General features: G+C 40.1%; 5 protein-coding genes across 16 annotated transcripts; 2 read left to right on the top strand and 3 right to left on the bottom strand.

The window, feature by feature from the left end:
- Window positions 1-19585: 19585 nt before the first annotated feature.
- LOC109985844 (dipeptidyl aminopeptidase-like protein 6) lies at window positions 19586-89876 on the top strand. 6 transcript variants are annotated; one of them, XM_065954078.1, is made up of 27 exons: window positions 19586-19735; window positions 19840-19915; window positions 68364-68478; window positions 70884-70982; window positions 74217-74311; window positions 74438-74512; window positions 74593-74645; window positions 75042-75123; window positions 78936-79056; window positions 82413-82567; window positions 83387-83484; window positions 83622-83748; window positions 84578-84616; window positions 84790-84897; window positions 84979-85070; window positions 85159-85206; window positions 85293-85405; window positions 86071-86118; window positions 86214-86312; window positions 86409-86478; window positions 87250-87444; window positions 87529-87583; window positions 87722-87824; window positions 87928-87983; window positions 88085-88157; window positions 88251-88324; window positions 88703-89876. In XM_065954078.1, exons 2-27 carry the CDS (start codon window positions 19859-19861, stop codon window positions 88841-88843), a joined length of 2391 nt encoding a protein of 796 aa, XP_065810150.1. In that variant the 5' UTR covers window positions 19586-19735; window positions 19840-19858; the 3' UTR covers window positions 88844-89876. The 6 variants fall into 6 exon arrangements, with proteins under 6 accessions (XP_065810150.1, XP_065810151.1, XP_065810149.1 ...); XM_065954079.1 differs by lacking the exon at window positions 19586-19735 and having other exon boundaries at window positions 19834-19915; XM_065954077.1 differs by lacking the exons at window positions 19586-19735; window positions 19840-19915 and adding an exon at window positions 27270-27344.
- Window positions 89877-91729: 1853 nt separating this feature from the next.
- arhgap21b (Rho GTPase activating protein 21b) lies at window positions 91730-121961 on the bottom strand. 3 transcript variants are annotated; one of them, XM_065954074.1, is made up of 24 exons: window positions 121771-121961; window positions 120536-120739; window positions 113627-113806; window positions 113438-113459; window positions 109278-109370; window positions 108797-108875; window positions 108662-108716; window positions 103239-104808; window positions 100260-100406; window positions 99766-99868; window positions 99607-99652; window positions 99014-99139; window positions 98617-98916; window positions 98065-98126; window positions 97771-97916; window positions 97537-97679; window positions 97063-97221; window positions 96857-96935; window positions 96698-96771; window positions 96531-96620; window positions 96230-96397; window positions 95799-95904; window positions 93608-93639; window positions 91730-93524 (listed from the first exon to the last, which is right to left on the bottom strand). In XM_065954074.1, exons 2-24 carry the CDS (start codon window positions 120605-120607, stop codon window positions 91938-91940), a joined length of 5439 nt encoding a protein of 1812 aa, XP_065810146.1. In that variant the 5' UTR covers window positions 120608-120739; window positions 121771-121961; the 3' UTR covers window positions 91730-91937. The 3 variants fall into 3 exon arrangements, with proteins under 3 accessions (XP_065810146.1, XP_029133890.2, XP_065810147.1); XM_029278057.2 differs by having other exon boundaries at window positions 91730-93521; XM_065954075.1 differs by lacking the exons at window positions 108662-108716; window positions 108797-108875; window positions 109278-109370; ... (2 more) ...; window positions 120536-120739; window positions 121771-121961 and adding an exon at window positions 106191-106724.
- Window positions 121962-123525: 1564 nt separating this feature from the next.
- prtfdc1b (phosphoribosyl transferase domain containing 1b) lies at window positions 123526-133122 on the bottom strand. 2 transcript variants are annotated; one of them, XR_010666343.1, is made up of 9 exons: window positions 132955-133122; window positions 132561-132667; window positions 130613-130796; window positions 129740-129805; window positions 126848-126865; window positions 124809-124891; window positions 124514-124597; window positions 124335-124411; window positions 123526-124185 (listed from the first exon to the last, which is right to left on the bottom strand). XR_010666343.1 is itself a non-coding variant. In XM_020635868.3 (9 exons), exons 1-9 carry the CDS (start codon window positions 133000-133002, stop codon window positions 124138-124140), a joined length of 678 nt encoding a protein of 225 aa, XP_020491524.2. In that variant the 5' UTR covers window positions 133003-133119; the 3' UTR covers window positions 123526-124137. The 2 variants fall into 2 exon arrangements, 1 of the variants encoding a protein (XP_020491524.2); XM_020635868.3 differs by having other exon boundaries at window positions 124551-124597; window positions 132955-133119.
- A 3784-nt stretch (window positions 133123-136906) lies between these two features.
- Window positions 136907-182612, bottom strand: pbx1a (pre-B-cell leukemia homeobox 1a). 4 transcript variants are annotated; one of them, XM_065954070.1, is made up of 9 exons: window positions 181903-182612; window positions 181010-181083; window positions 146954-147198; window positions 145168-145358; window positions 144757-144892; window positions 144188-144347; window positions 143121-143233; window positions 141785-141883; window positions 136907-137667 (listed from the first exon to the last, which is right to left on the bottom strand). In XM_065954070.1, exons 1-9 carry the CDS (start codon window positions 182085-182087, stop codon window positions 137575-137577), a joined length of 1296 nt encoding a protein of 431 aa, XP_065810142.1. In that variant the 5' UTR covers window positions 182088-182612; the 3' UTR covers window positions 136907-137574. The 4 variants fall into 4 exon arrangements, 3 of the variants coding, with proteins under 3 accessions (XP_065810142.1, XP_065810143.1, XP_065810145.1); XM_065954071.1 differs by having other exon boundaries at window positions 141794-141883; window positions 181903-182609; XR_010666342.1 differs by lacking the exon at window positions 143121-143233 and having other exon boundaries at window positions 181903-182610.
- A 31940-nt stretch (window positions 182613-214552) lies between these two features.
- Window positions 214553-218274, top strand: LOC109991436 (glutamine synthetase). The gene is made up of 7 exons (XM_020643713.2): window positions 214553-214705; window positions 215398-215585; window positions 215673-215834; window positions 216501-216647; window positions 216733-216860; window positions 216969-217168; window positions 217257-218274. Exons 2-7 carry the CDS (start codon window positions 215420-215422, stop codon window positions 217567-217569), a joined length of 1116 nt encoding a protein of 371 aa, XP_020499369.1. The 5' UTR covers window positions 214553-214705; window positions 215398-215419; the 3' UTR covers window positions 217570-218274.
- The last annotated feature ends 28536 nt before the right edge of the window (window positions 218275-246810 follow it).

Raw genomic sequence — 246810 nt, 5'->3', positions numbered from 1 at the left:
CCATCTCTAGAGAGGGGAGGGGGGCAAAGATGGATTAAGTTTAATACGCGAGTGTGGTGGTGGTGGTGGTTCAGCGCTAGTCCAAATAGCATTCGTTCTGAGTTATAGCAATCCCCACAGCCTCAGGACACCTCCCCACATTACTGCTCTGTTTTTCAGCTGTAAACACATACCACGCAGCTTGAAGGAGGCATTTCTCTGGCTGTTTAGTAGAAGGTAGCCTTGCACATTGGCAGACATACTGTACATGCAAGGGTTAAATTTCGGAAAAGCCCACAGGGGTCGGCTTCCAGCAGCTACACATAACATGTAACAGAGCGCATGATAACTAAGGACGTATTGACGTACATTTCTCGTTTAAGGGCTCTTTTTAGCTCAGATTTTTTTCTGAGTTTTATCGACTATATATCCCCCCCCCCCCCCAAAAAAAAATGAGAGGAAATAAACAGCTCTTCCTACAATGGTATACCTTGGCACCTCTTTCCAAAACTCCGAGCGCCCTCTGCTGGTTAATACAATACAAGACAAACGAAGTGTTTGTTTACAGTTTATTATAAGGTAGTATTTAGCTGGTTGGAGATAAGGAAACCCGGAGAAGCTCATTATATTGCTAAAACGATATGAATGTAATGCTTGGCCTTCACAGTCATCAGATTTCCTTTACCCAATGGGCTGTGGGGTTTCATCTGCAGTGTTTAATTGGGTTTAGGTCTATAAATCGACAGTTCAATTTGTGGAATGAAATGGTCTGAAATCTATCAGAAATAGTTTAAACTTTACAGACGGTGTATATATGACAACACCTTACAAAGGCACTTCCTATTGGTCTTTACTTTACCCATCTGTCACCTTTGTGTCCCACACACAGCATGAATTACACATGTTACGACACATGAGACAGCGACACAATGGAACCTGCAAACCTAAAATGTCACAGTTACAACAAAACAATGGCTAAACCCATACTGAAATCACTTTAATGTAGGAAAGGGAAAAGTAAGAATAGATAAGATGTATCACAAAAAGTCTCCACGAGTTGATTGCTTAAAGCACACATTGGGTTCAGTTATTAGTCACCATATATTTCCTCAGCATTATTGTTCGTTATGATTTGGAAAGAAGGTTTACAGTTACTGTTGTAAATGTATAGATGCATCTCATTCATTCATGCTGTCAAACTAATGAATTCGACTAGTGCATGTCTGGTGGTTTCAAAAGTATAAATTAGAGTCAGCTCTGTAGCCTGAGGTCAGAAGGAGACATCACTTATGCAGGTGTCAGTCTAAATTATGACCATCGAGCTGGTAGGGCCTATATGTTTACACCACTAACCACCATTGGCCTAATTACCTTGAAACCATTGACCTAATTACCTTTGAATCAAGCTTCTATTTACCTTGAAACACATAAGCTCATGTCTGTGTTACTCTTATGGGCCTCATTCCTACATGTGCAAAGCTGATGCCGACCTTTTGACCTAGTCTTAAGACTGAAATAATATGCAACAGTGACTCTATACCCTATTTTTTAGTTGAAGGATGAATATTCCTGGAACATCCCTCTTCAATTAAGTATTAGTTCAATTTAACATGCTGTTATAAAAACATTTTTTAAAGTCAACAGCCATTTTAAACTTTGTAAATACACTACTATGATCAATACTGACACTGACATTTAGCAAATTAAAGTTTTAAAGGGCTCAGAAAAGTGGCCGGAAGCACAATTTTTCGCATTGGGAAAGTCTGAACCAAACTTTGGCCTCACCCCCCGCCGCCCGTGCGCTTGTGTTACCTGAAGAGCAGTGCAACAAGCACTCATGGCTAGCTAGAGGAAACATGGAAAGCCTCAGTCAGGCCTAGAGACAAGCGAGGGATCTGTTCTATACTTCAGTCGATGACCTGCATATATATAAGAATGGTGAGTGCAGTAAGCCTATCTTTATTCACATTTTGTTTGTTTGCTAGTTTGCTTCTTACTGCTGCAAGCAAACTCAGCATTAGTGGATGTGAAACACCAGAAACGTCCTCATATTTGCTGTAAGAACTTTGACTTTGTGCAGATGTAAACTCACTCTCTTTAATTACAACTCTACTCTAGGATGCACTGGAGGTTTTGGGTGCCTTCAAAAGTTTTAGGTTGCAAATTCTAGCTTGCCTTCATCTAGATTTCAGATGGTAAAAAGTGCATAGGCTCTGTGGAAACACCCGACTAGTGACAAAGTTTGCATGCATACAAGTCAATATGGTACAGTTCAGTCGTGTTCCCAAGACAGAGCACATAAACGTAGTTAACAATAACATTTTTGAGTGGAGTTGCTTCAATAATGGCTCAGTGAAATACTTGGCAAGCAAGTACAACACCAGTACCCTGAACTGTCCATTAAGTTTTTAGTTAATTACACTTGTGCTTTACATCTTGTGCCAGATGTAACCCATCCAACTATTTTAATTAAAAACCAATCAGTTTAAAATGTCACATTTGGCAACAATAATGGTGTATGTATTGTTGTTGATGTATTACTGTTGTACGCTAAAAACTATTATCGATCTATTAAGGGATTCCTTTTCCACCAGCGTTATGTGAAACCGCTCTGTTGATTTAAGTCATTAAATGATCACAAATAGAAGAATAAACATGAAGGTTAAACAGTTTATTAAACAAATGGCATTAGTTTGTGGTAAAGAAGAACCATGTTATAAAATTACAGACAGAGGGCAGTATGCCTCTACTCTATACAAAACTGAATATCATATCAAATTGCCCTCATTACTATTCAATATGAGAAATTAAGTCTGACTAATTCACTGCATGTCTGACATCCCTTGTTCCTGACCCCCCCCCCCCCCCTCTACTTGTAATGATAAACAGGAACGTGGTATTATTTTCACACTTGAGAATCATCCCATACACAAGTATATTCTCTAATGTTGGAGATTTCACTATTACTGATGAGATGAGATGTCCTATTAAGAATTTAGTATGTAGTTATGTAGCCAATGCTGCAGTTATGATGAACCCTATGAAAGGTTAACTAGTTGATTGATATGCAGGCGTCTAGTGGAAAGCTACGTGCATACACTTCCGTGACGTACATAATGTGTGTTTGTGTGAGGCTATGTCCACTTTTAAAAGCTAACATAAATCTCTACGATACATTTATAGTGTAGGTTTTTGTGATTATGAGCAGAGAAGCGTGTTTTAGGACAATAAGTGATTTCAGCAAAATAAAAACATAATTACATGCTGAGTGGATAAATGCTCAAGGAGCTCTTTTCTGGTTGTTGAACTTAATTGATGCCCTCCAGCTATCAGCATTGAGGACACGTTTTCAAGAGAATACAGAGGCACTGTGATTGGGATGAAGAATAAGCTTTTTTTTTAGGGCTAATGACCTGCACTTTGCTAGCCATGGGAGCCAAGTCTTGAAATATGTGTGATCTGCTCTGTTGTTCCTACAAAATAATTGCATTCTGTTTATGTAGGTGTTTTTTTTTCCTCTTATCCTTTTTTGTATTCGAGACATACACGCAAATTACTGTTCATTGTAGGCAATCTCTGACATTGTTATGTGGTGCAATGCAATCTTAAAGCGATGAAAGGTGGTTTAAACCAAACATTCAGGATTCAGTTGACTTAATGAACATACCATCATTATTTTGCTCCAGGAACACAAATGACAACGTGAATAACATCAGAGTTTGAAGTTGACAAGCATCTCACTCTAAAGTTTCTCTGTATGTTTTCTTTTTCTGGGAGGCCTTTTGCATTGATGATGCTAAGGGCACGGCAAGGCAGCTGCCATAGACAGTTGGAGAAAAACAGGACAGACAGCTGCCAGGTGAGCTTATGGATCATATAAATACAACAGAGAGGACCAGAAACATGAAACCAAATGCTGAATGGGTTCTTTGTCTGCAGAAGAATAGGTATTGTTGAATTCAGCTCATATTAATTCACTGCACAGCCAGATCATTATTTGTCATAGTTACACGCAGAACATCATTTATACTTTAGCATGTTGTGAGAAATTAGGCTTAGTGTGAGTTCTGAAAACCCCAGAGACTATACCAACTTCAAAAGGATAGAGAATCTGTTTTAATCTTTATGTTCAAAGAGATAAAATGTTTAAATATTTCAGGGACAAAATTTGCATCATAATTTCTTCTGACAAGTGGGAGTTAAAACTTAGTGTGCTACAATTGTACTTGCCTTTAAATAGAGTTTAAAAAAATGATTACAGTCTAATTTAAGAATAGAAAGAAAAAAAACTTTGTTTGGTTTGGATACATTAATCAGGCCAAAATGGAAAAGGAGATATGAGAGGGCGAAAAAATGAAATAAGTCTGTTTCTTCTTTTAACCATATCTTGTAGTCAAGCCTTTGGTCTTGACGAGCTTTGAATTAAGAGGATGGAAGTGGGAATTGAAAGTTTTAGGTGTAAGTATGATCAGAAAGTTTATCAGATACGTTTAGATGTTAAAAGAGATATCAAAGAAGTCTAAATATGTCTCAACCAGCAGACTGATGACAAAATTACGCTCTTTTCATTGGCAAAAGGCAGCCACAAAATCCTATGATAATTGTAAGTTAATTAATTCTTTCTAAATTAGAATGTCGTAAATCTCCTGAATACAGCAATTTCAGTAAAAACCAACCAGTTACTGTTTGCGACTCATTGCAACTTTCTGCATACTTTATGGATCTTTATTGTTATCAAATAACCCCCGTAGGTTATCATTGCTGTTAACATTATCTTTGGATTGCTGCACATTGGAAACTTATTTCTGATTTTGCTGTGTATTGAGAGATCGTCTTTCACAAGATGATCTAATCCAGTAATGTACTTCACTGTTTTTTGAAGGCGCTGTACAGAGGAGCCATAGTAAATGAAATAGATGGAAATTAAACACTGAATAAACATGTTTCTGTAAACTAGTAACATACAAAAAATAAATATAGAAAAAAAACCCTAATAATACAAGAAGTTAGATACCTTAACCCCCTTTTTCCTTTCAATTTAGAAAGTGCTTTTAAAAATCTTAGAACAACTGTAATGTAGAAATCAGTCTTTGTATTCTCCATTTGGGACTTTAACTTTTTAACAAAAGAAGTTCGCAGTGATTTACGGAAACACGTTCTTTGTCTCATTTAAGCTTTGACAATTTTGAACCCACCGAACAAATCGCTCTGTCAAGAAAGTTTGTTTGTCTTAAGTTGCTAAGGAAACACATTGAAACTATTTGTGTGATATTTAGTTCCTCCAGCAAATTCTTTGCCTAAAAAGACTCAAAATACAGTACACACACTATGCATTGACCTTTCTTAGAAAAACCAACAACCTGATACTTAATCAGGCTTTGAAGGTCCAAACAATCCAGCAAGCAAATCCTGTGAAAACCTGAACAGACACACATCTTAAAATGAAATGACCTTTTTTGGCCCAATAAAAGTTGCATGGCCATTAAGATATGTATATTAAAAAAACATTAAATAAGAACACCATTCACTTCATTTTGTATTGTTATGAGAATTGTATTTCATGACTTTATAACCCATTTTGATTCTGTGTGACTTTCAGTCATGAGGCTGGGTTAACCTTTCAAAGTCCGCTTGACCTAAGAAGGAAATTGACTGCACTACGGAATCATTTTTGAACTGTTAAAATATAGGAAGATTAATCCGTTTCCAGAAAAAAAGATTAAAGATTAAACTGAAGCAGAGGGGATTTGCTATTCTTCTGACTTTTGCACAAGCTATAATGTATAAAGGACTCTGAGTGCAGTCCCTATTTGATGAACAATTCAATTGCCCATGGCTGAAGGAGCTAATTAGAATCTATTTATAATCATAGGGGAATATATCCAAAGAGCAACTCTTGTGTGGAGGATAGGAAACAAGGGAGAGGGGGCTAAAGAGGTGGAGGGGGTGAGGGGTGTGATATCTGAAACCAAGGCGTTCACATCCAGGGAGCCAGACGAAACCAAATTAACAGGTTTGCAGAGACAAGCAGACAAGACATGGTTTCCTCTTTTCTTCAGTGTACAAAGAAAAAACATTGGAGCAGCACTCAATGGCACATTCTTCAGTAACACAAGGATGTTAGCTGAATAAGAAAGAGCAATCACTTGATCTTTAAGTTAACGTTAAGTTTGAGAAACTTCTCACAACGTTCAGTTATCACATCTTATATAAATCTCTCAAGGACCATTACAGAGAGCTCCCTCTCATGAGGATATGAAGAGAAATCAAGAAGCAAAATGTGTTAGCAACATGATCAAACCGTCACAACTCGTTTGTCACAAACACTATTAAGACACTTTTGCACATTAAGCAGGAGATATTGTAATTCTATTCTGTGCATGATCTGGCTAACCTTCATTTGCACTCAGCGGTTGCATCATCAAAGATTCCAACCAGGAGCAGACTCTTCTTCACCACTTTGTACAAAAAACATGACCATGCTGTCAGCTCTCCACAGCCAGCCACTAATGTGAATGCAATAATAAGACCCAGAGCACATGCAAAGCAGCGAGTTCAACGTGGACCACCCATCACGCACTCAGATGGAGGATTTAAAAGGGTGTCTGAGTGGACTTCTGCATCAACAAAACTCCACATCACCAGCACATGTGTAGCTGTAGGACACAAGCAGGAGCAGACAGGTCAATACACTATTGCTTTAGTTGCAACCAAATGGGTTTTTGATGCCATATCAGCTGAGATGAAAAACAGATTTGTCCTTTTTCTCAGCCAGTGTTTATTTAAAGGCGCGGATACAGAAATAGTACGAGCTGAAATAGCCTCAGATCCACTTATAACAACCTGATTTGCTCCACATTGGGCAAATCATTGATTGAAAACATCTGGGTAGTTTATGAAAATTGATTCTTGATGTCTATTAAACAAGGATCCTTCACTGTCCCTCTCTGTCATATCACCTCTATGTTGTCACATTTCTCCTCGCCTAATTTAAAATGCCCCTTTGTGCCCGTGTTATGTTCCACTGAGGACGGACTCAACCCCTCTGCAGTTTCTGTTTGGAAAAAGCAAAGCGCTGCCAGGCAGTGGGCTTCTCTAAAGGCACACCCAAGAGGCCTTATTAAAGCCAAGGTTAAATCCCACTCTGCTCTAACACCTCACACTAGTATCCACTCCAAGAGTTCTCTAATATCCTGGATTTCCTGCTGCGCCCGAACTCCTCAGAGACACCCAGAGCATTGTACAGGATGGTACAGAACCCTGGTGGTGGAACAACAATCTAAGGGACATGCTTCTCTGTTTTATGCTACAAACTCCCTAAGGAAAAAGGAACAAAAGCCATCTAGCTATGGTCAGGGATATTTCACCTCATTAAAGGCTATCAGAACGGTTTTTATTTTGTTTTTCATTTTAAATTACAGTTTGTTATAGGGGAAAACATTGTTGTACCCCCATGTTAAGCTTCATCATCATTATCCTTCTTGCAGTGACTTGCTCACTCAGGGAAGACTGCAACGAAAAACTCCCATGTGAAATGCTTTTGTTGAAGGGTGATCTCTTGTATAGCAGAACATTTCATTTGGTTGTACAGCACCATAAAGCAGACTCTTTGCTGCTAGATCAGACGCCTGTCTCCGATAATGCCTTATGGAATTTTTCAAGCCTGCTGCAGCAATGGAGGAGATTAATTCAGTGGGCTAAAGTTCCCATATAAACCCAGGAAAAGGGGTAGTGGGCCGTGAGACACCAGAACTGATGTTTTGTCCTGAAGCCACATCGAGGAGTGAAGTGAATGTGACGGGGAAGCTTGAAGTTGGCTTTGTGGTGAGATATCAGTTCCTGCTGACATACAGACCTCTCAGTCACTCATTGCAGAGGAGAGAAAATGATGGGTGAGTGTGCAGGTTGTTTGGGGACATCCTGTTATTCACTAATGATTTTTTTGAAGTCAACTATCTGCTGAAGATTTTCTTATGCTTTTGGATATAATGCAATAGATATTATTTAATATGCCCACACTCAAAAGAACAGTTTTTGACATTTGACTAATTAAAACAGGAGGCAGTTAGCCTAGTATAGCATAAAGACTTTAAGCAGGGAGAAACAGCTTGCCTGTGTCAAGTCTTTATGGCATCATGAGGCAGAATGTTAAATGGTGCTATGTTGTGAAGCTTTAGACACCAAAACATTTTAATAACATACACTGGGAAATGGATTTTAGACCCCTTGCCCAGAGGAGAGCAAGAGCCACAGAGAATGCTTATTCATTGGTGTTTTAAGGATTTGGGCTGATTATTAACAATTGTAATGACTCATTTATTCAAAGACATAAATTAAAGGTAAACGCTTAAGAGACGCAAATAAATTGTTGAGAAAGTTTAGTGTCTTTTTCCACATCACATTGTGAATCCAGTTTCTTGTTATATATCCTATCATGTGCTGAGTCTCGTTACATCTCTCCTCTTGGATAGATTGTGAATTTGCCAAATTTTGAAAATGTCGGCATTTTCTCTTATTAATGGAAAGAGATGCAATGGACTCTACAGGGAGTGGTGTACAGATTGATACGAATATATTTGTTCCTTACAATAAAAAACATAGCCTGAACTAGCCTGAACATTACAATGCGCTTGTCCAATTGTTTTTCTCCTGTGATGCTTAAATGCGCTTTAGTGATTTTTGCTGCAAGTGGTCTGTGAGGTGAACATTAAATAAGAAAAGGTTTGTCGTCTTCTAATATCCTGCACAGTGTTTCCCCTAGGTTTACAGCGTTGGGGGGTGGGGACAAGAAGACACACCGACACGGCGACATAAACAGGAATCTTGGTGTTCATGTGTTACTTTTAATGACAGCTGTCCTTTTCTATCAGAAAGGTATCCTTAAATGACTTCTTTCCCTTATTTCCGATTCTATCCACTATCCCATCCCTACAATAAAGGCCCAAAAAGCCCAAAAATAAATCTTCAAAAAAATTACTCAACCTGCAGTATCCTTTGGTTTTTCAATATTAATATTTTACAATGAACCAAACTGATCAAAACATATAACTAAGCTTTAGTAGACTTGAGACATTTTTTTATTAAAATATAATTTATTAGAAGTCATTCTTATTCTGAAATCCACTGATTTATTTTATGATGGTAATTAAAGCTCCTGTGGGGAGTTTTAAGCTGTTTGTGAATTTGACCAACAAAAGCTGTGGTGATTAACAGCCCTCAAAACAGACTTTTCTTTTATGATTTTCCGTGGCAAAGCTGTACTGTTAGTGATATCTTAGACTGTTAAAGACAGCAGGATGACAAACATCATATGTGTGTACAGAACAAGATGATGAATAAGATAAGAGGTACAGCACAGGGGGCACCAAGATGGACACTATACAAATTTAAATAAATGAAAAGTATCCCTGCCCATTGGATTTTTAAATAATTTTACTTAATTTAGCATATTATGACAGCAATCTGAGAAATGTAATGAACTGTATAGACAAGCTGTCAAAGCAAAACGGGACAGATATGTGTTTACAGTGTCCATTTTCCATGCCAATGAGAGTCCAAATGTTTTATGTATTCACTGCATGGATTCTTGTCAAAGCTGTCGGAGAAAGGCTATAACATTACAGCATAAATCACATTTACTACAATATCAGTGTGCCAAAAATGTCACATCTTTTTCAGTTAACAGTCAATATATTTATTTAACTTTCTCTCTGCAGCAATATGAATCCTGATAATAAGCTTGAGCTGAAGGGAGAAATCTTTGACAGCTTGTTGCAAGAGTGATACTGATACTAGACGAGAAATACAGCTACTCATGCTTTGTGACATCAAGCTATCATGTTGTTTGTTTACATAGCGTTGATTAAAAGTAGGTAGTGTTTTCCATCATAATTCTCCTCAGATTTTCTTTTCTAGACACACTCACAGAAATCAAATAAATGTATTAATAACTGGTCTAGGTGAAGAGAGAGAAAAATGGTTCTTTAAATGATAAGAAATGTGTGTCTTTATCTTACTCCACAACCAGTGTGCTTTTAAGTAACTGACAGGTTTACATGGCTTTTGTATGATACATTTCCCTGAAGTGCAGATGAAAAATTGAAGCAAGGCAGCCCTTCCTGTGTCTGATTCAGGTTATGTGTCGGAGAATATGAAAATGTTTAGAATTATGTGGAAAGGAAAAACAGTAAAAAAGGAAGATCTCAGTATCCATCCATCCATCTGCTTATGGAACCTTTCCCAGCACACTTTGGGCAGGAGATGGGGTATATCATGGGCAGGTTGCCAGTATACCACAGGGCTACCACAGACCTTGGTAGAGCCAATTAGATTCTGTGTTTCAGCGGTTCTCCAAGCCTCTGCTGAGAGCCTCTTACATTTAAATAATCTGCAATAGTCCACACAACTTTCTTTGCTATTTGTTTCCATAAAGGTTTTTTAGTCCTGTTTTGTGACTGTTAAATGTTCAGATTTATGTCAGTAATAGAAAATTGTTAATATTGTTATCCAAGATAATTATCTCATTAGTTCAGAATCACAGAGCAGATTTCATATTCTCAAGTGAATGGTCTGTGCTTCCGTACATAAATAGCGTCCAATGGCTCCAAGATAATTGCAGTTGCATGTGCATACAGAGTGCCTCCATAGTCCAAAACTGGCACCACTTTTTGTAGTTCTTGTTGTCAAGCAAAACTAGCAGGATATCCAAAAACTTAAAATGTTGAACATGTTCAGTGATTTCACTCTTCAAAGTGGACAAGGTAACATCAATGTGCTCAATGTTCTGCCTTGAAAATGTATGTATGTATTTGGTTTGTGTGGGGTTCAGCATTAGCTTGAGACTAAACAGAGATTGTTGGAATGAGTCTGTAAGTGACTATACACATGACAATATGAAGGAACAGAAGTGTTTAAAACTGTATCATCAGGATACAGATGAATTTTACAATTTTTTATTTTATCTGTAATTTCATTTATACACAGTGAGAATAAAAGTGGCCCCAGTATGGATCCCTGGGTTACTCCTGTGTTGACCACCAAAAAGGGTGACTGACTGAGTCCTGTAAGTCAAAATAGTTGTGAAAACAATTACAAGCCATCTCATCAAGACCAACTGAAGACAACTTACTCAATAAAATGGAGTGATCAACTATATCAAAAGCTTTTGATATGTCGATGAAGAGGGCTGCACATTTTCACCTTATTAGATTGAATAAAAAATGTAATTTATGACAAGGGTTGATGCAGAAATTGTTCTGCGGCCGACCCAGAATTTAGTTTTAGTTTATTTGTTGAAAGACAAGTCAGACAGAAAAAAATGAAATAAGATAAAACACATGCAGGGGAGGTAGAAACCCCCTGAGGGCTTATCTCAAAACCTCACCTACAGAGACAAAACTAAATAAAATAGCAATAACAATAATAAAACATTTCATCATGTGTTGGATATTTTTATCTTGCTTTGACCGCCTGCTGTCATAGATGTGCCTTCAATAGAAGTCATGAGCATATTCATATGCTGTCATAAGCATTTAGCTTAAAACATCACTGTATCTATAACTATAGCCTTTAGATTTAATTAGTCAAGATGTTATTAATTTAACTTCTCAGTCTGATACACTGATACACAAGAATTATACCCACCATGCCACCTTTCAATGTAGGCCTGTTTCTTAAACCATTAGATACATCTGTCCTAAATCTTCCAGTTGGACAAGAGAGTAAGGAGTCCATCTGTGGAATAACCAAGTATGTACCTATTGGAAATGAAGTTTACAGGTAATATGTAGATCACTAATAAATCCATTCATGTTTTTGTTAATCTAGCTGTGAAAAATCCCATGCCATTCCTATTATGAATTATCAGCAATAATGAAGCAGATTCATTGATATCCTCTGCAACATCCCTATATGTCACTGTTGTACTGTTTGTTCTTTGTGTCACCTGAAGCTACTTTCAATGTTTGGTCGGACGCTTAAGTCTGCAGAACTCAGGAATCCCAATGAAAAATTAATAGATGCTGCTTGACTTTGTGCTGACAATACCAGACATAAATCATAAATCAGTCTTTGAAACCTTGTTTTAAGTGTATCCTTTAAGAGTGACTAATTAAGATAAATATAAGCTGTCTAAATTTGCTAACTTTTTTACACGCAACCTTTATAAAAAAAAATAATTAAATAAATAATAAAAAAAACAGCCAGAGGAGTACAGCGCAGACCTTCATGTCGTCATGTATTTTAGAACAGGGTCTTTGGCAGTCTGGGGAAAGATGCAGTGAACCGACATGAAATGAATGAAAACTATCCCAAATTCAGGTGCTAGGCTAAAGGTGAGACTGCTGAATAAGAAATGGCGTCCAAATCCATTAGGGAATTGCCAGAATTCTCTTTGCTGGCTGAAGGATCACTTCAAAGTTTTATGAGGGAGGTGATGAGACGTCACAAAGTCCACAAAGGCTTTTCTTGGAGTTGAGAACTAGGTCAAAGTAGTAAGAAGTTGTCTAGCCATTGTTTTCACTTCTACTTTATCAACTTCCTCATGTGTTGATGCCATAGGAGTTACAACTAGGATACTGGCACCTATGTGGGCAGTGGTAACACACTGACAGGAGGAGATAAAGAGGAGACAGGGTTTCTCAGATTCTTCAGGTGAGGCTCTGTTTGTTGTCTAAAAGCAGCCAGAACAAGGAGTCCTGCAGTTTGGTAGATCACAGGCTCTTTGAAATGTTAAATATAATCTCAGATCCTAATCCTTAGCCAAACAGAGTGCTTATTCAGACAAAAATAGTGCAGGTAAAGGGAAGGGAGGAAACAGTCTGCTGCTTAGGCATATACAGAACCTCCTGACAACTGATTCAGGTGATAATGATTTATTTAGAAACAACCTTTTATTACATGAGTCGTCCATTTGTGACTTCTTCAAGGAGTGATTATTTCAACGTTTTATTCAAATGATTCAACAGTCCCATAAGGCGTTTGTTTGACACCAATGAAGGAAAGCTTTCTGGATAACTTAAACATTGAAGCTAGAGAGAGTAAAATGAGAAGTTAGACTTTTGTAGAGTCTACACATTTATGTTAGCGTTCAAAGAGCATACTTTTATTTTTTTTGAAGAACTAGAAATAGAAGTTAGGGTTTGATTTTTTAAGGTTAACAGCAGATTGAATTTGATATTAGTTATCAAGTATTAATCCAAAATTGAAGATTTTAATATTTTGTCTTTCAATAAATAAGATAAACAATAAAATATTTACAATATTTGAAGCCTTTGCTGGTAAAAAGCTTATGATTGTGTTTTGTACATTTCTTACCTCTTTCTTAGAAACCAGAAACTTGTTGAGGCCCCTCTGATGAAGACAAGATGCATGAAAAAGGAATGGAGTTAAGTTTTTCTTACATTTTTTGGGACTTTTCTCATCATCGCTCAACCGTGTCACATTTTCTGTCTTCTCAAATTGAACCAGAAATCAGAGATTGGAGGAACAGGATATAGGCATCACTTTTGTATAAAAGTAATACATGTTCTCTACTTTTCTCTCCCAGTCTACTTTTCTCTCCAACTCCTCAGATTTATCCTGCAACCTCTTGTTTGGGGTCCAGACCATCAAGTTGAGAACTACAGTATTAGAACTCCCTTTAAACTTTGATTCTGTGTGTGTCTGATGTATTATAGCAGCAGTACAATACGAGTGGTTGCTGACCTGTAAAAAGTCAGTGAACAGAGTCATAGAACAACAACTTTTTTTTTACCCTGCAGTGAAATATTTTCACATGCAGGACAGGTGTGTTTTTTTCCCATCCCAGAGAATCGTAAATCATAAACCACAGATCACCTCTATCTCAAAGCCAGAAATACAGCCATGCATGACATGTGGCTGAAGTACAGTGCAAATTCACAGCGTCTCCCTCCGTTCATAATGATAAATGGTCACCCCCACTCTTTGTCATCATAACAAAGCATGCAGAGACAAAAGGCTTTGATGATGAGTAATTGTTTTTGATCTGGAATATGTAGAGCTTTGTGTGTGCAGAGAGTTTCTGCCAACGTGAGATATTTGGCTCACTTTTGCCTTTATAATCCCTCCTCATAAAGCATGGAAGGCTTAATGTGCTGCCAGGCTGATGCATGAAGGTGGCTGCAGAATAATGTGATGGCAGCGGTATCAAAGGGGTTGTTTCGTTTCCGCTTCGATCCAATTGGAGCGCAGATATGCAACATCTTGACCTCTCGACACCTATAAATAAGATCATTTTTGAGGCTTTATTATTGTAGTAAATAAGCACTTCTGATCAAACATTTTAGATATTTATCCATGCACTTCCTCTGAGTGCATGCACACAATGTTGTTTGCCTCTTCACTACAAAACACAAAGTCCAAATTGAATCTCACAGCTTATTTTGTGTACAATATGTCTCCTCCTCATCCTCCTGTTGACAAATTCTCTAATAAAACCTGACACTTTTTCACACACCCCGTGGAGGTTATTAAATTGTTGCCTCATTTTGAAGATTAATCCGGGTCACTATATTCCTTGTGGCATTGTGAAAGAGCATATCGCCACTAATGGCGTGATTTATCCCTCTAACACAGCCACAACACTGGCGCTGGGATGGGAATTCCTCTCTTGGACTTAGGATTGTCATATTACGTAGCATGTTATGAATGTTTTCCATACAGGGCACCCACAAAAACTCTTAAGAAATCACAAACAAGTTTGACCGTGCTTCTCAAGAAATAAAAAAAACTTTTCATTGCGCAACACTTTTTTTGTGTGAGGTGTTTGAACTTTTCTTCTTTGAGACTGTTAAAAATACCGACAAGGTGCTCCTTTTAGAACAGTCGCACACTGTCTCCAAAAGGCCTATCTTACTTTCTACTCTGATAAAAATAGTGAAGGGAAGAGAAGAGGTTTCACTCTGAGCTACGTACTAGACTAAGATTAAGGCACACAATTGAATTTTACAGAGATGATGTATAGATTACCTCCTGCACGACACTATTTCTATGTAAATTCTTAGGATGCTGGGGTCAGGTGTAATTAATGTATGGATGTCAGCCGAGTGGTAAACAGGAGCTGGGTGGAGCGGCATGGTTGAAAGGCAATCCCTCAGGACTTGACTCTTCACCACAACCTGAGATAAAAAGGCTGGAAGTCAGAGACCTGCCCCTGAAAGCTGATTCAGTGCTGTGGGTCTTTGTGAGTCTGTGTGTAAGTGTGTGTGTGTTCTTTGCATGCTTATTAGTAACAAGCAATTTCAGTGTTGGACCTTGGGATTGAGGACAGTTTTTGCACATTGGGAAGTTTTGGCTTCTTCAATGGACTATTTGAAGGTTTAGACTTGGTATCACAGGCAATGTTGGAATTAGATCATGTTTAAAAGTAGGGGTTATGTTACTATGGTCAAAGGACAATCCATTGTGACGTCTCATTGATTAAAGGAGTAGTTTGGAAACAATGTGTATTTGCATAGTTTTGGTGGGAGTAGTGACTTCCTTGTGTCCTCAGGCTTGCCCAGCATCCTCCAGTTAGTCACTGCTTCCACAAAAGAAAAAAGTCCTTCAAATAAAGCACTTTAAATTTGCAACAATCACAAACAAGTTAGATCTATTGTGTTGATTAATGGGCTTTAGAGGCAGATCTGTCAATACTTTGCAAGCCAAGCAAGCTGTACTCCTTTTTATCCAGTCATTAGGCTAACTATGACTGTAACGTCATACTGAGCAGACATGATATCAATCTCCTCATCTTACTATTGGCAGGACAGTCAATAATATTTCAGATTTAGGCCTTTATTATTAAACACTTTTTAAAGCAGGCTATATTGATATGTGATATTCAGTGTTTTTGCTTCTTGTTGCTAAATATAAGGGAAAAGTGTCCAAATCTAACAAGGAATTGATCCAACTAATCAGAGCTGTCCTTGTCACCCGTTCTCTCAACCATTGCAATACTTGAGTAAATCTCACCATTCTGCAGTTTCAATAGTCCCAAACTAATTCACAATGAGACTATAGATGTGTGTCATCAGTACTAAAGAAAAGGTTTCTGGCTCAGAGACCTCAGACAGGTTTTGGTATTCTTTGCTGACAACATAAAACATAGAATATTGTCAACATGTCAATGGTTTTTGGTTCTCATTTCTAACTAATGTGTTCTTGTGCATGTAGCAAAAATAATATTCATATCAACTTTTATATCAATTTTTTATTGCCTTGCAGTTGTTCCTCGTCTCTGTTACTAATAGGTTTTTGTAAAGTGGCTCATCCTCCGGAGTGCCCCCCTTCAAGTCAGGCAATACAAATGTATTTTAGAGGTGTCACATGGCCGCTGTTCCTGCAGGCTGATGTTTTGAGTAATTTAAGCATAGTTGAGGAGTGGAAATAAATGTGGAGTGCTGGGGTTATACCACTGCTGTCTGTATTCAGTCTCATGTCACTCCAGCCTCCTGTCCGCCCTCCAGCAGCCCACACATGATGAAGAGGAGGATGTTCTTCTGCTGATGGTGCTGCTTCCTCTGGTCATTCAGGTCATTATCACTACAGCAGTCCCTAATATGTTCACTTCCAAACCCTGAGATCCTGAGAGATCATTAAATCAGAGGTGTTCAGAGCAGAGATTTATTTATCACCCCAGAGCCCATGTGGTCAATCTCTGTTGATATTCGAATGCAGAAAGAGGAAGGCCAACTGGGAGAAAAATTAGATTTCCAGCAAGGAGTCTATGATTTATTCTGTGTCTAAATTGCTGTTTTCAGAGATGCTGATGGAATAAATAAGTTATATGCAAATCTGTGAAGCCCATTTTTGAAATAAACTCGCTTTAGCAGACATTTTGGGTTCTTGCCTTGTCAGTTTTTAAAACGCCCGATGCTTCCTCTTAAGGATGGAGTTCCAACATCTTGTTAAAATAAATCTAATTTTTTGAATTTTATTTTTTTCAGGGTAGCTATAAAGGCAAACTCTGCAGCAGATATTTATCAAAAAGGAATCTTAAGACTATCATGGACATGCTGTCTTTTCTATCAATTAATGAATCTTTAGATGTATAGCTCCAATTCTAGTGTCCGAAGAGCTTATAGACCACAGGGACTGAAACTAGATCTGCAAATGCAGCACAAGATAGAGCTTCTACATACCATCTTACAGGAAACACAATTTATAACAGGATTTTGTGACCACTGATACCATGTAATGGTCAGCTGATATCATGCGTAAAGATTCAGTACAGACATTCAGCACAGAAAACCCTTCAGATGATGTGACGGTAAACGCAGCAAAATGTCCTGTTTATAAATGAAACCTTAAAGGTTTTAATATTGTGAATAAACCAAAAACAACAAACAAATGCAGGAACGGGTTAAATTTAAGGATTATAGTCATGCAGTTTGCTTTATTGTATAGCAGGGAGAGAATCACTCATTTGATAACCCTGGAATCATTTGTGCTCCTGTCTTTGATAATAAGAGTTGTCTATTCCTCATGTTTAACCACAGTTTAGGACCAAATGGAAAAGAGTCTTTGAAAAGTTACCCTGAAAGCTGCACTTTGTTCATATTGTAAGTCGTCTTTCTGTTGTAATCAACGCACAAAGCCTGGTCGTAAACACAAACTTAGACAAAAACACTGGAGCATCATAAAGCATGATTGTCATGCAGATTTCCAACCATTCATCCTCCCCCTCTTCATTTCACATGGCTGATTTTTAATTTTCTTGTGTTCACTGTGGCTCACTTCCTTAGTGGAAAAACCCCTCCCTGACTCGTGCATTCCCACAACAGTAGGTATAACAACTGTGATTGGTCTCCTGTGGCTTTACAGCCCCTTTGCCTGTTCTTCCATTAAGAGCACCACAGAGCAGGCTGGCAGCTGTCCATGGTGCTGATCTGTAAATGATGGCTTTGTGATGGAGGATGCCTGCATGCTGCTCATTCCTCTTCTCACACACACACACACACACACACACACACACATCAAATACTCTCTCTCGCATGTAAGGAAAACAAGAGGAAAACTAATTTTTGAAGTTTTACAATTGGAAAAAGAGAGCTTCCCCTAAAGGTAAAACGCCAAGGAAAGATTGGCAATGGCTTTTGATATGCCAGCAGGAAAACAAACATTGATTTAAAATGTGAATTATTAGCACCTAAAATTTGAAATCCAATCAGTTGGTATTTCACACTTAATGTAATGTCAAACAAAGAGATGAAACTGTACCTGTAGCTTTGTTATCTGATTATCTACATTAAAGGGAGAGCATATGAGTTGGTTTTGTGTTTCCTTCTTTCTATTTTGCCAACGCAACCCCAGTGGGGAATGCAATACCTAAACTGCATGTATTTGGATGTATAGAACATACTTTGTTTCCACTGTTCAATTATTTATGTTCCAGCACACCAGTGCAATGCGGCAAAAAAACAAAAAAAACAACAACCACAGAGTAAGAAAAAAGTTAGGGGTGCTTTGTTTTTCTCCAAACACATCCTCAGCCTGACACAGAGAGCACTTTCACGGTTGTCTCTGCTGGCCACACACTACAATCAGTCATGGAGTGAGAGTGAGATTTTTTGATTTGTGATGGCAACAAGTCTGCAGACAAAAAAAAAAAGGGAAGACAAGGGAAAAAGTAGTCCTCCCCCTCCAAGGATTTACACAGATATCCTTCATTAAATATCAATCATATTTCTCTTGTTAACAAGAGAAAAGTATTGCTTTTGTTCTCTCTAATTAGCCGCAGCAGAAGTTGTAGAAAAATCCCCGGCCCCGGATCATTAGTATTTGCAGAGTGCGTCGCTACTTTGCTCCCTGTGGTTTCACTAAATTCACACTTTACTCTCTGCGATGAACTCTTTTGCATCCCAGCCTCATTAGAGCCTGTACGAGAAACTTAACCGCTGTGTGGCCAGGGAGCTTCCCCTTGGTTTCCCCTTTGATCACCACCCACCTCTAAAAGCTTTTAACTGCAGGTGTTGTGCACAGGTCTCTCTCCCCACCCCCGATTCGCCAGGGTAAAACTCGCAGGGTTATGTTCATGTCAACTTCAGACACAAAACAAACAATTTAATATCAAGTGAAGAGCCACAGTACGGATCAAAATACATTTTTGATGCTTTTTTTGAGCTCATTCTACCCAACAAAGGCGTCTTTAAAGTGTCAACAACCCATGCCAAATATGTCCCGACACCCTAAACAGGGCGTGAACGTTTCAAGCTGCGGATGAGGCGTATTGCAGGCTCATTTTTGACGAAGTGGATTCAAAGTGCACAGTTTTAAACTCGGACACTTTGAGGATTGCAGCGGCTCCGCACTCCTGGGAACAGAGACGCATGTGCAGTTTGCTGATAAAGCGCCAGCTGCGCTTCTCTCTTTCTTCTTTAAAGTCTCGCCGTGGATGAGCTCATTTTGAAGCAACACAGGCACAGAACTACAGAGAGAGACTTACCCGGATGATTGGAAAATCTCAGTGACTTGTCATTGTGGAGAAACTTTCTGCGGATCATTTGTCTTACTGGCAGAAAGCGCACACTGCAGCCAGGTTACACAGGAGCTGAATGTTAATAGGCGTTGATTTAGTATTGGACACTTTGACAAAGCATTACTACAGGTGGGTGGCGTCTAATCTCGCTCATTGCTGGGAGAGCTGGAGCTCACGTCGCATGTAATCACCATTACGCGAATGGTGCCATATGAGACTTTGAACTTGAAGGGCTAATAAGGAAAAAACAAGGCAGATATTCTCGTTTTAATTGGACAGGTGAGTGCGCGCGTATTCACGTGTACGAGTGGGAGACAGAGAGAAGGGGGTGAGAGAGCTCCAAGTTGTTCACTCGGCTTCAGGTCCATATTTTTGTTTTGCAGACGGTTGCTCCACGGGACAATGAACGCATCAGCAGGTGTAGGACACTATCGCAAGACCTCCACCAAGGCGGATAAGGTAAATTAAATTACAGCTCTTTCCACGTCCTGCTCAAATCCAGCCGGCACTGCTTTTTTTTTTTAACCATATGGCTGAAAATCCATCGTTTCCAACTGGCAATGTGTTCTCGGAGTACTTTTGAAGGCGCACTGATGGGCGATGAGACTGTTCTGTTGCATTTGCTGGGGACTCAGATTGTAGACATTTTGTATGGAGATGTTAATAGTTGCTGACCTCTGGGTGGCTTGTCTGGATTTTTTTTCAATTTTGGATTTTTTTAAAATCTGATAATACTTTGGGCGTCCTGTCTTTGGATGGCTGCAAAATTGTTAGGTTTGAATGTCACTTCAGTATAGTATTCTCTAATGCAGAATAATCATTTGGGGTATTAAGTGTCACCGTTACGCAACAAACTCGGCTGCATATCACTCTTCATAAAATGTCTCTTCGCTCCTTGTCTCTAGAGTTTATGACTCAACAAACCAAATCATTTGATAAGCTGCTTGTTTGCGATGTTCCTTTCTTACAAGATGTCTTTGTTTCTTATTCCCTCAAAGCTGACCAACTTTTACTCTGTACATCTGCCAGATTGTGAACAACCTGAGGATAGCTGCTTTTTTTTTTTTTTTTTTATCACACAAAACATTTTCCATTTGGGGGAAAAATCACATCTCTTTTTAAAACCTTGCCTTGCAAAGTAATGCCCCAATAATAGCACTCCCACTCTGCCGTTTCCGAGCATCGCTCACACATCAGATCCAAAGTTAACTTGAATCTCACAGGGAAATGCATCGATTGTGGTTTTTCAATAAGGGACACAACTATATTGACACATGAATCTGATTCCCTGTATGTGGGACTCTGAGGAGGAGCTTTGAAATATTGTAATTGTGGCAGATAAGTGTGCCTCTAGAGGGCACAAGCTGCATGTAGAAAGCTATTTTTAGGTGTTTCTGTGATCTGATTGAGTCCTTAGTAACACAGACACAGACTCAGTTTTTAGATATAATATTTTTTTAGTTTAAGATACAAGATGTCTTGAACATAATATTCAAAAAACCCTGAGAACAAGTAAACAGGCTGTGGAAAGTTAAATGTTTTCACTGCTTAATTACTTAATTCCTTTTATTAATTTCAATCAATTTAACCGTCAGAAATCGGCCTGCTTTGTTTTTGTTGTTTTAAAAACTGTGTTATCAAGCATAGATGTGTGGCTGCTTTCTATGGGGATCAACTTATCTACCATATGTTCATAGACCCACTCTCCTAATCGCAGTCTGGAGCTTGTTTGCCCTCTGCTGGAGGCACAAAGTCACACACACTGACTCACCATCAAATCTCCTCGCCCAGCTTTTCCAGTTACATCTCGACAGTTTTATCTGTCATGACTTCAGCTCTACAAGCCTCCGGTGTGTCCCTTTCACAGTTACAATCAGAAGTGATACTTCCATACATTCCACATTTCTGCTGACACTTACTGCTCGATGCCATGCAAGCCCATAAAGCCGCGAGGACGGAAGTTTTTGTGACCAAAGTTTGACTCTTGAAAGACTCCCAGGCACAGCCTATTAAATTCCAACATAATCCGTGGTCAATTTGCATAGAAAAGAAATCATTATGTCCAGCGGTGGATATCTGAGCTAACCCACCCCTCTCTCAGAGGATAGAGGAAATTGGGAGAAAATACCGATATGTCTTCTCTTAAACTCGTTACGCCTGTATTGAATGTAATGATCCTTTTTTTTATGTGAGAGCTTTTACCCACTGAAAATTAATGCACGGAGAGTCATGTTTTTTGTTTTCTTGTCTTCCCAATTTTGTCTTTTTGTCTTTAATCTGATAAATATATTAAGTTTGTTTTTTAAAGAAATCACAGACATTACAACTTGTTAGGATATTAAAATTGAATGTCACTACTGAAAAAAAAACTAGGGATACACTGATGCATCGGTTCAACATCAGTATGGGCCAATCTCTGCAGTTATTTTGTTTCAGACTTTTAACCCCATTTAATCTATTGTCCCATGTTATCTGCAATAACACTATTCAGTAAAGCACATGTTTGTAGATGCACTCTGTCAGTCTTACCAGAAATTAACATGTAATATTCCTGTACTAAATTGCCTATGATTTCCATGCAAAACATTCCAACTATGTCATTTAGTGGCCTTTGAAAGCATCATCACATTATGCAGCTGATTAAGGCATTAAGCTTTTTTGCCATGTTTGTTGTCAGTTTGTAAGCTGCTGCTGCTGCTGCTGCTGCTGGTGAAGTGTTTTTGATGTTTTCAGTGGTGATTATGCTCGTAATGAAATGCTTCCCAGGAGGAAACACAAATCCCAAACATCCAGAAATGCTGCATGTAAACTAGGCTGCTGTATGGAGCGGTTTCTTGTGTGTTTCAGGGCACTGAACGCATTGTTCGAATAAATCCTTCAACAACTTTTTATTCAATGTTTATATTCAGTGCTCAAGTAGATCCCTCATTTTACATTGTCAGATGGGTCTGCATCATTCTAGGATATTAAGATTGGATCACGATTGTACCCACTTAACCAGAAAATCAACTTCTATATCCTCCACAGTTAGTGCTTCAATTTCTGAAGAGAAGAAAATCGAGTTAAATTTCTCAAGTGTTGGGACACACACACACACACAAGGATGTTAAAATGTTCTATATAAATGTGTCTGTGGGGCCTACGTTTGTGTTGTTATTCCAGTACATTTAATAGGTTGTCAGGGAACACGATCATAACTTTAATCTGTTTGATCAGGTGAGTTTGGAGCGAAACCTGCATCAGAGCTATTTGAAAGTCTGTGTCAAGGATTTATTGGCATCCTGAGCTGAATGTTAAGGTTCCCTGGGGGTGGAATTGTACAGACAAACTTCCACAGACACAATTTGTATGCAGCAGGAATATATACGGATGAGATGCCTTTCAGAAGGAGTCTGTATTCATCTAGTGTGTGAGCCTTCTGTGTTTCTGCATTGAACCATTGCACTTTGAATTGCCTCCTTAAAATGTTTGTATTGCTGCCCACAGCCACTATGAGCCATTACCAAAACACATTTCATTTTCCTGATACACGCTCGTCCTATGCACTGATTTTGATAGCATCTGTTTATTTTATCCAATGGCTGTATTGAGGGTGATAATGCAGTGGCGAACAATAGCACTTTGTTCAATGAAATGAAATCTGGAGACGTAGAAACGACTAGGGACAGGGACAACACCACTCAGCAGCAGTCTTTTCTCCACACTTAGTGCTGTTGTGAGGGTTTGGCTCTCCAGGGAAAGGTGGGCTGTAGATGAGAACCATGTTTCCCTCGGCTGTCCAGATTTTTGCTGCTCATGGCCACTGTGAAGTCTCTTTCTCTGGACACAATCGTGGTCCTGCATGGCTCCCTGGGGCGCTGGGTTCATCTGTCGCTGTCACCTATGACAGATGACCTGATAATGCTCTGTCCGGTGGTGAAGCTGCTGGTTCCATGCTGATAAAAACACATCACAGTTTGATATGCCCGTTTTTCTGTTTCTCTTTTCGATTCTGACAAACATTTGTTGTGTTTTTTATTTTTTATTCATACCTTTGCACCGCTGCCCTTCCTCGAGCTCCAAGAGGAGCTGCAATGAGGAGCATACCAAGTATAGAAGTATGAATCTGTTGGATCCACAGGGAGGAGCACAGGTGGACCATGCTCTGGGCCTTTGAGTCGACTAGCCAGGTGCTTTGGTGTGCTGAAGGTGACGATGAGGTCATACACATTAGAATGCATCATTTGGACATCAAGTTGTCTAGCAAATATAGAAAACTTATTTGCAATAACGCACATGGAGGAAAAACACTTGTGCCCATACATACTTTGTATGTTTAAGTTGAGACCATAGACTGTTAATAAGAATATGATGTAGCCTCTTGGTTTCCAGAAGTGCTGTAGAGCTGCATTCCTTTTCTTAGGTTATTGTACTGTTAGCAAGGCGAAGATATATTTTACAGAAGCCCTTGACAGAAAATAATGCCACTTTATACTTTATATATTACCTCACTATACCGCTTCCTAATTAGGTCATTGCTTAATCACGACACCTTTTCAATCCAGCACTTGTTCTTTCATAAATTCATGTTCCATTTACAGTTAAATTGAGAAGCGGGCAGGTGATGTCAGGGGGCGTGGCTATACTATGAGAGACAAGTCTCGGGCTCTTCTTCACTTAAGTTCCCAATAAACCCAAGATGGTAAAAGCTTGGGCTGCTCGATTTTGTCCAAATTGTGATTATTTTGATTGATATCGAGATCACGATTATTAAACATTATTAAACATCAATTCTACATCACACTGATTTATCGAACTAAAACACTCTTAACACTTTAACATTCTGAACACTAAAAACAAGCATTACACAAAAATAAAAATATTTGAAAAATAATATATGATAAATTAAAAAAACAACAATTATGCATTGTGGTAGTGGTGATGAACTCTTGAGGCCAAAATATAACAACAAACACTTTGAAATATTTAACACACATGTCAAAACCTGTGGACAAAACAAACGCTACAGCACTATAATTGTTTAATCTCAATTATCTTGTTTTCATTATTGTGGGAAGCGACAAGTGTAATTGAAATTTAGCCCAAATATCTAATTTCAGTTGACTAGTTTCAAAATGGTAGTTCTTAACATTGACATTATGGTGGCTACGTCTTCTTAGAAAAAGACAATTGGTTCAGACCTTAGTTCTAGAAATGAGAAAAGCCTTATCTTTGTAGCAGCGTTAAAAAATTGCTGTTACCAAGAACAAGTTCCTCGATGTGATTTGCATCTTGCATTGCTAGTCGAGCTGTTTCTTATTTACCAGCCTTATTTATTGATCAGTTTATGATTTATCAATTCAATTCAGTGAGTGTGGACACCAGTAAGGTAGAGATGCCAAGACCTTAAGTGATGATTTCATTATCCCTCCAGGATCTGACAATAAATCCAGCCTTCTCTCTGGATCCGCAGAGCCATATGTGCTAAGGCATTTGCCCTGAACAAGTTGATATGTGTGATTTAAAAGGAGCAAAATGAACACTGTCATTGCAACAGATTCATTTGAGAGACTATATATAAGGTTTTTGTTCTTGACAGTAGCTTTGAAAATGTTTTAATTGGGGCTCAAATTTTGTAAAATCAGCAGAAAGACAGATAGAAGAAATTAGTAATTGAATGTAAGCGGTGCTGTGTTGTCAAAGTATACATCTAAAGAAGATCAAGCTGCACATTGTTAATCTTCTGTCAGTATGATAAAAAAAAAACTCCCATCACCTCTGTGCTTTACAGCGATAACAGCCCGACCTTTCCCTCTAATTGCAATCAAAGTGACTTACTGTGTGCCAGCCATGTTCACAATCACACGAGTGTATGTCATGGCTGTAATTGTGCCAAAAAATTTTACCGTGGAGAAAGACCAATCAGGGGCCCGTTTAAAGGACGCTGGGGAAATGTCACGGCACGGAATCAGCTTGTTAACAACTACAGCTATAGCTACAACCACCATGTCGTGTGTTAACTGAAAGGATATTATTATTCAGTGGTACAGTCACCAGAGCAATTATTTTCTCAGATGAAACGCTATCTCCCACGGTGTGCATGCAAATATGAACTTTAGCTTGTTTCCCTCCGCGATGTCGAGTCTTCTTAACATGAAAAAACCTCTGGCTTTTCTCTTTTGTTCCTGTGCTTTTCATTTAAAATGATACAGTCTTATTCTCCATGCTTAAGATCTCCACCTATAACAAATTGCAGCTCTTTATCTTCTACTACTGCCATAGTAGGTTTGTCCTCCCTGCACAAATCACACATGTTAAATATGAGCCAGAGCCTGGCAGTCATTGGAGATAAACTGCAGGGGGAAGACTCCGGCTCTAAACGGGTCCATGAGTCACGGTCAAAGAGAGACTCTGCTGACTTTAAATCTGAGTATTTATGAAGCGCCGTGAAACTTCAAACTAGTTCCTGCCACAGGGTATAAAACACACCGCTGTCCGTGAAATAAGAACATAGGCTTCCTAACTTTTATTCTCTTTACTGATGAATAATTGGCAAGGTCATATTAAAATAGTGCACATTTCTCTCATGAATGTTAAATTACATTGCTGTGAAGTGTAAAACTTGAGGCTTCAGCAACCTGATTTTCTCTTTAATGACCTTGCACCGCGTACGTCTTCGATGTTCACTGTGCCTCGGGATTCTGGTCTCACAAACAGGAAAAAACACTAGAAGACAGCATCAATACGAGTCATGATTCAACCCCTGAGTCCATATCTGACCAGGGATTGACTGTGTGTGGTGTTGTGTCTCTGAGCTCTCACTATTTTATTTAAGGGTGTGTGTGTGTGTGAGTGTGTGTGAGTGTGTGTGTGTGTGTGGGGGGGGGGTTATGCTTTTTCAAGGATTTCTGGCCTCCAGCTTTTGTCAAATCTACTTGAGCAGATTCGATTAAGAAAAGGAGATGACAGTTTGGGTTTTCATTGAGAAATATGACTTCTTCTTCTTCTTCTTCTCTTTTGAAATCAGTTTCATTCCTTCTCCTCCCATGAGTCTTTGCTTCTCTGTGCTTTTGATTGAATAAGCGGACTACTCTGTCTCAGCCCTGGGTTTCAATGCACGAGGTACAAACACTACATAAATAAAGCAGCGTGGCTTGTGCCAGGCTTCTGTCCTGTTAGTGTGTGTGTGTGTATGTGCATGTGTGTGTGTGACGGTGGTGGGGTTGCGTTTTATGAGGTGGAGGACAGGCAGCATAAATATCACTCGCGCTTCATCACAACCCTGCTGCAAAGACGACTGAATTGATCCATTTCTTGGTAATATGTGCACACACTCAGATTGGAAAAACACACAGACACACACACACACACACACACACACACACACACACACACACACGGAGGGAAAATGCCTAGCAGGCAGTATAAGCACTGATGTGTTGAGAAACAATTTGTGTTTATTGTCTCTCCATACTAGTGTTAGTGTGGCTAATTTACATACCACCTTTCAACTCTCCACCTTTGCAGAGAAGTCTTTAGAGAGTTTTTGGGTGAGTGTGACGGAGTCTGGGAAGGAGAATAAGGAGACGTACCTTCCTCTCCTCCTCCTATCCCACCTCCTTGACCCCCCCCCGCCAGTGTCCGTGTGATTGATTCACCTGCGAGAAAAGAGGGAGGAGATCTGGTTGGGGATCCTGGACCCCTGGGTCATCCTCTCCCTTAGCTTTAGGGGAGGGAGGGGGGAAGGAGGAGAAGAGGGTGGGTATAGGGGGGGACTTCTCAGATACCTCCAGCAGCCCCAACTTCACAGCGCATAGGTGTGAGAACAAGGCGAGTGGCACTTTTCAGCATGTCTGTCCTGATAGCCACCCAGCTGAAGATAGACACCAGCAGCACTCCTTTCAGAAGGGTAAGTGTGTGTGTGTGTGTGTGTTAGCATGCACGGCAGGCTTTGGGAGAATGTGTGTGTTTATGGGTAATTCGTTTGCTCCTGGCAGAAGAGGCTGCTGGCTGCTTTTGATAGAAAGTGCACAGGCAGGCAGGCAGGAAAGGAAGGGAGCGGCGGGTCCCGACGACCCCTCTGAGGATCCTGATGGACATTCCTGCTTTAATTTCAAGAGCTGAGAGCTGACTCCTGGAGAACGGCTGACTTTTCTACACATGCTGTGGAGAATTTTGAGTGCCTCATTGTTATTCTTCGTTGCCTCCTATTGACTTCTGTGGGAGCCAGCCATCGTAGGGGAAAGTTGGATACAAGTATGTTTGTATTGATGTGTGGGAGATTTGGATTTTTTCAATGATTTGCTTACATTTCTTGTTCTGAATTTGAACGCTGTTTTTTCACTGTTCATAAAATGACTCCAATGGCTTTGAGGTCAGCGGTTTTCTCTGCATTCCTCTAAACACTGACTTAATGCTGCTCTCATGCTGGCATGCAAATGGACTTCAGGAAGGATTAATTAGGAGCAGAAGTTTGGGAGAACTTTTGTTGTTCTCGGGCAGTTAGAGGATTAGATGTCTGTCTTGTTTTCAGACATCGTTGTTATCAGTGCTTCTTGTTTTATAGTGTGTTGGTCTTTGTTGTTTCAAGCAACATACCTACATATAAACACATAGATAAATAAATAGCTCTGCTGAGGCTCTAGCTTTAGATCAGCAAACACAGATAATTTGACAATTTCTCACTGGTTGATATGGTCGTAGAAATGCTGATTTATATTGAGGGGTATAAAAAAATAAAGATCCTTAGAGGTGTTTTGGCACATTTTGTAACACTAAAAAAATCATGCACCCATGAGCAAGATAAGGTGATTTCGGTAAATTCTCCTTCCTAACATTATTGCAGCCCTTTTTCAACCCTTACCCTGCTGCACACACTTTCCACACACACACACACACACACACACAAACACACATGTGACAATAAATTCTTAGTGACACACTCTGTTGTCTTGTTTCTTTACCCCTATCTCTCTCCCCCTTCCTCTTACTCCTCCTCCTCCTCCTCCTCCTCATCCTCTTGAACTGTTGCCTGCAGCTCCCCTCCTCAGACGTGGCCACAGTCTCTTCCACCACATCAGCCAGCATTAAACTCCATTTCCTTCCCAACTTATCTGCTACCATTTCAATTTGTGCTCGCTACACAGCTTTTTCCCTTCATCCGTAATGTAGTGGAAGACTCAGCACTTATTCTCTGAGGAGGATAATGATATGCCAGCTCCGACAGAGCAACATGCTCTCAGTTAACAAAGTTGAATTTTACACACGGCTCAGTGAGAAATGCGCTTAGGAGAAGTCAGAAATGAGCACTTACTAGAATATTTACCATAATTTAAATATGTTTGGGATTTTCTTAAATTTATGCATGGATTTTGTAATCTACACCAGACTCAGACTATATTTGTACTGCTTATGTAACCAGGTGAATATGAAGTGTACATAATTCAGAGACCACTTCAGTGTTTTGTGAAGGATTCCCTTTTTGGAGCAAGGGGCCACATTTGTAATTTAGTTTTTATAATGGAATTTAAAGTTTTGACATGGCCTAAAATGAGCAAAGTGTTGAAATGTATAGTGAAAGAGTATGATTCAGGGATAAGGAATCTATCCCTCTGTTCAGTCTTGTAGACGTTGGCCTTCAGTGCAGCATAATAACATTTTCATTAACACTGAAGGCCAATATGTTTCTGCTAGGGTTAGACAGATATTGGTTTTTCAGGGCCAATACCAATTCATGAGACTGATGACCGATATTTGGAGCCAATATTCATTAACAGTATAAATGTAAATCTTCTGCAACACAAGACTTTGTTTAAAGTAGCACACTTTTTATTTAATTCATTTTTTCAGCGATCTGTAAAATAAAATAGGGATACACATAATCGGCAAAATGCTGAATATCGTTCCCAAATAATCAGTTCACTCCTAGTTTCTGCCATGGTAATGTTCAATGTCAATATCCAGACATGTTCAATATAATACTGGGATCCTGATGAGAAGAGTCAAATGACACACACACACACAAACATGCGTAACTTTCTTCACCCTGACTTCTGTTCTATTGAGATTACATTCATTCTGGTTAATTAAATAAGTAAGCCAAAGTGAGTGCATTCAAACTAAAAATGTTAGACCTTTATTAAAATAGACATTTGTAGTGCGATAAACAAGTTCTTTTTACTGTTTATTCAGAATCAGAATCAGCTTTATTGGCACAGGTATGCTTGCACATACAAAGAATTTAACTTTGGAGAACTGTGCTCTCTTTGTACAAAGGTATACGATTTCATCAATAAACACAAAAATAAACACAAAATAAGCAAAGACTAATATGTACAAGACTAAAGTAGTGCAAAAGATGCTGAAGTAACATGGTAATAAAAACAAATGTAATTGTGTTACAGGTGGGTTAATTTACATGAGGTTCCAGGGTTATTCCACAAGTCAGACAGGTCTGACACTGAGTGACAGCCCGGGGGAAGACACTGTTCTTTTACTGTTTCTTCTTTTACTTCTGTTATTACTGCAAGTCTCGTTACCAGAGTTCCCATAATTTTAGGGTCCAAAAGGGGAGTATAGGGTAGCCATGAGTCATATAGTAAGCTGTGGGCTACGGTTGTACGACATGTTTATTAGCCTAGAATTGTTTACACTTTCAAATTACCAACACTCAAAAGGTCTCGAATAAGTATTATCAGTCCTTGTTTGCGATGTGTCTTTGTACTTACAGACCGCTTTCACTGGATTTCTGTGAAACTACAGAAAATGAAAAATGTTCTGGAGGGCCAAGTAACATCTTTTTATCTGTGATTTCTAAATATCATTATAGAAATATTTCTACAACATTAGAGATCATAACCTTGTAAATAGTATGTCACACAAAATATACTGTCTGTGAGTTCAGATGTGTCTCAGTTAGAACTCAGAGAGATGTGGAAATGTGTGCGCTGCAAAGTGTTTTAAAATGTTGCCCTGCCACCTTGAGATGTTTATAAGAGCCTTTCTTTTTCTTCTTCTTTTTCAAATAACAGCTGGATAGCTGTTATTTGAAAATGCACCTGTTCCTTTTACTGTGTACAGTATCTTTGTCTAACATCTTTTCCCTTTCGCTATATAGTTTGAAATCAAATGGACAGATTTGATGTTGTGATACAAATTTGTTCGTATAAGGAGATTTCAGCTGGTTGATGAAAAGATTGAAGATGACTCTTTGTGACCTACAATAGCAAACAAGATCATAAGCAACAAGACTGATTATTTCTTTTTGATAATTTGTATTCTTTGTAACCACTGCAGCTGGGTAGGTGTCAGACCAAGTGATTTATACTATGCTGCAGAAACAGCCTTTGTTTACATTTTGCACAGCAGAGATTCACAGTCAGAGATATGACTGATAAAAAATGCAGGAGACGATTTGGTGGCCAGAAAACACAACTTACACAATGTACAGGACTATATCACCGAAGAGATAAGAGAAGCAGCTTTGTCCACAGGGGTCACCAGAATCAAAGCAAACGATTCATTTAAATCATTGTGAATGAAGAAAAAATTCCCTGTAATGTGTCCAGTCCAGATCAGAACAGGCATGTAATCCAGTACAGGCAGAGGGATGTTAAAATAACTTAATGCTGCAGTCGGCTCAGCTCAGCATCGAGGGAAATCATTAGAGTTCTGCTAATGCTAAATGGAAAATGGTGCAAAATGATGTGATTATAGTGAGGTTTAAGTAAATCCATTCTATTACATGCATGTAGAGAGGCTCAGTAATTTTCTTATTCAGCTGAGCGATGTTCAGGGGAAATGAGATATTACTGCGCTCCCACCACTCATTGACTGATTGATCTGCCTGCTCTTCCACCCAATTAATTTGTGTCTTTCAGTTTAGTTGCACAGGATGCTTGACAAAACAAGTCAGCCTGTGGTGGTGCTACAGTTATTGCAAACGCATTAACATGTGCATACAGCGAGTCCATAACATAATATGACAGTTAAGTTTGCTTCTTCTCACAAACCTCAAACACTATACGTTAAACAGGTTTCATGAAGCTAAAATAGAAAAAGACGCAACAGAGAGTCTAATTCATTGTTTATATACCACTTTACAATATTTATTTGCCATGCTGGACTACAGTTTGTTGAACGCTTACTGTGTGTGTTTAAAAGGTTTCAAGGTTCCAGTTCAGTCTGGAATTTAACAGTTTTTATTTTATTTTACCTGCAACATTCCTGCAGTGTTCCAGCTTTAAGTGGAGCATCCAAGCACTAGTATTTAGGAAGATGGACTTAAAAAGTTAAATGAGTTTTCGTTACACACAATTACTCATCATTTGCTGGTAAATTCTGTGGTTACTTTTGTGTATTCACTGGATCCAAAAGTAATGTCAGGAAGCCATTCAGTCATTCAGATGAGAATACATCTGTTACAAACTTGACATTGTCACACATCACACCTGAAGTATCTCAAAACCGCCTCCAACAGCCACATTAGCTATCCGCAGAAATATTAGGTATGCTGCAGCTATCAGCATCATTATAGCCTTTATTACAAGCCTCTCCAAATGCTTCCCTCCCAAAACGCAGAGCTCGACTGCAGTGATGTGTGAGAGAGGAGTCGCCTCCAGTCAGCGGCTGTATCTGCGAGGAGGCGATAGGGAGGCTCAAGCTGAGCCCAGGCTCCCCCTCTGCACAGTCCTGAGGGGAGTGTTAGAGCAGCCAGCCGCTTCACAATAGCTCCCCAACAAGGTGAGGGAGATTGGAAGACATCTATCAGAGAAGGCCGGGACAAATGTCAAATGGCTCGGACCTATTTCCCCTGTGTGCAAACCCTGGAAAGGCATTTATGAACTGCAGAAACAAATGATGACAGGGACCTAGGCGAGCCAGTGTGTAAGAGGAAGCCCAACACATAAATCTCTGTACAGCAATTAAAATGCATCTAAGAGCACCAAAAACAAGCTGTTGATTTATGAATCATGATTCAAGTCAAAGGAAAATTGATTCAGAAGAGAAGAGAAAAGGGAAGGAAAGTTTAATTAGGCACAGGCAGTAATGTCCTATGTCATTGTTGTTTTTTGAATGGATGTCCAATCCTTTTTCAAATCAATATTCTGTACTCCTGATACAGCTCCTATTAAAGAGGTTACATTCATAATTCAAGCCATGAATCAACCAGCCTGCAGCACTTTTATCAGAGCTGGAGATGAGTCACCATAAAAAGAAATTAATTGAAAGTTGCTCTTTGTTCAAAGGCGAATGTAGAATATATTCATTTGGAGTCAGTCAGCCTTGAGTACTCCTTGCAAACGATAACAAAATGTGCTTGATTTGACTCAATGGAAGATGCAAAACATTCAGCACTGTTGTGAGCCTGGCTTTAGTGCTGCTTTGAAGATGACCTATTTCCAAGCCATGCAGCTCGGCCCGGGTGGAGCTGTAGTTTGAGCTGTCACAGAGAGAGTCAGAGGGGTGGTCGGCCGGGGCATTCATGACGGGAAGGGAAGAAGATTTGAACACTTTGACTCAAGAGCTCTTCCCCATCACCTCCACCGTATATAAGCCAATATTCTGCATTTCCCAAAAGCCATGTGTTGCTTTGGCCTCTGTGAGCATTTCAAGCATGAAATTGTTCTCAATGTAGTGCAGATGAGCTAAATAACACTTGTCGATGTGGACTGAGTGCAAATGTTTGATGGGGTGGGATTGAATAAATTAAAGAGAGGGAGAGACACTTTCAGGGTGTGAATTATTACTGTCAGATGGGATATTAAGAGAAATATTAAAAAAGAGTTTAAGATGATGATGGGGGGGTCCTTGTTCATTTTTAAGACTTCTCGACATGTGGCCATATATATATTTCTTCTTTTAGGAAAAAATAAAGAATGTGAATTTGTTTTTGCAATATTTAATTTATTTGTTCAAGCTGAATTTTCTACCAAATCCAGAATATTTGTCAACACCTGACATAGATCTCCTTAGAGGTGTTTGTTCAGCCTGCCCTTATCCAATGCGCCACAGAGAGGCACCCGAGCTCCGTCCTGGGACCACATCCAATCATTTTGGAGGTAAATTTAGTGACCCCGTTCATGAAATCATCAATGAATATGACTCTTTAATAATAGATCTTAAATGGATATTATTTCAGTGTGTGTATGTGCAGTGCTTGTGCGTAAAACAGCTTCCAGTCAGACTATCAGCTACAGTAAAGCTGCTCTCAGTGCTGGTCACTTCTCATGCAGAGCGCGTCTGGTGAGAGAACCGCCGAGCTGCCTGCGTCCTTCATACTCTCCATGCGCGAGGACAGTCATCCAATAAAAAGCCCTAAGTGTCGGAACACTGTCGCCTGCTCTTTTATTTTGTGGACGATCGGTCGGAGTCCGGTGGGGACGGGATATCTGATCGGAGAGTCAGAGCGTCCTCGTGCCATCTCGCCGTAAGGAGGCAACAGAAGAGAGGGGAGACAGCGTGGTTTGAATACAGATGAGAGCAACTATTGACACCTTCAGCCCACCAGTCTGCTGTGAGCGCGGACAAAGCTGAAAGAACGTGGCTGCCAAATACCCAGCTTTACATCTACTATCCATAGACGCCTGTTAAACAGCTGATTCTTTTCTTATCCTTTTTTTTTTTTTTTTACTCCATCCCGGAGGTGGCTGCCAGCTATCGGTTCGTCTGAAAGCGCACAGAAAACCAATACATCTGCCCCCCCCCCCGGAAGAGAAAAAAAACACGGAATCAGGCGAGACCCGTGAGCGTCTCTGACATGCTGTAAGTTCTTGTTATTTGGACTGGACCTGTATTATGGCTTCGCTGTATCAGAGATTCACCGGGAAGATCAATACCACCAATTCGTTCCCACACCCACCTGAGGCCAGCCACCTTCTCGGCGGACAGGTTGCAGACGAGGAAAACGCAGCGAAGAGTCCTCAGCAGGTCGGGGATGGAAGACCTCACGTGCAGTACCGCAAAAAATGCGCGAAGGAGGACGAAGATGTAAGATTAATACTTTATTTGCCCTTAACGTAATCCCCTTAAGGAGAAACCTCCACATGTGTAGTTTAACTTGTTCCCATTCATCAAGACAAACATGAATACATATTCTGTACATACAAAGACATAGGCCTGAAGATGATGGTGCTTTTTTTTTTTTTTTTTGGTTTCACATCTAGAGGGTGATATAGAAAAGTTAAACAAATCTTTCGTTTCATACAGCAGCTGCACTTTTGCTTGATTTAAAAAAAAAATGTGTTTGCTCGGACTGAAATGTTTTTCTTGACTCACCCAAGACACAGCCGGTCCCTTTTGTCAAATATAAAATCCAACGTGGTGAATTTGATGGATAAAGGTTTTCCACATCATTGACAGGTGTCTAAAAGGTGAAGATGGCGTGAAAATCATTACTGTCTGATGTGACTCTCTAGTTCTCTGTCTGTGAGCTCCTCTGGTTCTGTCCATGGTGCTGAAATGGCAAAAAGCAGAACAAGGTTTGGTTAACCGATTGTTACCAACCACAGATAAAGTTTGAGATGGAGAAGCTTTGATTTGCTCACGCTGCTCTATTCTCCAAACCTTTTCAATCTTCTTACTTTGTAAAGGTGGATTTTTTTTTTTCTTATTTTCATTTCATTCTCCAAGGACTTTACAAACAGATAACATTGAATATCCAACCTAAAAACCACAGAAAATAGCAAACTCTATTGCATGAGTCTGTTGTTTGTAGCCTGTATACTTGTAGACTTCCTGCTTCCCTGAAGCCTGTGTTGCTTGTTTGCAGATAACTCTGTGATAAACCTACAGCAAACCAAACTATACTTGACTGGCCTCTTTATCTTTAAATAGCTGCCATGTTCCTCTGAATTATTGATGTCTGTCACATCAGGAATCGAGTGATAAGGTTGGCAACAGGCTGACGCTGCTCAGCATGTCAACAATGACACTGTGTCTTGACACAGAAACAGGACAGTTCTTAGATCTGACCACATTTCCCCCTCTTTGATTTTATTTTCTCAGACGCTTGGATGCTGTAATTTCATGTTTTCTTTTAGCTATTAAACCTTGGGATTGCATTTAAGAGTGCGACCAGGGGCCTTTATTGTGCTTCTGGATTTCCAACATATTTATTAGCTGTGCTCTGTTAACCTTGAGCTCACCTTTAGTCCCAATGCCCACCTGATCCGTGCTAGAGCATGAAATTGCCTTTATCCCCAGGAGATGGGGAGACCAAATCAAGAAGTGCTATTTCGAGCCCCTACCTCATTCTGCAGTAAAACTCTGAACGCCTCATTGTTGTTTCCATTACTTTGCAGAGAGAAAGAGCGAAAATTGATTTGAAAACGTCAAAAGATTTATTAGGATATCTAGTTTTTTACCTGCTCTGTTATCACCTTGCTTCAAAAACTATTTTGTTCCAGAGGCTGCTGTTTTGTTTTTTTTCTTTCACAGAGCTGGTTTAAAATATCACAATAATTAGATTTTTTCTAAACAACAATTTAATGTGTTTACTGCAGCATTCTTCTAAGCTCCTGAGCTCCAGAAAATGCACGCATTGCATCTTTGTTTGCAGAATGTGCCTGTGTGTGTTTCTAATAATGTGTTTGCGTGTGTGTGTGTGCGGGCGCCATGGGATTGATTAATAGCTACTTTGTGGGTTGTGTGTAAGCATCAGTATTTTGTGGTGGATTTGGAGTCATCTAGGGAGATGCCAGCCATGGTTCTCTCCCTCCTTACTTGACTTTTCTGCAAAAAGAAACCCACAAGATCTTAATTAATAGTTGTTTTGTTTAAAGGTGAAGTTTGTGATATTCCACTGCAGAATGAAGCCAGAGACACAACTTTTGACATTTCCTTCATGTAAAGAGACCAGCAAAGGAATTGCAAACATTCCTCTCTGTAGTGTAGCCTCTCGTGGTGATAATGAAAGCTTACACGTGAATGTACAGGGGTCACAGAGGACAGATTCATAACCAGAAATGATTCATGCAGGTTTTCTTAGAACTGTACACCCGAGGGCTCACATCTTCTTTTGGAAGTTCTCCCTGAGATGGTTTGACTTCATTTTGTGATTAAGGTTTAATTTTGCTCGATTATTCAACACACAAAGACCATTATGCAACACGAGGAAACGGGTTGCAGGAAATCGATGAAAACAGATGAAAGAAGAAATCTGTGCACATTGATTGCAATACAATTAGTGAAACGGATAACTGCAAAAATACAACTTAAGAGAATGGCACGTTTTAACAGCAAATAAGTGGAAAGGTTTTCTTTGAAGCTCCTTTTTCAATCATTTTAAATAAGTCTCAGAGCTCCCCAAAAAACATCTCTGAAGTTTCTTGTTATATATCCATTCTGATCCTGTATTTTATCATGCCTTTAAACCCCATAATATCAGCTTTTCTCAAAACAGGCTGTTTCTGTAGCTTTAAATGCAAATTAGCTATGTCTGGCCACGCCCTTTTAGAAGAGGATGTGGTTCAGGCTTTCACGTACCATGCCCTATTGTTTACAGTGGGAAGGCGGACTCAGAAGGCAAAACAAACATCTAGTGTCACTCATCTGGGGGAGGGGTTACTGCTCTTTGTGATGTCACAATGGGAAAAGATGGAGAGGATGGACTTATCAGTTTTGGGTTTGTAGACAGGGAAAGGACACAGATTAGTGTTAGAACATAGCAAAGTGTATTTTACATAATATGGGACCTTTAAATTGCATTCCCTTTTTTTTAAAATCGCTAAAGCTGCCAAAGACAGTATCTGTCTGACTCTTCTATTTATGGACAACAATCCTTAAAGAGGCTGCTAAAAATAGTTTGACGTCTTCATCTCAAAGTGAAGTCCTATTTTTGGACTCCTCTCTTTTGGATCTGTTGATCAGAACAGGCTCTGCTAAAGGATATTGTTCTTAGAGTTTTAGAAGTTATTACCCGTCCCTGTCCTTATTGGTCGAAATATTTTGTTAATTATAATTGTGTCATATAACATTTTCCTGCCTCAAGCTAGATCTCTAAACACCTGTGCACTCCTTTCATCTACTGGCTGGTATCAGGCGTACATTGATATGTTTAAACTTTGAAATAATATCTGATCTTTAGACCGTAGAAATGTATAATATATGATCAAATGTAAATTTTTATAGTGATTCTGTAATTGAAAGTATGAATTAATGTTACAATATGATTATTATAGTCATGAGTCAAAGCTCTTCTCCCACACGCTGGGTTACAACAACGCGTGGGTTGTTGTTACCCAGCTTTTTGATGACTTACCTTGTTTCTTACATATATATGATGAAATAGCCTATTTAATAATGGCTTTGTACTTTTTCAGAAGAATGCCTTGGGTTTTTCTGTCTTTTTGAATGTTTGTGTTGCCCACCAAAGAGCGCCTTCACCATACTTTGTTTGAACTTATTAGCACTCCAGACTTCCTTTTTCTTCTTTTTTGCTTCAACATAGAAGTTTGTTCTCCTCCCATGCAGCATTTGTGATCAAAAAATGTGATCAAATGTTTTATTTTAATAAATGGACGTATAAATAAATATGACAGCCAATAATAAGCCAGCACATTTATAGGCTTTATCTTTTTACTCACACTCGAGTCCTCCTCCCTCCCTGTATGAATCACGGGCACTTCATTATGATTTCAATAACTTCAATTGTGTACATAGGAATATCAACAATATGACATTTTATTAACAAAGGGGTTAATAAAACTCAAAAGGAATCAAACAAACATATCTAGACTGAGTTCTATAACTTAATCAAAAGGTCTATATTGAGAGATCTCTTGCTCATTTGGTTTGAGAGTTCTAAGGCGATAATGTCTAATAATAAGAAAACAAAACTATTGATAAATCTCAGGCTTTCAGATTTGAGATTTAAAGAACAGTATATAAACCTTTTGCAAGTAATATAACTTTGAGTAGTTTTTTTCTGCTTAGAATTGACTCAGGCTGGTTGCAGAGATGAAGTTTTAGAACATCAAGGTCACTCAGAGAGGAGGATCACTAAGAGCAATAAGCCCTCTGATTTCGCTTTGGAGATTTCTGGGATGTTTTTATCACACAACCGTTGTGTCTCAGGGTATATTCTTATCTAGTTAAATGCAGTCATAAATCCTTAAAAGCTTCATTACACCTGCATGCTGTCACCTTTAAATTCATTTGCTTTAGCTGAGGTAAATTCCCCCTTCCACATTATTTTATTATCTTGTTTTGGATGCTATGAAATCGTAGCTGAAAGGGAATGAATCATACATCAGCACACACACTCTGCCTGTCCTCATTTGCTCTTAGCTCTGCCTTCTTCTTAGAGATACTCCACATCTGAGTAAGACAGTTTGGCCCCCTTCCCAAGTCTTAGTTTAGCTCTGTGCTTCCTTTGAGGTCCGGAGCTCAGATAAATCAGCCAGACGGAGCTCAACGAGAGCAGCCAGATAAAGGAGAGAGAGTGGAGAGAGATGTGATAAGCTCTCCTCGTTATCTCTGCGACGGGCTCGCTGTGAGCTTCAGCTGACGACTGCTAACTGAAGGCTGCCACTGACTTGTTACCTGCTGCTCTCATTGAGAACGCTGACATGATCCCCCTAGCATACACAGAAAGTTATGTTCCGGGACAATTTCATACTTTAATCAGAGGAAATTGTAAGACGATGATGGGAAATGAGGGGAAATAAAACATGGATGTAGTCTCAGTGGCGTCACCTATTGGATTCAGAAGAGGCGTTGAGAAGCTTCTCAATGGTAGTTGCCATATTGGACTTGCTGACTCCAACCAACTTCTAGCTTATCAAGAAGCGGGCAAAGTGTTGGAGCTGAGGCGGGCTGAATGTCTATCTTGGTTGCTGAAACCGGCCCATAGGTCATCTACTGTAGCTCATCATCTTGTTAGTAATGGTGATTAACATGAACAAAGCTGACAATTAAAAGTGAAGCCTCAACTTATGACAAACAGCTAAATCACACCCCCTGTCAGTTAAATCAGCCGCTTATTATGCCTAATTATGAAAAGTCTTGACCTTATTATTATTAAAACAGATGAGCTATAAAAACGTTGTCCCCTTATATTTATAAAAATAAAGAAATGAACAACAGAGACCAAAAACGTTGTTGTCAAGTGGTTTCTGCATTCCCACATTGGCTTCATTTTTCAACACTGAAGGTTATTGCTTGGGAATGAAATGCTACAAAAGCCAAATACCAACGTTTTGGAGTAAATAGTTGAATTTTAAACCCTGCAATTAAAAAAAAAAAAAAATTGAACTCTCAGCTATCGGTTATTGCTTCAGGCGTGTTTGTAATTGAGATGTTGTGGTCATACTTTATCTGACAAATGTATTGGTGGAAATATACTGTGACACAAAGACGGTTGTTTTTTTAGTCAGAAATATTGATTCTAGCAGCTTTAAGGTCTAGTACCATGAATCTCAAAAACTAAATAATTAAGATTTAGATTGAAAACGCAATGATGTTTATTGTAAGAGAGAAGTTACAAAGTGCTACACACAATGTAAATCAAGCCACAGATAACAAGCTTAAGAGAAGGGTAAAAAAAAAGGTAAACCATGAACACCAGATAAAATTCTGTCAAAGCAGCATGTAGGAAAGGCCACACGAGGCAACCACGTTATTGCTCCTCCCCTCAGCAGGAGCTCTCAACTGTGTTGCCATGGCTGCAAAGGTGGAGGGTGAGGCTGTGTGCCCGCTGGTGGCTCTGACTCCCGTTATGACGCAGCTCTCCAATTGCACATCGAGCGTCCACTTCTTGTGCCATGCAACAAGCCCATCATTACAGGCATGGTAGCTTTTTCACCCCTTTCTTTCTAAAACTCCCCACCCTGCTTCAGTGCTGACAGACTTTTCCATATTGACCCGTGTTTTTTTTTATGCTCCTCTGTTCCCAAAGGGCATCTCAGCAGGTCAATCTATCCCTGTTGAGCACCTCAACACTCTGCAGACACGCGATCGATCATCTCTCGCCACACTGCCCCTCCCCCGTCCTCCTCCCCTGCAGACCTGTCAACATCATGTCAGCAGGCTTGCTCTCCCTCCTCCTCCTCTCCATGATTTACTGTATTATTACACAAGCTGACAGTGAGTATTAGTCAGTGTTTGAATAAAGGAATCATTATTACTCCCTGATGAGACGAGGATCCTGCAGATTGCTTGATGCTGAGCTTCAGTCTTTAGTGGCAGATGTGACAAACACGTCATCTTCTCTCATTTAGCCTCCAGGCACACACTTTGATTAAAGTTTAATTCATATGCTGCTAACATTTCACAGATATTTTCATTTTAACTGTAGCTCTAATCTGAGCAGGCAAAATTTAGCTGATTAAATATTCATGCCGTAAAAAAATGACACCCCTTTTGTTCGATTTCAATTATTTTTCTATTCTTCTTGATGTAAGTCACACTATATCCCCACCCTGCTTTCCAAATTAGATTATCAGTTCACTCCACGGATGAAACTCCACTTTATAGATTTCCTTTTCTTAAATTCATGTGCCTGAGTGCTAAATATATCTGTCTTTCAACCTAGATTGTTCCACTTTCTGCCTCTCCCTGTGTTCATGTATGTGTTTTTTTATTTATAACTTCTGGCTTTCTTTCCAGAGTTTCTCTTTGAGGATTAGCTTTATTAAATGCATGCTTGATAATCAGTAGATGTACTTTTTGTAGGGGGTGGGGGGGGGAGTATTGCAGATAAAGCGCTACTTTAAGTTTACTGTAAGTGGAAATTTCAGCGTTTTATTCAGCAGTCTCATGGCCTATACATAAGTCAATGATTTTTGTTAAGGCCTGGCAGAGGCCTGCAGCTTTTCCCTGCAATAGTCTATTCAAACTGTATACAGTACAAACCAACATGCTGTACAGCAGGTGAGCTCAGGCTTTTGCTCTGATGAAAACAGACTTAGGATTTTCCACCATGCACCATCAGTGCCAATAAAGGCATAAATCCTCCTTGTGCCCCAAAACAAACAAACAAAACCTCATGTTACCATGGTTTCTTCACAGCCTCTGTCACTATAACCAACCAGCTGCCACCGCTAAGAGAGCCTCATCAACATCCAAGAAGAGAAACATAATGTCAGCCCTCATTAGGACTGGAAAGGTTATAAAGTCACCTCGCATAGATGCAACAGAGGCCTTTCCCTGGAAGAGAAAGTCAAAGAATCATTGCTGGCAATGCGTAATTGCAAAATTTGAATCGAAAGGAGGAAAATGTCAAATGTATGTCAAGAAGTGTGTAGTCAAAACAGAGGATGGATTTCAGTCCTTCCCTTGTCAGCAAAAGTGAGACTTCCATCTTGGTTACCATGCAGTAACGCTTTTTGTTTTCCTCAACATGAGTAAAAGAATCCAAACTAGGTTATTAAAAATGAAGACGACATTTTCAGCAAGTGAAGGATGTTTCTCCAATATCGTTTCTGTCAGAAAGGATTAGAGCAGCAGAGCGGAGCTGCTGTTTCTCCCGGGCCCTCCACACCAACTCTGTTTCAGTCCTGAGTCCAGGCGGCAGTAATCTGTAGTGTCACACAGGCAGTCCCTCTTATCGACCACGTCATGATACAGCAACACACCTGGGAGAACCCACATGGATATCCTTTATCTGGTAGGAACACACATGCAAACATACAGTTTTAAAAGAAAGGCAGCGCTGCAAAGTCATCTGGGTCAGATGACAGTGCAGTAAGTCCTCAAGGATAAAAAAAGAAGCTACAAGAGACTCTAGCTTTCATACATTTGTCGCAGCAGTGTCACTGCACTGAAGAACATTCTCACTCATCTTTAACAAGTGTTAAAATTCCTGTCCTGATATAATGCCTGTACATAAATATCAAATCATCCTTGAGACTGAGAATGAGCTGGTTTGCTCATCATTTTTTGTCTTTACAGCAACACCATCAACCTCACTGGTTCCGACAGATAGTGGTGCTTAAAAAATATCACATTACATCATAATACACAAATATTTAAAATGAATTATTTCACATTATGAGCTCCTAAGCTTGTAGAGTTTGATGATAATATTTGGTAGCACTCTCTTGACTTTCAATTAAAGATGAAGCCACAGCCTGCAGTAGGTTAGCTGAGTGAACACACGGCCTTGAAGCATTTAAAAACAGTCTGCCTGCTTCCATCCACAGAAAACACAATCCACCAATGGCAAAATCTCTCAAATTTTCCGATTTTATTCGTAAACTGAACCCCAATTTTTCTGCCTTTTGCTAGACTTATTACCAAACTGCTCTTTTTAAGGCTGATTTTTATGACTCTAGAGAGAGATTGTTAATATTGTGTATGTCATTTATAAGATCCTGTCTATGAAGTCTTTTTCAAAAGATTAGTTAAGAATGGTTAGAATGCTGTTGCTACGGTTGTTGCTGTGAAGTTCAAGTTTAATGTAACTTATGTTAGCTAGGTTTAAGGTTAGCATAGGTGCAGTTGTACTAAAGTTGAAGTTTTATGTCTTTAGTTAGGGTAATGCCACTGTTGTAAAGTTAAAGTTTTTTTGAACTTATGATAGCTAGATTGAGGGTTACGGAATTGCAGTAAAGATAAAGTTTTGTGTCTCTATCCAGGTTAATTTTGTGTTCTAAAGTTAAAGTTTAATTTAACTTCTGATAGCTAGGTTAGGGGTTAGCATAGGTTGCTTCAGTAAAGTTGTTTTGTGTCTTTAGCCAGGTTATTGTTGCTGTTGTGAAGTTAAAGTTTTCTATAATGAACATTCGCTAGGTTGAGAGTTAGCATGCTGTTGCTGCAGTTGTTGTTTTAGAGAAGAGAGTACGTTTTCTAGAACCCGTACCCCAGCTCCAAACTTGAAACTCTCCTGGTATTATGGCTTGCATAGAAATTTACAAAGTTTGGCTAAATTGAGGGAGAGCTTCAAGTCCTAGTACAACTGTCACTATCCTAAATCCAACCCACTTTGTATACAGAGCAGAGCAGTTTGACAGACAACAGTTCCTTTTCAACTCGTACAGATTTGACTCTTCGTGGATGAAGAGGAGAAATCGTAATGTTAAAAAAAAAAACAGCCATTTTGAATGTAGTTTGTGTGATTCTTTAAAATGTCTGTATGGCAGAAGTTCTTTAGGGTAGCTTTACTCTCGGGATGATGCCTGGACATAGCGGGCGTTCCTCCTCTCTGGTTTAGTCTTCTGATGAATAACGCATGAGAGAGGTTTTCATGTTGCATCCTCCCCACATCTTTTGGTTTATTTTAGCCTTGCAAGGAGCAACAGGAGGAAAAAAAGTTTTGTCCCTCCAGCAATGAAGGTGAGTTTGTAGCTTGTTACTCGTCTTGAGAAACCTCAGCATGAAGGCTGGAGTCGGACCCAGCATGGAGAATCATCTGAAATGTGTTGTGTGAGTGTGCATATCTGTAAACTTCTTGTGTACGGGAACATGTCATTATCCCTGTGGCGAGTTTTTCCCCTGCAAGGCACTTTCTCTATTGTAAAGTTTTTCCTACATCTTCATCTCCAGTCAATATTTATTCCTCTAAGCCAGGAGTCAGGAGTCCCAGAGCTCAGGGGATGGGGAGAGAAGATTGCTTTTCCCTGAGCTGAGAGCAGAGCGTTGACTTCTGAGATGATGTTCGGTGTGGTGGAGCTCACATGGAGCAGAACAGAGATGGGGCTGATAATGATTGTTTGGTGTAGTGGAGGGGGAGAGCGCTATTGAGTGAGTTGCTCTCCTAGAGCTGGCAGCCTGTCACATCGTACCCCACCAAAGACAGGGAAGCCGAGATGCAGTGATTGATGTTCCTCCGCTCACCAGATAGGCTGTGGCTTCATGGGAATAAGGAGACTTTTATTGCTGAATGTGTTTAGAAAGACATCTCGCTGCTCTGACATTATGTGTTGAGACAAACGCACCTTATCAGTTTCCCAGAGAAAGCTGTGACTGTCTTTCTGTCAGCCTGTCTGACTGTCTGTTAGCTGGATATTTTACCTTTACTTCAGTGATGTTATTTGTTGAATAGAGCTGATTCTGAATAACGTTTTATATGATTTTAGCCTCCAGAAATCCCATATGTTTCCCTTGTTATATGTGAACAATTATCAGATACATGGTTTTCCTTTTACAATGGGTTTTTTGAGGACGGAGATAGCTTTGATCAATTATTTTACACATTTTCATATCATTGTCACCTCATTAAATGTATATGGGTAGTAACTGTTGGAAGGAAGACGCCTTACCCCAAATGAAAAGGATTTTGAAGCAAACAGTGTTTTGTCTAGCAGGCGAATCCTAGACCTAAATTGTTTCTTTGCTCTATTTTTGGTCTCCACCATCTCTTTGAGAAAATTCTTATTTTATTAGCTAAACTAAAAGTTGTATTCACCAGCTGTCAGTTAACTTTGTTTGTCTGAACCTTGGTGCTGTACAGGATGAGTTAAATGTTTTTTTTTTAGAGCTTTGTGCTGTGACAAGAAACCATTTTGATGGAAATTGAATGGAATGGAAGAGACTGAATGGAAGTGCAGTCGGGGGCTTTAGAACTGAAACAATGCGCTGAAAGATGCTAAAACGCTCTTTCAATCCAATAGGAACTGCAGAGTCGTTCAACAATTATCAGTTGGTTTCATAATAGAAATACTTTAATCCACATTACATGAAGTGAAAAATAATGTGTGTATACTGTATATCAATGTCTGTAATGCCAGTGTGTGCCAAGAAGTGTGTGACTTTTTTTTAGTTAACAGAAAGCTTTTTTTTTTTTTTTTTTTTGCCTTTATTACTTTTTAATCATTTATGGGAGAATAATCTAGCAGCTGCCTTCCAGGCACAGGTAGGATATGTGCTGTGACACGTCACAGGTATGAGCTGTACTGGGTCACACTCTTTTGTCCCTCTGACCTCGAGACTGCGTCAGCCTGTAGCTGTAAGAGCAGCAGCTCTCGTCGTTCCAGAGAGGTTGAATTGTAAATCAAATTGCTCCACGGAGTAAAGTAGAGGGGAGACAGGATAAAAAAACCCTGGGTAAAAAGCACCATAAAGAAGCCCTGCACTGTGTGTGGTGTGTAATGCTGATCTCTGCTGAATGGCAAGATCCAGCTAATGGCCCAGGTAAGTGGTTCAGTGCTGATTGTTGTGAAGGGCACGAGGGCTTCAGCTTTATCCCTCCTCCTTGCTTTCTTCTACGGGTCGTATTTCAGAGATTAGCGTCGGCGATCAGCGACTGTAGGACTCACTGTTCTTTTCTGATTCTCCCTCGGGGACCTGATGTGACCTCCTCTTGAGAGACAGCTGAAGTACCTGGTTCCTGTTGGCATCTGTGGGTCTCCTAATCATCGTGGTCTTCTCTTAAGGAAGCAGGACAGTGTTTCAGTTTGACACACACACCCACGTGGGCATCCACTTTAACTTAATGTGTTGAATTTAGTGATGAGATGCTGACTGTGGGATTATTCCCACTGAGAGCTGCTGTGTCTTCCTTATGACTATAGGTCATTATTCAAGCATCTCTCTCCACGTTCACATCACTCTTCTCTCACAGTTTCCAAGGCTGACACTCTGTATGTACGATGAAAACACGCAAGTTGTCCCGGGTGGAGCGACTATGGAGGGTGAGTGCTGAAAATGACACATGTATCTTGTCTTCTACCATCTTTCTACTCTGTAATTATGCTTTTCATCATTCTGTTACTGAGAACTTGAAGGACACTTTCAATAGCTATTACAAGCTGTTTCCATACTCGAGTGTCAGAGCCGTTTATATATTTATTTTAATTTCAGACTGTCAGATGATATCATGAGCACTTAAGATGAGGACCAATGTTGTGAAAAGCTGTCAGAGATTGCGGAAAAATCATTGTCATTATGTCTAAAAACTTGTCAGTTTTTCAATGAAACTAACAGGCTGTCTTCGGGAACATGCTGAAAGGCAATTTTGTATTATAAGCATAATTAAGACACTACTAAGAAGCCCTTTATATAAAGCCTTTTAGAGTGTTACAGATCTGTAGTTATTTCAGATTTTTTTCTTGCTTCTTTGTCCTGCATCTGCCCCCTTAACCGTGTCTTTTAAAGAAAACATAAAATGTTATTTTCCTGAATATTTGACTTGTCTGCTGCAGTGAGATGTAAAATCCAAAACCAGACACACGGGATCCAGTATGGAAACACCTTAATGCACTTTCCTTGCAGGCTTTTATTGTGGTTAAGCAAAGACTGCTGTATAATGCACAAAGTGCTTCCCTAGTCCCATCTTGCATTATCAGCTTTTTTTCCCCTTTTTTTACAACAATACATATTTAATACGAACCCCTTAGACAAAGTTGGATCTCAACAGTATATTGATTAGTTTGGAACAAATTGCAGTGATATGAGGAACTTCGACGTTAATGAGAAAACTTTATCGCATTTAAGTAATAAAGTTCAAGTGTTTAAGTTCAAGACACTCTGATTTTTGTCTCCAAATACACTTTCATAATTCAATTAAGAAACACTCATAGAAACAGCATAATGCTTTATTTGTGCATTAAATTTGGTGCTTCTGATTGAACATTTGTCTAAGAAAGTGATCATCAGTGTTCATTATTTTTCGCATTTAAGTCCTTCCTCTCCCCTTTGTAGCAACCATAGACTGTAAATCACAGTGGACACAGCCTGAGTGATGTCACTCATTGGTTACTGAAAGGGGCTTTGGAAGCCTGTCGATGGTGTTTGCCATGCCGGAAATGCTGTCTCAACCCAACTTTCATTCAACCTAACGACGATTCTTAAGCCTCATTACAACCGCTACATCGCACCCGTCCATCAATCAGGGCAGCCATGCTCCAGTCCTTATTGTGAATAAAGCTTATTTTCATGAAATCATAACGGATGAGTTATCAAAAAATGGATCCCCTGTACATTGTAAGCCGATAGGGAATGAGCCAATCAGAAACAGCAAAAAAGGAGCACACTCGACAATAAATGAAGTTTCAGGTGCACGACCGCAACAAGACTGAAAAAGAGACAGAAAATTCAGCACACTAAATGTCCTTTTCTATCTCTTAATGAGCTAATCAGACCAATATGGGTTTTTTTTTTTAACCAGACTGTTAACACATTCATTTCTGGTATAAGAAATTGCTTTTTTGAATGGGTGTGAATGTGATTTCCAGGGCCTCTGCCGCTAGCCTCAAGTGAGCACTCCATGAAATTCAGCATTTTGCTCTTCTGCATTGGCTTCATTTTTTTACACCCAAGGTTGCTTCTTGGTAGCAACATACGTCTCACCTACTCATTGTCTATAGTCAAATTTTGGCTTTCTTTACTCTAAAAAATATCAAAAGTGTCCCACAAGAAAGACACAAAGACACAGTGACATGAAAAACTAATATACCAATCCCTGATTATATTTCATTATACGAAATGAGTTTGGTTAAATTTGATGACCAGTCTTGCACTGTTGGGGCAGTTATAAAAATGTGTCCCATCATATGTGTTTTGGGGCATCAAATTAATTTCCCCTGTCCTTAGCACCTGTCCTAAGATCTTTTCTATTTGCTAGTGTGAGTATAGTTGTATCAAAGTAAGAGGGGTAAATAAAAGTCTCTGCAGTGCATTTGTGCTTTTAGGATCATTAAGTAATATCTGATAATGCAGGTAGTAATACTTATATACTCTGCTGTTGTAGACACTTAAGAGAGGGCAGGGCAGAGTGAGATGTTTCACTCCATGCTGTCAGCATCACACAGGCAACGATGAGGCACTGTAAGGCTTTGATAGACTCAGGCGCTGTAGCTTAGCAGCTGGTGCTGATCTAGCTGTGTATCCTCAGGTTTTGTCCTTTTGTGTGCACCGATGCCTAAAATGTTAATTCATTTTGACGTGATATGAGTTTGACACAAGTGTTTTCAAACTGCATCCAAATCCCCTGAGAGGCTGGATTCTGGTAGAGAGCTGGCAGACAGGTTGTCATAATATTTTAGTGTTTTCTCTGATGAAGGTATAATACTGCTACTACCACGGCTAATAAAAACAATAGGCAATATGTATGTAGTTTCAGTTGTAAGCTCTGTTTGCGGTGTTGCTTTAGGGATGACACTCTCTGCCAGTCAGTGGATTGTCCTCTTTGTCTCTGGCAGAAATATCTAAAACTTATAGACAGATGGTAATGAAATCCGGTATATGGATATATACAAATCTTGATGGTACCCAGATGATGTGTCTGAAATCTCCCTGCTTTTTCTACAGTGCTACCTGGCCTTGCTGATATTTTTAGTGAAATATTTCAATCAAAATTAAAAGGAAAAGCGACACATTAGAAATAATTGTAATAACTTATGTCAAGCGCCCTCATCATGTCAAAATGATCTGTCTTGTACTTTGGTTCACAAGGAATGATAAAACTGCAGTACTGAAATTCATCATTTTGAGTAAAAAAAAAATTCTGAGGAACTAAACGTATTTCTGTCATCATTTCTCCTGTCTTGCAGAAAGCTGTGTGTGTGCGTGCGTGTGTGAGTGTGTGAGTGTGTGCCCTCTATTTCCATTTAAAAGAAATAGAGAGAATAATTGGACATTTACTAGATTGAATATTTTCTGTTAGCTAGCAGGGTCCTTGGAGATAAATAGTAGAGCAATGATGGAAATATATTCAAACCCGTGGTGAATATGTAACAATAAAGCACTTTTCATTCAGAAGCTTCTAATTCTCTCTTAATCACTCCCCTCTGCACCTCTCCATTCTCAAGCAGAACAACGCTGATATATTAATTATCCTGTCCTTGAACGTAATTCATTATCATTTCTTTTCGGCCCCCTGAATCAAATCTTTACACCTGTGTCTTTGGTGTATTGGATGATTTGTTTCTCCCCGATCTGAATAAACAACACACTTTACTGCTGAGTCTTTGTTTATCGCCCTTGTGGCTATGCTTTATCAAACACAAATTTCAATAACAACTTGACAAAATGCAGTGTTAACTCTAAACTTTGTTGTTCTTTCTCTTTATGGGCCTCTGGTAAGTCATTGATGAGCACACATAAAGTTCACAAGGCTCATAAGTCTTTTTTATGAGATTTGGATCAGCAGATGGGTAAATGCTCTGTTAATGCAGGCTGACTCACCCTGTTTTGTCTCTGTAGAAATGCCAGATGCACATGTGTTACATTTAATGAGCAACTTTACTGTTTGCTTGTTGACATCATTTCCTTACTGTCGTTGTTTTATTAGTTATATTCATTCAGCATAGCGGCACTTCTGTATGCTACGTTTTTTTTGTGCCCCAGTTGCAGAACAGGTGCCTTTGTTTTTTTGTTTTTTTGGAAATCTTCAGAAGACAGTCTGATGGAAATCATTTTGTTGGATGATCTTAGGAGTAGATTCAAATGTCCACACATTAAGTCAGGATGACTTATCCATTAGCATCAATCACATCTGTCCCAGATACTGAACTATCAATAGACCATGAATAACAGCATGTCAACTATGTAGCAACTTTTTATATATACTTCAATGACTGACTTTCAAAATGATGAATATGCAGAGTTTGAGGAAGGAGATTTTCAAATCCATCTGCTGATGAGACACATTTTTTTTCAAGGCTTTAATCTCACGTCAACACATGCATATGAGTATTATTTTGTGGTTTTATGCTAATAGTGGTTTGGAATAGGATTTACACTTGTGCAGAGTGGAATCATACAGCCTCCAAAACACAAAGTAACATTTTCAGTGAGTATGAGACGTCTTGTTTCAAGCAGGTAGAATATACATTTGTATTGTCATTGTGCAGGTATATACACCGATAATATGCTGTACTGCCTGAGCCGGTCTCAAATAGAAGAAGTTGAAATAACACACGCACGTGCACACGAAAGGCACAATACAAATGTATAGACAGTTGCACAGTCAGATTATATACTGTATAATGTAGGAGACATATACTGAATTCTATACAAAATAAGAATATTGCACATTATTGTACAGTTCACAGTAAACATATTTGCATATAAAGGAGAGGATAAAAAAATGTTATTTCACAAAGGAAAGATAAACAGAGTCTTATGTTAAAAAATCTACAGAGGTTTTTTTGTCTAATAACTGTCAGTTCTAACCCTTATTTTCTTTATAATTTTCTAAAACATGTCTTCAAGGGATCTTTAGGAATATTTTTAGAGACCAAAGGAAGGGTTTGTGTCTTTAAGAAAAACAAGGCACAGAAAATAATTTCAGTATTTGAAGTATTAATGTTGGTAAGAAACTGGTCAGTCAGTCAAAACAAAGTTTGCTGATCTTTGATGATTAAAAAGCACCCAATATCTGTGGCTCTTGTTCTGTTTTAACACTCATTAGATCTTGTCTGTTTACTTTGTTTTATCGCTCTCAGGACAGTCCCACCCCAGTGACCACTAATGTGTTTGAATTCCATTTTCTTCCATTTTCTCATTTTCTTTGAACTGTTTGCACTGTGGGTCTTTTGCCTCTCTGGTACTCTCTCACACTCTCTCTCTCTCTCTCATTCTCTCGTGGCTGCTTCCCATGGGAGGAGTAGCCCACCTGGTAATGTATGTCATCAGTGGCCTCCTGCTGAGAGCACACCTGTGGAGGATCCTCCCCCAAGGATTATATAAATGGAGCGTTAGCAGCAGCATCATAGCTGTTTACTGTATGTAGTTAACTTTCTGTTGACCTACATTTGCTAATTGAGTTACTTTTTATACTGCCAGTTTTGGACAACTTGTCAATTCTGGAAATCATTTTCAGTTTCCTTCCCCAAAGACACTGAGTCAACATTTGGGTCGTTTATTTGCCTCGTGTCAACCCTATCCTTAAAAACATCTGAACTACAAAGTGGCCGTCTGGTTTCATGTCTTGTTTGCGGGCTAACGAGTTTTTGAAGAGTCAATTTGAGATGTTTTGCTTCCAGCAGTAAAAGCATGGGAAGGGCTGAGAGTTTAGATGTCCTATAAACCTGACTGCTGAGATTTACTGTATAGAACAAACTGTGACCACAGTAAGAGCTTCCCCTGTTGACTGCCTCAGTGCTGCTTCAATGTTCCCCCTCACAATTATTCCAGTGGTGCAGTTTCCCCATGGTAGAGTTATATTTTGGACCCTCAGGCTGCCACTTTTGTCATGAATAATCTGTATGGATCTTTTTTTTATATTGTTTGGGCTGAAAATCATTCAGCGCAGCCTGTTGGGTGCTGTTCTGTTGCCCATTGTGCAGTCGAGATACGTTTCAGACGCTCTCTGTGTGAAAAGCTATGCAGTGGAGAGCTGCTGTGGTTTTGATGTTTTGGGGCCACAAAAGGAAATATTTTGGCTACCACATAATAAATAGTTCACTATAGTTCACTTTTCTTAAGAGCATAAAGACTACAATTAAAGAGCCTAAATACAAGCTTAAAAATTAGACTGAAAAAAGCCACACATAAACTAAACAGGTCTCGTCCTCTGTGAGGGTATTGTGCACGGACATTATGAAAACTGATTTAAGCTATAAAGAATAATCTGTGCAAGAGTCTCTTAAAAATGCAAAGCAAATTAAAACAGTGTATTTAATTTATCAACCATGATAGCAAATAAGTGTCAGCTAGCAGAAAAAAATCTAATTTAAACAGGACAATAACATCTTTAAAATCCTCCCTCTTCTACCTTTGTATTAAAGCTCCATTCTAACACAGAATGCTACACTCGATTTCTTTTCATCATTAGGATCCGGTTAATAATCTAAAGATGAACTCGTCTCATTTACGTCGTGTCAGGTGTAAATGTCAAAATACTATAAAATAGTTAAAGAAAAATCACCGCACTTTATGATAAGGAATAAAACGTGTTCATTTAAACATAGGCTACAGTGCAACAGCAGACCATAGTGTAAAAATTAGGTATACAAAAGTATTGATTCCATTTTTACGAACTTTAACTTTGAAAGCAAAAGTTATAATAAAGAAAAACATCCTGCAGTCTTGGAGTCAGTGAGTTGAGTGACCCAGTTCCTCCCCTTGTTAAAACCAGAAAGTTTTACAGCAGGGCAGCTCTCCCAGAGAAACAGTTGAGTATTGATGGGGGTCAAGAAGAGAGGTTTTGGAGGTGAGGGAGTGTTACAAAGCGAATGTAATTTTTATATAGTGTGTGTTTGAGTGTGTATGTGTGCATGTGTCCAAACAACTCCAGACTAAACAATGCTAGATTAATTGTGTCCCTTTAAAGTCCTCTCTTGGTAGCAGACCAATAAAGAGTTTGATTAAAGACTTGCAGACCTTTTAATTACCCCTCCGTAAAGTCCAGAGTCCAGACAGAGGAAAAACTGCCTCCAGTCTGAAAACTTCTCTGCCTTTCATCACTTAGCGACACGTGTAGGCGTGTTTTCTCAGGGCCTAATTTCTGACCATTATGTACAGTAATGATCTCTGATGAACCGTACAGCGTGGCCCACTTGCCAGCACTATATATCCTTCAACCTGTGATTTACAGCTGCAGCCGAGCAGACTAGAGTGGAGATGCAAACAGCAGTGTTTACTCTGACAGAGGCAGGTGTGCTGCCAGTTGACGAGCTGAAGGAGTCACGGCAGGCTGGAGGGTAAGGGGGGACATGACTGATGATTGAGCTGGCCGGGATGACAGCTGGCAGCTTGGCCCAATGGAAACAGCTTGTTTTTAAATCAGCAGGCTTTATGGATTGATACGGTTTTATTTAGAAAAAGCCTAAGAACAATGTCAAGTCCAGCCATGCTTCTAAATCATAATACAATTTCTTTGCTGTCTTAAAAAAAAAAAAAAAAACAGGTAAAATTTTAAATTTTCATTAGGCTCATTCTAGTGTTAATTTAATGCTATCCGTCTGAAAGCAGGGCTGTAGCTAAGATATTCAAGGACTGAGGCCTAAGCCCCCCTTACACGAAAAAAGGCGATGATGATAACTTCTTTGTATTTTGTTTCTTTATGTTGGCGACAATAAGAGTATCTCTGTTAGAAATGCAACAAAATAAAAACTATTAACCCCCTTATCACAAAAACATACCCTCTTAATGGCTGCTTCACCATTAAAGGCTCCTCAGTGTTAAGCTTTAAAGCAGCTGTAAGATTTTATTTTGCATCAACAACAATTCAGTAATGTAAATAGGTGTAAAAAAACATTACATTCTTGACATGAAAAGGTCAAACCTTTTTCTTGCACAGGATGTTGACCTCTAGAAAAAAATCAAGAATTTTTGGTCGTAATGTACAACATTGAAAACAGAGCTTGAAATACATGTGCAAGTAAATGTGAAAATTGTAAGCTTTGCACACTTAAAACTGTTAAATGACATTGCCTTTGTACTGCAGAAGTGTGAATGATATTGTGTGTATCCCTTGTTCATCACTGTAGTGATGCTGTCAATGTCCAAACCTCTCAGGGATGCATTTGTATAAAAACATGGTGGATAATAATAAGGTTGTAAGTGTATAGGTGAGTGTTCATGGCTGTGTGAGGCTTCCTTCTCTGCTGTTTTGTCTGTGGAAAGAGAGTGCTGATAATGATCGGTTTTCAAACAAAACTGTCCTGCCTTTTGATAGCTGTCTTCATCTCACGCTTCTCTCTTTGCCCAGAGTGTTGACGGACAGGCTGAGCGCCAAAGTTGTGGACGCACATGTCAAAGGGATTTAGTCTTTATAAAAATCTGACATCACAATTTCCTTCATAATAAACAGTTTCTGCTGTTACTCGAATTAAATGGAATGCACTTCATCACAGCATGCCTCTGATTTTTCAAATTAAAAGAACCCTAATTTGTGTTTGTGATGAGTAAAAAAACCAAAGACAAACCCCGGCGTAAAAACAATTAGAAGAGGGATTGGGATTTGCATATTTATTTATGTTGGACAGACAAAAGGCTGTCAGGCAAGAAGTGATCACTTGGGGGAGCTAGCATGCAGTCGAAGACCAACTTACTGTTCAATGACTGTTAAATAAACAACTGTTTGTTGTTGTTTGTCCCCTTGAAGGAAAGAAAAACACACTTCACGTGTGCACACTCATTACTCATGTGTGTGCAATGTGCTGCTTACAGGACGTTAGCCGGAAGGGTTTTATTTGACAGATGCTGCTTTGAGATGCTATCTTAGGCAGCACGTATAAATCTAAATGATGAAAAAGAAACTGTAAATTAAAATTTGTCAAACCGATGATAAGAACATGCCGTGAAGGAGAGCATGTTCTGTTCAAACAAAGCCTCTGCTAGCACATTCAGACCCCACGTGGCTGCATTATCTTATTCTTCTCCAATTACTCCTGATTGCTTGTAGTTTGTTATTACAGCCAGGAACCTACATGCTTCATGTTGTGATGATCAATCTTTGTGCCCCTCGCTGCGTTCAGACGGACTCTCTTTATCAAAGCTTGGCTGGTCTCTTAAGCACCCCACTGTGTTTGCTTTTTGTTAAATGCAGCGCTCATGGCCCTTCACCTCCAGTAGGCCTTTGAATATATTTTTGTACGGCTAATTGTCAGGAAGTTGCATCCTCTGACAGCTAGGTTTTACTGTAACAGAAAGATGGTGGATAGAAATCTGTGTGAATCAAAACAATATGTGAAGAGGAGAGACACTTTGAAAGGATAAAACTGAACTATTAAATTATGTAACTAATTAAATTCAATGTTTGTTTCCCCCATTCATTTTGTTATCTGCGCAAAACAGACCCATTAACCTGACTACCAGATGCTTTTGTTTTCCGAACTCGATTATTTGAATGCGTTTTGGTGAGAGGTAAACGGTCTCTGTGCTCATGTGTCAGAGGAGCTGTCCACAGTGGAGGTGCTGAAATCAGTCTTGGCAGTGAGCTGGCCATGCAGCTCCCTTAGGCTTGGGTAGAGCTGTGCAGAGACACTGTGCCAAATACCGTGTTTCACTTTAAAGTCCGCTCATTATCTCAGCTAAATTTGTGTTTTATCCTCAGTGTAGAAACTCTATCTCTTCATCCAAATAACTCTGTCTTGAAACTTTTATTTCCTTTGTTTTTTTATCTTTATTTTCTTCAATTCGTATCTTGAATTCCTTTATTCTTCTTCTGATGTTGATGCAATATGCTCCTTTTTATCTTACATTTAACCCTCTTTGTATTCTCATTCATTTTCCATAGTTGTGATGATGCTTGCTGGCTAGGGTTTGTACTCTTGTATGTCTTGTTGTTGTACATGTATTGACACGTACTTTTGACACACACACACACACACACACACACACACACACACACACACACACACACACACACACACACACACACACACACACACACACACACACACACACAACCCCCAAGAGATGAGACTTAAGTCTTTTGTCCAAGTCTAACATAATCTTATAATAATTCTGTACTTTTGTGTTATCAGATTACAGGTGAAACATCATGTCTTCATGTATATAATTACAGAGTGAATAATCACCATGAGACCAGTTACATTTCCCAGAGAAAGACCTTGTGATTAACATTTATTCACATATCGTGCACTCTTTGATGATCAAGTATAGCTGGGATTTCACACTGGGGTTTGATGTCTTCTCTGTTTATTCCTTCTTAATTTATAGATCCACAAATTCCTGAGAGGGAAGACTCATCCTGACAATAATTACTCCTTAAGATGATAATAAATGTACTGCTCGTAATTACACTGAAGATATAATTGCAACAAGGGACTCTTTCCCTCATGGCGATGCAAAAAGTATCTTCCTATCTGCTGGTGACTCACATCACAGACTTTCTTCGTTGCCTTTCTTTCTTTCGCTTTCTTATCGGGGCTTGTTCAGTTCCTTTTCCCTCTGACAGATGACTGGTTCAAAAGGCCAGAAGCTCTGCAGAGATTGTGCACGAAATCTGAAGAAACCTGCTCTGTGTGTGTGTTTGTGTCAGTGCGTGTTGTGTGTGTGTGTGTGTGTGTGTGTGTGTGTGTGTGCAACACCAATAAGCATACGATCTGTGCTAACAAGAGTGTGGATGTTGTGTGTGCACAGAGATGTGACACACGGTGAGAGAGTTACAGCACAAACAGTGTTTTGTTAGGAACTATTTCTGCTCTGTGTGGGAGGACGGCAGATCTGCTTCTCAAGAGCCAGGCCAGCAGCAACCCCGCTTTGTTTTAATGGCAGACAATACAGCAGCATTGGCATCAACACACTGGAGTGAATATGATTTTTATGGCCATAGTCACAATATGCAAATCTTCTCTCTTCAGCTCCCTAAACTGCAATGCACAAAACTCTGTCAGTCATGAATACATCTTTAACATAAGAATTTAGATAAGACTTAAAAATCTCCCCTGTGCTGATATCTTAAAGTATTTCGTTCTTCTTGCATTGATTCCGGTTTCCATTTCCTGTGTAATGGACTTGCCAGTAATAAGTGCCGACAATGATCTGATCCAAACTGACAGGCCTCCACATTATCAGCTGCTGTGAGTTCAGAGCCGAGCACTGGAACAACTGCAGGTCAAGGTGGAAGGACAAAAACCTTGATATCTTTGTTATTTCTTAGCGGAGCAGGAAAAAGAAACGGCAATAGAAAATGTTAAGATCTGTTATGCCAGAGGAGACTTTTGCACTTCCTGCTGCTATTTTTTTTTACTTGTTGTTATTTTCGTTTTTTCTATTTAGGTCTGATTTTTGAAGTGTCAAAACTTGAAAGCAGTCTGCTTTGTTTTGACTTGGATGTCAACTATTTCATAGAGGTTTCATGTAAATTTCCCTTTTGTATCCCTTTACTTTTTGTCCTAATATTTTTGAAAACAAATCTTAAAGTTTCTGACTGTTTAAATAGAAGGCTACTTGCCATTTCTTCTTGCCGTTTCTATTATTATTATCAAGCTATTATTATCATTATGTCTAATCGTTCAGTTGTCTGATCCATGATTCTCAAAATTTCCAAATTAGTGCACATTAGTCAATCTTTAGTTTGTATCAAGTCAATTCACAACAAATGTAAACTGAAGACACTTTAAGAGCAGGTCTAGACCTTACTTCTGATTCATGAAATAACGCAAATTACAAAAAGAAATGTAAAAAAGAATAAAGCAGGAGATGCCAGTCTGAGCCTCCCACATCGCTGCGGTCCACAGTTCCCTGCACATCAGATGAACTCAGCGCTGTCTGCACCCACGGTCTTATTGTTTCAGCGAGTGTACACCTCTCTCTCTCTCTCTCTCTCTCTCTCTCTCTCTCCCCCTCTCGGTCTCTCGTATTTCTCCCGCCTCATTATTCTGCACCTGTCGGCAGCGGACGCCGGCGCGCGCTCCTCTCCTCCGTGTGTTTACGGTCATGACTTCTTCCAAAGACGCCAACGGGCCGGCGAAAGCGGCTCCGCAGCCGGATGAGGTAGGATTTGGGACTAGCTTTGCTCTTTATAGTCTGGTCTTTGCTTTTTGACGTTATCTCTCATAGACATGTGTTTGTACCGAGAGCGACTAAAACGAACTTGTGCCAACATTGTTAATGCACTGGTGTTGTGACCTCAGTCTGCAGGTGTAGCATCTTTATCATTCAGCCTGGGTGGTGTCATGTGTGCACGTGCAGTTTGACTTGGAGAAAACACCTGCTGGTCCTCATGACACACAGTTTGCTCTCACACAATCTCTTATTCTGCTCTGAATCATGGATAAAAGTTTTCACAGAAGAGAAAAAGAAGACACAGAGAGAGAATACTGAGTGGGTGTTAATTGCTCTGCATTGTTCAGTCATCTCATTGAGTTTAAATAGAGCTCTGTGTGAGGCCATAGGGAACACAGTGAAGTGATGTAATGGCTTTGTAGACACATAATCCACTTTAGGTTTTTACATAACTCCGCTCCTGGCAGTGATATCACAATTTGGGTTGAAAGGTGCTTCACAGAAATAAACTCCTGTTTGCATGTATGCAGAGGGAGCATCTTGACAATCAATGTGGTTGTGTAACAGTTGATTTGTTGAGTATTTGGCTCACACTGTGCATTTTCAAAGGCAGCACTCAGGATATGAAATGAAAAACAAAGACAGGTCTGTTTCATTAGTTGGGGTGACGGCTCTCAACTTTGCATAACTGTTTCATTGGCAGGATGTAATTACATTTGGTATTTGTCAAAGTGGAAAATGTTTTCCTGCAAAATTTCAAGTCACCCCACCGGCATCTTCTTTCTTGTGCACTTTTCCCATTGCATTAATGCCCTTCTCGTGTGTCTTGAATGCAGCCAGCACTTTTGAATATTTTAAGTTTAAAGTGTTGATCTTTTTCTTGTGTCCTATTCATTCATTTATGAAAGTGTGAGTGTGGAGTGGACACCACTGCTGCAGATTTTTAACCCTGTTCAGATAGGGGGGGGTGGGGGGTGCATTCACTCTTCTGATGGCTGGGAGAAAATAGGATGTCAGACTAAAGAAAGAAGCTCACAGAGAGTGAAAAGCACTATGCTCATCTGGAAATATTGCTATGCATGAACAGGAAGAATACATCGTTATTCTCTCTAAGTGACTTGGCCTTGACTTTTTTTGTCAGTCTGCACAGTTAGCTAAAACGAAAATGTGAGGAGATGGAAAAATCATTCTCCCCCATCACCAACAACACAGCTCTCACAGTGACCTTGCTTGTTGGTAATATCAGTTTCATATGCGATTTCCAGCCTGTGTGTCTACTCTTTAATGATGAGGCAGACAGATGAAGATAGCGTTACACAGGAAGCAGCTAAGACGTTCATCGGAGATGTGAACTGTAGCACTCTGAGCAGCAACATCTCTGCTGCTGCTGATGGAGGAGGTTTGCACTTCACTTTGTCTGCAACTTTGAACTGAAAAAATTACAAGTGAATAAAGTTAATCTATCTTCTCTTCTTCTTCATTTAAAAATGCTGCGGTTTTCATCAGTGCACTCTCTAAATACTCAGGAAATGCATCTGCATCTTCTTTATCTGATCTTCTGCCCATCGTTACGTGTGTTGTTGAGCACTACACAGCCTGATAGCGGATACATACTGATCAATACAATACTTACCAACTATAATTTTTCTGCTTGAGGAGTATCCTGTTCAGATGAAGTAAATAAATAACCCGTGTTGTGGTGTTGTAGCTAATGGACTTGAACATTTTAGCTCTGCTGAAATCTCGTCGTCAATGGCTGTGCTGTTTCACTGTCTTATCTTGCTGTCGATCATCCTCGTTGGTCATTTAATTTAAAAATTGTGTACATAAATTCCCTTGCACCTCTCTTTTCATTCTCTCCATTTCTTTTTTCCTGTCTTTTTTGTGCACCTGGTTTTTCGGCCATTTGGACAGTTTAGGTAACAGGTGAAGTGCGAGGGCCAGTTACTCTGGGTAACAGGCCAAACCATTTCTGCATGGGGGGGGGGGGGGTTCAAATGTTTTTGACCATTATGTCAAGTGAAATAAAGAACATGCAAAAGGACAAGATTTATATGTGTTTAGATGTCACTCAAACAATATTATACAAAGAAATGGTGGTGGCACAAAGTCAGTCCTGTAGATTAAAAGGTCCTTCATCTTTACTCTTAACTCAAGGAATAGATTTAATTTTCAGGGAGATCTTGAGGGAAACTTTCAATTAAATAAGTAAAGACCGGCTATAAAAAAACATCGAGGGATTCTTCCGACTCCTTCATTCTTGACTCTTTTCAGCTTTAGTCATGTTGCTGAGCACTACACTTCTTCTGATGATTAAAATATACTGTACTGTATCAGTGGTGTCCAGAGGCAGGCACTAATTCATATCCTCTGAGTAAAACCACCTCCCTTTTCCTCATTCTTTTTTTTTTTTCCTGTTAATAGAGTTGGCAGAATTTAACATTGCCCCACTTTTAATCTACTGCAGTTCAACACGCTCAGTTCCATCTTATTGATGCTTACAAAGACCGATAAGAGGCCGATAAAAGCTGAGAAAATATCCACCGATCACTCCACGTTTTTCTTATTTGTCACAATGACTCCCGTGGCTCTTTCAGTTTCTTACCTCTAATCTCTGAAGCATATGCTCAAATATTTGTTTATTCTACATGGAGTGGCATGGATTTTCTTCCCATCTGTTTAAATCATTTCACCCTTTAACTAAACTAATACATTTTCATTGGTGGTGGTGGGCAATAATAAACAATACAATAAGCTAATTTGCTGTAGGAAGGAAGGAAGGAAGGAAAGGAAAATCTGGAATCCCCAAAATCACCAGCTCATTAATGGTTGGTGTGTGTGTGTGTGTGTGTGTGTGTGTGTGTGTGTGTGTGTGTGTGTGTGTGTGTGTGTGTGTGTGTGTGTGTGTGTGTCTCTCTCTCTCTCAGACTTTAAATCTTAAACAAAGCTCATTTCAAGGATTCAGTTATCACTGTGCCAGACAGATTTCAAGCTCTTTCAAACTTATTTCTTTTTAGAAGATAAACTCATGCACCTGCTGCTAAATGTTGGAGGACAGTGCTGGAGCATGAATAAGACCCAGGCAAGTTGTCATGCCAACAAGTTAAAAATAACAGAAATGTCTAAAGTGTTTATAACACTATATAAATGTTTTTGAATAAGGTGTTGCTTTATTCAAAAAATTAGAATCAAGCAAAAGATATGTTTGGCAGCATTTGGCATAGCATTACCCTGATCCCTCATCTATTAAGGAATAGTCATCGCGGTTATTATCCTCATCCTAAAATCTATTTTATTTCAGTCCCAAAGCCTACACTGTTTTCTGTCCACGTACCAGTGCGTTTTAAGCTAACTTGATATAACACATTTTAAAAAAGGTTAACCTTGTGAACAGATCTGCTCAAGTCCTGATTATAGATGTGGCCCCACATTGGGTACTAAGTTTTGGGCGGCAGTCTGTAGGGACTTGGGTTGGGAACCGGAGGGTCGCTGGTTCAAGTCCCGGTGCCAGGTCACTTCCTGAGTGCTGCTGAGATGCCATTGAGCAAGGCTCTGGACCCACAACTGCTCAGGCACTCTTTCATGTGCAGCCCCTCACTCTGACACCTATCCATGAATGCATGTCCATACCAGGTCATACACCGTGTGTATTTCGAGCCTGTGTGTGTGAGAAGCATGTATCTTTACAGAGTGTAAACCAGAGTTTTCCCTCGGGCATTAATAAAGTATGTATAAAATGAAAAAAAAATATACAAAATTAGCACTAGCATGGAGCCCTTTCAGTCAGAAAGCTTTTCTCTTGTACTAGAAGTCATTGCTGTGTACCTGATGTGAAACATTTGAATTTAAGACTAAACTGTGATCTTTTACAAGCAGTTTGATTGGCTGGTTATTTAGAAAGGCAAGTGTTTCTGACCGTAGGTCCAAAGGCAAACTTATCTTATGAGTGGATGAAAGTGTATGGACACTGTATGTTTGAGATTTCTTTTTTCGGTACTAATATGCGTATGCTAGCATGTTGTGCATCTGTAAAGAACAGCTTTACGTCCTCAGTGAACTGCTACCATTACTGTACATTTAAGTATATTACTATTGAGCTTCTTCGCATTGCGACTGCTATGTTTTCTTTTGTATATATGTTTTTTGTATGTGAAATTTAACTTAAATTGTCAACAAACCAAACAGTTGAGCTGACTGGAAGAGTTTAAAAGTCTGATTCGTGGCAGAGAAAAAGCTTCTCTTCAGGTGTTGAATAATTGATTCACAGGTGAAATCAGATAATGGTATAAAAGGCAGCAGCTTAAATCATTTAATATTATTTTGACTTGTTGTGAAAGAACAACACAATGCACTCGTCTACTTTTCACTTACCCTCATCCATAAAGCAATGGTGCCTTTAGTAATGCTAGTGCAATGACCATCACTACTGCTATACTACTACTACAACTACTGCTATAGACCATTCATTCATTCATTAAAAAAAAAGACAGAGTAGCAATATGTTCAAACCTCATGGTCTTATATCAAAGCTGTGACAGGCAATTTTGTGGAAATCAGAAATGATCAGCTTTTGAGCTTAATGGAGAGTTTTAGCATCTTTCAGCTCTTTGTTTTGGTCTTAGATCCTGTAAGACTCACTGCTCTCATAAATTATTTTCTAGCAGCAGCAAGCAGCAGTACTGAACATGTGTTGAAGATAAAGTTAAACTTTATGTAACATCGTTCTCAACTTACACATTACCTGATCAACAGGGAGCAAACTCCATATGTCCTTTTTTCTTTAAAACTTTTTCTCTTTTTTTGAGAGAGAACGCATGCAGCAGTATTATTTATACGTTTCTAATTTACTGTGCTGTTTTGGATTTGGTTTACATGACTGTTCACAGAGTATTTTTCTACTTATCACTGTGCAAAATATCCAGAGTTTCTTTAATGCTTTCAGAATATATCTTTGCAAATGTAGATTTGCATCTGTTCTGAAGAGATGATTTATACATTTGTGTTTTTATTGATCTTATTGAATGAGACTTCTATCTCCTATATGCCCTGATTGGAGCACTGTTATCATTATTATTTCCTTTTTTTTAATCATGTTTTAGTAGGTTTTAAATAGTTGTCCTTCTCTCTAATGTGTTGTTCCTTGTCACATCTGTTTTGTAATCTGTGTGTCATGATGGACGTTAATCTTGCTGGCTGCAAACAAATCAGCCTAGGGGTAAAAAAAAAAAAAAAGAAGCAACCTGAACCATACCAGAGGTTATTTTTTACACAATAGCATGTAGGCTACATTTCTACAGGTTGCATTATCTCAACTGAACAACATTTAGCTTCTTTGTCTCAGCTCAGTTGGGTCTGATCCTCACTCTCCATGTTTTCAGAAGTGGACAAAGACAGGCTGTGCATACAGAGGCATGGCTGATATCCTACTATCTATCCATGAAGCAAAAGCCAGCTGGCATGAATTCTTAATCTCACTCATGAATGCTCATGATTTATTGATGCTGTTCCAGAGGAAAAGTTTACCCCCACGTCCACAGGCTACAGCTCCACTCTGAAATTTGAATGTTCTTCTCAGACAGCGACTACGTTACGGTGGAGACGTATATCGCGTGTCCAGTGTCGGATGTCTTTAGATGGCTGAAGTTTGTTTTCGTTTCACATGTCTATGTTTCGTCGGAAACCAGATGAAGCCATCTTGTGTCCTGAGTTAATTTTGTGAGCGGGGCTGTAACATTAGTCCCCACTGTGCTGTACTGCTGGCAGCCTCCTCACTGCAAATCTGACTCTTTTGGTTCCCTTGGAAACCAGGTGCTCAGAGATCAGAAAAGATCTATTTCACACTTCAGCAGCGAGTGGAGACAAAGCTGGTTAGACAAAGGGAAAGTGGGAGGGAGGATTAAAAGAAGAGACAGGAGGGAAAGAAAGCTTGACCTTAAAAAATGCTCTTATATCCTCTTTGTCTCAAAATAGAATGAAAATGGCAACAAATGGGTTGAAAAAGCTGCTTCCTCTCATGGGATTTTCTTCCCCTCAGTGTCATTGGTTTCTAAATGCACAGTTTGTTTGGATGTTGTGTCTGTTGGTGAAAATGGCTCCAGTTCTCATTTATTGATGATGCTTTTATTGTTATCATCTGTGAGGCATGCATGCCTACTCTTCTCACACACTCACAGGAGGAGAAGGCTTAATGCAGACATCGCTCCATAATGCAAGGACGAAAGGTCAAGTTTTGCTTTCAGACGCACTTCTGCCTCATTAAGAGCTCTTCAGAAAAGTCAGCAACCAGGGAACACTCGCTCAACGTCAGGGAAACCAAATGATGCGTCTAAAGTCAGATTTTGTATGTCTTTTTAATGGCTTTAATTTGAAGGTAACAATGCAGTTAGATCTAGATGATTTTTTTTTTTTATGTGAGAAAAAAATCCGCCTGGCTGTGTTTGAAGCTCTGTGTTGTTTTGTGTTTGAGTAGGTGGGAGAAATGCTCCACTTTTCAAACAAGGATGATGCAGCCTGCAGGAATAAAGCTATCAAAGCATAAACACGCTATTAACAGCGGATTGTGAGAGACAACAATTCTGTTCAGAAAGTAAATGGAGCTACTTTTGAATCAGAGATTTAAATCCTTAAATTCAGAATGGAGGCAGCCTGTTGTGTTTCTAACAAGAAATACAAGAAATGAATTAGTTGATAAATGGTGCAAGCCTTTTGATCATATCAGTCTTTTTCACAATCCAACTAGATTGAATTTCCAATCAAAAAGTACAACATATGATTGGATTTGATTTGTTATTCATTTTCTACAACAGTAAATGTCTTTACGTTACCTGGAATGCTTTTTAAGATTGATTTAACAGCTTTGGTCCTAACCATATTCAGATTACTGATATTTAAATAACCCACATATAAATGTTGATAAAACTCATGCCTTCACTTCAATGCATCAATAACTATACATTATAAATATATAGTACTTTAGAATGATATGTATTGTGTATATTATTCTGAAATTAATAATGCTGAAGGAGGAATACATTTGCAGGTTTAGATGCAATTTACTTCTTAAACTTTTGTGCTTAGACTCTTGTAAAAGTTTAACAGGTGTTATGAGCTAGCACCGGCTACACATGTGAAAAAAAAAGCAAAAAGCTATCCCTAACCTGAAGTGTGACAGACAGATAAAACCCAGCTTTGACCCATTCTATATACCCCTTCTATATTCTACATTTACAAAACAAAAAGATAAGGATAAAGAAGAAGTTCCCTATCATGCCTATAAGTCAGACTTTTACAGAGTAATTCCACACAGTTGTACTAGTACACTGCACATACCAATGCATACACACAGAAAACTGTTGGTTAATGAATTTGAATATTATTCTGTATTCAGCTTGTTTTAGCATCAGGGTTGAAGTTGTTCTGCTTTGAAGTGGAAATGATATTCACAAACATTTGTTCACATAAAACAGTTTCAGCGCAGCTTGCTTAATACTGTGATATTTCTTCTTTGGAGGTTTTCCAAAAATCAATTGCTCCTTTTCTCTAATCGGATTTTCACCCTCCATACAGAGTCGTCAGTAAATAGAATCTCACACAACCATCTCTCTTATCTTCCTCTAACTTCAAACAGACTGACTCAGCGGTGGAAGAGATGAGTAATGTAATCTGCAGACTTTTAGTCCGTACAGAGGCTTTTCTCCAAACTCTCTCAGAGATTATACAGTGATACCTCCAAAGCGGTTTTGTTTCCACATTTGACATGTGACTTCTGTTGGATGTAAACGTGTCCGTGTAACAGCATAAAGAAGTTTAGGCAAATCAACTCAATCTTTGCAATTTAATTCACTGCATTAGTTTTTAATTGTGTGCCTTAAGGTCCTAAACTGCTTGTTTCTAAGTGTGTTCTCTGCATTAGTTTTTGCAAAATGAGTGGGTTTTTAAAAATAAAAAGCAGTTTTCCTGATGGCTCTGTTGACCACAGCCTAACTTGTCACATGAAGTATCATAAGCATTGATCCCATCATCCTTAAATCAATGTTATGTATACAGACATATTGACAGTAAAGGTTAAGGGGTTGTATCTGTGTCAGCTGGATGCTGTTTAATTTAGGATTTCACAGTGCAAAAAGCAAATGTCCAACAGCATTTGATTGTTTTATTGATCTGAATCTTGGAACAGCTCCCTGACCTCTGAATGAATAAGCGGGTGTCTATTTACAGAAATGCCAAGCACTGAAGGGAAGCTACTCCTGCTCATCAGGTCGTCTCCATCCTACATTTCCACTGTCTGAATGAGTCCACAGGGCATGGGGGAGATGTATTTAAGATTGGAATAGCAGGCTGTCTTAAATAATCTTACCTTGTGCCTCTTGTTCTCTAGCACACTGAGTATAAACGGTGGAGGGAAAGAAACTAAACATTTAGTTACATGCCTCCTGGGCTGCCATCAAAGTGTCTGAACAGAATCAGCTGAGAGACACTGTCCTGTGTTTGTTGGTGTGGATCCAGCTGTCCCATTTATAGATCTGAACCTGTCTGTCAAGTAGAGGCTTCACCGAACTTGATACAGGACCAGGTTGCATTTAAAACGCCTACTTGCACTTATGTGCAGCCCTTTTCAGTGCAGATATACGAGGAAACAAGTGAGCAGATGCAGAAACAAGACGGTTATCGGCGTGCCTGTCAAAGCATCTCCTTTCTTCCTGTTTTATTGGCTTATAAGAAGGTCTGCGGTGATGGTTGATATCACAGACCTCTGCTGCACCAAGTCTTTTTCTATTCGAGTGTGATAACATAGGGACATTAATATCTTATGAATCCAGCATACACATCCATGCACCTTATCACGCAACTTCTAACCTCTGCACCATAAATCAGCTTATTGATGTGCCTGCTGTTTTTCTATGTGTACTCATTGCCTTCACTATTGATTTGCAACGCTTCGAGACAAACTGTGCAGAGACAAGCTGATGCACCGGCAGCGAGAACACACTCACATACACATACTTTAAATTGGTACATTGCATTGAGTTAATTTTCATTTGAATTGAAGTCTTAAAAACATAAAATAAGATATTCTCTGTGTAAGAGTTGAGTCATCCATTTCCCTCCCACATGCACACACATACACCTCATTGCCTGGTGGATGGTTCACTGAGCCACACTGCACACTGCACAACCTCTCAATGTAGGCAGACAGACACCAGGTCTAATTGGTAACAAGGATATCAGCAGCTGGACTGATACGGGTGGCTGGAGCTGCTCACTCTCCTCTCCAACTGTGGCCAGAGAAATGAATGTTCATGTGCCTCTGTGTGTCTGTGTGAGTCTGTCCATCTGTTTGACTTTCTGTCTGTGCACTCAGTGTTAAAGAAACCCCGGTTTTCTGACATTTACTCGTCTTCAACCCTCTGGATGTAGATTTAATGAATTCATGAAACTGATATAGTTCATTAAATAAATAGTAATTCATATGAAGGGATATTTACATGCAAATTGATGGCATTTCAGAGTAGCCTCAAGTGTTCCAAAATTATTATTAGTCCCTTTGATTGCATTAAAAAGTCCCAAAAAGTCACCAACATACCAACCTCGGTGCTGGCGGCGGATATGTCAGAAAAACACATTTGTCATTTTAAGTAAACTGGATAAACCGAGGTGACAACTAGCCAAAAGCTGGCTGCAACTACCTGTTTCTCAGAGTTACCACACCCTAAAGGATGCATTACTTTAAGCCTTAATACAATTTAAACAGGTTAGGTTAACGTTTTATTCTGCTGAGAAGTGAGAAATATTTATTTAGGCCTAATGCGTATGGACTATCTTTTTAAGCCAGCCTTATACGGCGTCTCGAGGAATCGTTTTTTTCAGTCCCTTTTTGGCTTTATTTCCTTAACTCTGAAAATTGCCACTTGGTTTAACCTGAATCTGCAGTTCTTCCAGTTAAATGTCCTGTTGCTTTGATATTGACACACTGTATTAAAGGAATGGATGACTGTGTTTGTGAAGAGCCCATCAGTTAAATCTCCCATTAAACTCCTAAAAACGAGCCTCTGGATTCTGTGTGTGAGACATCCTGCAGTCTTTAGAGGCCACCTGATTGCTTCCTCCTGCACTTCTACTGTTACAATGTTTTGTGTGCATTTTTGCAGTATGTGTTTCCAATAGCACTGATTAGCCATCCACCATCTGCTGTGCTGTGTGAGGAGAGTGGCTCGTTATTGTACCCGTGGTGTCTGTTTGGAAGGCGTAGCAACTCTCTGGCTATCAGGCAGAACTGCGGGGACTCTTCGCGTGGGAGCCGCGGGGAGCAGCTGGATGATGTGGGGTTACTGCACACAAGTGGCTGAGTTTTTGCCATCTGTATGACGAGGAATGAGCTGTCCCACGGCCAATCTCTGGCTCCGACTGTGACAGTACAACATGCATCTGTTCAATGCATGATGAGATCATCTCTAAAATGCTGTGCATCCATTTAGAAACAAAATTCATCACTTTTAGGTCATCTTTCTTCGTTAAAACAGTGGATATTGAGCCTGGTGAAAGACACTTTTCTAGCTAAATGTATGTAATATTTGTTTGCCTGTTTCAGTGTCCATGCACTAATGTGATGTGTCATGTTGTTTTTCAGGACCTGGTGGGCAGTGCTCCGCCCCAGAGGAACTGGAAAGGAATATCCATTGCCCTGCTGGTCATCGTCATAATCTGCTCCCTAATTGTCACCTCTGTCATCCTGCTGACCCCTCGTATGTACACACACACACACACACACACACACACACACACACACACACACACACACACACACACACACACACACACACACACACACACACACATACACACACACACACACACACACACACACACACACACTCATGTGGGCTTTGTGGAAAGGGAGAAGTAAACTGAGATAAGTTTTTTTAAACAACAAAAAATTATTCTCAATCACAGGATGCAGTGAGACAAAAATGTATTTTAGACTGAGAAAAAACTTTGCAGGCGCAGGCACAAGTTTTTTGGTGACATGTCCTAATATTCATACCAATTTCACTAAATTTTGTGTGAAAAAACAAATGAGAAATAAATTACTCTCTAGGCCAAAGTAACAACACATTCACACTTAGAGACTTGTTTACGTTTTTTCTGCCTTCATACGTCTTTATTTGGCAGCTTTGACTTCGAGCCAGCGAGAGCAAAACATTTTACACCTCAGATAAGAGGTAGAGCGAGACAACATTATTCTGCCAAGGCTGCTCTACCATCTCACCCTGACTCTGTTAGTAGTTGATTATAGTTAGAAGTGCTAATGACTCAGAGTGCTAGACAAGCATTAGATGCAACGAGCCAGATGTTTAACTGACTCTGATCATGATTTCCTTAATGGAGGTAACAACACCCACACATAGTTTTCACAAATCTATGTAGCTGCTTAAACATTTATTCTACACATTGCACCGACTTTAAGTTAGAAACAGCAAAACATTTTACACAATGAAGACTAAACCTAAGAGGCGGCCTTCCTCTTTGACGACATCAGGATCTGCCTCAAAATACATGCAGTGCTAGACAGTAACAGACGGAATATGAACCACAATGTTGAAACACACATAAAAGTTTGAAAAATGGCAATGTCAAGAACTAGAATAACTCAAAGATCTTAAATCGTCTGTATCCCTTGGATAATGGCCTTCCAGCAAAGTGCATTACAATATTTCAAATTTTATGCAAAAGGACAAAACGGAAAAACAATTTGACAAGAGTATGATTTTTTACTGTTGAGTTTTTCTCTCCTTTAATTCATACTGGATCTGGATGTTGCATCAAAACTCAAACAGTGCTTGAAAATAACTGGAAACATGGGCCAGATGTGGCTATTTTATAATCCTAAAAAGAAAAATGGGTTGAGAAAAAAGCTTGTTTGTTTTTGTTGTGGCTTTATTTTATAACAAATTCACTGAAATGACTGAATAGTGTTAGCTGTCCTGCTTAGTAAGGATTACTGAAAATCTTGATACTCAGTGAAATTCACAGACACACACAGCTGCCTCAGTACACACATATTCTGCATACAGGTGGGCTTTAAATGTAGTATTTCAAACACATCTAAAGTGAATCCTCTTTCTCTTTCTTCCTCTGCATTTCTGCACATCACAGACTGTTATTTTAATTGAATAACCTTTATTCAAGGGGGCAATGTTTTAAAGCTGACAGTGTTTCTCCTGTTGGTGATTGTGTACCTGTTTTACACCGAGTGGAGGTCAACATCTCACTAGGTAATGGGCCTTTTAATGAGTAATGCCATTCAGAGCTGTTTAATGGGGATGATTATGGCGTAAAAGCTGCAGCCATTTGTCAGATTGGCATCGCATCAGAGATACCATTTGCCTCATTTTGGAAATTAGCTTCCCCCACTCACTCTGCCAGACAAGAGAAATTCTCTGATTTTTTTTTTTTCAGTTGACAAACACTTAACAATGTCTGATGGGGGTACTTCAAGACTCAGATCTTGTCACTCAGTCACAATGCGAAGCCTGTTGAAGAATCTGCCGGAGTGCTGTTTTGTGCTGTAACACTGTTCTGTCAGCCATCTTGACATTTCCTGTCTGACAGTTTTGTTCTTGACTAAAAGTGAAGACAGTTGTGAACACACTCCTCTTTCACTTTTACCACATCCACCACAGTCATTCCCAGGTTGGGGTTCAGCTGTCAGATCAAGATTTCATTTTGAGTTTTGAGGATGGAAGAAGTTATCCCCCCCCTCCCCCCCTCACTGCTGAAAAAATGAAGCCAGCTGATGTGAACTGAAGCTCACAGATCAATAGTGCAATATAAGGGGCCTCTTTCTTGTTTGTACTTTCTTCTAAATTGCTCTAACTACAGTGAGTAGTAGTTGTTAGAGGTTCTAGCTCCAGAAAGAAAATAAAAAAAATGACGAGGGGCTTTTGTGCATGGTTACGGCCCCCTAGACAAAGACGCCTGAAAATATATATTTTTTCCTCAGTTAAGCTCTGAAAGTAAAACCACAGGCTTGAATCTTTTAAAAACAATTCTTAAAGTGTTCTCAGAAAATCCCTTGTAAGTAGACATGTGAGCTGCTTTATGTCTTTTATAATCTATGGATATTTCTTTCTTTGTTTGCACTGCACAGGTGAAGATGACAGCCTTGCCCTTAAGAAGAAAGTAACCATCGAGGATGTTTTTGGTCCTGACCTTCGCATCCACGACCCAGAAGCCAAATGGCTCAGCGGTGAGTGAGTGGTTTGGCATTTTGCATCTGCCTCTCATGTCAAAATGCCCAACATATCCAGAGACATAATGTCAGTCTTTGCTATTGTTCATGCTTCAGAATACACCATCAGTGTTCAAATCCGACACACTGTCTTGAATGTTTCATATAGTTAGAGAAGTTGTTGCTTCATGTGTCAGGGACAAACAAGTTCCTACATAAGGTAAAAATCGACATTGCAATATCATGAAATAGAGCTTGAAACAGTAAAAAAAAATAACAGCACATAGCGAGCTCTTCCTAGAACACGTCTAGTTTAACAACACATATTTTCAACCAAAAACAAACAAAATAAAATTCTAAGAAATTCATGCTCTCACAAAGAAGGGAAGCCCCTGAATAGTAATATAACAAGAGATATTTGCTGCCAGAGAAAGACACAACCAGCATACATAAACAGCCAAGTCAAAACCCTATCAACTCCGCCTGAAGTACTCCTTATAACATCAAATACTAAAACTTAAAAGTCTCTGAGGGGAATTAATGGATCTAGCTGGAGGGCAGTTTGCAGTTCCTACAATGTTAAAAGTGAATAACACCTGAAGCTATATTCTGCTAAGGTTCATATGTGCATATGAGATATGGAGGCATAAGCAGTTTGTGGATTGTGTAATGTACTTTAAAATGTGACTTTTAAGAAAGACTTTTGAGTTTGCTTGAGAGCTTCACCTTTGGAGCCTAATAGATGAAAATGAGCAATCAAATGTAAAACCTTACCTTCAGTGTCTCGTAAAAAAATGGAATTGAAATCTTCTTCACATGAGTCTGCCTGGTAAAGAAGGTATTTGTTAAAAATGAAGCTCAGTGGGGATTATTTTGCCAAATAACATTGAATATCTAAAAGACACAGATGTTATGCTATGTTATGTTTCATAAACCAATCATGTTGTTCACTAAGCGTACAATCACAAGCTCCGAAATGAACAGATGTACTAAAGCAGAAGTTTGCTGTGGCCTCTGCAACCTTTACAAATAAGTAAGTAGGAAGCACCCACCTGAGCTCGTAAATGTTGGATCAGTGGAATCGCTGCCCTCTGGTGTTGGACAGGAAAAGTGTATGAAACATTTTCAGGTTCTGTGTGATGAACTGAATAAATGATAGTCGATTTGAGATGTATACCTGGATTTTGTTGTGACCTCTAGTCAGCAGTCTGACCAGTGTGAAGAACATTAACTTCTAATACTTGAAATTACTCCTTTTGTCCTTAAGGATTTGAATAGAATTCATAGAACAAATGATGGTAAGGTTCTAGGAATATTTTAATCAAAGTGTTTAAAAGTTTAAGAAACTATTACATGGCTTCATTTTTTATCATGTGGGACAAACAGTTGTAAAGTTACTCCAGTAAACAACAACAAAATCTCCAAATATACCCCTGAAAGGAACTTTTGAGGTGTATTTTTACCATACAAAAAAAAATATGATGGCATGTTTGGAAGCCTTTGACTGCACCACACTCTTCCTCTGTTAATGGAGTTTTTAAAAGAGAAAAGTGAGCTACTTAAAGCTTCAGGTAAAAAAAACAAAAGTGCAATTTGAGTGAAGAATGTGTAGTCAACCAGCTATAAAGAGAGATATTACAAATGTGTGTTTTAAATCATACAAAGTAAACCTATATGTAGCTTTAAGAGAAGACCTGGAGACTGTTTACCTCATGATCTTTGGTGTTGGATAACATTTTAACAAGTTTGTTTTTGTCTATTTGCACACATAACAGTTTAAAGAGTACAAACTGGTTGAACTTCACTCATTAGAACCATTAATTAGACGGACTACGCTTGAACACACTTGCTGACTTGCATACTTTTGAATGCAGCTGTGTCTTACATAACTTGACATCCTCACCTGTACACGTGTGACAGAAACATTACAACCTTCTATGTGTCCTTTTGTCCTACCGAGCAAACTGCTCTTTCTTACATTACCGACTTATTAATATGTAATTACTTAAGTTCCTGTTTTTTTCTGTGCCCTTCATTTACACCCGAAACGTCCTCAGCACCTGACGAAAGCCTGGCACTTAATTGTGCGACATTGCATCCTGTCAGTTAAGTTAATGCAATCAACTCCCATTTGGCGCTAATGACCTTCTGATAAGAATCCCGATGGGACAAGCTCACACTCTCGTAGTCCTCTCATCAATATTTTGTGGGCTTCATTCACAGCGATGCGTAATTGATCCCCGCTGCTCTTTGATCACCGCCTGCCTCAGTAGTCTTTGGACTCACCTCTGAGTTTCTCACACAGACTCACATCCAAAGACAAAGGATTCAACCTTCAGACAGGGCTCTAATACAAAGAGCTGCTGCTGTCTGTCTGAAACATTCATATTCTTCAGATAAAACAGAATATAACATACTCCAACACTTGAAACAAGGACGCAAAAGGGAACATCTGTGGCTGAATCCACTCGGGAATATCTACTTTTAATATAGGAGAAAGAAAAGCAGCTCAAATCTTTTCATAGAAATGTTTTTTTTTTCTTCGTTATAACAGTTCTCATCCGACACTCACTTGCTTTTTCAGAAAGCAAGAAAAGTACAACAGCATTATAACAGTAAGCAGGGCAGACATGCTGTGCTAGCCGGGATCTATGACAGAGCCCTTTTAATGAATGTTGTCCATTAGAAGACAACATTTTTGAAATTCAAGTCAGCCTTCAAGGAAGAAGGTAACAAAATAGCCGTAATGAAACAGAAAAGCAAGAAAAAAAAACTCTATGAATTTTGAACCAATGTTGCTTGGTCACTGGCGATTTTGAATAAAACAATCCCCCCCCCCCAAAAAAAAAAAAACAACATACAAATATGTTTGCTACCATACTAAGCAGGTAGTGACCATACATTAGCAGGTTAAAAGCAACATAAGTTCTCAAGAAGATGAACAAGTACAACTAAAAAAGAGAGTGAATGTTGAACCATTATTTAACTCAAAAGGAATGGCTATGGTGTGTAACTAAGCTACTGAGCTACTGCAAGCTAACAAATGACATACTGTATAACAACTTCAAGGTTGATTATACTGTGTGTCAGTGTAGTTTGTACAAAGCTCTAAGTGGCTCAACATGTTTACCTGTAATAAGACTAAAGCTTACTAATGTTAATTGATAGAGGTGAAGATGAAGAGTTAATTCTTATGGTAGTTTCTTCATTTCCTTCTTTCTCATGGTGCCTTTTTTTATTTGTCATTTACAGACAATGAGCTTCTGTATCGTACCAGGGATGGGGATGTTGTCAAGCTTAATGCTGACACAAAGGCGGGAACTGTTATCGTGCCGCACCAGTTGTTTGTGAGTATCATCTTACTCCAGCATTGTTTCCTTTTTGAATTTCCTCCCAAGAGCGGTATGTAAACCCTCTCCTGCTGCTGTCCTGGGTGTGTAACAAACCACAAGTTTGTTTTTGATCCCATCCAGGACAGATCCAGAGCCGCCAAGTACCAAGTGTCTCCAGACATGCAGCATGTTCTGTTTGCCTTTGAAGTGAAACCGGTGAGAAACACTCGCACAGAACTACGTAACGCCATAATTCTTCTCATAGGCTTTAACTGCAATGTTGTTTGTTTCTGCAGATCTACCAACACTCCTATGTGGCCAAGTATATTATTTACAGCCTTGTGACACAGTAAGAACCACATCTGTTGTGTTTTCTTTTCATTGTCTCTCGTCTTCTGGTCCCGTTTTTACTGCCTTGGATCTTTGAGTGGACTAAAATAAACCCTCAGCCTGACCTCATATGGTCCATTGACTTTTGCTGACCCCTTTTGGGAATATATTTAAGTTGTTCTATGTATTGCATTCAGCCTGCCCTGTTTTTAGACTTTCATCCATCTCTGTCTGTTTATTCCCCTACTGTCCTGTATATGTAGGGAGCCTCACAAAGTCAGTCAGTGCTAAAAAAAAAAAAAAAAGGATGATTGATGAACCCTTCAGTGAGGGAACAAGCAAAAAAAAACACAGGACTTCTTGCTCTGAAATCAGACAAATATTTTGCTGAATCTTTTACTCGTTTTCTCCACAGGGAAACTTGGCCTCTAAATCCTCCGGAGGTGCATGAAGCTGCCCTGCAGTTTGCTGGATGGGGACCCCGGGGCCAGCAGCTGGTAAGGAGGCTGCACACTCGAGATTACACTCAGTGAATGCTGGCACACAGGTGGAGATCTGTCAGAGTCAGCATGGCATTGCAGAGGAGGCACTGCAGTGATTTATGGTTTTGTCACAGTAGAGCAGACAAACTATGTGCCAGTAAGAGGTTTTGGTATGCTGAAGTGATAGCTAAAAGGGTTCAAGTCTGAAATCTCCTTGATTTGACCGATCTACTTTCTGCACACATGAAGTCAGATCATCTTCACTTTCACCACTTTGTTACAACACATGGGCTGATGAGAGCCACAGTGGCAGATGGCATCTCCATGGCATGACCCATGGCTTGGACAGGCTGAGGTTGTTGAGGGTGTAAAAACACACAGCACTGCGTGTGTGTGTGTGTGTGTGTGTGTGTGTGTGTGTGTGTGTGTGTGTGTGTGTGTGTGTGTGTGTGTGTGTGTGTGTGTGGTGTGTGTGTGTGTGTGTGTGTGTGTGTGTGTGTGTGTGTGTGTGTGTGTGTGCGCGCGTGCGTGTGTGTGTGTCAAGTTGGGGAGTATAAAACACAACAGTAGTTTTGTCTGATTGGGCAAGCATTCATTGCAGTTTCATTTGGCACTTTAATTCATTAATTTTATATGAAACATTCAAAAATGTTGTTATTGTTTCTAACTCAAGGATTTTTTTATTTTTTTTTACCTTTTCCGAGCTATTTGTTTGTCTCTTTGTCAGCATGATTTCAAGAAATGAATTACGCATTTTTTTTAAATGTGAAACTTGGTAGATGGGTGAAGCATGTGCCAAGGAAGAAGCCATTTAGTTTTGGAACAGATCAGAGACACACACAAGCAATAATAGGAGATTGTTGGCCTTGAAGGTGGTATGCATTTTAAAGAGTGAGGGAACAAGCAAAAAAAAAGAAACTTGTTCCAAATTGAAATACTTTCTGAACTCTGAATAGCTGCAGGAATACTTGTAGCATAAAGCCTGCTTAATGGTTTACCCAAATTAATTTAATTAATTCAATCAAAATTGGCTTCTCACTGTAAAAAAGGACTGTCTGGGTTTTCTTTTGAAACTATTTTCTAAGATTCTGAGTTAATTGTGTTTGTATACTTATTACCTGTTATAAATCATTACAAGTAGAGCTTATTATTGTTTATAAATGCGATCACTATTCTTTTAAATTTTGAAATCCACACGCACAACAAATAACTTTATGTTCAAATGAGCTCTAAGCCAGAGAACTCTGAAATACAGTTGAATGCTTATGTGGCTCGCAAAAAAAAAAAAATGGAACTAACCAAACAAATAAACATCAGATTCCTTAGAGTGATTCTTAGTGGAAAAAAACAAAACAATGAAGGAAACTGTTCAACATCGTAAGGGAGGCAGTTGTAGCAACTTGTCAGACACAAGGTAGCATTGCCCTCAAGCATACCCTGCTTTATGTTTCCTTTCTCTCCTCATAGGATTATAGTTAAATACATTCACACCTTGCTGTATTGAATATATATATTAATGTTTAATAAAGTAACCAATCAAGTGAGAGGGTTGGACATGTTCTCATAGACTTCATTAGACTTCCTTTTGCAACTGGTGGAGCCGCCCCCTTCTGGCCAGTAAATAAAGTTTTGAGCTAATTAAAGCATGGCATCTTTATTTTTTAATGAGCTTAACTGTGCAATTGACCCTGTCACCTGTTTTGTTCTATTCTTTCATTTAATACTTCTCTTTCAGAATTATTTTCTGCATGGATTGTGGTTCCCTGACAACTGACAGTTGTGTGTTTCACAGCGTTACTCACACTTGAAAGCTTCATTGTCGCCCATAATTGCTTTTCAAACCATTAGCTTAAATCACAGATACACTACTGTTAGGAAATAATAACATTTCAAGTGTGCTGCGAGACTTTGCCTTTCCCTTGTCAAATGAAGACATTTGCATATGGTAATAGTGTTCCTCATTGTTTCTTGTGCGACTTTGTAACTCAGTGTTTCATTTAATGAACAGCCGAGGTCATGTGAGACAAATGAGATGGACTCTCATGTCTTGTTTATGTCGGACCAAGCAAACATCAGACATGTTGACTTTTTCTTCTGCATCGTGTTTGAATAGAACGATTTCCGAGTTTCCTAAAACTGAAGCAATTTATCTCTTCATTCATCAGAACCGACTACACGTGTGTGTGTGTGTGTGTGAGCGTCTGTGGGGGAATGACCGTGTGCAGTGAGGCAACCGATGTACAGTGAGAAGAGAAGGGAGATGAATCCTCCCCTCATTAAACCACAAGCAATTACTCTAGCGTGACAGAGCACTCAGTGAGACTGGGGCAACACACACACACACACACACACACACACACACACACACACACACACAGCAAAGAGATTATGATGACAAAAAGAGGAGGAAGGGAAAAAACAGCAGCATGAAATGAAAAAATAAAACCAGGAAAAGTATCCTGTGATGTAATTGGACAATATTTCACTAACTAGAAACACACTCGGACACGTACACAGTCTCGCACAAAAAAAAAGAAATCCTTCTATTTGAGCTTCACAGGTATCTTTGATGTTGCCTCTTTCATCCCTCCACCCTTTGGAATGTCTTTTTCTCACCTTTTACTTACTTTATTTTTCCTCTCATCTAAATCCTTTGAAAAGTCATCCGATGAACGAGCATAAATCAAAAGTACGCCACCTGCTCTTTACAAATCATCCCAGGTTTCAGAGGCTCATGACGGCTAAATGCAATAACGACGTTCTGTGCAGATAATGAGGGCCTCTAACCAAAAGGCTTTGATTTGATAGTTTGAAAGATTTGACCGTGCATTGTGGCTTGAATCCATTTTTGCAGTTGAGTTTTGAGGGGAACGTGACCTTTCTGTAAAAAAATCTGAATTTTAGGGTTTCAATTTTTATGCAGTGCTTTGAAACCTGCCTGTGCTTTTCTTTTCGTCCATGGCAGTTTTATAACATCCCCCAACCACCAGCTTCCCTTTGCGTTTACAGAGCCTGGCGTTGATCTGTTTTCCTCAGATGTTGATCCCATGATATAAAACTTTGATTTTCTCAACAGCAGCCATAGATCAGAGTGTAAGGAGCTCTCTCTCTCTCTCTCTCTCCTTTCTTGAGTTGTGTACTGGAGATTTTCAGGCTTAGATTTAACTAAAGGGGTTTGATTTGACAGCATGGCTACAGAAATACAGCTTCAACCTCAGATACCAATCAATTCAGCATTGATTTCCTCATACTGACACCAGGCTTAGTGAAGAAAAGAGTGTAGTGGAATGACAGAGGGGCTTTGTCTTAATTGCTTTAGATGATGTGTCATGTCATTAAGAATCAGCGGTCCGACCTGCTTGCCAGCCATTGTCTGATCCTGGCAGACAATTACATAAAAAAAAACAAGAGTTGATTAGGTGCATGTGCATGACTTCTGGCATGCATGTGTGTGTTTTTTTGTGTGTGTGTGTGTGTGTGTGTGTGTGTGTGTGTGCCTGCAGCGCCTCTTCCAGCTCCAGTTAATCAGAAACAGAAAGAGTTTCACACTGCTTTGTAGAGGAATCCAGCTCAAACTAAAATTTGGCAGATTCAGTAAATACTGTGCTTATTGCAGGTGTTGACTGAGACTGTGTCAGCTTTCAAGTGTGATTGAGTATGAACCTATGTCAATCTGGATCATGATGAAGTCATGTTGTGATAAAAATGTTGGTGAAAACTAAAGGCTTGTACTGCGCATAAAATATATGAGAAAGAGTTATTACGCTCTGTATTACTGTAAGCTTCAACATCACCTCCACCTCTGTCTTCTTCATTTCTCTGTATAGATCTTCATTTTTGAAAACAACATCTACTACAGAGCGACAGTAGTGAGCCCAGCGATCCGCCTGGTGGCCACCGGTAAAGAAGGAGTCGTCTTCAATGGCCTCGCTGACTGGCTCTATGAGGGTAAGAAAATGACAAACACGCTTATTCCAACACACAACCAGGCCGAGGATAAAATCATGTCCATCATTTCTGTGTTGCGCATATACAACTCTCTACAGTGTTGCTAAACAGAGTGGGAATATCTTTGACTTTTAAAAGTGAAACAAATGGTATAGGCTGAATCAAACTGGCTGACATTCATCACCACACCTGAATAACCGCTATGTGATATTTAAGCATCTCTTTTCAAGATCATTTTTGGGGCCTAATGGGAGATTTGCAACCATTCAGTCCCTAAAGCATCGGTGAAGAGGACTGATGTCAGGCTACATGGCTCCATGTTGATGTTCAAGTTGATCCCCAAATTGTTGGATTATCATAAAAACCTTCGCTTGCCTGACCAGCATTCATTGGGACTCTGTCTTTTCTGTCATGACATGATATTCTGTTGAGTTTTTTTGTTAGAAGGGCGTGTCTTTCAGATTGGACCCTGCTCTTTGATAGGTTGTCTCTAGACACTCATTTGGACAGCTTCTGGCTTAGAGACATTCTTTCATAAAAATAGCTTTTGCATTAACATATTTAATAAGCTGATTAGGGTGGTTACTGTCTGCTCTTGAGAGTGTGTTTCTGTTTAGGGTGAGATGGTGAGATCTACTGTAAAAGATTTATCTCCTTGGGACGATGCTCTTTTGTGAATGCCGAATAGTCAGCAGTAGAGTTCAAATATTGAACGAACTTGTAAGTGGTCCCATTCCAGATGACACAAATGTTGTCTATGTACCTTTTAAAGGGAACAAGGACAAGGACAATAAAACACTTTATACACCTGACTTAAGTGCATATTAGGCTGATGATTCCATTGTTGAAATTAACATATTAATCACAGCCAAGTCAAGAAATGTATGTGGGAACTCATAGTCAGGGGTGTCAACAAACATAAAAGTATATATTGTATTAGACCAACTTATTATGAAGACCATTTGCTCGTATCATGTGACACTTGCAACCTCTCCACCACCTCGAGGTGGGCAGATGTTTGTGCGCATGGTTCCGTTTGAGAAGGCCCAGCTGGATGTGTTTCAGTGCTCCTCCTACTCAAGGCTTCCCATAGCTCGACTTTGTGTTCAGGAAATGTAATTAATTCATGTCTTCTGTGCTGCAATCTCTCTCCGCAGATGTTCAAATGGAAGCACACTTGTAATTTATTATAAGACATTTTCTGATTAATGCATATGTGTGACAGACACTCCAATTATATTCATCTTGGATATTGTTTTGTTTACTGATTCGCTGCCATGATTGAGACTGGTTTCTCCACTCTGCATTCATTTATTCTAAAGTTTATATGTTTCTTTTTTAGAAAGGGAAGACTTCTGTAACAGGTATTGGTGATTATACATTTTGGATTGGTTATTAAGAGGGGTTGCTTTGGGTGATAATTGCAGTATAATTGGATAATGTAATTACAAAATGCCAGTTCTGAAGAGAGAAATTCAGCATCAGTTCATGGACTGCGTCAGGCTAATCGGTTTTTCATTAATGGGATTACTTCTTTGTTGGAGACACAGAACATGACATGAGAGAAATAATCAATTTTCAATGCTCAAGAAAGATTTGTTGTGCTGTGTGTTCCCTCTATGTTTTATACATTTATCAGTGGATAATAGACTGTTTCACAAACACAGATACCGTGTAGCTACGCTGCTTACACTGTGCTCTGTATTGTTCAGGTGAGGTTGAGTTGGCTACACATGTTTACACGTTATCGAAGCTGAAGCTGCGTTATCTCTCTCGTATCTCTCTAGTATTTACTCCATTTCACATACGCTCAAACTTGAGTGGATGAGTTTCATATGAGCAGCTAACGTAAACACTTCGGAATTGTGTTTAAAGCGTGAAAGCCAGGACATTCAGACTTAGCTCGTATTGTCTCGAGCTACACATTCACCTTTCTGATACATGTTGTGTTTCTCTCTGCTGAATCAATGAATTCAGGTCTAGTTAAACACTTTCATAGCCTCTAAATCTCTAACATTTCTTATAATGATCTCTTGCATAACTTCAAATTTTGTGACAGTTCTTTTTCAAATGAAACACCTGCATGTTGTTTGGTTCTTTGCAGTAAACGTGAAGATCTTCATACAAATAAACAAACGCCTGTCATGTCTACGGCTACATCATTATTTCAAAAAGGAATACTTTTGATGATGTGTTTTTAGAGTGACCCAGTTTTGAGATCTGAATAAAGGAAACAAAGTCATGGGATTTTAAAGTTGAGATGAGTGAATGTTTCCTGTAGAGAAGTAGGTGTGTGAGAAACATATGAGATCTCATGTTTGCATGTATGATAACCTGCACATGCGGGGTGTCTGTGGTTGGTAATGGGAACATCTGTCCTTTCCCTGCTACTGGAGGTTAAGATATATGTTTGCCACTCGAAACAGTGATTGTTGTGGACAAATGTTGCTGTTACTGTTGGAGGTCAAATATAAATGCCATCATGTGCAAAGTTGTATGCCAAGCGACTTCTTAAATGTCCCAACCTTCAAAAAATATTGTAAACCACAAATGTGATGTAGTTCTCTAAATGGTTTTGTTTGTTATTCAAACAGGCCTTGAAACCCCTGCTGTGTTCCGACAAAGAAAGTTGGCCTTCGAGAGCGAAAGTGGTTACATTGTGATCCTTACAAACGCTGACCCTCTAACAACACAGCTTCACCCTTTGCATTCCCAGTATTTTCATTTTGAATAACAAGATCACAAAGTCCTCATCAAGGTTAAGATGATCATTTTTCTTGTCAGTGAAAGGTTGTTGTTGATCATGAATGTGTGTTCAGAGTGCTTTCATGGAGCACTTCTGCCCCCTGTTGGAGGAAAATCAGCCATCAGGAAACTGTAGGAAAAGGAAAATGAAGAAAGGGAGGGGGAGTAGAGGCTTTCAAAAGTAAGCACATCTTTCTTTTAAAGGTGAAATGTTTAGGACTGTTTGTCCTACTTTTTTTCCAAAATGTCAGCTCCATCACTTACACACTACATCTGTGGCTCAATAAATACATTGTTGCAGCACACACGGAATATATTGTTTAAAAATAAATGTTTTTAAATGATAAATCCAAGACATATCCCCACATTAGTCCACTGGTTTCTTTAAAACATCACAGTCAAGGTCGGTTATGTTGTAGCAGTGGTCAAAAAAAAAAAAAAACAGTCATGAAAAAAAAGAATATAAGAAAGAAAAATAATCAAGAAAGATATACAAGTGGAAAGTAAAAAAAAATGACACAGAATTATTCTAAATCTTGAAACTTGTATCAGTTGTTCTCTGTCATGAATCCCTCAAAGTGTGTAATATATGTTCTTCTTTCTTTTAACAGAGGAGATCCTGCAGACCCACATAGCCCACTGGTGGTCTCCAGACGGGCTGCGTCTGGCCTACATGACCATCAACGACACGCTGGTGCCTAAGATGGAAGTTCCCTTCTTCACAGGAATGCCCTACCCTGCCAGTCTGGAGTACCACTACCCAAAGGCATGTCTAAAAAAACAATAGGCTGTAAAGTTTGCAATGTTAAAACAATTATAAAGCTCATAGTCAGGGCCCCTGTTACTACTTTCTTATGTCATTTTAGGCTAAATAAGGCAGTCTGCTAACATCAGACTGAAACAGTTATCAATAGCTGATAAAAACAAAGCCAGGTGGAGGGTGAATATTAAACTTTCATTCATCAGGTGGACGGAAACAAAATCAGTTACCAGTGACAATTAAGTCTGTTTCTGGATATTTGGAGACTTTCATAACCTTCTAAATGACTTTCTTTTAACTGCAGGATAATTTTGTGAACTACACTACCAGTCTTCTACCTAAGAAAAGGAATATCTCTCATTGTTGTTTTGATTCAGAGAGAGAATCGCAATATTTGAAAGGGGTTAAAGATGTTTTTGTCATTCAGCTCTTGACAAACATTTTTCATCCAGATTTCTTAGAAAGACTTTGGTGGTTCATGAAATGCGTTTTGTATCTTGACAAGTATTTTAAAATGGCTTTAAGCTTTTCTTTTCTTTTGAATGGCAATGAGTAATTATCTTTCAGGGATAATGAAGTTGGATTGTAAATGTTACTATACAATATGCCAAACATGTGCTCCTTGATGTATAAATAATCTTCCTTTTGCCACATCAACTTAAAAGGTGTTGTTGTGAATGTTGTGAACACAAGTGGTCACTGCTGCCCCCTGATGTTGTTGTTGTTCACTGAGGTGTTTGATTGATTGACAACGGAAAGACGGCTCATCACTGTCTGACACTGAAATCCAGTCTGACCTATCGTATTTCCTGTTGGCCCTGACAGGCCGGGGAGGAAAACCCTGTAGTGCACCTGTCAGTGGTGAGCCTCAACGGTCCCCTGCATACTGTGGTGATGAAGAAACCTGATGACCCCAGGATAGGGTGAGTGACAGTCCAACAGTAACTTATAATTTATGAAGTTACAAGTCCCCAAAAGTAGCCCTGGAGCATTTTGTTGAGGTGTGGGAGAGAGACTGCTGTCAGTGGTGAAGATGTTTTCTCACCTTCTGGTTTTCCAGGAGGGAATATTATATCACCATGGTGAAATGGGCCACCAGCACCAAACTGGCTGTCAACTGGCTGAACAGAGCGCAGAACAACTCCATCCTGACTCTGTGTGAGGCGACAACCGGAGTCTGTGTTAAGGTAAAACAACCAGAAACTAGAAGTCAGCTGTCATCATTGAGTTAGACATAAATCTGGTGATATTCTGATCATTTTGTTATGGTCAACAAATCTCATATAAAGACAAAAAAACAATCATAGATTTCAACATATTAACAAGTGTTTCCTGTGAGAATTATTCCTGTCACTGTGAATCTCAGACTCTACTGTAGCCAAACTTTAAAACACACATCAGTGAGAAGCAGCGTAATAGTGAGTGACACATTCCTTCAATATCATGAACATTGGCACATGGGCACTCTAGTTTTTTCTATTAAAGCCAAATTCAAAGTTCTGCTTCTGCATAAAGTCATGTTTGGTGAATGGTTGTTAAAAGCCACAGAGCCAATCTGATTTAGTAAATGTCTGATTTTGTTTCTGACCTTGTTTTTGTAAAGATCGTTCCACATTTGAGTAACTACTCTTAGTTTCTTTCATCCACAGAGCTAAAGAGAGATCAATACCACCCTCACGTCTGTTAGTTAAAAAGTCTGCCACACAGACTCCAGTAAAATTAAGAGAAACCTTGTTTAAACTCTTTTTTTTCCCATTGCCTTGGATTGAACAGACAAGATATAATGCATATGACATAAAAACAAGGTGCTAGCTGGTTCCCTCTGTTTCAGGTCATTCTGCTAAGCTAAGCTATCCTACTTCACTTAGAAGCTGCATCTCACTTTTCTCAGAATGCACAGTAAACACACTATTGAGTATTTTCATATGAATAGTTGACTCTAAGATATAGATTATTGTCAGACATAAGTTCTTAGAACCAGTAAACGATTAACTATTTCTCTTCTGTTGATTTCAGAAACACGAGGATGAGAGTGAGAGCTGGCTGCACAGACAGGTACATGATACTGCTTCCTTTATTGTGTAGAAATGAAACACACCTTCTTTGCGGCTTGTGTCTGCTCTTGAACAAGTACGACAGGAGGTACATGAGCCTCCTGCAGGCACTTTTTGTGACACAAACTTCCGACTCATCAGCAGATGTTTGTCTCTTTCTTTCCTTCCTTTCAGAATGAAGCGCCGCTCTTCTCCCAGGATGGTCACAAGTTTTTCTTTACGAGAGCCATCCCTCAGGGCGGGAGAGGAAAGTTCTTCCACATCTCCATGTCGACCTCTATGGTAAATCATTACAGAACGATCCTTATGATAGGCATTGTTGACGTTTTTGTCACACTCGTTTAATGTTTCATTTTCTCCTAGCCTAACAGTAGCACAGACATCCTTCAGTCCCTGACCTCTGGAGACTGGGACGTCACAAGAATCTTGGCCTACAATCATGACAGGAACCTGATGTGAGACATTTATATGCATTAGTATGTACATTTCAGCCCAAATTGTGTTTGTTGTTTTTTTTAAGTGGAATTTTTATTGTTTTTCCAGATACTTTCTAAGCACAGAGGACGACCCCAAACGGCGGCACTTGTACAGGTAGGATGTCCACTAGACTTACAGAGTTCTTTGTGCTTTGACTTTCTCTGCTTCTACAATGACACTGACTGTGCGCCATCCCACAGTGCTGACACAATCCCTCCATTCAACCGCTGCTGCCTATCTTGCGAGTTTGTCTGTGGCTATGTGGACGTCTCATTCAGCAACAACATGCACTACTTCATACTCAACTGCAAAGGTGAGCATCCTTGACCTGGAACCTCTTGAGAAGATGCTCTTTTTAAAGCGGCGGACTGAGAGTGTTTACATCCCTGTGAAAGAGAGTGTTGTAGGGAGGTAGAAGGCCGTGCTCAGTAGAGAAGGTAACTGGATTCATGCTCTGTGTTGAGGGCTTGTATCGAACCAGACATTAGCAGGTCACCTCGAACTACAGCTGAATCCCTCGGATCAGAAATAAAAGCAAAAATGAGCTCACTGCTTAGGATTGTGTTTTTTTGTGTTTGTTACTCTGAGACAACCTAGCGTGGTTTTTGTGGCTAAAACTCTGTGGTTTCTATGGAAGCTGATTTGTATAGGGGCCCATCTCCAGAGAGAGAAAAGTGCCAGTGGCTTTCTTCATTAATTGGATCTTTGGAGAGTAGCTCCATTGTGAAATAATAAGCTCCTTCCTTGCGGGATAGAAGTAGATTATTAACCGCAGAGCGTGCTGAGAGGACTGCTCCTTAAGGCTGTTTAAGATGAGGAAGCACAATGTGGATTGAGTTTCAGAGGCTTGATTACAGTATGGTGGAGGCATCTGAGCCTTCTGTCAGTGCCTTGTTGCTGGAAATCATGTAACCAAATCAGGCTTATACAATTCACTTCTATTGTTGTGTTCCTGTTAACTGATTTTGTTCTTTGTAGGTCCAAGTGTGCCGAGTGTGGCTGTCTATAGGACCAAGGACAAACAGAGTGAGTGCTGTCTGCATTCTCTCTAGTTTTCATAGATAATCAATTTAACATAAATAAATGTTAACAACGGAGCTCTTTTACGCTTTTATTTGCAGAGCTGTTTGACGTCGAGAAGAATGAACTAGTGAACATCACCTTCAACAACATGCAGATGCCCAAAGTGGAAAACAAGACCATCATCATAGACGACTACAGTATGTGTCCATAAGCAGATCCAATCAAATCTGTGTTACAGTCAGCCCACTGATATCATAAGAGGCACATGTACGTAAGAGTTTTTTCTGTTGCAGCTCTGACCATGGAGATTCTGAAGCCAGCTGGGTTCATAGATACAGCCCATTACCCCTTACTGCTGCTGGTGTGAGTATCAATACATCTGTTTTTATTCCAATAAAAAGCTATCAGGTCATTTCTCTTCCCTAAATTTGGAAAAGTCAGAACATGTTTGGAAGATCTTGACGTGAGATACACTCCTCGCAGCTGTCCGGGGTTTGAGTCCGTCCTCTGCATTTGCCACATGTCACCCCCCCCCCCCCCCCGACTCTCTTTAAATCAATTAAACAATAGCTTCATGAATGGTGTCTGAAATGTAAAGCTAGAGTATGATGTTTTTTAACGAGAATATGTTGCAGTAGATAGCATATTAGTAAAAAAAAAAAAATTGCTTTTGATTATTGATAATTCAAAGTTCAGCCCTGTGGAGGTTTGAAAGAGTTTGTGGTGTTGGGCTTTATTACACATTGAGCTGTTCTTTTATTTTTTTTAGATTTATTTTTTGGCTTTTTGTGCCTTTATTTGAGAGATAGGACAGTGGATAGAGTCTGAAATCAGGGAGAGAGAGAGAGAGTGGGGAATGACATGCGGGAAAGGAGCCCCAGGTTGGATTTGAACCTGGGCTGCCCGCATAGAGGACTACAGCCTCCATACATGGGGAGCACGCCCTAACCACTGCGCTACCAGCACCCACATTGAGCTGTTCTTGGTGTTTTGTCCACTCTTTGAAGTTAAGATTTCAATGAGAGAAAAAGAGTCCAATCATTCTTCGTGGATACATTTTCTTAATTGTAAGGTTATGATACTGAGAATAAAATGTGTCCATCTAATGTAATGATGCGTCTGTGTTTCTCACAGGGACGGCACGCCCGGGGGACAGATGGTGTCGGAGCAGTTCCAGGTGGACTGGGCCACGGTTCTGGTCAGCAGCTTCAGCACCATCGTCATCCGCTTTGACGGACACGGCAGCGGCTTCCAGGGCACCAACTTCCTCCACAAAGTCAGGAGGAAACTAGGAAAACTGGAGGAGAGGGACCAGCTGGAGGCTCTCAGGTGACACCTCTGCTTTAACTGAAAAAAACACAACAGAGGCTGAGACCAAAACATATGTTGTAACAACCTTCTTCCTTTTCTAAGGTTGATTTCCAAAGAGACATACATCGATAAAACTCGAATGGGAGTTTATGGAAAAGTAAGGATTTAAGATTCACTGTCATTAGGATTTCAATAAACTTTTCCGGACGTACAGCAAATGTTTGACATGAAATTCACATTATTCTTCAAGTAGAATTAATCAAACTTCTTGATATGTTTTTCTACCTTCTGTTAGGCCTATGGAGGATATTTAGCCACAATGCTTCTGAGCTCTGAGGAGTTCACTGAACTTAAATGTGGCACGGCAGTCTCCCCCATCACAGATTTTGAAATATATGGTATAAATTTACAGATATATTTTTCCATAGATATTTAAAAAGCTTTAGGGTCCATTGTCTGACAGCGAAACTGCCTTCTAATTCTACTATTTTTTAATCACAGCGTCAGCATTTTCAGAACGATACCTCGGCTCACGGACAGATTCCAGAGTATATACGGTAAGGTCCAGCTCGTCATTTCAATCTTTCACCAAGTTTTGTAGCTCAAGTGGACCAGGACAGTCATTACTTAAGGATGTGGATGTTTCTCTTTCCTTTAGATGGCAAATTTAGAACACAGAGCGGGCCAGCTCCTGCAGAAGCAATACTTAATAATTCATCCAACAGCTGACGGTAACGGATACATTATTATGTTATTATAAGACACACCCCATGCTGAAACAGAGATTATTAAACAGTCTTATCTTCTCTTCTTCATTACCACAGAAAAGGTTCACTTCCAGCACTCAGCCAAGTTTATCAATCATTTAATCAGCGAGAAGGCCAATTACACTCTACAGGTGAGTCTAAGTTTCTAAGTGTAATCTGTGTTAGGAACGTGATCTTCATATGTTGATGGAGATTTATATACCAGTTATCTATGTCACTAACTTTAAAGAGAATTTTTGGGGTTAATTTTTTGCTTCAAACTGTTTAATTAATTTCCTGAACTATCCTTGAAGTTTCTGTTTATAACACTAATGTGAGGAGATGCTGCATTTTCAGTTTTATACTGTGAATTTCATACTTTAGGGTTTTCTATTGTTGCTCCTAAATATAAGACTTAGGAAATTCTTAGTTTTCAAAACGTAATGTTAAATATACTAACAAGAAAAGCTTTATCAACTAAATATGGTTGTGGTGCAGCTCTTTATTAAAAGTTGTGTTTTTATCTTCAGATCTACCCTGATGAGGGACATTTCCTACACAGTGAAGACACACAGCAGCACCTCAGCCAGTCCCTGGTCAACTTCTTTGAGGAGTGTTTCCGAGTGCCGGAGAAGCGGTCAAAGAATGAGGAGGACGAGAATGACAGTTAAAACCTTCTCCTCTGACCAGCCAGATACTACAGCACAATATGCAACAAGACCTCACATACCCAATCAAATGACAACACCTGCTGCCTCACTCTGTGGGGCAGCACCTGCATGTGCAAAGAGGCTTCAGAGGCCTCCATCCCCTCTCCTCTCCTCTCCTCGTCCTGCTGGCTGCTGGTCAGGAGGACAAATACACCACCGATGTGAACGGTCATATCGCTCTCTGCTATTGGAACATGTGGACTAGTGCTCCCTCTAGTGGACAAAAAGAGGATCAACATGACATACATCGGATCGGATCATAATGTTGAGAATTCACTTTCTGATTAAGCTGCCGGCCAATTTAAAGATTATTGTATTCATGAGTATGATAACTGCTACTTGTTTCTCATGGTTTCTCTGTTCTCTGTGGTGTCTATGGATGGATGATGTCTGGCTACTTTGCTTTACAAAACATGGGCACAATGTTTAACTTGTTTTATGATACAAAAAAAAAGTGACCAAACAAAGCTGGTAAGAAATCACATTTCCCTCCATGTCTCTGAATCAAACTTGTTCAGTTAGTCACTGTGCCTTACTGCAGATGAAATGTTCATGTAGGAGCCCACACTGCACTGAAAGTGAATACTTACATATGGATAGGCCTTGATATCTCAAATCCAGATCCCAGATTAGGATTGATTTTCCTTAAATGACAGCCAGATTTATGTGAGGGATGTTTAAATCTCAAAGTATGGCACATTTAACCTGAAAACATGGAAAGAACTGATTAGAACATCATTGTATATTTCTTTGAAAGATGGTATAATATTGATAAAAATGTTAAGGATTTAGTTTGCAGTTCTTCCAAGCTGACATGCTGGTGAGTCTTTTTCTTTTAAACGACTTGTGTGTTAAATGGCTCAACTCTCTTCCCATGACTCTGTTAGTTTTATCAGTGGTTTCTAGTCAGCGGATGTAAAAAGTGTATAAATCTTATATTGTTTAAGTCTTTATGTTGTACCTGTAACTTGTACATAAAGCATTTTGAAATGTATTGTCAGCTGTCATTCTTTGTGGTTTAGTGTTTAAACAAAATGTGTGACTGCTGAGTGACATGTGCTGCAACTATAGACTGTATAAGGCTGCATTGTTGATATTTTTCTCAATTCAGTGCGCCCTCTGCTGGGCAATGAAGGTATTGTAGTAAAATTGATAATTCAGAAAAAGAGAAGGGCAATGCAAACAATCCTTAAGGGTGTTTTTTTTTTTATTTAGTCACACCTGTTTTTCATACTGTTACAAGTCTAAATAGATTCTGCAAAAAAGGCTCATGTTAAATGTCATAACTAAATGGTAAAGAATATCTACATACCACTAAAAGTCATTGGAAAATCATTCTTCTGAATTCAGGTTCTTTGAATACCCACTCAGACATTTCAAAGTAGTTTATAAGTAATGTAAATGCCAATTATTTTGAGGTTGGACAAAATCGGTAAGGAAATGTAAATGACCAATGTTCTGGTGCCCCTTGATGGTCAAAAAAAAAGTCTTTAGAGAATACAGTAGTATTGGATTGGTGAACACTCATCTGAAAATGAAAAACCAATCATGAGCATGTGCCATTGACAAAATTTATTTCCAGTGTTTCAGGAGTCCGTTCACACCCCTCTAACAATCAGAGGAACACAGCATTGGTACAAATGCCCCCCCTCCCCCCCAACTGACAAGTACCAAACTGCCCACAACACCCACACAGGCCTCATGAGCATCATCATTACCATCATCACAATACTGTAAGCAATCCTGCAATTTGATGTAAATGAAAAGTAAAGCAGCTAACACATGGCAATTATATGTACATTTAAGTTACTTATTTTACAAGGAATATTTAAAATTCAAGTTCTGTTAAAATCAAAAAATGAGAGAGAAAAAAAAAAAAAGTTAAAAAAACATGTTAAGACCAGAGTGGAATGCCTAAGGAATGGAAGCTCGGCATTTTGTAACAACCTGTAGAGTGACAGAGTCAACAATAAAAATGTCATTCACAGTAACATCTTCATGTGTCTCAACAAAGACAATATGGCACCCTTTACATTTCATTGTGAGGCACTTCCTATTGTGAAGAAACATGATTTTCTGATTGGATACCCATTTTTTTTTTTTCTTCCTCTGATGTTTGCGAACCAGGAACATTAACACAGCATAACGTTTGCATCAGAGGGATGTTGTTCACTGCTCTTGAAACCACATTACAGGGATGAAAAAGAACTCTTTCCATTTTGCATAAGTCCAGTGTTTCCTCTTCACGTTTGTACCTTTGGAAAGGCCCCTATGACAGCAAAGAGCTCGAAGGCAGTCCACACACAGGCTTGTACCAAAAACACTTTTCAAGTAGTACACAGAAAAATAGGGGTATATACACTTTAGAATGAAACACAAGCATCTAAAGCTTTAAATCAGTTTTACAGCAAGCATGTCTGCACATTCTTCATTTGGTTACTGAGAGACTCACCGATTCTGAACATCATAACTTTCTTTACACAAAAATAGCTCCTCTGCAATACTAAAAATCTCAAGTTTTTTTTTCACTACTTCCTATTCATTCTAAAAGTCAGTTCATCCTTAAAGCCACTTTGCTAAAACCTGAAACAATCTTAACTCGAGTGTCCCAGTACGCACTTCCTGTCACAAACTTCATAAGCTCGTTGTTTCATGAGCATCAGGCCTTCTCAGTCTTCAGCATAATGGGGATTAAAATGAGGAGGGAAGAAATCCTCCTGCTGAACCATCCCAAAGTAATTTGTCAATTAAAACAAACAAAAAAAAATGTATGAACAACATTTTGTTTCATGCTTCTACATGAGCAAGATCACCAATCCCTGTGTGCAGTAATTCTCTTTTCACAAGCACACACACACACTCACACACACACACACACACACACACATACACACACACACACACAAACACACAGGTTACAGACACTCCAGACAATATTTGTACAACATGCTCATTCACTTATATTGGTCACACAACAGACGTATAATGACGGACCCCCAAGTAAGTACACATCTCATAACAGAGAACACACAAAGTCACACACGCTTCCAACCCCTCACAGATACTGATAGAAGCGCGAATGGACCACCTGCGAACTGGAGAGTTTATGAGGGTGTGCGGTGGCAGAGAGGCTCAGATTTTTACTCTGTGGAATATCCCCGTTCAGCACGTCAGCCGGTCGATGTGGGAGTTCAGAGGAGGACGAGGCTCCCAGGCTCTGGGAGATTCCTCTGCACAGTGCCCCCTGTTGCTCAGAAAGGTCCAGGCTGACCTCAGGGTTGCTGGTGCGATGGCGCTCGCGGGCAATCCAGTCCCGGATGGAGAAGTCTTGAGAGCTGCACTTTGGCTTTAGCTGGTCCACAGCCGACAGCTCCGACCGAGAGCCCGATCCGATGCCGACGTGCTGCCAGTCACCCAGAACAGACAGCTCAGCAAAGTCCCTCTGACCGCCCATGGTGTGTCTGCGTCTGATGTTCTTCTTCTTGCTACGGCCTTCCGGGGATCGACTCCTCTGGCTGCCCACGCCGAACATGTCGTCAACGGACATCCGTAGACGCACCTTAAGTCGGTCGGTGATCTTCAGCTTCCATGCAGGCTCTGCTTTGTCTAATTCACCCCGAGAGGAGGAGCTGAGGCTGCCGGTGGAGCGACCTTTGACTGAGTCTAACACACACGACAGTCTGTTTGAATCTTTATCACTCCAAGCTCCCTCCAGAGAAGACTCGCTGTTTGTTTTCTGCTGAGCCGCTTTCTTTCTAGAGAGCGTGTCAAACTCAATGAGCCTGTGGGAGGAGAGGGGTCGAGGGGCTTCCTGCAGTTCACGTTGATCATTTTTCCCAACTGTAAACACAGAGAGGTCGCTCTCGCTGTCTGTCTCCATTGGCCGCCCCTCACTGATGAGCTCACTCCTCTCATCGTCGGCATCATCTCCGCCCCTGCTCTCTGCCACGGACTGCACTTCGGGACTGATGGTGCTGAGCTCAGCTCCAGTCAGGAATGTCATGGAGGAGGTGGTGGAGTAGTCGGAGGTGATTGAGCAAACCTCGGCTCCCAGTCCACTGGGGCCTGCTTCTGGACCAACAGCTGCCGCCCTGCCTCGCCTCATTCTGGGTACCGACGCCTGAGAGCTGGTGCTATTCATCGTACCGAGGTCGGACACTGTGTCGTCGTAGTTTGAAGGCGGGTCGGACAGGGAGGACTGATGAGCCATGGGCATGCGGTAGCTGAGACTCGGGGAGTGGGGGGGTGAGGCGTAAGGGGAGCTAGATTGGAGGGTGGAGGACATGTGCTCTGGAGGCAGGGAGGGGGAGGGCTGTGATAGCAGGCTGCTGAAGAGAGATTCCTTCCTGTTGGGTGTGTCGAGCTGTTCCTCTGAGCTGTTCCGGTGCTTTTCTTTCTCACTGGCTTCGTCAGTCTCCCCCTCCTCCTCCTCCTCCTCCTCGTTCCGGCTATCTGAGGACCAAAGAGGCTGCGGCTGGCTCTCCTCTGGCTGCTCCTTCTTGGAGAACACAGAGTCCAGATCGTCGTCTGAACTGCTGAGCTGAGCTTTGTCCTTCGGCTTCTTGCGCTTGCGACTGGCGAAGAAGGAGGAGCGCAGCATCTCTTTGCTACACTGATCCTTCCCTGACCCCCACAAGCCCTGCTGATACAGAAACGAAACAAAGCTTAAGAATACAAATTCAGCAAAGACAGATGAATGAAATAGTGAGGAGAGGGGGACATTACCTTTGATTTGGAAGAGTCACTACATGCTGAATCTGTATTGAAGAGAAGAGAGTCATTAGAATGTCGGTCAACTCTGACTTGTGAAAAACAGTTATGAGAAAAAGAAAGAAAAAGGCAGATTTGAAGGTAAGGAGTGAGACTGATGGATATAATGAGTGTAATGAGAGCAGCTGAATTAAAGCAGATGACACATTTTCAGCTCAGAGAGACAGCAGGACGAGTAACCACACTAAGCAATATATGAACAAAGTGGAGAAAGCTCTAGAAGAGGCCTGAGATGATTGATGGGAGAAAAGGAGGTGAAACCCGGCAGTAACCAAGAGACAGAGAAGCAGCTCATGCTCGATGTAATCGATGGAACGACGGCACATCACGGACAAACATGTCAGTCACAGAGCATCACATATAGCCACCAACCAGCTGAAGGCATTCTTTCCCAACTCAAAGACATCACAGAGGAGAAGGAGTGATCATTTGGCTCTGAGTAAGTGACTAAAGGGGCCTGAGCTGAACAGATCAGTGAGTGTTTGTGGTGGTCGATACAGCTGGCGCAGGCAAGCCTTTGCATAAGGAGAAACTGTTCTTACTCAATGCTAGATTAACTCTTGAGCACCCTTTAACTTCCTGTCATTCTCAACAACAAAAAAGCAAAACAAAGAGTTCACAAAAACTTTCTGGTCACACTTTACAAAAGGCAGAAAACAAGCAAACGGCAGCTGACAAAGATAAGCAGTGTAATAGCCTTTTATGACCAGACACCAGGAGAATTTGTTGTTGAGAATTAGATGTTTCTAATGTTAAACATTGACAGAGATTTTTCAAATAAAGACATCAAAGTAAACAAATCAAACAGAAAAAAACACAAGAGGAAGCACCTGAACCAAAAGAAACCTGTCTCTGCAAATACCACTACATCTCCATGCGTCAACTGCTATTTGTGTGCCTCTGCATCCACAACTCATTGGCTACTTATCGGTCTGAACATGGTTGTATGTGTTGGTTTGTTTGAGTGTGTGCTGGGGAACATCCAGCTCAGTCCCACCACTACGACCCCAACCTAAGACATCATGACAGATTATGCCACATGACCGGGAGAGAACCTGAGGTTGACCGTACCATGCTACTTGTCCTTGCGATCAGCTTTAGAGACAACAGGAGACAGCAGAAGGGCTTTCAGACAAAGTACAGCAGCATCGCTCTGTATCCTCTCAATTTTAGGGTATTAGTTTAAATATGAGACGTGCACACCACAGGAAAAATGACAAACATCGACTTCTCTTTCTTTCTTTTTTATCTTTTTTCCTCCTTTCGCCCAAATTTAATAGAGCTGCGGGTTTCTGCAGACTAGGCAGCTACACTGGGCACAACACTCGTCCTTCTTCCTACAGTCCCAGCTGTCCATCACTGACAAAACAGAGTCCATCAGTGACATCATCGAGTGATAGACGCCGCCCACTTGGCCTGTGTCAAGATTGGGTAATGTGTGAGTGCTGGACAGGGATAAGGGAGAAAAACAACACACTACACACAGAAGGGCAGAGGTCAGAGGGGTTAACACTTCCATCGTTTGTTTTTGTTTGTTAGATATTTTTTGGGAAAGAACATGCCGGGATTATGTGAGAGACGAGGAGGAGGGGAAGAAAAGAACTGAAAGAAAAGGAGTCGTCGTCTCAACACAGGTAAAGCACAGGGAGAAAAAATGACTTAAGCAAGAGGAAAAGAGGAAAGCAAACAAATAAATGAAAATAAAACTTGAGGACAATTTGATTTCTTTGGGCAAAAAAACAAACAACAAAACAACAACTTCAACATAACATAACAAAACAAACCTTATCCAAAAATAATTAATAAAAAGTAGACTTATTGCAAGGTGTTGTTCAACAGTTTTCCAATGTTTAAATTGAAAGCAAATTCATTGAAAAAAAACTACTGAAGAAGGCTTGCTTCAACGGAAACAAATACAATTTGGTAGACTTGTTTTTGCTCAAAGAATTGAAAATGATGGGATTAGGCATTCATTGTCTTTGCATTAATAAATGACACAGTGCTTATAATTAGTCTTAAAAAATCTATGGCAAATATCTAAAACTTTAATATACTTAAAATGAAATATATCATTGCTGGCATGACAAATTATTTGATGTGGTGAGGCATGGGTGCTGCTCCTAAGAGAAAATGCTCTGAAATGTACCTGAGACTTCGCCCGGTGAAGCTGCAGTGCGCCCAATGTTACAGAGCAGGTGGTCGATATTGGGCACAGGCTGAGACTGCACTGTGCTCTCCTGCTCAGCTGTGGTCTGAGGGGAATAACAGTTTGGACAAGAATAGAACACGAGAGAGAGGATAAATAACTCAACACAAGGACAAAAGATTACAAGCACAAAATATGAAGGTAGAAACCAAAATAACAACTGAAACTGAAAAAGCTGAGTAAATTGAAAGGTTTCACTACCTCAGCAGGATTCACTAATTTCAACCATAGATCATATTAAAAACAATGTTAGTGCAGCTTTAGAAACACAAGGTCCTAACTAAATAGCTTAACGTTAGGGTGATCTATTGTAGCAGTTGTTTATCTCTTAGAAATAAAACAGGGAAAAGAAAAAAAGAGTTGCCACATACAACAGGGTCCTCATCACATTCATCAGTGAAGAACCAGTCAAATTGCTGGATGAGGTTCTCCACTATTTTGCACTGGTCTGGCATGTGATTGACCATGTTGGCCATATTGTCCTCAGAGGTTCTGACCAGTGTCGGACCAAACACTATCGCCAGATTACGAGGCTCCATCTAAAAAAGATGAGGTAAGGATAAGTCCAGTTAAATGAAATATTCTTCAAAGACACATGATTTCAGAAGGATCGAAGAAGGCTGACATTTAAATTAAAAAATTAGCAGTAACAGATGCTGTCAACGGTCATACCTTATTCTTTTCACAGTTCTCAGACACCTTCTTGAGGTGAGCGCAAAGGAATTTCAGAGTTTCAAAGTGATGATCAGGTAATTCCTGGATCTGCAAAGAAAAACATTTCAGGATTCATAGTTTAAAGTAGAAGACTTATGTGCTGCTCATGTTATTTTTTCACTCACCAGCCTCTTGAGCTCCTTTAATCGCTCCACTGAGTCTTCTGTTCTGTTGGCTTTAATAAATTCAGCATACTTTTCTGTGAATAGAGCAGGAGGGGTTAGGGTGAAGAGAATCCACTTTTTTCTTTATCATGACTGTCTTTTGTATCTTATAGAGCTCACCGTTTGTAAACAGAGGATCTGGAAGTTTTCGGAAGAAGGACTTAAGTAAACTACTGATGACATTGAGATCTCGCCATTTCTGTAGAGAGTGAAGGTATAGAGAGGATTATTGTGAAGCAGTGCTTTCAGTACAACTCTGTCACTGCTAAACGATGATGACAGAAAGCGGCACACTGTGCTGAGCAACCCAGCTGTCAGTCACTCACGTCTTCCTGGACGTCGATGTCAGTCATGCCTTTGCTGTTGAGCTCCTCCTGCATGCTGGAGATGGCAGCGTTATTTCCTGGAACCCTGTAGATGCCTGTGTACTCCAGACCTCTCTCCTCCACCACATTACAGCACACCTCCACAATCAGAGGAACAAACTGCACCACACACAACAGGAGGAGATTTGACACAACAATTATGTTACTGTGTTATTATTGTATATCTCTATCTCTAAATATTTGACAAAAAACATTGACTCTTTAAAGGGCCAGTGACTCTATGTGCATGCAGTAATGGGTTGTATAAGTCACAGCCAGCCAAATCATGCTAAATGTAGAGACTGCTTTGACTGATGGGGTGATAAAAAAAAAGTATCATTTTGAGTCTTTTTAAATTAAATGCTATGCTCCTTTTCTGGATACTAAAGAACGCAGCATTTTCTCACACGTACATGAAGATATATCTAAACTCACCCTGTTAGTTTGTGCAGCTGGACAGTCATCAAGCCGCACCCCAAATGTAACCCCTGCTGGAGTCTTTTTCTCAAAGGGCTTCCTCATGATGCCTGCAATACCAATTTTCCAAGCAGCTCTGTCCCGTGGTGGACTGGAGTCATCTAACGGAAAAAACACAAACATATAACATTATTGAGCTATCAGGGAGTAAGAATGGCCTCTGACTTAAGTTCATGGAGCTGCTGTCTCTACCTCTCAGAGCCCGTCGATCTTCTCCTGTTTTGGGCGAATGAGGGCTGTGGCTCTTGCTGTCTGTTTTACCTCCCAAGAAGGCTTGCTTGATGCTGAGGGACTGGCGGGAGGATTTGGGGGAGGGTTCAGATCTGCTGCTGGGCGCACTGAATCGGATGTAAGGGCACACACACATAATTTTGTTTTTAAAAATCACATTTTAACAAACATTAGGATGGCATAAAGTCCAAATGGGTAGGTACAAGGATGAGGGTTGTGATTGAACTCTAGGGGGCAATGTGGAGTCCTGCATACCTCATCATGTTGTATTCTTTGATCTTTCGACTGATCAGGTCCTGACTTAACACAGCAGCATCCTGTAATGAAAGAAAATTTTGATCAAGAACAGCAATTTGATAAAAAAAATATACAACTTATACTGAATTCATGCAGATTTTTATGTGATTTTTTGATCAGTTCTAAAAAGTTGTAAAATATTAGCATTTGTTTCCAAACACTCGGTTTTTTTGGTTTGTTTGTTTTTTAATGCCTGGGTTGAATTATAATGCCTGTGACATCATATATTATTTCTTATTTTATGAACTAAGGCTGTAATCCTCTCTATTAGTCAATGAGAGAGCTTAGTTCACTTTGTTTTTTAACATTCTGAGTTAGTTATTTTTAATGAACTACTGTATAGTAAAGTCTGTTGTGGACTTGTCTGTTTGTGATGTGACTGCAGAACTGCCCACCACTGCTACACTACGCTCTGTCCTGATGTCATGTTACTGGTTGAAATGATGATGCCCTTGCCCTTGGTTTATAGCCCTGACTAGTCTGAACATACCGAGCCCGACTAGAACATACCTCTTCATCAGGGTTACTGTTATCCTGAATGACTCGTATCCAATGCAGCATGTCGTCCCTTCCTTCTGCCTGGAACAAGTACTCGCAGTCTGATGTGGTAAGTCGCAGCACATTCTTGCGTCTTGTGTCGCTATAGGATATGTCAATAAGACAGGCCTTGATGCTGATTCGCAGTGGGTCTTCATCAGATGGCGTGGAAGCGTGAGACACTGCATCCTTCCTGTCTCTGTAGAGGGTGAGGGCTTGACCTTGTAACACAGCGTACATCTGCTTCCATGATCTCATTCCTCCACCAACACGCTACAGAGACCAAAAGAAAAGAGACATATTACACATCAATGCATTAGAGAAATATAGTTTATAGAGGTTAAGTGAAGGCATGATTATACAGGCATACCTTGTTTTTATCTGTACTGAGTTGCCTAAAATTCAGCAACCCTTCTTTGGAAGAATTAGCAAAAACATCAGAAGATGAATCCCTTCGAGATCCAGAGTCTGCAGAAGGTTTATGCCCGTCCAGAGCCTGCAACCATGAACACATGAGATTTTATTTTTAGAAAACAAGTTGACATTATTGTGACATTAAATAACTGGAGTGTGGGAGATAAAGAGGCTAAAGTATGCAACAAACATCCCTAAGCAGAATCAAACTGGAAATCCAAATGACAAGGTCCCTGGGACATCCAATTATTTTTAAACATTTCGATTAAAATTTCATTTTACAATATTCCCTCTTTTATTGACCACCTTGCTTTGCTTGTTGCTCAATGGTACTCCAATCCAATAAGTGTTTGATGTAGTAACACACTGCTCTTCAACTTCTGTTTATAGATTCTATCTTGTCTTGATTTAAATACCAGGTAAGAGTTGGAGCACTGTCAGAAAATCAAGTCTTATATCAAAGGGTACAAGCAAAAAAAATACAACTCCGAATCTGTATCATGACATTGGAAAGCTTTGCATGTTGATAGTAAATGTATATATCATCACCTTTCTCAGGCCCCTGAGACTGGGCATATGCCTACTGGAAGATCTCCTGAAGAAGGGAAAGAAAAACAGTGGAAAGATCAGAAAGATCCATAACCTTATAACCTCTACATTAATAAAAAAAAGATATAGAGCAATAATCTGATCCTAGTATGTACTCACCCTCTGCCCTCCTCCTGGTAGTTATCCAGACCTTCATCGTAGGATTTGGAGCGCTCTGTTTTGCTGGCTGTTTCAGACTCCAGCAAAGCACTTCTAAGGGACTCTATTCAGGGATAAATAATATGAGATAATGTTATTAAAACCCAGGTAAAGCGTGTTAATCACATCAATTACTCTGAAGTGACTTTGGTCTAGACAAATATTAAACAAGCAGTAATAGCAATTCCAATAATAGCAGCTGCATGTGCTAGGTTACATTTATTGACATGCTTATTAAACAGTACACCCCAAATGTAAAAAGTTCAAAGAAAAAAGGATTAGCTGGTTGAAAGAAAATAAATTGATCAAATGTTTGATCTTTTCCATGAAATGACCTCGATGATTACATAAACTTATATTAAAGTTATTTTTACTTTATTCTTTACAAACAAATTATGTGGACCCAAAGCTTTGGCTGATAAATCCATCACCTAACTCAGTCCTACCCGGTTTACCTTGGTCATGTGACAACTGACGACGAATAGGAGGGCAGGGTGAGTCTGGGCTGGAGGGACCTGTAGTTATTGATGGTGCAACCGATATGACAGCCGAGGGTGGAATAGGAGCGGCGTCCCGGTCGACACTGGGGCTGGTTGGCTCATCTATGACAACAATTAAACATTAATTGTACACACAGGGAGGAAATATGCTTTTTGTTTTATAATTCTAAATTATGTCTCTATAGACAAAATCCAGGCCTGCTGAATTTTTAATCCCCATCTCATCTATGGGATTTCAATAAAAACAAAAACAAAAATTTAAAACAGTCCCTTTGTGACACCCCTGGTAAAAGAAAAAATGCAGAAAATACATTTTTAAGCATGTTTTTTTTAAGCGAGAAGGAAGTTCTTAACTCTGGTGTACCGCCCACTCCTGGCACTTGAAGCCTGAAACTGCTCAGAGTACAAAGCTGTTCTCTGCAGCTGAGGGGCTATTGGAGCTAAATTTAAAAGAAACTGTCCTAGTTCCAGCCTGTACCCAACAGGGCAATGGAAAAGGATATCAACCCCTATAAAACACGATCTATTGGGCTACCTTCGTAAGGTTTCTGCCCATCATTGATAAATAATAATACAACACAACTTTCAAGACTTAAACCATTAGCCTCTCTTCAAAACATACAACGACCAACTTTTTCTACTATACTCTGTCAGAATACAATCTCCTTAACAAACAAAAAAGATCTGGACTCAAATCATTTTGCACAACTAGGCCCAATTATTGATGTAAAAAAGAACGAACCACTCTAGTGTCTTCAGCTGCTGACAGTTTGTGCACCAGACAGATTGTGTTAGAAACACCCGAGGGTTTCTGCCCCGGGTCCAAACTGTATTATTAAGAGGTAGTGGTCAAGACATGCTCCCTTTTTGGTCCTATTTAAAATCATCCAACACAATAATCCTCACTGTAAGGTTATAGCACAAAAGTCCTGCCTGTATGTTGGCTACATGAAACGATGGACAGGGTAACAGGAGCATATTAGGCCTGGACCATTGGGCTTTGAAACAGGCCATTGATGGAGGTCCAACAGCCAACACAATCAGAGCACTGTTCTGCTGGGTCAGGGCACCAGTCCCAGAATGGTGGTGTTGCAGCATCATCTCTGTCACTGCCTGCTTTGTCTGCACCTGGGCTGCCAGGCCGCTTTAACCATCGCGGACTACCAAAGGAGTGGCCAAAACACTGGAAAGACACAAGAGGCTGGACTCCATCGAAACCATATACATCCAACTAATATACTTTATGTTTTATTCAAAAGAGTCAACAACATTGACTTTAAAAGTGCCATAAACACAACATTACCATGTTTAACAAAGCAACTCTAAATACAATGCAGTAGACAGTTCAACAGCACACAAACCTATGCCTTCAGTTACCAACGTATTCCCATAAGGTTATCGATTTAATCAATAAAAGGTAAATACATGTCTGTTGAATGCATTACATTAAGCTTGTATATGTCACAAACTAACAACAGATTGAACTGACTGATATTAAGCGGAGCCAACAAAACTGGGTGTTCACATTTTGAGATTTGTAAACTGGTAAGTTACCCTTATTTGCCACATATGTGTAATTTATCTAACAGTCCTCAATCGACACAAATTTAACTCAGAAACTAACTTTCTCCCATGGGTCAAACTTAAACTTCCTGTACTGTTGCTGCCGGTGACCTAGTTCTACCTTCAAAGAACATAATGTTTCCTTTAAGTCCTCAAAAGCATAAGAAGGTAGGCCTTGAGAGACTTAATTTAAGTAAAACCATCAAAGTGTGTCTTTCATTTAAAAGCAACTTAGGCCAAATTCATTTCTGTATTTAGGGATGGACCATTTTTCATAAGAAGCAGCCTCGCCATACAGAAGTTATGCAAATACAACAGATAAATACATCAAAATTAACTGTTTATAACAAAATTTCCATTCTAACAGGGCTCTCTCACTTTCCCAATAACTACATTATCTTGTGTCACAAACAGCCTGGTACACAAACGAATGGAACTCACACACAAACATACAAAATACATATATGTAGAGACAGATGGAGAGAGAGGAAAAAGCACAGAAAAAGACAATAGTGAGATATCTGAACATAAAATATTCAATACATTTAAAATTCTAGCAGCTTTCCAAAAATATTTAAGAAACCCAAAAGATCCTCCGTCTGCATAATCCATTTAGCCTACAGCAATGTAACTGTAGGCACGATCTCATCAGGCAACACGAAAAACATGCGAGAGTTTCCATGAATAATGAATATTTTTAAGCTGCTGAACTTCCTATAATACATTTTCTAAAACAAGACTTTATATAGAGAAATCTTTTAAAATTTCAGACTTGTTTTAGTATGGCCATTCTCCAAACACAAAACAGAGGACTAAAAAACATGACATTTGTGATAACTGCTTTTGGAAACTGCTTTTTGAAGCCCCAAAACACCTTTTATGTGCAAAGTTACACTTGTTTTTGAGATGAAAGATATTCAATCACCAGAAAATGCACTACAGGGCCACTGAACCATAATAAAATCCATCCTGCAGAGAGACCATTCAAGAAAACAATGTATTAAAAGGAGAAAATCAATATATTCCAAAAGGCTTAAACCATCCCTCGCTCTGCCCCAGTTAAGCTGAATATTCCACAATACCTCTCTGAATGCCACAAAACCTGATTAATAACATCTTCCAAAGGAGATTAATTTATTTTTGCCCTGTATACACAAACACACACACACACACACACACACACACACACAGATATAAAATGCTGAATCAGATTAACAATGAGACTAGAGGTCAACAGGCTCTACAGCCAGATTTCCTATATCAAATCCTACACCTGTTTCTATCAGCAGCTATAAGATAGCTTCAGTTACAGCACTGCCTCATTTTACAACCAACGAGGGCAGCAAGAGTTACAACTGATTATTCTCTTACCTATGAATGGAATTAAGTCCAGAGACTCATCCAGGTTGCTGGAGCAGGAGGTGTGACGTTTTTCACCAAGGCGGCGTATGTGAATCTCTCGACGTGCATCATTGGGAAGCCAACATGCCACCACATCTGTTGTGGAATCTGCTCCGTCATCATTTACAGCCAGGATGTAGGAAGGGTGACGAAGAGGGCTGGGGTTCTTTCCAGGTGGGGGCTTCTCCCTAAGAACAACCCCTGTCACTGACGGACTTCGCCCATTGACCTGACTCTGGGAGTCTGGGTGAGGTGGTTTGAGGATGCTAGGCCTCTGAGGAATCTGTTTCGGGGTTGAGCATGAAGAAGACCTAAGTCCTACTAATGCTGGGTCTCTGCTTGCTTCAACAGGCTGCATGGATTCAGCCCGTATCCTGTTCTGGCCTGGTTGGGTAGCCCGGGCTAAATGGTTTCCTTTTACTGCAACTCTTTGGTCAACAAGAGAATGTTCAGCACTCGTGCTTTTTCCGAAATGTGACAGTCTGTCCGAAAGCATGGGTGAGGAGCGAGTCTGAAGAGAATCTTGTCCTTTAGAGTAGAGAGAGGGGTTGGGTGGCCCCCTCATGCCACCACTATATCCAACAGAAGGCCTGTAGAGCATGGCCTGTCTGGGAATAGACTGTCTGCTGGGTCTAGTACCTTGATCTGCCCTTCCACACCCTGCTCTCCTTTCAATGGGCCGAGCCAACTCTGCAGGATCAACATAGTCTGTGGAGTGAGCCCGTGCTTTGTGCATTAGGCCGTCTTGGGACACACTTCGAGGAGGCCAATTCCGGGCTTGGCTGAGTCTATCTGCACTGCTCATGCGGTCCTGTGAAGCACTGCGTGGGGCAACCTGAAAGTGGGGTGGAGGTCCATGGTATGAGCGTTCATGCGAGGTACTCCTGCGTCGTATCCCCTTGGGGACCCAGTCTCCCTGGGGAATGTGATGAGTAGGGCCAAAGGGGGTCTGACTAGCTCTCAAATTGTCCAGCCTCTCCTGGATAGTCCGACTACCATGGGAATGAATTCCTTTGTTGTCAATGTACTCCCTGTATGTTTGATAAGTGCGCCAATCAATGTTTTGATGGTTGGCAGGGTAATGAGGTGCCTGACCACTGTATGGCAGCATTCCAGGACCACTGGGGTAGCCATCAGCCTTTCGAGAGTGAGGATACTGAGCCAGTGACCCTGGCCTCCCCCTGAGAAAGACAGGATCCATAAAGTCCATCCTGTGTGCTGGACCCATGCGCCCCATATGGACTGCGTCGGGAGGAACCACCACAGTCCTAACGCTGTCGTTTCGCATGCACACTGCCATCTGGCTTTTTGGATATGGTTGAGGAGGGGGAGACGGAGGCACAGTGATCTCCTTGCGGTACCCATGGTCAGGAGGTGCTGTTGGCCCTCGGCAGACCTGCTCTGCTGAGTCTGTCGCCTGGGCCATGCCCGGAGGCTTACAGTCTATTCTGGGGTAGCATACTGGCGGAGGCTCAGGAATGTGACGTGCATTTCCACTGTAGCTGCTTTGGCCCCGGAGGTAGGCATCCTGCGAGTAGGCCTAGAAAAAGAGCAACAAAGCAGTGTTACAAAAGATATTGTACAAGCACCATTTTCAAGGGTGTGTTATATTCAACAGTGTGATACTAAATGCTTCCAGAGAAGTCAAGCGTGGTATTACAAATACTGCTGGATGCATGTGTGTGGGCAGTGCATGTTGCAGTTCGAGTGAGTGGAGGCGTTAACAGTTCAGAGGTTTCAATGGTCTTCATCTGCTTCTTATTTAGAGTTCCCATGGTAATGTTCACTGTTCCATGACAGATGATACTATTACACTATATAAGTCGAAGTTGAACATATTTTACCCTGACAGAGAGTTGATGCTTCCAACAAGAATCTTATGTTGCATCAGTTTTTCATCATTATTCACGACTCTGTTGTCCAGACAACAATGGTTGTAGCTATCCAACAAAAGTGATTTTCAATTTAAAAAGAGACATAAGATGTATGTCTTTGGAAGGAATTACCATCTTTATTACTGAAAACACTATAAGATTAATGTGGAATGGTATTCACTCAACATTTAGCCTCCCACTTTGCATTTGCAGCACAGATTGAAGCACAACCAATACACATTTGATGAATCAATCAAGAAGCCGACTCTAGACAGTACAAAATGTCTAAAAATGTCTAGAAATTACACAAAAAAAGTAGAGTAGATTTACAACATGGTAAGAGGAAGCCTGTTTCTTAATGTTCCCACCTCAGACTGATAGACTATAACCTCGGACAGACAGCAGGTCGCCCATCCCTGACAGAAAAGCGCTATATTTAGCTTTCCTGATTACCATCCAAGGTTTTGAAGACTTTAATCATTCACTGCATATATTTGTAAAATAATTTTAAAACAAAAATATCAAAGCTACAGCTTGATATGGGCGTGTAAGCCTCACTGCATTTATCTTTATCATCGAATACTGCACATACTGTACATGTGATAAAAAGACGTGTGAAGGTATGAGGACTTTGATCCTGCTGCCTAGTGTCAAACTGCAATCTTACATAAATCAGTGCTAGACTCAGATCCTCCCTTTATGAACATGAATGTGCAGGAGAGTTCAGAGGTCACTGGCCTTTATCAAGATAATGACATCTGGCACTGAGGATGAAGAAGGGGCGAGGCTTCACTAAATGCCAGCTGGAATCCAGATCCGAGCGCTCAATCTAACAGGTACTGCAGGCACAGTCCATCGGCCATTTCTAGTCTACACACTTGAATCACTAACACAGAGCTTATCATTAGACAGACAACCATGGCAACTGGATAGCAATTATGTTAAATCTGAAGACAACATCCTGTTGTGAGGATGCTGACACACATGACATATGCAAAATCAGACGACAAGCACAACATGTCAAGTACACAGCCAGCTGTTTGCTTACCAGATTAGTAGTTCCCAGAGAAAAAGGCTAGCGTTACAGCATGTGAAAACGAAAGTGTTAAGAAATCAAGAGAGAGAGGGTGGGAGAGAAAAAGATGCCAGCAAAGAAAAATGAAAACATTGTCAAAAACAGCCACGGTAATGCCTGGGCTTGACATGCTAACAGTATACTAATATGGTCCAGCAGCAGAACCTGCCATTGCCAGTCTGTCCTGGTGAGGTAGCAGGAGCAGAAGCCTGCCTCTTTTGCTGCTGTTAAGTCTCCATGGTTGTATCCATCTTCAGCCAGAATATTACGCTAACTGAGCAAGGTGCCTCCAGTCTGTGTCTCTCTCTCCCCCTCCCTCTGCTATTGCTCACATGACAGAAGCAGCAGCTGCTGATTATACATTCAGCTGTGATGGTACAGCTCACCCCTCCCTCTGCTTTCTCCTCTCTCCTTTTTCTCTTAACATCAACCTGTTCATAACACAGAGCAGTCAGCTGATTTTATCTACCGGTTTAAGCTCATCATTCAACCTTTTTTTCCCCCTGCTCTCCGTTTCCTCTTTTTTTCCTGGTGTACAGTTCCCTCCCTTTTTCTGCTCACTGGCTGTACACTCTCTCATTCTCTTTGCTAAGCAACTGCTGCCTGTCTCCGAGCACTGTGTGTGCTGCCTCCTACAGTGTAAAGTCATCTTGCTAGCATCTCTAATAATCCTCTTGTTTTATGGACATGTACATACATGGCCTCTAATGTAAAAAAGAAAAGAGAGGGAGGACTTTACACGGAAGAGGGGTGTAATAGTCAGTTGTTAATAAGAGAGGGGAAATGAACTTCTTGCATCTGTTTAAGAGTATGTGGTACTTAAATCAAATTGAATGGCTGTGTCAACAATACATATTAATTTCTAATTCTGAATACTAAGTGATTAATTGATTTACCCATCATGTTAATGAGGACTCAATCTAGACATTCAAGTTCCACAGGGGAAAATATTCAGGAAAGCAAACAGCCAAGCTCTTTCATTATATAATTTATAAACTACTGCCAGATAACAATAGGCCCTTGGGAAAAGATTCCTAAACATCCTTTCTAACCACTTAAAGTGGTTGCTATAGATATGGGACAGATGAGTGCACCTTAGCTTTGCACTGAATGTGCAGAATGCCCAGCAGCTGCCAGCAGCTGTCTGCAGCACGCATAAAAGGTTCATGAGGACATCTACAGAGCTCACAGGTATGAGGTCTTAATGCTGCTGAAGAAATGGTATTTGAAGAGATTCAAACTGCAATCAGGATCAAAATTTCGATACATTTTGTGAAAGAGTAAGGTGAAAATGAAGACAGACAAAGATTGGACTATTGATGGAAGAAAGCTACGAAAGTTACTTTTCAGGGATGAAAATTGCAGACCATTCACTTAAGGTCACATTTATGCCCAACTATATTTTTATATTGTCACAAAATGACTGCTGAAAATATGCAACATATAGGTGGGATGTTCCCACCAGATTATATTATGTAGCCATTAATAAAAATCTTTCTTTCAAAACAGAAATTGTCTGCAATTAAGAGTCAACTGAGGTTTCATTTTTGATATTCCAAAGGGTCTGATTCCACGGTATTTACACTCACACTTGACAATGATTTCTTTTTCATGAAAATGACTTTTTCCTGATGAATAATCCATTGCCTTTAGTTTAATAATTTAACATTCTGTATTTTAAGTGCATATACTGAGCTATTTTTAAACTGCTGTGGAAGTTGAGTGTCATTTCCACTTCTCTTAAATCATGGACTCTGACATCTCATGGAAAGAGCATGTCACAACAGTCATCTGATTTTGTCACACACAAAAATCTGTGCTCAAGGAGGTCCAGTCATGATAGATGATGATATACATCAGCCAAACTTTCTAAAGGGCTCCTCCAGATACATACAAATACATTTTAAAATGACTTAAGAAATTGAATTGAACATTGCGGTCAGAGTAATGACAGCAACAAAGTGTTACTCATCCGTCTAAAGTGAGAATTGTTATACAGCTTTTTAACATGTTACTGGCCTACATATGTGACCGTCTCAAGTAAAACATAACAATGGAGTAGCGTTAATCAATCCAGGATTTATGTTTATGTATATTAATATGAGAACATGTTACCAATTCAATGATGCTTTTTTGGAAATAGTATCAGCAGTGGTTTGAGGACTGAACGGCTGCTCTGGCCTGATTAAAAGGCCTAGATAGAGAGCCCAGCTGGGACAGCCATGCTCCCTGCATCTCATGACTGCTGTCCCAACGTGAACACATTAAACTGGAGCAGTCCAGTGAGATCACATATTATATAAATACTGTGGGACTGAAAAAATAGGAAAAATAGGGGAACATTGTGTGTTTAAAACTCAGCTAAAACACACATCTAAAAACATTTACAGGTGATTAACATTTAAATTCAACCAAATTTAAAAACGCTGTATGGAGGAACCTACCAGTTGGAGTATATCCTCATCTTTTGGCATCACACAAAGTTCAAGAAAGTCACCACTGTTGGGAAACAAGAGAGATTTGAATACGAGAAAATACACCAAATAACCAAAACCATCTTAAATTGTTTTAGATCTCACCTGTCCTGGATCAAGCATATAACCTCACAGTAGGCTTTCCCGATGATGCTTGCTCCATTTACCTTCACTAATCGATCACCTAAGTAATGTAAAAGAGATAGGAGTGATGGCATCAGAAATAGGGAGGGTCAATAAAACACTGTGCTTTAATTTCCCCACATCCTCCAAGACATAAAATCACTGGATTATCTATAAAACTAACAGGCACAAATAAGAACATTGTACTGGAACAACAAAGCCTGGCTAAAGCTGTGCTTCACTGCAGGGAAACTGTAATGCCACTTCCGAAAAAGGCACTACTTGCATTCTTTTTTTAGCTTCTTACACTCTAAAAAAAAGCTAAGCCAAACTAAGAGAAAGTTTCTAAATCTGTGTGACATAATTTACAGGACTGGGCCTTGGTTGCTGTAATATGGTGAGTGTACTTTTAATCCCAGTCTGTTCAAGGTTTTAGTCAGTAAACAAGGCTAATGATGATTACCTGTGCAAAGACCAGCTCCATGAGCAGGGCCTCCTTCTTTGACTTGCTTCACAAAAATAGTGTCCATTGGTTCTAGTCTATTCCGTGGTCTCCCTGATAAAGGAAAAGGGTCACTGATGTTAAAACACTTTAACGAAGCAAAACAAATTAAGCGTATAAAATACTAACGACATCCATTTGTATTCAATGTTTTTTGAAGAGAAGAGATTAAATAGTAAAGAGAATAAAACCTTAAATGTACTTCATATACTGACTAAAGAACCTCTTGCTGGTACCAAAACTGAACCTGAAATGTGAAACAACAACTACAAAACCTGTCAAGGTAATAGACTGAGACATTAAGGTGATAAATGAGAATGACTATGAAAATGAAAGAAGAACTGGCAGGTTTGTCACTAGATTTGGAGACTGTGACACAACATTCTGACAGGCCAACGCTTACCCATATTGCCACATTTTGGAAAGTCGTGGCTAATGGCTATTAATTGGTTTAGAAGTAAACTAAACTAAATAGTTGGAAATGTCCCCGCACTTCTCTTCCAAGAGAAGTGCGGGGAGAAAACCTGTTTGCTCATGCTGTTCCTGTCTCCTAGCAGCTGTATGGCTGCTAAAAAAGAAGGAAAGAGGGGGTGAGAGAGAGACTGGGAGAAGGTAGAGTGACAGTGTGTTCAGCTGCTCAACTCCCACTCTTTCCTTATAAACTGAGAAATAGCTCTGTGCACAGCCAAAGAGTTGCTCAAACCCTTCCCTCGTAGTTAACATTCTGTTAGTGAGTCAGTGCTTGAAGGCCCACAAACTGCAGTGGAAATAAAGACCAGCATCAAAACAGGTGTGATATATTTTTAAGTCCTCTAAGTTCTGTGCAACAGGTTTACCAGTTTTTAAATGCTTGTCAAGCAAGAAATACATTCCACAAAAACAATATTTTTTCACATTTTCACCTGTCATTTTTGACTGTTTTATGTTTGGAAAAAAGAGACACAGGTAAATGGGGAGCTTAATTTTGTCTGTGGTTGATCATTCAGTATTAGCAGCATTCAATAAACTTAAAAAAACATAGACACACATGTGCCTCCATTGTTCTCTCTTTCACACACGAGATTACTCGTGCAGTCTTACATCCTAAGGACTCTTATTATGTAACATTGCAAAAGGAGTAAAAAAAATAACTGCAAGACATGCTCCCTCTGGTGGTACATCAGATAGTTGCAATACTTTATCCTAAACGAAACCAGTCATAGATTCATACATGAGCCAACTTAAATACTTAAATGTACATTGGACGCAGTTTATGCCTTCCACTTGCAAGAACCGGAGGTAGTGTTTGGATCCCAAACATTTATGCATTTATAATTTGTGTTGTGCTGTTTGTCTAATTTATGAGCTATGAGTAAACGTACAAAGTGTACAATTGTGTCTTCTTTTACAGTACTCTTTATCAGTATGACTAAATGTTACTTTGCTTGAGACGGCTCTGAGTTATAAAACTGACTTCTTTTCTTTACACATAAAGCCCTGGCGCCCTAGCTGATATCTTCTTTGCTTCCTCTATAAAGCGTACATACAAATATCACCTTACTAGTATTAAATCCTTAGCATTTTTAAACAAGCACTCAGAACATTTGTAATTTGTTTATTTGTTATTTATAGGATAGAAGGGATTAATGTAAATTCCATCTACATGAGTGAAGTTCTGGGAAACAACCCTTTTTCTCCGTAAGTTTAGAATTCTCGAACCAAGAAAATGAAATCATTGCCAGATTTCCAATGCTCTGTTCCGTTTTAATAACTCGGCAAAGCTATGGGGAGTGGTTTGTTAAACTGATTGCCTCTCGTGCCAACAGCTGACTGCTTTTTATACTCATTCAATAAAAGCTTATGAAGACTTTTTTTGAAAAAGAATACAACATGCTTTTAAGTTAAAAAAAAGTATATATATATATATATATATATATATATATATATATATATATATATAAAAAAACATCAGGCCTGTATTAGCTTGTCGTTTTGGAATGATCACTAACAATAATGCCCAACAAAATGAAATATTGCAGCAATAGATAGTCAAAATGTGAAATGAGCCTGAGGTAAAGACGGCCTGTGTTTGTGTGACAGTTTGGAGAAACAACAAGGAAACACATCACAAATGTGCCCAAACTTGACCCCACAGTTGTGACATAAGAGCCATGTGTTAGGAAGAAGCAGACAAAAAGGGAATTGATGGTTGAGCAGCTCTTTGGGGGGACAAAAGCAACGGGCTCTAGATTTTGTGCCAAAAGTGACTTGAATCTGCAACTGTTTATAATTCCCTCCACCTAAACTAAAGCCCCAGTTCCAGCCGAAAATAAACAGCACCAAAGAACTTAGGCCGGATTCTGCCACCATTATGCTTCACCGTGGGTGTGCCATTCTTTTGGTGACGTGCTGTGTTGTTTTTGTGCCACACATACCTTTTGGAATGATGGCCAAAAAGTTTAACTTTGATCTCATCTGACCAGAACACATTTTCCCACACGATTTAGGGAGACCTGTACTTTGTTTTTGCATCAATTTTGGAGGGACGTTGGTTGTGCTATTTTTGAACCATATTTTCTCCACTTGTTGATGACCGTCCTACTGTATTCCACGGTAAAGCGTATGTCTTGGCAATTCTTATGTACCCTTGTCCTGACTAATAACTTTAAACAATGAGAACCCATGGATGCTTAGTAAGCTATTTTGCTCTTTGGCATTGCTTTTGCTGTAAGATGCATTTAATTGACTTAATAAGATATAATGTTCCGTTTAATCCAATCACAGATTTAAGTCATGGGTTTGATCTTTTTAAGCGATCAGGAAATTGAAAAATGGAAGACGAAAAAATGTGTTCGCCTTTAAATTTTACCAGGCCACCCCTGCTACCCTCTGGAACCACCCATGTAGTACAATATTACAAACTAAAAACAAAGGTCCATCTGTGAATAATACATTTTCTTTAATCTGAAAAAAAAAAAGGCATTCCTCTCACTTAAGCTTCGACAAGGTTGAACACATAACATAAGCAGACCGATCATTATTGGAGATGTGGTCATCTTTGACTGCTCCTGCTGCGCGTGTTGGAAGTGAAAAGGGGAGTGTCCATTAAGCATGCACTAAATCATCAGTGTTTGGATATAGCACAGCACTGCGTGGAGAAGTTCACAGACTATGCGATAACATTATGATCATTAACTTACTGATTGCTGATAGATGCAGAAACAGTGAGAGTAGATGGAAAAGGTCTAAATGAATTTTTGACCAGAACATGTGCATTCCCTGACTTGGTCCGTGGAGATCACGGATCAACTGTGTTACGTTGCACTCAAAATGGGTGCATGTTGTGGCTGGTGTCCTGGTGTGTGTGTGTATGATTGTGCAGCAATGTATGTTGGTGAGTCTAAACGTGCCCCCGCTGTGATCTGTCTGCAGATAGCAGAGGAGCAGCGTAAGGTAGCTCCCGCAACACCAAACGTGCTTACTGGTAATACATAGTTTTTAACTATTAAAAAAAAAAATCTAACTTGAATATTATTTATAGAACTTTAAAACTTCTTTATTTACCTAATCAAATTGGCAAACCCAAATAATATTTTTAGGGGCATTTGGATCTCTCTACAAAAGTTGTGGAACAAGACTGCTGATAAGTAGTTTTGCTCTAGTATTGAATTGTTAGTGATGTATTTTAAAAAGTCACAACCAAAATATCTGTTTGGCACTGCATTTAAGTTATTGAATTTAAAAACAAATGAACTTGTCTTAGGGATTTGATATATAAAAAGAGAAAATCAACTGGTTTGACGTTAAAAAGGGAAAAATGGGGCAAACACACACAATCCAGTAAACTGAGGCCATCTCTTTCTGACAGCCTTTTCATAGTGAGGGAGAAAAGCAGCAAGAACAACAAAGTGAAACAATATGAAGAGTGGGGTTATTACAGGACAGAAACAGGTGGTGCTGACCAAACCTTTCATGCCTCCACAAAGGTCAGTGACACACAGGAGCTACATTGTTCTCATCGCATAAGGAAGCAAAAAGAGGTAAAGGATGGATTAAGAGTCATTAGAAGTCAGAGGCACTGCACTAATTCAGCCTTGATGGAGAGAAGGGATGAAGAGAAATAGTCAAGTTTTTCTGCTTACCTCTATGGCCATGATCTTCCTCCTTAAAAAACAAAAACAAACAAATACTCCAGTAAATTTGCTGCCCATGGACACATAATTTATGTATCAGGCTTTCTGTTGACTCACTAGTGAAAATTATATTTAGATATATGAACAAATTAACTTTTCTGGTGAGTGTAATACTAAAATACAAACTAGAAAATTTACCGGGAAGTAGTGCATGGATGACTCTGGTGGGTACACGATGAAGTGACGCAGGGTGAAGCCGAACCCTTGGGAAGTTCGACGCAATCGCACTGTTTTAGGTCTTGGCCATGAGAACTCCTCTTCTGTTGGAAATTGCCCTGGAGAAGAATCAGCCATGTTGCTCCACTCTGGAGATTCATTCTGAAAAAAGAGGAAGGAGTTGAAATTTAAGTTGTCTTAAGTTAATTTCAAAACCGAAAGCAGTCTAATTGTAACCTGCTGAAAACTGCAGCCAAGAAATCTTGAAATTGAAAGTGTAAACGACTGTAAATGCTGGAAAACCCCAGTGTTGAAATATAATCTTTTCCCAAAACCAAACCACAAATACGAACAAATTACCTCTAAGTAGAGATTTATAAATGAGTAGTGTGAGTCATTTAACAATGTTATACATGGATTAAGGATAACTGAATGTACAGTGTTTACAGTCTAGTCATGATATCACATTTTCACAGCTGGGGAGCAGAGCATGGCAGGCTTCAGGGCTTTTGACACCTACCCCTGTGTTAAGTAACTATTTATAGCTTCACACCTTTGTGGTATCGTGTGTGCAGCAACAACCCCTTTACTCAGGTCTCCCTATATCATATTCCGTGTTCCAGTAAAACTTTCAGGAACACCTCTGTTCAAACAGTCTTGTATTTCCACACTGATATGGTATTTTTCCTCACCCTGTCTCAAACAAACCCTCCCCCTCCACTGTGAAGCGTAGACCCACAGTGTGAGGAATTTGATGAGCTTGCATTCACGTCATCTCTGCCTGAGCAGATAAATTGAGTAAAAAAACAAAACAACAGAAGACCAGAGTAAATTACCTGCATATTTGAATACCCGGAAATAAAGTTTATAACAAGAAAAACAGTTAATTAAGTTAAAATATTGTACAAAATATTAACATTTGACCTGCGTGTTTCATGGCAAAAGAAACAAATAAATCTGCACAGCTTTCCCATTTCCTTTATCCCCTTTGATCCAGCTGTTGCAGGGAGTGTGACGAGTCAAACCACATTTAAAGAAAAACAAACATGAGCAGCAGTTTGATCACAGTGCAACTTTAAACCACCATCATCACCAATAATACATCAACAGTATGTCACACAATGAACATTGAGCCTAACACTGTGTTGTTTCTAAGAAGTACGCTGTGTGCCTGAAGGTTTGTACCAAGTTAAAGCATGTTTCACACTGCAGAATTTTTCATCAGCCACCAGATTTCTTCTGCTTTTCTTTCTTTTTTAATCTCCAAAACAAATATAAAACTGTTTCAAGTACTGTTACATCTATAAAAGTAATTCACAAGTGCAAAGTAGGAAAAACAAGGATCCAGTGTACTACTGTTTGTGACCGAGGAACAGAGCTGCAGGTGCATCTGACACCTGTGTATTTTGACGAAACTAGCAAAACTGGTTTTGCTTAAAGCCAAGCTTTGGCTGTTCTGTGACACCAGCACTTCTATGTTGTACTCTCTGTCTGTAGGAGCTCTGGGGAAAAACATTTTAATCCTTTCCCGAAGAAACGCTTCTAGTGAAATGACAATAGATCAACTGGATGTTTGAAATGCTTGCATTGCTCCCCGTATGTCTCTGAATAGAGCCAATCCCTGTCTGCTGGAACTGATTTAGCAGCCAGTGCAAAGGGGCAATTTCCAACCCTCTGATCTTAAGATGTGGACAACAGACGGGCCTCCTGACAGACGCATGCCGAGCAGTGTTATCATTGCTACTCTCATAGTTAATACTGCTGTGACATTCCAGGTCAATAAATTCCAGACACACATTTCCCTCTTGGTTTCCCTTCCCTCTTATTCTATGAAAAAAAAATCTAGAAGGCTATAATAAAGCATGAAGAACAAAGCAAGGCTCCAGGAGCAACGTGATAAACCAGACAAATAATGCTTTCAAATATTTGTGACAAAAGGCCAAAAGGCAGCATATAGGAGGGAATTAGGGGATTACTTTTCATAATACAGGGCTTCAAAGACTAGCAAATGAAGGAAACACCCACATCAAAAATAAAACATCTACCCTCTCCTACTCCCAAATGAATGCCTCTCGCCCATTTATGAATCACCAAAATAGACTGATATTTGCGCTGGGTGAGACAGCTGGGTCAGTTTTCGTTAAGCATTTATTTTTCATCCCTTTGACTCAAACCGTAACCAGGCCTGTGTCTTGGATTGCAAACAGTAATTCTACAAATTCAGAACCAATTTACTCTGTGGATATTCTATATTTTTTTCTTTGTGTCAACCACAAAATAAATGTGATCATTTACTATTAAACACATTCCTTGGTGTCATAAATCTGTAAACACATTTATAAGCCACATCATTGCAGTGCTTGTCAAGTTCCTTCATTATGATGTACAAAGGCATTGTTTGTTTATCGGGTCAATCTATTCAAGCTTACTGCTTCCATAAATTTTCACCATGATTCTGAATTTTATAAATGTGCAGCAGATAAATGGTTGCCAACAAAAGAACAATTCACTTCTATTGGAGTAATATTGATGAAATACTATGGTGCTCAGGTGATTTAGGACCCAAGAGAGCTTTTTTTAATTAAAGATTTTAGGGTTTCCGTCCTTAGAAAGCCTGAACAGACTTGAGGCTTAGAGTTGCAGACATGCAGGGAAGTTTGAAAGACTAACAGCCTGCTGGTCTTTTCCTGGGATCTGTTGGGCCTGTGTGTGTGCGCGCATCAGTGTATGCTGGTGTGTGACAGCGCCCCAGCAACGCTCGAACATGCAGACAGCAGAGGAGCAGGTCAGAGAAGCAGCTTCTACATGTATGGTCACCTCTAGGACTGAACTGAGAGTAACGATGGAGGGACAGACAAGTTTTCTGAAATGTTTTCGTACATATGCTTTGCTTTCCAGCCATGCTTAATGAGTTGTGGCAATAAACCACCAATAATCCTTACAGCTCCCCTTTAAACCCCTCTTTATATCAATTTCTGTCTTACACAAGAATTGTTTATGGACGTAACTGTGTAAAGCCATTGAAAACACATTTCTTGTTGGACAAAGGGTACAGTATTTGTACCAGTAAATTAAAGACATGTGGTCTCTAAGAGGCTAAAAGGTGACTACATCAGCGGTTCCCCTATCACAGCGATTGAAGGGCAGACAAACCAATACTTTTCAGGGGAAAATCATCACATGCACAGCTCTTCACATACCACAAATGTTGATATTTATAAAAAAGAAACAGGAATTTCCACTTATTTCCATCATATATTTTGAAACCTCACGTCATGACCTGTGTGTTTAAAAAACCCACTGTTGACGTCACCAAAAGGTCACATTACAAGCATCATATGACATCAGCTTTAAAAACATCACACAAGGACAAAGCCTAAAAATGTCAAGAAACCTACTTCTCTGTTGGCTGCTACATTCAACACCACATCCAGTTTAAACCAAGCACTTAACTGTGAAAAGCCTGAGATAATGATACAGGGGCCACTGGTGAAGCCTGGGCGTTTCAGCCTTGTAGTGTGTGACAAGGTTAGAGGCATCATTAGTCAGACTTGCAAACACGTGGTGAGTTTTATAAACTCCTCAAAAAAAAGTCTGGAAACCCCTTTAATAATACTAATTGGTGTTGTATTATATAGCGTTGGTAAGCCTGATTAGTCACCTTTATAACGAGGTATAACTAAAAGAATTGTCCATTCATGAAATTAATAAATTCATGTTGTGTTTCATGCATGTTGTACAACACAACAGAATTGTACGGACACCTGCCCAATATTGTGTATTTCCTTGGTGACATATTATGTGTCACCGAATATTGATTAAGTTCTATGATCAGTTCTGAGTGCAGTTTATAAATAAATAAACTAGTGTTTCCAACATAGACTTTACTTGGAAAGCTCCCAAAGAAATCAATACCATCCAACTGTTTGATAAACTGTTCAGGCTTTTTCCCCTACCATTCAGGAGTATGATGCCACCTATACTTAATAAACTAGTGGTCAATGTCCCCTCACTGTACTTATCAATTCTGCTGTCACAAAAAGAGTATATTGAAAATACTACATAGTTTGCAGAGAAACACAGAGAGACTGAGATGCCCCTGCACGGTTGTGATGCTAGCTCTCCTGTCTAATATGGGCTAACTGTTCATGCTGCATGAACATGTGCTGATTTGGTGCTAAATACAGAATACAACAATATATAAATTTATAATATGAACAGGCCAGAAGAGATGATGTTAACTGTAAACAACAGCGTGTAGGAATGAGACTGAACTGCTTGAATATCATCTTATCTACAAAATAAAATTACTGACGCCCCTCGATTTTTTTTTTTTTTAAACCCAGCTGATTATATTTTACTCATATATAACATTTACATTGTCTTTAAAAAAAAATACATTCTTTAATTTGTTTTGGTTGTATTTAAAGTTGCTTTACCATACAGAATAACATGTTACATTTCTAAAAATAAAGTTATCTAGCTCTTTCACTCTAAAGAAGGGTAATGACTAAAAACTGAATCATACAAACCGTCCCTCATGATTTCCCATGAGACAATGCAGACACAACCATAAGGAAACAGGAATTAACAGACATCTTCTATCCAATTGAAGCACAATCTCTCCTTCCGATTGCCATCAGTTAGCCATACAATGTCTGTGTGGGGGTTCTGTAAAAGGCAGCAGGCCTAAATTTGATAAAGATTGAGCTTTAATGAGGACTACATAATGGGGACAGGGGGTCTGTTTGTCAACAGCCCACTACAGTTCTAAAAATGGATCATGTTAATCATCCAAATTAGTAATTCATTTCAGTACTTTATTCAGCATAACGAGCTGCAAAGTCGGTATGGGGGGGGGGGGGGGGCAAGTTTGTTTATTAAGACATAAGTTTATCACATGATATAGTTCAATGAAATACTTACCTCAAGGCAAACTAATGTGAAAATTATCACAAACATATCTCAAACCAGACTGATCATCTTCTAAGGTCTCATAGATTTGACAAGAGGAATCAAGTAAAGGAAGACACTGTGCCAACTCAGTCCGCTGTTTGGACTCAGTTGAAATACCATGCACTTTCCAGCTGATAAAGTGGACAAATAATCCAGTGGTGATGAAAAATAACACTCACAAACAACCAGAAAAACCCAAGTCAGCAAAACATACACAAGCACTATCTACCACGCCAATGGCTGTAATGGTGGCATAACGGTCAGGAGAAAAGGTTGTTAGTACAGAGTTAGAGGAACAGGAGAGCTAAGTTTTGTCTCAAATGAAAGTAGTGAACAAAGAACAGAAAAGGGAAAATGAACAGAGAGCTCTGTGAGTCAGACATCTTCATCAGAAAATAACATTTGATCTTTTCTATAGGTTTTAAAGGCACAATCTTAGATAAGAGCTCCAATTATTTCAAAGATTTATCTTCAGTACATTTGAGAAAATACAGCTTCCCCTTGTTGCTGCTATTTTCCATCAACATCTAGGCCATGCTCTCTCTCACTAAAACCTAAGCACACCCAGTATAATCCATATTTTTTCACCTCCTTCAGTCATCTCAGACCAGTACAAGTTCTTATATGCAAAAAACACTCAATAAACACACGTAAAATGTTATTAAATGCAACCATTTTATCAAATTTTGACAAATCAACAGTGTCATCATTTCCAGAAAATCTCAGGTCCAGAGACAACAAGAGGTGGTCACATCAGGAGGACTGCTAAGGAGTTCACTGGCTGCAGTGGACAAATGAAAAAAACTGATTCATGTTCATTGAAATTATTAGAAAAAATATCTATAAAGATTTTAAAAAATAGATGTTTGCGTACTGTCACTTCATAATTTTATAGGGGAAACAAACACCTTTATATTGTTGGGAATTATTTTCTGGGACTAGACGTATCTGAAACATTAGGTGTCATCCCAGATTCATCAAAATCTTATAAAAGTTATCAAGATGGTTTTAATAACAAAGGAAATCACATCATTTTAATCGTGTTAGCTGTGACTGTGAAAAGACACAAGTGCATAACAGCAGTCTCAGCAGTATGACTTCTAAAGGAGCTCAAATTGTTATATCATCAAGAATTGTTTTCCTAAAACATATTTCTTAAGACTTGCTCTTTGACCATAACTTGATGTTCTGGGGTCTTCTCTGCTACCATGAAGGACACTATCCAATGATCTCAAATAAGTCAGTGAGAAGTAACAACATAAGGGGCTTTACATCTCTTATTCAACAGACGTTTTACATAGAAGCATGGACGCTCAAGTGAAGGGCTCATTATTAGATCACAGGCAATGGACAAAATTAAGGAAAACTATGGATCTATAAATAGACGCCCTTACATTTCAAAGGGGACTGGGATGTTACCTAGTCCACCAAAAAGGTCTTAATGGAGACAACAAGCTTCAGATGAGCAGATGGTGTCCTGTCTGGTATTACATGGGTCACAGCTTAAAAATCTGAAAGACGGGTCTTAAACCACTCCAACGCCATTGTCTCCTCCTACATCCGCTAGCAATAAGTTTGATTAAAATTTCAAATCCAATTAGATGCTGCTCTGCAACTGTAACATGTCATTGTATCTCTTAGTCTACAGTGATCAACCAAAGCAGGTAATGAGAAAAAAGTGCAGTCACATTTTTGACATAAATCTTCCCATACAAGTTTTCAAAAAAAGATAAGTAATGAAGCAGAGATGAAGGGCAAAACAACAACATGAGTCTTTATAAGCACAAACAGCTGGGCATGTTTGTCAAACACATTAGTCCCCCAGCAACACTCAAAGGGAAAGGGGAAGGCTGGAAAGAACTGAGTGCACATTTTTAAGTTTACGTTCATCTTTTTAAACAATCGAGTAACTAGTCAGACTTGTGTTTCATTTACCTCACAGAAAGAAGATCTTGCTTGTTGTCTCTCATCATCTTCACAAGAATGAACCCAACGTGATGCCATCATTCGATTTGACTTAAAATCCTGTTATCCGTGAACGCCCACATCGAAAAGGTATCTCCAGCAGGATGCAAGAAAATATGCTCCACGTTGTTAAATTTCACACCTCCATCCTTGCTTGATATCTTGGTCCATTTGCTAAAACAAGAAGGAAAAGATGAGTGTATTATAAATACCGTACTTTTTGCTCTGATCAATTACAGGCCGATTTTTAAATTGACTGCTGAGAGTGTCTCACGCTGTTCAAGGATGTGTAAAACAAGACGAATCAATACCTCAGTTGTTTAACACACATAATTGTAGACCGTGTGTGCTTTATTTTGTCCTATTAACATTATGCAACAGGTCCTAAGATAATGCTGGTTTCTACCTGATGTTTGTGTCGACTGTTCAAGGCTTTAAGCTGAGAGGTCGGGGAAGCGGCTGAATACAAATAAGCAAAATTGTATATGAAATGTGAAAAAAAAAAAAAAAAGCCAAAGCTGCTAATCGTAACTAGTTCTCTATGTAAAATTGTAGCCTCACTTAAGTTGTACCTCATTTTTTTGTGGACATTTATAAAATAGTGATGTGACAAACCATATGATCAACGTGTTATTCATGCAACAACTATTTAGGCTTGTTGTCATCAGCTTGAAACACACCAGCGTGGATAGGCAACACTGCATAATGAATGGCCAGCAACAAGTGGACTATAGACAGAGGCAAGGCGAAATAAAGGTCCGTCGCACTCCAAATTAAGTTAAAACAAACACAAACAAACCGAGTTTCAGATCTCAAGTAACTCCAACTTATACATATATTAAGATCGTGTCAACATTTAATGGAAACATTACGTGATTTAGAGGTGGTGAATTTGAATTTCCCTTGTTTGAGCTCGATGGTCAACTCCAGCACGAACAGAGCGTGTCGAGCTGTTGTTCTCGAGCGACTAACAAAAAGTAGCTTTTCCTTTGTTACTTATTAGAAAGAAAAAAAAAACATCACGAAAAAGGTTAAAATGGCGATATGGCATACGGTACCAACTTTTCACATCGCATACTCTCTTGAATTCTACTTCTCAAACGTGTTAAGTCGGCAAAAAAGCAACAACTATGCCAACTTGAGGCGACATACTGATAGCGCTGCGGCTAGCTCCCATGCTAACGACTGGAGTTAAACAAAGTTACCTGTGTAGTTCCGAAAAGCGTCATTACAGTCGGGCAGCGGCGGAGGCGGTTGTCCGTAATAGTGATAAAACAAAGTAAAACCATAGCGTGGGAGTTCCTCTTTTGTCAGGCGTTGTCATTTATAACATGTTTTAGACTAAAAACGGATTCCCGGTGATTATTCCAAACTCACTCAGGGGAGGCGCATGGTGCAGTTTCGGAGCTGGAATTTTTTTTTTTGCTTCCAGCGTTCCCGACTCTCTGGGAGTCCACCTTCGGTCAACAGGACACTCTCAGCCAATCACAAGCGGCGTTCTATTCCATGGGACCAATTAGGTTTGAGTTTACAAAAAGTCCTCGCTGTGCTCTTAAATGTGGTGTTTTTTTTTGTTTTTTTTTAACCGTTACCTCTTGGATGTGTACAACCTGTCGACGGCCACGCCGCCACTCCTCTCATGTGGAAAACAAGATAAGGAACACGTACACATTGACACAGAAAGTCAACTCTTTTTTTAAGCGCTTCACACGCTTTCGTTTGATACAAACAAGACTGAACGGGGAGTCACATGGTCCTGGTTCAAAGGGAGGTCGAGCAGGGCTGGCATGTGGATAGCAGCGCCGAGATATGTGCATTTAAACATACCAAATGGCATATAAACTTGGCTTTTATCACTCCATACAGTACAAAATCGAAATGGATAGGACAGGCGGCCCTTTACTGTATTACTTGTTCCCAGATTTTGACTGTGGACTTAAATAAATGCTTAGATTCCCAAGACCTCGTGAATTGTCCCCTTTATTCCTCCCCAACATAAGGGACCACCTGTTCTTGGGGTTTGTCAGCTTTAATTGCAGAGGTCAGTTAAGCGAGGAGACTTTCACAAAGCTGTCCTGTCCAGCCAGCTCTACTTCCACTAGTTCTACTGAGAATAAAGCCACTGAAAAGAATACATTTATTTGCATCTCTGCAAACTACTCCAGAAGAAAAGTATGCAGTCTGTTGTAGCCTACTACAGTAAATTAAAAGGCTAGCAAGGACATTTTTATTGGCTCCATCTACCCACAATTGTAGTATTCACACCTTATGGCATCAACAATAATAATTTAACGATCAAATATTAAAGTGTAGTAATAATATTATTCTATTAGAGTATGTAGTCAAGTAATTTCTTACAGCCAAATCCTGTGAAATGGGTCAGTCAATTCCCTGTAATCCCCACTAGATCTCAGTACATAAAAAACAAAAAACGGTTCTGTCTTTATGACACTTTGTGTTCCCTGCTTTAAGACGGAGTCATATGTCAGGTGTATATACTAAGAGCACAGCAGCTATAAATAACACACACTCTTTTGTTTCTTTTACAGGTCAATTATCTCTTCCTACATAATTTTTCAGGATAGTTGTGCCAGGCAACATACAATCATTTGATTACCAAAATGTATTGAGTTTTGAAAATTGAGGGCTCTTTGAAAAAGCTAGCTTTCTGTAACATCAACTTCACTAGAAGGTGCAATATTCTAGTGCCTAAGTGGCATCAACCAATCAAGGATTGCAAGAAAAGAAATGATTAAAACAGGCCCGAAGAATGACATTTTGACGATTGAGAGCACGGCTTTGTACTATACATCACCACGCTAAGAAAATAAGAGCATCACAAGATTTTTCTGTCTAGTGAGCTCACAAATAAACTACTTTAAAGTATCTTGATGAACATCTGAAAGTACATCGCTTGCTCAGGACGGTATGTGTGAATAATTCATAATAACAGACCACAGAAGTGTTAAAATACTTTACTAATATGTTAAATTATAAAAGTAGAATGCAGAAACAAAAAAGGTATCTCACTTAACCTAAAATCTGTACGCAAAAAGAGGTAGGTGAGTTAGTGCACTTAGTGTTTACAAAACTACTTTGCCCCTGAGCATCAAAGATGGCGGCAGGAGGGCTACATGATGAGCACTGAAAAGCTGTAGAAACATTTGAAATTCAATCACTAATTTCCTCATGAAAAAATACATTTTGTAAGTGATCTCATCACACACAAAGTTAAAATGTTACACTCATACAGTTCATGATTATCAAATTCTTCGTAAGGCATACATTTGGTTGGAACTAAAAAAGAAGGCAAACAGTAGCAGTAGTCTACAATGTAACATCTTAATGTGAATCAGTACACATCATTACTGAAAACAACATATTTACTAGCTTAAATGTCCTATTGATAAACATCTCATAGAAGGAATGTATAATAAAACACGGATGCTTGAGATCCAATGTCATGAAAGCCGTTGTAGCAGTGATCGGTATCTCCGGAAAAATGTTCAGCTGACATCTGTGTCACAGTTGTCTCTTTAAAATCCCTTTTCTGTTTTTTTTTCTTCCCCTTTTTAAATCTTGTATTTCATCTTTCCACTTTCACTGATCACACAGATATGCTGAAGAAGAAGGAGCAGAAAAACAACAATCAGAAGACCAAACATGACAGACAATACAAAATGTCCCTATTTAAAGCATGTTTAATGGTCAGGAATACTAGAAACTCATTAAAATGTCTTCCTCTGAATAATAGGTCTCTACGACTTACATTTAGGTCTCTAAAGTACTCATTGTAGTCCAGGGCATACCCAACCACAAAGCGATCAGGTATCTCAAAACCGACATCTGAAACAAAGACAAAGTGGAAAATTAATTGTATTTCCCCGGTGCACTGACTCAGTCACTAACAAGCTGCAACAGTTGTTTAATTATGAATAAACCACTGACTCATGAACACATCAAAAAGGGTTGGTCGGGTACGTACAGTCAGGGAGGCATGTTGAGTTATACGGAACTCGCTTCACCAACAATCTGATGAAAACAAAAAAACAAACAGAGCATTATACATCTCTTCCTACCTGTTGTAAGCACTTCAAGAGGCAGTAGTAATTTGAACACTATAGGAGCTGAAACCTATGCGCTGTTTTCTCCCCTGTCTAGACTGGAAAGCGGAAATTGACTGATTCACAAAGCAGCAAAAGTGGGCTGGTTTGGTTTTGATGTCTGTACAGCCACAACTTACCCTGCCACTTTGATCATTTTGGGCCTGAAGGCTTCAACATGCTTCAGGAGAGCCTTCATTGTCTTTCCGGTGCCTACAATGGCCTGCGAAGGGAGGAGGAAAGATAGACAAACTGGATTAAGAAAGTAGAAGAATGTCAAAACGGAAATGCAGAAAAAATCTGATGCATGAGTAGAAGTGAAAAGGAAGAAGCTGGTCACACTGGATTTGTGTTTCATAACTATTTATTTAAAAAAAGTGACAAAAAAAGGGAAGTTTAAACCATCCAGTGATATTTTACTCTAAAATCTCTGACCTCTTGGAAGAGGTACGTGTGGTGGTTGAACAAAGCCACAAGAGTCTGTTTTGTCATCCTTGTCAAGTAAATGTAGGTCAGCAAGACCGTCATATTGTAATTACATACTTGTGCTATAATTTTTGACCTGCTACAGGGTATGAGCAGAGGGAAAAACATGAGGAGAGACTGCTGGAATGTCCTGTTTTTCATTTACAAAGTGTTTGTGCTTAAATGTGAATCAATTAGAAGTATTAAAAAGCTCTTAATTGTTTTTGTGCTATTTTAGAACACAAAAAGGGAAAAAAAGTGTTGCCTATGTAGGACCTAGCTTTAGTTTTCCATGTTAATGTTCTAATGTATTTAAAGGCTTTTACACAATTATACTTTCCTGACTCACATATGGTCACCAGTCAAGAGAGAGTTAGTCATCCTGATTGAAACCATTCAGTATTCATACAGTCTTCTTCTCTTCCTTTTAAAATACAGGATGGACTTTTATAGGTCACATACTATCCTCCTTTTAAACCAGTTTAAACAAGTCTCAGAGCTCCCAAAAACATGTCTGTGAAATTTTTATCTAAAAATCCACTCTGATCCGTCCCTATAAACCCCTCTTTTTCAGTTTCTGTGTCTGTAGCTTTAAATGTAAATGAGCTGTGTCTGACCACGCCCCTCTGGAAGGGCTTGGGGTGGTTTGGACTTTCTGGCGGCCTGTTTGAGCACACATTTTCTGAAGAGTGGAGCAGGTAAAAGACGAAGAGGATGGACTTTTCTCATAACTGGGTGGTTGGTAGAAAGGCTTTAGGGACACATATTAGTGTTAGAAAACCATGGTAAAGTGTATTTGCATCAAACGTAGCCTTTAATCATTACTTTTTTATTTCCTTTGCAAAACACAACAGACACATATAAATGTAAAATGTTTTATGTTCGTAAACAGTTCAGCAACTTTAGCATTAATTTGCCATCATCTCTTATTCGCCTGATAAATATCATTAACGTTTCTTTAGTTGTACTGAAGTTTTTTTTTGGGGGGGGGGGGGGGGGGGGGGAATATCCAGCTCTTTAGCTACTTACTTTTCTAACTAGCTAGTTGCTAACTTGGTTGCTCATTTTGCTAAAAACCTCGCGGATGAAAGGCACTGTAAAATCAAAACCAAGAGCTGTAAAATGTAACAAATGCTCCTTTGAGTTGACTCTGCAGTTGACTTATTATTGTGACAGCTACATTCACATTCACATTATACATGACGATGCCATAAGCTAGATTTTGGAAAATGTATTTGCAAGCAGCTTTTAATTGGTTATTTTCCAATCATTGGTAAAATAAAAGCTTGTTAAAAAGACTAATTTAAAAGTCTACAATAGAAAACTTACCGTTACCTATTGCAATAGAAGTCAATAAATGGCTCAGGGGCAGAGTCACAGATGTTTGGGAACTGACCAGTGACTTCTGTTATAATTGTGGATTTTGTTTCTGAAAATGTCATTTTCTTCCATTCTTGTCTCCTCAGACAAGAATCAATGATTTCTCTGACAAGAGAAAGTTCATTCTCATTTGGAGAAAAAAAAGCAGCTCTCTTATTTCCCCCAAATAGGTCAGCCAACCAAGAGGTTTCCTCATATTAAACTCAGGTTCAGTTGTAAGGAAAGAACTTTAAATGGCTCCCCATGACCTGGATAGCCATTGAAGATAAACAAAAATACAATCGGCCAGTGGAGAGGAAAAAAGGCAGAGCGTAAAATAAAACGGTCGACTCACCTCCACAATCAGTACGTTCTTAGGAGAGCATGTTGGGAGAGAAGAGAGGGAGGGAAGCAAACAATTATTCCTGTTCATGAGCAGATAACAAACCGACTGTATCTTTTCATCGATGACACACGCATTCCAAGATAAGACACGCAGATGAACTCAGATAAAAAAGCCTAAATTACATTTGTTTATATGTTTAACAATAAAAAGGGTTAGCACATACTGAAAGTTTTGTTGTTGTTGCGGAGTAAGAGAAAACTGAAGGAAAAGTTGAACTGAAAAGACATCATCGATTCACTTCTGATAAGAAGCAGACCAAAGCCTCGTCCAGATTGGAAACCTTGGCTCTTACAGTCCGTCTTTAAATGTCAATGAAATAGCTGACATGCTTGTCTAATCAAACTGAGTTAACCGGGCACTATTTATTGTGAGTGATCCTCAGGTCAACTTAAAGATAAAAATCCTTTAGCTGCCATGGAACTCTATGCACTGTACTCTACTTTTCAAACAAAGGATTTAGCCGAGCATGTGCTTATGCTTTTGTTTAAGCCTCATTGTTCACACAGATTTATTTAGAGTGCAGTAAACCCTGGAGAAATACAAAAGGAATAAGCTATATAGCAAAGAAAACAGAGAGGGAAAGCTAGTGTGTAGAACACAGTCCTTGTCATTCAATTAGTTCACTTCTTCCACCAACAGTGCAGCATTGTGGTACAAAAAGGCGGCTAAATTTAGTTGTACATCACAGGGAGCTCTGGGATTTCACACTCACAATTTAAATACTGAGCAAAGCAGCTGGCAGTGACTCAAGCTTACTACCTCATATCCTATTCATGTTTCAGGCATTTCTGCCACGCCTCGCTACAGGGAACATTACTGCGTGCATGTGTGAGTGTGTGATCAGCTTAAGGGTGTGTGTGTGTGTGCGTAAGTGTTCACATCAGCTGATTTATATCACTTAAGACATACTCTCACTGACTCCTTTAGTAGTAGTCTGTGCACACAGACACACAGACGCAGACACAGACGCAGACACACACACAGACACAGACACACAGACGCAGACACAGACGCAGACACACACACAGACACAGACACACAGACACAGACACAGACACAGACACAGACACAGACACACACACAGACACACAGACACACAGACACACAGACACACAGACACAGACACACAGACGCAGACACAGACGCAGACACACACACAGACACAGACACACAGACACACAGACACACAGACACACAGACACAGACACACAGACGCAGACACAGACGCAGACACACACACAGACACAGACACACAGACACAGACACAGACACAGACACACACACAGACACACAGACACAATCAAGTGCTGTTTCTGTTGTTGTTGTTTTTTTACATCTGCTGTACAAACAAAATAAACCAAATGCAATTTGTATAAAATGTTTTATTATCAAAAGATATAGTATAAGTGAATAAGCTATTTGCTTGCAGCTCCTTCACACAGAGCAAGGTCTCCTTGTCATTAAGTTTGAAGAACATTAACTAAGGCTGTGTGTGTCCGTAAGTGTTCACATCAGCTGATTTATATTACTTAAAACATACTCTCACTGACTCCTTTAGTAGTGGAGTCACACACACACACACACACACACGCACACAGTTTCTGTTGTTGTTGTTTTTTTACATCTTGCTGTACAAACAACATAAAGAAATGCAAGTTTGAAGAACATTAACTAAAGGGTCATATTTAATCTGTTGATTTATTTGACTAACTTTTAAAGTAAAAGTAAAACATATTTCATCAGAACCCCCCCCCCCCCCCCCCCCCAAATAAAAGTAGAGATTAAGAAATCTATTATTATTGTAATCCAAATATATATTCCTTATTTTAAAACGATCTTATTTTATCAGTCTAATTCATAGTGTGGCCAACCATTTATTGGGAATCTGGTTGGAAATTTGACCCGATGGTTAACTGTAGGAACAGCAACAAAAAAAACAACAACACAGAAAGAAAAAGCCTCCACAAAGATTGTGCTCTGATGTTGTTGACACGATATCAATAGAAGCAGATGAAGAGTCAGTCTGTCACAAATAGACTGTCATCCACCAAGAAAGCAGATAAATCCTCTCACTCACACAAACTGTCTCCTCTGAGGTAAAGTGAAGAGGCCTATGACAATCGATTTACTACAATTTGCATCTGATCACCGTTGGGTTGGTCAGAAACTGCCATCTTTGATCTCCTTCCATTTCTTAAAGATGGAGAAGGAGAAGCAATGCTGCCCTCTGGAGGCTAACATCTATCAACACCCACCAGGTCACTTGGCAGTCTCTGTTTTTTCCAGTAAAATATAGTAATACAATAATTAAGCTTAAAGTAATGCTTCACTGGACTCCAGGGCTGTTATCTATTAAAAGTCAGGCAGTGAATAATGGTGTGATATAATAAGTATGTGCCACAGAAGAACCAGCAGAACCCTCTGTGTTTATGTCCTAACTGTTCAAATGACTGTCTCTGGATATAAAAAGGCTAAGTTCTCTTTGCATGTTTAAAAGGAAATTTAAGACCTTTCTTATTGATCCAACTTTAATTTGAAGTTATGTTTTAACCTGCGTCCTTGTTGTCATTATTGCATTTATTTACATGTTGTATCCCCTGTTTTGGTTTAGTGTTACTTACACTTACACACTGATTTTTATTCATTTATTGTATAAAAAAGTATTTATCTGATTTGTGTGCATGTTGAGCCCTGCAAAGTTTAACGGATTGTTGTCTTTTATTCTCTTATATTTTACGTGTTTGTTTTGTATTTCAAGCACTCAGAGCTGCTTGTTTGAAGAAAAGTTGCTCTAGAAACAAGGTTGTGCTCAGTTGAGGGTTGGTGAGAAGAGTAATTTACCTTTCCAGCTAAAAAAGACAAATCCTCTGCTCCGAGTATGTGAAGATCCTCTGTTGACTGGTCGTTCTGAGGAGGTAAGAGAGCAGGATAAAGAAAAGATACAAGTTTTATTTGTTGCATGGTTTGATAGGTTACACGAGTTTATAATTATGCTTTTAGAAATATACAGTATATGTCATAAATTATAATACAATATCTCAGATAATGTGGCTATACATTTTTTTTTATTTGATGCAAAGTGAGTTCGAAAAGTAAAGGACATTATTTTAGAGGACTACATTACTTTGGTACTTCTCATAATGGTTATCTCATTTATGGTCAGGATCGTCTCTGGGTTTTTTAATTATTTTATGCCTTTATGTGACGAGACAATAGATAGAGTAGGAAGTCAGGGAGTGAGAGAGAGAGAGAGAGAGAGAGAGAGAGAGAGAGAGAGCGGGGAATGACATGCAACATGCGAGGACAGTAACCTCTGTTCATGGGGTGGGACATAACCGCTAGCCAAACTGGCGCCCAGGAGTCATCTCTTTAATTTGAAACAAATTATGAATTTAAGTTTAAAGTTCAGCTTAATCATATAATATCATGTCCCTATTCTTATTTCAGTGGTATTTTTCTCCTCTTCCCGATCTTCATGGTGGCCACATGAAAGAGCACATTCAAAGAAAAGTAACACAAAGATAGCACTGTCGTAACGCTGTATGAAACATAGCTCAACACATCTTCTGACTGAGTCATGGGACTCAGGGAAACATCATGGCTGATAAAGTAAAGCATGAAGGCTGCATCTCAATTCTCACATACGTCACTCAGGTCAAACAGTGAACGAATGTCTGATAGCTGTCTGTGTATCAGCGGTGTGCAGAGGCTCACCAGGTAGCTCTTCAGGCGGATGAAGTGAACCCTCATGGGGATGGTGCGGTCGGAGTTTCGGCTGAGGGCCTTGATCCTGTCCACCAGGTCTGCGCAGAACTGGTATCCTCCTTTCAGCACACACAGCACCACAATGTCATGGTCCCCGAGGTCATCCATGATGTTTCGAGCCAGACGTTCTGTCCTGGAAATGATTTTGAAAAAAAAAAAAGAGCTTTCTTTTAAACACTCAAGAGTTGTGGTCTTGTATTTCAGGTCAAACGTTTACAGCTGCAGGGGTTTGCAGGTAAATGTACCCTGTACGGAAAATCTGTCCTAATGTTAGCATTGCATGTTACAAATAAAACAAAACTGACTGTTTTGTCTGTTGTCATGGATGGCTTTTGTGCACAGAATTTTAGATTGTAAATGCTGACGTGCAATTGTAATACCTTCTTGAACCATTAATGCCCTTGAAGGAAGTGTTGTTGGAAAAAGGCTTTGGTTATACTAACATGCACAGCACATCACACACTGCTTCTCCAACAGTTGACCACTCATTCACTTTATGTATCACTTATGAATACACAAAGTAAAGTACTGTGTTGAAGATTTACAATATTAAATTAGATTATACGGTAATATAGTTTATTATAGTATATTGGGTCTGTCTGCTTAATTTGTGGGCTTCTTTCAAAACTTCACAGTAATAATTTAATTGAAGATAATATGTCTCGTCGTACCAGTCACAATGTACAATGATATGATATTTGTCCGTGTAGGTTCTCATTCGGGTCATGGTAAATCAAAGCTTGATCCAAAGTAACTGAAGATCTTAAAGGCGTGTTACCTCTCCTTTAGTTCTTCTTCAGTTCTAAACTAGCAGCTGGATTGAGCTAGAAATGTCTCATCAGCATGCTATTGATCGAGCCTTTCGTAGGAGAGGTTAAAGGTTTTCAAGATCATCAATTAAGTCCAGTTGTCTTTGGATCAAGCTTTGATGGACGCACAATATTCCCTTAAACTTCACAAAGTCCTGGAGAACTGTCAAGTCCACAGTGCTCCCCCCCCCCCCCGCCACATCCGTAACCTTGGTGTCATCTTCGACCAAACCCTCTCCTACGACAAACGCATCAAACAAATCACCAAAACAGCCTTTTTCCACCTCAGAAACACTGCCCGCCTCCGCCCATCACTCTCATTCTCAGCTGCCCGAGACCCTCACCCACGCGTTCATCACCTCCAGATTAGACTCCTGCAACAGTCTCCTCTACGGTTCACCATCCAAATCACTCAAGAAACTTCAATACATTCAGAACTCCGCTGCTCGTCTCCTCACACACTCCCGCACCCGAGATCACATCACCCCCGTCCTCCATGACCTCCACTGGCTCCCCATCCCCCCAGCGTATACACTTCAAACTCCTCATCGTCACCTACAAAGCCCTCCACAACCTGGCTCCCTCCCTACCTGTCTGAGCTCCTCCACCGACAGACACACTCCCACCCGCACTTTCAGGTCTGCGGATGCAAACCTCCTGTCCCCCCCCCCCCCCCCCCCCCCCCAACCTTCGGTCCTGGGGGGACAGGGCCTTCTCCATTGCAGCTCCCACCCTCTTGAACTCTCTCCCTAAAAACATCAAAGACTCCCCCACACTCACTTCCTCCAAGAAATCCCTAAAAACTCATCTTTTCATCACCGCCTACAACCACTGACTCTCATCCTCTTCCCTTGACACTACTTCTATGTTGTATTGTTCTCTTAGTTTTTGCTTTGTTTTTTTTTTTGTTGTTTCCTGTCAAAGCGTCTTTGAGAATTTAGAAAAGCAATATATAAATCTAATTTATTATTATTATTATTATTATTATTATTATCAAGAGGCACGTTTTACGCAACCCCAGAGAAGCAGGAGCAGAAACGTCTGGGAAGCTCAACAAGGTAATCAGACTTGTTGGTTTAGTGTTGTACCTGTCCATGATGACGCCATGCGGAATGACGACACAATCCAGGTCTCCGGAGTAGTGAGCAGGGTAGCTGAACAGGTCTAAACTGTAGCCCGGCCAATCATCGTCGATCTGAGAGAGGGGAAACAAACTGTAACATTATGTTGCAGTTAACACATCACTATTTTTTTTTTTTTTTGATCGCCTCGACATTTGATTAGACGGCTCAACATGAGCCTAAGACACATTTGTGGCTCTAAATATGCAGATTAATGTGAATGCGAAGCAGCAGAAGCCTGTGTGTGTGTGTGTGTGTGCATCCATGAATGAGTAAACTTTTTTTTTTTTCCCCCTGCACTGCTAGCACCACCAGGCAGCACTTGCTCTGCATTCCCTGTCGTGTTTTCTTATTAAATTACCACAATCCCGCCGCTTCCTCCCTTGGGCTGGGCTGCAAGATCTGCCATGTTGTTTTTTCCCGCCGCCACAAAAAAAAAAGAGGTTCTTGTTTGTTAGCAAAATTGTGGAACGAGTTGTGAGGAGGATTGGGTACAGCGCGGAGAGAGGAGGAGCATCGGGGTTGAAAAAATGTGAACTGTGTGCGCACCTCTCTTTGTCCTGTAATACAACTCTGAGACCACTAGAGGCAACATAACCGTGACATGTTACCATCCACAGACAGACTCTAACACGTTTCCAGCTATCTAATAATGTGTCATTACATGGAATAGTCCTGAAGTTAGATTCGAAAGGACAGTCAAAGTTAAACAGTTTTCTGTGTGCATAAAGGACAGAAGTATTCAACGTTACGGTAGTTATTCTATGGCAGTGTAGTTATAAGACTTTATAGTAGCATTTATAGGGACATAAATATATGAACAGCAAACTGTAAATAAAGGGTCAAGGGTCAAATGTTACAGTATATCCATGACAATACATTGTGTTTTAGAAGCAGCTGTGTTGAAGAAGTAAAACTGATATCCATTGCTACCGAGGAACAATTGTAGTAGGCCTACTTGTTTACATGGGTGCACCTATCTCAAATGAAGACTCACCACATACCAAAGTCATTTCTCAAAAATCACTGCATTCTGCAAATGAAAATGTCACAACAGGAACATTTGAAATGACCCAGACAGGATTTCATAATAATGCATAAGATAAGACAAATGTTTGTATTTGGTTAAAAAAAAACGAATAAGTGAGAATTTCTAATAGTGTCAGTTCAGAGCAAAGAAAGTAATTCACTAAAATTATTAAATACAACTCAACTACCACACAACCTAAACATTTTTGATTTTTTTTTTGTGTGCAAAAGTGACTATATCCCCATCTTGTGGAGATATTCTGTCACTTCCAGCTCTTCTGCTTTTGTTCTAATCTAATCATTTTGTCATCTGATTTCCCACATTTCTGATTTCCATACCCTGTTGTCTCATCTTGTTAGCCAAAACAGCAAAGAAGAAAGACCTGATGGTCTCTAATGTAGGAGAATCTCATGATACACAGTCTCATATGTTCTTAATAATCTGTGTGTGACAGTGTGTAAATAAGTGGATTTTTTTGAAGGGGCTCATGTGGTCAGATAGTCCAGCAGCAGCAGCGGGGTCTGGGCTGTTCTGTCGCTGCACATTAGAGCCTTGTGCCGGGCTCGGCTGAGAGGGGGAGACAAGGTGTCCGGGCTCCCCACCCGTTCTTTTTCTGCTGAAGCTGTAATTATAAACATTGGTGTAATGACAGCTGGGGCGGCAGATGTCAACAGAAACACATTTCAATCACTCTGCACAGTGTCAACATTCCTAATGTGTAAAAGCGACACTCATGTAAAAAGGAACCTTAAAAAAAGTCAGTAAACACCCATCATTCCCAACACAGCTGTTTCCACAATTTGTTATTATTTCAGATGTTTTGAGAATTATAAGCACAGGAGCCAGGAGACGTTTCTTTCTTCTTCTTCTTTTTTCCAAATGAAGTCTTGTCAGATTGTTTTTGATGGTGAGAGCAGGCCCCGGCTTCTTCGCTGCCCTGCAGGCACAGAGGAGCAGTCTGGCTTTGGCATTTCACACTCGCTCAGCAGTCAAGGCCTGTGACCGTTGTCATCCGCACACTCCGCAGCCAACTGCTCCCTCATCCCCTCGCCCCTGTTGTTTGGACGATTATGAATATTCAGCTGCTGTGAAAGTAATTCTGTTGGACATGTAACTGTCTCGCCAGGCAGTGTCAGCTTTGCTGTTTGTTGTAACTCACAAGGACGTGAACCTAGTTATACTTTATCATCACATTTTGATATGTTGAAAGACATAAAATATTTGGTGTATTTTTGTCTTTATTAAAGCACAATTGTATTTATTTCCTGTCATGGACTTTGTTCAAAAAATGTTTTGCACTAAGCAATATGTCCCTTCACTAGTAAAAAAAGAAACATTGTGTAGGTTTATATAAAATCAATCACAGAAAACCTTCCTGATGCAAGAGGAGCACCTGATATGAACCTGCAGCTGAAAATAGAGCCTTAAAAATACAATAATTAGGTTTAGGTATTTAGCTGTTTGCTAAAAATGACAATGAACATGGTTGTGAGTTGTTTTCTTCATTTCTTTCATCTGAGATTATTTTTTTAAATTCACATCATATCTAATTGTTGTCTAGTTGAGTGCTATTGTAAGCATGTCTGAAATTGTTGAGGAACAAACAAATGCATTTTTGGGGGATTAGTGGATCATACCACAAAAACAAAAAAAATCTCAAGCCCTTAAAGAGTTAATAAATATATTGAGAATGAAAAAAAACTTTGATTTTGAGATTATTACTATAAAAATATTTATTTGCTGAAACATAAGTCAAAAATATAAAAGTATCTCAGAAGCAGTTTTAGTTTCCCAAATACTTCTCTAACAGTCAAAACACATTGAAAAGTTTCCAAAATGACTTTGAACGGCCTTTTTTTTCTTTCTAGTGTCAGCCGCTGATGTCTCTCCTGTTACAAAAACACAGTGTGGTGCAGTGTTCAAGTGTTTCATTTTTTTTTTTTGAGTGCTCGTCTGAGTGCATGTACACTAATATGTTGGACAGGAGCCATAATGGAAGGCAGAGACACGCATGCAGAGCCATAAAAGGGTTGATGTCTACTGGCAGTCACTAACCTTGGTTGACTTTCAGCGACCGCGATCACCGTCGAGCCAGTGATGCCTTCATGGGACATAGAACAACCTGTAAAAAGTCTTTGCTCTCTTGTAAAACTACACATTAAAGAACGCTGGTGTATCATCTGGCTGTATTACATATCATTTTTAATGAGTCCAAACCCTTCAACAAAGCAATTCAAGCACCATGGTGCACATTAACAAATGTTAGAAGATTGTGAGATAAGTCACAAGAGGAGGAAAACAAAAAGCAACAGCCTACATTTAACATGTCTTAAAAAATAATAAACTACAAAAATGGCCACACAACATAAAAGTGTATATTAACAACGCTAGGCTGCATAAAAAAACACATTCTTTGACATTATGACTTTCCTCATTTTTAGTGCTTAATAGCTAACATTTATAATCATAAATGTTTAATGCTGAGAAAAATCTGTTTAATAGTCAGAGACGAGCATGATTCCAAACGTCTATGTGTGTTTGTATGTCAAATCTAGAGTGATAAAAAGGTGAGGAACATTTGAAATGACCCAGATGAAGGCCACAAGCCGTTATGTTGGTCTAATAAAGTTAATAAAGTTGATCTTAGTACTACAAGTGTTTCTGGAGCTTTTTCACCTTATTTATTTTTCCAGCAGCAGCTCAGGTACATCCAGATGCTTCTGTCATGAGGATGATCAGTGCCTCAATGCTGAAGAATTTCTGGACCTGTGCTGTAGGATCCACTGTGTAAGCCTAGAAAACTCTATTAGCATAATGACTTCCATGTTTAAGTGGATTGTGGTTCATATATTGAAAGACAAACTCGGTTACGGACGTTCTTGACAAAGTTTCTTTTCTGTAAAAAGGGATCTTTTCTCTATCAGCAGAGCTAAATGGCAGCGCGTGACAGTTTAAATGAGTAGTAAATGACATTGTTCTTATATACATCGGTTAAAAGAATACATTATAACTGACTTCATGTTGAAATATTTTTCTGACAGGTTGTTTTGGTTACATCAGCGTTTTGGCATCTTATTTTTTTTTCTTTCTGTTGCAGCGTTGGTGGAAAATGTAAGTATCACACACCGGTATAAAAGTCAGTTAAAAAAACAAAGAGAGAGAGAGAGAGAAAAAAGGACAAAGCTCCTCCCATCATGCTGCAGAACAAAAAACCAACAATGGAAAATGAATTAGTATTTTAGATAATTCAACCTTCATCAATGAATAATGTGAAGCTTGTGGATCTGATGACAAGTATTTCTTTATTGTTTTTACAGATAACATACTTCACAGGGTTACCTTGGAGGTCAAATCTCTTCTGTTTTGACTTGTCGGAGACAGCGGGGAAGATGAACATACTTTTATCAAGCACACATTTGTAAACAACTGAGCAATATTTAAGTCTAAATGGCGTACCATAGAATAGGTGAGAGACAACAAAATGTAAGTAAGAAGATGTGCCTCCTGCTTGCAAAGACAAAAGTTTCATTTTTACAAAAGAAATAATGGTCACTGACATTTTTTCTACTTTTTTTAGTGGCTGAGAGGTAGAATGAAGTATTTTCAGTTAAAACCAATGACTGGATCTATTTACTTTATCATAACATTTCAACATTATGAGTGAAAACATTATGAGCGAAGAAGTAACCCCAGCCCTCTGAATATAATGTGAAATCTGTACAAACGTCTTCATTGATTGCGGTATTTTTCTGGAGTTTTATTGTGAAACTTTGTGTTTGTATCCCAAATGTCCAATGTGATTCTCAGAGGAAAATGTTGTTGTTTTTTTCTAGTTAGGATTTCACAGTACCTTTCCAAACTGTGGGTCAGTAAACTCCTTTGTTTAATACTGTGAATAGGAAGGTCAGTCCATGTTTTCATGTGTCGATGAGGTTGTGGAGATGGATGTATTCAGTTGGAAGTATCCGAATGAACACTCCCGGGTCCTTCTGTGGGCGATGTCACTGACGAAGGAGTCGGAGCATCTTGCCAGCCACCGTTTGTCTGTGAAGAAGCGACACAGAGAAGTATTAGCTTCATGCTAACATCTTTAACATTAAGATACAACGTGGTTAAAGATTTGTCTTTGAGGACAATGTTATTTTTATTTCACTTTTCTATTTGTAAAGGGACCATGTACTCATAAATGTTGCCATTTAATGCATTGTACCAGAGTTAGCTTAGAGCTAGTTTACATCTGCAGTCCCCCGGCAGGTCACAATTTAGGAAAATTATAGTTTTCTTTACAACATTAAATCCCATACAAAGGCTATACAGCCATATAAAGACAGTACAGACATATAAAGACAGTACAGATATATAAAGACAGTAGAGACATATAAAGACAGTACAGACATATAAAGACAGTAGAGACATATAAAGACAGTACAGACATATAAAGACAGTAGAGACATATAAAGACAGTAGAGACATATAAAGACAGTATAGATATATAAAGACAGTACAGACATATAAAGACAGTACAGACATATAAAGACAGTACAGACATATAAAGACAGTATAGACAAATGAAGACAGTACAGACACTGAATTGATCCCATGAAAAAGAACTGCTGGTGGACACAAGTTGCTTCTTGTTGCACAACATAATTAATTGAATTTCATTTCTAAGATCACTCAAAATGATTATGAATATATCCAGCATACTGTGCAAAAAAAACCTCCTGCACGGTATGAGAAACCTATTCATTGTGCAATTAGTTGAATATTGTGATTACGATATGATGTGCAATAAATAATATAACAAATATTAAAGGGGTACTATAGGCCATCATTTCCAGTATATATGTCTGTCTGCTGTTCTTCATTTTTCACACATGTTGCAACACGTCTCCCCTGAATCTGAAATCAATCAAAAAGCATTTTTTCACCAATGAATTGGCACCAATTCATCTGATATTTTCTGAAAGATAGATTGAAATTCTTCCGGTGTGAAAGCATGACCTTTAAACTTGGTGCATCATCCAATGGGTAAAATCTATACACGCATAACTTGTTTACCTAATACTACATTTTGTTAAATATTTTGTTGTGATGATAATATAGACTTTTGCAGATTGTTTATTGCGTAATGCTTAAATCCGGATAAAGATGAAATTGATATTAATTGTGCAGCCCTAGTTGTAAACGTTCTCAAGAACACTAAATGTGTGCAGGTGAAAATAGTCTCCAGTTAATGCACTTCTTATTCACGCTTGAGGACATTTTGCTATTTGCTAAACTGAGCTGAACTTCAAAACTGATTTTTTACCTCTTGGGTTAAAACTGCTGTGTTTGGGGTGGGAAAGTGACACAGAGGCTAACACAGGTGGTTGAGTAGTTTTTACTTCTGTATCTCTCTAAACACTTTGTCTTGGTCTCAACAGCAAACATCACGACATCAAGGAAAGAAAGGAAGAAGTATGCAGCTGGATTTAAGAGACAACTTAAGAGCTAGCAGAATCTGACTGAACTCAAAGAAGGAAGATGTTGTTATAGTGTATATCCAGCAGACCAGATAACTGCGGTTCAAACAAGGACATAAAAAGTAACCATATATATTTTGCACCATGCACAAACTTGTTCCAAGCATGATATAAAAGCTAAGAGATAGAAATCACTTAATCACTGCAATTAAAACAGAAAGAAGTAAATGTTGGTCACAGAACAAAATGAGATGGAAATGTTTTTTATCCTCTTCTTACTCTTTATTATAAATATTTACCCTTAGTCGATTAATTTAGTCCTTAAATAGAAAACAAAACACAATTCAAATGCTTAAATGAAATATAGTGAGATCTTCAACAGAAGTGATGTTTATCCAACGGCTACTTCAAAGTTATAAACTGAACTCATCTCTTCCCCTGTACAGCTCACTAGATGTGATACAAACAGGAGATGAAATAGAATATGCCTTTCATATATCTCAAAATGTTTGATAAAAGAATAAATTATCACAATAATAAAAAAAAAATGTTCCTTCAAGTAGAGGCCTCCCTAAAATCCTGATAAAAGGTTGACTAAAGACCATTAAAGACATTAATTGCCATTTGCACGCTGTTAGTGAGAGCTGGGAGCGTGCTTTGGCAGCCTCTTATTTTCAAACCCTGTTATTTAGTGCAAAGACTGTCTGTCATCTTATTCAGAGGAGAGTTGGAGAGGGAGAGAAAAAAAATCAGTCTTTGAGGGAGGCAACACCCACCAGCAATTTGAGGATGGTAATTGCTGTTCAAGGATAAAGAGGTGAACCACGAGAGTTCACTCAGTAGATCTTAGAGAGAGAAAAATAGTATATGGGCTAAATAATAATAACAACAACTACAGGCATCAACACTTAATTTACGAGTCCTAAATGTGCTTATCTGTCACCATGTGAATGTTTATTAATATGTCTTCCTAAGGCAATGAGATGCTGCTAAAACACATTTGATATAAACAGTCACAATATGTCTGATAAGTATCTTTTTAAAGTCATTGCTGCACAAGATTTTATTTCTTGTGTTGGCTCATTTCTAAGTGAGGAAAGATGACTGCAGAGACTCAGACTGGACCAGGAGTCATTTGATTGGTTAAACTATTGGTTGATCTCTCTAGTTTGAATGTTTCAATTAAGACAATGTATCATAAGATATGTGGATAAACTGTATCGGATTGTACGGTAATTCAGTGTAAGGTAATTAATTACTCCCGCTTTTACCACTCTCTCTTTAGTAACAGCTATAAACACTTGTTTAGGATCAGGTCATTAATACATCATATTCATCTTGTCTTAAGATGTTTCCAGAGTTATTAGAGTCCAAATAACCATCCAGATGGGAATTACTTCTTTTTTTTGTTGTTATATCAAGTCCTTCATGAAAAAAAAAAAAAAGACAGGCCAAAAACATTTAGAATAAAACGTTACAATTATTAACAATTTATACCGATAAAATAATTCTTCAGACTTTTTTTGTTGTAATATTTGAACAAAGTTTTTACCTTCTGGCTGCTATCTTCGTATGGATTTGGGAAAATTGTCAAATTGAAACTTTTTTTTGTATTGAGGAATAAACAGAACCTTTTCAACCCCTGAGTTTATAGAGTCTTAAAGAATTCCAGGAATACTTTCAGAAAAGTGTGAAGTTATATGAAACAACCTCCTGGTTTTATTAAAGATGACTAAGTTTTGTCTTAAAGAGTATTCAATGCTTTGCTCTGTGACTCAAACCTTTTTGTAATACATGAGAGGCATATACATACTTTGTGTCTATAATTTAATTACAATATATATATTTTTTTTTCAAGCCAATACTCCTAACAACATTTGTCTGGAAGATTAGTTTAAGTTTTGATCTCTTGTTAAAGTGTTTTTTGAAATATTAAAACACACTGAGAGATGAGCCTGTTGTGTGTTGTATCTAATTTGATGACTCTGTATTTTTAGCACGATGGGTGTTGCAGGCTGGGCTGTCAGTGCTGCTGTTCCTGTAGATGAATGATCTGACCAATGTGCTTGGACTGTTAGCCCAGAGCCCCGCTCTCTCTGTCCCTGTGACTGTCGTATTGATTCTGTTCAGCCCCGCGCAGCCTGTCGCTATAGATCTACATGCTAACGCACTGCCTCCAGTGTTTGCCTGTCCCGCCCTGCCAGCCCAGCCCAGCCCAGCAAGGAGACCTAGAAATCTGGCCCCGCCTTTGACAAGCTAGTTAACGAGTTATTGCAAGAATTAGCAACTGGGGAACTTTTTCTCTTGAAGGAGGAAGCTGGTAGGATTTGTCCTATGGTGCCAAAGTGAGGACAGTGTAGGGAGGAATGATGACACCTGTGCCCTTGTTGCTGTCGACTGCAGGTGTCTCGCTAACACTAATATCCTCCGACAGACTAGGAGTGTGTCCAGCTACTCAGCCTGGTAGCTGCCTCATTGCCTGCCACCTAGGGCACGACTGGCGACTGGAGCAAGGGGAGGGGAGGGGTGTGGGGGGCAACTGGCTGGACAACAGCCCAAACCCGGGAAACTCTGCTAAGTGGCATCCCAGTGTGTGCACAGAACCACACAACATTACACACATCCTGCAACTGGGGAATCATTTTAAAATAAGACAACACAGACAACGTTAAAAAGGACAGAAAAGGATTGTTTACAGGTCTTACGTTGATGCCCTGTGGACTGTACATCTGGCTGGCTGCGAGGCTGTCACTATATCCTCCGGTCTGGCTGATAACATGGCGAAGGGTATCCACCTGGAACAGCAGGGACACACAGACAAAGGAGGCCTGGTCAGACAAAAGCTCGGTATAACAAAGACAGCCAGGCACAAGGAAAGGTCAGTCTGATAGTGAAAGGGTAGCACAAACAGGAAAAGGTTACAAACAGCGAACTAGGATGATTTGGATGCTATTAGGGGCTCGATAACAGAGGTTACAAAAGGACAAAATATAAAAAAAGAAAGCTAAGTATCTAATTATGAATGCATTTGTACCTGTGGTTAAATAATAATGCAGAGTCAGGCATTAAAACATTACAACAGCCCTTTTTGAATGTTTACGCAACAACATAGAGACCTGTTTTTTTTTTTACCCACACATGACAAGAGGAACCTCTCTTTTTAAGCAACCAAATTGCTGCCAACTAAAATATGTAGTCACTGAGATCAGATCTTACATTATTTTTGTTTCAAGAGTTTCTGCCTGTTCAATGTTCTTCACAGATTCACTAGAAAGCTGCTTTGGAGCTTCTGGCAGAGCAGATCGCCTGGATATGCATGAAAACACACCTGCCATATGGATTTCACAACAAATAAGACCCCTCTACTCAGGAGGCCAATTTAGTCCAAGCTTTCTCTTTCGCTTTCGTTTAATTGTGCAGCCCTGAGAGCGAGGACGTCTCTGACATGTTCAGAAAAAGCATTCCTTTCAAAGGAACACGAGTTTCACTAATTAATGGCCGACCTTGTAAACCTCTTTCCCTCCTATAAGGGCTTTCCCCCACCACCCCCCCCACCCTTTGCATATTCATGAACGACCTAAAGCATTTGGAGACCTGATCTGAACAGAAAAGGGGGTTTGTGATGGGAGGAGGGCGGATAAAAAGAGAGACGTTGCCAGAGTGAGGAGAATATCACCGCGGGTGTTGATTCCTTAATCTATGGTGAGAGTTGTAACACTCAGAAACACTGTGCTGGTCATCACTGTCCACCAGGGCAAGGTCAGGGAGCCACAGTGCACCGTTGGCTATGTGAACTCTTGTCAGGAGCGCTGATGAGCGTTGCACCGTTTCCAAAACTGTCTGCAGTCGTCTATTCAACTGTGGCTTGACAATAGCTTCCACATTAAAGAATAGCCCCAGGCTAAAAGTAACCTCTGCTGCACTGTGTAGGTCAAGTTATCCTGGCATACCCAGATTGGACAGTGGTTGAACAATTACTGTATATATGCAATCTTGAGATTATTCAACCTTTGGCTCTTGCAGGACACGCACCTGGGATTGTATGTTGGCCCCAACCTGCCCCCCTTGGTACGAGTCCCCATTGAGGGACTGCACACTCATGAACAAGTCTCCGGAGTTTGACATGTTAAAAGAGCCAGCAGAACCTGAGAAAACACAGAGGCAGACAGGAGGAAAGAGAGCGAGAGAGCAAGACAAAGAGAAGACAAGAGGAGAGAGAGAGAGAGAGAGAGAGAGAGAGAGAGAGAGCACAGTAAGGGAGGAAGAGAGAGAAAAAGGAGTTAAAATGATCATGCGTAAGCAAAAGCGCATTATAAGGGTTAGTTTGGGAGAGCAAAAGAAGGTTTTTATGGTCAAAACCTGCAATCTAAAGATGCACTACGTGCACATTAAAATGTCACTGAAGCATAATTTGAAAGGAAAAATCCTCCACCGAGAACCATGAGACAGATAATCATCATAAAACTGTTTAAGTCCAGTTTAAACAAGCTTTATGGATTGTGTTGCTGTTAAATGTCCGTGCTGCTAGTGTTTCATTAAGGAAGTAATAATTGATCTACAGGAAGACTCAAAGAATTGTCTTCGGCCTTTAATGGACCCCAGCTCCCCAGATGTAAAGAGAACCATGGCGTAACTTGATTTCAACACCCGGTCCTAATCCAATACAGTGGCGACGTCTCTATATGACAGAAGACTCGGCGTGCCCTCTGAGCAGCTTAATGGCAGGCACAAGGTCAACCGGACAAGAGGCAGGAAAAAATTAACTTCCACGAGACCAAGAGGTCAATAACAGAGGCAGAGAGAGAGAGAGAGAGAGAGAAAATGAGTGAGAGAGTCAGAGGGAAAAGGAGGAGAAGAAAGGGAATAAAAAGTGCAAGAAGCCACATCATATCCCCAGGTTAGTTAAGGAGAAGACGGCTTCTTGTGAGTCTGAATGAAATGGCAGCAGAGACTGAATATTTGTGTTTGGAACCAGGTATCAGGATGTTACTGGGCCTCTTTCTGTTTATGCTTAGTTGAAAAAAGGATATTTTCTAATATGGATTTCTACAGAGCCTTTTTTTAAAATACATAACCCAGAATTTTGTGGCTCTGCTCACCTGCTGAATTGGGTGTTGACGGCGAGTTCGCCTGGCTTCCGTGAGCAGACACACTGGTGGCGCTGACCGCGGTCCTCGCTGCGTACATGTTTGCCTCTTCTTGGAACTTGCCGATGTTTTTCTTATATCGGATTCTCTTGTTCCCAAACCAGTTTGATACCTGTTAAAAATAGAGATACGGTTAACAGAAACATAACATATCTAAAGCTTTTCTCTGCAAACACACCTAATACAGGTTTAAAAGGAGTCATCACAAGGATCTATGCATCTCTAAATTGAAAGCAGAAATTTATTTTGAAAAATAATACACACAGATTTATACAAGTTGGTGTTGATATTAAGTAATAACCCGTCCATTGTTAGGCTTACTTTCTTATCCTATTAACAACAACAGCATATTACTAACCCTAAATGTTGATAAGAGCACGACTATTTGAAAATCCAAGCAGAGTAACATCTCAAACCCTGCCTCGGGTGAGAACTCAGAGTGCCACTGAATGTGATTATTTTTAAAGGAAGGGCTAAGAAAACAATATCTTGGTACACAGAATTGTATATATCGTAGGTACCTGTGACACTGTGATGCTGCACTTCTTGGCCAGCTCTTCTTTGGCCTCCTCGCTGGGATAAGGGTTACTGAGGTGGGAGTAAAAGTACTCGTTGAGGATCTCTGTCGCCTGTTTATTGAAGTTCCTCCTCTTTCGTCTGTAGAGGAAAGGAGAAGGGAAATTAAGAAATAACCCCGCTGAACACCAAAAATCTGTTGTTTTCTTGCAACATAAAAAATAAGCTCAATTCAAAAGTAAAACATTAAAGAATTAAATGCTGTTTAAATGCATTTAAAAACAGAAAGAAAACAAAATACAGGAAATACAAATAGTAATATTAAAGTGCATGAATTAGAGGCCAAACCAAACAACGATTTAGATTAAAATGCTTTCAAAGTAGTGCATGGTTTTTGCACGCATGCACACACAGACCTGGCGTCGAGGAAGCGTGAGCGCAGGATCATGACGGCCTCACAGGTGCTCTGCTTTAGCTGCATCTGGATGGAGCTGAACTTGCGGTGGATGATGCTGACCATGCGCTCGATCTCTTTGGGCGAGATGGGTCGTGTTCGAGACTGCTCCCTCAGCAGGTTCATCACATGGGTGGTGAACTCATTGCACGCCTGGATGCACAGACAGACAGGATTCAGAGAAAGAATAACTATCACAGAGGCTCTACAGACTGAAGAAAAAAAGAAAAGAAATTGGATTTGTGGAGAGGCTGCACCTTCGCTGGTAGTCCTCGGCCTGGTAGAAGCGGCGCTGACAGTATATAACAGCAGCAGCGTTAGCGGTAATAAGAATAGTCTAAATTAAAGCAGCAGACACAGTGCATTGTTTCACACCAAACAAATGTGGCAGTGGAGGCACGCGGCAGAGGCAGTGACACTCGCAGTGCTCTGAATATTAAAAAGACTTCTTTTCAATGGCACAGAAAATGTGACAAGTGAAGAGAAATTTAAAATGACAGCAGGCTTTCAGTCCCGTTAACGTTCAAGAGGTTTAAACTGTCTCTCTCTCTTTTCACTGCATCTCTCCGTCTACCTTGTTCTCTCTGTCTGAATCAGTCACTGGGTATGACTGCGTTCAGAGTCAAGGTGTCTGTTGCTTGTCAACACCAGGGTTACGTCAGTCAAAGTGATGCACGGAGCAGCCGTTCTGCTTGCACACATACGCCAGACACTACTCACTCATAGGCATGCGGGGTGTACGTAGCGTGGTGACACACTAAAAAAAAAAAAAAAAAAAAAAAAAGCTCAGGTGTGTATGGAGAGCGACAGTTAGTGATGACTAGCCTTCCTCGGAGAAGATGACAAACCAAGAACGCTTTGACTTTCGAGGGAGTGACAAAGAAAAGAACTGGTGTGTGACTGATGTAATGGCTGCTTGCCGGCTGCTGATAACGTCTCTGAAAGCTTGGCTTGCCATGTGTAAAACTGTGAGAGCTGATTTCAAGAGCATTATACTCGGTTCTCGAAAACTTCTCGTCCATCACTTGTACCGAATCCTCCTAATTTGGGCTCTCATGGAGCTTTTTTCCAGCTTGCATTGGACAAAGGTTACATTTAGAATAAGCTGCAAGACACAGTGCAAAACATAAACTGTTAAAACATAATGTTCTCAATACTCTCCCTGTTATCTAGGGGCAGCTTAAATCACCCTCAAGTGGATGTTTTTTTTTTTTTTGTATGAGAAGACAGGGGAACTCGAGGCAGAATGTGTTTATTAGAAATAGAAAGCCAAAAGTCAAAGTTTCAATTTGTTTCCTGCATTTATCCATGGTGTGATTTTAGAGGAAACATATCAGGCTCAACTTCTAAACACAGCACTGACCATGGGAGTGGTCCCTGCAGAGTATTAATATAATATATCTCGTTTGCCACAATGAGGAAATAAAAGTGGGAAAAAAACAAAAACATTTGTGCATGTTAACAATGAAGAGATTGATAAAGGTTAATATCCCTGTTAAGTATTCCGATTCAAACAGATCCAGCATCACTATAGATGATGCCAAACTTTTTAGTGGTTCCAAAATTAACAGAGAAGTAAGAGGAATTCAATTTGGACATTTGTGAAGAGAGGATGTTGGGAGAACATTAAGAATTGATATATATATATATGTATATGTTCATTGGTATGCATGATCTGTCATGAAATAATGAATAAACAGTAGTTCAGTTCAGAACGGAAAAAGCAAAACAGTCTTCCTCCTCCCCACCTGTTCATACTTCTCCAGCTCTGTGTGGTAAATCTGTCTGATCTGGGTCAGCTTGGCTCGGTAGTCAGAGTGTTCCGCAGAGTTGTCTGCTCCGACGCCGCCTGCGGCCGCTGCTGCAGCTGCTGCAGCTGCCGACCCACCACCTTTCTCTGGCCCGGCCACGCCCTCCGCCAGCAGCATATTGTCCAGGCGCATTAGCTGAGGATCTGGAGGCTCCTCCTCCTGGGCACCACGGATACTGAGCACTGTGGAGGAGAGGGAAGAGACAATGATGCATGGTTGTTTAAAAAAAAAAAAAAAAAGCAAAGTATTAGCATTCTACATAACTTCAAAAGAGTCTTAACTGTGTGAACCCCTTTTGAAATATGGCCATCATTTTCAAAAGTTCAAGTCTGGTCAATAAAAGCTGCAGCCTCACAGAAGTTGGCAGCTAGGCCGGACCATAAAACTATAATTTTATCGATTCTGGCCATCATTTCATGTAAAAAAGAATTAACACAGCCTCCACCAGAGTTCATTTTTCATTGCTCTGCTTTTGCTCAGACTGTGTTTAGTTTCTGGCTGATGGCTTCATTATCTTGTCAGATGCTATCAAAGCAAAAAAAAAAACACAACCTAATAACAGGTTAGACACGGCATATTAAGGCAAAGACACCTAGCTCAAATACACCAGCAAAGTAGATTAAAGAATCCAAGCTGAAAAAAAAAAGTTTCAGCATAAAGAGTACACATACAAAATCAAAACATGACACTTATAGATCATTCATAGTATACAAATACCAACTTGTACCAACTTATAGTTTCTACCCTCACACCAGTGAAGTATTCATACTGCTGTCATCTTAATTTAACCAAACAAAGGATGCTTTTACAGCTGACACTGAGGTCTGTTTACACTTGTTTGGGGCTTTGAACCTGCATGTTTTCACACACCTACAGGCGCTCAGCTCTCAACTGACACTCAGCTTCCATGTTGTGCAGCGTGAAGTGTAAACACAATAAAGACAGGCCTGCTGAGCTGGACATGAACAAACAACAACCTGATGTACACACAAACGAATGCAGTGGTGCACACACCTCGTTATTCCTGGGAACTCGCACACACACACACACACACACACAAAAAAACCAACCATTGCTAAAATGTTTAACTACCGGTAAATCTTAGAGAATAAAACACACAGGTGCTTGAATATGAATTTTTATTTTGGCATCCGTCACACTGCCCTGCCTCTTTCTGCCACCAGAAGGCTCCCTCGGTAAAGCAGCCGAGCGTCCTGCTTCTTTTCCAGAGAGGTGCTGAAAACAAGACGACCAGGTGCAGCCCTCCATTCCTTCCACTGTCTTCAAGGACAAAGACAAAGATCACGCTGCTTTCACAACAATTTTCACACACTTTAATCCGAGCATCTATCAAAATGTTTCATTTGGACAATCTAATACCACATCCTGCATGTCTCCTTCATGATGGCTGCAGACAGTGAGGGTAAATGACAGGTTGTGTGACAGAGCAGTGAAGCCATATTGAAACCCACAGTCTCCGGTCACAGCAGCGGCTCTTTTTGTAATGAGGATGTAAGGTTGAGTCGCCCTGTGACCTTTCTGCTCCAGATGGATTCCTGCAGCCGCGTGGGGAGTTTGTCTACCTAGGTCCTCCTTTTCTTTTTCCATCCAGCCCCCCCACTCCCCCACCCCCATCTCCTCCTCCTCCTGTTTCCTTTCCCTCTCTTTTTCTCCTCCAGCAATAACATCATCCATTCCCATCAGCTCCAACACGTGAGCAAGCTCAGCTCAAGAGGCAAATGTCAATGGCTATCAGACGGCTGGAAAAGGTCAGGAGTTCAGATGGGGGTGCAGACACATATGTGTGTGCGCGCGCGTGCGTGTGTGTGTGTGTTTGTGAGTAGGTGCATGAGCAAAAAATGCTGGTGGATGAACATGTGGATATTTCTCATGTGAATCACACCAGCGGGAAATTATAACACTCGCCAATTTCATTCTGACAAAATAGTGTCACATCGTGACCAGAGGGGGAATCTAATGAGCCTAAGAGTGATTTATTCATTCCCCCCAAGTCCCTGAGTGCACAACTAAAAGCATGAAATGGATTAAATAAATACAATTAATAAGGAAAATCAAACAATTCACTGTGCTGTGGCATAATTACCCCTAACCACAGCCATCAGCTTTATTTATTTCGGCTTAGTAATAGCAATGAAATCGATTAGACCTCCATGCCAGTCGCAGTGCTGGTTCTGAACTCTGAGACTGTGGACTATACATTAACATAATCGCCTAACAGAGGGAAGGGAGCTCTCTTTTAACACATTGCATGCTTTAAACACTTGAAATAACAACAAAAAAAACAACCTTTCACACACACTCTCTGCTCTACAAAGGCATGGATTCTATGCTGCTCTGCGATTCTCTTTTTCCATGGACAGTCACAGATTAGTATCTATAAAAGGAAGATGGCCATCATCTAATCTTGATCATTACCGACAGACTTAATTGAACAATGAGAGGACACAATTCCCCCTCTCTGTCGCTTCCTCCCTCCCTTCCCTCCTTCTCCTTTGTGCACACTCTTGTATGATTCCTTCCCTAAGATGTGGGGCACTAAACCCCCCCCCCCCCCCCCCAAAAAAAGGAAATGCATAAAAAATGAATACATATCATAAACAATCCTCCAGCCGCTTCCGCCTGAATAATGAATGGAATTCTAAGAATAAGCCTTTGTTTTGCTTATTGACAAAATTAATTTCCGCTGTTTTACTTCCTTAAGAGCTGGCTCACACCCATCACCGCACTGCCTGCTGTTTGCAGACAACAAGAGTGTAAATAAACATGACGATTAAGCCACCCACTCATACAGGGGAGAACCAAGGTGCATACGCGCGCGTGCAAACACACACAAACGTTCACTTTGTGCATGAATGTAAGCACTCATATGAGCACACACGCAGGAGAAATACACAGCTATGCACATTGCCGAACGACCCTGAGCACCCAGCATAGTGCCTTGCAAGTGCTTTCAAATGAAAACATGTTTAATTAATGATGTTGAAGTATTCTGTCACAATTAGGAAGATTTACGGTCAAACAAGGCAGCAGTGATGTCCCTGACAGCCATGATGAAAGTTTACCCTTCTTGCCTCTGACTGGCAGCTTGCAGCCAGCGCTGGACTGGATCCATTTCCCATCAATACAGTAATGCAATACACTTGGCAGCACTGTAGTGTATATAATATAAGTGTGTGTGTGTGTGTGTGTGTGTGTGTATGTGTGTGTTTGTCCTTCCTTGCTTAGCTTGTCTGCATCACATGACCCCAGAGAGGGGCAGAGAGTGGCTGCCGTGCTCTCTATTGATTGTGTGGGAACACGTCATCTAGGGTTTCAGCAGTTAATAAATCAGGTCTGCTCCTGACACAGCCGTGTGTGTGTGTGTGTGTGTGTGCGTGTGTGTGTGTGTGTGTGTGTGTGTGTGTGTGTGGGCCTGTCAGAGACCAGTCAGCAGGAGTGAAAGCGACAGCCACATGATAATGTAACATCACCACCATTCATCCCTGCCACACAGCATTCTGAGACAAAACAACAACAACCTAGGAACCTGAAAAAAGCAGCGTGATCTACAGCAGACATGACAAGTATCACTAATACAACCCGCCCCCCCCCCCCCCCCCACCCCACCCCCCCCATCCCTCCACCCCTCCCCTGCTCTGTGAGGGAGTTCAGCATCCTGCTCTCATCTGCATGTGTCACAAAGCGAGATGAGAAAGTCTTCATAAGATGCAGCACTGTTGGAGATTTGATACTGACCCACACTCTAAACTGCTAAGCAATGCCATCACCACAACAGAGGACACTAAATGAATATTGTGTTTTATTCATTACAATTTACTGCAAATATGGCAATTTCTACTGAACTGAATGTTTATTAAAGTAAGGCCGATCATTATAAAATAACTTATCCAGTCACCAAAGCGTATGCCATTACAACAGCTGCTGAATTTTTAAATATTATTTTATCCCATCTTCAAATAACCTCTCGTCTCAAGCACCAGATGGGAAGCTGTTAAACAAGAGCTAAACCAACCTAGAACTGCACTTAAAACAGACAACATCTTTGCAGCAGAAGCACAGATCTACTTTTTCTGCCATTACCCACAATGCAACAAGTCTGCCAGTGCGTTAGTGGCATATTTACAGTAGGTGTGTTACGCTAGCAGTGGTAGTGTAGCATTTAGCTGTCAGCAACAAGCAAGAGTTGAAGAGCAGGAAGTGTTCTTCTTTCCAAACCCTCAGATTTATTTCTTTTTGAAAACTGAAGCCATGACCTCAAACTTGAATCCTACTTCTAAGCACGCTCTGTCTGAGGCTACAAACTGTTTTTACACCACGTCATTCTCATGTGCAGTAGTACTCACCAAGAACTGTGAAACAAAATATCTGTACAGTCATTGTTCACCGTTAAAATGTCACAAGCAGCGAGAGTATTACATTGGCTAAATTAACAATTTTCCAATCCAAATTATAACACAGTACACAACTCTTCACGAGTAAGCGTTTCACCAATCATGTTGGCTATCTGAAGCAAGGGATTTCAGCTTTGATGGACCAAAATGAAGTTTTAAATCATAATCTGTCCGTTCAAGAATGGTTATTGAATCTCGCTTTGATTATCAATCTGTCATATTCTAGATACAATATCAGAAAATGGGGGACAATGTCAATCATATTTACCTGAAGGTGATGTCTTTAGAGTGCTTATATATAAAAACCTTAGAGCTACAGATATATTTTAGAGGGTACCAAAGAAGTGTTCAAAACTCAGCTCTACTAATATGCGATCTTCATAAAGAGCAGCATTGTGCTGCATTACATTTACTCCCCCACATCATAGAGGTAAAGTACAGTGCTAAGCAATACCATTATCATTACCAAGAACACTAAATGAGTATTGTGTTGCATTAAATTCAGTTTACTGTATATGTGGTCATTTCTATTGAACTGAGTGTGTGCTGTAATAAAGAAAAGGACACTCACATGAAAGAACAATGAAAGTCTATAGCATGAACAGTTTATTTTATTCTAAATAGTATTTAGTTGTAATCAACTTAAAAAAGATCAAAAGATAGATTTACAGTGTATCCATAAACTCCTGGGAAACTTTCTCGGGCTCAAACTGTTCTCTCCATCACCACATAATGGGAAGCTGTACAGCCTCAGTACACAAGGGCATAGCCATAAAGTACCACTAAAACAGCTTTATGTTTTATCTGCTATCTCCAGTATCATGTGCAGAAAGAGGGCAGAGCTAGGGCGCTGTATCTGACACTGGGTGGGGGGATGGGGGGGGAGGACCAAGGACAAGGAAAAACACCAAAGAAATACTGGAGGGACAGGCGGGGATGAGGAGACGTGGACAATGCGGGCGGGGAGGGAGGAGAGTGATGGAGGGAAAATGAAAGGCGAAAAATAGAAATGGAATAGGAAAGCGAGGTGTCAATTAAAAAAATGAACCCTAGTGCATTTGGGAGGTGACAGCTGGTGGGAGACGAGCTGACAGGCGTCACATTAGGCGGATTTGGTGGCCGCTCCCCTCATCCCCTCCTTTTTTTTTTCTAGCTCCTTTCCCTCTATCTCTCTCTCTCTCTCTCTCTCTCCACTGGCTATCTGTAGTTTCTCATGCAGCAGTAGTGGCAGAGGCAAAGCGAAGGCAAGAAACTCAGCTTGGTGATTTTCAGAACAAGTTCCCCCTGCAGCTACTCCTAATAACGGTAATTATCGTCATCATTGGAGGCTTAAGCAGGCCAGTTTGAGGCCTGAGGGGCTGGCCTGATAATGAGGCAGCCAGCGCCAGAGGAGAAGACCATTCAAAGCACCGCCCTGCCACCAACATGCAGCACTCCCATTTAAAAGCCTTCATTAAAATAATTCATTATTCAAAATAGGCAATACATTAGCCCCCTGGCTGCCTGTCTTTCTTAAGGTGTCTTAAAATACATATCGTCTTTGATTGAATCAAACTCATGCTCAGCTCATGCAGTTTTAACAGCTCCAGGCCTCAATGGAGACCAGCGTGGCTGAATATCTGAGGAGAAGTCACAAGCTTGTAAGACTGAGACAAAGAAATCTCTGTCTTTCTCCAGAGGAGGAGTAGGAAGACACAAAACACACAAATGATGGGTCACACAAACTTTGAGAGAGCTCTGGCAGCGCTGGTATTGAATCACATTTCACAAGATTTTCTGAGTAATTCTTTTTCCAAAGAACAAAAATTCAGACCAATGGCAAAGCGACGATTTAAAAAAGGAGACTTCAGCAAGACAGAATCTGAACTACAACTTAATGCACATTTTTCATTGTTGACATTTCTTTAAAGATTTTATTGACACAATTATATCATCTCCAAACCTGTTTGGTTTCATACAAGAGGGCCAGCATCACAAGTATTAATACCGATACCAAGAATTAAACGAGTGCAGTGTGTGATGATTTTCTGAGGTAAATGCATCATCATTACACTTCATCTTAATGTGTTGACATGATCACAGAATGTTCGACTGTGGTTGTTAATGGGAGGTTAGATGAGATGTAGACTGTTGGATTTAATAAAAGGGAAGCTGATGCCTTTATACTGATCCTATGAATATTAGATATTCTGGTATTGATTCGTTCAATCCTACAAAACAAGTAAGCATACGTATTTAATAATATATGATGTGAAGAAACACTTTAAACTTTCTGCAGACAATCTTACTATGATTTTCTTAATGTATCACTTTTTCATACTTACATACTTTTGAGGTATTAAATGCCAGCCTGTAGCCAAATGGCAGGCGGCATAGTGATGCTGTCAGGCAGCAGTTGTTGAGGAGGTGACGTGTGAAGTGTTTGGAGCCAGGAGGAGATGGTCCATGACAGTTAGCATCCTGCCTGAACTGTTGCCCTACAAGCCCTCCCTACACACCAGGACAAGTCATGAAACAAGAGGTCCAGCTACACAATCCTCCTCCAGTCCCCGCGGTGTGTGTGTTCCTGTGCATGGCACATTTCATAAGGCTCCGCTCTTTGACTGGTGATGAGTTTATGTGAAGGTAATTAACAGTAATTAATCCTTAATTACAGCAATTAGCAGAGTCGCAGTAAATTAAGCCACATCTGGAGGCACGGAGCAGGGTGAGACAAGTAGGGGTGGGCTTTTTGACAAGGGGGAGACAGAGGGGCCCACGTGACGGAGATTGTTTAGGTCTACCTGGGATGTCCAGGCTGCCGTCCCTGCTCCAAGCTGCATGATACACTGTGTGATCCCCGAGGTGGCTGATGGGGCAGGGTCTGATGAAAAAGGAGGGCTGAGATGGGAGGTTCATTTCTGAATGAAATTGTTTCATCTCAGGGAGAAAGGCTCCCTTAAGCTACCACGCAAGGACACCCACCATATGGCCGCTCATAGACAATAGTGCTGCTGGTTCTGCTTGGCTGTGCTCGGGTTCACTCGACGACAAGTGAACATTCATTGTACACAAGATACTAAACCCAGCTTGCAGATTTTCTCTGTGCAAGAATAAAATCATACCCACTCTGGATAAAATACAGAGAAGATAAAAACACACAGGAATGCTGCAGCTCCATTATTACTATCTATTCAGAGTCACATGCTTCTGTCTGAACCATACTGTACCATAAAAATGATTCTGAGTGGTTACTTAGATTATCCCATGATGCATTTCATCCCCAACTTGGAGCATTGTCTTCCCTGATGACAATGCTCCTCTCCATAAAGCAGAAGTGGTCACTGAGTGCTTTAAATGGCATGATAATAATGTTAGCCATATGCCAATGCCTCTTCCGTAAATAGATATGATCATATTCTCTTTGCTATATTTAGATCCAAAGATCCAAACTGAGCATCTACGCATGTACATAATCTGCGCAGTGTTACACCAGAGCCCGCATGAACAATATGAACTGACAAGTCATGTCAGATGGCATGGATGTACGTCTTGTGTATTTCCAGATTGTTTGAGCAGTGATATTCCTGTACCTGTAATGCTGTTTGGGCTCTTCCCCTTGCATAGTTTCAGGGAGTATGTCAAAGGTTTTATGCTTGGATCACTAGCTTCGCTCAGCTGATAAAATGTCAGATAACGATACACATTGCTCCTATACTTTTCCAATTCCAATTTGATGCTATAGAAATGTTGGTTTTATCAAAGCAAACGTCAAAAACAAAAAGATATTAAGAACATTTTCATACAGGACATAAACATTGAACTAAAACTTCACCTTTGGTGGCAAAATCAGCAAATCAAATATTTGATTGTTTTTGTCGATTCTGATCAAATTGTTTATTATAAGATTGATTTGCTATTTAACTTTCCTCAATCAACAAATCAACTATTCAACCTGTAACGCCAGCTCTTGATTTGTTACAAATGGTCAGAGAGTATAACAGCACCGACATCGCAATTTCAAAATGCCTGTTCCGTTGAAACAAAAGCCAAAAAAACAAAAACAAAAAAATTGTGTTGCAGAGTCTGGCAAGGTGGACTGATGTCATGCACATGTTTGATAGGCTGGGAGGACCCATTCATATTGAACCACTTGAGAGATTTTCTCCAGCAGGAAATACAGTCTCTCCTCACATTTATCAGGGAGCTTCCCATCAAGGGGGACTGAGTCAAATAAGCTTTGTTTTGCAGCACAAGCAGTTTGTTTGGACACTGTCACAGCTGCAGAAATCCCTGCGAGGTTTACTGTTTTGCTGAGGCCTGGTGCTCGGGAAGACTAGTGATGCTGCTCTGTCTGCCCCTCGCTGTCAGGAGCAAAAAAAAAACACTGTGAGGGATCACTGTCCATTAGTGAGACCAGTTTCAGTTCACACACTCTGAGATATTTCTTTGTTAACTAAATAAAAAAACAAACAGGTTGCCATGGATACAACTATTAGCTCCCGAATTCTGAGTTAAAACAGAGCCCTTAAGGGACAATTCCTATATTTGAAAGACTTTTTAGACTGGTAGGCTGAGATGTCACAAAAGAAGGTAGTATTAGTAACAAAATGCCCCAGTGGATCAGCAGTCACGCCATGGCTAATGTAATCCTTTCAGGCAATTACAGACAAAAAGGTTAGGACAAAAAAAAGAGTTTCTTTAGTTACTTACAGACTCAGATTGTATGGTGTAGGGTATGACAACAGGTCGGAAAACACAGGAATTCCTCTTTAAAAAACAAATGAAAGGATTTTCATAGTGACTTATTTGCCGGTCAATTAAACAGAATTTAAAATTCAGACTAGTCGACCATTCTTAAGGTAAGTTAAGACTCAGAAAAGTCAAATTGAGCCTGATTGATTGATTACGGCTAAACATGGTCAAAAACAATATTGCTTCAAGTCTATTTGATGTTTGAAACAGTTCATCGCATTCCTCAACAACAAAACCTATGACTACTTTAAATGTCGCTGAAATGTGTGGCACTTTGCTACGTGCGTTTCTCTGTGCGTAAACAATGTCAAACTGGTGAGTGGCTAACGTGAGCAGTGCGAGCATCACTATCCTTTGGTCCTCAATGCAGGTCAACATCCAAATGCCTGTGCTGAATGTGGTTACACATTGCTCCGGTTGAGTGGTTGAGCTGAGGGGGGCGGAGAGCAGGCTCATTAACCAGAGCTACAGCCCCTAGTAATTCTAGTGAGGGTCACAACTTTAAATCGTTTAGTCTTCTAATCGCGCACATCCCTAGCTCTGTATAAAACCTCACTAAACATTACTGAAAGTGTCCTAATGCAGCGACCATGCCAAAGGAAATGTGCTATGAGAAGCTGCTGCTATCTAGACTCATAAAAACAAAAAGGACTGATGCTGTGTTAATGACAGTGAGTGAGTGTGTCTGTGTGTGTGTGTCAGTCTGTGTTTGTTTGAAGGGTCAACTTGGGACAAAGATTAAGAGCTATAGCAATGAATATGACAATGTAGTGCCTGTAGGCATAAAGAGAGAGAGAGAGAGAGAGAGAGAGAGAGACATTGACAAAGACAGAGAATGAGAAAGTGTGTTTACAGCAGAGGTAGTGGTCCAGGCAGTCTAAGTGGCCTGGCTGGCAGGCCTACCACCCCACTCGCGGATAAAGCCTAGTCATTAATCACAAGCCTGTGGGATCGTCCCACTGTAGCAGAATACTGGGTCAGCTGGAGCTCCTGCTGTCAATCACCACTGAAACGTGTGCCTGTGTGTCTGTGTGGGACTTTCATGGAGCTGTGGGAGTGTGTTTTTTGATGACAATGTGCCACTTTGCCTCCAGCTAAAAAAAGCATACAGTACTGAAGAATTAATGCATTAATGCAAGCACCAGCGCACAAATGCTAGACGTCATTTACATGAAAAGCATATCGAGTCATCCGTCGGGAATGAAAGCAACATTTTCTGCCCTAAAAGCTGATGCTTGATATCAAAAAATAAAGACAAAACTAACCCAACACGGTGATATTCTATGCACACAGCCCTGCGGCATCAGCAGCACGCGCCAGTAACACTAATATCCCAATATTAAATAGGAGACATGAGGATGACAAGGGGGCCAACGGACACATATTCAACCTATGTTTGACATGTCCAATTTACGCATATGTCAGAGGTTAATAGACGGTTATTTCCACTCGATACTGTAGATCTTGTGGTTTTAGCTGTAGTTCATTAGAATGTGCTTCACAAAAGCACATGCAACCAACTCAAAACATAACAACATAGGTTATGGTGCATTGTGTTGGACTTGTCCTATCTAAATAAAAGCACATAATAAATCTTTAAAAAAAATTAATAAAAATAAAAACAGGTTAATCCTGGGTCACAGGACAGAGATACGGCAAAAGAGAGCTCACCACATACGTCCTCATAACATCAAGTTTTAGGACTGAGAGGTCAAAGAGCCTGTGTAAACTCTAAAAAACAACAACAACAATTACTGAAAGGCCAAAAACGACATGAAGCCGGTTTAAAACATGATGGGATATTTCAATACTCTTTGCCATTCTGAAGCTAAAAACATTTTTGTTTATTAAGAGATTAACCGATCATTACGCACGTGACGCTGGCTCCTCGGTCAGCTCTGTCAATAAGGGGAAAAACATGATGTAGTGGGAAGTGTACCTGTCCAACAGTGTTGAAATATACACCATGCATTGATAATGTAAGTCCATACATGTAAAAAGTCATTCAAGACTCAACTTCAGCATCACTGGTAATGATCTTAAAATGCACTTAACAGACAGGTTGGATTACCACAACTAAACTAATATCGATGTTGTCAGAATAATCAATACATATTTAACAGCATAGTGCGCTCAACAATCACGATCCAACCAACACTACAGTTATATTCTACATAACGGTTTGTTTAGCAAATGTCATCATGTTTTACTTCACATACTGCACATTTTTTAAGAGACAAAATGCTGGAAAAAACCTGCGATGTAATGACTTGAATAACTCTTGCTATAGTCTCAATTTACAAAATCTAAACAACACATATAGTTAGAAAAAAGTTTAGCGGCAAGACAGAATGAAAAATCAGTGTTGCTGCAGCATCCCTAAATTCTATGAGTGATAGACTGAAAGAATTCACTTTAAAAGTTTTTAACAGTCAGGTGTGGAGGTTTGGAGGTGTGGAGGTAAATCAAAGGCTGTTTAAATGTATTATAATATAGTTTGATAAAATAAGATATATAAGGTTATTATTTTATGGAAACAGTAATTTGATGATTGATTCTGAACAACAGATTTACCAAAATGGTGCCACAAAACGTTGGCAACTCTTTTTGTCCTCTGTATCTTCGTAATGTAAGATTTGAATGTAAAAGTTCTCCAGTTTACAAACTAAATCAAGCTGCAGCTCCACACTCTCCCCTCTCGCAGCCCCCTGGGTGAGACAGCAGTCATATTCTGTCGGTCAGCCTCTACACACCTGCATCCCCAGCTGGACCTCTACTCTCCTCCCCTCGCTTCCCTTCCCCCCCTCTACTCTACTGTGCTCTTCTCCCAGCTGCCCAGGCTATTTATAGGCCCGGTTTCATTTCCACACCTGCAGGGAGGCAGAGTTGTCACAGTGGGCCCACAGAGCCTCTCTGGAATGCTGCATGGGAATGAAAATGCACCTTGCTGATGCAGGAACTTATTCTTGTCACTCTTTCCCGGCGGACTCGCATGATATTGTTTGCTTGTGCGTGTGCTGTGCAGTATGTGGCGCAAAGATAACGGGTTAAAAGGAATCCGTGTAAATGAGATTCCCCAGTGAGCCGTGTGAGGTGGAACAACATGGATTAGACTTTTTGAATCAACACATATGAGCAGCCGCACATTGTTGTACACCGGCTGGATGTGATATCGTTTCCTCACTGAAGACTGCATGGACATTACTCCTGAATCACTTTGATTAGCTAGCACTAGCGAGGTAATACTAAGTAAGTGCAAAAATGCAGATAAGTTGGTATTTCCATCCTGCTTTTGTTTTTTTTTCCTGTCATGCTTTTCTCTCTGGGCGTAGTGGGCTGAGGATCCAGTCAGCGGATTACATTATCAGTCTGACCTAGTTGCCAGCTATCTCCTGAGACCTGAGGAGCCAGGCTTTCTGCACAGCCTTCCGCTGCTACAACACGCACACTGTGTAACTTTAATTTATCAGGGGGAAGAGGAGGGAGAAATGTGACAGGTTGACAGTTCTCTTTGCCTGCCACTCCGAGCACTCCCTCTCCCCACAGCGTGCCGGTAAAGGGTCCTCGCTGTGGATCAGTGCATTACCGAGAGTGACTTTTATTCAGCGCGCTGGAAACTCATCAGCAGGGCCGGAACCCTCTTATTAACGTGAACATTTAAGGCCAGACTCGCCGAGAATTGTGAGTTAGGTTGTAGGCTAAGAGATGACATTCCGCATTTTCTTGTTAGAATTTTTGAAGGCAATAGAAAATCAAAAGAACATAATTCAAGTATTTGATACCGGAAAACTGATCCATTTTCTTCCTCTTCTTAGGAATACGGCCCCATCCCGGGCAACAAGTGCTCAATTGATTTAATTAAATCAATCATGTCGCAATTAGTTCAGGAAACGCATAATTTAAGAGTTCAAAAGAAACCATTTGGAGCTGCTATTAAAAAAAGCACAAAGGACTTAGAATCATGAAGCAGTTTGCAGCAGCAGAATTTACATCACAGCACACTCCGTCATGTGAAAGGCAGCGCGGCGGCGATACACCGCGAGAACAAAAGAATGGACTAATCAGCCTGTAGATTGAAAAAAATAAATGAGATGGGGAACAAAGGGGAATTGTAGAAGTGATTCTGTACTACTTCACAATATTAAACCTTATAAGAAGAATATATTTTATTTTGTCACAGGAGACATTGTAGTTCTTGTGCTCCATGCTGGGTTTAAGCAAGGTCCAATATGGCAAGCCACACTAATTATTCACCTGTTTACATTTAGAATCTGAACCTGACACTGTAAAGGTAAAATCTGGAGTTTTTTGGGGTCACAGCTGTGTTCCCCTGTTGGAGAAAAAATAGCCAGTATGTTTTTTCTGTGAACATTTTGAGGGGGGGGGTTGGAGGTGTGGAGAGATGTGCTGCTGCCAGATTAGACTCCAGCCTGTGCCAAGGTTATAAACAGGCTGTTATCAGGCCTCCAAACAGAATAATCCTCCCTGTATCAGCGCCCAAACATATGGGGCCACACAAAGCAGCAGCAGCCCCTGACAGACACCCCCCTTTTAATTACACAGAGGAGGGGGACAGGACCTGCCCCCCCGCACACACACACACACACACACACACACACACACACACACACACACAGGCATGTGTGTGTGTGTGTCGAAGAATACATTGGGTTATAAAGGAAGCCCACATGTAGAGTTATATGAAGCTCAAAGCTTCACATTTCAGATATTGTAGATTGAATCTGAAAGGATTGATTGATTATATGAATGAGAAAGAAAATAAATAAAAATTCTCGTTTTTGAAATCATTTTTAGATTTTAGATGCTTTACTTTTTCTAATATGATAGTAAACTGAATATCTGACTTACAAGTCCTCTGATGATACCACCTTTGTTTCTTAGAAACTGTATGACGCTTTTATCTAGTTTGTTGTAAAAATGAATGGTTCAAAGAAAAAAAAAGATTGCCATGAAGAAAAACAGAAATGACTTACTGGGATGTTTTCTGAAAGACTCACATCCATGGTGACATTTTGCATGTGAGGATTTATATCTTTATAGAATTGATGTGAACCTTAAACTATTTTCTTAAATTTTATAGAACAAAAATATGACGATTGCTCAATAATGACATCAAGTGCGAGTTGCAGCTAGATAATAAATCTAGGATAAATACAAAAACAATGCAGGCAACTATTCCAAAAACAATTATTTTCTAAGTTGTTTAATCTAATAAAAGCATGTTAATCCACTCCGATCCCGTCGCAACCATCGGGAGCCTCTCCTCCCATCTGAAAGAAATAAATTCCTCCATCTTTTATATACTGCAGACAGATTTTAAAGTCTTGTTCAATAAAGTTTAAATGTCACAGAGGTGTAATAACGGGGATCATATAAACGCTGGGCTTGGAAAAGCTATGCAAAAAAGACGGCGGCCCTTTCCTCTTGTGCAATAAAGTTTTATTTGGCTGGATCGGCCAATAAAGCGGGTTTTGAAGCTTGTCAATGGGGAGTAATTGGTCCATTTTACAGGAGCGATCATATTTCTCGGGAGCTTTTTTTTCTCCATGCAGCGTGAATGAGTCTTGACAGCGACACAAGGAGGATCTTCTTGTTAAGAGATGTGACTCCAACACCAACCTTCGACTGTAACAGAAGGACATTATAAAAACAACAAAAAAAAGGAACATCTGGAAAAGCAGCTAAACGATTCCGCAGGATGAATATGCAGGTCTGGTTGTCTTCTTTGAGGTGCCTCGTGCAGGATGGCGATACACAATAACAGTGCATGCTTTTGGCAGCAGCAAAGCCCATTTCAAACCCCCCCCCCCCCCCCCCCCCCCCACATACACACACACACACACACACACACACACACACACACACACACACACACACACACACACACACACCAGACAGCAGAGAGAGTGTAGACCTTAATGACGTCCAATCTTCTCTGTCACGCCGGGCTGGAGGCTCACCGGGGCAAAAATCGACCGACAGCTCAAAGTGCTGTTAACCGGGTTTGAGGAGTCCTCGCTGATGCACAAAAGCACACCTTTATTTCTACCATAGGTGGCAAAAAGCACACCATCACTGTCTTTACACGCAATTGAAGTTTAGACACTGTTGCTGCATATAGAAAAACAAATAAACACGCTTCCTGAAGCATATTCTGTTTGCATGCAAAGCTTTTCAAAATAAGATGTTTTGCTCCAAAGATTATTTTCCCTACTAGAAAAAACTAGCAGCTATAATGTTTCCTCGTATTATCTGTAGTAAGACATAAATGTCAAACAGTGCAATGATTTGTAAACAAAACCAACACAGACCAGAGCCTATGATCACCTCAAAGAAAATAAAAAGGAGGTATCTTCATTTTGCCATAGACATTCCATTGCTTTGAAATCCAAAGGTTTTTTTTCCCCGTCTGCATGCGTTTCAAACTATCTGTCTGAATTCAATCTCTCTTTTGATCGGGACTTGAGTTTTGAACTATAAAGATATGTGTTACATTGCAGCTTGTAACATAAAATCTAAGACTACAGCTGTGATCTTTTTTAATTAATCAAAGTCAAAACTTACCCCAATGAAACAAAGGAGTAATCACTATTTTAGCCTCAGAGCAGTTTGATCTTCTGCTTTTTTTTTTTAAACCACTTTTTCGCCCAATAGCTGAAGTGTATGACAACTCAAATAGCAAAGGAGGAGTGAAGGAGTTTTGTTTTTGTCATCAGGTCTAGCCTTGGCCTTTGATTCGATTTCACAGCTGGAGAAACGTTCAGTAAGGAAATGTGAATTCAGCTGTAAGCCAAAGTGTCAGCGTCTATCATTCCAGTGAAAAAGGGACCCAAAGTAAAAATTAAACACTGGTGCCTCTATGGAGCACCGCTGAGAACAGACAGACAAACACAATGAGTGTCTCCACGTCCCCGCTCTGACAGGAGATGCCTGCAGAGTTGGGGTAAACGGACGGCTCGGCGCGGCGGCAGCGGCCCCTAATGATCTCCCCTCTGTTTCAGCGGACTGAGAAAAAACCATTACCTCCCGCCACATTACCCTGCCATCCCTCACATGGTGGATGGCTCCTCTCTCCCATGAGCACCTTGCTCCAGTTATGGCTGCCGGTGCTCAACCTCCTTACCGCCTCTTCCTCAATCCCCCTCCTCCCCTCTGAAAGCCCCAGCTCTATACATCACATTTAACACTTTGACACTAACAGTCTATAATGTTTCTATTCTACAAAATCACTCTGCCAAGTCCAGGATAGCAGAGCAGAGTGTGAGGAAAATAAATACCACTCTCAGCCGCTGGCGTTAAATTCTAAAGGAAAAAAGAAAAAGTATAAAAAGAGCCTCTTATACACTCGTCGGCACCTGAGAGGTCTTCTGGCTGCAGCGGAAGTGAGGGATAATTTCAATCAATATTCTTCACCTGACAGCAACAGCTCGCACTCAACACACGGGATTGTCTGAGTCGCATAAAGAAGCCATAGAACCATATTTTTCTCAAAAGAAGTCAACACTCCTCGCAAGCACTTTATAGCTAAATGAAAAAAAACATTTCACTGCATTAAATTATTAAAATCAAAAAGTGGCATGAATAAATAAAACCAGTCTGAATAAGTGATGTGACAAGAAAGACTTGAGGCATGACCTTTTGAAAGTGTCTCAATGTGTCAGTAGGGAGGAAGAGGGGACATACTGTAAAGTGAGGGCAACAATGAAAGAATACAATTATTAAAAAGGGGCTGAATGACAAAAAAAAAAGGTTTAAAAAAAATAAGCTCATAAAGGAAACATGTTGGCAATATAAGACGATTCAGAATCAAAGAAGCAGAAAGCGCCCACACATCATTGCATCACAACTGTTCCTTTTGTCTAACCCTTTAATACAAGTGTGAAGTGAAAATCCAATCTTTTCATTCTCTCGGAGGGTATTTCATGTAAATAAACAAACATTTGCTCGACCTCGCTGGAGTATTAGCTTTAATGTATCGTCAGCAAGCCGGGCTCTGAGAGGGCATTAATTTCAATTCGCCGATTTAAACACTCCAGTTTGTCGCAATCCTTCATCGCGGTGCGCCACCAAGTCAACACACACAATGGGCCTATTTTTCAATCTAATGGCGTGGCTTACTCGCCATTAGTGGAAAAAAAAGAGCTTTTGCCTTTGAACAAGCCACTCAAATTGTACGCCTGCATTTCAAACTGAATCTGAATAATTAATTTGGAGTTAAAACAGACATGAACCCCCTTGCAAGAACTGGGTTGGGGAAGGGAGCTAGAAATATATATATTTTTTTGCCCCGAGGCCAGAAGATCTCTCATCTTTCAAAAGCTGGAAAAATCAAGTGTTTGAGGATGGAGGGTGTAATCTCCAGTGAATCTAATGAAACAAAGTAAAAGATAACGCCACATTTCATCACATTGGAGACAGAGTGCTTCCTCTGGCTCGCCCTTGAGGTGGCAGGAATCCATAATCTGAGGAAATCATTCTTTTTATGTAGTTGAGGTATCACAAGCCCCTGTTTGACCCGACTCTCAAGACAATTGATTTATGAGCCGAGACGATCCGAGACTTCGAGCCAAAAGTCTACACCTCTCCTCAAATTATTTCTATTGGGAGAGCTTTTCTGGAAAAAATATTTCATATGACAAATAACTCTCAAAAAGCAATTTAGATGTGATATTACATGGGCTATTTTCTTTTAATGACTCTTTCTTTGTTTTAAAGACAATACCCAGTGCAAAGATATGTCAACCATTGATGTATAATGAATGTAGTATTCATAAATATGACATCCCGTATCAACGACTGTTATTGCAATTTCACATATTTAAAGCCCTGCATCCTCATTTATGTCAAATCCTAACATTTCAAGAAGACACGTCTCGTTTCTGGCTCGTCCTTGGCCCATTCCTTTGCAGTGAGCTTGTCTTTATTATTTAATTAAGCCACTACGGCCGTTACATTAATAATTGAGTGTGAGAGGAGACCCAGGGCAGCCGCAGGCTCCAGCGCGTTGGGCTTCCTGGTGAGGAGTGTATTAAAAAATGTGTGTGTTTATGTCCCCAGGGCGTCTGTCCTGGCTGCATAAAATTGAATTGGTTATATCTAATATATCATCCCCTAAGGGTGGTGGCTGGGTGGGTGGCTGGGTGGGTGCGTGGGGAGAAGAAGAGAGGAGCTGGGGGGTTGGATCTGTTGGGGGCTGAGATGGTCACATCCTGCCAGCAGGGAATGAGTCGGGGTCTTAAAGATGCAGAGAGACGCATGAGGCCGTGACGTTAATGTCCCTCAGAATCAAATCGATGGCTGACCGAATTCTCAGCATGCATGGCCTGAAGCTAGGCAGCACAAGACGAGCCCAGAACCAGATTATACCCACTCGTTACTGCGCTCTTTGTTCACTTCTGGTGTCTGGTGATGCATTCAGTGCAGCAGTAAGAATGGGTGGAGGATTGCTTATGAAAACGGATTACAACCAAATACAGGCGAGGTGAAAAAAAAAAAAAAAAAAAAAAGCTTATGGCATTCACATAGATACTAAGAGGATGAATGTTGGTGACAATGTGAGCGTCTGAATGTAGAAGCAGGAAAAACATCACTCATGATCCTCTTCTTTCACACACTGACTGCAAATACACTCTCTCTCTCCCTCTCTCCGGCTTTCTCCACCTCTCTCCTCTTATCTGCTTCTCGCACCATCCCCCACTCCCACCTCCACAGCTCGGCGCCTTTATCCAACTCTGCACCTTTAAGGCCTCCAGACTCCAGAGGAATGAGCGTTTTAACACCACCATTAAGGTCAGGGCCTAAATTATTGATCTGCCACCTCTATCAGCATAACGGTCACGTAGCCAGTATCACAATCTAACCCCGCCGCCCTCGGCCAGCTCGCTGCAGCTCCCTCAATTAGGGCGAGATTCTCATTACAAAGAGAGACAGCGAGAGTGAGAAAAAGAAAGGTGGAGGAGGAAAGAGGAAAAAGAGAGAGAGCGAGCGAGCGAGCGAGAGAGAGGTCCATTTCAGGCGGGGGGGGGGGGGGAAGGGGGACAGCAGGCATTCTTTACACCCACCCTTCTCCCTCCTCCTCCCCCCTTGAAGTCTCCCATCATCTCCCCAGACAAGACCCAAAGATGACAGGTCTTATCCTCACCAAAATGCGGGCGATAAGGCAGCTGTAAAAGAATAATAAAAGAATAATGCATGGAGGATGAAAGAGAGATGCAGACAGGGAGTGAAGCAAAGGAAGGGAGAGAGGCAGGCCAGGGAGGGGGCAGCAACATAAATAAAGATGCAGCACAGTTCTGCTGGATCTCCTAATGAATTCGGAAGGTCCTGGATCAATAACATCAGCGCTCTGACGACACATCACAAATGCCAAAGGAGCTCTCCTCCTTGAGCCCGAGGAATAACAGACATTTGGTGTACACTTCTGCTCCTGAAAATGACTGAAACATGCACCAGAAAAAAAATGTCTCTTTGCAGATTGGGTAAAACAGAGAGAGAGAGAGAGAGTGTGTGTGTTTGTGTGCGATGTTTGCTGCTGCGAGGAGCATCAGGAAGCAGGAAGCAGCCTTGATGCTCAGTAATGGGGATGATTTCCACCTTGGAGATGCCGTGATAGTGGCTGTGCTATCAGTGCTATTAGTGATGCTGATGACAGATGGTTTCTTTGTCTCTACTTAGATTTATTTTCGAAGCTGTCAGACAAAAAAAGACCGCGGGTACATCATTACCCAGTACAAATAGCTCGGAATGAAGCCACCCCTGACATGACGGTCAAACTGTTTGCCGTACTAAAGATGTACGAGTGAAAAAAAATAGAGAGGATGCTGGAAAATAGTTTTTGGCAAAGAGTCTCCTAGAGGTGGATCAAAGCAGACGTTGACTCTGGGTCTCTGAAAACGTGCCCTCTCTCCCCGTTCGCTCATACACAATCATGGCCTAATGGCATTCCATTAACATAATTGCCAACATAACTAGTGTTCCGTGTCTGAGAGCCATTCCCAAACTACAAGGGGGGGGAAAAAAAAAACAGAAAGACGAGAGGAGATGAAACCGAGCCAAACTGGGACCGTCCCCAAAAACATATTGTGGGTGTTCAAGCTGGATCTCCTGCCCCTCCTCGCTGGCTTTTCAAAGCAGCAGCAGCGCTTTGTGGAGACCCCCTGGGAAGACTCTGGCATCTCAAGGAATGTGATGCCAGAGCATTTGTGTGTGTGTGTGTGTGTGTGTGTGTGTGTGTGTGTGTGTGTGTGTGTGTGTGTTGAGTGTTCGAGGGCACACACGCACATGTTTGTATGCAGCACAGATAGCAGGTGGAAGAGCAGAGCTTCCTTCACATGTCGTTCGCTGCCTCGGCGTTCAAAGATCCGGGCCCCAACGCACGCTTCACACCAAACACAACCTGCCAGATGAAATGAAATTCCCATTATTTTTAATTAATCCCTAATTAAAATATATTACTCCACAGATTCCACAAATCTCTCTTAATATGCAAATGTGGCCAATTCAAGGATATTTACATATCATTAATTAAGGCAGGCACATTCTCTTAGTCTAATGAGCTGTGGCCTGGGTCTGCCAAAGAAAACTAAATGCCGGGCTCAGGAGTGAGTAAGCAGAGCCACAGGGGGATGCCCGCTCTCTGTTGAGTCAGGAATATCAGCCGTAAACGCTGCGATGAAGAAGACAACAACAACTCTGCTAGGCTCTGTAAAAAAAAAAAAATCCACCCTGAGACACTTAAACATCATTAAAATCTGCCACCTGCGGCCTAGCTTTTTTTTCCCCCTTTCTTCTTACTCCTGAGGATGACCAAAGAGGAAGTAACATCACGCTGAGGTGTTTCCTGTAGAGCTATGGAGCGGTCTGATATGATATCACTGTCACTATCACTATTACTCTTCAAAGAAGGCAACTGGATCATGTCCTCATCTCTGTAAAGGGTGCCGAAGGGACTTGTGAGGGTAAGGAGCCATAAACTGAAACACATGTAGACAAAGAGAGCCGAGTGTTAGACCCTTAACGTCAACCGGTTTGCTTTTTATTCAACCCTGATTCAGGAAAATCATCCTGTAAAAATTACAACACACTCTCTACGGCTACAAACAAAGTGATGCAATTGTTCCTCTTAATTTGAGGTAAACAATGTTTACAGTCTGCAAAATTACATTAGAGGATAAATCATTTCTAATGGCTGCACTGTTTCCAAAAAATATATATTTTGATCACTTTACATTTCTTTGAGCTCTGGCATGTCTTGTAACATTGGAATGATAACTAGAAAATGAAACTAGAAAATTCAGACCTGGGGGGTTTGAGGTGAGACTTTGGCACAAGTGATAAAGATATTACAAAATCACATCTCTAAATGCAAACTAAAGATGCATGGATCTGATTATTCTGTAGTGGATTATAAATTACAGTGGCTTTGGGTAGTTTGGCAGATACTGATGATGACAGCATTAGGATTAGCTTTTGTGCATTAACTGTGTGGAGAAATGATTAGGTTGGTGTTTTTTATATTTTGCATAGCTACACCTCTTTGTGGATATTGTAGTCAGCATTACAACAAGCTGTGTCATAAGCAGCATCTTCTTATAGGTGATGCTTTAGAGTAATATGGCCGCCTGCAGGTTAACGCTAGTACATATGAACCACAATTAGTTTGAAAATGTTATGTTTAATTTTTATTTCACTGTGATCATATTACAGCTATGGTTACTCTGCAGATTCAAATTAAAAAAAAAACATATAACTAGCATATGAAATGTAATGCAATGTTGAATTTGTACAATCAAATTGTACGTGTGGATCCCAACCTGGTGGTCTCGTCTCCTTCTGGTCTTTAAAGTGACAGAAAGGCTTCATATATCTAAACGTATTTCCCCCAACACTTGGTCCAATCTATGCTTCATGTGGTGTGAAATAGTCACCAACTTGTTTTCTTATTGCAAACAATTATACCAATCAAACAAAGAGAATCATTCACATATGCAACATGCGAACATGTGTGTTAGAAGAAGACGCGTACTTTATTAACGAAGGCAGAAGATCAGATATTGAAGCAGTAAATAAAAGATGGCATTAACTAAAATAAATCCATCAGTATAATAATCCAATATAGGACATTTTAGCTTGTTATTGAGTACCTTTTATGGTATTTTTGCTACTTTTGTCTGAGTTTGTATAATACTCCATCACTGCAGATTGATGTTACGGTATGCAATGAAGTGAATACCTGATGGAGAATCTTTCATTTACTGTATTTTCCGTTCCTAATGTATTAACTGCGGTAAGAGCTTCTTTATCATTAAAGTGCTTAAGTGGAGTGTATCCAACCATTATTGCATAGCTGTTACATGGATACCATCCATGAATATCATGTTGTATGAGGTGATTTGAAGGAGAGTGAGGGAAATGAGGTGGGGGTGAGATGTACCTTGTCCATCTCCTTGTTCTCCCCTTTCCAGCTGCTCTAATTTGACACCTTGAGCATTGGCTGGGGGGGATGGGTGAGGGGGGTTTGGGGGTTAACTAGGTGGGGAAGTGCAAAGACCCAGCGGAATTCATTAAGAAAAGACACCCCTCTGTCCCTTCAACCTCCCTCCAACGCTAATGACATCAGAGGTTAGTAGTGGGCAGACCGGGCAAAAGATGGGAGGAGAAGAAGGGGGAGAGATGCATAAATTAGTCATATTTAATAGAACGTTACTTCCCATGCAGCAGCTCACACGAGGTTCTTTGCACTAAAAAAAAAAAAATCTCACTCAGGCCTTGTTTTCCCGGTTTGTTCCGAGTGTATTTCTGCATCCTTTTAACATTCACACAAAATGAAAGAGGCTTCAAAAGCTGCCATCTTGCCTCTGACAGTCCTAATGCACTATGATGACACACAACAACCAACTGCAGACCTTTGAAAAACCCATTTATGCCACACTTTGTAGGTTGGATGGAGTGCAATCAGACCTTTTTCAACATTGTGATTACCGCGTACTGGCACAGTAATCTGCGGCTGAGGAATTGGCTGGCTAATGGCCGCTTCACATCAGCCATCTATAGGGACCTCGCCGACAGGTAAAGTGGTAGTTGCAAGGTATTGAAATGGCCAGTGCCATCTGGGATGAAAGAGCTTTTAAAAAAAGTATTAAGAACTTTTTTTTTTTCCTCGAGAAGAAGAGGAAGAAGAAGAAGAAGCCCTGTGTGTGTGAAAGATGAGCAGCTTTATCTGCAGTCACTTAAAACATCAAACACTTCACTTTTCCTCACAGATGCTCCTGAGCTGCTGCTTGATTTTGGACCTTGAGAGGAACAATTTTTTTTTTGTTGTTGTATCAAAGCTGAGCTTAAATTCTCTCTGAAACAAAGTCCTGAGACCTTTCAAATGCTTATTTCCATTTATCTACCACTGACACATTTCATGACGTACTCCCTGGCAAACTATCTGACTCATAAATCCAATTCAAGCCTATTACTGGAGAACTTTTAAAGCTATCCTTCATTAATGTTAATGGGGTTTTTTAGTGGAGGCCAGTGGTGGTTAGGACTACATGGCTGCTTTCCCAAGCTTGTTTAACAGGCTCCAGACAGAGATGGATGCTTCCTGCAGTCCGATAGGCTCTCTGGGCAATCTATCACCCACAGGACCCACCCACAGAGCTGGCGTTCCATAACAAAGGGCAGGCAGGGAAGCTCCTGATTGACAGCTTTATGTGTGCGGTGGCTAGTCAGACTGCAGAGAGAAGAGACTTGGTATGTGTTTCTGGCCTCAGTGCTGGCCCTCTTTTCTGAAAATGAGTTGTAAAGAACAGAAACAAAATAATGAGTGAGCTGGGGAATCAATCAATATGCCGACACATGAGATAAATGAGAGAATCAGACACACACACACACACACACACACACACACACACACACAGAGAAAAACATCCCTAATGCTGCTGAGTAGGTACAAAACCAATCAGGCAAATGAAGCTGCCCGAGCAACGTAAACTGTGAATGGAGAGCTGTGTTAAGACATAAACAGTTATTATCATAAAGATTATTACCCTTACACCTTCAGACTCACTAATTAGAGCAATAAACAGCCACATTTTTAAATGTATGGCAAGAGCAGGCAATAAAACCTGCTGCAACATGTAAATACAGATATGGCACGCACAGAGACACACTTAAAGGGATAACACAGGGATCTGCACTCGCTAAATTCCAGCTCGCAAACATTAAGATCTGCACATACACATGTAACAGCAGAGAGTGCTTTGCTGCTGCCACAGCTGTAATCATTTTACGAGAGGCCACAGTTCCTCTCAGGCTGCATATATTCTTGAAACGCAGACAAAAAAGGAAGAGAGGGGGGAAGGATGTTTCAGAAGACACACTAAATTTGGACAGTAAGTAGTATCACCCCGTCGGCGCGGTACACCGCACATTCGCAACGCCCCATTTAACCGCACACGGCGCTTCCCTCTACTGCCTTCATTTGCATACTTCAGCGGGGCCCTGACGGATGAAGACGGATGGGGCAAAATCAGCCTCACTGAAACAACTGTTTTATCAAGGTTAAACTATCCAAGAAGCTCTTAACCCCCGAGCCTTTATCACACTCCAGCTCTCCCAATATCAATCTATCAATATGATCTTATCAGAGGGGAGGGGGCCGAAGATGCTCTTCATAAACTCAAGTAATAGGAACATAAAGGAATTTTATGTGTTTAGGGGAGGAGACTGCTAAACACGGTGCTGAAGGACATGTCCAATAAAAACAAGCTACAAGGTGGTGCCAGCTAGACAAATAAAATATAATAAAAGAAGAAGAAGAGCAAGCCCGCCTGGAGGCGTGAGAGCCAGCCGCGGAGCCACGGGGGTCGTCGGTTCAAATCTTGTGAATGACTGGTGAACGCATGAGTAAGAGACACCGAACGCCTCGTATTAAAAAGCGAGGCTGGGAGTGAACTTGAACACACACAGACACTTCTCAGTGAAGGTGCCTTTTTATCTGAAAGCATAAAACTATACAAGTCATCTGCCATATTTATAACAAGTGTCTGCAGCTGGGTACTGCATGTGCGCCCAGTCACTGCTCAGATAACGGACAAGACATAAAGATGCTCTGGCAAAGAACTGAACAGCAAAACATCTGATTTAAACTTAAAGACAACTTGTTTTTCAAAATAAAGTATCTTATCTTTTAAAAATGTCTTATCCGTGTTTACTAATTGCTACAAATTCAATGTGGATTTCTCCTACATTTTCTCAGGACAGTTCCATACAGTACATGTTCAATGTGTAAAAAGAGAGTTCTTGTCTCACCACTCTAAACTAACTCACTGGATGTTCTGTTGTGTGTACATAATAAACAGCATAATGTTTGCATTTTAATGTGTGAGTTTGTGCTTGTTGGTCATTAGCTACAGACTGTGCAGCTACAGAAAGCATCTTGAGATAACATTTGTTATGAATCGGCGCTACACAAATAAAGATGGATTGAGATTCTCAAATGTAGAGTCTACAAAGAATGCCCTTTAAAAACCCTCAACATGAAATGACTATATCAATATCTTACCTGTCACTTCTTCTCTCTCACACACAAACACATACACAAGCATTAATGCAAACTAACAGACAAACATGGATGTCCATAAAGTGGAGATACAAACCAGCACAAAATCCGCATTTAAAATGTCATGCCATGAACAAAATTTTAATTTATTTTATTCAATTTTCAAACGTATATGTTTTAATGACCTATAACCTCTGAAAGGTAACAACGCAGTATTCTTAGCACATTCAGTCATCCTGGATAACAAACAGTGCAAACATAGTGACAACATTTAAGGAGCTAAAAAGTAACACCTTTCTTTTGCATTGCTTCAGCATGAATTTGTGCAGTGTTAGCAAAAAAAAAGAAATGACGGTGTCAAATACAATACTAAGTTGTAGTTTGTCACATTTCTGTTCTTAATAAATAAACTCATTATTTCAGAGACTTCTGATAACTAGCCTTCTTAGTGACAAACTTTCACACACAATAACAACCACTGATAACACCTTTTTTTTTTTGCAACTAAACCTGCACACACACAAATACAGTATGTACAAATCACAAGGGCAAAGTGCCTTCTAACTTTCTGATCTTTGAAGGGTAAAAACTCTGTTAAAAGTGGCTCTGTAATAAATGAACAGAAGTATATAATTTGCTGATTATGCTCAAGTAGAAAAAGAAAATGACAGCAATTAACATAATTTCAGTCGGAGTTAACTGTCCAGAACTAACACCGCAAAGGCAAGCTGGCAGACAGACGGCGAAGAGGAAACCCACAGCTTTCACTCTTTGGGTTACGATATCTACAGCTCAGGAAAGCAGCGAGGAGGCTTCACTGTGTTATCAATCCTGATTAATGTCTCTGAGAGAAATAGTTTACCTTGTTTGACATCAGAATGAAGGCCACAAGTTCTAGGTTTGTTTATTTTTCACACTGAAAAATATATAACAGTCAAGTATTGAGCCATTACATTTACCATAATGCAGATTTCCCTTTTAAAAAGTCAAAACATGAGCAAGTCAATGCAGCTGGTATTCGTGAAACTCTGCAGTGTTTCTGATGCAATTTCAGTTTTAAAGGAGAATTTTCATGATGCAAGCTGAAACAAATGATAAAAACTTATTGAAGGATCTCAACACTTACAGATTGGCAATGAAAATAAGTCAGATTAAGTCACTCTTATGACAGTTGTGACATGCTTACACTGAAGGCAATCTTTACTCTAACATGCTAAAGGATTGCCTGTTTGTCTGAAATAGATCCAAAAAAATCAGCAGCAGATCTAAGGTCCTTATCTGCCTCTCCGAGATGGTCCTTCCACTTACTGCCAAGCGGTCCGGCCAAACGCTGACCTGTGCTAACACTCGCGCTCTGAGCCTACTGCGCTAAATGCTACCTGTGGTGTCACATCTGCCCTGGGACGTGATCCAAAGCTACAGCACCCTGTGTCTCTGTAGGCTCCGTAGGAATTAGCAGCAAAAAAACCCCAGAGACCGCCTGCCTGTCTATTTTCTGCCCCTCCAACACACACACACTCTGATACACACGCAGACGCTGCAGATACCACACACACACACACACACACACACACACACACACACACACACACACACACACACACGAACTGAAGACTGCCAGCATGAGGCTGTTTGATTTTTGCAGCCACGAAAACAACTCTTTGTGTGGCTAAATTTATCATCGCTCTTCACCACAGTATTTGTGTCTTTCTCAACAGTTCAATATCTCTTCTCTCTTTTCCCTCCATGTGTGTGTGTGTGTGTGTGTGTGTGTGTGTGTGTGTGTGTGTGTGTGTGTGTGTGTGTGTGTGTGTGTGTGTGTGTGTGTGTGTGTGTGTGAATTGTTCTTTGTCTACGCCTTTCCTTCTAGTGAAGGTGCCGAGGTTACCAAGGCTCATCTGTGGCCCCTTTTGTCTCTCACAGCAACGGCAAGGTTTATTAACATAAATTAGAATAGCTCACAGAGAGAGTACCTTGTCGCTATGCGTTACCCACGGCAACCTCTCCTCCACTTTCAATCCACCTGAGCATGTGTGTGTGTGTGTGTGTGTGTGTGTGTGTGTGTGTGTGTGTGTGTGTGCATGTGTTTGGTATGTGGAATAAAAAAAGAGAGAGAGAGAGAGAGAGAGTGCGCACTCCCCTGCATCTAAATGTGAAACTCCTCTGAAAGGAGGGAGACACATCCACACCCATCTCTCCCCCCGTCCTGATTAAAATAAATGGTGCTATCTGCACTGCATGACTCACTACACCATGGCATTACTATCAGTAATTGAAACATCCAATCACTACTGAGCCATCAGCCTCACTGCTCTTCCCCATCTGACTTTGTGGCACCTGATTGAACATCCCTCTATATGGGAAGTAATACAGGATATGGCTGTGAGTTTATATGGGGGAATGCTGAAGAGAGGAGCGAAAATACTGCATCAAGCTGGGTGCAATTCATGTTTTTTTATGCACGATATATGTGTCGGCATGTGGAGGGTTTATTCAAATGTGTGTGTGTGTATGTGTGTCTCCCAGCCTGCTCTCCATCCTAAGCAGATATCCAGGGAGAGTCAGGTAGCCTCATTGATTGGTGTTGATTCCATCTGGGCAGCGAGCAGCGACTGACAGTGGATCTAAGCCGCAGCGAAAGGCAGCCATTAATCTTGGTCCTGTTTAAGCAGCATGTATTAATTTATGTCATTTTTACTAAGTCAGCCGGGGAAGAGCGCTTGCCATTTTATGTTTGACTGTTCATCGAAGTCAGGTGGTGGTGGTGGTGGTGGTGGTGGTGGTCTGCTTAAGTTACATTTTGTGATATAAGAAATTATATGTTTCTTCAGCTAAAGGGAAGGGGGGAACAAAAAGTGTGAAGAATGACAAACTAAATAGTGTGATTCAGAGGTAGTTAGAGTACACAGTTGGAGCCCAGAGAACATATCAGTAATAAGATCTTCAGGTGTACAAACGCCATCATATACAGGTCTGCCGCTCCTGCTGCGTGAGGCAATTCCACAAGACTGTTGAAAATCCAATCAAATCCTAACAGCACCAATAAGAAAAACAATGGCAGAGGCAATTGCAGCTGCAATAATGTCACCAGAGCTGTTTTGCAGACACTAAAAGCAGCTCCGGAGACAAACATCTGATAAAAATAAAAAGAAACTCCACTCCACCGTTGAGCAAATTTCCTCTCTAAAGCCATTTTATATTCGATAAGTGAGAGGGCATTCTTAGCGTAATAGATCCGAATATGATCTGTGTCAGAAAAATAAGAACACAGCCTCCTTGTGTAAAAGGCCTGGATGCACAGAGCTCGCAGAATCAGATAACCAGACTGAGGAGTGCAGGAAACAAACTGAAGATAGAGAAGGGAAGCATCCATATTCCTGATGAATAGGTGAGCTGATAGATCTTGGTTCCTCTGTCCTATTTTTTTCCATGAAGGTGAAATGTGAAATATGTATGCCGAGGGGGAAAAAAGGTATCTATAAAGATGACAATCTGAACTGAAAAGCAAAGTTTAATTCATTTAAAGGCTAAAAAGCGATGTAAAAAAAAAAAAACACAACTCTCAAACACAAGAGACACACACAGCAACCCAAGCCTGCACACAAACACACTCCCTGGCCATACGTCCACATGCAGAATATGACCATCCTACAGCCAGATTTGTTATCACGGCTAATTACTACTCCCACCTCAGATATACAGGGCTGTAATTAGCCTCTTAAAACATGATTAACATGTCTCAATTAAGCCAGTCAACATTTGCATAATATATTAGCTATCCTAATTGGCAGTGAGTTTATATCAGAGGACAGGGAACAGCTAAAACACTGGCTGTTGCTTCTGATAAAGTGGTGAATATAAATATGAATATAGAGGAAACATCGGCAGGGGGTAAAATGGAATCTGATCTATTTATGTTTGTGATAAATCCGTTAAAGGGAAAGATAAACTTACAGCAGCACATCCTTGCTCCGACTACTTGTAAGAATATATTGCATGTTTGTTATTCTTCACTTAGAGGAATGTTTCTGCTAAGTGCAGGACGAGCTTCCTCTAAGCTTGCAAATCAAGACCCGGCAACGCTTTCTCAGGAAAAACTTCACTCTCACTTGGAAGTTATTTATTCTAAGTCATTTATGAGGGAACAGGCAGAGTCCTGTTCGGCCTTATTTCCGTGGAAACTAAAACATGGGGGGATAAACTGCTGCTTCGGCACTTCCAAGCCGGGGACAGTTATACAGTCTGCCGGCTAGCGCGGGGAAAACCAAGGACATAGCCATTAGTTTCAGGACAGCGCCACATTGGAGACTAATGCCTCCATCTGTCACTGGAGATGAGAGGAGAGTAACAAAGAGAGGCAACACTAACCCCTGAACTCATCATGGACAGCCGTGTCAATTAAATACTGAAAAACAGCAGCACTGGGAGCCATAGTGACCAGTCTATCCACTGCTTCATGGGAGCTCAACTGGTTCCTCTGTCAACGTTTAATGTTAATGTCAGAAAACGCCATAAATATAGAGGTTTGACGTTTTATCACCACACACCATTACGTTTGGTTCAAGGCCGGATGATTGATTCAGAAATGGATTAGTTCATTTGTTACTGCTTTCTTAACGCATGTTTTGGTTATTCTGATGTTTTCGTATCTTTCTTAACATCCACTTTTTATCATTTCTATTTGCCCTTCCCTCTTTCTAAAACTACACCGTAAATTTTCATTTTTGTTCAACTTTTCTGTATTTAATCTATCTTTTTTAATAAAGCTTGAAAATTATTTTTCCACAGTATTCAAATTTGATTTATTTTTTCAGCCAATTTTAAGCAATAACTTATTATTCCAGCTTTTACAATATGTATATTTGTTGTCTTCTCTCGGTTTTGTATCAATGTAAATTACAATAATTTGGGTTTCGAACCGCTAATCAGATAAAACAGGACATCTGAAGGTGTGGATATTGCTATTTTGTCAATGGTTTCCAAAGAGCCCAACGGAGAACTCATTTGAAAAGATTCATAAACTATGAACATGGAATGGCAATAAGTAGGCTACTCAGTCTGATAAAGCCGCACTACTATTGTGCATTTTGTTCACCTTCAGATTGCACTTTTCCACTTTTCCACTCAGTAGAAATCCTTTTTCTGATTTTACTGTTCAGGCTGATGATGATGCCTTTGTATATTGTGTCGTTTGTATTGTGTCCAATTTTAACTGTTGATGCTGTCCTTTAGTATTGAGTTCGTCTGAGTGGTGCTGCTGCAAAAACAAACTTCCCCTTGTGGGACAATAAAGGGAATCTGAATCTGATATTTGTTAGCTACAGCCCTACCAACATAGCAATTCCAGGACGAAACAAATACATTGCTGTTGTGCTAATAAAGAAAGCTACTTGAAAGTGATCAGATAAACACCACCACTGTGCATTTATAAACCATGGCTACATGTCTCATTAACAGTTGGTAGGCAGTTAGTAGGTCCGTCTGATGCAGCAGGTTTCCAGCTTTGATAAGTACAAGCGGTGTAATGCATTATCCGTCTGATCACATTAGTCATGCAGGAGCTCTCCATCTGACCCGGGCCTGTGAGGGGGGTAATGTGAGGCTGCTGTCACACACAGAGAGAGAGTGAGAGAGAGAGAGAGAGAGAGAGAGAGAAAGGCCTGACCAAACAGTCCCAGGCCCATCAGACAGAGAGACACATGTAGAGAGAGAGAGAGAGAGAGAGAGAGAGAGAGAGAGAGAGAGAGAGAGAGAGAGAGAGCATGGGCCTGAAATCTGACACCCACAAACACTGACTTGGTGTCTGGCTTCTCTTACTTAGTCAACCTGTACGTGCCAGCTCCCCTCGCCGTAATGGTTCCACACAAACAAAGACGCTCTCCCGGCTCTCTTCACAGGATGTGAAGCAGGAACAGGGAAAACAAATTCTAAGTGCTCTCAGGAAATGTAGAAACAATGATGACAGTTTTTAAAAAATAAAGACAAGAGTGGAGGAGGAGGTCGGGGTGGGTGGGTGGGTTGGGGGGTGCCGGTAGTGAGGGCAAAACATTTCATGAAATATAACACTGGTGACCAAAAGGAACGTCTGTAAGTGGTAACACAAGCCTCCAGCGTTAGTTTTCCATAACCCAGCATGCGAACATGAGCTTGTTTAAGCTTGCTAAATACTCTTCTAGCGTGACACTAGGCTCGACCCCAGCACAAATATACTGGGAGCAGGGTTGGCATGGGGCGGGGTTATCAGTTAAGGCTTGCTCTGTCCCCCTATCGGCATGCACTCCCGCCTTGTTTGTCAGCTGCTCGCCAATGGACGACTCACTGCTGCAATGTCCCATGCTGCCGCTGTCAACACTAACACCACAGCACTGATATACCGAGTGGCACACGTGAGTGACTACATGCAACAAATGATGTATGATCTGAAACAATGTTTCAGTAGAAGGTTGAAGAGAAGAGTTTTAAGAGACACTCTGACTGCAACAATGTTAAAAAAAAAAAAAAAAAAAAAAAAAAAAAAAAAAAAAGAAAGCGAGGAGCTGACTCTTTGTAAAGAATATAAAAAAAAGGACTTGACAAATTACAGGCTGTACTCGGCTCGCATACACTGCACTCAGCACATTTGGCTGTAAATGCCATGCTGAAGGTTTGAGTCATTTTCTCTGTCACTGCAGTGAAAGGATTTTCAGTTTTGTCTGCACAAACCTCCTATGGGTGAAGATGAGCTGCAGCTCAGCTCTTCAAACGCAGACAGGGAGGACATAGCCAGGCAGCCATTAAGAGTTGATTCCATCATGACTTGCTTTGGCATTTCTTTACTTTAAAAGTTTTTTTTTTTTTTTTTGCCTTGATATTTAGAGCTTACTGATTTGATGTTTTTTAACCACACTTTGTGTTAAAAACAACTTAATTCATACAGAGAAGATAAAATATAAACCGGGGCCGAATCATGATAATTTCCAAACTTGGTCGTGAATAAAGAGAAAGAGAATTCGCAGGCAGGGGGGGGGGGGGGGGGGGGGGCCTCACTCGTCAGAAGCTCTGTGAAAATCCCCGGTTGCCAAGAACGGTGGGAGGAGAGGAGGAGAAGCAGGGGGAGAGGAGCCAGGAAAAGGTCCAAGTCACTTTGTTCTTCTTTTTGGAAACGAACTCTGGTTGAACTCAGGGAGACGCCAGACAGTTTACAAAGAGCCGGGCATTACTCTCCCACTTTTCCAAGCCTGGCAATTTAGAAACAGCTCGGGCCCCAGCCTCCTTTAGCCTCCTCCTCACAGACAAACTTTAACATTTGAAAATCTAGTAGCAATCTTAACAAGTCTGCTGTTGAGTCTTTCTACTTTCTTTTCATTTGTCGTTTTTTTTTTTTTTTTTTGAAGCAGAAACGTGTGCCAAACTCTGAGTCATAAGAATGAAATGTCCTGGATTAACAGCTCGTGTAAAATTAAGAAATATGCTTAAGCCTCCAAAACCCGCCCTGTATTTATTTTAAACTGTCATGGGTGTTAAAGCGACCCCAGCAGTTAAAGTGACACAGCTCCTTCAATAACCTCAAAGACAGCCTCAAAGTAGTGTTCAGAGATAAGGCTATATTGGATGTTTGGTTTTATTTCCTGCCTTGAAAAAGCCTCCTCTTAAACAGTGACATCCTTCAGAGAGTATCAGGCTTTCACCGTAATATATGGTGCTCCTCTTTTAATCTGCTGTTAACAAACCAATAATTCACACGTTCTTTTTTTCATGAGTCTGACCCTGGTGGTGAACATAAACAGAAAAATCAGTCTGACCTGCCTCTGCATTAAAAAAAAAAAAAAAAACCCAGCTACACGACACAAACGCCATCACACTCAGCCAAGGAAAACAGAAGAGAGGGTTGAGAAAGCACAGCCACAGAGAGGCCCAAACATCGGCATGAAAACACTCCAGAGCAGTGACAGCACCTCATCTGGGATCAGGGCTGCTAACATGCACGCTGGGTGACTTTTGTCAGGGAAAACTTGTCATAAATCACACACACACAAAAAATCTGCAAAAACTGTACCAACAGGAGAATGTCACCACAATTGAATCCGTGTTTTACACAACTAACATTTTTTTTTCTTTAAATCAAAGGGTTTTCAAGAATGATTTTATACTACAAAAGAGAATACATGTTGTGCTACTATGCTAAGAATATACGATTGGATCATGAAACAGACACTTTTTCATCAGTATCAGTAAGCAGTGCAAGCTTTGCACAAAAATCCAGCTCACAAAAGAAAGGATAAAACAGAAACTCACCTGTTTTCTCCTTTATTTCACACAAGACGTTGAAGAGAGCAGGTTTCATTCTGTGGCAGTTCAGTGCATGTTTCCTAAAAGGAACAGAGGACACCACTTTTCACACTAATATTCAAACAAGTGGTAACAGGAACAAAGCCCTTTTAAAGAGTGGAGCGTCCTACAATAACGCAAAATCTGTAGGGAAATTATATTTCACAAAGATTTTACTTCTGTTTCTAATCTAAGAGATTTGTGTTTTTTTTATATATATATATATATATATATATATGTGTGTGTGTATAAAAACATGCATGAGTTTTTAGACAGTAACCATAATCCTAAAATGAAAAGGCTGTTGCCACGATAATTCACAATGATGGACTTCAAACCTTTGCAAACCCTCATTTTTCCTATTAGTAACAGAATCCAAAATATACATATACAACTTTAACATGTCTCATATTTTTTTCTCTATTATTCTTGGTGATTATAATCATGATGAAATGCAACATGTTACTATAGCTCAGTATTACAGTGAAAGCTCCTTTGCAACATGGTACAAGTGTCTGGGAAACCTCTCAGCACTTTACAATCCTCTGAACAGATCGTATGGCTCTCCATTAGTCATGTCATAATTCATAGTTTGGATGAAAAATATCAAGCGAAAAGTTGTTCTATGAGACCAAATATGAATCGTGACAAGTTTTTATGGCTTTTTGTCGCTTTCGCGCAGTCACGGCACTTCAGTGGGCGTAATTGCTTTCATTTACAGGCAGTCTGGATACAAACCAGTGTTATCATCTCCCCCCCTCCATCTCCAATAACATTTTCTAACATTTCCGCTCTACGATTGACACTACAAGTGTGTGGGCTATTTGCGTATGTTTGTGTGTCTGTGTGTGTAGCCTCACCTCGCCTGCGCTTCGTCCAAGCTTTGGTCTGTGATGGTCATTATTTGCTGTAATATGTCTCCGATGTCCTGCTTTCTTCCCTCACCGTCCGTCCCCGCCGTGCCATCCTGCATATGCTGCGCCAGGCCGGGGTGTCCGGCCATGCCTACCCCATGGGAGTGCATCAACCGCGGCTGCTCGTCCATCCTTGACCACGGTCCCCGCTGCCTCTCCTCCAACTTTTAAATTGTAATATCAGATTTTCAAGAAAGGAGGAGGGAGAAAAGAAGAAGGGGAAAATATCCTCGGAAATTCCTCAGGATTCCTCTGCGCCTCTCTCTCACCCCCCGACACTCCTCCTTTTTTCCTTGGTAAGATTTTCTGGATTTGGGAGGAGGGAGACTGACAAACCCTCTCTCTGCTCTCTCTCTCTCGGTCTCTCTCCCAGCTGGTTTAGGTGAAATCTGATCTGAATCGCTGCTTTTGGCTTTGGCCACTCCTGCACCGCTACTGTAGGGAAGGGAGAAAAGGATTGAACAGAAAGGCTCCTAATCTGATTAAAAGTGGAGCGCGTTGAGCTCCTCTCACGAAACCCCCGATGTGCTCGAGAGCTTGATGCGCTAAAACGCGCTAAAGACTCAACTTGCCTGTGAAGCTTTTGAACAGAAAGTAACCCACCAACTGTTATTGTTTCGCTTATGTCTGGTAACTGACTCATAATCAGAGTATGGATGGAAAGCCTCCGCCCCCTCGAGCCACGATTGGAGAAGAAGGAGCGCGCAAGTCCCACCTCGGTCCTCTCCGAAAACGTCAATCATCCTCCCTGGGAAGGTGGGACACTGTAATAAACATAAAGAGATGTGACCGGGCCGGGTGGCCATACAGTGATGGATAGAGAGTGAATATGTAGCCTAATAAATAATTGTGAGTGGCAGTGGAGCTCTGACCCAACAGGACAGCGTGCTGGTGCTTGGGAAAGACACACTGTCACCCCAGACTATATATTTTACTGCTGAATATTTACATCCGTGTAATCAGTCACTGGAATAATAAATCAAGATGAATTTATTAGAACGTGCAGCAGTTTGTGGGGAGCACTTTACAAGCCTTATGTCATAACACAGAACCACAACAGTTGTTGTAACAAACGTGGAGAATGCCAAGTCGAACAAGGCCTGTATTTAGTCATTAAAGAGACACTCTTGGCATCAGTGATGAAGCATTTCTAAACAGTTGTGGAGTGAAAACGATTAGCCTATAGTCCCCTGACCAATAAGTCAAATGAAATATCTGTAAATATTTGAACAAGCTGATTAAAATGGAACTAGACTATTTTTTACTCAAATCTATTGACAGGTTGACTATTTCTGCATGTTAGAAAAAAAAGTGATGTTACTTTTCTGCCTTTGTGATATCACTTAAGTTGAAGGCTCCATGTTTAAAATAAAAATAAAAATCTTCTGTTATGGAGTTAGAAAGAACTGAGCCAACCAGACCTACTGTATGTAGCTATAGCTCCATCACTGCCTCTGGCCACATATACACAGATAGATAGCACCATGGCTGCTTCTGTTCACGGGAGCAGTAGGTCAGTGCAGCCGCCATCTCGGAGACGGGTAAACGGTGTCTTCTAATGAATGTTCCGTCTACAACGACAGGAGGTGTATCCAACATTAAAATATTTACAGTATATGCCAGTGAAATGTGAAACAGTTTACAAGCCATTTGATTTGTCTCAAATGTCAGACATGTAATCCAATATATTTGGTGAAATTAAGATACAGGTGGGGGGGTGGAGCTGTTTCCAGCTGTCATTGGGCGAAGGGGAGGTACACCCTGGACTGGTCACCAGTCAACTGATGTGACCAATCAACCTAACAAGCATATCTTTGGACTGTTGGAGGAAGCTGGAGTACACAGATACAACCCACACATTGCATGGGGAGAGCATGCAAACCTCACACAGAAAGGCCTCGCCTGGCCCGGGATTTGAACCTTCTTGCTCTAAGGCTACTGCCACTGCACCACCATGCAGCCCTCATTATTGAGTCCCTGCAGCATTTCTATTATGAATGCTATCATATTTGGCTGCAGTTGTTTAGACGTTAAGCCCCTGCACTTTGTAGTGTTTGTTAGGGATCAGCTGAGCGTGTTTCACGGATATAAGATGATGCATCTAAGAAATAATGATTGCTTCAATTCAGAAATAAGAGAGCATATTTTTAATTTCTCTAATGAATCCAAGACTATCAGCCAATACTTTAAGCCTAATACCACAGCCTTTATAATAGAAATGTTATTGTGATCCCCTATGTAGAGAATCAAAGTAGCCTAATCTGATCAGATCATTGGGGTATGAATACCTGCACTTTTAATTAACAAAGTATCCTGGATCGTAAAAACATGTCTGAAGTTTGTAATGAAACAAACAGCTAGTAATTTCAGCTAGTTCTGAATATCTTAGTTATCAATAGACCTCCTGCCGTCATACACTTACAATCATTGGGATGAGCGGCTACCCCTTACCAAGATGGCGGTCGTGTTGACCCATCTAACAAGCCTGGCAGCTGCATCTATGTGTATATATCTATAGCTCCAGGCTAACATTCAAGGCTGCATTAGCCACTACGCTAAACACTTCCAAATCTCTAAAGTACCCATCTAAGAAATCTTGCCGATTGAGTTTCCTTATCCTCAATGTCGGCACCTTTCTTTAACAAGTAGCCTTTCAGTTCACTGCAATGTTTGATTTTGAATGCTACAGATTATTAGAGCAACGAAACCTTTGACCTATAGGTTTGAAAAGCTATGTGGTCTGCTGCATCAGATTTGATCCTTTATTTTAAGGTCATTAGAGAGTGCATAGCTACTGTATATATGAGAGGATAACTCCTTTAATAAAACATTCCCCAGTTTCCCTGTCTTCAGAGAATCTAATGTGAATATGGTATTAAAAAATGAATAAGATTTGGGCACTCGTAGAAATCAACATGGTTACTTTGAATCTTGTCGTAAGTATTTTTTTTCCCTTTATAGATTAAATGAACAAGTTAAACAGTCAGCAGATTAATAAATAAATACAAATGTATACTAGTGTCTCAACCAGACATGAACTAAAATGCCACCGCTGTTTGTGTCAAACGTAAATTTAAGTTATTCCTGGCCATTAACACGTAAAAAAAAATACAGCAGATAACATGAAAATGCTGCAGTTCTGTGCCTCAGAGTCTGCTCTGTGCTTTATCCAAATGCTTCCTCACCTTCTTTTACTGGCCGGACAGAAATCGATCAGTCAGTTTTCTCATTACGTGCTGAATAGGGAGGTAGGGCAGTAATTGTCACAAGGGGCAGGGTGAGGTTGAGGGTAGTGGTTGTGATAATGTCTGACACTCAGGAGCTGCAAGACTGCACAGCACAGCCCTGAAATGGAAGTCTGTAGTCAAATAGCCATTCTGCTTTATTTTATCCCCTATTTAACAGGGTCATAACGACAGAGGATTATCTCTGTGTTTGAGACCTTACAGGATACAGAGGTTCAGTCGTAAACATGAATACTCTTTAGTGTAGAAATATATATTTGACAGTTAACAAATCTAAAAATCTTTCTTTATATTTTTAACCCAATCATTGGTCAATAAAACAGAGAATATAAAGCCACACTCAGATATCAGGTCAGTTTTTCAAACCCTTATCCACACCTCCCACACATCAGTCTTCTCAGGCCTGATTCAAAAATGAAGCAACACAACGATCAGTGTGAAATATGATCAAAAGCACTCTTTCTGTTTGCTCTAAATTCAAATATATTCCACAGGAAGCAAGTAGACAGAAATGGCCTTATTGCATGTGGATGCGTTGTGGAAACTAAACTCGAAATAGAATAAATAAGACCTTGTTTGTGCCTCTGATTGGAGTATTTCAGAAAAAAAAAAAACAGCATTTGCAGCCTTCATGAAAGACAAAAAATCCTGACATTGCATATTTTCCCCACACATTAAAACCAAATGTGTTGTTGCAGCATTAATAATTCCAGAAATAAAACATATGAGGGATTTGATTATAATTGCAAATGAACTGGGATGTAAAAATATTCTTATAAATTGTTGTTTTCCACCAGAAGTTGCAGAGTTGTTGTTCAGAGACTAAAAATGTTGATGCCACACATATTGTTTGTATCCCCAAAAGAATTGAGAACTAGTTGAATTTGTTGAGTTGTTTTTTTTTTACATCCAGAGAGGCTGATGAATATGGAAGCCAGAAGTTAGAGCGGGCCATATATAAGAATGAATTAGTGATTGGAAGATTCCAGATTGTGTCTTTCCAATACACATTTAAATAAAGTTATATATTGTTTCATGTAGTTGTTTAACTGTTGAATTGAAAATTCACAGAGGTAACATTTCAGTAACAAACCTCTACCTACTTTAACATGAATTAGCAAAACATCAGTATTTGATAAATGGTCACCAACAAACACAAGAATTGAAGCTGTGACCCCAAAACTAAAAAATGTAAGCAAATTATCTATTGAAATTTTCATTTTATATATATAGAATAATATATATACATATATATATATTACTTATATGTTAAGCCTTATATTATTTAGCTTTAATTTACCACACAGGGTGCTTTATAAGTGAAGTCACAGTAGTTAAGAAGTAATAAAAAAATATCTACTTACAGCCACCTTAGAGTGTGTTAAAAACATTTACGTTACTTAATGGCTTAAAAATGCTAAATTTGGCAGATTTGAAAGTTAAACCAGACATCTTCTAATCCCACCACGTAAACCAAACCTCAATATTTCAAGCCTCAACAGAAACTCGTGCCGACTCCGCAGCACACGCTCTCCTATCTGCACCCGGGTCAAACAACTCCTCCCAGAGAGAGCTGCAGGTCAAAGTAGGCTAAGTTATGTATGAGCTAGGAGCACAGCGAGGGAGAAGGCAGCAACTGCATGGCACATCTCTCCAGGAAGTAACCTTGATGAAAAATTCAGTTGTTTGCAGCTCCTGGTGTCCCTCAGGCAAGAATAAAGTAAGGCCCAGACAGAGAGAAAAGACCTGGGCTCAGCTTGAAACTACTCACAGACCCACTTGCTGGCTAGCATTAGGAGATGAGCACGAATTAAACTTTAATCGCACCTCAAATAGATTAAGGGACAGGAGCCGAGTCAGCGTTTCCAGGCCCTCGCTCTGCCTCTGTTGACCATCCTCCTTTGAACTCCTGCTAAATTAAAGACCCACAAGCTCCAGTTTCTCTGCACCTCAGATTGGCTTTTAAGCAAAAGAGGTACTTGAAGTAAACCTGAGACGGTAAGCAAACATCACAGCTGCCTGGTCATTAAAGTCATATTACAGGACATATAAATCCGTTCATTACAGGCTCGCTTAAGAGATGTAGTGTTTCACTCCTGCAAAATTAGGGGAGTTGTAAGAGACAAGTGTATTGATAAAAGTGATGCAGCAGAGTTTGAAATGTTATTTATGTGAGCTTTATATTTGTGTAGGTCAAGGTCCAAACATGCTTGATCCTACTATAAAGATTTTTATTTGACATGTCAATGTAGAAAAAATACAGGTGTAATTATGAAAAGGAAGGATGGCTGACTTTCATTTAGCTGCTTCAGTTTCAGGGTCCTGGTAGTGTGCCTGCTGGCCACGGATGTATGGAGAAAGACGCAAAGTTATTCCTATTCATTTGTTCACTGGGTAAATTTCCCGAAAGATTTTTTTGCCTACCATGGTTCCCTCAGGTGTAGTTCTTTTCTGGATAAGCTGGCTGACCATCCCCTCATGGCTTCCCACTCACAAAAAGATAGCAGAAATAAACACATCCATCCATTAACAGCCATTCCCTTTGTCAGGATTGCAATTTAGAAGCAGTAATGTAGGAGCGTCACTAATCCGGAAATACCTGCAAGTTTGCCACCATGCCAATTATTTCTTTGCGTTGGCTCATTTGGACTAAGAAATCTGTTTTAATGTTTGCTGCAATAATGTACCAAATGTGTTACTACTTACTTTGAGTCAAAATATTTACTGTGAAAAAGGCCAATCAGCAATGAAAATATCTTCAGGACATTTTCTGCCTTGTTGGTCTAAAGCCTGTGGTTTTTATCCCAAGCACTTGGCCAAAACATTGTTTCAAAAGGACATTATAAAGCAGTTTTCACAGACTTACAGTCCACCTTATGATGAAAAAAAAACCATCTTTGTGTGCTCGTTTGTTGCACTGCCATCTTAGTTAAGGTCTAGCTATGACCACAGATACAGTTTTACCTGTAACCCCTGAGGAGTCCACTTACTGTTTTATTTCTCCTGCAACTTTGAAAATATTTATATATATATATGTTGGCTTGAAAACACTTGTACTGTTACCCTGTATGTACGCCTTCATTTCAATAAATTACATTTTAGGACTCCAGCACAGTCTGGTAAAAATGGAGATTTTATGCTGTGTTTGCTTGTTAGTTTGAGTAAACAGATCTGGCTTTATCCCGGCAGGATTCAGCTGGATCTTGCAGCTAATGATGGTTTTTCAGTGCGGAGGAGCTGGATGTGTCTTTGTGCAGCTGAGGCCGGGTCAGGGTGAAGGATGACTGATATGAAGGGGTTGACCTGTCACATAGCATTTGACTTACTATCCTTGGAACAGGATAAAAGGGAAGCCAAATGTCAAGTGATACAAGTGACGCATCCTCGCACACACAGACTCACACACACACACACACACACACACACACACACACACACACACAGAGGGTTGAAGAGATGAATGTTTTATAATAAAAACCTCAAAGCCACCAGCGATTCTGTGCATGGCATGTAAAAACAGTAAGCTTATCATTTTCATGAAAATAATAGTCACTGGTGGCACTCTCAGTGTGTCAGCCACAGGATTTCCATGCCCTTTTCTCTGAGTGTGTCTGTTCTTGCTGCAGGGCCCCTGTAAGCCCTTAGACCTCTTGGCAAAGCGTGGGTTGTGCCTGGTGGGGGGAGATGTGACGGATGCCGGAGCCTCGGAGCCTGCTAGCTGCTCTGTGAATTTTCCCAGACTCATTTGCATTCATAAAGAGCCTGCTCCTTGTCACAGAGTGTTTTCTTTTTTAAGTCTTCCTCCAAAAAAAAAAAAATCCTGTGCGACTCCTGGTGGGAGTGCGCCGGGAAAATCCGACTGTCAAAGACGACAAGACGAATGAATCCCTGTGTCAGACGAGCGTGGCTTCGACGATGACAGATGGAGGAGAGCTGTCCCTCTGTCGATCCGAGGGCTTCATTTTGGAATAAATAAATCTGAATTTCAACCCCCTCCCATAATTACAAGTGTTGCTTTATTTGACAGCTCTGTGTTTGTTGATGGGCGTGTGTCTGTTGATGTGAGAGTGTGTGTGTGTGTGTGTGTGTGTGTGTGTGTGTGTGTGTGTGTGTGTGTGTGTGTGTGTGTGTGTGTGTGTGTGTGTGTGTGTGTTGTGGGGGGTGGCACTGACCAGGTGACAGCTTGATTTAATTCCACATGGGAGTTGAGTGTGGTGTGTGGTGCAATGATTTTCAATCGTGACTTGTCATTCTAGCTTTGTAATCATGCAGCGATGTACACCTGGAACAGCAGGTGAATGTAAACATGCGATTAAATGCAGTAACGTTGTCCTCCCTCCACGTGCATCTGTGCTGCAGAAGTGTCCTGTTTTGCATCCTGCACTGTGACACGTTGTGAAAGGGAGGGGGCGGGGCATCAGAAATAATCCTGACAATATTACTCTGGGTCCAAAATGGCTCTCTTTTAATTATTTGTCAAACTAAATGCACTTTCAAGAAAGAAAAAGCCAATGTTAGATTAGATCAACAAAGCAGGCCGCAGTTGAGTGATTTTATCTTCACCAGCAAAAGAATTCCAAAATGTCAATGTTTTGTGTGATAATAGTTAATATCCCAGACAACCTCTGTCGTCTCATTTGGCCTCTTGAAAGAAAAACAACTTTTTAACGACAACTTAAAAAAAAAAAAAACCTTCAAAGTGGAGTACTAACTGAGGTATTTTATGTTGTTAAAGAAAAGATGAAAATCTCTTCAGCTGGGTGAACCACAGACCTTGTTCAGGCATCTAAAATTAATCAAAAAGGAGGAGTTAATTCTAGAGTAGTTACTGATGATATTCCATATAAATAACAACAATTACCAGTTTAAACCCAGTACAGCATTGTGATGATATCATTAAATTAATAAATTAGAATTCACCAGACTGGTACATTATTATTTTCTCTTATTAGTGTTAATGCTGTATAATAAACTGCTGCTATTGAAGGACTGCTAACACACATTTCAGTGGTTCTTTTATGTTGAAATGAAAGAAAAAAAAAAAAGTCATACAAGGCTTTGGACAGCTTGTTGTTGTTTTTTTTTCCCAATGAACAGCAGAAAACAACAGAGTGAGCTGAATGTGAGCGCCACAGACTCCCTAAACCTCAAAGAGCACGGTGCAAGTGGAAGATGATAAAAAAGGAGAACATCTGGTGAGCTGAGCACAGCGCCAGGACAAGACAAAGCCATGTGTCTGGCAAACGAATACCCAAACACACACACACACGAACACATACACACCACCACACACTCAAACATTTATTCATGCATGCACACTCAAACCTGTCTGCCCCCAAAGTTGCAAACAAGCGAAATAAAACCCTACATGAATACTTAAGATCGCACACATACACACTTGCTCTTATTGTGCCGGCACTCACACACATACACACATCAGCAGGGAGCATTTACTGAGAGGGAAAAAAAAGAAAGAAAAAAAAAAGCTCAAGTAGGATGTGATTGGAGAGTCCACTGTTCTGAAAAGACTAATCTGCATACTCAGAGGCTTAGAAGTGAATATGCATGAGGGAATAAAATGATATGCCTTGGAGCAGACCACCCGCTCTCTTTGGATTACTGTACCCACCTCCGAGTCCTTTTATCTTCTTGTTGGCACGCAATCAAGCTGATTTAGTGTGTACAGGCGGATGCTTTCACACAATAGATCGGACCTTAAGATACGATAACCTGTTGAAAAAGAAAAACCCCATCACTAAAGCAAAAAGACAATTGTTTAAGGTCTGCTAGCAGAATTATCCTCGAAGGTGTTTTTTTTTCCTTTTGGGTGCATGTTTTTCTGCCTGATTTGGTTAATTGTAAAAAGGAACTGAAGCAAAACAGAGAGAATGAATATTTGCAGAAACTGGGCAGTATTAGACACAGAGCACTGATGGCCCATCAAATATTGAAGAAATGTCTGCTGGAACCATGAATTCATATTTCAGACAGACTTCCTCTAAGACTGTCCTCGCCAATGAATGAATATTTCATTTCAGAAAATAGAGTGGCCCTGAAAGGCACCATTACCAGAGCGTAATGTCAGGGGGAAAACATTCTGCACATTTAGTAGAAAGTTAGGCTGAAATGATAAGAGTCGTCCATGCGTAAAACTATCTGATGGGGTAATGCATTGGCATCACATTAGCATGACTGTATTTGACTGTGTGGCAGTATGTGTGTGTGTGTGTGTGTGTGTGTGTGTGTGTGTGCGTGCGTGTGTGTAGGTTTTCCCAAATGACTCCAAATGAAAACTTGGTAACACGGAGCACAAGCTTTTTCAATTTATCATCATGTTCACTCGGTGAGAGGGAACAAAAGTCAAAAATGTTTAAGCACTGAGCTCACACAAAGTCAGCGCATGCTCTTAACTAACTTTAGGAAGTATGGTTGGTAACACTGAATTGTTCTTCAGGCTAACTTTGTCCCATTTATCACATCTAGATTCCTGATTGAGATATTTGAATATCTGACAGAAAACATGGGGTATAAATAGTAGCCTATTAAAAAAAAAAAAAAAAGCTACTTCTACAACAGCCACCACATTAAAACGCTACTATCACATTAATGTAGGGAGTCAAATCTGCTGTTAAGTTCTTTTAAAAGTTCATTATGTTTTATTAGCTGAAATAGCACAAATCAACAAGAGGCAAATTGTGCCATAATTACAAAAGGAAATATAAGATAAGATTTGTACAAAAATGTACACTAACCTTCAAAGACACATTTTCTAAAGCAATAAGATAACCGGATAAGCTAAGCTACATGGCCAGACATTTGAAAAGTATTATTAATTTGTATTCCAAGAACCACATCATTTTCTAGAGCTCTCATCAGCATTACATTGTCTTTACCTAAATTTGCTAGGACATCTTGAAGAAGGCTCAGTAGCTACATGGCTATGCTAGCTTACGTAAGCTAACTCAAAATGCGGGAGTGAGAGTTAAAAAAAAACCTGCTGCATTTAGCATATTTCTAAATGAATGCAGACATTTATAACTGTACTTTGTGAACATAGTGGAGGAAAAAGTAGAGAAATTGGTACCAAACATGACACATGCACTCTTCACCGACGTAGCTTGTGTGTACGTTGTGAGCTAGCTACAGAGAGCATCTGCACCATTTTAGGGTAAAAAAATTTAAAAAACAGAGATAGTAAAACCTGTTCAGTAATTAATTTGTTCACAGTTAAAGAAGACTCAAATTTGAACAGCAGTTCAATCCCCAGCTCACCATGTCTACTTGTTGAAATATCTCTACAAATGAACGTGTTCACGAATAAAGCTAGTCATCTTGCATGGCACTATTAGTGTGCGAGTGTGTGTGAAAGGGTGAATGTGATTCATTTTAAATCGCCTAGAGTGGTCAGGAGACTAAGAAGGTGTTCCATAAATACAAGATTAGAGTAACAGCGGTGATTTCCTTTCAGTTTTCTTTCCTTTCCTATTGAAATCTGTTTTAGGCAGAATTATTATGTCGCAAAAGGAGCCATGGTGATGCAAGACATATTTCAGACCTTATCTGACAAGAAAGTTCCATTGATCAATCCATTAATCACCAAACATTTCCTTCATGTGCATTCATGGGCTTGAATTGGGAAAAAATATTCCTTGAAAATTTGAAAATCTTGTTTTTTAAGATTACATTTTCAAATGTTTTCAAATGTATTTTCCAACGAGAAAGGAAGACCAGAGTATATCTGGTATTGGATTTAAATTTTATGAAATATTGTTTCATATTTTTTTAACAAACCATACTGGTATGGATAAGTTAGCCTCTGTGATGATTGATACAGTCCATACCAAAGTCATCTCTACATAAATCATCACTTAATATGTTGGTGGAATAAAGTCCTTTTCTGAGAGGAGAGACCACATTAGAAGATTATCTTAAATCAGACTAATGTCATGCATGCGGTTACTTTTTGATTTCCTATCTTTTATCAGTTTTAGATGTAGTTCCTGTCACGCTGCACACGGAGTACTAGAAAAAGCAAGAAAAGTCCTATCTGAACAACAAACCAAGTCTATGATTCTTTTTCTCTCTTGAATCTTCCTGCACAGTAGGAAAGACAGCGAGAGGGCGAGAGCCACAGACAAAGATATCCGTGGCGTGGAAATAGTTAAAGCCATAAAGACGTACAGTACCTCAGCCCTGACCCTGTGCCCTCCTAGGTATCCCCCTGCACAGAATTCTTATTCCCTACCAAACTGACAAAGTGTTTTTAATCTTTTCTTTCCCTCTCTCCTGGAGATTGGGGAAACAAAAATCAATAGCTCCTGGCAGGCGATCTAGCAGGCTGGTGAATTACAGGGTCTGCACTGCAACCAGAGCGCTGCATCACGGGGGCCTTGGAATGAGAGACCTTGGGAGAGGCATCAGAGACACAGAGGTTGCAGGGTCACTCTGGGTCCGCAGTCTGAGGAGCGGGGTATTTACTGCCTCGGCCAGCTCGCCGTGATGAAAAATAACTGCCACGCGAAGCAGAGAGAGGGATGGCCAGGGTGAGAAGGATGGCGAGAGAGAGACAGATAAGACGGACAGAAAAGGAATAGAGCAAGGCAGAAGAGTGTGTATATATGAGGTAGTCTTGGGAGAGTTTGCTGTGATTTGTGTATTCTCCCTCCATGTGCAGGTATGATGTCAACAGGGAGACTTTATGCTTTTTTTCCCCTTCTCTCTCCCAAACGGGAAATGATTCATTAGCGTTTGGTTATTTAGAACGTGGCAGTGCAGGCCGATCAATATGCATAGGCCCATCTGTCAATACGTGATTTCTGCTGGTAATTAGCTGATGTGGACCAGTGGTTGTGAATATTGCCTGGCAACTGACAGCCTGGTTGTTTTTGTCATCACTGGGGGGTGCACAGGTGGTAGTAGCTCACTGCCAATCGATAAAAACACTGTGCGTCAAAGCCCAAACCAGGTTTATAAAGGCAGCCTCCGGGATAAGATATCAAGTCAAGAGATATTTCTAATTTTTTTGGCGGTGTCGATTGATGTAAAAAATAAATAAACTAAAGGAGTGCATTCCTCAAATCAACAGAAAGTATTAGATTTAAATCAAGTTTTTCTGAAAACAGACATTTCTCCAGATTCAGACACTTCATCTCAGACCCTGTCTTGAAAATGCACCAGATCACTCGATTATAGCAATCTGAGGCAGCTGGCAGCGAGACAATTAGCAGTGTGAAAATGATAATGATGATTATGATGAACAAAAATTTTAATTGCTTTGTTTTCTAAGCAACAGATCCTTACAGGTTACTGTGCAACCTAAAGTCGGTCTAAAAGGCAAATTTCAGCATTGATTCACAGTCTATCAACAGCTGGAGTGACTGGAATGATCAAATGATCCCTTTTAATGGAAAACATGTCTCCAGATTAGGAGCGTTTTAGTTTTTAAAATAAACTGAAAGATTTAGTGTTGCTTCATGCTTTGAGAGAAAACTATTCTACTTCTCAGGTGGAACAAACTATTTTTAAACTTGCTGTAACAACATCAGCTACTGAGTATGCTGAACAGGCACAGAGGCAAAAGCTTGTTAGAAGTGACTGTCGATTTAAAAGATCCAAAAATGCACAAAACAACCACATGGAGATACAAAGTTATTAACAAATACATGCAGAATAAACATGCCGGGCTGCAAATAAGAACACAAGACCACTCCAAATGAAGACAAAAAAAGGAGACCATTTAAAAATAAAGGTAAATGCAAAAGAACCTCAAAGGTATGCAATGAAACTACAAAACCCTCATGGACTCACGGAGATACAAACAATGATGAAAGAGAAACAGAACAATGTCACAGAGATACAAAACATTCATAAAAAGGGCGACCACAACTCCAAAAACAACCGCTAATCACTCTTTCAGGCTTGTTCTGGTGTAGGACGAGTGGTTGGCCCTTTACTTGTCAGTGCTCAGTGGCATATTCATAAAATCCCCTCTAAACACCTACGCTCATTCTTATTTAAATTGGCAGAAATCATGTGATAGCAATGGAAATCTTATCCAAACCGGAGAGATTTCTATCTCTTACACTTACATTTACCAAAGTAAACTAGAAGGTAATGAGTTTGTGTTTGGCTTCTGTATTCTTTCTGTTCCACTTGCTGAGGCAATGTAAGGAGTTGAATGAACTGCACCATCTCTTATCAATAAAAACACTACCAGCCAGTAAATCTAGTCATGTTTGCCTTTACTCTCAGACATATTCTTTCAGGGCTATACCTTAGCTTTTAATGCGTTATTTTCCCTTATTGTATCCTCATAATATGTGTCCAAGTTCAGTGAAAGAGAAAAGCCGTCAAGCAGAGGAGGTATAAAGCCCTGCAGAAGGATGCCTCTCTGTCTCTCATTGGCATTTGCATATTAGAGTGTTTTCTGGGGAAAATGAGCTGTAGAAATTAATTCAGGATTAATTGGTGCCTTTATCTCGTTAGGACAATCTAATTTAGGGGATGATGGAATTGTTTAGACTCCCTTTTGCATAATTGGATTGCGGTGAATGGCTGTCATTACCGTCTTTTTAGCATCGTCTGTGGGCCCCCTCTCTCTCTTGCAGGCCCCAGCCTCATAAAGAGCGATGATGTGTTACGCCAGTGTTTTGCTAACCCCTGAAACACACAGACCATGCTGCAGGAGGCAAGCATGTGGCTAACCGCGCAGCAGTGATTAACTCTCTTTTCAGAGCCATTAGCATTACAGCAAGCAGCACGCTGTTGTGGAGATTTCACATGAACACATAAGCATGTGGCTAACAACGCGGCGATCATCGACAGTTAGAGGCAGAGATTAGTTGGTTTTTTTTTGCCTTGGCTTCTGTCAGGCTTTGTGTTTCTGAAAGCATCACCTGACCCCCTAGAGGAGCTTTACATGACACCTGAAAATCTCCTGACGCTTCTTGAGAGAGCGAGGCTCTTGTTTTGTTTTATTTTCCCGTGCAGCACATTTCCGACACATTTCGCCCTCTCATTACTTCCACAATATCTCAGAGACAGTTTGCAGTGGGCTGTTTTTTTCAACGTGGGATGAAAATCAATAGGAGGGAAGCAAAGCTCATGTAAAGGATCGCTCACTGGAATACCTGATCTTCTCACTTCAACAACATTGATGTAACTATGGAAACAAGTTCCCAAGATGAACAGGGATATGCCTATCTCCTGACAAAAGGCTTTTCTTTTTTTTTTCTTTCACTGTCAGCCTGTAACTCCTATAGAACACCACAGGAGAAGCTTCAATCTGCTGCTCTGCGCGCTTTGATACCATCATCAGTTTTCTGAAAGCACAAATTGTATAGATATTATTCTCCGGGATGCTCTCTGGTAAACAAGGCAGAGTGAAATCTAATCTATGGTGCTGATACTCAGGCTGTGCCAGGCTAATTGAGTTGATGTAGTCTTTCCCTGGAGGAGCTGGACATACAGTAAAAACAGACTCTATCAAGCCTTATAGCTCATATACTGTACTTACTGAAAGTGACTTGCGGTTATTTTGTCACCAGTGGCTTTGAAATGACTGGTTTCCACCAAACTTCAATGTGATTACGAAGAGGAATAAACGTCAGAAATGAACGACATGCTACTGGCTGTTTTCTTACGCTTTCTGTCATCCTCCATGCTCTCCTCCCTGTGTTCATGATGCATACTGTGTCATGCTTTTGATGCATTTCGCCCCCCTCCCCTCCCCTCTCTTCGTCTAGTGCCATTTCCATTCTTTGCATAAATGCAGCCTAACAGTATTAAGTATTCATGCGTGTTGGGGAAGGTGGTGCCTGTCCTTCAGGGTAAGTGTCAGGCCTGCGTGCGGCACAAGAAAAGCCCCGGGGAGAGGAGAACATTAGGATCCATCAGCCTGACAGACAAATCATTCTCTCATGTAAACATAAATATGAGGGTATGTTTCCACCGCCATCCCACTATCTGTTGCTAGGCTACCTTGCATTAAGCAGTGTAGCTGTCCCTGTTCATTTTGCTCCAGGGATTCCAGCAATACCATCGTATAACCTGCTGAGTCTTAATGAGAAGGCCTGCTCATATGAGTGGATATGAACATGGTGAGATGTGAAATTTATTCAAAACACAGGAATTCAGCTGTCTGTCAACGGCGAGCAGCAGCAGCAGTGGCGGCACGAAAATGTTTATGAATTTGAAGTGTTTTGGAAAAGATGCTTTGAGGGAAATATTTCTCTGCCTTGTGCACAAACACACCTGACACAAGAAAAGGTCACAATAGATCAACACACACACACAAACACGCGTGCACACAACACAGTAAACAATATGTGACGCTGAGCTCCATAAAGGTCATTTGTTGTTGAGAAATCACTGATCCCCAAATGCATTAACAAAGTCAATTAACCATTCTCCGACAATGAAGAAAAGGAGCGCATCTCCTATAAAAATAGAGCGCAGCGCGTCGTCCAAGCGCCCCCACAATTACAACAACTCCCCGGGTAATTATGTGAACCATAAATGGCGAGAGAAAGACAGTGGAAGGCAATGGTCACTGAGAAGAAAGAGTGTAGAGATGAGGGAAAGCAGCACCAACAGCTGGTTTGAATAGATTGTGTGTGGGATGAATTAAAAAGTTGAACCTTTCCCTGGCCGTATTCACATGTCTGCCTCTGGGTGATTAATCATGGCCGTCAGGGCCTGTAATCCTTTTCAGGGGGAAACAAATGCAGCCACTGTCCTCTCTTCTCCAAAGAGCCCAGGGCCCGGGGCCGCCAGCCCGCCTGCCTGGTCACAATACCTGAACCATAGAGAAGGCACCCAAGGGAGCTGGGATGTGTGTCCACACTGTAATCTGCTCCAAACATGATGGGACGAACACAAAACGGAGGATTTCAACATAATTGTATGGCACTCTTTATTGGTTTTGTTCGTCCTTTATGCATCTCACAATCAGCAGTTGCGGCAGGTGGCCCGACCGCAGGACCAACTGGTAAGACGTATATGGTGCAGCTATGAAAGCGCGCACCTTTTTTGTTCTCGTCTTTTTATGGAAAAAGATTGAAAGTATTTCAGATTGAGTTTTCTCCCTGGCTGATATCAGACTGCTTTAGTCAGTGATCTGCGTGTCACGCTCCGACATGGTGGTAAACAGCTGATCTAGTTCAAAAATGATAGTGAGAAAGTCAAGAGCCAGCAACATCGAGAGCCCGGGAGAGGAAAGTGTGTCATCAGCATAAAAATAGAAGCTCGCTAACGAATTCCTAATCATATCACTGTTTCCTCCAGGGGCTATGCTAAAGAGGTTAAAACACCAGCTAGTAGATGAGAATATGTGGCACATTCTCTTAAGAGACTTTTTCTTGACGTTCCAAAAGGTTTTCAATGATATTGATTGCTAAATTTAACTTTATCTCCTTAGAACTACAAAACATGCCTATCCTCTCTACAGCTATGTATCCTTTATTCAAATGTTAAGAAGCCCAATAATGAGGAATGATTTCACCTCCATATCAGGGGATATTAGGGCTGCTTTGTAACTACTTTGTCAATCAATCAAGTAAAAATAATATCTTAAAAGCAGAATGCAACACTTACACATAAAGGCCGTGGAAAAGCATCAATCTTGACTTAAGCTCGACTGAATCAAGTAATGCCTGTGTGGCTTTTACGAGTGAATAAATTGAGTGCCCTTCAAAAGAGAGCCCCCATACCGATTCTAATGGTGTATATGGCTTTGGAGTAATCACCTACAAAAAAACTTAGTATTAAAAAATCCTTTGTACGCAACAAAAGGCAAATGTCAGTGTTCCCACTGAGTGAAAGAGTGCTTTTATATGTGTGAAAGGTTGTGAGGGTAGTAATTCAGCGTGGCTGCTGAAGGTGCTGTATGTTGGCAGCACAGCAGACTGTGGAGAATGGGCCACGGCCGTCTGTTTCCAGAGCCTTTGTGTGTCTCTGTTTGACCAGGCGTCTCCTGGTCCACAGGAGCACCGCTTCAACACATCTAGCAAAGGAACAAAGCAGCCATTATCAGCCCTATCTCATCCCGCCCCAGCCTCGACTCACTGACACCCGGGGACAAACAGTGGCAGGACTCAGCCGCTCAGCTCTGCCGGGGGACCCTGGAGCGGACACTGAAGCGGACTGGGAGGTCCATTAAACACATAGGCGACACCTTAGCTGTGGACAAACATCAACACAATAGCATGCAGCGCTGGGTTGCCACGGTGATGGGAGAAAACAAGAGTACAGTGCCAGCAGTGACAAAGAGAGGGAGGGGTCAGGCAACATGGTCCACCGGCAACTGAAAAGCCTCTGCTAACTGCTTAACGAAACACAACAGCCTCTTTACTTTGTCACAAACAATCTACACATAAAACATCCTTTTAGTAACAACAAGAAGGAAGCTGGATTTCTTTAAGCAAATGATTCTGCAGTAACTCAATGTGTTAATAAGAGGAAAGTGTCACAAAAAAAGACCAAGGCATCGATTCAGTTTTAAACATGAAGAATCTGCTCTGAACAAACATTTTCTCATTTCTTGAGTCATTAGTCAGTGACAACAAAGTGTCCCCATGCTTAAGATACAATAGTTCTACACATACATAAGTTTTACATAAAGGATTAAAAAGGCTCCTATGAAGTAAAGTACCACGCACCATCACAAGACAGACAAGACTAGATATATATAGTAGCCAATGGATGTGTTATGTTCTGGCTTACCAGGACCTGATATTCTTACACTAATGAGGGACTTTGTGATGAAAAGCATAGATGGTCAAATTATTTTGCAATAAAATAAATTGTTGGCTTTTCTTTGTTCGTGGGTTAAGAAAATTCTCCGTCATGTTACAGTCCATAAAAGTGTTTAAAGAAATGTAAAAGAAGAAGTAAATCAATGTTTTCTTATGTCACCAAACGTTGACAATTTGGAAAATAAATGACCCGTATTGGACAGCACAGACATGTTGTTACAAACATACATGCTAATGTTGTGCTAACAGCCTGTTAGCGAGATTTGTTTTTGTAAAAAAATGATGGATGTCTCACGCGCCCTCTGCTCTGATCTCTACCACCATAAACACAGTTCATCATGTGACATGGGCCATGTTTCTGATTTCAGACATAAAGTGTGAAGCTACAAATGAACGTGGTGAGGAGAGAAAAGCTTGAGCGCTTGGTGTGAAATTATGTTTGTATGGAGAGTTAATGTAATGAAAGTACCTTTTGGCAGAGTTTGAATACTGCAAGTTCAGATCACTTAGTGTTAAAAATCTGAATTTGTTTTAAACCCAACAAATTAAATTAAAATATATTTTCTATGACAGCCCCTCTACTTAACTCTTATCTCACCTAAACAAGTATTACTGTAGATTTTGGTGAAGCAAGTCAGTTTTTTCACAGTTTCACTCTTCCTAATTATCTCTCTCTTTCTCTCTCCTCTCTTCCTGTACTGGTTTGTGTGCACAGCTCTTCCTTCTCTCCACCTGCCTGAGCTGCCGTGGCCTTGTCTGAATCCTCTGAATTCCCAGTCCACTGCAGTGTATCCGTCTGGAAACACCACAGATGCTGGCACTAAGGTAAGCTGCAACAAAACAAGCAAAGTGATGGGATGAAGATGTCAGTTATGGCAAATAAAACTCTGTCACACTCCTATAACATCTCTGTCACTGATTAACAGACCGGAGAGTCAACCACTCACACACACATATAAATAAACAATGCCACAAGGATACACAGATGCACTAGAGGAGCTCTAATAACACAAAGAACAATTTGACACTGATTTGGAATTTCAATTGGATATTTTGGTAACTATGAATGTCAAACTACTGATCAATAGTTCAAAAAAGGGATCACATCGAAAGCAATAGAACCAGAGATATTTATAAATTTAATTCCATGCACTCTTCTTCCTTTTAAAAACCAGGGCGCAGCCTTACACGTGTGATACAGCAAACTGCAAACAATCTGAGATTTGTATTTTATGCTTGCAGCAGCAAAAGAAGCCCCATGCTGCATACCTCAATCAGTGATGAAAAGAAGGCTAAAACACATCAGATAAAACTCAGCTCAAACTGTCAAACTAGGCATTGCTGATTAAATCATTATCAAGACTCCGATGCTGCATTACTTTTTTTCTCTCTCACAATAAGAGTTTTAAAAAGAAAATTAAGCAAACTGGTAAGCTTCATTTGAAAAGTTGTAACCAGCGGGCTGCCGGTTTAGCTCAGCTGCTAGAGCCGGTAATCCACGTACAGAGGTAAGAGTCCTGGATGCATCGGACACAGATTCAACTCCCGGCTTTGGCTTTATGATGCATGCCCATCATCCTCTCTTCTCCCCACGTGTTCAGTCCCTCTTCAACTGTCCTATCAATAAACACAAGGCCCAAAATATAAGCTTGGCCCTCCACCTTTATTATAAGCTCACAATATATTATAATAATGATTACAGATTTTATTATTGTAGCAAAAAACACAGTAGCACAGTGATTTACATTTTTTTTTAAAGCAGATATAAACAGCACAGTAAAATAAAAAAAAGACCAGACACAAAATAGCACACAGAGTGCAATAACGGATATCATTAACACAAATACAATCAATGGGTGGGATGTATCCTCAAGCAGGTTGTTCCAAAGTTTAGATTGCAAAGCTTTATCACCTGTGTTTGATTATTGAGACTTTGGCCTAAGAAGGAGGGACCCCTCTGAGGATCTCAGGGTGCAGGAAGAGACACAGGGTAAAAGTCAATCTGATTAATTGCTTTGCACCAGGCTAATAAAGACCAAATCTTTATTAACATGTTAACTACGCATTAATATTCTGTGTAAAATGCAGATGTAGGCGCAGTACAGGATGATGATATCAGAAGAAGGGTTTCTGTTTGTAGCATAAGTAGTATTCTCCACTATTCTTTTCAGGGATATTTGTTGTAAAGCAGTCTGTGTGGAGAGCAAAAGAGGTGGAACTCAATTTGCCATAATGCAATCCTGCATTAACCCAACGGCTATAATCTAAGGACGATATGGCTTTAAATGAAGTTTAACACTCCAACTCCTTCCTTGCTTCTTATGTTGCTTGTTGGAGGGAAGAGGACATTTTCACAGGAAGTCCTTTATTGTCGATCGCGGCTACACCGGAAACCCTCGAAAAGTTGGTCATCGCTCTCAGAAGCTGTGATGTCATCAGTTTATAGTTGATTGGGTAATGAGACTGATAAGCCACCCGACAAACTGTGATAAGAACACATTTGTTATGTTCAATAATCTTACAGTGAAAGCCTTAACCACCTTAACAGTCTGATGGGAGAAGTGGGCTAACAGATCGAATGATTTCAGGTCGTGCAGACTCTTGAATCCAAAATCAATGGTCACCCTAATAACCAGTGCTAATGCACGCAAATGTGCTTATATGTTTGTCTAAAGGTGCAACAATGGCTGTATTAATTTAGCAGTGGGCCCAATAAGGCTGCATTTGTCTCAGGCCAATGTTTTTAAGCTCCACCAGCTCCACCGAGACAGTGCTATGAGAAAACAACAAGCCGAGGACCCAGCATTGATTTCATATCTAATTTATTTCAGTCCAGACAGGGGTTTAAGTGAAGGGAGGGTCTTAAGCACTTGGGTTGTTTTTCTTGGGTCCTTGGAGTATGGAGGGAAGGATCACGGGGTGAGGAGTCAAGGGGAGGACAAGGTGACTGATTGAGCCAAGGCATTAGGTCAGCGTCAGGCAGCTGATTCAAACCCAAGCAAGACCCTCCTCACCACTAACTATGATCAAATACATCATCCGGTTCTGTCAACACTGGTGAGCAGCTGGATGCTATATCACTTCCACATGTGCACCCCAGTCGAGCTACAACAGCAACGCACATTAACGCGCTGATCAGCATGCAGCTCAAAGCCGAGCGCTGACAAAAGCAGCGTTTCCTCAGAATAATGGATGCATGAAATCAATCAGTGAGTTTCTAAAGGTCATCATGTGCAAAGGAATCATATCATGTCAAAGAAGGGTCTACGTAAAGAAATCCAACAAGAGGAGAGTAATTGGAAACGGGTGAACACGAGTTAAGTTGCTTTAAGATTCAAAACGTGTACACTTTATACATTAAATGGATAATTAATGTGCTGCGATCATTACTGGTTGCTATTGGGATGAGAATTAATCCACAGCAATAGCTCCATTTGAAAGAAAATGTATCACAAAGTGCATGATTCTCTTCAGTATTCCTCCAACATTCATCCAGTGTATTTTCAATACAGAATTCAATTATGCGGAACACCTGAACAAACAATATCTCACAGCCAATTATTCAGTACCTTGGAAACCATTGGCAAACAAATTAGCAATGTTAATGTGAGAGTGTGTCTTGATATTTTTGGCTGCGTGTGCTTTCAAAGGCAGCAGCACAGCAGAACACCCCCCCCCCCCCCCCCCCCCCCACACACACACACACACACACACACACACACACACACACACACACACACACACACACACACACACACACACACATTACCTTTGTGTGCTATTGTTGACTGATGAATTAAACAGATTGGACTTGATTTGAGAATAAAAAAGGAAATTTCACTTGTCAGTCTGCCCCCTCTTTCTCAAACGAGAGACATCTTTAGACGCCGATCGACAGTTTCTGCGTTCTTTATCGTCAGAAGCTCCCAGATCATAAAAAATGATGTTTTTGACTACAGACTGCCGTATTTCAGCTTCAATTGGAACTGAGCTATTCTGGTTGACATTTCAGCTTCCAGACAGAACAATGAAAAGCTACCATGAGATATCTTGGCAAGGCTATTGCCCTGTGTATTGATTGGGCAAAGGCCCAACATCCTCTCACTAAAAAGAGATTAAAATATCAGACTTGTCTAAGACATTTATGGAGTCTGTGACCTCAGCCAATGCTAAAGTGGAGTACATACATCATAGTCCATCTCTGTGAGCTGCGCTGAGTCTTGAGTAGCTCTGACAGAGAGAGGAAAGAGGCTGAACATTTAACTTCACGTTCATGGGCTGATCAAAGGAGCTTTAGCAACAAATAGTGGGTGTGAATCAACGTAGTTGCTGTTTCATTAACAATTCAAACCACATTGTTGCATGTAAATGTTAAACACTTTGCGCCGTTGTCAGGGATGATTCTAACACCTTCTTTTTGTTTCTGATAAAATGGATGAGATGGATTCTGTGGGAAAGGCAGGGAGACAAAAGCGTGAAAGATGTGTGTATCCATTCACAGCTCCAGAGGACCTTCATTACAGAGCAAGCAGGTCCTGTCAACGTCTTTTCATTACATGGTCCCATATACCCAACCCCGGTGTCCAAACGGTCTGCTCTGTCGCCTGTCAAGAAAAGGCACTCTCGGGGAAAGTCTTCCTATCTCTGCGATCCCCCCCCTCGCCACGCCTGAATCCAGACTGCGAGGCGGGAGAGGCCAGGCAGAAAGGGAGGAATCGTGTTTGCCATCAACAGCTCAAGAGAGTAGCATGGCAGCAAGATTGATGACACCCTCCCAGAAAGTAACAAAAGAACTCGTGTGCACGAGGGCCCGCTTATGGGGCTTGATAGAGTTGTCATCCTCTTAATAAACAGCTCTGATATGTCAGCGGCAGTGGCAGCAGGGACTACACCATGCTCAACCACCAAGCCATGGGCAGGACCACCTACTGGCATCACAGCACACACATCCAGGGCAAACGCTCTACATGGAGGCCAATGTGGACATAAAGAGGGGACTTCTGGAGTAATAAATGACCAAAATCTTTTTATGGCTGTGGAGACCAGAGTGGTCAATTTTTCTGTTACTTCTGTGAATATATTCAAGCAGTTCTCCACATTTTTATGGTAGAGAAAATGAACATGCAGCTTTAAAAGTGACATTTCTTTTTAATACGGGAGAAAAGGGTTTTTTAAATTTCCATTAAGAAACATAAACTGGTGGATAATTTGATAATTCATTGAGAGTATGGAGTCAAAACCACAATATCCTTTGTTAACAGCAGTTTCATGTATGAATGCTAGCCGACCACCAACAGAAAATGAGCCACACAATACAAACCACATTGTCATATGTCCACTATGATTGACACACAAGCAAAAACAAACAAGAACTGTTTGTTTTCATAGATAGCCAAATTCATAAAGACCAAAAAGAAAATGTATTTTCTTAGGACAATTGAACGGCTATAATATTGTTACAACGACCAAGTTTGTGAGGAACAATGATGTGGACAGAAGATAATTATCTGATCTGAAAGTGAAATGAAGAAGCTGTAAGCCCATTAAAACACGTGTTAAAAACTCTAATCAAACAGTTCATCTGTGATAATGATGATAATTCCACCGTATGTTGAAAAATAAGGTTAACAGATGCAAAATCTTGATTCAAAAGTGAAAACCAAAAATAACACAGCAAATTGTATCAGCTGTAGATATCTCATCTGTATTTGAGGGACCAGAATGACAAACGCACAAATTCATGCCAAGAAAATGGAGCAAAAAAAAAAAATCATTTCATATAGTCTGCCACTTACAATATTCACTTATTTTTCACCAGAAATGCTGTTGTCTCTGTCACGATTCAATCTGCAGTGCACTCCCCACACGCTGTATAATACCTAGTTAAAGCCAGCAGGGTGTGAAATGGTATTTGGAAGTAAATGAAACTGACTATGAAACAGTGGAGTTGGGAGATATTGCCATGTCAAGATGACAGACAAGTCCTGGAATGGAGCAAAAAAGTTATTATCCCAAAGAGGAGCAGGGCTGGATTAAATATAACCCATGATGCCTCACGCTGCTCTGCCTTCAGCTTCCCTGATATCACAGAGAATACTGACAAAAAACACACAAGGACAACAATCCTAGAAACAGCCGACATCTCCTACTGATATCATTCGAACAATTGATTGTTTCTCATGCTGCCATGCCAATAAGTGTTATTGCAAAGTGTTTGGTTATTGGTGCTCCATGTAAAGTGTTTTGAAGGAGCTTTAGAGGAACACGGTCCCTGGAGGCTCCTCCTGGCCTGATTTACAGCTGAAACGATGAGTCACAGAGGACATGCTGGGCATTGAAATAGCCACAAGAACGTTGTCAGGCTTATTAATTTTTAAGGAAGAGTGTTGTCCTGTGGTTTGAGGAGGACATGATGATATATAACGGCCAAGGGATCACAGGGGGTTAGAGGCCTAATTTTTAAAAGGTTGAGTGGGGTGAAGGTGTAAAATCATCAACATCTGTGCTTCAAAGCAAGAGGTGAGTGAAACAAAGTTTGTACTTAAAATTCCTTATTCAGAGGATATATGGTTATGCAATAGAGCTCCATTAAAGAGTCGCACAGTCAAAAACATCCTTCACTTGTGCCTCTGATTTCAATATCTCTCCTGATTTGCATGTAGGTGTTTAGTGATTCAGTATTACATCAGTTGTATTCATCCTGAAAGACTCTTTTTGGCTGGAGTTCTTTGGTTCAATATTTCCTTTTTTTTTGTTTTTTTGTTTATTTTTACACGTGGAGTCCAATTAAGGAGAATCGACTTGCTAAAGGGGAAATTAAATCATGGCTATTCAGGCTACAAAAGAAAGTACTAGTATGTTGGTAGATGCTGCCCCCTGCTGGAATACTAAATGACTGTCCAAACAGTCAAATCGCCATAGCATATACTAGTCTTTGATATCATGTCTTTATTGTAAAATGGGAATGAAGCTTTAAGATTTGATTGCTCATGTCTGGTACCCTGTAGGAAACAAAAAGAAGATGTCTGCTGCATCAGAGAGTGCCGGCAAATAAACTATTAAGTACTGTCTGTAAAATACTTATTGTGAAAAAATACCTTATTAAACTTTAGTATAAGGGTTTTAGGCTTGACAAATTAATAATAATAATCAATTTTACAATAAGCAATACAACTACAAACTACTGCTCCTGCTCAAACTACCGAAAACAACACTCGACAATAAACTCCTATTACTTTCTATTACTGAGGACTTTTGTCAATTAGGCTTCCACTGTGTCATTAAGAGACATCTTCTTCACAAAGTAGTGCTGGGAAATATGACCTCAAATCAATTTCACTTTTAATTGAACATTTTACCTTGATTACGATTAATGAACGATTATTTCGTTTTTGTTTTTTGCCCTCATAGTTCACTGACATGGTCTCTACTGTAAATCAGCTCAACTATTAAAGCTGGGATATTTTTCCTAATGAAAGAGTGCATATCTGATGATCTATTTTAAGGTTATTTATTGAATATTTGGAACTGAAATCAAAGTGAAAACGACATATTTTAGTTTTAAAGTAGAAATTAAGTATTTCTGCAGTCTTCACATTTGAATTCTTTTTGTTCGGTGTCGTCTCCCCTAAAGACAAAATTAGTCCAAACGACAGACTTTGCTTCCATGTCGCAGATTGGACGTGTTGTCATGTGACTCTGCCCTGAAAACGAATTTGAAATAATCGACATGGGCAAGATCATGTCGGTTAGAGGCTCTGAATGTCGGTTTTGATTAATTTTCTATTAATTGCACAGCCCTATCACAAAGATAGGCCCAAAATACACTCCTGCATATACAGTACCTATTGACATGCAGTAATGGAGAGATGTCAGAGAGAGCGGGCACCCCGAGCTGTTGGGGTTCCTTTCCTGCAACCAGCCAGTCCCTATAAACTGAGCTACAGCCTGCATGAAAACAACTGCAATCATTTCTATGTAAAGTAACATGTGGTCAACAATCTACCATGAAACAAAAAACATTACTGAAAAAACAACATGTAAAATGAATTTGATATACTTAATGTAAATCTATTATTTAATATCAGTTAAAATATCATTCAGCATGAGTTACTAGAACACTAACATTTGAGTTATTGAACAGCAGGTTTTGGATGATTATATCAGAGTCAGGATGAGGATATACTGCAGTGCCTGTTTTGTCCCAGCCCTAGTTTATAGTCTGACTTTCTCCCCGCTTTACACACGCCTCTGTTTACACACAGGTTCTAACACTAAATGAAACAGACCATGAGCTCTTTCCCTGTCTGGTAATCTTTCAGTGTTGATGAAAAAGTAAAATACTGCATCAATCTCCGCACCAAAGAGGACTCCTCTCTGTACCCTTTGCCTCGGGGGGAAGACTTCAGACTCTTTTATTATTTGCATCAGGATAATCAGTATGATGAGATGAGGCAGTAACAAATTCACGACACGTAAATCCAGAGGAACTTCTTCAAGTCACGTCAGTTCAGTTATACAGCTAGTTTCATAAGACACAGTAGACAGACACATCTGTTTCTCTCAGTATTAACACTCTGCACTCCTTTATTCTGTACAGAACATTACCACAACCTGAGAGGTCAAAAAATGTGATATCTGGGAGCGGTTATGTCATGACCCTATGTGCAGAGGCTATAGTCCATCATCTCAATGATGCTCTTGTGTTTCAAATACACGGGCCAGGCATGGCCAATCGAACAGGGGGGGGTCTGGCACCATGTAGTTTCCTGTGGGTTCAAATCCAACCCCAGCCCTTTGCTGCATGTCACCCCCCTCTCTCTCCTCCAAACATTTCCTGTCTCTCTTCAGCTGTCCTATCCAATAAAGGCAAGAAGAATAACTTTTAAAAAAAAAGTGATATCTGGAATGTTTTTGAAGAAAGACATATATAAACAATCTTGTTTACATTGTAAATTGCCATCAACAACCTTTCAACCTTTTGTATAAGCGTCTTCCTGTTGTTATGCCCCAACCAAAGGCAACCTTTTTTTTAAGGTGTTTGTAAGAACACACCTTACTATACGAGAAGTTAACTTGTTGTCTTGGGAAAACCCATATTTTAATATGTTAAAATCCTGAGAAAACAACTGAAATGATGAAATGTACTTGTTATCACAGGAAATGTTTTTATGACAAGAGCTGAAAGATTCCTATTCACACTTGTTGGTCCTAACTGCTCCCAGTTGACTGTATTAGGGGAAATAAAATCCTGAGGATTTTTGTCCTTTATGACAAAACATTACATTCTGCACTGCTTGACACACCATTTAAATAATTTGATTTTAATATTAAAAAAGATGTATTGAAAAGCATTTAAAAGACCCCCCTTCACTTTTAACTGACACTTTCTTTGCAATACATTTGCTCTGTTATGGACAATGCATTTTTAAAAATCTTTGTTATTGTCTCTTACTGTATCTCAACCTGGGTCCAAAATGTATCCTCACACTTCAAGTTAATTGATGAGAACTTTCATGTACCTTCATTCAGGCTTTTATATTTAAGCGATGGAGTCATTTCTCTTTGGTTACTGGTGCTATCCTCTCTCTCTATGTTCAGCCACAGCTCACAGAAGTTTCACGACAGGCTGGTGGAGCAGCTTGCATGGTGTCTGTGACGATGATGAAGCTGTGATAACTCAACATGTTTTGTCTCAGAACAAAATGTTTGAATGACTGTGATTAAATCACCCACCTGGAACACAACATGACACACTTGGTTTGCTTAAGTCACAAGCTTTATTGATATATTTTTGACATTTACGATATTATGTGAGATTTTCAGACTTCTTCTCCTTTTGATGCTGCTATAGCTGGAGTACTTCTGTTTCAACTGGAAAGTCATACTGAGGTAGAACAAAACCAGATTCAAAAATGAGGGCTCAATGAGGGTGGTTTAGATCAGTTAGTAGAGCAGGAGTCCCGTGTACAGAGGCTCCAGTTATTGTCACACTGGTTGTGGGTTCATCCCATTACTGATGCAGTTTGGTGCATGTAATCCCCCACTGTCTCTTCCCAAATTTCCTGTAAATCTACAGCTGTCCTACTTAATAAAGCCCCAAAAATAATCCTAAAAAATGTGTAAAAAGGGGGGCGTGGTGGCGCAGTGGTTAGTGCGCACACCCCATGTATGGAGGCTGTGGTCAAGCCTGTGGCTCCTTTCCAGCATGTCATTCCCCACTCTCTCTCTCTCCCTGTTTTTCGACTCTGTCCACTGTCCTATCTCTCAATTAAAGGCCCAAAAAGCCCAAAAATAAATCTTTAAAAAAATAAAATGTGTGTCTACTCGTAGTTGTTTTTGAATGACAAAGTGATGTAAGTGAATATGTTAACTTGTGGATTTTTTGTGTTAGCGATCAGGAATGATGTGATCATGTTGATGTGATCATCATCATTTCCACTATACCATCCATGTCTTATAGTTTACCATGCTAAATATTAACTTTATTTTGACAAAATAATTTAGCACATAGGTACGAAATACAAATTGCATTTCCCTTTTATGTCTACTTCAACACATGGAACATTAAGCTGATCAGAAATTCAGAAAACTGTACAAATTATTTGAAAAAATAGAAAATAATTGGATTCAAACATGTTGAACAACTTATTTTATCTTCTTAAGACAGAGGGCACATAGACCAAAGGTCAGAGGCATCTGCTGATGACATCTAGTTGGGCAACAGGCCAGTGTTCATAGAGTCAGGAATCACGGGGCACAGCATGATGAAACTCACGAAAATAAACTAAATGTACCGGTAATGTGCATGATTTGATGAAATTCCCAAACACGTTAACAAATATGATTGTAACTTAAAACTTCAGCGTATCCATAAACTGGATTTGTGTTTTGGGCTTACCTGTCTTTGAATAAAGTAGGTAGAGGAGTCCTCCCCCTGCCAGTTCCTGCAGACATAAAAATGTGTCCTCATGGTTCAGTGTCAGCGTCCTTCCTCTTCTTTATCGGCTGCTGTGGAGCTCTGAGGCCATCAGGTGGTGCTGTACATCCACTGAACTGCAACACATCAAAGTAACAGAGGAGCTATACTGTTATCAGTGCTTCACTGATGGGGATTTCATTTTGAGTTACAGTAAGTAAGAAAACTTCATTGTCATCCTCATAAAGAACAAAGGTTAATGGTTACATCAACTTATTATTTACATTAACAACGCAATAGAAATGCAATGTCATTTTGTATCAAAGTCTTATGGTTAACTGGTTATGGTTAACATAGTCCTATACGGTATTAAAGCTAAGGCCCTTTTTATGCAGGTTATCATAAACAAATAAAAACGAGCCAGCATATAAGCAGGGGAAACTGGGGAGGTGTTCTTTTTGTGCTTCAATAAAGTCTAGATGCAAAACTGAGAAGCATGCCTTGCTGCTTCACTCAAATTGGGCAGGATTTTAGCTGTAACAGTGGGGGAGGGTTTCCCAGCTCCCTAAGGTGACACTTGCTATTTTCATGGACATGCTGACATTAATCTTTTCAAAAATGTACTTTATATAATTTCCCAGTGTCTGTAGTTTTCCTCTACCAATCTACTTCCTTTGTGCACTTTGTTTGTCTCTCCTTATCCAGTACAACAACAACAGATCAAGTCATTCATTCTTTAACTCCACCCTCACTTAAAGGTACCTTCAACTTCATAGCCAGCTAAATGCTAAAAGGTTGGTAGGTTTCTTGTGGAATAAGCCCTGAGGGGATGTATTTAATGCTCCTTGACTCTGAGGTCATTGCAGTTCACTTTGCTGGCACAGGAGGTCTCTAATGGGACTTTCGCCTCTTCTGAGCTTTAGTTCCCAACTGCAGCAGTCTCATTTCCAGCCGATACAATCAAACTCTCTCTAAAAATACAAGCAAGCACTAAGGCACAGATAAACTTAAAAAGGAAAAAGTGGATGAATCTTTTCTCTGAGTTGCAACACATCTGCACCAGAGCTGTGGAAACTGCAAGCCACTTGCACCCTTAGAGGGACGGCTCACAGCAGTTCCATTATTCCATTGGTGCAAGTTATTTTTATCCTGATGGTAATTATCTCCTCTGGATGACAATGTATTTAAATAGTTTTCATTTTGCGACGGCCATCACAACCATTCAAGTCAGTGGGAGATTATGAATCCAATGTTTTAGACATTAGATATTCTCCACAACCATATCAACACATTTAATGAGGGTGTTTGGAAAAGTGTTATACATCACTCTAGTTAGTAACTGAGCATTTAGACTTTAATGTAAGCTGTTGATATTTCACACCTTTTTTAAAACACTTAATGTGGTTTTTCCCATCACAGAGTAAAAGTACTTCACTACTAAGTAAAAATATTGTGGCTAATATTCTGTCAGAATTGAGTTCAAGCCACAACTGACTTAACTTTTTTGTTAAATATAATGTACAACTTTAATAAAGTTTCTACAGATTCAAAGCTAAAACATGCAGACTATAAACATGATTGTCTAGCTGTTGAGTATATACAGCAAGCCTTTACTTTTTTGTATCACATAATAATGAGGAAGTTAATTAATCTAACAATTACAAACTGTGACATAAACGTATCTACCAGAAGTCCTGCAAATGTTACTAATCTACCTCCAGCAGAGTAGCTAGTTAGCTGCCAGAGATGACTAGCCTGGCCCTGGAGGAGTAGGCTGCCTCGTTGCTAATTGATAGCCTAGCCTAGCATAGAAGCTAGCTGTTCTAAGAGCAATAGACTAGCTTCAGGAAAGTAGACCCTCAAACCCTCGTACCGTAGGCCACGTTGTTGTTTATTGTTTTTACACCTTTTTTTTATAAAGGTAAATAGTTTTTACTTCACGATATTTGAGATAATTGTGACTCAATTGGTCTAACACGTTTCAGAACTCCTGTATGAAGTGTAGGCCCAGACACACACACACACACACACACACACACACACACACACACACACACACACACACACACACACACACACACCACACACACACACACACACACTGATGCTGGACGACACTGACACACACACACACACACACACTGATGCTGGACGACACTGACACACACACACACACACACACACACACACACACACACACACTGATGCTGGACGACACTGACACACACACACACACACACACTGATGTTGGACGACACTGACACACACACACACACTGATGCTGGACGACACTGACACACACACACACACACACACACACACACACACACACACACACACACACACACACACACTGATGTTGGACGACACTGACACACACACACGCACACACACACACACTGATGTTGGACGACACTGACACACACACACACACACACACACACACACACACACACACACTGATGTTGGACGACACTGACACACACACACACACACACACACACACTGATGTTGGACGACACTGACACACACACACACACACACTGATGTTGGACGACACTGACACACACTGATGCTGGACGACACTGACACACACTGATGTTGGACAACACTGACACACACACACACACACACACACTGATGTTGGACAACACTGACACTGACACACACTGATGCTGGACGACACTGACACACACACACACTGATGCTGGACGACACTGACACACACACACACACACACACACACACACTGATGTTGGACAACACTGACACTGACACACACTGATGCTTGACGACACTGACACACACACACACACACTGATGTTGGACAACAATGACACACACTGATGCTGGACGACACTGACACACACACACACACTGATGCTGGACGACACTGACACACACACACACACACACACACACACACACACACACACACACACACACACACACACACACACTGATGCTGGACGACACTGACACACACACACACACACACACTGATGCTGGAAACAGAAAAGCAAATTACATTTTATGAAAGAGCTGTGATTACATAATTAATAAACCCAGACATCTTCCTCATGCCCCCCAAACTAACTCCCACTCAAGAACTAGTCAATCAAATTAAAACAAATTAGTTTAAAGCAGATGTAGAAGGCACTGTATCTACGTTGTTATAAAGTTGATTATTATGTTTAAAGATTATAACATACTTCTCTCACGTGGACATCCAGGGCAAACCAACACCAGTTGGTTTTATAGTGGGATTACATAATTTCTCCCATTATACCAGTGCAGCCTGGCAGTAACTATTTTGTACCGCACGGTGGCGTCTTGGACTGAGAACTACCTTTGGTGCTTTGTGCTTTGCCTGAAGATGTTGAGCATTTTGCTGCAAATGATTGAGCCCCCAATGGGCACATTTTCTTCTATAAGTGATCGGTCTTCATGAAAGCCACGTCGTTTTTTGGGGTTTTTTTTTGTTTGCATTAATTGAAATTCCTGAGATCATGTAAACGTGAGGATGAGGAGGATGTATGAAAGGCTCGTGCAGCATGGTAACACACGCGGCCGAGCTGCTGCTAGAGGGCGTTGCTGCGCCGTCCTGCAGCTCGTCCAATGAGCGGGCTGTGTGTGTGCCTTCAATCACTTTGAAGTAAACACGCTGCCGACTCTCTGACCAATCAAAGACGCGACATCCCAGTTCCTGCTCTTATAAATGTCCCCGGAGCCAAAGCCTCGGTACCAGAGAATAAGAGAGGAACTAGAAAGACATCATACTACAAGACTGGACACCTGCCTGTCTTTTTATTTCGATTTCTTCGTTTCTCCAGGTAATTGTTCTTCTTCTTACCCGATTTTCTTTCCTGTTTTAACTTTACTACACTGGTGCTGGAGCTCAGCCTGCACTCATTGTACTATTACAGTCTTAAACAATTATCCTAACTCTTTACTTTTTGTCTGTGTCTAGCAGCACCAGTTGTTGAATTATTCGTGTTTTAGTGTTTTTAAAGTGGGCTTTATATTTTGCTAAGGTTTTTTGTTGCAGGTAGCAGGTTATGGGTTTTGTCTAGGAAGCCAGTGATGTAATCTTGCCTCACACTGGGTGTCAACGACTGTAACCATGACTACAACAACAGAGATATAAAGACGTATGCTGCTGTTAAGATGTGTTTTTGTTAAAGTTATTGGTCTTTGTTTTTGATCCCTTGTAAACTGGTTGTCTGGGGGGGGGGGGGCATCCTTCATGAGTCTCTCGAAAATAATTGAAAAACTAAATGTAGTTTTAGTCAGGCGATTGCTGTGGGTGTGTTTTTCAGTTGCTTCCAAATACGGAGAGTGGAGAAAAGACTGGAAATGTGGCTTCTTTTACATCCTCAGCCTGTTTTTCATGCCATCTCCATTCTGGAAGTGGAGACAATGGCGATGTTTTTGTGTTTTTTGCGCCCCCCCCATCCCCAGTTATACAACATGTGATCGAGAGCGCCCTGTGTCCTCATACCTGTTCTCCTCCTCTTATCCTCAGGTGTGTTTAAGTAGGAAATAAGATGGCCACATCCGCAAGCGCCACGTTGAGTAAAGCTGTGAAGCAGCAGTACATGGAACTCCCTCAGGGAGATAAAGTTCAGGCCATGTATATTTGGATTGATGGGACTGGCGAGGGGCTCCGGTGCAAAACCAGGACGCTTGATTTTGAGCCCAAAAGCGTCGAAGGTAATTAGCTCTCTGGATTTTCCCTTAACGCTTTCTAATAAAGTCGTGCAGTGTAATATATCTGTCCTTCTCCCTCTCTCCTTGTAGAGTTACCTGAGTGGAACTTTGATGGCTCCAGCACTTATCAGAGTGAGGGCTCAAATAGCGACATGTACCTGATTCCCTCTGCCATGTTCCGGGATCCATTCCGCAAAGACCCCAACAAGCTGGTCCTGTGTGAAGTGCTCAAATACAACGGCAAACCTGCAGGTAACTAAGAGACTGAGAATCTGGGTGTAATGTAAAACGGTGTACACAAATGTGTTAGGGCAGTAAAATGAGAACGCTGCAGAAAGACTGATGATTCTTTAACAAGGAACTGTTTTAATTGGTCTGACAGTGCAAGATGGGTTGGGCATTACTTGTCGGGAAGGGTGGTTTGTCGTACTAATTTGGTCAATACAAATCAAGCACGTACTCTGACCCGTAATACAACACTCTCTTTGGCTCCAAAAAAAACCAAAAACTAATCGAATAATAAAAGCTTTAAGTCGGTTATGTTGCAAACGTTGAACAGGTGTGAACACGTGCACCCATTTTTCACATGCATGCACCCATTCATTCTGCACACTCATTCATGCACACTGACGCACACATTTAAAATTTGTGGCACAAGAGATGGTAGCTGTAGACCCTGAATTTGGACTATTAAAACATTCTCTGTTACTGAATGTAATGGGACATTTGCATAGCTTTTGAAGCGACGCATAAATTGTTGCATAACTGAAAAATGCAGGAGACCAAGGTTCTTGGTGTACTAAGTTCTGTTCAATCCGTTTTACTTATAAGGTGATTGATATTCGCGGGACAACTGTACTTGATTGCACTTGTATTGATGATCTGATCTTAATTTTCATGATTTTATTTTTTTGAAAGAAACCAACCTTAGAATCACGTGTAAGAAGGTGATGGAGATGGTGGAGGACCAGATTCCCTGGTTTGGCATGGAGCAGGAGTACACCATCCTGGGAACAGATGGACACCCTTTTGGATGGCCTTCCAATGGTTTCCCTGGACCACAAGGTGAGCAGCTAGGCTAAATATGATGTTTTGATGTGTCCCCTGCTTTGGAACATGATTTGATGTGTAAATGTTGGCATGTTCACAGGTCCGTACTACTGTGGTGTGGGAGCTGACAAAGCCTATGGCAGAGACATAGTAGAGGCCCATTACAGAGCTTGTCTGTATGCTGGAGTCCAGATCTGTGGCACAAATGCTGAAGTGATGCCTGCTCAGGTAATAATACTTACTATAATAAGTCTTTTATGTATTTTTTTTTTATTTAGACTGTGCTAAAAACACAGATGAAACAGATCATGTAATGATGAACTCTTTTGTGTTCAGTGGGAGTTTCAGGTCGGACCTTGTGAAGGAATCAACATGGGTGATCATCTGTGGGTTGCACGCTTTCTCCTGCACCGCGTCTGTGAAGATTTTGGCATTATTGCCTCATTTGACCCCAAGCCAATCTCCGGTAACTGGAATGGCGCCGGCTGCCACACCAACTTCAGCACAAAGGAGATGAGGGAAGAAGGTGGACTGAAGTGAGTGTCAAACCATCATGAGAGTAACTTAAACCGTCAGCGCAAACTTGAATTTTTCTGACGATCTTTCTTTGCATTTGTTTTTCAGAGCCATTGAGGACTCTATCGAGAAGCTGGGGAAGAGGCACAGCTACCACATCCGTGCCTACGATCCCAAAGGAGGCCTGGACAACGCCCGCCGTCTCACCGGCCACCATGAGACCTCCAACATCCATGAGTTCTCTGCTGGTGTTGCCAACCGTGGCGCCAGCATTCGCATTCCTCGCCAGGTCGGCCAGGAGAAGAAGGGCTACTTCGAGGACCGCCGCCCATCTGCCAACTGCGACCCATACGCAGTGACCGAAGCCCTGATCCGTACCTGTTTGCTCAACGAGGAGGGGGAGGAATCCACGGATTATTAGATGTGCAGCTCATAGACTGACTCCCACTCCCCTCTTGACTTTTTCTTTGCTTTAAGCCAGTACTGTGTTTTTTAATTTTCTCCCACTAAGATTATTTTAACCTGCATTAATGGTTGGCTGGTCAACATAAAAACATGACGAGATAATATCTGAGCTAGTTAAGAGCTGGTAATGACAGGGTACGTCTTTCCCCTCATGTTTAGAGACGGGATGGACTTTTGTAACACTGTTTTATAGCCCCTGTCATACATTTCCCTTATTTTTTTTTTTTTTCTGTTGGTGACTAAAATGAACTAAAGCACACGGACACTGAAGAGTAGAGCTGCAGAAGCTGGGCAGCATGTGTAACTTTAATAAATATGACTAGTTCATGTACTGTTAATATATGTGAACCTGCCTTTTTCAACTATCCAGTCTTCAATGTTACTAATTCTGTTGATTTTATGAAGTGTCTATTTTTTAAATGGCAATGTTTGATGTCTTCAGACTTTGACACACTGGGTCAACTTGTGTGGTATGTTTTTGTCGATGTCTGTACCTAGAAGTATGTGGTTGATCTGTCCATAATGCCATTTGTAGATTCCTCAAGGAGTTTTATCCTTTTTGTTAACTGCGATATTGTAATGCACCTGATTTTGTAAAACATCATGTTTATTGAACCTGATGTTTTTATTGATACATTTAAAACTTTTATTTTTATCACAACATGGCTGTGTGACTCTTGACTTCAAATGAGTGTTTTGACAATTTTACACATGGGTGCCAGGGGGAGGGAAAATGCTAGCTCTGACTAAAGGCAACATATTTGGCCTAAGGCAGCTCTTAGGTTCACTAATGGTTACTGATACAAAGCTACACTAGCAATTTCAAGTTGCTGCAGGACTCACAAGACAGATTACAACCAAATTGTTCTTATTCACTTAGACGAAAACAGTGATTTCACAGAAGTGAATTGGATAAAAAGATGTCAGCACATCACCTTTGTGGCTGCCTCTCTGCACCAGCTTGTTATTGGTTTATTGACATTTGGGAGGGCTGGATCTCAAAGCTTAATATATATATTTTTCTTGATAATGATATAACAGACAGACGACTGATGCTAAATCCTTACAGCTCAGACTGACAACTGTCATTCAATGAACATAATGAAATCGTACACAGAAATGCTAGTTTGCTGCAGTAAGTCTGGTTCCAGCCTAAATAAATACATGCACACTTGTACAAGCTGTTTGAACAGCTGGTGATGCAGCAGTTTGCTGAAAGCAGTTGACACGCAAACAGAGCAGAATGAGTTGCACTAAAGGTAACGCCAGTAAAAGCCTGGCTGTGCTATAATGTTGCCAAATGTTAAAGTGTTTTTAGTGACGTTAACAGCAGTTGGATTCTTCAGGATGTAAATGGAAACTGGTGAATACTCAAAAGATTATCAGACTCCGTCACTTAAACTGCAGAGTCTCGGCATTTACAGAAGTGCTCAGTCATCGTTTTTGTGACCTAGTCTTATCGAGACTAAATCCCATTTTAAACAAAAAAATGAATCAGGCTGGTTGACACACCAGAAGTATGTTTATTCTTGGGACAAAGCTTCATTTTTGTTTAGTTGAACGTAAGGTTGTGAAATTTGTCAACATATTGAAAAATCCTGCACTAGATGTTTGTGAACTAGCTTTGAAGCTTCTTATGGTCATATAGGCTACAGTAGATGCTGAATCAGCAATTTTAATGTCAATGCTGTCAGTTGGAAGGAGTCAGACTTACAGTGAGGACGTCACAGATATAAGCAACAGGAAGTTTTCCTACCATTAGAACGGTGAGGCATTTTAACCACACTTGACATGAAGTGTCATGTGACGTCAGCATTTACTTCTGCTGTGCTCTCTCTTCGGGGGGGGAAGGGAAACTTTGTGACCTGTACCCTTTCCCCTACTTCCCAACAGCACCCACAACAGATGTTAGTCCCGCTCTGAAAAAAGTTTACCAATAATAAAGTTTACCAAGTGGAGTGGAAGTTCATTCCTGTTTCAGGATTATGACATGCCTGAACTCTGTAGCCTTTAAACCTTATTTTGTTCATAGAGTGTTTGCCTGAGTTGAAAGCCAAACAGTTATCTTACAGAAAGCACTTCAAGTGTTTAAAAACCACAACAACAGTGATGCTTTCACATTCATTGGAATTAAAAGAAATTCCAGAAAAATCATTATTCGTCTTTCTGTGCAGGCCTACATTCATTCAGAAGCTGTTACAGCAGTACAGACGAAAATAAAGGAAAATAAAATGACCTAATTAAACTTCTATCCACACACGCAATCCTGCAATCCATCAGAAAACAGAAGCAAAACCAAGACCCATAGCAAAGATGACACATTAAAAAAATTCCATCTCCTGCTTGCTAAGCCGAGTTAAAGGGGAAATTAAATTGACCCACATACTGTGCTACAGTCTATTAAACCCATTCAAACTTCATACATTCCTAGAGTCAAATAAGAACACTGTGTACCCTGTTAATCCCACCCACCTTTGCCTGCCGTCTTTTTAATACCTCTTTGATCCCAACATTACCAAAAGATAACATTTGAATAGAAGTGTAAGCTATTCACCTCAATCTATTGCTTTTACCCAGTTTCTATTTTTTATATATTTGACAGAAAACTGGATGGATCTGGTGGAGTCAGCTCCTGATTGGGTGTTGTTGTCCTTTTATTTAATACTTATGTGTTATAGCGGCACTTGCAGGATGTAGGGGGGTTAACCACCTTGCTACAATGCGTGAAAAGCGCCTGATGGCATTCAATCAATTTAAAAAAAAAATCCTTTCCACTTCCTCGCATTCAAAGCTCAGCTAAAGGAGGATTTTCGATTTGCATGCAGAATCCAAACCACCATCGCCTGGGAAGCTCAAACCAAAGGGAGACACTGGACAAAGGATGGAGCGAGAGGGATGCTGCCTTGTTGCTATGACAACCACTGGAATGTACAGGCTGGATCCTGGTGGTTCTTGTATAGAGTGAGAGGGGAAAAATATCCGTGTTATGTAAGAAGGGAAAAAATATGAAATGGGGTCTCATAAATGGAGCTGCACAATAGCCCCCTGGCCAAACACAGCGTTAGGATGCTAGTCAGTTAGCATGCAATCACGATGTGGCATCAAGGCAGCACAAATACCCTCTGACTTTTAACAGTTATGCATTCTATTAAAACAAATGACTGGCAGCTTTGGTAATCTTACATAAACAAAGACTAGGAGCTGCAAGGGACACATCACCTGCAATGAGCATCCATCATTTTAAAGGTTGTGGCTTTGCTGCAAGTACAGTTACGGTGGTGCTTACTTGTGCTGTGTTGTATAACATCATACTAGTTCAAACCAGTGCTGCCTCTTCTTTTTTTCCACATTGCGACAAAAAAGGGGAACTCTGCAGTGGCACTATGATGAAGGATACATAAGGGGATGACACAAATTACAAAACAGCATAGGGAGCCAATGTTTAGCATCATCGTTTCAGTCAAAATAAAACAAAGAAATCTGCAGAAGACAGAGAGAAATGTTAAACAGGGACAAAGACATTTTTACCGGGAAAATACATATAGTCTGATTTTATTGAAGAGAAAATAGAGACAATAGATATCTGAATGGACTAGAAATGTGCTTTATATATTTATTAAATCTTATTTCCTTTGACGACACATGCACTTTAAAGTCACTCTCACATGCATTTACACACAAAGGGAAGTTGCTTGCACGTGTCATGTTGGCTAGTGGAAACACGTGTGTGTCTCCAGCTCTGTCTGCACGGTCGTGAAAAACAAGCTGCTTCATGTTTATATCCACAGCCTGCAGACGCTTTGGTATTTTCACACAGATGCTGTTTCCCCACCAGAGGCATCCTGATTGGCTGAGAACTCCGTTGTGACTGTACAGATAGGAGATCCCCCTCAGCCACTCATGGTTACCTGCTACGTGATTGGTCACAATATTACGTCTGACACAGTGACACAGTTTTGATTCCACTGCTGCAGAACCGTTATCTTTATGTCCCTTGGGTTCAGGAGATAAAGAGTCTAAACAGATGTGCAGCAGGGTAAAAAAAAATTTGATGTAAATACAAAGAAAGGAAGGAATGATGTACAGAAATGTTTATACAGTATTTGACTTGAATATTGTCTGCTTTTGCAAGTGAAATGCTGTTAATGAGGCATAATATTTTTTACAAGCAAAAGTATTTTCTCTTTTGTAGCGTAAAGGAGCATAATGCTCTTAGCTTGGTTCATGCATGCTCTTTCACACTCAGACTTCGGTTTCTGTGCAGAATAAGTGTTGAAACTCTTAATGAGTTTTTGCTTATAATTTGTGCAAACCCATCATCCAATGCTCAATGCCCTTCTATTCTAAATTGATGCTTAAGGCAGGAAGCCCGCTATAAAAACACAAGTTGGAATATAACTGTGGTGCTTTAGCTCAAAAACAGTTCTGCTCTGTTTAATCAAAGTTCAAACTGTCCAGTTCAGAGTATCCCATGACTTGAATGTTGAACTTGTTGGCAGAGTGGATGGCTCGACGCCAGCACCCAGTCAGCTCTAAATTCAGTGGAAGTGCTCCCCTCCCCCCAACATCTCCCGCTGATTTATCTGCAGAGTCTCGTCTTTCTTTAACACACAAAATAATGGATGACCCACACACCCCACAGGTCCTTTTCTTATGTGTAATTTTCCACATTAAGACAGGAAAACATAGATAAAGAAACAATAATCTGAGGATTGTGAAGAAAGCTTTTGCCAGTTACATATGTCTTAAGTGAAAGTTAAACTTTATTAAGTTATTCAGGGATGCTGGGTTGCAGCAGCAGCATGTAGTATCAATATAACACAACAAAGAACATTGAGTGTAAATAACTGCAGCACAAAATGCAACTCATCAAAATGCACTGAAAGGTTTGACTTAAAAATCAATGAAAAACAAATATGTGAGAAATTAAACTTATGATTCAGGTCACTTTTGAGCATGGTTTCTGCCTTTTTAGAAAGTAAAATGATCATGTAAAACTGATGATCTGATGATAAGTTTTATTATTTGTTTTAAAGTTGAATGAACCAATCAAACAGATAAGTAATCTAGTCATTTAAAAAGCTCACGTGGCTGTCATCACTCCATGTCTGTTCAAAGATTGACCCACACACAAATCATTATTACGGGTCAAGTTCAGTAGTGAGTGGGCGCTTCTGCCAGTCAGTCACATAATACACAGCTCCTCAGAAACACGAGTCAGACATTAACTGACCCAGTTTTTAAAAATGTCCGAGCCCTGTCAAGCAGTTTACATGTCAAAGTTCAAAATGTGAGTTGGCAGAATAGAATCACAGGAAAAGAAAGTGAGAGGACATCAATTCATTTAAGGGCAGTCAACTTCCTCTGCAAAAGGACTGCACGTGTTCTACACCCAACTACATACTACGGAAATGTTCAATGTACCAGAGAAAAGAAAGATCAGAGCTTTTATTTAATTCTTAATAATATGCCTTAAAGCATGAGTAGAGTTTTACTTCTTTAACTGGTAAAGTGGTAGCTAGTTTAGTGTTACTGTGTGTAAAGCAGGGGTACGTGAGATAATCAATGGGGTAGGGAAGACGTTCTTCTTGCCAAATTTGTAATTTTTAAAAATTTCCTTTAGTTATATTTTTCTCTCTTTTTGTTTTGGTGAAATGTTTAGCCCTCAAATGTAACTGTGAAATATTTAATGAAAAGAGTATTTTTATACTGTCCTATTATTTAATATAACATCTTACTCTGAAACAAAAAAAGAAGCAGTGCAGTATTTTAGAAAAAAAACCTCAAACTGTAAAGTGCTTGGGTGCAAAAACTCACATATTTTCAAGAGCATTTATCTCATTTCTGGTCTATAAATATCTCATTACTTTTCTACAGAAATGTGTTGTATTTAGAAAAATACATTTTTTTTATAAACTTTTAAAAGTAAGTTCAGCTTGCTTTGGTATTTTTTACTAATTACAAGCAATCCAGGCCTTATTTAGCTTGTGACCTCCTGATATAAGATGTTTATTTGGGCTTAATTATAATTATATAATTTATACTTTATTGATCCCACAAGGGGAAATTTGTTTTTACACTCTGTCTAGTTAACATGCTACACAAACATGGGCTGAAATACACACACAGACAGGATCCTATGGACATGCACTAATGGAGAAGTCTCAAAGTGAAGGCTCAAAGTGGGAGCCCACAGTGGGTGCTCCTGAGCTGGTGGGGGGTTTAAATGTGTTGCTCAAGGGCACCTCAGCAGTGCTCAGGAAGTGGACTGGCACCTCTCCAGCTACCAGGCAAATTTCTGGACTTGGTCTGTGCCAGGACTTGAAGCAGCAACCCTCTAATTCCCAACCAAAGTCCCTTCAGACTGAGCTATTGCTGCTTGTCAGATGAATATAGCTTAAATTAAGTATAATGACATAAGTTGACTAGATATATCTAGACAGATACACAGAAGTTTTTGTAGTTTAAGTGTACTTTATTACTTTGAACTTGTCTCTTTTTATCAGTGACCTGCAGAAACTTTAAAAGAGAGCGAGACAGAATATGTGACTTTGGATGCAAGGCAGTTCCTCAAATGACTCCTTCATATGTAATGAGGAACTGAGAAGTTGGGAGAGCGTCTCAGAAGAGAGCGGTAATACATTTGATGCATTCACTTCTGTCATGACACACATTTTTTCCACACTTTGGAACGTGTAATGAGAAGACGCTGGCTGTGCTTACAAACACTTGCAGCCACCTCAGCTCCTTCAGACACTCACGTTAGTCAACTAAAACTGACCTGGATCTGGATTTGACCCTTTTACACCGATGTCCTTTCCTAAAAAAGAGTCTTGTGTCATTTGAATTTGACCTCTTTCGGAGACCCATGACTGAATGAAAATATTCAACAGAAGCAGGTTGATAGTTTTGAAAACATGCTTTTTATTTGACTTAAGCGATCGCTTTTCCTCTTTTTTGTTTGTGTTTGCCCTGTTGGCGCATCATGGCAGCATGTGCTACTGAACAAATATTAACCAAGTCAGGGAAAAGAAAAAAAAGACACATTTTGTATTATGTGGCCAAAGGGTTCATTCATTTTTTGTTTGTCTATTTAGGCATGCAAAATTTGAATTGTTGCAGTATCATAATGGAAAAAAATCATGTTTATAAGGAAACAGTGTGGGAAAAGTGTCCATGTCAAAAATAACAATGGTTTACGTATATTTCAAGTCTTTCAATCTGTGCATGTGCCTAAAACAGCTGATCGTAATTCCCTGGCCTATCATTTCCACTAGTCAAACTCTCACTATCTGTAGTATCTGCTATCCTCTTATTTAATAAGTTCTGCCAACAAGGGCAGCCAAAACATGTGCCTGCTTGGTCAAAGATCCTCCCAGTCTTCTTTCCAACTGTGTTTATAGACCATCTGACGCACTTGTCCTCAGCTGCACGAGGATCAGTGATAGAGGTCACTAAAATTGTACCCAGACAAGATATGTGAATGTATTATCGTGTCAGATAACACAGGTCAAATATAAACTAATCTGCAATTTGACCATTAGTTATCACTTTTCATAGCAGTCAACTATTAAAAATAGCAATGTATGCTTTTGTATGCATGGCTTCTACACAGGGTGACACTCAGCATAATCTGCAGAGAATTTGGGCCAATGCAATTAAAATGCACAACTATAGTCATGAAAATAGATCTGATCAGGTTATCATTATAAAACAGCAACTCCACAGTAACGCTGGATGAATCTACTGCATCATTTTTAACTTGAGTCACAGCAGAAGTATTTTGTAGATCCACAGATGCTCTCTGTGTTGACATTGATTTGGATTGTAAGTTTCCATTGTTGTTAATGTGTATTGTTCTGTTGCATTGATTTTATTCAACCATAAACATTTAACTAATTGTGCTTGTCAATAATGTGCATCTCAGTTATAAACTCAGCATTAAACGCTGTTTTTCTGTAGTCATCAAAATCATCAGCACTTCAGCACTTCCTGGAGAATTCAAAACTTCACGAGGAAATACAAGCAATCACAATTGTTACTGTAGTGATGAGGAAACAAAAGAGTCTCAAAGTATGGAGGTGGTGTAAGTCATAGTAACTATTTGCCCAAAATGTTGCATTAACAACTTTTATATTACATATCTATTTCATAACTATATATGGTTTGTAAATCAGAGCGGCTCAGACAATGCATTAAAAAAAAATATATTTTTTGAATTCCAATAATGAAGGACAACAATCGATCAATTTATTTATTTGTGTAGTACCTAATCACAGCAAACGTTATCTTATGACACTTTACATAGAGAGCAGGTCTAGATTGTCAATCCACCAATGAATACGCACTTTGCAATACTGGCAAGGAAAAGAAAAAATGTATTTTGCACAGACAGAGGTCTAGCAGAACCAGACTCATCTGTTGTACAGTTTTACACTTATTCTACAACTGGTTGTCCTGTCAGACATTGCTCTACACTGCAAGTCCTGTAGGAAATGAAGACAGAGCAAACGTCCTGTATAAGTCCATTGGTGGTAATAGTGAAGGTGCACTTCATAAGGCCAAAAGAATAGCAATGGGACAGAGAGTAAAAACTGTTTTTTGTGTCTTTGTTCATCCATTCATACGCTTCTAGTCCTGACCAGTTAAGACAGGAGAAGCTTGTTTGTCATTTTCCTATTGAACACCTCATACTATTGTTTATAGGTCTAACAAAGGGAATGCTTATTCTTCCAGGATTCACGCTAATTACTCAAATGACTCCTTCATATGTAATGAGGAACTGAGAAGTTGGGAGAGCGTCTCAGAAGAGAGCGGTAATACATTTGATGCATTCACTTCTGTCATGACACACATCTTTTCCACACTTTGGAACGTGTAATGAGAAGACGCTGGCTGTGCTTACAAACACTTGCAGCCACCTCAGCTCCTTCAGACACTCACGTTAGTCAACTAAAACTGACCTGGATCTGGATTTGACCCTTTTACACCGATGTCCTTTCCTAAAAAAGAATCTTGTGTCATTTGAATTTGACCTCTTTAGGAGACCCATGACTGAATGAAAATATTCAACAGAAGCAGGTTGATAGTTTTGAAAACATGCTTTTTATTTGACTTAAGCGATCGCTTTTCCTCTTTTTTGTTTGTGTTTGCCCTGTTGGCGCATCATGGCAGCATGTGCTACTGAACAAATATTAACCAAGTCAGGGAAAAGAAAAAAAAGACACATTTTGTATTATGTGGCCAAAGGGTTCATTCATTTTTTGTTTGTCTATTTAGGCATGCAAAATTTGAATTGTTGCAGTATCATAATGGAAAAAAATCATGTTTATAAGGAAACAGTGTGGGAAAAGTGTCCATGTCAAAAATAACAATGGTTTACGTATATTTCAAGTCTTTCAATCTGTGCATGTGCCTAAAACATCTGATCGTAATTCCCTGACCTATCATTTCCACTAGTCAAACTCTCACTATCTGTAGTATCTGCTATCCTCTTATCTAATAAGTTCTGCCAACAAGGGCAGCCAAAACATGTGCCTGCTTGGTCAAAGATCCTCCCAGTCTTCTTTCCAACTGTGTTTATAGACCATCTGACGCACTTGTCCTCAGCTGCACGAGGATCAGTGATAGAGGTCACTAAAATTGTACCCAGACAAGATATGTGAATGTATTATCGTGTCAGATAACACAGGTCAAATATAAACTAATCTGCAATTTGACCATTAGTTATCACGTTTCATCGCAGTCAACTATTAAAAATAGCAATGTATGCTTTTGTATGCATGGCTTCTACACAGGGTGACACTCAGCATAATCTGCAGAGAATTTGGGCCAATGCAATTAAAATGCACAACTACATATCTATTTTATAACTATATATGGTTTGTAAATCAGAGCGGCTCAGACAATGCATTACATTTTTTTTTTTTTTTTTAATTCCAATAATGAAGGACAACAATCGATCAATTAATTTATTTGTGTAGTACCTAATCACAGCAAACGTTATCTTATGACACTTTACATAGAAAGCAGGTCTAGATTGTCAATCCACCAATGAATACGCACTTTGCAATACTGGCAAGGAAAAGAAAAAATGTAGACAGAGGTCTAGCAGAACCAGACTCATCTGTTGTACAGTTTTACACTTATTCTACAACTGGTTGTCCTGTCAGACATTGCTCTACACTGCAAGTCCTGTAGGAAATGAAGACAGAGCAAACGTCCTGTATAAGTCCATTGGTGGTAATAGTGAAGGTGCACTTCATAAGGCCAAAAGAATAGCAATGGGACAGAGAGTAAAAACTGTTTTTTGTGTCTTTGTTCATCCATTCATGCGCTTCTAGTCCTGACCAGTTAAGACAGGAGAAGCTTGTTTGTCATTTTCCTATTGAACACCTCATACTATTGTTTATAGGTCTAACAAAGGGAATGCTTATTCTTCCAGGATTCACGCTGACCTGATTTTCACCTCCCTTTAAGCACACACACACACACACACACACACACACACACACACACACACACACACACACACACACACACACACACACACACACACACACACACACACACTAACCGGCTAGTTGAAGCCTGGCTGTACTTTGGTGTGTTTATTAAGTAAGCTCATTAAAAGTGAAGCTGCTGGGACAAAGCACACAAAGTGTTTCTTCTTCATTCATTTACATTATACAGCTTATCTGACATTGTTCAAGATAAGGCTAATAATAGATAGATAGAAAACAAGAGATTATTTGGTTTCAGGTTAACCAGGTGACTGTGTGAGGGAGAGAAGCAGATGGGGTAGTAACTCATGATGAAGAGATTAAACAAACACACAAGTCACTGCTATAAATAAACCAGTGAACAGCATTGTTTAGAGTCTAAACTGGTCTAGTCATGGGATACTATTACTGTAAATTATATTCTGTTTTCTCCATTTTAATGAGACTTTATCTCTGCATTGACTTGATTATTTTTTATGACACGGAGAGTGATCCTAACTCAGCAGATTTAACATAGTGGTGAGGAATAAATCAAACATTTTTTATAATAAAGTAAAAAAATACAACTTTAATAAATACAGTTACATTGATATTACTGTAATGATGCCAATAATAATCAAACCACACATTCCTTTTAAATACTGTATATACTGTATTTTCTGTATTTTCTCACTTTGTGGTCAATAAGTTCAACATGAGCTGTGAAATATCTCAACAGCCATTGGATGGTTTGTGCAAAAAATAATGGACCCCAGAAAATTAATTTGTGATCACCTGACTTTACTTGGCTCAATTTAAGTCAAGAAACGTTTTGCCAAATGTGAGCGTCATACATCATCCACCACCCCATCGATCCTTAGACCCTGGATTTGTAAAAAAAAAAAACCAACAACAACAACAACAACAGCCAAACAAACTTAGACGAAGGAAGATGTTTTCACCTGAGTCAGTTTGTGTGTGTGTGTGTGTGTGTGTGTGTGTGTGTGTGTGCGTGTGTGCGCGTGTGTGCATGTTGTGGTATTGGCATGCAAACACACAAAAAACCGAGAGGATGCGATTGATATAATGGTGTTAGAGAATCATTGTGGGAAACATTTGATCTAAATTCTCATTGTGAGCTTGAAACACTAAAAATAACCACATAATCCTATCAGTGGCTAAAACAAGCACTTTAAGTGGATGTGTTATTGGACAATGCGCCCCAATTAAAGGTTACAATGCAGAGACATGGCCGGCTGAGGGGATCTGCTGGACCAAGTCCAAAACTTAAAAAAAAACAATCAAATAAATAAAAAATAAAAAAACAAGTTGGAAGTGTCATACTTAAATGAATGTACTCGTTTCACTTGACAGTCATACCTCTGTGTTGGAAAAAAGCCCTCTTCCATGCAAAACAAACTACCCTGAAGTTCCTCTCATAATTATAGACAGAAAAGTAAAGAAATTAAAGTAATGAAAGATGATGTACAGGGATACTCCCGTTAGTCACAGCTGCGTAATTTTAGTAGGAGCGATCAGTCCTGTCTGTTCATGTCAAACATTTAAAATAGGTTGAAAAACCATGCTGATCTAAAACAACAGCACCGTGTGATCCTGAATGTGTACACCTCAGATAACCCTGTGGTGTAAACAGGTGGAAAAATGAAATCTGCAGCGATTACAGAAATAAACATATTTTGAATCATGTTCTGCTCTGCACCTGTGTTTACCCTACACTGGGATTATGTAATCTCCAGGATGTATGGCGACCGTGCATGTGAGTGTGTGAGCTACAACACATGAGCAGACTTTATACACACATGACTGGGCATGTAAAGCACACTGACCCTCTGTTTAAGGCTGCTGGAGTTTGAACCCATTCACATAATTGTCATCTCCTGTAGAATTCATGTTTACATAATGCTTAAACCTCCTTTGTGCTGTAATTGGTCATGTGTGAGACATAAAAGACATCGCTCACATGATGTTCATAATTTGATGATTACATAATGATTACAATGAAGCATACTCCAGTAATTTGTTTTCCTGCTGTTGTCAGAGTATTTTTGTTATATTTTACGTATGTGATTTGGCTTTTTTTGTGTACATTTGGGTTTACATTACATAACTTTATGTTAGGAGTTGGCATCTTCAAATTTAAGAGGCATTCGACCAACCGTACACTAAGGTTTGTCATAGGGAGTGGTTTACTATTACTCAGTCTGTGAAAACAGTTGTGAAATAGTCATTATTATTCTGATTCTTTCCCAGGAAATTCTGAGAAAATACCTTTGGTTTAGGCTTAGTGATTGCAAATTTGTATCCATGCCAACCATGTGGATTGGTAACACTAGTTAATACAAAATCTCATGGCACACTATCTTTTAATCCTGTGTTAAAAACGTGATTCTGATAGAACAAACACACATAGCAACAGTTTGCTATCCCTCGATAGCAAACTGTTGTAAAGAACAAACCGTAACTATGAAGAGCAGATGGTTGTCATAGGGATGTGGCTCACATCACAGACTCTGAAGGACCAACTGTAATCATATTACTGCACACGCCGACATGCCAAAAACACTTGAAGGACTCTTGGTGTTCATGGGTTACTTTTAATGACCGCTGTCCTTTTCTATTGGAAAGGTATCCTTAAATGACTTCTTTCCCTGATTTCCGACTCTATCCACTATCCTATCTCTACAATAAAGGTATTAATATGTATATACATATATTTTTTACTTGACCTTCAAGGGGGGCCGGTGCGTTGGAGGGGGGGGGGAAACAGGTAGAGAAAACACTCCCAACCCTATACATAAACATCAGCATTTAAGTCTTGTCATTCAGTGTATGATTTAGTATGATGCTTTTAGCATATAGCTTAATGCCACTTGATCCAGAACAGTCTCAGAGAGATGCTCACATATAGGCTCCTTTAAAACGTTTTGCTTAAATGTGAGTTACAAGAATTACCCTTAAACAAATCTACTCAAGAAGTCCTTATCACAAGAAAAGCCCTGGAAAGTTGCCACAAAAACTGTTGTATTCGTGATCACTGTGTTACTGCATATAAATAATTGTTGGAACTTTTATACATCTTTATACGTTATATATCTTTCTCTAACAGTGACATAATTGTTTTTGTTTTGAAAATAAACTAAACTCAGTCTATAATCTTTGTTCCCATCAAGCACTGATTCAAATCCCAGAAGCAGACTGGTGCTGCTGTGTTGCGTAATTACCAACAGTATGTCTGGGAGAGTGAACCATCTCAGACAGACAAAAGCACACACACAATTACACACACACACACACACACACACACACACACACACACACACACGCACACACGCACACACATACACACATATATATATATGACATGCCAAGGCACGCCTACAACTTACTCCATCTTTTGTTTCCCTTTAGTGTGCACACCAACAGCAGACAAATCACTCGCTGAACACTTAGGTCTCTTTGTGACCCAGAGATTTTAAAAAAAAATGATTACACGAAAGCAATCCCCCACACCCCCTGAGCTTCTGTAAGATTAAGCGCTGATCATGTATCTGATGGTGCCACACCAAGTTTCCTACTGCCATTAGTCTGCTGCAAGGGCCTAATCCCAGCAAATCCTTTATTTGCCTTAGTACATCCACTTCCACACACACACACCCACTCGCACACACACTGCTGCCAACAACAAATGGGGTAAATGAGTGAAGGAGGACTAAAGAATAAAAACTGCTGTGTTGAAACTCGACGGATTGTCAACATTGTGAATCAATTTCTTCTAATCCACTGACAGTAATCAAAGAACGAAGGACACAGATGACGCATTTTCCCATAAGGCTGGGTTCTTGACGTCCGTCTATGACCTGTTCAGTGTAATAGGATCACTGCTGTGCAGCGTGGAGGTTTAAAGGGGGGGGGGGGGCATGAAGCAGTGGGGGTGCAGCCACTGTGACCACAGTGATTGGACAGATGCATGTCTATTTCCCTTGATGCTGATAAAACATTTGACAGAACATTTGTAAAGAGAACAACAGTCAGTGCAGAAAAGATGCACTGAAGTCAGATTTAGGGATTTAAGTGAGTAGCATCGATGTTAGGAATTAAAATATTCATAACTGCTTTAATGATTCCTATTCCCTCGAACGTAATAATGGATCCAGTTCATCAACAATGTAGGGGCCCAGAGGCAGTCATCTGACCTATGGCCTCCAGGAGACATGGCAAAATCTACAACAACAGTAGTAACTAGCATGGGGCTAAAACAAGCTTATGACTGATATCTCTACATGATCAAAAATAAAAATCTTATACTTTGCTGGGTTACTGTCAAACATTAAAAGATGAATAGTAAAATGATGCCTTGTTTATGTGTCTGCTGCACCATTCATTTTTGCACTTCCTACTTCTTTGCTAGGATGCACAAGATAAAAATAGATTAAATAACTGTGGTATCTAGCTAAATCTTATATTACCAACAAGAAAGAGAAATCATTGTGATCTTTACTGCCATAAACAACACACTGTATAGGCCTAAATCAAGTGGTAATTGCTATGGTGAAATACCACATTAGAATGTGCACTACAGTTGTGAAGCCTTGAATTTGTGATGTTGGCCAACATCATTCTGTTTTTGTTTTCTTTTTTGGCAATTGAACGCGAGGTTTGGGAAGATAATGCTTTATTTTGGTCCTAAGTGATAAATCCTCAGAACAGTGATTTGTCAATCATGAGGAAGCAATGACTTTAAGCATACCCTGGTTTTTCACGTTTAAAATTTAAATGGGAATATTAACCCCCGAATAAACTTAATAAGACTTATAGATTGAAATCAAACACTTTTTTGGAAAAAAAAAAAAGATTCATCAATGAAGCTGTTTATACTTAATTCACTGTACCTTTGATTGAAACACTATGTTTGATGGCTGCTCTGAACTTGCTGTACAGATTTTGGGCCAGTCTTGACAAACAAACAAACAAACAAAGTAGATATCACGTCGAGAACCCCTCTGTGAAAAGTTCAGCTGAGCAGCTGTCTCCACAAGACAACCTACGTCAGCAGCAGAGTCAAAAAAAGCCTGGTGAGATTACATGGTGGAGGAGAGATGGACAATAATCTACAGCACAGATGTTTGTTTGACTTGTTCATACCAGACAGGGACATACAACTCTACCTCTAAGATAAAGAAATCTTATTGGTATTTATTTGTAATGCAGACATGAATAATTATAGAGCCATGTGGAGGCTGTCACTGCCAAATACATGGTTTATTTTTTTTAGAACAAAAACTTTACTCTGAGAACTCAGGACTGATAAAACGAAGTGTGAGGGCTTGTTGAATTTTTTATTTCCTCACCCCGCAGCGCTCATGTTTTTGCACCTGTTAGTTTGTTGATCCGTCACCAGGACATCTGAAAAGCTTTCCACAACATTTACGGGAACACTTGTACTGGGAAACACAGGCTCCGATATTGAAGTTGATTTGCATTTCTGACATGCTTTGTCACGCACACTGTCATGTATTGTATTGAGTCAGACTTTATTGATGCAACATTCTGATGCTATCCTTGTGTTATCCTCAATGTCTCTAAGTTTTGGCGCTTGAAATGATATTTCCATAAGATGTTCAAGGAATTGTTCAATGTTTACAGAAGATTTGGCATCATGAGTGTCTCACACAGAAATCTATACCACACTGTGAGTGAGTAATACATTCTGATTGGCTAAAGGGTTTTAAAGCTCCTTACAATTGGACACTTGATGTGGCTAAACTGTCTACTCACTGTTCTAAACTGACCGCACAATGTGTCAGCCTTTATCTAAAATTAGACATGAGTACACAACTGAAGTTCAAAAACAAGATATCATTAACTGCATGCCTCTACAATGTCCATACATTCTAGATAATGGACACTTCATCAGACATTATCACTATTAGATTATAAAGTATGACTTTTTAGAGTTATATATAAGCACACACATCTGAAAGCCCATTTAAGAATCTGTGTCAGCAACATGAGCTCATCAGCAAAAGTCTAGAGCTTGCCCATAGTTGGATTTTTTTATGCTTTTGATTTAGACATTTAATGTTCTCATTAAATTACAAGCTTAATTCTGTATTGACAGTTTAAACTGTGTATATCATGTGACTGCTTATAAAACTCAAAAAAAAAAAAAGTACATTAGAGGAGAAAATCATGCTGTTTGAGAAGTTGTTTTTATTGTTGTTGTTGCATTCTGCCACTCGTACCAACTTAAAATTAATGTGACCACCAAGTAGTAATCCCCGCTGTTGAAGCCAATGCATGCCTGCAATTAAAACTGTGTCCACTTGAGGCTTGCTGCAGAAGCCCCAGAAGTCACATACACCCTTATTCATACAGTATATGATCATTTTTACAGCCAAAGTTAACATCTTCAATTCAGTCTGAATTCATACATAAACCTCTAGTGTGAATAAAAGATATACAACTGATATAAGTGAAAACTGCTTTCCATTAACAGACAGATGTTTTCACTCCGCTGTGTGTGCCACGAAATGTACACAATATTGTCCTGTTAGACATATTTTTTTGGATTAAATTAGCTTGTGAAATAAAGAAAACACATATTCAACTTTGTTTTATAGAGCACGTTTGAAGTCCCAGTGAAACCAGTGTGAACTCTGAAGCTAGGGATTGCCCTCCAGTGGCCAGAGGAGAGGGGTTTTTTGAAGACAGAGTGGACAAACTCGAGAAAGCTTTGTTCAGGAATATTACATCGATACTGTACATTTAAATGCACCCAACAGTACCTCAGTCAACATCAGACCATAAACAGGTTCAGCATTAAAAAGATTTATCAGCAACCACAGAAAACAGATATCTGATCAATATCAAATGAACGATTTAATTAGGGCCTGAGCACCGACCTCAAAGCAAGGACTTTATTTAAGCTGAAAGAGTTATTATTATTATTATTAACTTTCATCTTTTTAAATACCTTTTTTGATTGACTACAAAACATTGCATTAACTTTAAAAACGGTCTTTTCAAAAACGGCCATGTACAATATCTAGATCACACAAATGATCCTCTGTTTGATTGAAAACAGCAGCCTTGTGGAAATGCTTACTGCACAAAATCTGGAAACCTTTTTGTGGGATTTTGTTTACGGTGCAGTACATATGAAACAAATTTACCACTCAATTCCAAGAAAGAAATGAACAGTAAATTAACTTTCATGCAAACTTGAGAAAAACTCACATACTGTTCATGTTTGGGCTAAATTCAAATATAACAGAGATTCTCTAGAAAGGTTTTTTTTTTTTTAAATCCCCCTAAAATAAAATGGATGAAAGATTCCTCCTGTCCATACATTCGAACAGCCTCAGGCATAATGTCTGGAGTAACATAGTTTGACCTGGACGCCTTTTTTTCTGTCTTTGTCTGTGTCTGGGTAAACTTCCTCTGCAGCATTTTCACATCTTCTTTGTCAGTTTCTACAACAGCATGCCAAAAGAGCAATTTATTTCACAGCCCTTTAAACTCCCACAGTCACATTTTTCAAAGGTGTTATTGTCTGCTTTTTCAAAACGTTTTCTCGTCACTATTCTCTAGGTGTCCTTTAATCTAATCAGCTCACTTGCATGTTAGGCTGTTGAACACACACCCAGGTAAGAACACACTGGTGCTCCATTACACCACTAACAACACCAGTGTGTCCCAGGATGGACACTGTACCGTGGGAACTGTATCCGTGGGGAGCAGTGCATTGTGGTACAGGAGCTGTTGAGAGGGAAAGCGGGATAAAACAGGAATTGTCCTTCAGCATGGACCCAATTCATTTAGCTGGCACTAAGCAGCCCTTTCGTGTAACATCACCCGACTCGACCCGAACCGAGTTGGGCTAGAAGCATCTTATTGTTCGTCTCTCTGGGGAGCAACACTGAGTTCAGATTGAAGGCACTGTTATTCAACCTTCCCAGCTACAGTGCAGTGCATGCACACACTCACAGATACATTTAGCTGAGCCATCTTAATTAAGACTCAAACATGGAGGAAACAAACAGCCTCTTTATGCCACCAGAACCATGATTAAAAATCCTTTGACCTCGGGCCACAATCTGATTCAACTTTACAATGAACCTCTGACACCTGTTGAACTTTTGACACTGTTTTCATGAACATAGGTGAAATTACTTTTGCAGTAAAACAATTCAACAAGGTTTTCCATTGAATGGTATTTTACTAAGGGACAAGGTATTATACAAGAGCATAAAACAGAAAATGTTTTCAGTTTCCTTTTTTTTGTCTCCAGCACATTTTAATGATGAATGACCTTTGAACTTTTCAGCTGTGTCATCATTATAAATATGTTGGGGTGGGGACTTCTGTACAAGGCGACAAGATGAAACCAATGCTTGCATAATATGCTTTAAAGGTACAATGTGAACTTTGAATGGATATATAGATCAATTATTATATCCACTTCAATCTATTTATATCGTAAAGGTTGTTACGATTCACGATATATCTTCCAAGTATTTCTCAATTGCCTCTTATAGCTTTTTATAATGCAATGACCTTTTGACAGTTTTCATGGAAAATACAAAAGATATACACAGAAGCCTCTTCTCTCTTCATAGCCCCTTTATCAGCGACAGTACTAGAGTTAAATTACAATTAGATTTCACATAAAACCAGCAAAACATCTAGCACGTGCAACAACAAAAAGACTAAAAAAAGATGTTCGTGAAGCCTATTGCACAAAGCCAGGGTCAACCTTTGGCAGGGAACAGGATTCATGAGTAGACCATGATGTGCGTTAATTAGCTTTTGTTAGCCGTCTCACTTTACAGGCAAATAGCTCATTAGCTGAGGAAGATAAATAACGTCTAGAGAAGAAAGCGTATAAACTCATTGAAACTCCTGGGGTTGATGCTGTTAAATTGGCTAAGTTTTCCATACGCAAATCACTAAACCAGCTTATCAACCAATGCCAGATCTGTTCAGCACATGTTACAGCTAGCCAACCTGGCTAACCTTAGCTTGTATGCTTGCTAACGTTATGGCTGTTTTTGTTGTCTTACTTATCAAATTACTTCAACAGCCTACGTCATTTATTATACCATCTGACAAACAGTGTTTTAACAAACAACTTCAAAAGTAAGCTTATAGCATGCAGAGCCATGGTCCAACTAATGAAATGCAACTAAGTCAATTCCATTTAGTCTTGTGTTTGCTATGTCATTGATTTTGCTGTTGGGCAGTGTCAGAGACAACATGGTCAAACTTAACTGGCATCAGTAAAATCAATGGTTTAAATTTTATGAAAACGCCACAAATGAACTCAAATCATGGAAAATGGGGACCTAATAAATGAATGTACACACCGACTACTTGACCAAGCATTACCCGCTGAATAAATAATGATTGACATCATTGGACTGCACATCACATAGAGGTATATGTATTTTCCTTAAATCCCTTGAATTTGAAATGTATTTAAATTTTCAATTTTAATTCTGAATGTACGGAAAGCATACATTCAATTTTGCAGGGAGAGATCATTTGCAGCATTTATTTCATGACTGTATCCTTAAAGGAAAGGTGATGTCACAAACTGTCTAAACCCATCATAAGATGGAGTCCAAACCAATTCTGACACCATGAAATTCGACTCGGAAGCCCATTGTTTTTGACTATATGATAATTAGAGTTGGCCTTGCTTGCGGTTTATATAAGGGGGGCTTGTTTATTCATAGTGAGCTGAGTTTGTGCGAAAGCCCCATCGGATTTCAATGGCTCCATTATTGGCTGGGTGCTTAAAGCCTCTTTCAAACTTCAAACATAAGAAGCCTCCTACTCAGGCACGCTGGCCTGATATGCAAAATGAGAAACGTAATAACTCTGCATATGCAGCAGAATGAGAAAATCTGACTTCATGAGGCGGTTCTCCGTTGCTGTGCCCCTAAATGTTCCATAAGTTCCATACCTGTGATGAACAGTCTGTGAAGCTCCTCAACACGCTGTGCGTTAGATAGCATGCAGCTGTGTTTCACCTGTGGCCAAAACACAACAGGAATATAGACAAACATCTGAGGGCTGGATACATTTCCGCTAACATGCTAACCAAGCTTTCTGTACTTTATGTCCAAAAACAGTGAAGAAAAAAGGGCCACACACAGCTGGGTTATTGTTCTAGACAGGGGGGCCAGGAGTGAGTAAAGCCTCATTAAGAGCGTATGGCTTTAAGCTCCTTTAACAGTACTCTCTGGACCGGCAGACACTGAACCAGTTGGAGCCAAGCTGCACAGTAAACAACACCCTGAAAATTGCGTGCTCAAATCCTGGTTTATGGGCGGAAAAGAGAAGGATATGACCGAAATCTTTGGAACAGGTTATTACAACATCAGATCAAAGTGTATTACTTCATTGTTGGGGCTGTGTGGACATTAGCCTACCCCCTATCCATTGTAATGAACGATGGTGAAGATTTAGCCAGTTAAAGGCTTTATATGCAATTTTTTGACCTAGCAGATGTCGCCCTTGAGCACCAGCATGAAACCAAAACAACTTGCGATGCATTGTTGTGTTAGCATACTAATGCTAGCGATCTTTATTATGCTAGTATCTTCACACTGCATGTAAATTTATCCAAAATCAGCATGATCTGGAGTCAGCCGGCCGTCCCGGCGATGTTAGCAAACTGAAGATATGACTCGGAAAACTGGGAAAACATCACAGACAGTGGGACTCGGGTGTAGACAGTCATTACTCACAGAGTTCATTTCAGAGGATATACTTGATTTATGTTACATTTAAGTGTGAAAAATCGCATATAAAGTCTTGAAGTAAAATTTAAAATAGAACTTTTTTTTTGTTGCCATATGCCAATTACTTCCTATTTTTGTGAGCACAGAGAAAACCTTTCCGACAAGAGTGAATCAAACACCATAAAGAATAAGCCTCACATTTTTGACACTTGTTTTGTTTATGTCTTTTGTCAATTTTGGATTTCCTTTGTGCAGAAAGAGGAGCTTAAGCTCTGTTATAACAAATAGTTGTCAATCTCTTTCTCAACCATGCAGGGGCCTCAAAACAAGTCAGCATTTGGTGTTTCTGCATGCTCTTTGACTTGTTAGGTTTTAATAGTTGCCAGCGGAGTGACAGATCTGAAGATTAAATGACAGGAGCCATTCATTGCCTGGTTGTTTGAATGCATTGTCTCTTTATGACTTCTTGATTACGCTGATCTCACCATCATGCCGCCTGTGTCACATGGCTCGCCATATGCCAGTCACAGGGTAAGAGACACTGACACCAGGTACAGTTATGCTTGCATCTTACAAAGCTTTTGAGCCCAACTGACAGGGAGAGTATTGCACTCTGCTAAACCGAATAATTCAATACTCCAAATATCAATTTACAATAAAAATGAAAGTGAAATGGTTACTTGCTGACAAAGAGTTGTTACTTGCCACAGGAACATTTGTTTTATATTTTACTCTTTTCTCCTTTATCTGTTCTTATTAGTCCTTAAAACGAGCAAAGTCTCCACATCAGCAGGTCTCCAGGTCATAAAAATATAGGATTGATGAAGATATTGTGTTTAAACCAGACTTAATCTTTAAGGTATGTTCAGGTCAAAAATAGCTTTGCCAGTGGATTGCCCTTTTGAAAACACTGCAAACTGAACAAAACCCTGGTTATTCACCAATGAAACCTAACCAGCTTCTAGCTAGCTAGTTTGCTAATGAAACACAGCACGTACTCAAAGTAGCTAATACACTAATGAAGAACGGGTAATAAGGTTGTAAAATGATTTGATTATGTGGATGTCTAGGAGAGTAAAGTATTTGCTATATTTAAATGAATCATGTTAACCAATGGTCACAACATGGCAAGTCATGTACGCATTATGCTCATTAAGTCGTGAGAACAATAGGTTGCAGGAATTGTGGGAAATCTAAAGACATGGGAAAATTTAGGCAGATGGAAATATCAACAAAAAATTAAGTACAACTTGTAAATTTACCATTCACTCAGAAATAACCATCCATGTCTGTCAGAAATCTTCATCAAACACAACACATGAATGTTGAGCCGCCTAAAAAAACTTCCACTTACATAGTAGTGCATAGCACAATATGGGGGAGGGGCATGCTGATGTTGGCATTACTTGAGAACAGGCAACATTTACCCAACTGAAAGCACCAAATCTTTGAGATATTTCCATACCAATTTTTTATTTATTTAGTTGTTATAAACATTTTTCAGTCATTGTGTTAAGCTAGTAACACTATATCAGTTATTCCAAAGAACATACTGAACAAGTCTGATGTACACTTAACGTTAGCAAACAGTATAGATGGACAAAGTGAAATTTAGGTAGCTAAAGAAGCTCCGAAGAGTTGAGAACACAAGAGAAATAAGTAAAATAAGCGCAACAATTGTACTTACAATTGTCCAAATTGTGAAAATATTGAAGACCAACAAGCTATAGCTAATGTAGACAACAAGCAACTCTGCGTTTTGTATGAATAAGCTGGAAGCAGAATTATTTTTCCACTTTCTTGAGAAAGGAAAGTAACCTTAATTGCATCTAGTTGAAAAATTATTTAAAAAATTCTAAAGAGTTGCCTACATTTACTTAACAGTATGTATGTATGTTAAATATCTTCATCAGTATTCTTGTCTACTGGATCACAAGATCCGATCGGAAAATTTTACATTTATAACATCTACGCTTGTAAAGGAAAGGCACCACCAAATACGTAAAGGAAAAGAACCTCAGACTTCTTAGTAAGCAATGTGTTAGTGTGATGCAATGAGGTGACTTGTTCTTTGTGAGTCAGCCAAGTCAATGCCATGAGTCAGGGAAAGTCAAGGAAACAGCTGCTTCCATATGTTGCATGACTTTAAAGTTTCTACTGTGAACTAATAACCCTGGCTGCCTTCAAAAGAAGTTGTAAAGATATAAATGTTTACAAGCTCAAATGTCTTTATAACTCATAAGACACATCCATTTAATCAGATAAACGGCACGGTATCTCTTACTCAAAGGTGATCTGATGTTAAGGAAAGAAAAGAATTAGGTTTGACCCTGAATTCCCTCGTGTAATCATAAAAGTCTTGGTAGGTTTTCAGTTTCATGCAATTATTTATCACCTCTTTCAGTCTTTCATTCCCTGGGACACCAGTGGGTGAATACATGTAATCAGATCAGGAGAAGAGGAGGAGTGGAGTTTTGTTCAATTTCAGGTGTAAAGCTGTCCCCTTAAAAATGCCTATTCAAAACCATTTTGACCATGAACAGCCAATAACTTGTCTGGCCAGGGCCTGGAGTATCAAGCATGTTGTAAAGGATGAACTTACCAACTCTCTTTGAAGTTCCCTCTTTTAGCCCCTGTTGTTTGTTGTTCTGCCAATCTGACAAGATAACTGAACTGTACATCACATCACATCACATCACAAGAGTTAATGACCCACTTACTGTATTTTTCACTGTACAGACAGCACACTGTGGCTGTGAGTGTTTTTAATGAAAGGTTCAACAGAACATATGCACACGTACATCTTAATCGATAGTATTACAAAGAGACACACACAGCAGGCTCAGGGAGGATTTACAGCTACAGCAGAGATTATGTTTTATTACACGTCATCGGTGGTTGTAATCCACTTAAACAGGGCCGTGTTTGCTGACACACTGCAGACAGAACATGTATCTGAAAGAGAGAATAACTCACTGAAGTCACTGTTAAAATTAGCATTGTTAGATTTTTGAATTGTCACGTTTATGACAGTAGTGTGTATTTTGAATCTGACTCACCTCCTAAGCATTCTAAGGAATCCAACTATTCATTTCTGCTCTAAATGAAAAAGAGATGGAAGTGTTTTCCTGTATTGAGATTTACATAGGGCTTTGCATAATTTTGAGAATATGAGTAAACATTTTAATGAGGATTAAAGTAAGTATACTTGCCAAGGACTAAACTTATTTTAATCATACAAAAAACGCCTAATTATGGCAGCAACTTTTCTTAGATTAAAGCTGGAGAAAAAAATATGCCTGCACTGTACTTCATACAACTCAGTGGTTATGTAACTAGCTTTTAAATCAACATTCATATTGTAGAGCTTAAATATGAACTGTGTTTATTGTAAAGTTTGGAGTCACTGTTTATAGGTTTTTCTTTCCCTTCACAAGAAACACTGTATATGTTAGATATCAGTCGATCTAATGTCAAACATTAGATCAAACATACAGTATGTAATTGGATGTTTTTTCTAACATCTTAAATCAACTCCAACTTACCAGATACAAAGTATTTTTGACATAGATCTGAAGATGTAAAGGACAACAATAACTGAAGCAAGACCTTAGTTAAATGACACTTGAGGAAGCCTCATTTGTAAACTTTAAAGTGACTGGTTGATGGGTAACAGTTGATGGTGGAAGTACAAGAACAAAAACTAGTTTTGCTTGTGGGGGTGTCGCAACGTGACCATGTGTTGGCTCCAGAGGAACAATCAAGCAGGAATAACGTAGGGGGCTTTGGGGACAATACTGAAGCTGTCCCCTGTAGGCCCCATGCCACATAAAGACCTGATTATCCCCCCCACCCTCCCCATTTGGCTGGCCTTGCCAAGTGGACAGACAGTGGACTCAGTATTTCCCTTCCTCTGTTGAGCAGTGGGGACTCTCTCCATGCAGCCTCAGCCAGACCGCAGCAATTTAAGGGGTGCTGTTGTTTTGGAGAGCCACTGTGGGAAAGTCATTAAAGTGTAAAGCATCCCTCTTTTATTTCTTTCTAAAGGACTCCTGGAAGAGACATCTACCAAGGCATTGGATGGTAATGAGTGCTGACACAGACCGGCCACCCCCGCAGTGCAGTGTGTGTGGATGGTCGCTGCCATGGCAAAGCAATTCTCAGCTGTAAAACTGGCTTGATGCACAGCAAGAAGGGCTTCCTCTCTTCCACAGGTGCCCTGTGTCTACCACCAATTACTAAATCAGATCTTTTCTCCCAGCAGGAAAAAGACTTCTGGTCACTTTAGTGGCCAGTTGAGGGGAGCTGAGTGGTGGGTATTCCGTCATGTGCTCCGAAAGGTCAGCCTGTCATTAATTATTTAAGGAGACTCATTGAATACCTGATATGTAACACATGGCTCTAAGATGAGGCCTTTAATTTAATCAAGGGTCATTCCTCAGCTGTCTCCACTTACTGATTATATCATCTGTTCTCCATGCAGTATATGTTTAAGTGGTGAACCCGACAGGGAACAGGTAAGTACTAAACAATCAAACTACCCTGGCAGGCTGTTTTCAAAGTATTAAAAAGCCACAAAAAGAGACGTCAAACCATGCTGCGACAAATGACAAATAAGCAGCTATTCACACTGCACTATAATGACAGACGACTGCAAAAACATATCATGGGAGTTGCCTTCATGAAAGTTTAAGTGCTGCACATAAAACAATAAGAGGTGATTCACTTGCAGGTTCATAAATGATCAGCGGAAAAAAAACTATGGTGCAGTGAGATAATTGCACAGAAACAGCTGACATATCAGTTCAATTTCTGAGTATCACAACCTTAAATGTGGAGCACAGAAACCGGTCTGAAGCAGTCTGCTGTGCTGGAAGTGTTTTTCATTCATTGTCCCTGGGTTTCTTTGAAAAACCGGGGGCCTCTGCTGGATTAAAGTGGTACCACATGTTGTTTACCAACCCTGTGTAACTGCAGGGACATCCCGATACAATATTCAGTTAGCTCCTTTTTTTGTCATGTAACCATAGCATGCAGCCCTCTCTTCAAACGAAATCCATGAAATACTGCTTTGTGCTCACGATTGACCTGAAAGAGTTCTCAGAATGCATGCTCTAGAAACAAGTGCAACCCACATTCAGTCAAGTCTACTACATAGCCTACTCAACACTAAATATTATTGTGTCTTAAGAGTTGATTGATTGACAAGAATTCGCTCTCACATATTGGCACAGAAGTATCCCATTTTTGGTCTGAGTATGGATTTACTAAGTTAAACACAACAGGTCAGAGACACTGATTTGAGGTGAGGTGACAAGAGACTAACTCTTCACACAGTGTGTATGGTAGGAGGGCATTAGTGAAACAGCATTGATTGGCTTTGTTAATGGCTAGCTGTCGGGAGAGATTGACTGATCGACCCTACATTAATGCTACTCACATCAAGGTCTGTCCCGCTAGTCACACTGTTGTTTGTTGCACATGGGATCCAGAACTTTTTGTATACACTACTGTGCATGTTTCCTACTCCCAGGGCTCATATAGACTTGTGAAAGGCACGGTTATGCAACAGCCTGGCCACTTGAATAAACTGCCATTTACTGAGGGTGAATGGAGGAGTTAAGAACAGCAAGGGACACATTGTCAGCCGTCATTGGTATGCAGAGTGGTGCAGCAGTACTATTAGGACCCTTGATCAAATTCTGCTGTATCTTTACCCCCTTATCCAATGGGGAGCTTTCCTCTCCATGTCATTTTAACACCACTCCTGTCACAGAGACCGACAGAGAATTAGTCCAGTCACAAGGCCGGAGGATGGAGGACCAAAAGAAATCCCTATAATGAAGCCATCTTTGTCTGATAGGTTTTCTGATCAAACCCTATTGCAAGGTAATCTGCACCAATCTACAGCACAGTAAAAATGTCAACTGCACATTTTCACTGGAGGCCTATAAGGTATGTTTTTTTGGTGGACAATAAGTCAATAACAACAAATATTTTGTTTGTTTTTCTTGTATATAACAAGTCAATGCATTTATTTAGAAAAATGTATTTTGTGACCTCTTAATTGACTTTAAGGAACAGTTTTTTTGAATATGAATTTGACACCCATTGTCATTTGATCTGACTGCATACAGACAACTGATGGCCACATTCATCTCAGTCTTAAAACAAGGATTCACCCCAGTTATGTCAAATCCTTTTTCGCCCAACCTCCCCAGTCTCTCTGAAAGCGGAATGAACTGGGTTAGGGTTATATAACCAGTGTCTGCGCTCATAGATCCTCAGCAACTCGTCTTCCCCTAATCTTTTCAGCTTGATTACACCCTCCATCCCCCTCCTCTCCTCTGCCGACTCATTCAGCTGAGAGTGTTTTTACACACACACACACACACACACGCAAGCACATCCATGCAACACAGGCGCACATGAACAGTGTCGGGATCCGCCATGCTCCGGTTTAGAGTGGATGGGATGTTTGAGATTGAAGGTGTGAGTTTAGTTGTGTGGTTGCAGCAGGTTTTTGTCAGTTTGCAGCATCTTGTCATGAAAAACAAGAAGTTATCTAAGGTTAGCTGTGGATATTGAGAAACATTGCGTATTTAAAATCTTCCCGGTTGTCTCCAACTGTATCTTGGCATCAGGGACAATCTGTCTCAGTCATTTCTGCAGCTTCATATCAGTTCGAACAAGAACCCAATTTGCTCCACGATGTCAACAAAGAGAGACTTTACACTGATAATGTTTGCCCTGTCAGTGGTTTTGTGACACAGTGATGCTGAAACAAGACTACTGGTGCTGAAAGTGCCCCCAAAATTCATCAATATGGAGTCAAAAAAAAATGTTGTGAAGGAGGACAAACAGTAGTGTCAATATCTACTAGTGCTTGTTTACAGCATGTCTCTGACCTGCTACATGTAGTGACTCATAAGTCATTAAACATCAGGCGCTGTTTTAATGTTTGCTTGACAACGAAAGTCAGCATTTTGCAGTTACAGAGTTCATCCGATAACTGCTGTGGTAAAAGAAAGATCCAGGTCAATGTGTTTCTACGGAAAACAGTTATCATTACCAATCATTTGACACAAATTCAAAGTCTTTCCACTAAGGATGCTTTTAAAAATAAATTCTTTTAAATGCAGTGGCAATAAGACACAGATGTTCATAAGGGCAAAGGTCGACGTCCATTCAGACACTTTCTTGTGCAGTGGTAAAACCATGACCCCTCTTTCTGACCTTTGCTCACCAAAACCATAAACCCGACCACATACACATGCTATAAAAACTACAACCTCTAGCTGTCTGAACATTTCATATGTTTTATGAGCCTCTTCAGGCAGAAGATGCAGGAAGTCGGCATATTCGACAGGAAATATCCTGTCTGGTGCAGCATAAACTTGGACACAGTTGAAAGGTGGATTGCAGTTGTTTGTTTGCTTTTTTCATGTTTTTCATAAAATAGTTACTCTTCTGGTGCAGGCTAAATCACAGAAAATCCCATTATGTGCTCCAGATAGATGACAGCCTCAGTGTGTTGGCTGAGTTCTGTGCCTGGAACAAACCGTGACCAGTCTCAACTCACCATCTGCTGCTTCAAACTCTTCCTCACAGCTTTTTTTCAACCTCATCGTTACTGTAAAATTATGTAAAAATGCATCAGGGCCTCTAGATTACTGCAGCCTTCTATTTTCTGTTCAGCAACCGAGACTGAAACTGAAACTCTGTTTAACATGTCACCATTGGGAATTATGCACATCATTATTTTTCGGAGCATCTACAATCTGAGTACAAATTTGTCATTTTTGAGCAGCCTCAGAAAATAGGACATCCCTGATATGTGTGTTAATCATGACATGAGAAAAGAAGAGCTTTATCAGCAGTGTAGATACTCCAAATGATACTGTCATGACATTGATGCAATTAGTGCTATCTACCGAGATTAAAAAA

The sequence above is a fragment of the Labrus bergylta genome, chromosome 4 (genome assembly GCF_963930695.1).
Source record: "Labrus bergylta chromosome 4, fLabBer1.1, whole genome shotgun sequence".
Taxonomy (NCBI): domain Eukaryota; kingdom Metazoa; phylum Chordata; class Actinopteri; order Labriformes; family Labridae; genus Labrus; species Labrus bergylta.
This window is presented reverse-complemented; position numbering and strand designations above follow the sequence as displayed.

Coding starts and splice junctions, on each gene's coding strand:
- LOC109985844 (XM_065954076.1), top strand. CDS start 34,232: ATGGCTTCGCTGTATCAGAGATTCACCGGGAAGATCAATACCACCAAT. Junction 85,207..85,292: donor AAACGGCGGCACTTGTACAG/GTAGGATGTCCA, acceptor GCCATCCCACAG/TGCTGACACAATCCCTCCAT. Junction 85,406..86,070: donor CTTCATACTCAACTGCAAAG/GTGAGCATCCTT, acceptor TGTTCTTTGTAG/GTCCAAGTGTGCCGAGTGTG.
- arhgap21b (XM_065954074.1), bottom strand. CDS start 120,607: ATGATGGCATCACGTTGGGTTCATTCTTGTGAAGATGATGAGAGACAA. Junction 113,460..113,626: donor CATCCATGCACTACTTCCCG/GTAAATTTTCTA, acceptor TTGTTTTTTAAG/GAGGAAGATCATGGCCATAG. Junction 108,876..109,277: donor TGGAGCTGGTCTTTGCACAG/GTAATCATCATT, acceptor TACATTACTTAG/GTGATCGATTAGTGAAGGTA.
- prtfdc1b (XM_020635868.3), bottom strand. CDS start 133,002: ATGGCAGATCTTGCAGCCCAGCCCAAGGGAGGAAGCGGCGGGATTGTG. Junction 132,668..132,954: donor GAGGAAGCGGCGGGATTGTG/GTAATTTAATAA, acceptor CCCCTCTCTCAG/ATCGACGATGATTGGCCGGG. Junction 129,806..130,612: donor TCCGCCTGAAGAGCTACCTG/GTGAGCCTCTGC, acceptor TTACCTCCTCAG/AACGACCAGTCAACAGAGGA.
- pbx1a (XM_065954070.1), bottom strand. CDS start 182,087: ATGGACGAGCAGCCGCGGTTGATGCACTCCCATGGGGTAGGCATGGCC. Junction 147,199..181,009: donor TGAAATAAAGGAGAAAACAG/GTGAGTTTCTGT, acceptor TCTCCTCCACAG/TGCTCAGTATCCGTGGTGCC. Junction 141,884..143,120: donor GGGCCAACATACAATCCCAG/GTGCGTGTCCTG, acceptor CTGCTGTTCCAG/GTGGATACCCTTCGCCATGT.
- LOC109991436 (XM_020643713.2), top strand. CDS start 215,420: ATGGCCACATCCGCAAGCGCCACGTTGAGTAAAGCTGTGAAGCAGCAG. Junction 216,648..216,732: donor TGGTTTCCCTGGACCACAAG/GTGAGCAGCTAG, acceptor GCATGTTCACAG/GTCCGTACTACTGTGGTGTG. Junction 217,169..217,256: donor AGGGAAGAAGGTGGACTGAA/GTGAGTGTCAAA, acceptor TTTGTTTTTCAG/AGCCATTGAGGACTCTATCG.